This window comes from Chiloscyllium punctatum, chromosome 1, assembly GCF_047496795.1.
Source record: "Chiloscyllium punctatum isolate Juve2018m chromosome 1, sChiPun1.3, whole genome shotgun sequence".
Lineage (NCBI taxonomy): Eukaryota > Metazoa > Chordata > Chondrichthyes > Orectolobiformes > Hemiscylliidae > Chiloscyllium > Chiloscyllium punctatum.
This window is the reverse complement of record NC_092739.1, coordinates 3,217,110-3,505,467: the sequence shown is the minus strand read 5'-3', so window position 1 is coordinate 3,505,467 and position 288,358 is coordinate 3,217,110. Positions and strand designations below refer to the sequence as shown.

At 41.9% G+C, this 288,358-nt stretch overlaps 2 protein-coding genes and 1 pseudogene across 6 annotated transcripts in view; 1 reads left to right on the top strand and 2 right to left on the bottom strand.

The window, feature by feature from the left end:
• Positions 1-83,259: 83,259 nt before the first annotated feature.
• On the bottom strand, positions 83,260-223,328 carry dchs2 (dachsous cadherin-related 2). Of its 3 annotated transcripts, none has more exons than XM_072562676.1 (20): positions 221,151-223,325; positions 207,958-208,149; positions 204,898-205,129; positions 202,544-202,780; positions 189,953-190,954; positions 167,492-167,679; positions 144,914-145,010; positions 144,257-144,414; positions 143,122-143,962; positions 142,788-143,027; positions 137,873-138,007; positions 137,293-137,502; positions 135,463-136,323; positions 122,983-123,090; positions 111,493-111,704; positions 107,907-108,058; positions 99,407-99,537; positions 94,889-95,175; positions 93,104-93,245; positions 83,260-86,230 (listed from the first exon to the last, which is right to left on the bottom strand). In XM_072562676.1, exons 1-20 carry the CDS (start codon positions 222,972-222,974, stop codon positions 83,598-83,600), a joined length of 9,882 nt encoding a protein of 3,293 aa, XP_072418777.1. In that variant the 5' UTR covers positions 222,975-223,325; the 3' UTR covers positions 83,260-83,597. The 3 variants fall into 3 exon arrangements, with proteins under 3 accessions (XP_072418777.1, XP_072423690.1, XP_072424365.1); XM_072567589.1 differs by having other exon boundaries at positions 142,788-142,961; XM_072568264.1 differs by lacking the exons at positions 83,260-86,230; positions 93,104-93,245; positions 94,889-95,175; positions 107,907-108,058; positions 111,493-111,704 and having other exon boundaries at positions 99,486-99,537; positions 221,151-223,328.
• Positions 112,551-113,883, top strand: LOC140482100 (general transcription factor II-I repeat domain-containing protein 2A-like; annotated as a pseudogene).
• Positions 223,329-247,715: 24,387 nt separating the features above from the next.
• Positions 247,716-288,358, bottom strand: part of plrg1 (pleiotropic regulator 1) — a 109,232-nt gene continuing 68,589 nt past the window's right edge. For 2 of the 3 annotated variants that reach the window (XM_072547316.1, XM_072553355.1), the window contains exons 3-16: positions 277,552-277,658; positions 274,574-274,707; positions 272,957-273,010; positions 272,400-272,493; positions 267,931-268,021; positions 267,720-267,821; positions 264,532-264,624; positions 263,414-263,563; positions 260,184-260,285; positions 259,921-260,023; positions 253,980-254,088; positions 251,422-251,561; positions 250,700-250,893; positions 247,716-248,520 (exon numbers count right to left, since the gene is read on the bottom strand). In XM_072547316.1, coding sequence (XP_072403417.1) covers positions 248,461-248,520; positions 250,700-250,893; positions 251,422-251,561; positions 253,980-254,088; positions 259,921-260,023; positions 260,184-260,285; positions 263,414-263,563; positions 264,532-264,624; positions 267,720-267,821; positions 267,931-268,021; positions 272,400-272,493; positions 272,957-273,010; positions 274,574-274,707; positions 277,552-277,598 — 1,473 coding nt within the window. In that variant the 5' untranslated portion in view covers positions 277,599-277,658 and the 3' untranslated portion in view covers positions 247,716-248,460. Of the gene's footprint in view, positions 248,521-250,699; positions 250,894-251,421; positions 251,562-253,979; positions 254,089-259,920; positions 260,024-260,183; positions 260,286-263,413; positions 263,564-264,531; positions 264,625-267,719; positions 267,822-267,930; positions 268,022-272,399; positions 272,494-272,956; positions 273,011-274,573; positions 274,708-277,551; positions 277,659-280,641; positions 280,809-288,358 lie in introns of those variants that run through there. The other variant, XM_072589365.1, reaches the window with a different exon arrangement.

Sequence of the window (288,358 nt, the reverse complement as noted above, 5' to 3'; positions counted from 1 at the left end):
AATGTAGTGTCTTCAGTCAGTCAGCTATATGCATTAACTATATAGTAACATTAGAAAGCATAGAACTATGTATGTAAGCTTGTGATATTGCAGCCCTGGAAATAGTGTTGCTAATAAACTTTAAGACATCTGTCTGAAGGAAAACAAATCTAAGATATAGTTTTCGGAGACTAACATATAGAAAACCAAAAAGCACATCAGACACACTGGTCAGGACACACGAGTGAGGATGGGCTTATGCCCGAAACGTCGATTCGCCTTCTCCTTTGATGCTGCCTGACCTGCTGCGCTTTTCCAGCAACACATTTTCAGCTCTGATCTCCAGCATCTTCAGTCCTCACTTTCTCCTAAAATGCTCACAGTGACTGGTTGCACTGTGCACAATGTTGTACAGAGGAACCTTGATTATCTGAAGGACACAGGTGGGCAGTATTTCATTTGGTTAATTGAATTCTGGACCATTGAATGCCGGCTAATACAGGACCTTGCGATCTTGCCAGATAATCTGATATTCGGATAATCGAATGCCGGATAATTGAGATTTCTCTGTACACACACAAAGTATGGACCTTCAGGAGGAACAGGGTCTCTTCAGACAATTCCAGGAAGGAGTCACTACCGAAGAGTCACACCCATCATTGCCTTGAATGTCCTCATTGTTGCAAGATTTTCTTCGGTTAACCACTCCTTCCATAAGACCTTCATACAGCTCAAACGTGAAGCAAGAAACGGAACAAATGAACGCCGCATACTCCATACACTTAATGCAACAAGATATCTTTATTTTCCTTAATCTTCCAAGCATCCTTACATGGTACTGCCCCTGTGGTTTGGCAGAGGTTGAGGTGGGAGGCTCAGTTCCACTTTCTAACAGCTGAGGTCTTTGTAGCAACTGTCCTCTGGAGTTTGCAGCCCATGAGGGCTGTACTGCACAGGAGTCACCTCAGCCACGAAATGGCAGTGTCTGAAAAGCTGACTGGGGTGACATGGAGCCCTCTCCTCCCCACCTCCCTTCTATGTTCTCTTTCACCAATGCTGCTCTCCTTTTCACAACCCATTGGTTGTCCCCTACTCGAAATTGGCGATAGATCAGATGGGGGATAGAAGGCAGAGGCTAACATATGTATCTTGTTTAATCAGACATTTATTGTGTTGGGTTTTGTCAGCCTTCTAAGGCAGTTTGGAATGCAGGGGGCCATGGCAGGGTGTGGGGGTGGGGGTGGGGGAGAATTGTGAGGGAAGACATGAAGTACAATGCTGATTGCCTTCCTGCTGTCATTGACTTTTTTTATATCAGTGGGGAAAGGTGGAGGCCAGCTTCCAACCCAAAGCCAGCTGAGCATCTGAAAAGGCAACTGCTGAGATTTTACCAATGACAGGTTGGTCCTCTGATGAGTGGAGGCAGCTGGTACATTCAATGGGAGCTCATGGTTAGGCCCTAACTGTTCACTCAGTGGTACCTGGATGGAAATGACCAATCCCCCCAAACTCAATCCCCTTCTAGGGGTCCGTCATGACCCATTTTATAATGGATGGATGGCCACATTAATTGAAGTTCCATTGGTGGCCACCATTCCCAACGAAACTGTTGAACAATGACACTCCAACTAGTTGGCTGCGTTTGGCTGCTCTTGTTCATTTAAAGAGATGAGACCTGAAATGGTAATTAATTAGTTTCTGACACTTTGCCCTTGGCTTTCAGGCTCCCGCCAAACAGAATAATTATCACCATAGTGTACAAATTGTTAGTGAAGGACTCGGGTGATTGGCCCGTTTCATGTTTTATGTCGGTAGTCCCTCTTTCCAATGATGAAGTCACCAGCAGAAAGGCCTAACCATCATAACGGCACTGAACTTCACTCAGATCCAATCAATATTTTGACAAACATGTACAGCGCAGACAGGCTGTCTATCTGTATACCCAACACTCTTCAGAAGTCTCCCCATTGTCAGTAGCCAAGTTTAGTATCTGAGTTGAGCTGAGCAGAGCTTACGGCAAGCTCTAATGGGCAGTCTTTACTGATGGCCCCATCTTGTCTGTCTGCTGTTACTCTGTGGTTCAAGTCAGCAACGGCAAACCTAACTTCCTTCCTGAATGGTTCCACTGCAGCGTAAGTATCTATGTGGGTGCATGGTCTGCATGAAATCTGAGATGGTAGACCCTTGGAGAGACTGACCTTCTTGGAGGAGTTGTTGTCACTTTTTTGATCACCAGCTGAGGAATGCTGGAAGATCCTGTGGCAGACTAAAGACATAAATTAGAAATATCATGGTTACAAGTTATATTGCACATGATCATGGAACAAAGACACATTCACAGCCCAGAATAAGGCCATTCAGCCTATTAGTCCTGTTCCAGTTGACAAAGGGATAGTCAGCTTAATCCCACATTTCAGTGCCTGGTCTGTAGCCTTGAATGTTATGCAGCTTCAAGTGCGCAATCATGAATTTTTAAAAGTGATGAGGGTTCCTGTCACCACCATCAGATCCAGTCTTATCACACTTCCAGTGTAAACACTCCCTTCAAATTCTTCTGCTAGTTATTATAAATGTTTACCCTCTGGTTATCGATCACCCTGTTAAGGGAAATCAATCCTTCATTTTCACTCTATATAGGCCCCTCATAATTTTATATGACTCAATTTAGTCTCTCCTTAGTCTTCGTTGGTTCAAAGAAAACAACCTTGGTCTACATAAGCTTGCCTCGTAGTGTCTCCAGTCCTGGCAATCTCTTCAGAAATCTGTTCAGTACACTCTCTGATGCAATTATATCCTCTGCTAATGCAGTGAACAGAACTGCACACACTACACTATCTGTGGCCTAACATGTATTTTATGCAATTCTAGGACAGCAGCCCCTGCTCCCCCCTCTGCTCCCTATATTCGATTAGGCAAAAGTGAGGACTGCAGATGCTGGACATTAGAGTCTAGATTAGAGTGGTGCTGGAAATGCACAGCAGGTCAGGCAGCAGCCGAGAGCAGTAAAATCGGTATTTCAGGCAGGAGCCCTTCATCAGGAATGACTCCTGATGAATGACTCCTGATGAATGACTCCTGATGAATGACTCCTGATGAATGACTCCTGATGAAGGGCTCCTGCCCGAAATGTTGATTCTCCTGCTCCTCAGATGCTGCCTGACCTGCTGTGCATTCCCAGCACCACTGTAATCTCGACTCCTTATATTCGATGCCTTGGCTAATAAAGGAAAGTTTGCTGCATATTTTTTCTTAATCCCCCATATCTGTCTATCCTGAAACTTTCAAGAATCTGTTGATATGCATGCCAAGATCCTTCTGTTCTCGTACACTTACCATATCCTCCCATTTATTGTGCATTCCCCTATCTTGTTTGCCCCATCTACATATATTATTTCACATTTCTCCATATTGAATTCTCTTTACCATTTGGTTTTGCCCTGTTTAACAGTTTATTGATATACTTCCTGTGATCTACTACTTTCTTCCTCATTGCAAACCCTGTGGCAAATCTTCACATAATCCGCAAATATCCTCAATCAAGCCACCTACGTTTAAGGACAAAACATTAAAAAAGACCATGAAAACAAACCGTTCAGCATTAAGCCCTGTGGACCCTATGGGAAATATTCTTCTAGTTACAAAAACATCCATTGATCAATAATCTTTGTTTCCCATCACAGAGCTAGTTTTGGAACCAATTTGCCACTTTCCTTTACATTGCATAGTTTCTGCTATTGCGACAGATTGCCGTGTAGAATCTTGACAAAGGCCTTGTTAAAATACACGCAGACTTCAGCAAACATCAAAATTACATATGCAACCACTTTAAAAATACAATCAAGTGAGTCAGATACAATTTTCCCTTAAAAAAGAATCCAAGTTGACTGTTCTTGATTAACCTATGCTTTTGCAATAATGATTTGTACTGCGCCCTCAAAAATATTTCCCATACTTTTCTCACCACTGAGCTTAGGACGATCAGCCTTTTATTACACAGTTTAACACTTTCTTCCTTGTAAACCATGGTACATGATAATCACTCTCCATCCCCTGGCACCACACATGTGGCCAGAGAGGATTTCCTCCTTTGCTTCTCTTAACAAGCTCAGATACATTTCCTCAGGGCCTGTGGATTGATCTACTTTCAAAAAGAAATGCTGAACATCTGTGTATTTTCTCTCTTGCTTGGTTTAGCCCATCCAATCTCCTCTCCCATAACATGGTATCTGCATTGCCCCATCTTTTGTGAAGAGAGAGGCCTAAGGGCCCAGAATGCCAACCGTGATTTGGGTCACAGACCTGGAAGAGTACCCGCACCCTGAGACCAATGGTTAAAATGGCTGCCCAGACATCAAAGTTTCTGACAAGGTGGAGGGGAGGGATCTCCATTGGGATCATGGAGGATCCTGATTATAAGGATAGTTTGGGAAGAAGGCCAGCTTCTAGTCAGCTTCACAATGCTGTGATTTAAAAAAAGGAATGAGATATAAAACAGATGCCAACCCTTGCCAGATCACACATGTACATGGTCCTCATGCCTACCCTAGCCAGCCCAAGACCTGCACCTACATATATAACCCTTCATGCCTTCCAATCAAACTGTGCCTTGTACCCACCCCTCATGGCACCTCATATTCTCCATGCCAACCTCTGTCCCTCCATCCACTCACTGGTCCTTTATGTACAAAACTCTTCTATCCACTCCATGGAGCACCTCATATTGTCCATTTCAACCTAATCCCCTCTATCCACTGCCATGGCATAATCTCTATGCCAATTTATTGCCAATCCCTACCTCTCGTGTTCCCCAAATGCCAGCTTTGCTCTTCCATTCACTATGCCAATTCTCCTGGTATTCACCACGGACAAACTCTGGAGCCACGCAGAGGTAAGATGAGATACATTTCTCAGTGTTCTAGCAGCCCACTCTCATTCAGTAAAAACCTATTTACTATATTCATATTCCTTCAGCTCCTTCTCAGAATAAGTATCTCATTCAAGCGCACAATCCTTTGCAAAAATGCACTGGGATTGATTTCATTGGTAGTCCCACTTCAAAGAGGTTATAATGGCTTGGAATTGTTGATCAAACTGTGAAATGAGAGGCACCTTGTAACCCATGTAATAATAAATTGTTGTGAAATCAGTCATGCAGTAGTCATCCAGCAACATAAATCCTCAGGCTCATATTTACACAATGAAGTAAGAAAGGTTTTTTTGAACACCCAAGGCATTTTTTTCAAAAAGACTTTCAAATGGTTTTTAAAAATAATTGAAAGCTTTGTTTGATGGTTGCTTTTGACATTTTCTTTTGACACTTTTGACAGTTGGAGTTAACAGGTCTGCTGATATTTTCAATCACCTTGACAGTTAACAGCTTTATGAATGCCATATGCCTGCCTTTAACTATTTCAGAGGGTACCCAACCTTTCCCAAAGTTCAACTGATCTTGCCCAAAAGCTGTCCAAAGCTGTATCTAAATTGGTACCTTGCCTAGCCAAAGAAATAATCTCATCGGGTCGACCAGATAAATATTTTTAATCAACATGTTCAGAGATGTATAACATAACTCTGGAGCATTTGGGACTTAAACCCAGACCTCCTGGCATAGACGAAGGAATTCTACCACTGCCACCACAACAGCCTTCACTAAGAACTACCCTCTCTATTTTGGGATTCACCTTCTTGGGATAATAACCCTGACCTGAGTGGAGGGAGTTGATGACTTAAATGATCATGAACCAGGCATGTGAAAATCCCACTGCAATCCCAAACACATTTCCATCTCACAAAGCTATGAACTGCTGTGACTGGGGGAGGGAGTGGGATATGTAATTTCTGGGTTCATCCATCACATACGCCCCAGTGCGGGAAAATTCTACACAGCAGAGTGCGCATGCCTGCATTTTCAGCCTTCCCACCAAAGTTATTTTTGTTGCTTCTACTCCTCCCTTAGTTGCCCGTTTTCTCTCTATATTTTTATAAAACCTCTGTGGTTTTATGAGATGAGTATCTGTGCTGCATGGACAGATTGCAATATCAACAAACGCACAGCCTGAGAGAGACAGGTTCTGGATGTAAGTTTGTAAGTTTGCTGGCTGAGCTGGAAGGTCCAGCGAGCAAACTTTACCCAGAACCTCAACCTGAGCTACAAATCTTCTCAAAACCCGCTGGAGACAGGTTCCTCTGTGCGATAAGTTGATATGAGAAATGACGTGGTGAATAGATTTGACAAGGCAGAGTGAGGAATTCCAGTGACGTGCACATCACAGTGTAGCCAAATGTGTCACTGTACTCATCTTTCTGCTAGCTTGTGTTGCTCGGCCACTTTAGTATTGAATTCATGAGCGTAGCTCCACATTTTTGCCGCTGACTTCAGCGGTAACCTCCAGTCACATTTTTTTTGTTTCATTGACAGCTTCTTGTTCTCAATGATAAAGGAGCATACCCCTCCCTTGGGGCTTTGCAACATTCAGAATCATACCAAGCAGGTGTCACTAAAACAAGGTGTTGCCTTTGATCGTGTGGATTCCATTCTGCCAATTTCATCTATTTTCCTTCCAACTCCTAAATCCATTAAAGTTGCACATTTCGAGTGTTCTTTTCAACCGTGGAGGCGAAATCCACTCATGTGGTTTTCATCACACCCACTCACATTTACTTCAGAAATCCAGAAATGATTTGCTCATGCTGTGACTGGATTAGAAAAAAAACCACTGACAGACGCACAACAATTATTTCCGCATTTTATATGAGCTCCCAGACCGTCACCACTCCCAGACCATCAGGAATTTAAAAACCCGTCCATGGTATTTGCCACATCACAAAGTTGCCAGGACAGGAACAGCGCAGCTACATTTCTGGAACGCAATGTTCGAGATTCTTGCAGGGTCTGAGCGTATTTGAACATACCCTTTTAGACAATGCTCAAAATCAGCACCTAATTAGCACAATGTCTGGAATCGAAGAGAACACATGGCTTAAAGATACAGGTCGGCCAGAATTGTGTTCTCACAATTTTTTAAGTGAGAAACCAATGGTTGTTTTGCAAACCACAGGGGAAAATTTTAACAGTTAAATGTTTCAAAAAGATAGAGGAAACCTAATGTCCAAAGACTTCATAAAAGTCAGCATCAGATTTTTTTATACCTATTAAATGGCATCACTTTTTTGTGCAGCATACAGACAAACGTTCACGTGTTTATTGCAAAGGAATAAACCTCAAGACTATGTGTAGAAATCCTTTGAAGGGACAGAATGCTACTTCACTGCTCCCAGGTGATTGCCCACTCTGTCATACTAAAATTGTGAAGCTGGTTGCTGCACTGATTCCAGTTAATTAGAGTGGCACAGTGGCTCACTAGTTAGCACTGCTGTTTCCTATTGCCAGGATTTGATTCCACCCTCAGGTGATTGTGTGGAGTTTGCACAATCTCCCCATATCTGTGTGGGGTTTGCACAATCTCCCCATGTCTGTGTGGGGTTTGCACAATCTCCCCGTGTCTGTTTGGGGTTTGCACAATCTCCCCGTGTCTGTTTGGGGTTCCCAGTCATTCCTGTCCTCTATCACGGAGGTCCTAGATGACGGAACACGAGAGAGGCTGGACCAGCCGCTATCTCTGGATGAACTGACCAAGGCCCTCGAGTCCTTCGAAAAGAATAAAACTCCCGGAAGCGACGGCTTACCGGTCGAGGTTTATTCCGCTCTTTGGGACTTGATCGGCCAGGACCTGCTGGAGGTGTATGTCAGTATGCTTCGGGCAGGTACCATGAGTGAATCCATGAGGAAAGGCATCATCACCCTCATCTACAAGCAGAAGGGGGAGAGGGAGGAAATTAGAAATTGGAGACCGATCTCACTGTTAAATGCAGACTACAAAATCTTGTCAAAGGTCATCGCCAACCGGGTCAGGTCTGCTCTGGGATCGGTGATCCACCCGGACCAAACCTGTGCTGTACCGGGCAGGAAGATCTCTGAGAGTCTCGCACTCCTCAGGGATACGATCGCCTACGTGCAGGACAGGGGGGTGGACACCTGCCTCATCAGCCTGGACCAGGAGAAAGCCTTTGACAGGATATCGCATACATATATGAGGGATGTCCTCTCCAGAATGGGCTTTGGGGAGGGAATCGGAAATTGGATCAGACTGCTCTACACCAACATTGTCAGTGCAGTCTCAATCAATGGGTGGAAATCAGATAGCTTCCCTGTAAGATCTGGAGTCAGGCAGGGATGCCCCCTCTCACCCGCCTTGTTTGTGTGTTGCATAGAGCCATTTGCCGAATCCATCAGGAAGGATGCGAGCCTGAGAGGGGTGACTATTCCTGGCAGCGGGGGCCTGCAGGTTAAGGCCTCCCTGTACATGGATGACGTCGCTGTTTTCTGCTCGGATCCGCTGTCCGTGCACAGACTCGTGTGCATCTGTGACCAGTTCGAACGGGCCTCGGGGGCCAAGGTAAACCGAGGCAAGAGCGAGGCCATGCTCTTCGGGAACTGGGCCGACCAATCCTCGATCCCCTTCACCGTCAGGACTGACCACCTGAAGATGCTGGGTATTTGGTTCGGGGGGGCTGGGGCGTGCGCCAAGACCTGGGAGGAGCGGATCAGGAAGATGAGACAGAAACTAGGCAGATGGGGGCAACGGTCGCTCTCCATCGTGGGAAAAAACCTGGTCATCAGGTGTGAGGTACTCTCAGTATTGCTATATGTGGCACAGGTCTGGCCTATCCCCAGGACCTGTGCCGCCGCAGTCACCCGGGCCATCTTCCAATTCATTTGGCGATCAAAGATGGACCGGGTCCGAAGAGACTCTATGTACAAAGACAATGGGGGAAAAAACACGCCCAATGCCACCCTCACCCTGATGGCCACCTTTGTGTGTGGCTGCATCAAGCTGTGCGTGGATCCCCGGTACGCAAACACCAAGTGTCACTACGTACTGAGGTTCTACCTGTCCCCGGTGTTGCGAAGGATGGGCCTGGCCTCGCTGCCGCGGAACGCTCCGAGTAGTTGGACCGTTCCGTATTATGTGTCCTTCGTGGAGAAATTTATGAGGAAAAACACCTTTGACCACAAGTCCATCAGGAAGTGGTCAGCACGTAGCGTCCTTGAGACCCTTCGGGAAAAGGAGAGGGCGGATCCTGTCGAGCGGTTCCCTGAGCAGACTGTCAAAGCCATTTGGCAGAATGCCTCATCGCCAGAACTTTCCAACAAGCACCAAGACGTGGCTTGGCTGGTGGTGAGAAGGGCTCTGCCTGTGAGATCCTTTATGCACGCCCGGACTCTCTGCCGCACCGCACGCTGCCCTCGAAGTGGCTGCGGGGGGGACGAGACTGTCACACACCTCCTTCTGGAATGTGCCTATGCAGAGGAAGTATGGAGAGGAATGCAGTGGTGCTTGTCGAGGTTCGTCCCGAGCAGCGCCGTGACGCGGGACTCCGTGCTCTATGGCCTGTTCCCCGGGACTCACACCGAGACGAACATCAACTGTGCCTGGAGGATCATCAACTCGGTGAAGGACGCTCTCTGGATGGTCCGAAACCTGTTGATCTTCCAGCTGAAGGAGTTGACCCCGACCGAGTGTTGCAGACTGGCACATTCCAAGGTCCAAGACTACGTGTTGAGGGACGCGCTGAAGCTTGGGGCAGCTGCCGCCAAGGCGCGGTGGGGAAAGACCACCGTGTAAGATCGGCCTGCCTAAAGAAGAACAGGGGGCCCATGCGGACGTTTTTTTGGGCTCTGCTGATGCCTCAGCTAAATATATGTATATGTACAAGATTGAAAAATGCACAGGATTGTAAATGACAAGGATAAATTCGAATCTCTGTTTGTAAATATGGACATATGTATGGCATGATCAAATGTACAGACCATCAAATCATTTTATGAATAAAGTATATTTTTGAAATAAAAAAAAAGTTTGGGGTTTGCACAATCTCCCCGTGTCTGTGTGGGGTTTGTACAATCCCCCCATATCTGTGTGGGGTTTGCACAATCTCCCCGTGTCTGTGTGGAGTTTGCACAATCTCCCCGTGTCTGTGTGGGGTTTGCACAATCTCCCCGTGTCTGTGTGGGATTTGCACAATCTCCCCGTGTCTGTGTGGAGTTTGCACAATCTCCCCATATCTGTGTGGGGTTTGCACAATCCCCCCATATCTGTGTGGGGTTTGCACAATCCCCCCATATCTGTGTGGGGTTTGCACAATCCCCCCATATCTGTGTGGGGTTTGCAAAATCCCCCCGTGTCTGTGTGGAGTTTGCACAATCTCCCCATATCTGTGTGGAGTTTGCAAAATCTCCCCGTGTCTGTGTGGAGTTTGCACAATCTCCCCATATCTGTGTGGAGTTTGCACAATCTCCCCGTGTCTGTTTGGGGTTTGCACAATCCCCCCGTGTCTGTGTGGAGTTTGCACAATCCCCCCATATCTGTGTGGAGTTTGCACAATCCCCCCGTGTCTGTGTGGAGTTTGCACAATCTCCCTAAATCTGTGTGGAGTTTGCACAATCTCCCCGTGTCTGTTTGGGGTTTGCACAATCCCCCCGTGTCTGTGTGGAGTTTGCACAATCCCCACATATCTGTGTGGAGTTTGCACAATCTCCCCGTGTCTGTGTGGGGTTGCACAATCTCCCCGTGTCTGTTTGGGGTTTGCACAATCCCCCCGTGTCTGTGTGAAGTTTGCACAATCCCCCCATATCTGTGTGGGGTTTGCACAATCCCCCCGTGTCTGTGTGGAGTTTGCACAATCTCCCCGTGTCTGTGTGGGGTTTGCACAATCCCCCCATATCTGTGTGGAGTTTGCACAATCTCCCCGTGTCTGTGTGGGGTTGCACATTCTCCCCGTGTCTGTTTGGGGTTTGCACAATCTCCCCGTGTCTGTGTGGGGTTTGCACAATCTCCCCGTGTCTGTTTGGGGTTTGCACAATCTCCCCGTGTCTGTTTGGGGCTTGCACATTCTCCCCGTGTCTGTGTGGGGTTTGCACAATCCCCCCGTGTCTGTGTGGAGTTTGCACAATCTCCCCATATCTGTGTGGAGTTTGCAAAATTCCCCCGTGTCTGTGTGGAGTTTGCACAATCTCCCCATATCTGTGTGGAGTTTGCACAATCTCCCCGTGTCTGTTTGGGGTTTGCACAATCTCCCCGTGTCTGTGTGGGGTTTGCACAATCTCCCCGTGTCTGTTTGGGGTTTGCACAATCTCCCCGTGTCTGTTTGGGGTTTGCACATTCTCCCCGTGTCTGTGTGGGGTTTGCACAATCCCCCCGTGTCTGTGTGGAGTTTGCACAATCTCCCCATATCTGTGTGGAGTTTGCAAAATCCCCCCGTGTCTGTGTGGAGTTTGCACAATCTCCCCATATCTGTGTAGAGTTTGCACAATCTCCCCGTGTCTGTTTGGGGTTTGCACAATCTCCCCGTGTCTGTGTGGGGTTTGCACAATCTCCCCGTGTCTGTTTGGGGTTTGCACAATCTCCCCGTGTCTGTTTGGGGTTTGCACAATCTCCCCGTGTCTGTGTGGGGTTTGCACAATCTCCCCGTGTCTGTGTGGGGTTTGCACAATCTCCCCGTGTTTGTGTGGAGTTTGCACAATCTCCCCATATCTGTGTGGGGTTTGCACAATCCCCCCATATCTGTGTGGGGTTTGCACAATCCCCCCATATCTGTGTGGGGTTTGCACAATCCCCCCATATCTGTGTGGGGTTTGCAAAATCCCCCCGTGTCTGTGTGGAGTTTGCACAATCTCCCCATATCTGTGTAGAGTTTGCACAATCTCCCCGTGTCTGTTTGGGGTTTGCACAATCTCCCCGTGTCTGTGTGGGGTTTGCACAATCTCCCCGTGTCTGTTTGGGGTTTGCACAATCTCCCCGTGTCTGTGTGGGGTTTGCACAATCTCCCCGTGTCTGTGTGGGGTTTGCACAATCTCCCCGTGTTTGTGTGGAGTTTGCACAATCTCCCCATATCTGTGTGGGGTTTGCACAATCCCCCCATATCTGTGTGGGGTTTGCACAATCTCCCCGTGTTTGTGTGGAGTTTGCACAATCTCCCCATATCTGTGTGGGGTTTGCACAATCCCCCCATATCTGTGTGGGGTTTGCACAATCCCCCCATATCTGTGTGGGGTTTGCACAATCCCCCCATATCTGTGTGGGGTTTGCAAAATCCCCCCGTGTCTGTGTGGAGTTTGCACAATCTCCCCATATCTGTGTGGAGTTTGCAAAATCCCCCCGTGTCTGTGTGGAGTTTGCACAATCCCCCCATATCTGTGTGGAGTTTGCACAATCCCCCCGTGTCTGTGTGGAGTTTGCACAATCTCCCCATATCTGTGTGGAGTTTGCACAATCTCCCCGTGTCTGTTTGGGGTTTGCACAATCCCCCCGTGTCTGTGTGGAGTTTGCACAATCCCCCCATATCTGTGTGGAGTTTGCACAATCTCCCCGTGTCTGTGTGGGGTTGCACAATCTCCCCGTGTCTGTTTGGGGTTTGCACAATCCCCCCGTGTCTGTGTGAAGTTTGCACAATCCCCCCATATCTGTGTGGGGTTTGCACAATCCCCCGTGTCTGTGTGGAGTTTGCACAATCTCCCCGTGTCTGTGTGGGGTTTGCACAATCCCCCCATATCTGTGTGGAGTTTGCACAATCTCCCCGTGTCTGTGTGGGGTTGCACAATCTCCCCTTGTCTGTTTGGGGTTTGCACAATCTCCCCGTGTCTGTGTGGGGTTTGCACAATCTCCCCGTGTCTGTTTGGGGTTTGCACAATCTCCCCGTGTCTGTTTGGGGTTTGCACATTCTCCCCGTGTCTGTGTGGGGTTTGCACAGTCTCCCCATGTCTGTGTGGAGTTTGCACATTCTCCCTGGAGTGAATACGTGGGAAGGGAGATTGGCAGGTAGGACAGGTCATGAGGACAGTGCTGAGCTGGAAGGTTGGTGGTTGACAAGTGGTGGACTTCACCAGTTTCCTCACTTCCCCTCCCCCCCACCTTACCCCAGTTCCAACCTTCCAGCTTAGCACTGTCCCCATGACCTGTCCTACCGGCCTATCTCCCTTCCCACCTATCCGCTCCACCCTCCCCTCTGACCTATCACCTCCATTCCCACCCCCACTCACCTATTGTACTCTTTGCTACCTTCTCCCCAGCCCAACCCCCACCCTGGAGGCTTCCTGCCTCTATTCCTGATGAAGGGCTTTTGCCTGAAGTGTTGATTTTCCTGCTCCTTGGATGCTGTCTGACCTGCTGTGCTTTTCCAGCACCACTCTGATCTAAAATCCATGAGTATGTCCTGATCCACCAGAAGGTGCTTTTTTTTTATTCATTCAGGAGATGTGGGCATCCCTGGCTCAGCCAGCATTAATTGTCCATCCTAATTGCCCTTGGAAAGGCAGTAGCGAGCTGCCTAGACCAGTGCAGTTCGTGTGGTGTAAGCATACCCCCAGTGCTGCCAGAGAGGAAACTTCCAGCGACATCGAAGGAACAGTAATGTATTTCCAAGTCAGGAAGGTGAGTGACTTGGAGGACAGCATGCAAGGGATTGTGTTTCCATGTATTCACTGCACTTGTCCTTCTAGAGCTCACAGATCTGGCAGGTGCAGTCTAAGACGACTTGGTGAGTGATTAGATTAGGTTACTTAGATTACTTAGAGTGTGGAAACAGGCCCTTCGGCCCAACAAGTCCACACTGACCCGCCGAAGCGTAACCCACCCAGACCCATTACCCCTATATTTACCCCTTCACCTAACACTACGGGCAATTTAGCATGGCCAATTCACCGAACCGACACATTTTGGATTGTGGGAGGAAACCGCAGCACCCGGAGGAAACCCACGCAGACACGGGGAGAATGTGCAAACTCCACACAGTCAGTCGCCTGGGGCGGGAAATGAACCTGGGTCTCTGGCGCTGTGAGGCAGCAATGCTAACAACTGTGCCACCTTGCCGCCCACAGTGGTTGCACTGCATCTTGTAGATTGTACACATTGTCTGCTTGTGGTACAGGGAATGAATGTTGATGATGCTAGATGAAGTGTCAATCACTGCTTTGTCTTGGATGGTGTTTTTGAGTTTTGTTAGGGCTGTACCTATCCAGGCAAGTGGAGAGTATTCCATCACACTGTTTACAAGTGCCTTGCTGACAGGCTTTGAGGAGTCAGGAGGTTAGTTACTCATGTTGGGTTTTGAGCTTTACCCTAAATGTAATTATGAGACTATAGTCAATTACTATCATAGACTGAGAGAGTCAATCTAAAACTTTACCAGCCTTAATTAGTTACAAGACCCATTCCAGGTACAAATATGTCACAAGTTTCACAGATTTTATCATAAGAATTACAAAACAAATTGTAATTAATAAAAGCTGTGTTTTTTCAGCCGATCCATTTCAGGAAACCAGCCAGTGTTTTTGGTTGACTGGATACATTTCACTTCTCTCCTTCTGTTGAGTGAAGTTTACTTTCTGTCTACGATCTTTTTTTCTGTGGATCAAAACAATAAGGATCATCCACGTCTAGAGTCAGAGAGTCATACAGCATGGAAACAGACCCTTTGGTCCGACCAGTCCATGCCAAACACAATCCCAAACCAACCAGGTAATAACAATGACTGCAGATGCTGGAAACCATGTTCTGGATTAGTGGTGCTGGAAGAGCACAGCAGTTCAGGCAGCATCTAAGGAGCAGCGAAATCGACATTTCGGGCAAAAGCCCTTCATCAGGAATAAAGGCAGTGAGCCTGAAGCATGGAGAGATAAGCTAGAGGAGGGTGGGGGTGGGGAGAAAGTAGCATAGAGTACAATGGGTGAGTGGGGGAGGGGATGAAGGTGATAGGTCAGGGAGGAGAGGGTGGAGTCGATAGGTGGAAAAGGAGATAGGCCGGTAGGACAAGTCCGGACAAGTCACGGGGACAGTTACTGAGCTGGAAGTTTGGAACGAGGGTGAGGTGGGGGAAGGGGAAATGACGAAACTGTTGAAGTCCACATTGATGCCCTGGGGTTGAAGTGTTCCGAGGCGGAAGATGAGGCGTTCTTCCTCCAGGCGTCTGGTGGTGAGGGAGCGGCGGTGAAGGAGGCCCAGGACCTCCATGTCCTCGGCAGAGTGGGATGGGGAGTTGAAATGTTGGGCCACAGGGCGGTGTGGTTGATTGGTGCGGGTGTCTCGGAGATGTTCCCTAAAGTGCTCTGCTAGGAGGCGCCCAGTCTCCCCAATGTAGAGGAGACCGCATCGGGAGCAACGGATACAATAAATGATATTAGTGGATGTGCAAGTGAAACTTTGATGCATGTGGAAGGCTCCTTAAGGGCCTTGGATAGAGGTGAGGGAGGAGGTGTGGATGCTGCCTGAACTGCTGTGCTCTTCCAGCACTACTAATCCACAATCCCAAACCAAACCAATCCCACCTGCCTGCTCCAGGCCCATCTCCCTCCAAACTCTTCCTAATCATATACTTTTCTGAGTATCATTTAAATATTGTAATTGTATTCATCTTCCTCAGGAAGTTCAATCCACAGACTAACCACCCTCTGTGTAAAAAGGTTTCCCCTCATTTTTTTTTAAAATCTCTCTCCTCTCACCTTAAAAGTATGCCCCCTAGTCTTGAAAGGCCCCCACCCTAGTGAAAAGACAACTACCATTAACCTTATCTACACCCCTCATGATTTAAAAACATCTACAAGGTCACCTCTCAACTTCGTACTCTCCATTGAAAGAAGTCCCACCCTATTCAGCCTTTCTGTATAACTCAAACCTTCCATGCCTAGCAACGTCCTGGTAAATCTCTACTGAACCCTCGCTATTTAATAATATCCTTCCTATAACAGAGTGACCAGAACTGGACACAATACAGTGGAAGAAGCCTCACTACTTGTACACACTAGCTATTATCCCTTTTGCAGGACCAGAAACATTTCGACTCTAGTCGGCTAGCTAACACATGAACAGCACATGGTTGATCACAGTTTGGAAAAACAGTGTATGTTCAATTCCTGCCTGATTTCTTTGAAGTGAGTCTTGATTTGCCCTTTGAAATATCTATCAATTTTTAATTATGTTCCCTATTATGTTAGCATGTCCCTCTTGGATTACTAACTTTACTTACACCTACACATGCTTGCCCTCCTCACACTCCCACACTTGCCAGCACCTCACTTTTTTTGTTCCCGTGAACTCATGTCAGGATTTTGATCCAGCAACAGTGAAGGAGCAGCGATATGTTTCCAAGTCAGGATGGTGAGTTGCTTGGAGGGGAACATGGAGTTTCCATGTTTCTGCTGTCCTTGTCCTTCTGGGTGAAAGTGGTCATGCATTTGAACAGTCCTATCTGAGGAACTTTAGTGAATTTGTGCAGCACATCCTGTAGATAGTACACACTGCTGCTACTGAGCATTGGTGGTGGAGGGAGTGGATGCCTGTGGATTTAATATCAATTAAGCGGCTGCTTTGTTCTGAATGGTGTCAGGCGTCTTGAGTGTGGTTGGAGCTGCACCCATCCAGGCAAGTGGGGATCACTCCATTGCAGTCCTGATTTGTGCCTTGTAGATGGTGGAAAGACATTTGGGAGTCAGGAGATGAGTTACTTCCTAGCCTTTGACCTATTTTGTAGCCAGTGTTTTTATGTGGTGAGTCCAACTGAGTTTTGGGTTAATGATAACCCCCAGGATGTTGCTCGTGGGGGATTCAGTGATGGTGACATCGTTGAATGTCATGGGACGGTGGTTAGATTGTCTCTTAAAGGAGATGGTCATTGCCTGGCATTTGTGTGGCATGAATGTTACTTGCCACTTGTCAGCCCAAGCCTGGATATTGCTCAGATCTTGTTGCATTTTTTCATGGACCGCTTCAGTAACTAAAGAATAGCGAATGGTACTGAAGATTATGCGATCATCAGCGAACTTATCAGTGACAAAGAGAGGTTGACTAAGCTCAGGCTTTTCTCTCTGGAGAGAAGGAGGAAGAGAGGTGACCTGATTGAGGTATACAAAGTAATGAGGGGCATGGATAGAGTCAATAGTCAGAGACTTTTCGCCAGGGCAGGATTGACTGGCACGAGGGGTCATAGTTTTAAGATATTAGGAGGAAGGTATAGAGGAGACTTCAAAGGGAGATACTTTACGCAGAGAGTTGTGAATGCATGGACTGCATTGCCAGTGGTGGTGGTGCAAGCAGAGTCATTAGGGACATTGAAGTGACTGCTAGACATGTACATGGATAGAGTGAAATGAGGGGTGAGTAGGTTAGGTTATTTTATTTTCGATTACGAATAATCCTCGGCACAACATTGTGGGCTGTAGGGCCTGTTCTGTGCTGTACTTTTCTATGTTCTATGACCTTATGATGGAGGGAAGATCATTGGTGAAGCAGCTGAAGATGTATGGGCCTAGGACACAATCCTGAGAAACTCCTGCTGAGATGTCCTGGAGTTGAGCTAACTGACCTCCCACAACCATCTAAGTATGATTCCAAACAGCTGAGAGTTTGCCCTGATACTCATTGATTCCAGTTTTCTTTGGGGTCTTTGATACCACACTGGGTTGAATGCGGTGTTGATATCAAGGGCTGCTCCTCTCCCCTCCCCTCTGGAATTCAGCTCTTTTGTCCATGTTTGAACCAAGACTGTAATGAGGTCAGGAGCTGAATGGCCCTGGCAGAATCCAAACTGGGCGTCACTGAGCAGGTTATTGCTGAGCAGGTGGTGCCTGACAGCACTGTTGATGACACCTTCCATCACTTTATTGGTGATCGAGAGTAGACTGATTGGGCGGTAATTGGCTGGGTTGGATTTGTCCTGCTTTTTGGGTACTAGGACATACCTGAGCAATTTTCCACATTGTCAGATAGATGCCAGTGTTGTAATGTATGGGAAGAGCTTGGCAAGGGGAATGGCAAATTCTAGAGCACAAGTCTTTGGTACTTCTGTTGAAATGTTATCAGGGCCCATTGCCTTTGAGTATCCAGTGTCTCCAACCATTTCTTGATATCATATAAATTGAATCAAATTGGCCAAAGACTGGCCTCTATAATGTTGGGGACCAGTGGAGGGGACTGAGATGGATTATCCACTCAGGACTTCTGACTGAAGATTGCTGTGAATTCTTCAGCCTTACCTTTTGCATTGTGTGTTGTTCTCTTCCATCACTGAGGATAGGTATATTTTGGAGCCTCCTCCACCATTGAGCTGTTTAACTGACCACCACATTCACAACTGGGTGTGACAGTACTGCAGAGATAATCTGTTGGTTGTGGGATCACTTAGCTCTGTCTATCATGATACTGTTTGGCATGCAAGTCGTCCTGTTTGTGGTTTCACCAGGTTGATGCCTCATTTTCAGGTATGTCTGGTTATGGTCCTGCCATCCCCTCCTGCACTCTCCATTGAACCAGGTTTGAATCCCTGGCTTAATGGTGATTGTTGATTTGGGAATATGCTGGGCCTTGAGGTTACAGATTGTGCTGGAGTACAGTTCTGCTGCTGTTGATGGCCCACAGTGCCTTATGGATGTCTGGTATTGAGTTGTTGAATCTGTTTGAAATCTGTCTCATTGTGCACAGTGATACAAAGGAGGGCATTCTCAATGTGAAGGGTGAGATTTTGCCTCCATGAGGACTGTACAGTGGTCACTCTTACTAACACTATCATGGACAGATGCATTGAAAGCCAGCAGATGAGATCAAAATTAATCAAGAAACTCAGCTAACATTCTGAGGACCTGGGTGGCGAGGTTTCAATTAGATCTGTCTTGATCTTATTAAATGGCAGAGTAGGATGGAGGGGCCAAATGGCCTCCACCTGCTGCTGGCTCATGTGTGGGTTTGTATGCTTGACAAGTAGACTCTTGCCTAGAATGGAATTGTGGAGAGACACCAGAGATCCATTGCTTATTCCATTCATGAGATAAAATAGATCGTCAAGTTCATTTGTTTTCAAAATTATCAAATAAATACCTCTGTAATTTTTTGTAATGCTGTAACTATTTAAAATTTTTTTGCTTCTTGTTTGCCATAATTTTTTCTCCCATCCAACAGAGCCCACCCATGTGACTAAGTCCTAGACCTTTATCAGTCCCCTCACTGTGCTAACCATTAAGCTCTATTGAATGGTCTCTTCTGATTAGTTGCTCTCCCTTTTATTTTTCTCTTGTTGGCTGTGTGAAAGTGCCCTTGGGTCTGCCCAGTGACTTCAATCACACCTTGTTTATTATGTGACAGAACATATTTCTTCCCCCTGTCATTACTAATACCTTTACAGAGATCACAAAATCTGTAGACAGGTAGCTTGGTCTTCTCCCTTCGGAATCTTGGGCAATAATTTTCTCACCAATTGTTTGGATATTTTGAGGAAGTAGAAACTCATTAGGAGACCAGAACTCTATTGATGCAACAGCTGTCACTGTCAATCGGAACATCGAATAGGGTAAGTTAGAGATAATTTTAAAAATTCATATCACCAGTGTCAATATTACTATGTGTATTGTGTAATTCAACTCCATTCACTTTGTATACTTTATTCCAAATATGTGTGCACTAACCAAATCCAATTAACATTGGCTTTGTTAACTATTAGCATGCCAAGATGTTTCTTTTTACAGTGACCTGCTATTGTTTCCTTTAAGGTGTTCACTTGTCCCTTAGCCTGTAAGGTTTTGTCACACATTCCATTCACAACGCCAAATCATTTCTCAAAGTTCAAGTATCTGAAAGAAAGAGACTCTTCTCACCTTGAATGAGAGATCAGTCTGCTGAATCCTTTCAGCAAGAATTTGGACATTTCCCTGCAAGATATACTCAATATAATTGGTGTTCAGAAGTCCATCTTTACAATTTGACATTCAAGAACTTCGTCACACCTAACCTGCAGAACTGAAAAAAATAAGAGAATGTTGCTTTTGGTTGCTTATCATAATAAAATGGTATCATTTCAGCCAACAAATGAGCATCATGTAATTTTAATACTTAGTTAAATACTTTACTTACCTGTGATATGGACTCAATCTCCACATAACTTCGTTAGAGTTAAACATTATAAATTAATTAGACAATAACTGAGAAAGAAGTAAAATTAGTTTTACTTTTGCTGCCTTAAAGAAAGATAATCCATTATTTTTAAGAAAATGTTTTAAAAATCGAATAGAAATCATTGCATAAAGATTTCAAGAAACAAAGGCCTCCTCTAGCCCCTGATTATTTGGAAAGGTTGGTATAAACTCAGGAGTATGAGGCTGATTTCCCAAATGTTCAATTATTGAATTGCAAAAACTGATTACTTGACATTTAATAATTCAAAACGCCCTCACCCAATCACCCAAGACCAGCCATGATTTGTCATGTACAGGGACGAGGGCTCTGTAAACAGGTCAGTTCCTCCAGTAATTTATATCTCCAAGCTTAAAAAAGCAGCATTTCACCCCAATTACTTACGTTTAAATATGAATTTCAGTCAGTATGGAAAAAAGCTTATTTCAACATTTTTTAGAAACGTGAAAACCGATGGAAACTTTTAGTTTTATGACATTTACTCAGTATTTATAACAGGTTCTGTGTGTTACTTGATCCAAGAAAAGCACATTGTAGATCAAGCATTAATTACAAATGGTTATACTTCATATTAAGAATCTCTTATGACTTGAAATAATAGATGTCGCATAATTGCAAAGTAAAATCTTTAGAAGGTATAGGTTAAGTAAAGCATTTGGTTGTTGGCCCTAATAGGGTCTATGTCTGAGCCTGGGCCTAATTCTGTGCTTGCATGGGCCCCATACTTTTGGCTCAAGGGGAACTCCTTTTTGCACACCAGCCATGGTGCCTTTTAGTTCTTTCTCAGTTATTGTCCAAATAATTTATAATGTTTAACTCAAACGAAGTTATGTGGAGATTGAGTCCATATCACAAATTTGAATGTCAGTTTACAAAGTGGCTGAACAGATTCTTTCTTTGGATTTATACATTGCATGAAAAGCAAAATGTTTTGAAACTGAGTTATATGACAACTGACATTTTTAGCTGGTGACTGGATTGAAAACAAAACAATCAATGACTTGGCTCTGAAAATTAAATTCATTGTCGTATTCCCTGTATGTAGAAACAAGTCAGATTCACTTTTTTCTTTTTGAAAATAGAAGCTGGAAAGGCAGAACAAATTATTGGATACAGACAGAAATGTGTGTTGTGTTGGAAGCTTAAATGGAAATCGATGACACAGAGAGATGGATGAATTACTCACTACATCTTTATGAATCTCCAGGCTGAGCACATCGGTAGGTGAAATGGGGTGAAGATTAAATGGGGCATCAGTCACCACATTAACAGTTAACACATTATTTCACAATATAAAGAAATACAATCTGTCTGATTAAGTGTGAATAACTTACAGGCTGCATTTCTCCATTAACTCCAAAATCTGTCAAATATAGGCAACTCTAATAGGCTGTAACTAATCTTCATATACAGACCTAATGAAAACCTTCTGACTAGAGACAAGGCAAAAGTTCTTGATTGATAACCTTTTACCTGCACTGGTGTTCTTCCATCAGTAACCTATTGTTGTACTTTCTTCTATGGCCTTGTGTTTTTTGACCAAAGAGCCATGGACTATACCTGGGAAAGGGGCTAGAATAACATGATTGACATATCCAACTCAGGGCAAACTACAAGCTGTAACAAATAGGGCTTTTGAAATTGAGAAACAACTCTCTTTCTCCAGCAATTTCTGTTTTTATTTCCAATCTTTGGTGTCTGCAATTCTTTGTTTGACCTCTAATATCAAGCATTGTGCTGTTTGGTTCATGTTGCCAGTTTAGCTTTGAGGAAACATTTGACTCCCAAAGGCTGCCTTGGGCAACTGTGTGGAGTTTGCACATTCTCCCCGTGTTTGCGTGGGTTTCCTCCGGGTGCTCCGGTTTCCTCCACAATCCAAAAATGTGCAGATCAGGTGAATTGGCCATGCGAAATTACCCGTAGTGTTAGGTGCATTAGTCAGGAGTAAATATCGGGTAGGGGAATGGGGTCAGGGTTGGTTGGTCTTCGGAGGGTCAATGTGGACTTGTTGGGCTGAAGGGCCTGTTTCCATACTGTAGGGAATCTAATTAAATCTAATCTAATCGATAACCATTTTATATTCATTCATTCTACGGTCTTTGTTTGCACTCAAATGACATGTTTCCATACACACAGTACTGTTAGATTTTAAAGATCTGAATAATGTGTTTCTTAATCGTCTTTGCTCCCATTAAGTAAGATGAACTCAGTTTCTCCCACTGTACAATGCAGAGGCCTAGATCCTTGATTCATTTTTATGTTCTCATCCTTCATATGACAATGCATAAAGTTAGCAGGCTGGGTTTTGTTTGCTCTGTGCCTGAGCACATTTGCTCATTTAGATATTGCAAATATTGGGAAATGTACTCATCTACAAAGTAACAGATTTTACATCTATCATTTCACTGGAAGGAAAGGTAATTGCACTTCGGAACCCTCCAAATTTTACAATAGCAACTGAGCTAAGTGACCTAGTATGGTCAGGCATAGACTCAGGGCTATGGATTTGCCCAAAACATTACATGGAACTTTTGATGTGGCTTCACCAATCTACATAATATACAGGTAAGTAATTCAATTTGGAATCAAACATTGTGCTCACAAGATACATCTTCATATTTAATTAGCGTTGTTAGAAACATCTTTATATTATGCGGATATTTTCTGTAATTTATAAATAATTATGCCTGAAAATGTAATTCACTCTACCTATGCAAATGGATACCTCCAAGTAAATGGTCTTCACAGTTTATCCATCCTATTCCAATGTGCATAGCTTCTGTGCTATTGATATATACAATAATGGTAAGAGTTAATGTTAAGATTGTATTAGCTCTACCCAATGTAACGATGGCACACGGTCTTGAGCAGTGGAGGAGATGTCAGATGGGGTCAAAATGTAATATCTGCCTCCCATATGAGTTTTAATATTTAGGCCCAAGTAGCCATTGTAACTTATACACATTGCTGTCACATAACAAAATACATTTTGTTAAGACTAGTTCATCTTCTAGTTCAGGCTTAGTAGTGATTTATTCTCTACCGCTTCTAATGAAGTAGACCCTTCAACATGATACAGAGAAGAAGATTGGCAGTAAAACTCCCCCCAACCACAAGCTGCCAATGTTTAATATCATAACATACAGCATTGTGATCAGCAGTGGGATTGTTGGATACATAATAAGAGCAAAATAAATACCTTCAACATAGAAGGGAAAGGTTTCCAAAGGAGAATGAGTATACAATTTTAGGAGCCTTGTTGCTCTAAGAATATGTGGTCATTCTGAAGTGCAAACACATAGCAGTCTGAAGCACTTGCGGAAGAAATGGCAGCACAGGAACAATACACCGAGCAGAAACTGTCACCCTAGAGTTAGTAAATGTCACAGAAAAAGACAATGTGGACTAGGAAGAGTTAAAACAGATGAGACACACTGGGCAGATATGGATTGCTTGGCAAAGAAGGATCTAAGAGAGCAGTGTTGACGTATGATTTGGTCAGGAGCCGGGAAGCAAGCATTTTGGAGTTCAGGGATTAAAGTTCAAGATTCCTGGAGTTAAGGGGGAGAAACTTCAAAATCACAGCGCAAAAGACCAAGCTGAAAAGATAGAGGGAAAAAGCGTCACTTACTGTTTCCAACAAGCAACACCACCAGAGTAATCTTGCTGTCCGTAAGTTACAACCACAGTTACAAAGGCAAGAGACATTCAATAATACCACAGCAGAAGCATCCGAAACATTGCTGAGCAACTTAGAACATTTACCAGATAGAGTCTGACAGGTACAGAATTGTGAAAACTCTAGACTGCCTGAATTTGTCAAACCAGTGGCTTAGGGGTGGGGATGGATGGGGATTGGTGGAATGGTCAAGTAAAAGCTTGTAATTGTTAACAACGGGGGAAATGCAAATACAGTAATGGTTGTGAAGGGTTAATGTTGGAAACTGTATTAGCCTCCAACCCAATCCAAAGATGTCTTAGGTTTAACTCTGGAACTCGATGAGCTCAAACATGTCATCTCTGGCATCTGTTAGTCTTTAATAATTATATCCAACTAACCAATGTAACTTGTATTGATTACTACTAAACAGTAAACTGCATCTGGTTGTTAAGACAAGGCTCTTGTTAAGACGGAGTAGTGGTTTATCCTTTACCACTGCTAATTGAAATGTCCTTAGACAGATTATAGAAAGAAGGATTAGCAGCAGCCCTCTATCGCAACCACAAGCCACCAGTGGTTCATACCACGACATACAACATACATCTGCATTATGGTGCATCTGGTGCTTAGGCTGTCAGTTTAATTCAGTTCAGACCCTTCAGCTGCTTTCAGTCTTTTGTATTATGTTATCTTTTTGTGCCTGTATTACTTGGTTGTTATTTTTTTCTTATTATATTTGTCATCTAGCCATAGAATTTGAAGTTATTGGAAAAATCTGATTAAGTAGCAAGATGTGCTTAACAATCTATCTTATGTCCATGTTTCGGACATTTCTGTGCTTATAAATTCCAGCTAGATTTATCATGTGCTTAATATTTATTTCTATCTCCCTGTACTCTGCTGTCACATGTTCTTTCTTATTAAATACTTCATTTAGAGTCATAGAGTCATACAACACAGAAACAGACCTTTTGGTCCAACCAGTCCACACTGACCATGTTCCCAAACTAATCCAGTCCTGCACTTGGTCCATTGACCTCCAAACCTTTCCTATTCATCAAATTATCCATAAGTCTTTTAAATGTTGTAACTGTACCTATATCCACCACTTCCTCTGGCAGGTCATTCCCCACACAATCCAATCTTTGTGTGAAAAATCTGCCTCACATGTCCTTTTTAAATCTTTCTCCTTTCACTTTTACTATATGCAGCCTAGGTTTGAACACCCCTACCCTTAGGAAAAGACTTCGGTCATTCACCATATCTATGACCCTACAGAGTCAATGCATAGCAGTGGGTACCTCAGATGGTATCACTTCCACTGTGGCCATGTTGAGTTTTCTCATATGACTGACTGATTCTCAGTTCATTTCATACATAAGTGAGTTGGAGTGTGAATCACAAGTGACTGGTAAGTGATGTCCTCAAATCCTGCACCCCGGTTCTAAGGATTACTTGGGGTGGAAAGTTCCATTGCTATATTTAAAGGCCACCCAGGAATCTGTTCCTCCCTCGAATCCAGTAGCCTCCCTCAGTTTGTGTACCTCAAATCCCCCACCCCTGACTCCTCCACCCCACCACCCCACTTTCCCCATTAATGGAAATGGCTTCAATCTGGCATAAGATGGTTTTCATAGTTACCCACTTGAACCTCTACTCTATGCTGAGGAAGGAGATCTTCTTCCTCAAGTGATGGGTGAAACAAGTCCCTCTGGTGTGGGAGGCCTACAGCAAGGTCACACGCAAGGTCAGTCAGTGCCTTAGGCAGGAGGAAGAGAAGTGGAAGCCAGTGCAGGCTCAGTGGTTAGCACTGCTGCCTCACAGCACCAGGGACCCGGGTTCGATTCCAACCTCGGGCGACTTGTCTGTGTGGTTTGCACATTTCCCCCATGTCTGCATGTGTTTTCTCAGGGTGCTCCAGTTTTCTCCCACAGTCCAAAAACATGCAGATTAGATGAATAGGCCATGTTAAATTGCCCATTGTATTAAGGGGTAGGTAGGTTAGGTGCGTTAGTCAGAGATAAATATAGGATAATAAAGTAGGAGAATGGGATTGGGGTGGGTTACTCTTTTGGAGGGTCGGTGTGGACTTGTCGGGCCGAAGGGCCTGTTTCCACATTGTAGGGATTCCCTGATGCTAATCTAATCTCCTGCACTCCACAAAGGGCAGGAGCTGTCACCTTCTCATTGCAAACTTAACACACACACATATATACATGTGCAAACACAGACATACTGACACAAACCACCATCACTCAGTCTAACTGCACAGTCCATCAGAGGATGACCAATCTCAGAATCACACACATGAGGGGCACTGAAGGATGCTAGAACATGCTGTGTTTGTAATGGCTAACTTGCACTAATGGGCCAGTTGACAGATTACAGTTGAGGATTCTTCTGACGCAGTTGCAGTGCCTGAACAAATTGATTGGATATATTTATATCCCTTCTATCAGTGACCCAGCCTTGTTTGCACTGCTGTGGCACAGTTCTGATTCTCTAAATCAGAAGGCCCAAATTGAAGTCCCATCTGCTCCAGGTATATTTGTCTGAATGGGTTAATTACCTTTCTTCTACAGATTGCAGTTCCTTCACTTGCTGCATAGCTTCCTGTATTCCTGAGAAATCACGAGGCAGGAAGGAGAAAGTGAGGACTGCAGATGCTGGAGACCAGAGTCGAAAAGAGTGATGCTGGAAAAGCACAGCAGTTCAGGCAGCATCTGAGGAGCAGGAGAATCGATGTTTGGAGGAATGCCCTGATGAAGAGCTTATACTCGGGATGTTGACTCTCCTGCTCCTCGGATGCTGCCTGATCAGCTGTGTTCTTCCAACAAATCATGAGGCAGCAAACAGACAAAAATGAATTTTGGCTCCATGAGTACAAGAGATCTTGTTGAAATGAGAATACTGGAGTACTATCAATGAATTCTTTTTTGTTAATAAACCTGCTCACATATGTTTTGAAACAGCAGGTGGGCCTTGAATCCTGACCTTCTGGTCCAGAGCTGGGGACACAAGACCCCAAACAATAGTGTTGATCCAATATTACAACTGAGGGCAGCTGAGGAGGACTGTCCATTCACTGGACCACTGATTGGTAGAGGATCAGCCAAAATATTGACACAGCATGTTCTAGCGTTTTGTGTATTTGGGTGAAACATCCATCATCAACTTCTAGAATGACCGCGATTCTTATTAAGATCAGGCTGTTAAGATAAGGAGAATATAACTCAGCACAGGATAGTCAGAAAAGACAGAACAGAAACCTGTACTCTTGGAAAGCCAGCACCTGGTTGTAGGATACTGGAATCCGATATAGAAGGCCAAACCTACCAACACCACTGCTCCCACTTTGATAAACATTAGTGTATTTTTACTTAAATTATACCAGTTATGATTTTAGAAAAAATATTTTTAATCAAACTTGTTTGACTGTGTTATGATACAGGTCCTGTGCAGGTGCAGTTTGAACCCACATATTCCGGGCCAGAGGCAGTGACACTATCACAATGAAGCAAATTATTTTATTTATTTATTTATATTTTTCATAAATCAGCTCATTTAATTAATTATTACATAGAGCTCCCTGACGACAAAACTTGCAGGTCTGTGATCTGTGAGATCTAGAAACACTCAGGCAGCATTACACAAACCAGTTTGAGACACTATTCCCTTGCGTTGTCAGTTAGCAGGATCCAGCAGATCACCTCTCCAGGCCCAAGGAGCGTAGGACAGAAGAACAGAAGAAAAAGGATCAGGAGTAGACTACCTAGCCCCCTCAAGCCTGCTCCACCATTCAATAAAATCATGGCTGATCTTTTCGTGGACTCATTTCCACTTACCCGCCCATTCACCGTAACCCTTAATTCCTTTATGGTTGAAAATATATCTATCTTTGCTTTAAACATATTCACTGAGGAAGACTCAGCTGCTTCACTGGGCAGGGAATTCCACAGATTTACAACTCAGGACAATCCAGCAGAATTAACACTTGTGTTCTGACTGCTGGAGTGGGGCTAGGAATCCCCCCATTCCAATGAGCAATCCATTCCTTTCTGCATCTTAGGAAATTTTGGAGCTACAATGAAAGGGCTGATGTACCTGTCAGGCAGGGAGGAAAGGGTTGTGTGAGGGAGCCGTGGTTTAATAAGGAATTGGAATCCCTTGTTAAAGGGAAGAGGGCAGCCTATGTAAAGATGAGGCGTGAAGGTTCAGTTGGGGCGATTGAGAGTTATAAGGTAGCCAGGAAGGATCTGAAGAGAGAGCTAAGAGCAGCAAGGAGGGGACATGAAAAGTCCTTAGTTGGTAGGATTAGGGAAAACCCAAAGGCTTTCTATAGGTATGTCAGGAATAAAAGAATGACTAGGGTATAAATAGGTCCAATCAAGGATAGTAGTGGGAAGTTGCGTGTGGAGGCTGAAGAGATTGGAGAGACACTGAATGAATACTTTTCGTCAGTATTCACTCAGGAACAGGACATTGTTGCCGATGTGAATACTGAGTCACAATTAATTAGAATGGACGGCTTTGAGGTATGTAGGGAAGAGGTGTTGGAAATTCTGGAAAGGGTGAAAATAGATAAGTCCCCTGGGCCTGATGGCATTTATGCTAGGATTCTCTGGGAAGCAAGGGAGGAGATTGCAGAGCCATTGGCCTTGATTTTTATGTCCTCGTTGTCTACAGGAATAGTGTCAGAAGACTGGAGGATAGCAAATGTGGTTCCCTTGTTCAAGAAGGGGAGTAGGGATAACCCTAGTAACTATAGGCTGGTGAGTCTCACTTCTGTTGTGGGCAAAGTCTTAGAGAGAATTGTAAGGGATAGGATTTATGAATATCTGGATAGGAATAATGTGATCAAGGATAGTCAGCATAGTTTTGTGAAGGGCAGGTCGTGCATCACAAACCTTATTGAATTCTTTGAGAAGGTGACTAAGGAGGTGGACGAGGGTAAAGTGGTAGATGTGGTGTATATGGATTTTAGTAAGGTGTTTGATAAGGTTTCCCCATGGTAGGCTACTGCAAAAAATACGGAGGTATGGCATTGAGGGTGAGTTGGAGGTTTGGATTAGGAATTGGCTGGCTGGAAGAAGACAGAGGGTAGTAGTTGATGGTAAAGGTTCATCTTGGAGTGCAGTTACTAGTGGTGTTCCGCAAGGATCTGTTTTGGGACCATTGCTGTTTGTCATTTTTTATAAATGACCTGGAGGAGGGGCTGGAAGGTTGGGTGAGCAAGTTTGCGGATGATACGAAAGTCGGAGGAGTTGTTGACAGTGAGGAAGGATGTGGCAGGTTACAGCGGGATATAGAGAAGCTGCAGAGCTGGGCAGAAAGGTGGCAAATGGAGTTCAATGTGGGTAAGTGTGAAGTGATTCACTTTGGTATGAGTAACAAGAAGATGGGGTACTGGGCTAATGGTTGGATATTTGGTAGTGTGGATGAGCAGAGGGATCTTGGTGTCCATGTACACAGATCTCTGAAAGTTGCCACCCAGGTAAATAGCGCGGTGAAGAAGGCATATGGCATACTGGCTTTTATTGGTAGAGGAATTGAGTTCCGGAGTCCTGAGGTCATGTTGCAGTTGTATAAGACTCTGGTGCTGCCACATCTGGAGTATTGTGTGCAATTTTGGCCGCCATACTATAGGAAGGATGTGGAGGCATTGGAATGAGTGCAGAGGAGGTTTACCAGGATGTTGCCTGGTATGGTAGGAAGATCGTATGAGGAAAGGCTGAGGCACTTGGGGCTGTTTTCATTGGAGAAAATAAGGTTTAGGGGTGACTTGATAAAGGTGTACAAGATGATTAGGGGTTTAGATAGGGTTGACCATGAGAACCTTTTTCCGCGTATGGAGTCAGCTATTACGAGGGGGCATAGCTTTAAATTAAGGGGTGGTAGGTATAGGACAGATTTTAGGGGTAGATTCTTTACTCAGCGAGTCGTGAGTTCATGGAATGCCCTGCCAGTAGCAGTGGTGGACTCTCCCTCTTTATGGGCATTTAAACGGGCATTGGATAGGTATATGGAGGATAGTGGGCTAGTGTAGGTTAGGTGGGCTTGGATCGGCGCAACATCGAGGGCCAAAGGGCCTGTACTACGCTGTATTGTTCTATGTTCTATGTTCTATGTTTCAATGATGTCTGATTGATCAGAGTTTGAAAAAGTGCATTACAAAAAGTTGAGGTGCTGTTTCTTAAACAGAATGCTGAGGGCAGAGTGGAAGGGGCATTACAAATTGAAAGCTTGATCTTCACTACTGGGGGTGCACTGGGGGTGTCTGTACATCTCAAGGATGGCATCAGTTCAAGAAGGTGGTTCACCGTTGCCTTCTCCAGGGCAAATAGGATGAACAATAAATGTTGACCCAGCCTGTGACATCCATATCCCATGAACCAAAAAAACAAGCCTGAAACATCTTTAGAAAAGACTTTTGTGGCTTGAATAAAGCCTTGACCATTAAAATGCTTACATTTCAGGTTTGCCTATGATTGTTAGAGTAATGTTAAGTTATTTAGCTAAATTGGCTCATGCTTCCATGAAAATAGAGATCAAAATAATATCAATGCATCACATGGGGCAATGTCAACAGCTGAGAATATCCACAGGCAATTTCTTGGCTGGATTGAAGGGGCAGGCAATCCCAGCCCAGCCGGATCATGTCATGCCCTGATAATTCCAAATGCACCCTTTTCATCAGCTGCCAGTCAATAAGCACAGTGTTAAAGAGCTTCAATATTGGCTGTTTTTTCTCCCTCTCCTAGTCATATTTTCTAATTGACTGGGCTTTGATGAATGAACAAAAGAATTCCAATTTACAATCAGAATAAAGTTCAGAAACTGCTGTAGCCAAAATCTTTGATGGACCCCACACAGTACTCACCACTTTCTTTTTATTTCACTTCGTATCTTAGAACTTCTCTACATCAAAAAGAGCAATATGCTCTCCAACAGTAAACGCACGAGGAATGACCAAAATTCTAAGATATACTCGTTGATGAGATACTGAGATAATTGTTTGGGAGATGATTGATGCTTGGTTCCATTTTTAGATTTTATTGGAATGTTTCTTCAGGTAACTTGTGGCTTGTCTGGACTCCATGCAATCTAATCTCCCAGAACAGTTTACCATGTGGAAGCTTATCAAAGACCTTACTGAAATCCATATAAACAATGTCTACTGCCCTGCCCTTATCAATCTCCCTGGTCACTTAATTGAAGAACAAATTTGTGAGGCATGATCTCCCACGCACAAAGTCATGCTGCCTATTTCTAATCAAAGTTGATGGCAAGCAAAAGGTCTCCATTAATGATAACTGTCACTACTTCTTAGACCAATAACTGTCTTGTTCCCGTTCAGCTGCATCTGAATACCCTCAGCCTTTTCTCATCTGCAGTTCAAACTTCAGTCCTGTCCATGCAGTTGTTAACACAATAGTGTCACATTATTCACTTTTCAAAACTTGTAGCACCCTTACAAAACATTATTTCTTATTAAAACAGCCTCCTTTCATTTCAGTCCCCTGTTTTTAAAAACACAAAACTACAAATTCATAGTCATTTTGGTGGACAATCTATCGAGATCAGACGGCAACACATTCTGGTCAGCACATTCTGGTCAGCACATTTCCAGCAGGTCTCTGCTACTGTCAAAGGAAGAAAGTTTAGAGGTTTCTGGCTCACAGAGGGGTGCCAGAGACCAGGGATTTGCTGAACCACAGGATCCCATGGTGTTGACCACATGCTGTTGCTGGATCCAATGGTGATGATTCCAATGAATCAATGGTGGGGGGGGGGGGATTATCAGATAGAAAGCAGCCTTTTAGCAATGTGAGCAGTTAGCAGAAACAGTAGACACAAATAGCAGCTGTCCATAGTCCTCAATACAATGGGATGGGTCAGAGAAGTCTCTGACAAGAAGATGTCTCTAAATAGACTTGTTACATAGTGCACCTTATTCAGATGTATGCTGCACCAGCCAAGTCACATCAATACAATAGGAGATTGTTTGTGTGTTAAGATCAATGGAAGAGTATTGCCCATTCCACATGTGACCCACGAAAAACAGCATGGCATGTTGTCAAATACTTATAATTCAACATGAGGGGAAAGCAGCTCCAAATCCTGTACAGCCTATGAGTGTTTGTGAATTGTGAACCATAGGTCACACAATAAAGGTCACCTGTGGTCATGGTGATGACCAGGAGTAGGATGTGTTACAAGGATTTGTAATCGTCAATGTCGTGGTCAGGATTGCTTGTGGTCAGCATTTGTAATCTACATATTTGTCAATGCATGAGGCATATGTGCGGAACTTTGTAGTTGCAAATGGTCTTGCATCTGGGACCTGTGAGTGCCTGATTAATACAATTGCTCCCTGAAGGACCTCACATTGCTCACAAGTGGAACCCATCCCCACACACAAAAATAAATTATCCCACCGACCTTGGGCACGCTAGAAGTTATTTTTCATTTTCCTTGTGCACTTGCGAATCTTCATCTTGCTTTCTGCATTGTGGTTCTCGTCAGACTGAACAGGGTGGAGTCTTCCCATGTTCCCACTTAACCCTTTCTTTTAAGTTGTTGAACTTGCAAGTTGAGTGCCTGAAGCACGACCCACTTCCTAATAATGTCCAAAATAGTTCATGCACTGTTCCCCACCTCCTCTCCCCACACTCTCACAATTGGAAACAGGGTAATAGGGATTGTCAATGATCCACCCCCCTTTCCTCCCATGCAGTGTGATCTCCTGTCAATTACCCCTTCACAGTGACTGTCCCTCTGCATCCCAGCATGCTGCCTCCAATCCCCATATTTGACATCCCCTACTTCCCCCTCACAGAACTGGCTGCCAGATACCCCCCACTGAGTTTTAGTGCACACATTTACAGTACTGCCTGTGGCCCACCCTGCTTGGAGTATAGTCTTGACTGAAGGAGGAGCAGAACTTTGACTATCTCTGTGCAGCTCCCTGACTAAGTTACCAATAATTCCCAGACTGATTGGAACCAACTTCTTATGACTCACCATGGACCACTTCCTGGGCAGCAGTGATATGGGCCCTTGTGGCCTGGACACACCAAGTGGCCAATGGACCACAGCCAACTCTCTACGCTGAAACTCTGACTGACTTGGATGGAACCCTTGACTGACTACAGTCCCAGGTCACTTCCAGAGTCAGAGAGATGTCCAGCATGGAAATTTGGTCCAACATTTTTGTACCGACCAGATATCCTAAATAAATCTAGTCCCATTTGCCAGCATTTGGCCCATATCCCTCTAAACCCTTCCTATTCATATACCCATCCAAATGCCTTTTTAATGCTGCAATTGTACCAGCCTCCACTACTTCCTCTGGCAGCTCATTCCATACACGTACCACCCTCTGTGTTAAAAATGTTGTCCCTTAGGTGCCTTTTTAAAATCTTTCCCCTCTCACTTTAAAACTATGCCCTCTAGTTCTGGACTCCCCTATCCGAGGGAAAAGATGTTGTCTATTTACCCTATCTATGCCCCTCATGATTCTATAAGCCGATATAAGGTCACCCCTCAGTCTCTGATGCTCCAGGGAAAACAGCCCCAGTCTATTCAGCGTCTCCCTATAACTCAAACCCTGCAATCCTGGCAACATCTTTGTCAATCTTTTCTGAGTCCTTTCACTTTTCTCAACAATCTTCCTGTTGCAGGCAGATCAGAATTGCATGCAGTATTCTAAAAGTGGCCTAACCAATGTCCTGTACAGCTGTAACATGACCTTCCCAATCCTATAGTCAATGCATTGACCAATAAAGGAAAGTGTACCAAACGCCTTCTTCACTATCCTATTTACCGGCGACTCCACTTTCAAGGAACAATGAACCTGCACTCAGACATAAGGAGTACATTTTTAACACAGAGGGTGGTGTGTGTATGGAATGAGCTGCCAGAGGAAGTGGTAGAGACTGGTACAGTTACAACATTTAAAAGGCATCTAGATCGGTATATGAATAGGAAGGGTTTGGGGGATATAGGTCGGTTGCTAGCAGGTGGGACTAGATTGGGTTGAGATATCCGGTCGGCATGTTTCCTTGCTGTACATCTCTATGATTCTATGACTATGACTCCAAGAAACTAGAGAAAGCACTACTCTCTTTAGACATTCAGATATCACCATTGGAGCACATTCAGTGTGTTTGCTGTGGATGCTATAGGCACATGTTATAGGTATGATACTGACATAGTACTACAACATGTCCACACGTTTGACTGATGCCCACCAGCAAGCATAACAAGCTCCTGGGCTTAGTATCTGCACTAATAGGCAAGGCAAGTCAGAGATACTATGAGCCTATAAGTTCTGAATGAAGCAGCAATGTGCAAAAACGTCAAGGCAAGGTAGCAGAGATTCTGTGAGCATCTAAGTACAAAATGAGTGAACATTAAAAAGATCAGACAAATGACTCAACGATGCAGACAATTCCAGGCAATGAGATGGGTGACTGGTTGAAAGTCAAAGCTCGTCTCATAACCTTCCACATACCTAGAGATTTGCAGCATTTTGCAAGGCACATACCTGCTGTCTGATGAACACATCCTGACAAATTGAAAAGATGTCTTCGTAGGTTTTGGATGTCCTCCTGATATTGAGAATATATATTTGTTATTAAGGACTATATGAAAATTGGAAAAACAAAGAAGCGGGCCCTTTTATATTACTACATGTGTAGCACTGACAGAAGGAACATGAACATGTCCGCTGCATCTGTTTTAATTCCACAAAATATGGAACAGGCATTCTCTGCTTTATTTCTCAGGGCTATGCTGTGACCACTCAGAGTCAGTCCAGTTTATAATGTAAACAAAGCTTGGTTGTTAACTGGCACTTATCAGCTAAGAGCCACATTCTCTGTGATAATGCCTCGAGCAATCAGAGTCCACTTGCTAAAAAAAAGCAGTCTCTTCATAAGAAGTATAAAGTTAAAAATCACACAACACCAGGTTATAGTCCAACAGGTTTAATTGGAAGCACACTAGCTTTCGGAGCGACGCTCCTTCATCAGGTGATTGTGGAGGGCTCGATTGTAACACAGAATTTAGATCCTCTCCACATTAAGCTGGCGGTTAGTGGTGTCGATAGTAGTCATGATTCGGAGAGGCCGGTGTTGGACTGGGGTGTATGAAGTTAAAAATCACACAACACTAACCGCCGGCTTAAAGTGGAGAGGATCTAAACTCTGTGTTGCTATAGAGCCCTCCACAATCACCTGATGAAGGAGTGTCGCTCCGAAAGCTAGTGTGCTTCCAATTAACATCCAACGAGCAGCGAAATCGACGTTTCGGGCAAAAGCCATTTGATGAAGGACTTTTGCCTGAAATGTCGATTTCGCTGCTCGTTGGATGCTGCCTGAACTGCTGTGCTCTTCCAGCACCACTAATCCAGTATTTGGTTTTCAGCATCTGCAGTCATTGTTTTTACCTTGCTTCCAATTAAACCTGTTGGACTATAACCTGGTGTTGTGTGATTTTTAACTTTGTACACCCCTGTCCAACACCGGTATCTCTGAATCATAGAAGTATAAATGTTGTTTTCTCTTGACATTAGTATTCTTGTGAAGTGTCCTGACAAGTGCAAGATGATAGGTTTCAACAAAATGTGTCTTTTTCTCAGCCAAACCAAAATTCGGTACTACAACATGAACAACAGTTGATTTACATGTTGGCTTACAAGACAACTGAAATGAAGACAACTTTATTGCAATTATTTGTTTTATTTCTGGTTGGAATCATTTAGGCCTAGTTTAAGGAAATTCAAACCTACTTTAAAGATGTAATTTTGAGAATAAGCAGAATATATAGCTGTACTATTCTTAGTACAAACGATATAGTTGTATATTGCTTTTGAAATCAATAAAGTTTGATTTATTTATTAACATTTATTAATGATTTTGAAAATGCTTTCATTGACAGAAGTACAGAAGTGACATTGTGTTTTTACATTGAAAGTTTACAAGAAACATCATTGCTTATCGATCTTTCAGTGCAGAGACTTGTATTAAACCTAAATGGTCACCCCATGTTAATCTGTAAAAGTTACAACGAGAGCAGTTTTGTAGATGTAATAACAAAAGTTAGGTGACATGTGAACATATATCTGACCCTGAAAGTAGTGCAATATCCTATTCACTAATGAAAGACATTACTGTAATCTGGGAAAACCCAAAATCCCTCCATAATGGGGCATAGTACCTTATTCTTACACTGACATTTTACAGCTATTTATCCATATATCATGTGGCACAGGGGTATAATTATTTCACATATGTTACTATGATTAATAGCTCAGGTTAATAAGAATATTTTCCCTGACCAGAAGATGAATCATATTGCTATTGAAGAATTTGTTCTAATATTTCACATTTTTGACATGCAAAACCATCTAATTTAAAATCTGCCCTTTGACCATTGTATATTAGTTAAATTCCTTAGCTGATTATATTCTGCAAAAAGACAGAAATTAGACCAAGCGTAAGTATTGGACATTTCTCAATAATATAAGAGCAAACCTCAAAAATTGTGAAGAGAGTTATGTTTCAATTTCTGTGAAATATGAAACAGTGAAATATAATTGAGTAGCGGAGGCCCTGAATTTCTATGGTAATTACATAGAAGCAGAGATATTGTAAGCCTCAGACTTTTTTCTTTATCTTTTCATGACAGGACGGTTCAGAGAGAATGTAAGAAAATTGGAGAACGGACATAATGCTGCCCGTTTCTGAGCTTAATTCAATATTGAGATCATGAGGCTGTAAAGTATCTGAGCAAAAAATGAGGCGTTATTCCTCAAGTTTACATTATCCTTCTTTGGAACATTGCTGCAGACCCAGAACAGAAATGTTAGCTTTAGAGCAAGATGATTAAATGACAGTCCAAGCAACTGGAAGGTCAGTGCTATTTCTATGGACAGAGGAGAAGTGTTCCACAAAGTGATCATCCAGTCTGTGTTTGCTGTCACTAGTGTAAAGGAGACTGCATTGTGACCAATGATTACAGTAGACTCGATTGAAATGCTGCTTCATCTGGAAAGTGTGTTTGGGCGTTGGATGTTGAGGAGGGAGGAAATTCTCTGCATGCAAAGATTCAGTCTGTATCTGCAGAGAATAGACAGCTTCAGTCTGGGTGAAGATCTGCACACTTGTCTCTCTCTCTCTCTCTCTTGTGTCCCTGTAACCTGTTTCTAGCTCCAAGCTGCTCAGCAACTTGAGAACAAATCACACAGTTGTTGGGCAAGTAAAATGCTTTTGTCACTGATAACTGTCACCAGTCCACAAACCAGTCAACTTCTTGCACCAACGAAGAGTTATATCTGTACACATTCTCAGTACTAGATCAGATGCAACCTGAACTTCAATTATTGTCTGTCCAAACAGTTCCTTACAAGTTGTTTACCATGGGGCCCATGTTACTTGTTTTCAAAACTACAGCTCTCTTTGAAACATTGGTCTTTAAAGCAGCTCTTTCTCAGTACAAAAACTAAAAACAAATATACACAAACATCATTACAACTGTCACATGCTGAAAGCAGTCAACAGATACGGCAGCATTAATAGAACTGAAAACAGAGTTTTAGGTTAAAGACCTTTTCCTTAAGAATTGCTTTTATTGTGATGTCATTGTTGTCGTGTAGAAAATGCACAGTTATGAGATAATGACCACAGAGAATGATCAGACAATCTGTTTCCATAAGGAATAAACATTGGCCTCAGCACTGTGAAGAATTGCCTTCCTCTTCTTCACTTACACTCATCTGAGAGCACTGTCTTTTTATTGAAAGACAGCTCCTCCAACAGTGTAGCAGACCCTCTGTACTGCACTGTAGTGTCAGCTTAATGTTCTGCGTCAAAGTCTCTGGAATGGGTTTGAACTCATTACCTTCCGATTTAAAGACTAGACTATCACTGAACACAGCAATGCAGAAATGGTGACGAAGTAGAATATTGCTGGCCAGTAGCAGCCTGTGGTATTTCTCTGTAGAGGTAAGTTCAAACCCATTCACAGCAGCTGATTGGAATTTAATTTTTAAAATTCGATCAGAGATGTGGGGGTCACTGGCTGGGCCAGTACTTATTACCCATCTCCAATTGTGCTCCCCCCCGCCCCCGAGGACAGTTGAGAGTCAACTACATTGCTGTGAGTCTGCAGTCACATGTAAACCAGACCAGTTAATGGTGAATGATTTCCTTTCCTGAAAAATGCTAAGAACCAGCTGAGATTTCATACTAATTAGCAGTGGTTATATGGTCACCGTCCAACCAGTTTTGTTTGATTGGAATCCTAATTCCACCATTTGCCGTGGTAGGATTTGAACTGATGGTTTGATAGAACCATCTCTGAGTTGTTTCCAATCTGGAATTTAAAAGATAGCCTCAGCAATGGTGACTATGGAGCCATCTTTGTTGCTGTGAAAATTAACCTGCTTCACTAGTGTCCACTAGAGAAGATATCTACTGTCCTTGTCCAGAGCCACAGCGAAGTAGCTCACTCTTAACTGTTCTCTGAGATGGTCCAACAAGCCATTTCAATTAGCATTGTCCATGCCAGCAATACCCACATGCTGTGAATTTTTTTTAAGACGAGTTTTTACATTTTCCATTTTGCCACATGTAAATACTTTAATTTTATTCATTGTCTCCTCCTTGCTGCCATCACTGTTGCTGCACACTACGATATTGCCTTGTCTCAGTCTCAGGTTTAAACTGCCATTAATAAGGTGGAAATTTCAGATGCAGAGACTGGTGGACAGCTTTGTTCTGGAAGTGGAAAGTGTTTTTTTTGCATTGTAATGGCCTGCAAAAGCTATTGAGTTTTCCCAATGGAAACCACTTTCCTTTTATTTATAGTGAGGCTTCTATTAATCACTGATAGATTTCTTTTAAAGAAAAAGGTGAAGAAAGATTATTTAAATTATAGATGTAAGCAGGACATGATATTTTTTCCCAGTGCAAGTAATCTGAGTGTAAATTTGACTGATCTTACACTGTGTGTACATTGGACTGAATGCAGGTCATAATTGCTGTCACCATTAATCTGGAAATTGATTTTACTCCTGTAGAAATAGAACGTTAGATTGTCAACAATCCTGGCAGTGTTTTATTTGGGTGTTGACCTATAACAATCAGCTAATCCAGGCTAAATTGAGTCACATTTTCCAGCCAAGTACAGGTGAGGAATGAGAATAAATTGCCCAGTAAACATGTGATTATTAATTATAGTAGAAATTCATATCCAATGATTGATGGCCAAAACCAACTTACTAAAGACTCAACAATTTGGGTTTTGTTTGAGTAAATCCCATTGGAGTTTGTTAGTTCTCTTTGGCTGTCTTCCATTCAGTGATTTATCTTCATTCACTGGAAGTGAAGACAGCAATAACAGACTGTGGTGAGAAAGTACATTTGAAAACGTTAGCTGACACCTCATAGCTGACCACACATTCGTCATGAGACTGAGGTCTGGGTCAGAGCCCAGCAATGTCTGTTTGTCTCCCTCATTTAATGCCAGCTTGCTTTTCCATTTCCAAGTGAACTGTTTTGGCCTGACTGGCTGTTCCCATTAGGAAGGTGTTAGTGATGGGTGGCAGAGCTCCAATTAAGAGCAGCTAAATTTAGTATTGATTGCTTCTATAGGAATAACATCCTTGAAGTATACATTCATCTCAGTTACCCATGCAAAATGGGCATCATGGAATCAGCTGCCCACTATGGGCAGTGAGAGGTACTCAGGATAACCTTATGGCAGATTCCCAAGTTAAAGTTCTATTCCCTTTGCATTTCCAAAGCATCTCTCACAAATGCAGAACAACCATGCAATGTACAGTATTCACTAACAAATAAACTGAAAATTCTGGAAATACTCAGCAAATGAGTCAGCACCTTCATTTTGAAGAGTGAAACAGAGTTATGTTTTAATCTGATGGCCTATCATTGGATGATTCCAGTATATTAATTGTGATATGGAAATGAATACCTTGACTGTCTTGATTTGAATATTCTCAATTTTGTTTTCAAATCCTTCCATTGCCACACACCTGTCTATGTCAGTAATCTCCTGCAGCCCCACAAACCTCCAAGAAACCTCTGTGAGACACACAGAGCTGGTGCTACATATGTAAGAAAGGTTTTATGTTCTTAGGTTACAGGGACAATTTCTAGGGCTGGGAAAGTTCTACAAATGGAGTAAACATCACCCAAATGGGGTTAGTACCAAAGCCTTTGTGCTTGATTTATATTTCTATGTCTCAGGGAAGCTGTTACATATCCTCAAAGCTGAGAATAATAATTTACTCAATAGCTTCAGCTACTGCAGTGTGAAAGATTGTGATACCATTTCTCAGGGCGAAAGGTCAGTATTGTGGACAGCAGTGTGATTTGAATAGCCACAGTCACAATTCAAATTGTTTCTATGTTCACAGTAGGACTTTGTGCTCACATCTTCCCAGCCTGCCCTCAAGTTGTTGGGTGCATCCCAATTTTCCATGGGACAGTTGAAACTTGGGACCTCATCGCCCAAGTCAGTTTGAAGTTAATTAAGAGGCGTGCCATCGAAAGATAGGGCTGTTTGAGGGATGCGAAGTATGTTTTTCTTATTCACTCTCAGGATGAGGGCATCTGTGAATAGGCCAGCATTTGCCCATCCATATTGCTGTGGGTCTGGAGACACATGTAAGCCAGACCATTGAATGATGTTCTTTTCTGACAATCAGCAATGGTTTCATGGTCTTCAATAGAACCTTAATTCCAGATTTTTTTATTAAATTCAAATTCCAACATCTGCCATGGTGGGATTTGAACCTTGGTCCCCAGAACACTAGCTGAGTTTCTGGATTAATAGTCTCGCGATAATACCACTAGGCCATTGTCATCCCTTATGTTCCAGCAGGGGACTATGGGGTTTCATACTACTGTGCAAGACTTTTCAGAGCCCTGTCAGGTCACTCTGTTTACTGTTGCTTCCCTTTAACACCAGCAGGTCAATGGGGCCTGTCATCTAGAGAACATAGAACAATACAGCACAGTACAGGCCCTTCGGCCCTTGATGTTGCACCGATCTGTGAAACCAATCTGAAGCTCATCTAATGTCCACTATTCCATTATCATCCATTTGTCTATCCAATAACCATTTAAATGCCCTTAAAGTTGGTAAATGTGCTACTGTTGCAGGCAGGCATTCCACACCCTTACCACTCTCTGAGTAAAGAACTTACCTCTGATATCTGTCCTATATCTATCACCCCTCAATTTAAAGCTATGTCCCCTCATGATAGCCATCACCATCTGAGGAAAAAAGCTCTCATTGCCCAGCCTATCTAATCCTCTGATCATCTTGTATATCTCTATTAAGTCACCTCTCAACCTTCTCTCTAATGAAAACAGCCTCAAGTTCCCCAGCCTTTCCTCATAAGACCTCCCCTCCATACCAGGCAACATCCTGGTAAATCTCCTCTGAACCCTTTCCAAAGCTTCCACATCCTTCCTATAATGAGGCAACTAGAAGTGTACGCAATACTCCAAGTGCAGCCGCACAAAAGTTTTGTACAGCTGCAGCATCATCTCATGGCTCTGAAACTCAATCTCTCTACCAATGAAAGCCAACACACTGTCTCTCTTCTTAACAACCCTATCAACCTGGGTGGCAACTTTCAGGAATCTATGCACATGGACACCATCTTACCATTAGCCCCATACTCTTTATTCCTGTTCCTCCTTCCAAAGTGAATCAGCTCACACTTTTCTGCATTAAACTCCATTTGCCACCTCTCAGCCCAGCTCTGCAGCTTATCTATGTCCCTCTGTATCCAACAACATCCTTCCATACTGTCCACAACACTACTGACCTTCGTATCATCCGCAAATTTATGAACCCATCCTCCTACGCCCTTATCCAGGTCGTTTATAAAAATAGCAAACGTCAGTGGCTCCATTGAGTTTCTCTTCCCATAAGCCCTTAGTTACAGCAAGAGATCAAAAGCAGGAAACAGCAAGTGGAAGCAGTGAGGGATTGAAGCTGCAACTTGGAGGTTGTGGAAGAGAGCTGAAGAATGGGAAGGGTGGGCAATGACCTGGAGTATCATGAAGCAGGAAGTTCAGGAAACAAGGCTGGCAGTGAGAAGAAGGCACTGTCCATCACAAGTTCGAATTTTCTTTCGTAATTTTAAACTCATTTTTATTTTCAACGTGATTCCATTTACCATTGCAGGAATCGAGCAGTAAAATACTTCACCTTTGAGATTTGTTTCATTTCTGATGAGGAAATGAAACCTACAGAATCTAAACTACAATTTGACCATTAGTTTCTATGGGAATGCCATTATTTTCTGGGTCATAACCATAACTTATTATAGAGTGGAGTAATTTAGTTCACTTATCATCAATCCTATATGGAACAGCTTGTGTTCACAAACTCAGGGCCACCAATATAGTATTGGCAAGGGCAGAAAATGTGGGGAACAATAGGTAGAGCAAGATGTGTGAAGTGAGAAACAGGATTCACAATTTAAAGTCAATGACCTTTCATCAGAACTATGTATATGTAAGAATCACAGAATTGTTAGGTTACCAAAGGTAGCCATTAGTCCACCATGTCCACACCAGTTCCATGAATGAGCTTTGTAACTTAGTGCCAAGTTCCTGACATTTCCCCATATCCCTGCACATTGTTTTTATTGAAATAATTAGCTCATGACCTCAATTGAACCTGCCTCCACCACATTTCCACTGTATTCCAATCAGAAACCAATTAGCCGCGTGAAAAGGTTTCTTTTCTCCCATATCACATTTGCTTCTTTTGCAAATCACTTCAAATCTGTGTCCTCTCGTTCTCAAAACTTTGACAAGCGGGAGTGGTTTCTCCTCGGTGAAAGTGTCAAGAGTAGTTGACTATTTTCATAGGAGCAGGTTACTGAGTGTCGAGAAAAGAACATTAACAAACTTCATGCAGGGCTGGAAGGTATAGGGAAGAGAAAGTTACAAAGAGGGAGAGGAGCCAACATCAATAAAGAGATGTATCAGAGAAGTTTTCTTTTAACTGGAATTTGAATAGTTTGCTTAACATCTGCTCTATTGATCCCACATGGCCTGTGGAAGGAAAGGACTTTAAAAAGCATGCACTCCCCCCCCCCCCGCCCCTCCCATATAATCCAATGACTTTAGAAAGAAATTTATTTTAACCCACAAGAAAAGATCCAAGCGTGTGGAGCTACTGAATGGTGTGTATTAACATTTTTAAGTGAAATCACCCTCTCGCTAAATGGCCATCCTAATATTTTTAAACTGATAATCGACAATTGTGAATATAATCATAGATAAATGTAATTCAGTGAATCAATGACTACTGTCCATTCCCAGCTAAGCTGAGGCCATAGTGAACACTCAGTCAGGATTTCAGTAGCTACACCAAAATATTTGGTTAATGGAGTAACCTCAAGAGTATTATAATGCAATCAACCAAGAAATTCTCTCGTCCCTGAAAAACTCTGAGCACATCATTTAACAGCATCTAGTAGTTGGATAGTATTGCTTCATGCAGCCATTCACTTTAGTTAGCTGACCTCAGGATTAAAACAAAACCTGGAATAAAACCATATGTGGGTAGATACTAAACTGATATCGGTTCAAAACCATTTCTGCCAATAACATTGTTTCACCCACCACAGTTATCACTTGGTCCCATGTGTCTTAAAAAAAAATCCATGGGCTAAAATCAAAAATATTGCCTCTCTGCAAAGATACAGTCAAATAGACAAAAGAAACATTCAAGTTTTCTGTGAACCATTTGAACCCCTGGACAGTCAAAGCTAGCTTCAGCATCAGCAGAAATTACACAAGACAATGGAATGTTTAAGGGCTAAAATTCTCATGTCGATTTTGGCGTTTGCTATTTTGAAGGGAGAGAAAAGTCATAAAATTGGCTTGTATTTTGGAGTGTTCCCAATTTGTTGAAGCATACGAGATAAAATGCGCTCCCAAATGTTTTTCTCAATGTTGACTCTGAAATGATTTCATTATGACCATACGATATTTAACCAAAATGTTTACTAATGCACAGAGTATCTTTCAATGGCAGTCAGATTGCAAGTGTACCCAACTTAGATGGCAACGTCATCTGTGGGCAGGGCTGGGTTTACTGATTTGGATGAAATGAATCTGTTAACTTTAATAGGCTCTGTACAAACCAAACCAGCAACCTGACCAACGATAGGATCAATGTTCACGGGGAATTATTAAAGTGCATTGAGAAATCATTTCAGTGGTAAATGCTCTATAGAAATTAGAAATATCAAGAAAGTGCCCACTTTGACCCAGTGCCTTGAAGGTTCTTCCTCTGGAAATGCAGGAAGAGAGGTTTGAGATGAGCAAGCTCAGCACCCTGCCAAAGGAGATGCAATTATCTGGATGAAGTTTTACAGATAAGGAAACAATACAGCGTCCCACATCCCGATGACGTGAGGAGAAAACAGAAGGTAGTTTTTGGTATTAAAAATAGGCTGATGCAAGTGGCCCCAGTTCTGTACGTTCTGTTACAATCGGATGATATTGCCAGTATTGTGAGATGCAGCATACTCAGCAAGTTAACTGGCGAGGTACAGAGACAACCTATTGTCTTTCCTGACTGCTTGTTCATTACAGCAATGTTGTCAGACACAGGCTTGGTGGGCAATTTGAACAAGTAAATTTATTCTCTGAACCAGCACTGCCAACAAAATCAGCATGCTTGTATCAAGATGTCCTCATACAAGTTGTGAGATGAGCCCTCCACATAATTCTCTACCAGTTTCTAATGTCTGGATATCTTGTGGATCCTTTGAGCAGGAAGCCACACCCACCCACTGTGGGTCCACATTGGGCTGTACCAAGGGGCTTGAATTTGTCCTCGAATTATTTTTGATCTGTAGCCTTTGGCTGTCACTGCCCAGTGTGTAACTTTCATTTATTCTCATCGTTCGGACTTAACTCTTCCGTTATGCAGAGCCATACGTTATATAAAACAGCACAAGACATATTCTTACCACTGATCAAAATAAATTCACTCAGCAACTCACTTGTTCAGTTCCCTCTGATCTTTCTTTTTCATCTCTTACTCATTTCCCCCTCCCACTTTGTTAGAACAGCTATGAACTTCTTTTGCCCTTGTCTCCCCTTAAACTGCTCCACACCTCACGACAGGTAGAACTTAATCAATGGCTTATGTTAGGCTAAGATTGAATGCCACTGCAAATAGCTCCAAGTTGGCAACATCAGCATGGTAGGCAGCGTTTGGGCACCAGGCAATAACTTCCTTCCTATTTTCCTGACATTTTCTGTCTTCTTTCTCTTTTGCTTCATCTCCTTCCTGTCGATGGTGACAGACAAGGTGGCATCACAGTGGAGAGCAGTCAAAGTGCGACTCTTGGCAAGACTGTGCCATGTTCTGGATTAGTGGTGCTGGAAGAGCACAGCAGTTCAGGCAGCATCTAAGGAGCTTTGAAATTGATGTTTCGGGCAAAAGCCGTGGTGGAGCCAGGGCTCCATGTTGTGGTAGGCCCAGAGTGGGGACTCCCAGTCATCAGCATGGCAGTGTTGGTGGTTCCTGGTTGTGATAGGCCCAGAGTGGGGACTCCCGGTTATCAGTGTGGCAGTGTTGGTGGTTCCTGGTTGTGGTAGGCCCAGAGCCATCATGTCCTGGTTGTTGGTGAGGTAGCAGCTGGAATGGAGCAGTGTGCTCCTTGCTGCAGCAATGAAGAGATGGCACCTGAAGAGTGGCGACTCTGACATTGGTGGGTCCAGTGCAGGCAGCAGAGTGGTGCCAGCACGGTGTTGGCAGTGAGCTGGCTCTGGGCTCTGGACTCATGACGGAGGCAGCAGAACAAAGATGGATTCTTTTCCAGCTCTGTTTTTATTCTTTTCATTCTTAAAACGTTCAAATGACGCTGGATTGTGACTTTTCACTGTATTTTACGTGTTGTTCATTGTAGAGTACAATTGACATTAAATCATCATTCAACAATTCCTGTGAATATTTAAAGTGCCAGTGATGGGTGAAATCACCATGTCGAGTTCCATTGGAAGATGCTGCCATCAGTTCAGTTGACCCAGGGTCTGCAACGCTTTGCATGGGGTCAGGTTGTGAAGGAGGTGATGCTCCTGGTTCTTTGAGCTCTGCCCAATCTGATGGTACCACACAGTCTGAGATCTGTCCCCATTCCTGAGAGGGACAACTGTTTTCTCCACTCCCCACTTCACTGTGAATATAATTTGAGATTTGATAACTAAGACAGCGAGCGTTCCCACCATCCAGTGATGCCTCCCTCAAGATTCCTCCAAGATATTATGGAAGGGCAGGAGATGCTCTTCCCAAGTCATGGCAAGAGTAGATCCTCCTGCTAGATCAGAGTGGCCTTGCTGGGTTAGGTTCACAATGATATGAGGTGCAGTGAAGCACGTGCCATTCACCCTATCTGTACCCCTCATGATTTTATAAACCCATTCTAGGTTGATGGAGTCCCATGCAAGGAACTTGGGTTAACAGATGGTACATGATAATCCAGGGCCAAATGTGCCAATTTGTTCAATGACAAATAGAAACATGCAGAAATATCTTTGCTGGTTAAAGAAAATATTGCAGGAGAATAAACGTTGGGATCAATGTCAGGTAAATACAATGAAGTCTGCTATTAAAGCAGTCAAGGTGTTACTGGATAGGATGTTATAATTCAATGGGTTCCCACCCAATCCTCAGCCAAAATGTAGCAAACCGTCTCTGCTCCATGGAGGCTTCCTACAGCTATTTAACACTTCGGGAGACATTAAAAGCAAAATATTGAGTTAAAATCCACTGATGAAGATGAAATCATTGTTGATCATCAGGAAAACCCCATCTGGTTCACTAATGTCCTTCAGGGAAGAAAATCTGCCATCTTTACCTTGTCTGGCCTATATGTGACTCCAGACCCAGAGCAATGTGGTTGACTCTCAACTGCTCTCTGAGCAATGAATAGCTTGCCTGCCCAGTGAAGTCTATTTCGCGTAAATGAATAAAAACAAAATTAGCTCCAGGTGACAGGAGTCAGTAGGTCAATGAAATGATCAGCTGTTTTTTGGCTCCAGGGGGCAGGGGCCCATGGGACTCGATCCAGTCCCCAGTTGGATGGAGATCTGTGTTGGATTATTGACACTGAGGCCAGGCTAGGAGGGATCCGGAGTCCGATTTGGAGCTGGAGGGGTGGACCCCCATGGGGAAGCCTCCATTGGACCCTGTGGAGTTGTAAGGTATGTATATACTCTTCCTGCCAATAGCACAAGGAGTACCACCTAACAGGCTTCAAACTTGGCCCTGGCTTCTGCCCACTGCAGCGAAAATTGTGATAGGACAAGGAAGAGGCCTTTAAGGGATGGGGGAATTAAGGGCCTCAGTTATCCCAAAGTTTGCTTGTCCCTCCCTTGCCATATGCAAAATTGAGGGTGGGTGGGGTTGGACAGATAGGTGTCAGGAATGGTACCTGCAGCATTACACATAAATTTTGCACGAACCATTCCTCTGTCAACCCGCCCCTAGAGCAGTGGAAATTCTTGTCGCTGGTACCATGATGGTGAATAGCAGCATCGAGAATATGGTGCTGGAAAAGCACAGCAGGTCAGGCAGCATCCGAGGAGCAGGTAAATCAACATTTCGGGCATAAGCCCTTCATCAGGCCTGTGCCTGAAACGTCGATTCTCCTGCTCCTCAGATGCTGCCTGACCTGCTGTGCTTTTCCAGCACCACACTCTTGATTCTGATCTCCAGCATCTGCAGTCCTTTCTCTGGTAGATCGCAGCCACAAATCACCAATTCATATGGCACACAGGTGACACCACTGACACTTGCCTACATGTAAAACTATACGGGGTGACTCCAATCATCTGTTTAAGCACCAGGTCTCACAACTCAACTTGTCTTAGCCACCTCCTCTCTTATATCTCCCTCAGTTACTGCTGCTCATTCCCCAGAGTCCACTGGAACCCAACATCCTCTCTTTGTTCAATGTGGATCGGTCACATCCAGGAAAACCTTCAATCACTTCAAAACATTAACTTTTATTCACCAAAGCAACTAGAAATCAAATAAATGGAAGCTGCAGTTGCCTTTTTCAAAACAAACTGCATAGTGCAATCTGAACAATGTTACAGTCAATGTTACAGTGATCCTCTTACCCAGCTCTGATCGACTGGAACTGGGTGCCAATGAGCTCCTACCTGGCTGGCAGTGCCCAATATTGCCACACTCTTTCAGGCAGAAGGTGGTCTCCCTCCTGTTCAATGTCCTCATCCTCCTCTCCAGAAGACAGATCCCCCTCTCCCAGCTCATCCACCTCCATCACATTCCCCCTCTTTGCCTGCTGCATCGTACAGAGTGCAACATGCTGGGACTATACAGCACACTCTGTCCACAGGGTAGTGTGAGGGTCTCCTCCCTACCATCCCCACACCTGGCAGGGTACCCTCTTTATCAGGAGGGTGATTAGCTGCTCCATCACACCCTGGGCTGAAGAATGGCCTGCACTGTATCAGTCACAGGGTGGGGGAATGGAGTTACCAGCCATGGTCACAGAGGGTAATCCCTGTCACCCAGGAACCATCTTTGTAAGGCATCGTAGACCCTCAAACCAGGGTTCTTGATTAGTAAGAGGATCAATGGTTATAGGGAGAAAGCAGGACACTGGGGTTGAGAAACATATCGGCCATGATGGAATGGTGGAGCAAACTCAACGGACCGAATGGCCTAATCTGCTCCTATATCTTATGGTCCAGCCACCTCATTCCTGAAGAAGGGTTACACCTGAAATGTCGACTTCTCCTGATGTTGCCTGGCTCGCTGTGTTCACCCAGCCTCTGCCTGTCTACGTTATGGTCTATGGCAGCAGGAATGAGGGAGTTCTCGTGAATATAAACATCATGGCAGCTTCCAGGAGAATGGGCACTAATGACTAAGAATTGTTACCGATGATCATAGATCTCAGGCACATTGATGGAATGGCAGCTTTCCTGTTGATGACCTCAGCAGTGATACAATACGGCCCTCTCAGTGTGATGTGTTTACACTCTATAACACCCTGCACCCACGGAAATCGGCAATGGTGGCAAAGCCGACTGCTGTGGCACTGACCTCACCGTGGGGAAACCAGATGAAATTATGTGGGCTGGAACAAATGGCATCCACAACAGCGTTGATACATCTGTGTGTGAATGACTGAGAGATCCCACACAGGACCCAGTCGCTCTTTGGAAGGAGCCAGTTTTATAAAAGTTTAGTGGAACTGTCACCTTACCGTCACTGGGGTAGGATGTCCACTCGTTCCTTCAAGTCCTACCTCAGCAATTGACACAGTTCAGTGATGGCGTTCCAAGGATATCTGCAGCCTGTGCCTCACTCATTCAGAGCAATTCCCATCAAAGGCAATCCCCTCAACCGCTCCTGTTGTTCCTTCATATCCCGAGGGGCTGTTCAGCTGTGAGTGAGCCTTCATGTTGATTCTGTCGAGCAGTGGCTGGAGGGAACTGCTGCTCCTGGGTTTGCTGGAGCATCTGTTCCTCTTCCATTTCTTGGAGACTTTGTTGCATCACAGCAAACCCGCTGCTGTGACTGGGCTCATCAGTCACACTGGCACTGCCCCCTGAGTGGGCAACAGAACAGGCCCCTTATTAATGTGGACAATCAGCATTCACATCACTCTCCAATGACAACTGAACATACTCCTCCCCACAATGAGACATGGAACACTCCAACACAGAGGGACGTGGACTGACTCCACACAGAAATTTGCCTTTCGTCCTCATTCTGATGAATGTAACCAGTCACACCACAAAGAGATAGTAGGGGAGTGTACGTGCTGCATGAGCACTGAACCCTACACCTTCCAGTCCCACATTACCCACGAAAGGCAGCATTGTATTGAAGAGTGTGTTACATTATCCTCCAAGTTCAGGTGAGAGGGAGTCTTTCTGTGTCCCTCTGCAGACAATGCAGCCTATTGTCTCTGGGCTTTGTGTCTGTAGCTGTCCCTTTCATGGCCGGCTGGTCACAGAGATATCTATCTTCACTCTGCAAGGACCAATGATGTGGTTGACGGTGCTAGTGACCAGCATTCTCCCCCCCTCACCTCCCTCGTCTGGTACCTCCCAACACCCTTCCCAACTTTTATTGCCACCCTTCACATCCCACCTTGATCACCTTGGACTGAGAGTGCTGGCTGATCCTGACCATTTTCTTGCAGCTCCCATACTGACCATTTACAAATCCCTTGTTTGCACTGACCTATCGGACTGACAGTGGCTCACCATGCAGACTGCAGAGAGACTGATCCCCTGCCCCTGACCGTGCCAATGTCAGATAGTGCCCAATGGACTGATCACAGAAACAGTCATTGATTGACTGTACCAGGAGCCCCTGATTGACAGCAATTCCCCTTTTCCTTGATTATGAACTCCTCCCACTAAGCACTCCAACATGGCCTTCCAGTTGATGCACATGAAGTGCGTTTACCGCATAAACTGCCGGCACTTGCTGTGCGTGTGAGATTGGCAGGAGGCTGGAAGAACACAGCAAGCCAGGCAGCATCAGGAGGTGGAGAAGTTGACGTTTTGGGTGTGCTGCCTGGTTTGCTGTGTTCTTCCAGCCTCCTGCCTGTTTACTTTGGATTTCAGCAGCTGCAGTTTTTTTTGTCTCTAACTAAGTGGCTATGAGATTGCCAGAACACAGTGGTGTATAGGAACCTGACTATCTCTTCACTGATGACTGTAGACAAGCTGTGTGGCTTTGTGTCCATGCTAAATTGCAAGGTGAGGCAAAAGCACTGGGAACCTTTAAAGTATGACTAAGGGGCAAATTGCTGAGCAGCAAGGCAGGAATACTAATGAGCATCCAAATAGGCACAGAGTGAGTGAGCCCTGAGCTGCAACCTCGCGCTCCTGACCTTGCAGCAGAAACAAAGTTCAGTTTTGTTTAAAATTGTGAAATCTTGTGACATAACTCTATCAGTTAATCATTGGGTGTTAGAATTTCTCTTTAAATGTTTACAGTTCCTAACAGGATTGTAACCGCGAACATTTGCATTAGTTGGTTGTCGGGATAGGAGTGAGATGTGGGGCGTATTGGCTTGAGGTCAGGATGCGAAGGAATTGTAGTTCAGGTCAGGCTGGATAAATTAACGTTTCTTTCTCTGTCCTTCCTTTTTTGTACATCGTCCTAGGTTGTTCACAGGCCAAGATTTAAATGTGTCGCAGGAGATGACAGTTTGTAAAGTCACAGGTTTGAATGTTGCTAACGTTGTCAACAGCAGCTTCTGAGCCAGTGTGGAGAAGTGGTGGGGGTGAAATTCAGAGAATCATACAATTCTTTCAACATACAAAGGGCCATTTGATCCTTCAAGTCTGCACAGACCTACGGAGGTGTATCCCACCCAGACCCATTCGCCTACCCTATCCCTGTAACCTTGCATTTCCCATGGCTAATCCACCTAACCTGCATATCCCTGGACACTCTGGGCAGTTTAACATGGCCAATCCACCCTAACCTGCATATCCCTAGACACTATGGGCTATTTAGCATAGCCAATCAACTCTAACCTGCATATCCCTGGACACTATAGGCAATTCAGCATGGCGGGTCCACCTAACCTGCATCTACCTGGTCATTATGGGCAATTTAGCATGGCCAATCCACCTAACCTACATATCTTTGGACATTATGGACAGTTTAGCATGGCCAATCCACCCTAATCTGCATATTCCTGGACACAATGGGTAATTTAGCATGGCCAATCCATCCTACCCTGCATATCCCTGGACACAATGGACAATTTATTATGGCCAATCCATCCCTGGACACTATGGGCAATTTATCATGGCCAATCCACCCCTGAACACTATGGGAAATTTAACATGGCCAATTCACCTAACCTATCACATCCCTGGACATTATGGACAATTTGGCATGGCTAATCACCCTACCCTGCATATCCCTAGACACTATGGGCAATTTATCATGGCCAATCCACCCTGGACACTATGGGCAATTTAGTATTGCCAATCCACCCTACCCTACATATCTCTGGACGCAATGGGCAATTTAGCATGGCCACTCACCCTAACCTGCACATCTCTGCACTGTAAGAGGAAACGAGATCACCCAAAGGAAACCCACACAGACACGGGCAGAGCTTGCAAACGCCAATATTATCGGCTGTGGCAAACAAAAAGATTGCTGCCAATACCACTACCCAAGTGATGGTGGTAGCCTGTATCTGTGAGCTGTAGGTGGCTCCTCAGGGACACTGAGACGACAAGTGGCAGGAGGGGATATTTGCATGATCAGGTGTCCTCCAATGTGTCTGGAAATTGTTGTTGCATGTTGCAGCTAAGCAGGCAGTTCCCAGTATTCCCCTCCAGTGACAGTGTTTAGGGTGATGCCATTGCCATTGTGAGTCACATGTTGGAAAGTGGAGGAAAGGAATGGCAGCAACCAAATAAGGCAAACAAACACAGAAAATGCTGGAGAAACTCTACAGGTGTGGCAGAAGTAGAGTTAATGTTTCGATCAGAATATGACTCTACTGCAGGAGTGGAAGATGCTGGGAAACAAGTTCTTTCTTCTACTTTTGACAGTGTTAGAGGAGAAGCAAGAAAAGACAGAGAGTATAGACTGTAAAACTGTAACAAAACTAAAGGTATTGTTCATAATGGAGCAAAAGAAAGGTGTAAAATAGATGTACCTTAAGGTGAGGAAGGGCAGGATTGATCTACCAAGTGCACAGTAAACAAGACACAGACATCCCAGGGCAGAAATGGCTATCACAAGGGGGCATCATTTGGAGGAAGGTTTAGGGGAGATGTCAGAGGTAGGTTCTTTACGCAGAGAGTGGTGGGTGTGTGGAATGCACTGCCAGAGGTGGTAATAAAGTCAGATACATTAGGGACATTTAAGCAACTCTTGGATAGGCACATCCAAGTACATGAAGGGTATGTAGGTTAGTTTGATCTTAGAGTAGGATAAAAAGTCAGCACAACATTGAGGACCGAAGGGCCTATACTGTGCTGCGTTTGTCTATTTTCTATGGTCTATGATACAGCTGTGGGAGAGGGGGGAGAGAATGTAAGTAAAAGAGAGAACAGATTTAATGCTGTACAGAGGTGCCAGTATTGGACTGAGGTGTATAAAGTTAAAAATCCCACAACACCAGGTTATAATCCAACAGGTTTATTTGGAAGCAATAGTTTTCAGAACACTGCTCCAACTACCCGATGAAGGAGCAGGTCTCTGAAAGCTAGTGCGGGGCTATACCCTGGTGTTGTGTGATTTTTAGACTTAATGCTGTCAGTTTCTGAAATTGTTAAATTCAATATCGAGATCTTAAGGCTGTAAAGTACCAAAGTGGAAAACAAGGTGTTGTTCCCTGAGCTTGCTTTGTGCTTCATTAAAACATAGAACTGTCAGCCTGAGAGCAAGGTGCTTTATTGAAATAGCTAACAATTGAGAGGTCAGGATCATTCCTACGGACAGAATGGCCATATTGTGAGCAGCAAAGGCAGTAGGCTAAATTGAAAGAAGTACCAGTAAAATGCTGCTTCAGCTGGAGGGCATGGGGCCTCGGACACTGAGGAGGGAGGAGGTGTATGGACAAATATTCCACCTTCTGTAGTGTATGGGGAAGTGGGGAAGTGGGGAAGTGAGGTGGTGATTACTTGGCTTTAAGGCATTATGCTGGAACTATATAAAAGATTGGCTAGGCCACAGCTAAAGTAACATGTGCAATTGTGGCATCTGCATCATAAGATGGATATGATAGCACTGGAGATGGCGCAGAGGAGAGTTACCAGGATGTTGCTACAGCTGGAGAGTTTCAGTTATGAAGAGAGATTAGATACATCGGGTTTGTTTTCCTTAGAACAGAGTAGATTGAGGGAGGACATAATTGAGACGTATAAAATTATGTAGAACAAGGGAGACAGGAAGGAACTTATACCCCGAAGTCAGACAGTCAATGGCACAGCTTTAAGGTAAAGAGCAAAAGGTTTAGAGAAGATGTAAGAAAACATATTTTCATCCAGAGGGTGATGGGAATCTTGGAACTCACTGCCTGTAGGGGTGGGAGAGGCAGAAACCCATTGAATAAGCATTTCGATATGTACTTGTGATGCGAAAGCACACAAGGCAATGGACCAAGTACTGGAAAATGGGATCAGAATAATTAGGTGTTGTTTTGACTCACACGGATGCAACCAGGCAAAAGGCCCTTTCTGTGCTGTAGGTCTCTATGAGTCTATGACTAAGCATTCGGAGTGATGGAGGAGTGGACCAAGGTGTCACAGAGGAAACAACTCCTGCAGAAAGCTGACAGTGGAGAACAGGAGATGAAGTGATGGGTTGTGGTGGCCTGCAGGAGGTGATGGAAATGGAAGAGAATAATCCTTTTAATGCAGGGACTAAAGTGAAAGTAAGGGCAAGGGCAACACTGCTGTTGTTCTGGGAAGGAGAGGAAAGGGTTAGGGCTAAAGTGCAAGACACGGGACAACATATCTGAGGGCCCTGTCAACCACTGAGAGGGGCATTCCTCAGCTGATGAAAAAAAGAAGTCATGTCGGAGGCCGCTGCAATGCAAATTAACGTCATCAGAACAGATGTGATGGAGACAGAAGAACTGGGGAAATGGCATTATAATCTTTACAAGAAACAGGGTGTGAGGATGTATAGTCCAGGTAACTATGGGAGTTGGTGGGTTTGTCGTGGATATTGGTAATTAGCCTAACCCAGAAATAGAAACAGAAGTATCGGGGGCAGGAAGGAATGAGTCAAAAATAGTGATGAAAGAGAGATAAGAATAGACATTGGCAGTAAAACTGATGGATATTTCCAATTCCGGATTAGAGCAGGAAACAGCACTAAGAAACCACCAAAGTATTGGCGAGAGAATTGTGGGTGGCATCCTGAGTAAAATGTTGCACACACCTCACAATGTGACAGGTATGAGGTGCCCATTGGCACCATGTAGCTGCCCATTGACTCACTTCTGACTTGGAGAAAAGGAGACCGGTTAAAGTTATTCAAAGTGAGGAGAGGCTCAGCCAGGTGAAGGGGGGGTGGTGGCTAATGGGAACTGTTCAGGTCTCCTTTGAAGGAAGAAATGGAGAGCCTTCAGACCATCGTGATGAGGGATGGATGAATGGAGGGAATGTCTATCTATCCATGGAAGGTGAAGAGGAGCCAACTCGATACATTTAAGAATCAGAAATTTACGGTGCAAGGCTACCCTAGCAGTCTGGCAATCCCTTCACTGTACACAAGACCAATGTTTTGGCTGTGACCCCTGAACAAGTAGTTCTTCCTGGGCTGCCGCTTACATTGTGTTTAGGAACATCCATTAACAAATAACAAATTACAACATAAAGTGTATAGAGGAAAGTATAGACGGGATGTCAGAGACGGGTTCTTTACACAGAGAGTTGTGAGAGCATGGAATGCGTTGGCAGCAGCAGTTGTAGAAGCAAGGTCATTAGGGACATTTAAGAGACTCCTGGACATGCGTATGGGCACAGAAATTTGAGGGTGCATACATGAGGATCAGTGGTCGGCACAACATCATGGGCTGAAGGGCCTGTTCTGTGCTGTACTGTTCTATGTTCTATGTTCTATGTTCTTACAAGTCAAGAAAGCTGTTACCTGGCACAGAAATCCATGTCTAACAATCGGAAATATAGAGCTTATATTAATGCAGGAAATAATGGGAAAAAAAATCAACCCCCGCAGAATCAATAATTCAAATAAATGTTTCTCAGTTTGAAATTTGGGACTAAACAAAATTGGCATTTGAAAAGGAAAACACTGGAGGTAACCCAATACTGAAGGATATTGCTGCCAACTTCTGTTTTTTAACTTAGTTTATTTCATTAACTGTTCCCCCAGTAGATTTAGTTTAAATGTATATTGAACTTCAGCACTTATTCCAGATTGCTAGGTGAACGCAATTAATATAAAATGCCAAATGTCAAGCTTTTATCAGTGTAAAGTCTGCCCAAATGAAGCAAACTTCCCTTGTGCTACTTAATTAAAAAGAGAGAGTGAGATGCATTTTGTGAAAAAAGACCTCTCTAACGTGACGGTCCTGCTCCTAATAAGCATCTGAATATGAGTGGGTGGTTTATCTTTGGAAAATCTCCAATTTAAACTGTTCTTTCCTCTCCCTTGGTTTTTCATTACGTCTAATAAATAACCCGCAGAATAGCACATTTTAGCAGCCAACTTCTCTCTGTCAGTGCGGTGTGAGGGCCAGTTCCTGGGGCACTATGTGGATGGAGTAGGACCAGAAATGTATACTGTGCTAATGCCCTTGACTGGATTTCCCAGGACATTCCCAATGTAGACTGAATACTTCCACCTGAAATAATCTTTTAAACCGCGTTTAAATTTGGAAGTGGTGTCAAAATAATATCTTGCTCAACTTTTGTAGGAGGCTCCAATGGAGTGAAATCTTGTCCATAGATAAAGCTTTAAAACAGGCATTATGTAGGACTACAGCTGCCCTCAGCTGGCTTCCTTGCTCTCAGCTAACTCGGTCTAGCTTCCACCAAGGTTTCCCTAGCCCTGAATTCTTATTTTTTCCTTATTTCTTTCCTGGGATTATCTTGTCCATGAAACTACTTCTTGCTCTGTCATCCTTATTCCCAATAAACTGATAAATATTGTAGAAGAACACATTTTATTTGGACTATAAACAGGAAAATGGAAGTTGGATTATTTTATAAATAAATTACTAAGAGAGGTTTTGCAACTTGAAGATCAAGTGGGATTGTGTGGTCTACACTTTAGCTACACGAGTGTATATTACTTTTTGATGCAGTGTAGTGGATACCTTATGAGACAAAATGAGATGAAGGGTCTTTGAGTTAAGGAAAAGCTTCCTAAGGACAGCTTTGGGATTGGTTCAGCTGCAGTTTGTCACAGATCTTCAGTGCACTAGGAGACATCCAGAGAGCCAGCAAATCACAATGCATCTCACTTCATCTCTGTGAGTGAAAAAGATAATATTTGAAGACTTTGTAAAGGAATAGTCGTAATACAAAAAAACACCAAGTCCTCTCGATCAGCTATTAAATTGAAGATTAACAGTCTCACTGCAATAACATTGTGTTACCATCACTAAAACATACGTAAAGAACTGTAAGAAACAACTCACCTCCAGACTTGTGGTCTGGATTCTTAAACTGCACAAATTGCTTTTCCCCATCTATGTTTTTCCACCCAGAATATTTGTGTCAGACCATGTATTTTGCATCAGTATTTACTGTGGAAAAGGACATGGAAGATATAGAATGTAGGAAAGTAGTTGGTGACATCTTAAAATGTCCATATTACAGAGGAGGAAGTGCTAGATATCTTGAAACACATAAAAGTGGATAAATCCCCAGGACCTGATCAGGTGTACCCTAGAAATCTGTGGGAAACTAGGGAAGTGATTGCTGGGCCTCTTGCTGAGATATTTGTATCATCGATAGTCACAGGTGAGGTGCTGGAAGACTTGAGGTTGGCAAACGTGGTGCCACTGTTTAAGAAGGGTGGTAAAGACAAGCCAGGGAACTATAGACCAGTGAGCCTGACATCGGTGGTGGGCAAGTTGTTGGAGATAACCCATGGGAGACTGGTTAGCAAGGGTAGATCTCATGGAATACAGAGAGAACTAGCCATTTGGATACAGAACTGGCTCAAAGGTAGAAGACAGAGGGTGGTGGCGGAGGGTTGCGCTTCAGACTGGAGGGTTGTGACCAGTGGAGTGCCACAAGGATCGGTCCTGGGTCCACTACTTTTTGTCATTTACATAAATGATTTGCATGTGAGCATAAGAGACATTGTTAGTAAGTTTGCAGATGACACCAAAATTGGAGGTGTAGTGGACAGCGAAGAAGGTTACCTTGGATTACAAAGGGATCTTGATCAGAAGGGCCAAGAAGTAGCAGATGGAGTCTAAATTAGATAAATGTGAGGTGCTGCATTTTGGGAAAGCAAATCTTGCAGGACTCATACGCTTAATGATAAGGTCCTAGGGAGTGTAGCTAAACAAAGAGACTCGGAGTGCAGGTCCATAGCTCCTTGAAAGTAGAGTCATAGGTAGATACGAGGATGCTGCCTGAACTGCTGTGCTCTTCCAGCACCACTAATCCAGTATTTGATTTTCAGCATCTGCAGTCATTGTTTTTACCTCATAGGTAGATAGGACAGTGAAGACGGCATATGGTATGCTTTCCTTTATTGGTCAGAGTATTGAGTACAGAGGTTAGGAGGTCATGTTGTGGCTGTACAGGACATTGGTTAGGCCACTGTTGGAATATTGCATGCAATTCTGGTCTCCTTCCTATCGGAAAGATGTTGTGAAACTTGAAAGGGTTCAGAAAAGATTTACAAGGATGTTGCCAGGTTGGAGGATTTGAGCTACAGGGAGAGGCTGAACAGGCTGGGGCTGTTTTCCCTGGAGCATCAGAGGCTGAGGGGTGATCTTATAGAGGTTTACAAAATTATGAGGGGCATGGATAGGGTAAATAGACAAAGTCTTTTCCCTGGGGTCAGGGAGTCCAGAACTAGAGGACATAGGTTTAGGGTGAGAGGGGAAAGATGTAAAAGAGACCTAAGGGGCAGCTTTTTCACACAGAGGGTGGTACGTGTATGGAATGAGCTGCCAGAGGATATGGTGGAGGCTGGTACAATTGCAACATTTAAAAGGCATCTGGATGGGTATATGAATAGGAAGGGTTTGGGCCGTGTGCTGGCAGGTGGGACTAGATTGGGTTGGGATGTCTGGTCGGCATGGACGGGTTGGACCGAAGGGTCTGTTTCCTTGCCTAACATCTCTGTGATTCTATGACTCTATTTGTTGAAGAATATGTTTGTTTATAATAAATGAAGTTATTTTTCTGGTAATGATGAAACATGGTGTGAATTAGATCTGTCCTGATCAAATTGGTTATATTGGTTGCTTAATTGAGTAATTAGTGTTGACACTTGGAGTACTGAGGCTCAGTTATGGGTACACCTTTCCTAACTGAGGACTGATAGTGCCTAAATTCCCTTCTTTTACTCCATACATTAGCTGACAGTGTTAGAGAGTTGAAGCAGGATTCTTACTGGACTTCCACAGGTTAGTTTCAGGAAGAATGGTTCCTTGGCTATGGACCCTGGTCTAGTTTCAGAATGAGAGGCTGGTCATCTTGGTTTGAGATGAAGGAATTTCTTTCCTCTGACAGTGTTGAAGCTTTGACATTCTTGATCTGGAGGGCTGTCCCAGGTGACTGTTACTGAGTATATTCAAGGCAGAAATCAATAGATTCCTCGCTGTTAATCAGCCCAAAGAATATGGACAGTGCAGGAAAGTGGCATTGAGTTGTTCAGTCAATATGATCTACTTGCATGGTGGCAAGTAGTCCACTCTGCTCCTAGGTTATACGCACATGACCTTTCATTAGGTCACTTGAGGGGTAGTGTGTAAGTGGGATATTGGTGGGAGCAAACCTTAAAACACCAGATGAATCTCTGACTGTGTTTAGACAGGTTAGAATAAAAACAGTCTGAGTTAACTTGCCAACCACACTGCGGCTTTTTCTTGTGTGATATAAGTTGTTGCTCCCTCTTTTGAAATTTGGCATTCTTGTGTGTGTCCTGATGAGTGCAAGTCGAAAAGCCACATAGCTCATCTTCTGTGCTGTTTGTGTGTCTGATGTACTCTAGATCCCAGCACAACATCCCCTGGAAAGACAATGGGTGGGTGTGCACAAGTAATGCATTGACAGTTATCATTGAGAAAACCAGCCGAGTTTATTTGTACTCACTTTTAATGCAAACGAATCATGCAATCTTAACTAATTGTGGCCTAGACATTTCTTCAAGCTCAAAAATGGGCGTACAGCATGTATATCACAAAAATCCATTCAAGTAGAAACAAAGATCAGATGAAATCCATTGTAATGAATTGAGGATTTAGCCCACCCTCTTGTTGGCTGGATACCTGTTGCAGATGGTGGGAAATTGATCTTTACCAAAACCATGCCAAGGCTGTCCACGCCTCTTAACAGGAAGATATACGATTGAAGGGAAGCATCAGAAGAGTTAAAGGGACTGTAAAAAATCCAGAGGGAAACAGGGATTGTTGGATAGTGTTGGATAGTGTTTGGTTCAAGTAGTGGACAGGTAGTGGACAGGTAGTGGAAAATGTTATTCACCCTGGAGAACATTGTTCGGGCAATATTGCTGCCATGAGTGGGAAGAGCTACTGAGAATGAACCTACCTGTAATGACATGCCTTCACCACCAATAAATGCTCAATTGTGTCATACGCTTGGACAAAATAGGAGCAATAATAGACCATTCAGCCCCCAAAGTGGAACCATGGCTGATCTATATGTGTTTCAATTTCCACATCCCCACCTACCCCTGCAATGCTCGATTCCCTTCCTAACAAGACTCAATCCACCATGATCTTAAATTTATTTATTGACGCTGCCTCCATTGATTTCCAAGGGAAAAGAACTTTAAAGTGATGCACTCCTCAGATAGAAAAGGTATTTCCTCTTATTTTTGCCCTGGAAGGGTGACCTAAGATTGCTCCCCAGTTTCAGGCTGGCCCATAGTGGAAACAGCTTTTAGTAAGTGGTTTCCGTTTCTGTTCCTCCTGTCACAATGATTCTTGAACTTCACAATCTTATGGAGAACAAATTGCACTGATGCAAGGTTTGCATCACAAACTTGAGGTTTATTAGAATAAACCAATCCTAACACCCTGATATACATAAAAACACATTCTCGATGCAGGTTTAAATGTCACGACATCTCAATTGGTTTGTCTGCTTAAATTCCTCCACAGTTTAACCTTAGTCCCCTCAAGGTAACACACACAGTCACTTGCAGGTTAAAACAAAGTTCACTGAAAAACCATAGGCAAAAAAAAACCTCATGCTCCTTCACCAAGCTTTAGTAAATTCATAACCAAACTCCTTGGATTTGGTAATTACCTCTCGGTTACTTTAAACTCACAGCCCCTCAGATTTAGCTGAAAATTTACAGTCTGTTACATGGGGGGGGGGGGTCTTCCAGTCAGAATTGTCGACCCACAAACCATGTCGATTGTTCCAGAATCGCTTTCATTGCTCCAGTGCCAAGCCTTTACTCTTGTCCTTTTCATGACGATCCTTATCGAAATATCAGAAAGACATTTTCTGAGGCTGTGTACTGGATGATCAGTGCTTGGAATCCTCTTTTGATCTTTCAAGTTAAGTTCTGAAGAGACCTTCTCAGTGCTGATGTTGGTTCCAGAACTGAAAACAATCTGCAGTATTACACTATGGTAATGTAGTGCTGGCTCCAAAGCTGATCTTTATGTCCAAAGTTTCTCTCGCTGTATGACAGGGATGGGTGGATGCTTTCTGTGTGGCAATGGTCTCCTCCATGTCACGTCCTTTTAATACTGGTCACTGCACTATAGGAAGGATGTGGAAGCTTTGGAAAGTATTCAGAGATTTACTTGGATGTTGCCTGGTATGGAGGGAAGGTCTTACGAGGAAAGGTTGAGGTACTTGAGGCTGTTTTCATTAGAGAGATGACAGTTGAGAGGTGACTTAATTGAGACATATAAGATAATCAGAGGGTTAGATAGGGTGGGCAAGGAGAGTCTTTTTTCTCGGATGGTGATGGTCAGCACGAGAGGACATAGCTTCAAATTGAGGGGCGATAGATATAGGACAGATGCCAGATGCAGTTTCTTTACTCACAGAGTACTAGGGGCGTGGAACACATTGCCTGCAACAGTAGTAGACTCACCAACTTTATGAGCATTTAAATGGTCATTGCATAGGCATATGGATGAGAATGGAATAATGTAGGTTAGATGGGGCTTCAGATTGGTTTCACAGGTCAGCACAACATCGAGGGCTGAAGGGCCTGTACTGCACTGAAATGTGCTCTGTTCTATGTTTTACGTTCTCCTGTTGGTGTGATTGTGATGTTGGGATGTCTGAGATTAACTCTCCTATGCCTCTGTGTGTCTGTGTTGAGACCTGGCTTTCATTTACAACACTTGTGCCTGTGAGGATTGGTGGTTTTCCTATTGTATTTCATCAAGTCTGGATAAATTCCAGTTTGAGGGAATTCGGATCCCACATTCCCCACCACCTTCTACCTCTCATGTATATCTTCCACAGTATGGTGCTACTGGCAAGTCTCAACCATATCACTGCCCAAACATTAGAGTGTGTTACTGGATCCCTTCTATGTTTGCCAGGTGGCTTTCCATTTCAGTTTAAATGATCCATCTTAAGGAATATAATGTCATAAACATTTGTGCCATCCCTAGCATGTGTGAAGCAACTCAACTACGTAAGGGGATTGCAACATTGAAACCAATATCTCACCAATATGGGGAGTTAATTCCCTGACCTCCCATGTCTCCCTTCCTGAATATAATAGTGTTTTTGTGACAACTCCACTTCCTTGAGCAGCTTTGCAAACTGCCAAAGTAAAGGTAAAGTATCATATCAAAGATAGCATCTTCTTGGAGATTGGGGCAGACATTGCCAACTGTGTAGTTTATTGGGTGAACTAGGCTGAATCCTGGATGGGGCATCACACTGCTGCTAACACAATACATCCCATTGCCCTCATATACCACCTGAGAAAGGACATGGCTCTGGGCCATTGTGCCCTGAGGGCAAATGTGGATCATGGACCACCCAATGCAAACCCATTAATTGATTGAACAGTCTCAACCAAATGATCCAACCCCACCTGCATCCACTTTCCTGATACCCTTTTAAAGCCATTGGAGACATGGACCCCTCGACCAAAAGCCAAAATTGCTTGAAAAACTCAGCAGGTTCGGAAGTGTCTGTGCATCAAAATCAAAGTTAACATTTTGTGTCTGGTGACCTTTCCTCAGGACTGTTCTGAGGAAGGGTCACTGGACCTGAAACAATAATTCTGATTTCTCTGCACAGATGCTGCCAGACCTGCTGAGATTTTCCAGCATCTTCTGCTTTTGTTTCTGATTTACAGCATCCTCAGTTCTTTCGGGTTTTTATGGATCTCCCCAACTTGACTACATATGAGGGACATTCTGGTGTCACACAGGTACCCATTTCAAATGCCTCCGACATGGTCCAGCTGGTGATGAGGTACCAGCCAAGGTCACTGGCTCATCACTGGCATCCTGAGACCCACACACATGACAGCCTGATTATTTTGGGTACAAGCATTTGGTACTGGGCATGGAAGCCAACAACAGCCTGCACAACTTCATGGGATACTTATGGGTGCTCATAGCCCTCACATGCTACCTCTTCATGCATACATGAGGTTGGAATCAGCACTAACGCAATCAGAGATCTGGCTGCCATTATGAGACACTTAACATCTTCAGTTCAGGACCTTGGGATTGTTGGAAAGGGTCCCCTCCCTCTGTACAGGACTAGTTCAGTAGAATTTATGGAGTTTGGAGAATCTGGCTCACAGCTGGTCTGTTTCAGGTATAAAGTCTGCCATTGCTATTTGAAAGTCCCCTTTTATATTTACACCCTGAGACACCAACACACACACACATAAACTCCTCACTTCTCTCCTCAATGCTTGCTCCAACACAATTTCAATCCCTGCTTCGTTCCTACAATGTGTTACAACACAGAGATCAAACCCCTCTATTATTTAAAACCAAAAGCCCAGAGAAGCTCGTCACTGCCACCAGCCTCTCGAGATGTACTCTTGACATTCCAGACAAATTTGACTTCCCTCTTCCATTTATACCTTGTGGGCTGTGACATTTAAATTTGGACAGAGCACCAATACTGGACCAAGATTGTACAAGTGCGGTAGGAATATTATGTGCAGTTTGAAACCAACCAACCAACCAACCTGTGCAGATATGTGACTGCCGTATGGCTGCCCCCTTGTTGTGCCACACATATTATGTATCGTCCAGCTCTCTCCCTACAACTGTAAACTCATGATGACCGGCAGTGGTGCCTGAATTGTCAGTGCTAAGAACTGCACCTTGCCCTGTCTCATCTGGGCTGCCTTAGGGTTCACCTTAAACCGTGTCTCCTTCAACATCTTCAGCAGCTAATCCAACAGTGAGCCTGAGACCAGGAGCGGGTTGTCCATGTCCTGCACCATGTAGCAGGGTTGACTAAACCTCTTTAGAACCTCAGCCAAGCATAACACGGGAAGCTCAGATTGAAGTTACAGAATTCCAGGTTGTCACAAGCTGATGGTTACAAGCCTTAGTACTAATTAGAACTTCCAGCAAACTGCTCTCCTCAGTATAACTACTGCGGTGCCAGCAGGGGATTGGTCGTGATTATGTGGTAAACTAGCCCATTGCCCTTTCTCAAGACAACAGCATACTGTCTCCAACACTGTCAGCCTGGCATTGCCTTTGCTAGCACATGTCAGCCAAACAGGCCAGGCAGCAGTTGTCCATGTTGAGATGGTAAAGACCAGAGCTACTTGAGATCTCCTGCAAGGCCATCGGTTTCCCTTTGAATCAGATTTGATTCTGTCACCCGATGAGTGTTGTAGGTCTGACTCCAGTAAGTTTCTTCACTACTCCTTTTAGATTAGATTAGATTACTTACAGTGTGGAAACAGGCCCTTTGGCCCAACAAGTCCACACTGACCCGCCGAAGCACAACCCACCCATACTCATACATTTACCCCTTACCTAACACTATATGCAATTTAGCATAGCCAATTTACCTGACCTGCACATCTTTGGACTGTGGGAGGAAGCCGGAGCACCCGGAGGAAACCCACGCAGACACGGGGAGATCGTGCAAACTCCCTATGGTACATTCTCTGGTTCTTGGTAATCACATTTCTCTCTTACGCAGATATACCCTCCCTCTTCTCAGATTCTTGCAAGTGGCTGCCAACATCACTGTTACAATAGTAAGCACATCCCGATCTTATAACTCTCACAGTTAAAGTCATTGGTTCTCCATCAGCCATACGCTAGCCATTGGGATCGGAGCACTGGGACAGGCAAAGACACAGTGGAAAAAGATACAAAAGAGTATGGTTCAAATTGATTCTTTGACTTTTGAAAGGAATGTTGGATGGTTTGATGCATAAAGTTGCTTTTGAATGTTTGTTTTGTGGCAGCTTTATTTCAGCATGAGACCAACAGGCTGTGGTAGTGGTCAGTAAAATATAAGCATTAAAACAAAGAAAATAAGACCAAACATAGATCATACAGCCCTTCGCAGCTGCTCCACTGTTCAATATGATCATGGCTGACTATCCGCCTCAGTGCCTTGCTTTCTTCTCATACCCTTTGATTCCTTTAGCACTGAGAGCTATATCAGGGTCTTTCTTGGAAACATTCAACATTTTGGCCTCAAATGCTTTCTGTGGCAGAGAATTCCACCAGCTCACCCACTCTCTGGGTGAAGAAATGTCTCCTCATTGCAGTAGAGGGACCACCTGGGAATCAAGAACCAGGTTTGTGTTCACCTATGAAACTGTCAGATGGGCCAATCATGGTCAGCCCGACCAGAAAGGGGATGTGTTGGTGTTTCCTTTCTTCCTCCTTCTCCTGTCCTTTCACTGCCATTCCTTCCTCCCCTTGTCCTCAGCTGTTTGTCATGAGCCGAGTGGCTTGGCTTGTGCCATGTGTTCTGCTGAGTATTGGGTCACCTTGGGATCCATCTGAAAGTGGAAGGGGGGGTGATTGAAAAACCTCAATGGTTTGCTCAATGACACATGGTCACATGGTCAAATGGCTTTCACTAGAGGGAAGCTTGGGGGTTGGCTAATAGCTACACCCTCAATTTATCCTGGTGTCTCCAATTTTGACGATACAGCAAAAGGTCACAGAATAAAGCAATCATAACTGTGACAGGGTTAGTGACAGCAGACCTGCACAAGGCATTGTGTATGGTCATATACTGGATTAGTGGTGCTGGAAGAGCACAGCAGTTCAGGCAGCATCCAACGAGCAGCGAAATCAGAGTTTCGGGCAAAAGCCCTTAACAATTTCTCCTTTGAATCCTCCCACTTCCTCCAGACCAAAGGCGTAGCCATGGGCACACGTATGGGCCCCAGCTATGCCTGTCTCTTTGTTGGCTATGTAGAACAGTTGATCTTCCGTAATTACACCGGCACCACTCCCCACCTCTTCCTCCGCTACATTGATGACTGCATTGGCGCCACCTCGTGCTCCCGCGAGGAGGTTGAGCAATTCATCAACTTCACCAACACATTCCACCCTGACCTTAAATTTACCTGGACTATCTCTGACACCTCGCTCCCCTTCCTGGACCTCTCCATCTCCATTAGTGACGACCGACTTGACACTGACATTTTTTACAAACCCACTGACTCCCATAGCTACCTGGATTACACCTCTTCCCACCCTATCTCTTGCAAAAATGCCATCCCGTATTCCCAATTTCTCCGCCTCCGCCGTATCTGCTCCCAGGAGGACCAGTTCCACCATAGGACACACCAGATGGCCTCCTTCTTTAGAGACTGCAATTTCCCTTCCCACGTGGTTAAAGATGCCCTCCAACGCATCTCGTCCACATCCCGCACCTCCACCCTCAGACCCCACCCCTCCAACTGTAACAAGGACAGAACGCCCCTGGTGCTCACCTTCCACCCTACAAACCTTCGCATCAACCAAATCATCCACCGACATTTCCGCCACCTCCAAAAAGACCCCACCACCAGGGATATATTTCCCTCCCCACCCCTTTCCGCCTTCCGCAAAGACCGTTCCCTCCGTGACTACCTGGTCAGGTCCACACCCCCCTACGACCCACCCTCCCATTCTGGCACTTTCCCCTGCCACCGCAGGAACTGTAAAACCTGTGCCCACACCTCCTCCCTCACCTCTACCCAAGGCCCTAAAGGAGCCTTCCATATCCTTCAAAGTTTCACCTGCACATCCACCAATATCATTTATTGTATCCGTTGCACCCGATGTGGTCTCCTCTACATTGGGGAGACTGGGCGCCTCCTAGCAGAGCGCTTTAGGGAACATCTCCGAGACACCCGCACCAATCAACCAAACCGCCCCGTGGCCCAACATTTCAACTCCCCCTCCCACTCTGCCGAGGACATGGAGGTCCTGGGCCTCCTTCACCGCCGCTCCCTCACCACCAGACGCCTGGAGGAAGAACGCCTCATCTTCCGCCTCGGAACACTTCAACCCCAGGGCATCAATGTGGACTTCAACAGCTTCCTCATTTCCCCTTCCCCCACCTCATCCTAGTTTCAAGCTTCCATCTCAGTTACTGTCTCCTTGACTTGTCCGACCTGCCTATCTTCTTTTCCACCTATCCACTCCACCCTCTCCTCCCTTGACCTATCACCTTCATCTCCTCCCCCACTCACCCATTGTACTCTGTGCTACTCTCTCCCCACCCCCACCCTCCTCTAGTTTATCTCTCCACGCTTCAGGCTCACTGCCTTTATTCCTGATGAAGGGCTTTTGCCCGAAACGTTGATTTCGCTGCTCGTTGGATGCTGCCTGAACTGCTGTGCTCTTCCAGCACCACTAATCCAGTATTTGGTTTTCAGCATCTGCAGTCATTGTTTTTACCATTGTGTATGGTCATACATGTGTTGGATCAAGGGGTAAATCCCTTCCAATTGCAATGCATCTCTTAATGTGTATGTCGTGTCCATGTGGCCCAGTGATAATGTCACTAATAATCTACAGACCTACCTGAATGCTCTGTGAAACATAGATTTTCAAATTCAATTAATAAACCTGAACATAAAGCTCGTCTTAGTAATGGTGACCATTAATCACTGACTGATGCAAAACCTAACTGATTTACTAAAATCTCAGGAAGGAAATCTGCCATCAGCTGGTCTGACCTAATTGTGATCCAGACCCATGGCAACATGGTTGACTCTTAACTGCCTTCAGAAATAGCCCAGCAAGCTGCTCAATTCCTGGACATTAAATACTGGCCTTGTCAGTGTCGCCCCCATCCCAGGAAAAAGATAAAGCAAAGTCTTGGGGAAGCCACTTTGTCTGTTTCCGTCCAAGAGAGATTCTGGAAAGTATACACTCGGCAAACCCTCACGTGAACCAACAGACAGTGAACTAGGAAATGTCAGAGGTACCACCTTCCTCTAGCCCTGAGGGAGCCAGGAGCAAAACAAGCTCACAGTCACGGTCACCTCTATTGCAATTGGCAATGCCATCATTGCCTATCATCAGGTTGCAGCTATGACTGCAGTCAGTAGCAACATTCAGTCAGAATCCCCTTAATTAAACAGGGGAATCACACACAGAGATTCAGACAGCAGAAATTCTCTCGAAAGAGGCAGTGTATATATCCACAGAGAGCCCTTTTCCTTCTCGTCCCTCTTCGACAAGCTTATCCTCCTGAGTCACCTCGGTTCATACTCCCTTGTCATGTGCAGGCAAAAGGATCGAAGTTATAGATTGCAAGGGTCATTTGGTTTGCATTTGCAGTGCTGATTTGAATGCTGCCAAGTAATAAAATCAGAGACAGATGGTGGCCTGAACAACCTGAAAAGTGTCTTAACATTTAATTGTTCCGTGCCCCAGGTTTCATGAGAGCTATCTGGCAAATCTGCAATATTCCCAAGTGCAAGAAAATAAAATAAAGAGCTAAAAATGGAAATAATTCAAGAATCTGTCAAACGTCTAAAGAAAACAAATATGTAGGTAAAGTGAACACTAGAAATAAATAGACTCGCAACAAGTTTGCGAAATTGGGCAGGGAAGGCGATCACAGCTGCAGCTGCAACAACAACCTTTTATAATGTCCCATTGTCAGAGATGAAAGTGAGAATTACACTTCGGGTGAGCTTTACAATTCACCCTGGAGGGCACATAAAGGTTAAATAGTTATTCATTAGCATCTCTAAGTGAAACGAATTGCTTGATTACCATTATTATTTGTGCAAACACTGTCATAGAAAAGTTTGCGAGATTTTACATTTCAATTAAATGTTATGTAACCAAATCCATTAATTTTGTTGTTGCAAGTGGTCATTAAGTGATTCATAAATAGTTAGAAAGTCAAAAGTAGTTTTTGTGAAGGATCGATAAAATCGCACATTTAGGTTAGATTCCCTACAGTGTGGAAACAGACCATTTGGTCCAATAAGTCCACACCGACCCTCTGAACAGTAACCCACCCAGACCCATTTCCCTCTGACTAATGCACCTATGGGCAATTTAGCATGGTCAATTCATCTAACCTGCATATCTTTGGACTGTGGGAGGAAACCGGAGCACTCGGAGGAAACCCAAGCAGACACGGGGAGAATGTGCAAACTCCACACAGAGAGTCACTCGGTTCCCTGGCGCTTTGAGGCAGCAGTGCTAACTACTGAGCCAGATGTGATGGGTACCTGACATAAATAAGGGACTTGCCTATGTACAGTACTTTCACAACCTCAGAATAATCTGTCAGTTTGCATTTAGCATAGTATCAATTTACCAACAGTAAGGTCCCCCAAATAGCAATGAGATAAATTGGTACAGAATGTGTTTTAGTTAACTTTGGTTACAAGATAAATGTTGACCAGGATGCCTGACTCTACTTCAAATAATGCAAGTTTCAAAGTCTCATTCCAAAGCAGGACCTGTGGAAATGTACTGCACTAAACTGTCAGTTAGGATTAAATACTCAAGTTTTTGGAGTGGCATTTGATGTTACAACATTCTGACTCAGAAAAGGACTCCATTTTGGATGATACTCATATCAAAATCCTGCCTGCCCTCTTAGGTGGATGTCAAAGGTACCGAGGCGCTGCTGTGAAGAAGGACAGGGCAGTCATCTCAGTTATGTTCTGCCGATACTTATCCCTCAGGCAATACCACAAAAACAAATAATCTAATCGATAACAGCATGGAAACAGACTCTTCAGTCCAATCTGTCCATGCCATAATCTCGTCCCTTTTCCGACTATCCCTTCAAACCTTTCCTATTCATATACCCATCCAAATGCCTTTTAAATGTTGCAATTGTACCAGCCTCCACCACTTCCTCTGGCAGCTCATTCCATACACGTACCACCCTCTGCGTGAAAAAGTTGCCCCTTAGGTCTCTTTTATATCTTTCCCCTCTCACCCTAAACCTATGCCCTCTAGTTCTGGACTCCCCGACCCTAGGGAAGAGACTTTGTCTATTTATCCTATCCATGCCCCTCATTATTTTATAAACCTTTATAAAACTCTATAAATGTCTCTTTGTCAGAACTTGCAGTGTGTAAACTGATGACCATGTTTCCATGTAATACAACAGTGACAATTTTTAAAAACTGCTTGATTGGCTGTAACATGTTTTGGGACATTCTGTGGCTTTGAAAGGTGCTACACAAATGCAAGTCCTTTTCTTTCTCGAATCTTTCTTCATGACCATAGGACTTTGACTTTGATAAATGTAAAAGTGCAATTGCACCTTCTTTGTAGATATTGCATGTGCATGTGATCAAGAAGCATATATGGAGAGTAATGCATCTCTGAAAATTGATACAGTAACTGTACAGGATATAGAGATGTTATAAAATTTGATGGTCTCCTTCATGCATGGCTCCTTCCCTCAGTGGATTAGTAGGGTTATTTGTTTTTATTACTGTGGTCATGTACGATAGTACAAATTGATCTTTATTACAACAACTCAAGCTAAATTAAGGCTTAGTATGAGTGTGATGAACTTTTGCAGTTAATCGCATTGGGCCATGATGTTGTAATTGCTGACCTGCTAAAATTGCTTAATTGTTGATATTTAGCTGCAGGTGTTAAAGAAAATTACCACCCTGTTAAAGTTGTGTGGAAAAATATGAACCGCTCAGCAAAGTTTATACACGAACTCACACATCATCTGCATGGTGTTGGCTGGGCATTTAAATCATCAGCAGGATAGTTATCAAGCCCAGTGTTCTTTTAGTGTAACATTTGTATTTAATTGCCTACAAAAAGCTTTTTAGTTATTGCCTTGCAATTTAAGTTTTATATCCAATTTGATTAACTTTAAACACAGTAGTTAGACGTATTTTCCATGGTTATTGTGGAGTACTGTTCTCATTATGTGTTTTAGTTCTGTGCCAAAGAACATTTAACTAACCTCTGTGTCCAATCCTTTGAGCCCATGCTCAAAAAAAATCGTATATCTGCCAACATTTCAATCTTAGCAGGAGACTCTTGATATTAACATTGTTCTTTGGTTGAAATTCCACTCAGCTACCATAAAGAATAATAATGTAAAAGTCTTGAAACCTAGAATTTGCAGATTTCATACTTTCAAGTCTTGAATAAATAATTCAAAGATGTAGAATGGTGCCATCATGTGTTTGATACTGGTAATAGCATCACAACAACATCTGGTGAATGAGCTTTGGAAACTGAATTTTCAATTACCTGTGGGAATTGTTCCCCCAAATTTACTGTTTCTTTATTCATTAATCTAGCCATCCTCATTGGTTTTTACTTAGCAGCAGATGCAGAAAGAAAAGCAGCCTTGTTACACAATAAAATTATGTTCATCTTCGACTCCAAATCTCAAACAACAATTCAGTCACTAAAATAAATACAATTACCAAATGTCAGGGACCAGTAAAAATAAACACTTTAAACAGAGGGAGGGAACAAAATGGTCACAACAACTGCAACAACAAACTATAAATACTGAAAAATATATGTAAAATTCAGATAAATAGTTTCACAGGGATATAAACAATATCAGCATAATAAACACAAAGGCATAAAACAGACAGGAGGGGTTGGAGACAGGGTGAGGGGGTTACCAATTTTAGCAAAATGAAGATTTGTTTTGTTTAATTCATTCTATCTCAAAAGCAGATGTCACTGCAGTAAAAGATGTAATGACGGTTATCTTCAGAGGATAAAGGCATTTGACAATAGAAGTTGTCTCCACAAGCATCCACTCCTTCCACTACCAACACTCAGTAGCAGCAGTGTGTAATATCTACAAGATGCACTGCAGAAATTCACCAAAGATTCTCAGACAGCACCTTCCAAACCCACAACCACTTCCATCTAAAAAGACAAGGACAACAGAATACATGGGAACACCACCACCTTCAAGTTTCCTTCCAAGCCACTCAATGTCCTGATTTGGAAATATATCACCATTCTTTCACTGTCACTGAGTCAAAAATCCTGGAATTCCTCCCCTAATGCCATTGTGGGTCAACCCACAGCAGGTAAACTGCAGCGGTTCAAGAAGGCAGCTCACCACCACCTTCTTATGGGCAACAAAGATGAGCAATTAAAAAATGAGTTGGCCAGCATATAACACCCATATCCCACAAATGAATAAATAACAAGAAAAGAAAATTATAAAATGAACATACTGCCTACCATAGACTAAGGGACCGTGACCAAATTTGGGTTGGAGTCAAAGTTCAGCCAGGGTAAAGACAGGCCCCAACTTCTGTTCCCACTTTGGAGGGCTGCACAGCGTTGCGTGCAATCCCAGCTCCATAATTGCGACCTTTTAAAGGAATGTCCCATATTCGTTCCAGGGGTGGAGGGCTGGGTTGAGAGTTGTCCCTGGAAGAGCCTAAGAGACTGTTCAGTTCATGAGATGGGCTGGGTGGAAAGTTTGTCTCGTGGCTCCAACATTACCAACAAGAAAATACCCCTCCTGCCCTCAGCAGCCCATTTCCCTTATCTGTGTCAACCTATGCCCCTGAGTTTAAGCATAAAATAAATAGATCACAGTTTAGGATTCCAGACTATGAGGAGCATCTAATAATGAAAATAAGTGACTCAATTTCAAGTTTTACACAATTGTTTATGCTATATGTTTTGTTGCTCTAGATTTAAACTTTTCATGAATGTAAATTAATAAACCATTAAATATTTTAATTTAAAAGCTTTTCATAATGAAAATCGGCTTATTGTAAGATTTATGTTTTAGTTTGATCATGATATTCTCATTGTACCATTGTCTGGCATATATAAATTTAAAACTGTGATGGTTGTATTTTTACATTCTTTCTGTTAGAATAATCCATGTTTTTTGTAATGTGATGTGCCTCTTCAGATTGATGATGTTTTGGGATTCAACATCTAGCCCTGTCCTGTTTTCATCACCCCTCATACTCCTTACACCACCCTATGGCTAATTGTCCAATGTTACTACTCTCTACGAGACCCGATGAAGGGCTTATGCCCGAAACGTCCACTCTCCTGATCCTCGGATACTGCCTGACCTGCTGCACTTGACCAGCACCACATTTTTCGACTCCAGCAACTACAGTCCTCACTTTATCCTACCCTCTATAAGACCATCAGGCTATAAGCTGTAGGAGCTGAAATAGGCCATTTGGCCCATGAAGTCTATTCTGCCTGAGTTTGAGTCTGATCTGATCGTCCTCAACTCCACTTTCTTGCCTTTTCCTTTTAAAACCTTGATTCTCTAATAGTTGTATATCTTTTCTTAGACAAGGGGACCAAAAACTGCTCACAGTATTCTAGATATATACTAACAGCTCATTGCACATGCCTCTCCTACCCCTAATGCCACCCAATGCCTATTTACACAACCCCATAACATCTATGTCACCTGGGTGGCACTCTGCCTTGTCAGCTTGACACCTCAAATAGCACGCATCCTACGGTAGTTTTATGTGAACAGGAACTCTGAAATAGTTAACAATGTTTCATGTTAAAAATTTAGACAATTTCTTCATGTATCAATGAGTTTTTCCTCTTCACATCCACAAACGTGCCTTGTCATAATCCATTAGGTGCTTAATCTCCATCTAAGTTCTCACGGGCAGATCAAAAGATCTCTCCAAAAGATCATAGTCCAAAGGGTGTTGGTGCAGAAATAAATTATTCGGCTCATCGGGTCTGTTCATCCATTCAATGTGGATTCATTGAACATTCCACCTTCCTGCCTTTTCCTTATAATCCTTGATTCGCTCTTTAATTAAAAATCTTACTATCTCAGCCTCAAGCATACTCAATGAGACTCTATGGTAAAGAATTCCACTGATTAATTACACACTGAGAGAAGAACCCTCCTTATCATTGTCCAAACTGGGCAACGCATTACTCTGATATTATAAAGGTAAAGTTGCCGTCATCTTACCAGACCGTAAGGCTACTCTCTCATTACTGAGAGACGATTGGTGGTGGTATAATCTGAGGGTTAGTACGCCCCAGGTGAGGGGAGAGAGGCGGTGAAGGAGAATCCTTCATAGTAATTTCAGTCAGTGCGGAAAATGACCCACGCTGTTGACATCACACTACAGTGCAAACCAGCCATCTATCCAACTTAGCTAACCACAGCTGATTACTGTTTATTTTCTCCTTCTTCATTATTTTTAAGGTTATCATTTGTTAGCTTTTAAAGCTTTCCTTATCCTCTGGTTCACCTGTGACCTTTGCTACATTGTATGTTTTTTTTTGCTTTCAATTTGACACTGTCTTTAACTTACTTTGTTAATCATTGTTGATTTATTCCTTCCTAAAATTCTTCCTCCTCACTGGGATAGAAGCTTGCTGTGAATCATGAACTTAAATATTAAATTCTAAATGTCTGCCATTGCTACTTCTGCTAAACATCTTTTCCAATCCACTCCAGAAAACTATGAGCTCATTCATTGGCAATCGTCCTTATTTAAGTTAAGCACAGTTGTTTTCCACCTACGTTTCTCACTCTCAAACTGAATGCTAAATTCTACTGTGTTATAGTCACTGTTTCTTAGGAGACCTTTCACTCCATGATCAATTACTAACCAGCCTTATTGCATATTTCCAGATCCAAGTAAACCTGATCCCTCAATCAATCCACAACAAGTTGCCCTTGACACCATTCCAATTACATTCTGTAATTTCTTTCTTAAGCCTCCCCCTGTTAATTTTACTTTCCTAATCTACATAATACTTTAAGTCATCCATGAATAATATGCTGCCTTCTTTAACATGCCCTCATTATCTCCTGATTTATTCTCTGCCTTACAATATAATTGCAATTAGTGGCCTAAAGATTATATCACTAATGTCTATTTGATATGTCATAGAATTATAGAGTCATAGAGATGTACAGCATGGAAACAGACCCTTTGGTCCAACCTGTCCATGCTGACCAGATATCCCAACCCAATCTAGTCCCACCTGGCAGCACCCAGCCCATATCCCTCTAAACCCTCCCTATTCATATACCCATCCAAATACCTCTTAACTGTTGCAATTGTACCAGCCTCCACCACATCCTCTGGCAGCTCATTCCATACACGTACCACCATCTATGTGAAAAAGTTGCCCCTTAGGTCTCTTTTATATCTTTCCCCTCTCACCCTAAACCTATGCCCTCTAGTTCTGGACTCCCTGACCCCAGGGAAAAGACTTTGCCTATTTATCCTATCCATGCCCCTCATAATTTTGTAAACCTCTATAAGGTCAACCCTCAGCCTCCGACGCTCCAGGGAAAACAGCCCCAGCCTGTTCAGCCTCTCCCTGTAGCTCAGATCCTCCAACCTTGGCAACATCCTTGTAAATCTTCTCTGAACCCTTTCAAGTTTCACAACATCTTTCCAATAGGAAGGAGAGCAGAATTGCACACAATGTTCCAACAGTGGCCTAACCAATGTCCTGTACAGCTGCAACATGACCTCCTAACTCCTGTACTCAATACTCTGACCAATAAAGGAAAGCATACCAAACGCCTTCTTCACTATCCTATCTACCTGCGACTCCACCTTCAAGGAGCTATGAACCTGCACTCTTTGTTCAGCAGCACTCCCTTCAGACATATGGCTTCTACATTTTAGAGTCCAAGATTATTTCTTGCTATCATACTTATTCCATCTCATACTAGGTTAATTACCCCTAGTCTCACTTTCACTCATCTCCCTCTCTCACCCATTTTTTGCTCTATCAGTTGTCCTTCTCCTGTTTCCCCCATCATTCCCACTCTTCCCCATCCCTCTCTGTATCCCAGCACTTGACAGTGGTCAGTATCCCATCACCAAGTTACCTTTTATTTACAAGTTGAGAGTCCTCAACACTGATCCAGCTCCCTCAGAATCAGCTCTCACAGCGAACAGAATCTCTCTCACTCCTGTTTTAATCTGCTAGTCAGGGCTCATAGATTGGACAGATTAACAGCCCCAATCAGGGAACTCATATTCTATGAGGTCCACTTGGCTGACCTCATTACAATCAATACATTTCTGTGTCTCTCATTCTGCCCCACCTCTTTTTAGACCTTCAATTTCTCTTCCACTCACCCCATCTTCTCACTCTTCTACAAGTGTCTCCCTCTTTAGCCCTCCATTTTCTCCCAATCTCTCTTATGCACCTCTCTCTACCCCCCACCTCTTTCTGCATCCCATACTTTCTGCGTCTATCTCACCAATCCCTCCCTCCAGTCTCTCTCCCCAATATTTCTACTACCTGTTCCTTTCTCTCTCACTCCATTTTTTTTCACTCAATCTTCTAGCCTCTCCCTGTCCCATGGTCTCTCATTGTCTCTTCTCCATCTCTATTTCTCTCCCCATACTTCTGCTAGTCTTTGTACCTGTTCTCACCCATCATTTTTCTTCCAATATGTCTCTCCCTCCAATCTCTCCCCAGAGACAAGGTGCTGCAGACTAATAATGGTCAATTTGTTTCCCTTTGTTACTCTTACCTAAAACAAAAGAGGTTTCGACCAAGTTTTCCAATACTTAAAAAAATGCTTATGGTAGGCAAACATATTCTTCAATAAGTCAAAATGGTTGGGGCATCACATTGGACATGGCAGAATCCAGTACAGGCAAAACTCTATGTTGCTTCTGGGAATGGTCACAGAAGAAGGCCGAAAGATTCTGCAATACATACAAAAATTCTAAGATTACATCTGGAGTACTGTGTACCATTTTGGTCTCCTTATTTAAGAAAGGATACCAATTCATATATAGAACATTGACTTGCCAACAGGAAGCAGATAATAGGTGTAAATAGGTCTTTCTTCAGGTAGGCATGATGTAAGAGGAGTGTGCCACAGGGATTTGTGCTGGGAACTCAACTGATCATAATTAATATAAATAACTTAGATGAAGGGATGGAAGGTGTGGTTACTAAACTTGATGACAAGTCAAAGATTGGTAGGAGAAATTAAGTTGTGTAGAAAACGCAAAGAGTTTATGAAAAGTTATTAACAGGTTAAGTGAATAGGCAAATAAGCAAATGGAGTCATTGGCTTTTAAGATTGTCAATATATTCAATTCAAACTGGATTGGAGTTTGCCTCTTTTTGTGGTATAATTTAAACTGATTGGCCAAATTCAAATCTGTTTCTGTCTCCAGGCAACCAGCTACCCTAACTGATGGACCAAAAGGTTACATTATATCGTTTTTTGAACACTTGATGTTGTCAGATAGTTCTGTTGCTTTTAACTCTCTTAAAAGGTACTGTGTGCCCACATCTTCAAAACACAACCCCACTCTCATCAATCTCGTAGCTACAATTATTTAGGTCAGTAATATTCTAGTAATCTTTCCTGTATTTTTTCCAGAGCCATTACGTTCTTCCTGTGATGTGGTGACCAGAACTGCACACAATACTTTTGTTTTAAACAGTTTCATCATTATATCTCCACTTCTGTACCTCTGCCATTGGGAGAGCATTTCAGATGCCTCCTTTACATACTTATCTACCAGTACTGCCACCTCAATGGACCTGCGCACTTGCAGACGAGTCTCTCACTTTTTCTACCCCTCTCATTATTACACATTCCCTTTTACTAAATTCATTCTTGCATACTTATCAAAATTAATCTCAACCTGCTCACTCCACCAACCCATCTAAATCATTTTGGAGCTTACAGCTATCCTCAACCTGGCCAATTTTTGCATCATCTGCAAATTTCCCAACTGCACTCCCACATTCAAGTCCAAATCACAAATGTATAAAACAAATAGCAGGGGTCCCAACACTAAGTCCTGCAGAACACCCATTGAAATGACTTTTAATTTCTAAGGGAAGCTATCAATTGTTACGCTTTTCCTATTTATCATTTTATCTAAATGGTGAGAGATCACAGAGCTCTGAGATGCAGAGTTTATTTTATTCATTCGTGGAATGTGGGTGTGCCTGCCTGGTCAGCATTCATTGCCTGTCCATGGTTGCCCTTGAGCAGGTGGTGGTGAGCTGCCTTCTTGATCCGCTGCTGTAGGATTACCTACATTGCCATTAGGCAGGGAATTCCAAGATCTTGACCTAGCGACAGTGAATGAATGGCGATGTATTTCCAAGTAAGGATGGTGAGCAGCTTGGAGGGAAACTTGCATGTGTTGGTTTTCCCATGTAGCATTGCCTTTGTCCTTCTAGGTAGAAGTGGCTGTGAGTTTCAAAACTGCCATCTTTGGTGAATTTTTGCAGATAATCTGCTGCTGATGAGGGATGGTGATGGAGTGAAAGGATGTTTGTGGATATGATACTTCACGGGATCCAGAATCAATGTTGAGGACTCGCGGGGCAACTCCTCCCAACTGTACATCCTTGTGCCACCACTTCTGCTGGGTCCGTCCTGTCAGTGGGACAGAATATATCCAGGGATGGTGATGGTGGTGTCTGAGACATTGTAAGGTATGATTCTGTGAATATGACTGTCAGGCTGTCACTTGACTAGTCTGAGAGACAGCTCCCCCAGATGTTAGTAAGGAGGGCTTTGCAGTGTCCACAAGGCTGTTTCCGCTGTTGTCTTTTCTAGTGCCAAGGCTGATTTGGGTGTTCTTGTGCAAGATCACAAAACATTAGTATGCAGGCTCAAAAAGTAATTAGGTAACATTTTATTCACTTATTTATTACAAAGGGCATTGAATACAAAAATATGGAGGATTTGCTTCAATTTGAGCGGCATTGTGAGACCACATCTTGAGTACTGTACAGCTTTGCTTACCTCATTTAAGGAAGAATGTAAATGTGTTAAAGGCATTTCAGAAAAGATGTAATAAATTATACTTGGGTTGGATATGTGGTCTTATGAGGAAAGGCTTGATAGCCGAGGCTTGTATTCATTGGAGTTCCGAAGAGAGAGCAACAACCTGATTGAAACATAAAATCCTGAAGGGTGTTTCCAGGCTGGATGTGGGGAGGTTCCTTTCTCTAATGGGAGAATCTAGAACTGTGGGTCACTGTTCAAAAATCAAGACATGCTCATTTAAAACTGCGAGGGTCACACATCTCTGGAAAACCCTCCCTGAAAAGGTGGTAGAAGCAGAGTCCTTGAATTTCTTTTAAGGCAACGATACATGTGCATTCAGCAAATAGTTCAAAGGTTATCAGGGGTGGGTGGGAATGTGGATTTGAGGCAACAATCATATTGGCCATGATCTTATTGATTGGCAGAGCAATCTGAGCTGCCTGTTCCTTATTTGTATGTCTGTATGTGTTAGAAGCAATTTGGAGAATTCAACTGATAACTGGGAAGGAGAGGCTATCTTATCAGGAACGTTTGGACAGCCTGGTCCTGGATCCCTTGGAGAGAAGAACAAGAGATTCTGACAGGACTTTGCAGGACTTTGCAGAATGAATGCTGAAAGATGTTTCCCATTTCGGTGAGTCTAGAACTAAGTGGCACCATTTAAAAATAAGAATCTCCCTTGAAGATGGAAATTTCTTTTTCTCATAGCTACATGAGCCTTTGGAACCCTCTTACCCAGATAGCAATGAAGACAGGATCACTGAATATTCTTATGGTAAAAGTAGAGATTTTCGAATAACTCAGGAATAAAAGGCTTTAATTTGGAGATAGAGATTATTTGGGGAGTTTGGTGGTTGGGTAAGAGTGGACTGGCAGAGGAAGATGTGCAGGTTAGTTGAATTGGCCATGCTAAGCTGCCCATAGTGTTAAGTGCATTAGTTACTGGTAAATGTATGGTATGGGAATCAGTCTGGGTGGGTTACCCTTCGGAGGGTCGGTGTAGACTTGCTGGGCCGAAGGTTCTGTTTCCATTCTGTAGAGAGTCTAACAAAAAAAGAGTTATGGAGCTGTTAGACAGTGAACGCACACATGGCAGAAGCTGTTGTGATTGCAAAGCAAATGAACATTGAAGGAATGGAACCACTCCTGTTGATGATTCTGAAAGGGTGACTTGATTGCCATGAGGATCCAATTGATGATCCCTTGCAACTGGGGAAAGTGGAGCAAGTTCAGTCGCTGGTGCTGAAAACCATGGTGCTTGTTCCTGCAAGGCTACAAAAAGAACACACTACCCAGCTCTGGATGTTGCCATTTGGATATACCATTGAGGTCTGCAAAAGATTAATGGAAGAAGCCAAAAGCATACACGTTCAAGGCCACAATAAGGTTGTGATTAGTGCAGTTGTGTGTGTCCAATTGCTTGGAAAGGCATAGGCTGCATCTTCAATGATGGATCAGTCTGAGAACATGACCGTGAAAGGGTCATGAAAGGGCCTTGCCGCCCCTTTCCTCAAATCATACTCCTTTAATACTTTGGGACCCACTTTCCTGTTGAGGGTTTTGTCTCTCGTTGCAGTAAAGCTGAAATCTAACAGCCTCCTATTGTCAACTCCAGCTTTCCTTTTGTACATTGTGAGTGGTAGCTTTATTCTCTGATTTCTTCCCCTATAATAGTAGGCACTGATGACCTGTTTCAATACCCAAATGCTAAAGGCCAACTCTCTCCCCCACCTGCACAGTTCCATATACTTCATTTCCAAGACATAAATCTTTTCTGCCACACTGACCCTCTTAAGAAACTCCTCAGCTGGTCAGCATTAGAATTCATCTAATCTGTTTGCTCCTAACATTTCAACTTCTATTTAACAATCGGAAGTGACAATATTTCTGTTGACTAAAGGGAACTATGGAGCTATGAGGGAGGAGCTGGCCAAAGTTCAATGGTACAATACCTTAGCAGGGATGACAGTGGAGGAACAATGACAGATATTTCTGTGTATAATGCAGAAGATGCAGGATCAGTTCATTCCAAAAAGGAAGAAAGATCCTAGGAGGAGGCATGGGTGGCCGTGGCTGACGAGGGAAGTTAAGAAACATATAAAGTTAAAAGAGAAAAAGTATAACATAGCAAAGATAAGTGGGAAAATGGAGGACTGGGAAGCTTTTAAAGGACAACAGAGGATTACTAAGAAGGAAAATGCAGAGAAAATATGAGGTACGAAGGTAAACTGGCCAAAAATATAAAGGAGGATAGTAAAAGCTTTTTTAGGTATGTGAAAGGTAAAAAAATGGTTAAGACTAAAATTGGGTCCTTGAAGACAGAAACAGGGGAATATATTACGGGGAACAAAGAAATGGCAGAAGAATTGAATTGATACTTCAGATCTGTGTTCACTGGGGAAGACACAAGCAATCTCCCTGAGATAACAGTGGCTGAAGGACCTGAACTTAAGGGAATTTATATTTGCTAGGAATTAGTGTTGGAGAGACGGTTAGGTCTGAAGGTTAATAAGTCCCTGGGCCTGATGGTCTACATCCCAGGGTACTGAGGGAGGTGGCTCGAGAAATCATGGATGCGTTGATTATTTTCCAGAGTTCGATAGATTCAGGATCAGTTCCTGCGGATTGGAAGGTGGCTAATGTTGTACCACTTTTTCAGAAAGGTGGGAGTGAAAGCAGGAAATTATAGACCAGTTAGTCTGACCTCAGTGGTGGGAAAGATGCTGGAGTCTATTATAAAGGATGAAATTACGACACATCTGGATAGTAGTAACAGGATAGTTCAGAGTCAGCATGGATTTATGAAGGGGAAATCATGCTTGACTAATCTTCTGGAATTTTTTGAGGATGTAACTCTGAAGATGGATGAGGGAGATCCAGTAGTTGTAGTGTACTTGGACTTTCAGAAAGCTTTTGATAAAGTCCCACATAGGAGGTTAGTGAGCAAAATTAGGGTGCATGGTATTGGGGGCAAAGTACTAACTTGGATTGAAGATTGGTTGGCTGATAGGAAACAAAGAGTAGTGATAAACGGCTCCATTTCAGAATGGCAGGCAGTGACCAGTGGGGTACCGCAGGGATCAGTACTGGGACTGCAGCTTTTTACAATATATGTTAATGACATAGAAGATGGTATTAGTAATAACATTAGCAAATTTGCTGATGATACTAAGCTGGGTGGCAGGGTGAAATGTGATGAGGATGTAAGGAGATTACAGGGTGACCTGGACAGGTTAGGTGAGTGGTCAGATGCAGGTTAATGTGGATAAATGTATGGTTATCCACTTTGGTGGCAAGAACAGATTGCTACCTAAATGGAATCAATTTAGGTAAAGGGGCAGTACAAAGAGATCTGGGTGTTCTTGTACACCAGTCAGTGAAGGTAAGCATTCACGTACAGCAGGTAGTGAAGAAGGCATGCTGGCCTTCATAACAAGAGAAGAAAGTGAGGACTGCAGATGCTGGAGATCAGAGCTGAAAATGTGTTGCTGGAAAAGCGCAGCAGGTCAGGCAGCATCCAAGGAACAGGAGAATCGACGTTTCGGGCATCAGCCTGAAACGTCGATTCTCCTGTTCCTTGAATGCTCCTGACCTGCTGCACTTTTCCAGCTTCATAACAAGAGGGATTGAGTATAGAAGCAAAGAGGTTCTTCTGCAGCTGTACAGGGCCCTGGGGAGACCACACCTGGAGTATTGTGTGCAGTTCTGGTCTCCAAATTTGAGGAAAGACATTCTGACTATTGAGGGAGTGCAGCGTAGGTTCATAAGGTCAATTTCTGGAATGGCGGGACTACCTTACACTGAAAGACTGGAGCGACTGGGCTTGTATACCCTTGAGTTTAGAAGACTGAGAGGGGATCTGATTGAGACATATAAGATTATTAAAGGACTGGACACTCTGGAGGCAGGAAACATGCTTCCGCTGATGGGTGAGTGCCGAACCAGAGGACACAGCTTAAAAATACAGGGTAGACCATTTAGGACAGAGATGAGGAGAAACTTCTTCACCCAGAGAGTGGTGGCTGTGTGGAATGCTCTGCCCCAGAGGGCAGTGGAGGCCCAGTCTCTGGATTCATTTAAGAAAGAGTTGGATAGAGCTCTCAAGGATAGTGGAATCAAGGGTTATGGAGATAAGGCAGGAACAGGATACTGATTAAGGATGATCAGCCAAGATCATATTGAATGGTGGTGCAGGCTCAAAGGGCAGAATGGCCTACTCGTGCACCCATTGTCTAACTGTAATTTGCACCAATTGGGAAGCAAATGGGATTGGTTAACAGTCCACAGTGCATTGTCTCAAAACCATACACTGGCTGGCATTAGTAAATTCAAGAATCAGTGATTCCTGAAGAAGGGCTTATGCCCGAAATGTCGATTCTCCTGTTCCTTGGATGCTGCCTGACCCGCTGCGCTTTTCCAGCAACACATTTTCAGCTCTGATCTCCAGCATCTGCAGTCCTCACTTTCTCCATCAGTATATTCAAGACCCACCTGCCTCCTTCCAGTCAATGGCAGAGCCTAACAATGTAAACCTCAGTTTCCATGAATAATGAAAATATCACCTCCAAAGAAGATTCTCTCTCTTGTTGGTTAGGTGAAAATAATGGCAACATGAATAAGATGCAAGATTCCTGGCATGAAAGTACTACCAATTTGGTATCACAGACTTGGTTGAAAGTTTTATTGCTCTGCACGGTAATGTATTGTATGCATACATTGTAAAAAAGCAAATTATATAAATACACTTTCAGTTAATTGCAACAACTGTGTGACCATTTTATAGTAATGAAATTGCAATACAATTTGCATTATTTTGTTCGCTTCTTGGCAAACTTTGATACAACAGTTAAAACAGATACAATGCTCAGTGAATGAAATTACTTTATAAAATAATTATTTACCAATTTACCTCTGCAATTCCTACCAATTTAAATCTTCTCTTTCTGACGTAGGTATGATAATACTTCATGTACAGAAATTAAATGTTATTTCACATATGTATACTCAATTTGACAGTGTAATCACATCAGTATTCTCTTCTAGTTTTTGCTTGTATGAGGATTGCCTTAGGATAAGTTCAGGTATCCCTGCACTTAAACCAGTAGAAGCTAAAGGAGTTTGCACAGAAACAGATGGAGAGAAATTTGATGTAATTGCTGAAGTAGAACTGTATGTATTAGTAACAACAGGTAAGCTTGAATATTTCAGAGTTGATGGATTGAATTTTACTATTGGCATTTGCGGAGGGACAACCCTAATGCCTTGCTGTGCAATTGATGTTATCAGTGGGGGTGGGAGAGTAGATTTGGATTCATTTTTAACAACAGGCTTTAGTACATTTTCATCTTTCATTTTTGCAATCTCAGTAAAGGCTGAGGCCAAAGGTTGGAACCCAGGTTTCCAGGTAAGTATGTAATCATAATTGTAGCTGTTTTGTATTTGGTCTTGTATGGGAACAAGTGAATTAAGGGATTCTATCAATGAAGTCCGCCCATCCATGATAAAAATGTGATTCTTAGCATTGTCCATCATGGCACTATTTTTCTTAATACTTGGATTCTGAATATTCCTTGAAACATCATCATCAATAAAATCCACATTGAACCCTTCCTCTCCCTTTATGTCCTTAAAATTATAAATGCTACCTACACTCTCTCTATTGATGACTGCATCAGTGGTATTGTTTTGACACAACTGACAAGATAAGCAGTATGATTCCTTGGAGTGCTCTGAATCTGGAACACTGTATGTCCAGCCAGGTTTACTTGATTCTGAAACTTGATTTCTACCATGCTGATTTGCACTGATCATCATAATTTCTCTGTCTTCAGCAGTTTGCCCATCTGCAACACATTGCCTGGAAGAACTAAATGACTTTGTCTTTACAGGAATGTCCACTAAGCTCAACTGTTCTGGTGAATTAACAGGTGTCTTTCCTCGCTGCTTATCATTCGCTTTCTGATGACCTGATGATACTACTGGATGATTCAGATGATTGATAATTGTGGATATTATTGGAAGCTTTATATTCTGTTTTCCAAAACTTGAATTATTTTTATCTTTTGCTTTATATCTATACACTAGACCACCAAAGCACACAGAAAGGAGCAAGAAAATGACAAAAGAGACAGAGAGACTTAAAGTGAGGTTGTCAGTTGACTTACCTATCAAGGCATCCAATGATTGAGAGATGTTAATAGCAACAGTACTAATGGCTGATTTGGAGCCCATTAAAGGACTACTAGCTTTAATCACCAAATCAATTACCTCTTCTCCCTTGTAACTGCCTCTAATATTGTGAACAGAACCAGAAACATAAATAACTCCACTGGTTTGGTTCAGCGAAAAGTAAGGAGAGGGCTTTAGAAATGAGAACTGCACAATTCCATCAAGTCCAGCATCTTTATCGACAGCAGTAACTTGGCCAGCTTTTTGTCCTACCTCCACAAGGTCAGGGAGAGTGAAATAGTACCGATCTTGGGTAAAAGTGGGTTCATATTCATCAATACTTTGAATATGCACTTGAATTGTTGCAGTTGCTGATGCATTACCTTTATCGTTAGCCTGGACTACAAATATACATTTTTTTTGTTGCTCATAATCAATCAGCTGTTTGGTGTATATATCACCAGTAACTGGATCAATAATAAAATTATTCCAACTAGTATACATTGAATAGTCAGTTAAAGGCAATGTCAGGATAGAATATGTCAAATAACCGAAGGCACCATCATCATTGTCAAAAGCATGAACTGCACACACTGACGTGTAGATAGGCTCATTTTCATTGACTGCGCAGTTCAGTGTAGGAAATACAAAATAAGGAACATTATCATTGTCATCCAATACATTAATATAAAGGATTGAAATGGCCATTTTTTGATTAGTAATACTACCATCAATTGCTTGGATAGTTAACATGAATTTTGACACTTGTTCATAGTCAAGAGGTAATTTTAATTCTACAAAACCTGTTTTATGATCCAATCTAAAATATTCTTTTTCATTTCCAGATATTATATTGTATTTAATTTCTGCATTTGCTCCCTGGTCTTGATCATAGGCTGAGACTTGAATAAGTTGATTTTTCACAGGGGTGCTTTCTAGAACTTCAATATGGTAGTCCAAGCTGTTGAAAACTGGAGGATTATCATTGAAATCAAGCACAGTTATTGATACAATTGTAGTTGAACTAAGTGATGGGTTTCCTCGATCAGATGCACACACAACCAAATGATAGCTGTCAGTAAGCTCTCTGTCTAATACATTCTTTAATAACAGCTTGCCTACCACACTATACTGATTCTCTCTTTTAATTACAGTGTTCTCAATGTGGAATTTGTTTTGTTCATTGCCTCCAATAATAATATAGTCAACATAAGCATTCTTACGTGTCCAATCTTGATCTAGTGCTGAAAACAATAACAGAATAATTCCTGTTGCTGCCTCTTCATTAACACTAATATTATAAACTGCTTGGGTAAAGTGGGGAATATGGTTATTGATATCCTGAATTCGTATTTCCACTGATGTAATGCTTTTCAATGCAGGGTTTCCATCATCTTTAGCCTCGACAAGAAGTTGCATGACAGAGTTATAACTTGTGTAGTGTACAGTCCTCCTGGTAAATAGTGCACCTAAAAACAAGAAAAACAAAATTTTTACTCAGTAGAAAATAGTGATTTTTATGGCATGATCAGACTCAATATTGTCATGAGAACCTGGTCTGCAATTTTAGTTTAGAGACATGAGCAAAACAACAGTGTTAGATTCTGTCCAGCAAAGGCTCAGATAGGTGTTTTCTTCACACAATATCTTTTCAAGAGAGCCAGGAAGAGCAAGAGGTTTCCATCTTTAGATTTCACAGAGTTACACTGACTGTTGCTTGTTGCTGGTACGGCTTCAGAGTCCCCTATAAACTCAATTGTGGCAGCCTCCTGGCTTTTGAAGCTGGGAATGGGGTTGGGAAGGAATGTCTCGAATCTTTCTCTTCCTCATAACAACATTTGGACAATGGCTTGAAACCGTAGCTGTCACTTAACTGACTTCAATCCTTCCGTTAGCCCTACACTAGGTTGGGCCGGAGTGCTTCTGCCAATGACCTGTTCCCCTCCTTTCACTGACTGCCCCACCACTAATGAACATCTATTGTACACCTTTGCCATCAGACTCCCAAAAACTACCAGAGAAAAATGCCAGTCATTACTGTTTCTGCTTTGTTGTTCCTGTACTGGATGATGTTTGCACATGTACAGTACTGCCAAGTGTTTATACAAAGATCAAAAGAAAAAAATTACCGGAAAAATGATGTCCATGGGGTAGTCAGACTCCAGGCATAAGATGGAAAGTCAAATTCTCAGTCAGTTCTGGAAAACGTGTGATAGTTATTCACTCAGGATAGTTGGCCTACCCTCCAGCCAGGTACTGGACTTCTGAAGGACTCCAGGAAATTAAAGGATTGTACTTGGCTGCTAACATCATCCAAGTGTTTTTGAAAATCAAATGTTTGATGTCATCTCATACCCTACAAAATCAGGCTACATGACTCAAGCATACATCAGAAAACTGAGGAACTACTGCTACAAAACAAAGTCCTTCTCTGCATCCTATACATTAACATTAGAATTAAACATAAAATATAAAAGATATTAAGACCATAAGACATAGGAGCAGGAGAAGGCCATTCAGCCCATCGAGTCTGCTGCATGGTTTAATGAGATCATGGCTCATCTGATAATCCTCAACTCCACTTCTCTGCTTTTCCCCCATAACCATTGATTCCTTTACAGATTAGAACCTTCCTTCATCTACCCTGTCAGGTCTTCACAGAATCTTGTATGTTTCAATACTCTTCTATATTCCGACAAGTACAGGCTCAGTCTACTCAACCTCTCCTCATAAGACAGTCCTTCCACATCTGGTGTAAGCCCAGTGAACCTTCGCTGAACTGCATCCAATGCCAGTATATAATTTCTTAAATAAGAGGCCAAAACTGTTCACAGAATTACAGCTATGATCTGAATAGAGTCTTGCATGATTTGAGCGAAACCTCCCAAATTTTAAATACTATTCCCTTTGAAAAATAAGTCATCATTCCATTTGTCATATTGATTACCCAATGAACTTGGACTGTAGCTTTTTGTGATTCATGAACAAGGACTTCCAAATCAACCTGTTCTGTAGTTCTCTGCAGTCTTTCTCCAGTAAGTAATATTCAGCACCTCTATTCTTCCTGCCAAAATGCATATCCTCACATTTTTTCATATTATATATCATCTGCTGAGTTTTGCAGACTCATTTGTGCCATTCTCACAACTTGCCACCCCACTTGTTTTTGTATCATATTCAGTTTTCTTCTCCAAACTGCAGGAGAAATGCAAGGGCAAGTGTTAAACAAGGAATTATACACAGATGTGATAATCCAACTGTAACCATGGGTGACTTTAATCAACATTTAGACTGGACAGACCAAACTAACAATAATACTGTGGAGGAAGATTTCCTGAAATGTATGTCTCTTGGGCATTAAGACCAAGAGAGTGGGTTTTTGTGCCCTGGATATTGCGCAATGAGAAAGGATTAACAGTCTTGTTGTGTAGGGTCCCTTGGGGAAGAGCTGCCACAAACTGATAGAATTGCTCATTAAGATGGAGAGTGAAAAAGTTGAATCTGAAACTAGGATCCTGAATCTAACTAAAGGAAATTTTAAGAGTATGAGATGGGAGTTGGCAAAAATGGATTGGGAAACCTTACTACGTGGATTGACAATAGATAAACAATGGCTAATATTTAAAAACATACATCCCATTTTATATATATGGATAGTCCAGCTCAGTTTCTGGCCAATGGTAACCTGCAGGATGTTGATAGTGGGGAATGGGACTATAAAGCTAATTTGATTCAGTGATGGTAATGTCAAGAATGATAGTTAAATCTTCTCTTATTGGAAATGGTCATTGCCTTAGCCCATAAGACATAGGAGCGGAAGTAAGGCCATTCGGCCCATCGAGTCCACTCCGCCATTCAATCATGGCTGATGGGCATTTCAACTCCACTTACCCGTATTCTCCCCATAGCCCTTAATTCCTTGCATGTATTATTACAGAATGTTCAGAATATGTATAATCCTTCTACAAAAAAAAGTTCTGAAGGGAGGACCCACCACCTATGGTTAATTAAATTAATCATGGAAAGCATCAAACTTAAGGAAAAGCTTTATAACTGCGCAAAGATGAGTATCATATGATTAGATGGAATATACAGAAATGGCAGAAAGTAACTAAAGGTTAATTGGGAAAGATTTTGAATATGAGTGGACATTAGTTTGGAATATAAATACAGATAGAACAGTTTAATAAGGACAAGAGTGAGTAAAGTGAGTTTTCTTTCTTTACAGAGTGAGAATGCATGTTAATTATAAGGAAATGGCAAATGAAATTGATAAATATTTTGCTTCTTCCTTTATTACGGTTGACGCAAAAACATTCCAGTCATAGTTGTAAATCAGGTGGAAGTGAATGAAGAACTTAGTGAAATTACAATCATGAGGGAAGAAGGGTTCACTCTAAGTTACTCAACCGCACAGCCACTGGGGAACTCTGTGCATGTTGATTGGTGGGCCAACGAGTGTCTTCTGCTTCCAGAAGCTGCTGCAATGCATGGACCTCAAAGGTCTGCACAGCTGCAATAAAAAATGGTGGAAAATTTGGCTGGAAGTGGTACAAAATAATGTGATGAAACTGACAACTCTCCCAGATGGACTTCATCCTATGGTCTTAAAGGACATGGCTAATGAGGTAATAGATGCTTCGGAGTTAATTTTCCAAAATTGCCTAGATTCAGGAAAGGTTCCAGCAGACTGTAAAATAACAAATATAACTTCTCTATTCATCAAAGGAGGAAGACAGAAAACAGGAAATTATGTCCATTAACAATATATATAAATGCAGCTATCAAATGATCCACTCTGGACAACCTGCCATCTTGTCCTTACACATGGCTTGCCACAATAGTAGCCTCGTCATCTCCAGGATGCATCCTACATGAGGCTGTATGTGTGGAGCTATGGCACATGATCAACAATATAATGTATTTCTCTTGGATTATGTGCTCTCTTCCCTTAGAGGCTGAAGAAAGTTTCAGCAGAGGACAGGATTTCCTTTCACATAGGCCATTCCCAGCTTAGTTTTCATTTGAGATGTTGCACCCACTAGTAATATTCCTGCTTAGTTGTGGCTCTGTCTTGTCTGCCTGCTTGATTTGACACTTTTTAGGAGACATTCCTGGTCATATGCATGCTGGTCTGTATTGAGGTAGAGGACTGTCATCCTAATGTTATTTGCCACTCACCTTTCCAGGCCATGGTAGATCATTAAATTGTTTTCTGTACTGCACCCCAAGTTCCTCTGAATGATTTCACTGCTGCTGACCTCCATGCCTTTTTGGTGCGACAGATTTCTTCTGCCATTTGGAAGGAAGAGCACATCGTTGTGGTTCTGTTCACCGAGCTGGGAATTTGTCTTGCAAACGTTTCGTCCCCTGTCTAGGTGACATCCTCAGTGCTTGGGAGCCTCCTGTGAAGCGCTTCTGTGCTGTTTCTTCCGGCATTTATAGTGGCCTGTCTCTGCCGCTTCCGGTTGTCAGTTCGAGCTGTCCGCTGTAGTGGCCGGTATATTGGGTCCAGGTCGATGTGTTTGTTGATAGAGTTTGTGGAAGAGTGCCATGCCTCTAGGAATTCCCTGGCTGTTCTCTGTTTGGCTTGCCCTATAATGGTAGTGTTGTCCCAGTTGAATTCATGTTGCTTGTCGTCTGTGTGTGTGGCTACTAAGGATAGCTGGTCGTGTCGTTTCGTGGCTAATTGGTGTTCGTGTATACGGATCGTTAGCTGCCTTCCTGTTTGTCCGATGTAGTGTTTTCTGCAGTCCTTGCATGGGATTTTGTACACTACATTAGTTTTGCTCATGTTGGGTATCGGGTCCTTTGTTCTGGTGAGTTGTTGTCTGAGCGTGGCTGTTGGTTTGTGTGCTGTTATGAGTCCTAGTGGTCGCAGTAGTCTGGCTGTCAGTTCAGAAATGCTCCTGATGTATGGTAGTGTGGCTAGTCCTTTGGGTTGCGGCATGTCCTCGTTCCGTTGTCTCTCCCTTAGGCATCTGTTGATGAAATTGCGAGGGAATCCGTTTTTGGCGAATACTTTGTATAGGTGTTCCTCTTCCTCTTTTTGTAGTTCTGGTGTGCTGCAGTGTGTTGTGGCCCTTTTGAATAATGTCCTGATGCAACTTCGTTTGTGTGTGTTGGGGTGGTTGCTTTCATAGTTTAGGACTTGGTCTGTGTGTGTGGCTTTCCTGTAAACCTTTGTGGTGAATTCTCCGTTCGGTGTTCTCTGCACCATCACGTCTAGGAATGGGAGTTGGTTGTCCTTTTCTTCCTCTCTAGTGAATCGGATTTCTGTGAGTGTGGCGTTGATGATCTGGTGTGTGTTCTCTATTTCTGTGTTTTTAATTATTACAAAGGTGTCATCCACGTATCTGACCCAGAGTTTGGGTTGAATTTGTGGTAAGACTGTTTGTTCTAACCTTTGCATTACTGCTTCTGCTATGAGTCCAGAGATCGGTGAGCCCATGGATGTTCCGTTGATTTGTTCGTATATTTGGTTGTTGAATGTGAAATGTGTTGTGAGGCACAAGTCCAGTAGTTTAAGTATGCCGTCTTTGTTGATAGGTTCAACGTCCTGTTGTCTGTTATGTCTGTACGAGCACCCGAGCTACAAATCTTCTCCCAAACTTTGAAGAGCACATCCTTCTGTGCAGAACCAACATCCGTAAAGCCTCAAGGTGGCATGATAAAAATGCAGGACCGCATGGGGTCTTCTGCCTACTGGCCTTCTGATCCCTGCTGCTCCATTCCTCCCAGTAACAGCAAGCCCAGTCATGTCACTGCCTCTTTTAGCCTGCTCCATAAGTAGACCCTACCTCCAAGCCATTTGCAATGCTGTTAACTGGATGCTGAACTTGTCTCCAGGGAAAGTAGGATGTCTGGATTTAAAAATCATGTTGCATGAGAACATATCTGAGAAGTGATCTGTTGGATTCACAACCTTGGATTAAAAATCCCTGTCCAAATAGTTGTTAAGTGAATGAGTGAATGAGAAAGAAACTGTCAGATGGTGTAAAATGTGGTGTTGTTCTCTTTTGAAGGAACAAAATAAAAATAGACCATTCTTAAATGATGAAAATTATTAACATTGCTGTTCAGGAAGGTTTAAATGCCTTTGCATTTGAAACACAACAAGTTAAGGTGCATGTACAAGTAATTAGGAAGGCCAATGATGTGCTGACACTTATTGCAAGAGGATTGGATTCAGAAGTGAGGAAATTTTGCTGCAATTATACTGTGCTTTGATGAGACCACACCTGGAATACTGTCAACAGTTTTGGTTTCTATACGTTAAGGAAGGATATCTTAGGATGACAGTTCAGTGGATTGATTTCTGTGTTAGGGAATCCTTACGCGGAGAGATTGAATAAATGAGTTTGTATTCTCTGGAGCTTAGATGAATGAGAGGTGATCTGTTCTGAAACATAAGTCCATGAGAAGGCTTGACAAGATGCTAAGTGGTTATTTTAACTAGCTTGAAAGTCTAGAATTATGAGACATAGTTTTGTCTAAAGGGTTGGACATTAACAAGTATGGTAAGCAGAAATTTCCTCACAGCTGTAAGTTCTTCAATTTTATTTACTCCAATTTTCTTGGATTCTGTAGTGTGTGAACATTCAAGATTGACATTGCTGGATTTTTGGATTTTCAAGGCATCACGGGATGTAGGGAACATGCAGGAATGTGCAGTTGCGGTTGAAAAGTAGCCATGGCCGTAATGAATGGTGGGAGCATGTCAGAAGGGCTGTATGGTCTACTCTTTTTCCTTTTATGTTCTTATAATGCCATCCAAAATTTACTGACAATGAAACAGATAAGGCCTAACACCTGGTAACGTTAGGGATTTATGTCATACTAAGAAGCCAACTTCATTCCCTTCTGTGTTTTTTGACAAGATGCTGGTAAAGCAATGATCCTGTGATAACAGAACAACTTGAACAGCAACTTCTTGATTTCAGCACCTAACTGCATCTTTGTGGCCAGTGGAAGTTACTGTCTGATTAACACTCTAACAACAGTGAATGTTATTACCATCATCCACTACTTCTACAGTATGTGCAGTCAATTACATTTCTGAAAAAAAACATACAACTAAAATCTCATCCTTAATTGACAACAAAGCACTGTACTACACAAATTACAAATAGCAGGCCAGGGTAGATTTTGTGTGCTGACTTTAGGTGCATATAGGCAAATTCTGAAGTGAGATTTATTAAATGGAACATATAAACGTCCCATTTAACGTTCCATATAAATGTTAATCGTTTTAGTGACATCAAAATTATTGTTATAATTTCTAGCCATAACATGATTTAAAATAACAAAATGTCCAATCCAATCTTAGTTTGTTATCTTACCACTTTCAGCATTAATATAAAACTCTGTAGAAGTTCCTGGAAGGATTCTATAGGAAACTTTTCCATTCACTCCTGTGTCTTTATCTGTGGCCGATACAGTCAGAACGTAGGTATTGACTGGCGAGAGTTCAGGAAATACAATCTGAAACAACAGGTCAGTCTGTAAAATCTGATTCTTGTACCACAGGTCAACAGATATAAATCTGGGTGAAAGTATATTTAAAAATGAGCATCATTGCTTATACAAGTACAGATTCTTTGAGTTTCAATTTATGGACTATGGTTTCATTACAAGCCATACCATTGTATTATTCAACATCCATCCCTGTTTTACTCAAACGGAAATTATCGCTTTTTTATTTTAATTTGTTTATGAATTTATATTTTCTATTAAATTTTCATTTAGGTTTTATATTAAATAAAATCAGATTTTTATTTCAATAATTTTTATACTAAGTTTTCTTAGTTACAGTGAACAGAAACCATTTAAAATAAATGTATTATCATTTGCTAGGTATGAAGTACTTTCTCCAGCTATCACCTATCACCAAGACATTTTTGCATGATTATTTGTTCAATTAGATTCTGTTTACTTCGCGTATTCATTAGAATAGTGCCTTCATTTATTTTAAAATCAAAATACTTTTTCTGTCAAAACTGATTAGTGGAGGGGATACCTATTAAATTTAATCAGGTGAACTACATGTACATTAATACTTTTTTGGGAGCTTTGTTTCATGAGCTTATGAATTTCAATTAAAACTCTAAGTACCCACATCTCTTGACATCCATTTTCAGCTTGCTATCAGCCTCCTTCAAAAAGGAGAGACCCAAGCTCAGCCAACTCTGTAACCGGTGGAAATTATCCAAGCTTATGTAAGCTAATTGTTCTAGTTTACTTCTGCCTCGGGATGAAATATTCCAACATAGTGAGTCACTTTATAAAGTGGCTATGCTGTGTGCTACAAAAGTCATGCTCCATGAGTGCAAGGCCACTAAAACAACAAGATCAGCAGTTTATCTGACATGCACAGAAATTCATCACTATTCAATTTCCAAACTAATAAATCCATATAGATTCTATCTGATTATATACAGCCTACATTACCTCCCACAAAGTGACATAGAAGGCAAACTAGATGGATTGCAATTCTTTGATTTCAATTTATGAATTCATAAGTTCCAGTGACATAAGCCTTAGATGGTGCAAAACCTTAGATGGTGCAAAAGAAATTTTACAGAATCAAAATCGAGGTGACCCCAGAAGTGTGAATGCACTTATAAACTTTTAATGGTTTGATCAGATAGTACCAATGTCAAGTGACAGGTTCTATGAGTGAGCCAATCATCAACAGAACATTAGTGTAGTGCGTAGCTGTATGGCACTGATATTTGATGAATAAATCTTCCACAGAACATTATATCATTTGATGGAAGAATAACAAAGGGAGACGTGAGCAACTTGTGTCCTTTCATGAGGGTTGCTGAAGTAACATGAAAGATTGAGAAGCTTTCGTGGTGTCTCTATCCTATAATATCTATCATTTAATAAGATTTAAACAAGCACCACTATTCTTTCAACATTGTTGGGTCAAAGTTCTGAAACTTCCTACTGACAGTAATGTGGAAATAACCACAAAGATAAAGTCTAGTAGTGTTTCAAGGAAATGGGCCCGTATTCACTTCTCAAGGCAACTATGGATGGGCAGTAAACTGTGAGCATACTGAACTTGTACCTGGGGTGACATAAATGTGATTTGTAAGATAGGAATGAATCATTTCTACCTGATATGATTCTTGAGCGAAGACAGGTGAATTGTCATTTAAATCCATTACATAAACTCCAAGGGCTGCTTCAGTTTCATGCACTGAATCAGAAATCTTGATTTTCACTAAGTATTCAGACTGTTTCTCATAGTCCAAAGGCTCAGTCAAAATAATGGCTCCAGTGTTGCAGTCAATAGCAAATTTACCTTCTGGATTACCATTCTTAGTAAAATTATAGGAAAGAACGGGATTTAGATCCAGATCACTTGCCAAAATGTGTGTGACAACATAACCAGCTTGGAGATCTGAAAATACAAATTCATTATTTTCCAAAATCATGAGTTAACCATGACACCATTTTTTTGTGATAAATAGTTGTTATCATAATATCAGTTGATAAAAGCATGCATTTTCATTATTTTGTTGATTTCAATGATAAAATGCAAACTTGCACAATAAATGTAGATATTATAGAAGTTTTATTTGCAATTCTATTAACAGAATCAAACCTAAGCAAAATCATCCCATTGGAAAGACAGAATAGGCACTACTTCATTTTGCTGTTGGAACCTTCTTTCAATCATGCCCGGAAGTAGACCTTAGGACTTGAATATTCTTATTGGAATTGTAGGATTTTAATAGAATTGTTATTCTAGAAGTTACAATATACAATATTATTTTATTAATGGCTTATGGTACATGTAAGAGTTATTTATCTATTACTGCAATCAAGCCATTAACACATTTAAAATAAAGAAATCATTGTCTCCACTAATACGGAAGAATCAAGTGTAATGGCCTAACATGCTTACAGTTAATAAAGCAACCAGGTATTTTTAGGAAGACCTGGCCTGGCCGATAATAAACAACGGTCATTCTGAACGCATGTTCCCTTGTACCTATTTGGGTAGGCTATGAGGCAAAAAACCCCCCACATTTATGCCCATGATAACTACAAAGTTTTATATAAATTTCTGCTCACAAGTGGATAAAAAAAAAATCCATTACCATATTGCATTTATTTCACAGAAAATGCTGTGCCTGTATTTCTGCTATTTTGTAGTGTCACCTTTATTATCACTGCATTGGGCCATAAATCATTGCTGGGTAACGATTAGTTTTACAGTCAACTAAATATAATTCCTTTATACCAAAATAATTTTAATATTTTTGTATTTGTCCTGGAAATTTTTGTTTTAGAAATGGTAATAGCAACAAGGACACAGAGGAGCAGATTGGGAGGTAGATTTTGGAAAGGTGCAGAAATAACAGGGTTGTTGTCATGGGGTGACTTCAACTTCCCTAATATTGATTGAAATCTTCATCGTGCAAATAGTTTGGACAGAGCAGATTTTGTCCAGTGTGTCCAGGAAGGACTCCTGACTCAATATGTAGATAGGCTGACTAGAGGGAAGGCCATATTGGATTTGGTACTTGGCAATGAACCAGGTCAAGTTTCAGATCTCTTGGTGGGAGAGCATTTTGGTGACAGTGACCACAACTCCCTGACCTTTACTATTAGTCATAGAGAAGGATAGGAACAGACAGTATGGGCAAGTGTTTAATTGGGGGAGGTGGAGTTACAAGGCTATTTGGCAGGAATTGCAGAGCATAAATCGGGAACAGATATTCTTAGGGAAATGCACAACAGAAATGTGGAGGTTGTTTAGGGAGCATGTGCTGGATAAGTTTGTCCCATGAGGCAAGGAAGGGATCTCTTGGATGACAAGAGATGTGGAACATCTAGTCAAAAGAAAGAAGGAAGCTTACTTAAGGTTGAGGAAGCCTGGATCAGACATGGCCTTAGAGAGTTACAAAGTAGCCAGATATGAACTGAAGAATGGACTAAGGAGAACTAGAAAGGGGCATGAGAAAGCCTTGGCAGGTAGGATTAAGGAAAACGCCAAAGTGTTTTACATTTATGTGAGGAACAAGAAGATGGCCAGAGTGAGGGTAAGGCTGATCAGGGATAATGGAGGGAACTTGTGCCTGGAGGAGGTAGGGGAGGTCCTTAATGATTACTTGGTTTCAGTATTCACTAGTGAGAGGGAACTTGTCATTTGTGAGGACAGCATGTAACAGGCTGATATGTTCAAACAGGTTGATGTTAAGAAGGAGGATGTACTGGAAAGTCTGAAAAACATGAGGTTGGATCAGTCTCCTGAGCCAAATGGGATATATCCAAGGTTATTATGGGAAGCGAGGGAAGAAATTGCTGTGCCTTTGGCAATAATCTTTGCCTCCTCACTGGAGTAGTACCGGTTGATTGCAGGGTGGTAAATGTTATTCCCTTGTTCAAGAAAGGGAATAGGGATAATCCTGGGAATTAGAGACTAGTCAGTCTTACGTTGGTGGTGGGCACACTATTGGAGAAGATTCTGACAGACAGGATTTATGGCTATTTGGAAAAACATAATTTGATTAGAGATAGTCAGCATGGCTTTGTGAAGGGCAGGTCATGCCTCACAAGCCTTGCTGAATTCTTTGAGGATGTGACAGAACACAATGATGAAGGTAGAACAGTGGATATGGTGTATACGGATTTTAGCAACGCATTTGATAAGGTTCCCCATCGTAGGCTCACTCAGAAAGTAAGGAGGCATGGGATACAGGGAAATCTGGCTATCTGTATACAGAATTGGCTGGCCTACAGAAGACAGAGGGTGGTGGTAGATGGAATGTATTCAGCCTGGAATTCGGTGACAGTGGTGTTCAGCAGGGTCCTCCATTCTGGGATGTCTGCTCTTTGTGATATTTATAATTGATTTGGATTAGGAAGTAGAAGGGTGGGTTTGTAAGTTTGCTGATGACACGAAGATTGGTGGAGTTGTGGATAGTATGGAAGGCTGTTGTAGGCTACATTGGGACATTAGGCAAAAGTGAGGACTGCAGATGCTGGAAATCAGAGTTTAGATTCCAGATGAAGGGCTTTTGCCCAAAACATTGATTTTCCTGCTCCTCGGATGCTGCCTGACTGCCTGACCTGCTGTGCTTTTCCAGCACCACTCTAATCTACATTGGGGCATTGACAGAATGCAGAGCTGGGTTGAGAAGTGGCAGATAGCATTCAACCTGGAAATGTGTGAAGTGGTTCATTTTGGAAGGTTGAATTTGAATGCAGATTACAGGGTTATACGCAGGATTCTTGGCAGTGTGGAGGAACAGACGGATCTTGGGATCTACATCCATAGATCCCTCAAAGTTGCCACTCAAGTTGATGAGGTTGTTAAGAAGGCATATGATGTCTGGCTTTCATTAGCAGGGGCATTGAGTTTAAGAGCCATGAGGTTATGCTGCAGGTCTATAGAGCCCTGGTTAGACCACACTTGGGATATTGTGCTCAGTTCTGATTGCCTCATTTGAAGGATGTCAAAGCTTTAGAGAGGAGATTTACCAGGATGCCACCTGGACTGGAGGGCATGTCATATGAAGAAATGTTGAGGGAGCTGGGGAAGAAGGATGAGAGGTGACTTGATAGTTGTACAAGTTGATGACAGGCATAGATTGAGTGGATAGGCAGAGACTTTTGCCCAGGGCAGAAATGTCTATCTCAAGGGGACATAATTTTAATGTGATTGGAGGAATATTTAAGGGAGATGTCAGAGGTAGGTTCTTTACACAGAGTGGTGCGTGCATGGAATGCACTGTCAGCGGTGGTAGTAGAGTCATATACATTAGGGACAGTTAAGTGACTGTTGGATTGGCACATGGGTGATAGTAAAATGAAGGGTATGTAGATTAGTTTGATCTTAGAGCAGGATTAAAGGTCAGCACAACATTGAGGGCCGATGAGCCTGCACTGTGTTGTACTGTTCTGTGCTCTATGTAGGTGGTGTCACACTGCAATTCTTGTGCTAAAATGCAATAGCAATACATTTATGACTAACCCTATGAAGTAGTTTTGAGTTAGCACTTTAAAATGACTCAAACAGATACTTACTTATATGGGCTTATTTCTATTCCTTCTATGGCAGCAGTTTTTATATGTTATGTATATTGTGTGTGTGTTTATATTTATATATCTCACAATCTTAATAGCAACCTTCCCGCAATTATAAAAGTTCATTATAGTTCATGAACATCAAAAATTATGAGTGTACTGTGTTTGTTATTTGATTCATTGCCCAATGATGAACTGGGAAAGAGATTCTTACTTCAAACAACAAAAACAACATTATTTAATATCACTTTGAAATAAACTGAAAGCACACAGCTTACAAAATGGTCATTTTCAGACAGGATATCTACATAATAAGACTGTAGAATACTTAATGAAATAAATCAGTTTAGCAATTGTTGTTCACAAACTTGTGTATTAGTACATGGAGTACATATCTGCTATAAATGCTACTTACCTAACTATAATAAACTATACTTCCATAAGAATAGTGTAATATTGCTAGAAACTGAAGTATTTCTATTATTAACTCAAATCATAATTGTTAGACTATGGTTTCACATTGAAACATACCTTATCAAAAACTAAAGGCAACTAATTGTACCATAAAGAGCCATTATGATTAAAGCCCAACTTACTTTCAAAAATCTGCACAGCTTTCAGTGGAGGAATAGTTGGAGCATTATCATTAACATCCAGAACCTGAATTCCAACAATGGCAGTTATTGAAAGCCTGGGGCTTCCTCGATCAGCTGCTTGGAGAACTAATCTAGTTTAAACAAATGTAGGAAAGTTAAAAATGTCGATTTGATAACTGTATAGACACTTATCAAAAATGGTAATACAAATATACCACAGAACTACTAAACTGTATTTTGTAAATGGTGCACAGTGTGACCAAAATCAGTTTTCAGGCCTTATCGCCATGAACTCGGTGACCTGCATGCCTCAAGTAGGGTGGCAATGACAGCGGAAAAAAGTCAGCATTTATTGTCCTATTACCATTAAATGGACTTAATCTCATGAGTCTATAATACATAAATAACATGGAAATCAAAATTGCTTTTGATGGTTTTACACTTGGACAGAATTCGGCTGTTGAAATATATATATATCCCTGGAATGTAATTAATAGAATTCTATGAAATATCTAAACTTTACCCTTACTGTAAGGAGACATCTTGTTGAATGAGATGCAACTGGGAGTTGCATTTGACCAAAGTTGGTGTATAGATAGAGTTAATAGTAGTTTTCCCTTGGATGGGAGATTTCAACTCAAGGGGCCACATTGTTAAGGTGAGAGGAGAGAGATTTAAAAAAGACATAATGGGCAAATATTTTACTCAGAGGTGTGTGGAATGAACTTCCTGAGGAAATGGTCAATTCCTGGAATGGCTGGACTACCTTACGCTGAAAGACTGGAGCGACTGGGCTTGTGTAGAAGACTGAGAGGGGATCTGATTGAGACATATAAGATTATTAAAGGATTGGACACTCTGGAGGCAGGAAACATGTTTCCGCTGATGGGTGAGTGCCGAACCAGAGGACACAGCTTAAAAATACAGGGTAGACCATTTAGGACAGAGATGAGGAGAAACTTCTTCACCCAGAGAGTGGTGGCTGTGTGGAATGCTCTGCCCCAGAGGGCAGTGGAGGCCCAGTCTCTGGATTCATTTAAGAAAGAGTTGGAAAGAGCTCTTAAGGATAGTGGAATCAAGGGTTATGGAGATAAGGCAGGAACAGGATACTGATTAAGGATGATCAGCCATGATCATATTGAATGGTGGTGCAGGCTCGAAGGGCAGAATGGTCTACTCCTGCACCTATTGTCTATTGTGGTGGATGAGGTTACAATTACAATGTTTAAAAGACATTTGGAGAGATACATGAATAGGAAAGGTTTGGAGGAATATGAGCCAGAAGTAAGCAGGTGGGACTAGTTTAGTGTGGGATTATGTTTAGCAAGGGCTGGTAGGACCAAAGGGTCTGTTTCCAAGGCTGCATGACTCCATGACTAACTCTCAGTGTTAGTTGTGAGTTTTCATACTATCTTCCCAAACCTGGCTCATTATCTTTGCACCATACTCATATGGCATCCCCTTTGTTGTATTCTCCTACTTGTTATAGGCAGAATATATGTCAATACTGCACCATCCTGGATTTCTGGCATTGGCACATATTTGAAGTACAGAGTGTACTTCATCCAGCATTGGCAGTCCTGAATGCCCTGCACTGCTTATGTCATTTGGCTTAGACAATTAAGACAAAAGAAAACTGGGGCCCCTGTTTGTAGACAGGCACCTAGAGATTCTGGTGGATGGGAAGGTGCTGAGGAAGACAATTCTCTTCCAGTAGGACTGACATAGGAGATCACAACCAGAGACGGTCAGCCCAGTTGGAGGTTACCATCCAGGTCACTGGAGGAATGCCCAGCAATGCTACAAAAAGGGTCAATGACCTTCTCCACAATGCCAGGGTAAGTATCACCATCTTCTCTCTGTTACATCACATTCACTCTATCTCTGTTACTGCACACATCTCCCACTAAGGCTCATGGTCTACCACTCTTGTCATTGTAACCAACATCTCCCCTTATTCTCTCTCACCCATCCCCCACCTCCCACACTTTGAAGCCTCAGGCGTTTTATGTTGCTTACTCACTCATTTGGGCACCTTATCACCCTCCACCCCCTGCCCCCACCTCCCCCACTTCCACCAGTAATAATAGTTGTGCCAGGCAGTTTCATCTCATTTAATCCCTCCCCTTGTATCAATGAAGGAGAAAATAGCCCACAGTAGAGTCAGGTCAAGTAGCGGAGTTCCCAAAATTTATCATTTTGCTCTCTAAAAGGAGAGACTCCTGGTCCGGGCCAGTGAGGACCACAAACATTTATCTGCAAATACCCAGCAACCAAGTAAGAATCATTGTCCATTGCCATGCCACTTGCCCATTACTAACGCCATGAATGTACTCTTAACATTCCCTGTCTTTTACCCTTTATTCACAATGCAATCTCTCTTTCGTCTCCTGCAGGTTCCAGTGGCAGTTGCCTGGCGGTTGCAGCCAAGAGGCTGGCCTTGTAACACAACTCCTTCTTGATCTCTGAGGAATTAGCCATAGATACCCCAAGAGGAGGAAAGCAGCCTCTGAAACCCATCATCAGCTCAGATACAGTCTCCTCATTTTTTTTTTGGTTAAAGTCAAGAGCACATGCTTGTGAGCACATCACTGCCATGACCCCCCTACAGTTGGCTGAGGAAGAAATGCCCCAAGTCACTAGGCTAGAATTTATTAGTCCTCATCACCCAGAGGGCAGTTAACAGTAAACCAAGCTGCTGTGGGTCGTGAGTTGTATGAAGGCCAGACCACGTAAGAGCAGTAAGGACATTAGTGAACCAGATAGTTTTTTTTCCGACAATCAACAAGGGTTTCATGATTATCATTAAACTCCATTTCACATTTTTACCAAATGTACTCTCTACCGTCTTCCACAGCAGGATCTGATAGTCTGGTCATAATACCACAAAGCTATCATCTCCCCAGGTGCAAGAACAGATAATGAATTCCGAGGATCCAATTCCTTCTGAGAGTGCCCTGTCATAGGCGAAATAGAAAAAGCACTGGAAAAGCACAGGAGTCAGGCAGCATCTGAGGAGCAGGAGACATTTCAGGCATAAGCCGGTCATCAGGAATGCGTGAAGGGGTTATACCCAAAATGTCTCCTGCTCCTTGGATGCTGCCTGACCTGCTGTGCTTTTCCAGCGCCACATTTTTCGAATCCAATTCTCCAGCATCTGCAGTCCTCACTTTCTCCATGCCCCGTTATTGGCCCTCCTAACCATGCAACAACTTAGATATTCACACTTCAGGATTCTGTAGCAGGATTGTAATTTCACCTACTGAACCACAATTCACATGAGTAGATCATAATGGCATGGAATGTAATGAATAACTATTAAATGAGCAGAAACTCTGTTCTGCACTAACTTCTGGTCACTTTGCACAATTACAGTACAAATTGAACAGTCTGACTTCAGCACAAATGAGTTGTTTTCATTGGGAATTATAAGAATGTATTCATTCTTCCAATTTCTTGAAACATCAATTGTGAAAATCAGGGTGGCATGATGGCTCAGTGGTTAGCACTGCTGCCTCACAACGCTAGGAACTTGGGTTAGATTCCATCCTTTGGTGACTGTCTGTGTGGAGTTTGCATATTCTCCCTGTGTCTGCATGGGTATCCTCCCACAGTCTAAATATGTGCAGTTTAGGTGAATTGACCATGCTAAATTGCCCATAGTGTCCAGGGATATGCAGGACAGGTGGATTAGCCATGGGAGATGCAGGGTTACAGGAATAGGGTAGGCAGGTGGCTCTCCAGGGTTAGTGTGAACTCAATAGTCTGAAAAACCTATGGACACACAGGCTTTCAACTTGGTTGTGGGGAAACACAGCAGTTCCTCCGGTCTGTGTTTTCTGGTGAGAAGAGGCAACTTCACCATCTCCGAAGTTAAGAAGGTGGTGGGTAGGTGGGCGAATCTTTGTAGCACACGTTACATACAGAAACACTCCCTTGAGACTTAGTAATGTGTATGTCTTGGTGGTATTGTTCTGGCCAGAGACTCCAACTGCAGCATTGATGTGGATGGACAATCTGTAAGGCCTGACAGCAAACCGGACTCCACATCCAGAATCCTGATGGAAACAGTGAAAGTCACCAAACTGCACATCTTCAACACCTGTGCAGATGCAGTGCAGTGTAGATACACCAGGTTGCAGCCAGACAGGTCTAACCACTCAAGGGTAGATTTCCTGTTTGTGTCTCCCAAGTTCTCAGTCAATCTCTCAGAACTCCAAGGTACTTGAGGCCAACGACATGTTATTGCAATAGGCCAATTTTCATTTCCCACCTCATCCTGTTTTCTGCCATGATATACAAATTGCAGATGGTGTGACCATGGACCTCTTGCTTTATACACTAATGGGCGGCACGGTGGCACAGTGGTTAGCACTGCTGCCTCACAGCGCCAGAGACCCGGGTTCAATTCCTGCCTCAGGCGACTCTCTGTGTGGAGTTTGCACATTCTCCCCGTGTCTGTGTGGGTTTCCTCCGGATGCTCCAGTTTCCTCCCACACTCCAAAGATGTGCAGGGTCAGGTGAATTGGCCATGCTAAATTGCCCATAGTGTTAGGTAAGGGGTAGATGTAGGGGTATGGGTGGGTTGCGCTTCGGCGGGGCGGTGTGGACTTGTTGGGCCGAAGGGCCTGTTTCCACACTGTAAGCAATCTAATCTAATATCCTTTCAATCCAGTCTTCCCCTTCTGGTTTTGTGCTTTAGATTCTTGAGTACTGCCACAGCAATCCAAAGGAAGAAAGTGAGCAATACTTTAGCAATAACAAAGAAGCACTCTCACTCGGACACTGGCCATTATCAACGAACATATGGAAACTTTCTGAATTTGAGGCTAATAAAATGAGGTGAGTCACCAGGCATGCATGATCTATGATGAAGGGCTTTTGCCCGAAACGTCGATTTCGCTGCTTGTTGGATGCTGCCTGAACTGCTGTGCTCTTCCAGCACCACTAATCCATGCATGATCTATAGCCAGGGCAGACAAAGCAAAGCTTGGACGCCGGCTCTCCAAAGGCTGAGCTTACAGATAAGGGTTTGGGTGAAGATTTAGACTTGTTTAATTTCAAAAATATATTTTATTCATAAAAAGTATTTCTATATATATATATATATATATATATATAGAAGGCAACAAAAAAAGATTGTAGTTTGACTCGGTCCAAACAAACCAAAGACATCTCTTGCATATAAAAGACTACACTTACATGCATGTGAAGCACTAGGAGGGTCTGAACTGACCCGCAATTAACTTCAATAGGACGACCTCAGACAGTGGTCTTTTCCCTCCGTGCCTTGGTGGCAGCTAGAGTCACAGAGTCCTACAGCACAGTGACAGGCCCTTTTGCCCAAACTGGTCCACGCTAACCAAAGTGTCCATCTATACTAACTCCATTTCCCTGCACTTGACCCATATCCTTCTCAACCTTTCCTATCCATGTATTTGTCCAAATACCTTTTAAATGTTATTAGTGTACATGCCTCAATCACTTCTGCTGGTAACTCATTCCATATGTGTACCACCCTCGTGTAAATAAAGTTGCCCCTCAGGTTCTCTTTTATTCTTTTCCCGCTAACCTTAAACTGATGTCCTCTAATCCTCGATTTCCTAACCTGGGAAATAGACTAAGTGCATTCACCCTACCCATGCCTCTCATGATCATATGCACTTCTATAAGATTGCCCCTCAGTCTCCTAGACTCTGAAGAAAAAAGTCCGAGCCTATCCAAACTCCCACTATGACTTAGACCCTTCAGTCCTGGCAACATCCTTGTAAATTTCTTCTGCAGACTTTCCAGTTTAATAACATCCTTCCTATAATAAGGTGAGTATCACATTCCTGATGAAGGCCTTATACCCGAAACGTCAATTCTCCTGTTCCTCGGATGCTGCCTGACCTGCTGTGCTTTTCCAGCACTACACCCTCGACTATAATATAGTGACCAAACTGAACACAACACTCCAAGTGTGACCTCACCAATGTCCTGTATAACTGCAATTTAACTTTCTAACTTCTATACTCAATGCACAGACTGATGAAGACCAGTGTGCCAAAAGCCTTCTTCTCTGTCCTGTCTATCTGTGACTCCACTCTTCAGAGGAGCCATGCACCTGAACCCCAAGCTCCCTCTGTTCCACTACACTTCTTAAAGCCCTACCATTCATCGTGAAACTCCTACCTTGATTTGACTTTCTAAAATGCAAGACCTCACACTTATCTATATTAAACTACATGTGCCATTTCTCAGCACTTTTCCTCAGCTGATCAAGGTCCTGCTGTAAATTCTCACTGTCCATGATACTGCTTATTTGAGTCTTATCTGCAAACTTACTAATCATTGTACGTTCTCATCCAAATTAATGTAGAAAACAAACAGCTATGGGCCCAGCACTGACCCCTGAGGCACTCCACTTAGGCACAGGCCTCCAGTCCAACTAGCTGCCCCAAGCTTTAGATTGTCCTCAGCACATTGTCCTAGACCTTGTCCTGACAATCTGCAATGCTGGTTTGAGGTCAACTCTTCGTTCTGGAAGTTTTGGGCAAATCAATGAATGTCTTTCACAAGTCGATGGTTCTCCAGGTGCAGTCGATGTTTGTCTCGGTGGGTGCCCTGGAGAACAGTGTCCTGCGTCGTGGACTTGCTCAGAACGAACCTTGACAAAAACCACTGCATCTTTCTTCAGACTTCTTTTGCAAAGGTATATTCTAGCAGGATATGTGTGACAGTCTCAATGCTCCCACAGCTGCTTCGAGAGCACCTGCAGTGGCGGAGACTAACCGTGGGTATATGAAGGATCTCACCACCAGCCAAGTGATGTCTTGGTGCTTATTGGAAAGTTCTGCTGATGAGGTATTCAGTCTGCTCAGGGAACCATGTGATGTTGGCAAGATCTTTCAAAGTTACCTGCTGAAGAGTTCCTGACACAACGAAAGGGATCTAAAATGCCCAAACACCGTAATAAGGGAAGCACAGGACCGCTGCATGTAGGATCTCTCTATGCACTAATCCTGGAGAGAAAAGAAAATAACACACAGGCTCCAGTCCAGGCACTTGAGACAGGGTTGGGAATGAGGCAGAAATTAATCACTAGAACAGGAGACAATAATAAGCCACATAACAGGAATGGGAATCCTGCAATTGGATCCCATCTACTAATTTCAAATGCCCTCACCTCCATTCTGACAGATAGAAGCTTGAAAATCCTATGGGTCTATGTTTTGTAGAAAGTTTGCTGAATGGTTTGCATTTGTTGCCCATGCCTAATTCTACAGAGGACAGTTAAGGAAGAGTCAACCACATTGCTAAGGATATAGAATAACATGTACACCAAACCAAATTAGACTTCCTTCCCTGAATGGCAGTAGTAAATCAGATGAATTTTTCTGACAATCAACAACAATTTTGCCGTCATCGTTATGTTCTTAATTCTAGCTTTTTATTGAGTTTAAATTCCATTATCTGCCATAGTGAGATCCAAACCCTGATCCCCTGTCTCTGGATTAATAGTCTAATGATAATACCACTAGGCCATCTCTTCCCACAAGGAGGTTGGGTACATTAAGATAGATTTCTAAAAATTACAATTTAATAAGGCCATAGCGAAAGGGGAAAAATGCATTTCCAAAGTAAATGGAAAGGCAGAGAAGCTACATTAAAATTGTTTGGAACCTTGGTTAGACCACATTTGGCAATAGTTTTCAACAGAAAGGTTGCTACATATTACAAAAAGGATGGAGAAGCAGGAAAATAAATGATACCAGAACTGAGCAGTTATACTCATCTGGAAAGATTGAGCAAATTGGGACTTAATTCTTTTAAGAAGAAAAAATTGGGGTAAGACCTGATAGGAGTCTTTAAGATTCTGAGAAAGATATAACAGGGTAGACCAAAGCAAAGGGTCATAAATAAAAGATAAGCAATAATAAATTCAGCAGAGAATTAAGCAGAAACATATGCAATTAAAGGGTGATTAAAACATGGAAGAGTTGAAGCAATTAGCACAGGTGCATGCAAGGGGAAATTAGATACGCAAATGAGGGAGAAAAGAATACAAGGATATGTTGATAGAGTAGATGAAATAGGGTGGCAGGTGACTTGTGAGGAGTATGAACATTGCCATTGACTTGAGGGCTGAATGTCCTGTTTTTTTGAACTGGAATTTATATGTAATTGATAATTATGGTTCTTCTTACCTGTGTGGACATTTGTGAAAATCAACATAGTTGAACTAGGACAAGCTTCAACTAAAAATTAAAGTGACAATGGATGATTATTGGCATCATGTGTACCTGGGTGATATTTACATTCAAGGACTAATTTTGAAGTTCACTGCTCGTGTGGTAAGCTAGTGAAGTCGATCACCAATTCAGTGTAGAACCATTTAATTTTCATTTCTATTTACCATTCAGGCAAGGAAGATTATTGTTATTACGCTGGGTGCACAAATTTATGGTTTCAAGCATGCTAGATAAAACAAATTTAACTACAAGGAACCAACACAAACCTGTAGGAGGAAATTACTTCTCGATCTAAAACAGCATTCGTTGTAATAATTCCTCGAGCTGAATCAATAACAAAAGCCTTGTTTTCATTTCCAGATATTATGGAATATTCAATTTGGCCATTAAGCCCATGGTCAGAATCAGATGCAAAAACCTGTCAACGATACACAGCCATTCAGGATTTATTCAAATATTTTATTAGTTTATTGGACTCAACCTCTTATGACTTTATTGGTAAATCGGTTAAACATTGCAGACAAAGTATTTCCTATTCTGCATTTGTTAATGAAAATATATTCATTACAAGTTTTGCATTTCCTGTTCCATATATATTTTACAAGTTCATGATAACAAGAACTACTTGTATTTAAGTAGTAATGAAAGCATCCCAACATTTCATAGAGAAATTATAAACCAAAATATTACCCCACACTTTAGGAGATATTAAGATAGATAAATTTAGCCAAAGGAGTGTTTTGAAGGAATGTCTCAGGAAGAAAGTGAGGCAGAAGGCAAGATCTACGGATGGAATTCCACAGTTTAGAACCCAGGCAGCTGAAGATGTGGTCACCAATGATGGAGTGATTAAAATCAGGGATGCTCAAAAGGCTGGATTTAAAAGATTTAAATATTTCAGAGGTTGTAGGGCTGAAAGACATTACAGAGATAGGGAATGGCAAAGCCATAGAGGATTTGAAAACAAGGTTGAGAAATTTTAAGACTGAAATGTTGCTTAATCAGAAGCTAATATAGATCAGTGAGCACAGTGCCAATAGATGAATGGGATATGTCATAGTTAGGATATGGGCAACAATATCTGTTCTAGTCCTTCATGCGGTGTGCAGAACTCTGTGATGCGTGCATGGCAGCGGCTTCCAGAACAGGAAGTCAATGCACTGTCATGCTGATCATGTCACCTGACATGCAGAACCTCAGATTTGCAGCTTAGAAGGAACTTAGCCTGCAGAGTTTGGATGATCTCAAGTCTGGAAGGGATATAATGTGAGATTGGTTAGGAGCTCATTAGCGTAGTCAAATCTGGAGGTTACAAATGCATGGACAAGTGTTTCAGCAGTAGGAACGCTGAGGCAATGATCAAGTCCAGTGATAGTGCAGAGGTTAATATAGGTAATCCTAATCACATGGCTGTTGTTGAAAATTGATTCCGGAATAAAGTAATGACACCAAGGCTGCGAACAGTATGATTCAACCTCAAACAGTGGCAAAGGAAAAAGATGGTGTTGATGGCAGGGATCAAAGGCAATATTTAATCAAAGGAAAATGTTGGTTGCCCTGTCTTGATGTTCGACAAGCACTTGGATAACTTAGGGTCAGTGAAGGATCGAAAGAGGTGGCAGTGAGGGAAAGCTGGGTGTTGTCAACATGCAGATAAGAAACTGAGATGTTTTCAGATTGTATTGCCAAGGAGCAGCATGTAGGTGGGAAGTAGGAGAGTGCCAAGGATTGATCTTTGGGGAACACACAGAATAGGAAGAGATGTTCACTGATGACAATTCTGTGGATACAATTAAATAGATAAAGAATGGAATCAGGCAGTTGCAGTCCTACTCAGTTAGATAATGGAGATGATGCAGTACAGGAGCATGGTGTAATCAACTGTTTCAAGGGCAAGAGACAGGTAAAGAAGAGCAAGGGAAAATAATTGGCCTTTGACACGGTCAAATAGGCTGTAACATGGTTTTGATAAGAATATTGCAGCTGGGATACTGGAAAATCTCTTAGTTGGAATCAAGCGTTGAAATTTATAAGGTCTTGCTGAGACTTGAAATGGTAGATGTGGAGAGAATGTTTTCTCCCTTGGAAACATCTGGAGCTTGGGGCCACAGATAGTCCATTAAAACCAAGATTAGGCCTTTTTCTTTCTCTGAGACTCATCAGTCTATCAAACGTCTTCCTGAAAGTTGTGGAAATATTTTTAAGGAAGAGCTAGTTCTGTGTTAAGGTAGGGATTGAAGGATATCAAGATATGTCAGAATTTGAATATGAGGTTCCAATTAGATCAGCCATGATTTTTACTTAACGGCGGAGAAAGTTCAAAGGCTGAATGACGTCCTACTGCTCTTACTTCATATATTTGTATCAAAGTTGGGCAAGATGTTGAGAGACAATAAAGGTGAATTGGCCATGCTAAATTGCCCAGAGTGTTAGGTGCATTAGTCAAGGGTAAATATAGAGTGGGGGAATGGGACTGGGTGGGTTGGTCTTCGGAGGGTCGGTATGGACTTGTTGGTCTGAAGGGCCTGTTTCCATACTGTAGGGAATCTAATCTAATTTAATCTAATACATTTAAAAAATCTGGAGAGGGAGGCTTGAGAATCCCCAAATTGCAGGGTTTTTTAAAAGTGATTTTAGTGTTTTACCTTCCCTCATTTTTCTAAAAGTCTACTCCCTGTACTGATCACCTTTTGCATGAACCACTTGATATCTGTCCTAAAATTATCCTTCACTAACTGCAATGTATAATTTTTAAAGTTAGAAGAATAGTTTGGATTGATATACGTTATGCGCCTGACTGATTTTCAGTGAAATTAATGAAAATTGGGAGATGTGTAGAATGGCCAGGTAATGCACGTTGGCCAAATTTTACAAAACACACCCAAATCCCACCATCAATAAAGCTCCCTGTTGGCAGCATGAATTGGAATATACTCCTTGGATGTGATCAATAATATAATTTATATCTGATGTCTCTGAATTGTAATAGCTTAAGGTCTCTGAATTCTAGTTTCCTGTTTCATCGCTAACAATGTGGGCGGCACGGTGGCACAGTGGTTAGCACTGCTGCCTCATAGCGCCAGAGACCCGGGTTCAATTCCTGCCTCAGGCGACTCTCTGTGTGGAATTTGCACATTCTCCCCATGTCTACAGGGGTTTCTTCTGGGTGCTCTGGTTTCCTCCCACAATCCAAAAATGTGCAGGTTAGGTGGATTGGCCATGTTAAATTGCCTGTAGTGTTAGGTGTAGGGGTGGGTTGTGGGTCGGTGTGAACTTGTAGGGCCGAAGGGCCTGTTTCCACACTGTAGTAATCTAAAAAAAAAATCAGGGTTCTGATTTTCCCTTGAGCTGCTTTCAAGTTCCTGCAGGAACTACAACAAGAGGTTAGCAAAACCTTCAGAGAATTGGTGTAAATAGCAATGCACTGATTCACTGTACTTTTTTTCCAGGATAGGGTGGTGACAATGGAGACTGGTTTCTGGATCACACTGATTTTCTTACAGTAGGCTATTGTGAAAATCATCATGAGAATGCAGGACCCAGACCTCTGGGGTAGCATCAATTGAGTATATATAAACCCTGTTTTGTCCTCAAAGCATTTCTCCATCTCATGCAAATTTTCCACTCTTTTTCACTGCTGCTTGTAATTTAATTGTACATTTGGTTAACTTCTACGGTATCTAATTCAGTCATCTTTGGAAGATTTGAAAATAACTTGGAGGATTGTTCAAATTGACCTGCTGTGCAGTATTTCAATGGTCAACTTAATTAAAAATTTGCTATAAGTAACATACTCGTTCTTCTGTTTCATAATGTATGTCTGATCATATACAATTTTGAGGCAACCCTTACCTGCATGACATATGTGTTACGTGTTTGGCCCTCCCATATTGATGTCTTATAATAATTTTGTTGAAAATGTGGTTGGTTATCATTTACATCTTCGATTAAAATAGTTAAATGGCTATATGCTGTCTGATGATTATTCTTTGCCAACAATACCAAATGCATCTTGGTTCTGACTTCATAATCCAGAAATTTGGAATCATTTACCACAATCTCACCTGAAAACAGAAATAAAGCTTTATAACATATTGAAGTATATGAAATATTTTTTATTCCTTTAGGTCTCAAGAATATTACTTTATCTTAATTGTTAGCTCCTATGAAGTCCTGTGATGTGAACACTGTTTTACTGTGAACATTGGATATTAACAACATCTCCCAATTTTTTGTTTACAACTAATAGGGATTGTGATTTTGGATAGATATGGCAGTGAAATTGAAGTCAAGTTAACAACTGGTGTGGAAAATCTGGGTTAGCAATTTATCCATTTTACACAACCAACAGCAGCCCACAGTGTGCAATCTAAAAAAGCATTGCTGCATTCAAAATGGAGCTTTAGCACTCACTTCCATTACCTGTGAGAAAGAGCTTGCCCATCTCAAAAGAATCCATTTTAGACCACTTCCATTGCTTAATACCATCCTTATGTTAGTCTCAGATTGGGAGGGGAGAAAGAATATTGGGAAAGACTCAATAGCAGATGGTTAGCAGTCCCAGAAAATGCTAAAAAGCTGAAGAATACCCACTCCAAAGAAAATTTTGAAATAAACTGCACTTTTTTGTTGTTGTTGTTGTGTAAGGGTTTCAAGACCTTAGAGCAGACCTGGGCATTTTATGACCCACGGGCCATATCCGGCCCTTTGGTTGTTCCTGTCCGGCCTGCATGAGGTCAATCTTAAATTAGAACATAAATGAAAAAGTATTTACGCCATGCACGCAATACAACTGTGTTGCTTTTGTTTTGGAAAGGATGCTTTTTTTATTTACGTATGGACGTACATGTGCATGTACGTACGTGTGTGCGTGAACAGCTAAAAATGATGCTTGCTGGCTAGTCCTCAAAATGTCAGCTCACGCCAAGACAAGTCATGTCATATTCCACAAAATCGCCAGAAACAGTAAACCGTTTTTTGATGCAGAGTTTATTAAGGACTGCTTGTTGGACTCTGCAGAACTAATATGCCTGGAGAAAAAGGAGGCATTTGAGAATGTGCCCCTCTCCCGACGCACTGTAACGAGAAGGATTGGGAACATTGCGAGAAATCTGGAGCTTCAGCTGCAGCACAGAGCGGTCAACTTTGACTTTTTTTCCTTGGCTTTGGATGAGAGCTGCGATGTACGTGACACAGCCCAGCTACTCATCTTCGTACGTGGGATAATTACGGACTTTAAAATCATGGAGGAGCTGGCAGCCATGCAGTCAATGAAAGGGACAACTGATAATGATTTGTTCACGGAGATAAATGCATGTTTGGACATGTTGGGAATAAAATGGGACAAGCTGGCGGGTGTGACAACGGATGGTTGTCCAAATCTAATGGGAAAAAATGTTGGACTCTTAAAGAGAATGCAGGATAAAGTGACAGAAATTGACTCTGAACTAAAATTGGTATTTTTGCATTGCATTATACATCAGGAAGTGTTGTGTAAGTCAGTGTTAAAAATTAACCATGTGGTTGATGTTGTAGATAAAATAGTTAACTTCATCAGGCCAAGGGCTTTGAATCACAGGCAGTTTGTTTCACTTTTGGAGGAAAATGAGACTGAACATCGTGACAAAGACTACCACACAGCTGTCAGGTGGCTCAGCCTGGGCAAAATGCTGAAAAGTGTATGGGACCTGAAAGAAGAGATTCAAGATTTCTGTGTATTCCACAGCTTTCAGATACAGACTGGATTGCAGACCTTGGTTTTGCTGTTGATGTGACTGCACTTATGAATGAACTAAATGTGAAACTGCAGTGCAAGGGCCTTTTTGTGCATGAAATGTACAACTTGGTGAAGGCTTTCATGAGAAAGTTGCAGCTTCTCTCAACCCAAATGGAGGACAACATTCTCACCCACTTGCCAACTCTGAAGGAAGCTGCACCTTCAGCTGATCACCTCCACAGGGACTCATCTATGTTAGAAGCACTGCATGGTGAATTTTCAAGACTTTAAAACAGTTAAGAATGAAATGCACATGATTTTTTCCCCATTTACATGCAATGTGGAGAATGCACCTGGTGATGTTCAGCTTAAACTCACTGACCTGCCGTCTGACACATTTCTGACAGAGTACTTTAGGTCAGTCTCACTGCTTGATTTTTACTCTTCCCTCAAAAAGGAGAACTTTCCACACATGAGCAGGCTCAGAAGATTCTAGTCCTCTTTGGATCTACCTATATATGCGAACAGACATCCTCAGTGATGAAGTTCAACAAATCCAAATACAGATCCTCTATCACTGATGATCACCTCTCGGCTGTCCTTCACATATCCACCTCAGGCATTCACCCAGATTTCAGTCACTTGTTCAAGCCCAAAACAGACTGGAGTTTTCTCAGTTAACAAGTAAAATGAACTGAAAAACATCAAAAGCACTTATGGCTTTTTGTATAAACAACTTTTCATTATTGGTTTGTGAGATTAACATGTTAAAAATAAAATGAAATACTGAAATTATTGTTTTATTTCTTCTATATTTGACCTACTCCACAATTTCATATCTTTATTGTAACAGAATATCCTTATTCTTTTGATTATAAGTTTCAGTGCAAAACTATATAATTTAGTACTTTTTACAATGGGAGAGAATTAATATTGAGCAGAATTATGTCCAACTTATTGTTAGTTCAGCCCTCCAACACAACTTAGGTTTCTCATGTGGCCCCTTGGAAGAATTAATTGCCCACCCCTGCCTTAGAGGAACTCTGTAGCAATGTCACAGAGCGACATATTACTCAGTATAAAACTGCAGAATGGGTGGAGATAGAACACTATGGAAAAAGTCTACCAAACGAGACTCCAACCTGGACATGAACACACACATACAAGATAATTAAGTTTGATAAATTCTAAACTAGGAGTCAGAGCCTGGAACATAAGTAAGAAATACTGTTACTTTGAAGTTTAAGCTTGCAGGCAATTCTTGACTTTGTCTTCTACACAAGAAGTCTGCAAAGAATCCGAACTCTTGCTGTGGCATCAAACCACAAAAAAAAAGATGGTACAGCACAATCATCTTTAGAACAACACAGATTTAACAACAACTGTAAACAACTAAGAATACCACAACACAACAAAACGAGTATAGAACATGGAGATCAAAACTTCAGTAATATGCTCCCAAATCAAGGAAATAATTAATATCTTCAAGTTCCTATCAACAACTAAACAACATTACTAAAGTGACCAATACCAATCTTTCCATCAGAAAAACTTTAAGCTTTCAGATCCATTTGATAAATTGACAAATTGGCAGCCTTAGAATACTAAAAATTCAAACAGTCTCAGGAATGACACCAAATCAAATGCAGAACAGGTTAGCACGTTTCTGTACTACAATGGGAAGCTCAGATCACACATTTCTTAGGCAACATCAATAAAAAACAATTACATGTGACAACCTTTAACAGGTTTTGATCAATATTTCACTTCAAGAATAAATGGGACACTTATGAAATCAGGCTTCAAGAATGGATATCAACATCCCAGTGAGGCTGCAGATAGTTTTCTTTATAACCAACATATGCCATCTGAACAACGCAACTATGGAACCTGACAAGAAGAGCTCATTCATAATAGAACTGTCATCAGCTTCTTAGATAAATCAGTTACTAGATTTTTTCAGCAGAAAGAGAACGTAATTCTAGAATGAATAGTCCAAATAATGGATACAGAATCTAGAAAACTGTTCAAGAAGAAACTGAGGGTTTGGATAAGAAAAAGAAGGAAGCATAAGTCAGGTAAGGACAGGAGATAGTGAACGAATCTTTAGAAGAGTATAAAGGCAGTAGAAGTATACTTAAGAGGGAAATCAGGAGTGCAAAAAGGGGACATGAGATAGCTTTGGCAAATAGAGTCAAGGAGAATCCAAAGGGTTTTTTTTACAAATACATTAAGGAGAAAAGGACAAGAAAGGAGAGAATAGGGCCCCACAAAGATCAGCAAGGTGGCCTTTGTGTGGGGGAGATACTAAATGAGATTTTGCATCAGTGTTTACTGTGAAGGACATGAAAGATATAGAATGTGGGGAAATAGATGGTGACATCTTGAAAAATGTCCATATTACAGAGGAGGAAGTGCTGGATATCTTGAGATGCATAAATGTGGATAAGCCCCCAGGACCTGATCAGGTGTATCCTAGAACTTTGTGGGACGTGAGGGAAGTGATTGCTGGGCCTCTTACAGAGATATTTGTATCATCGATAGTCACAGGTGAGGTGCCAGAAGACTGGAGGCTGGCGAACGTGGTACCATTACTTAAGAAAGGTGGTAAGGACAAGCCAGGGAATAAGAGACCAGTGAGCCTGGCATTGGTGGTGGGCAAGTTGTTGGAGGGAATCCTGAGGGTCAGGTTTTACATATCTTTGGAAAAACAAGGACTGATTAGGGATCGTCAACATGGCATTGTGCATGGAAAATCGTGCCTCACGAACTTGATTGAGTTTTTTGAAGAAGTAACAAAGAGGACTGATGAGGGCAGAGCGGTGGATGTCATCTATGTGGACTTCAATAAGGCATTTGATAAGGTTCTCCATGGGAGACTGGTTAGCAAGGTTAGATCTCATGAAATACAGGGAGAGCCAGCTAATTGGATACAGAAGTGGCTCAAAAGTAGAAGACAGAGGGTGATGGTGGAGGATTGTTTTTCAGATTGGAGGCCTGTGACCAGCAGAGTGCCACAAGGATCGGTGCTGGGGCCACGACTTTTCGTCATTTATATAAATTATTTGGATGCGAACGTAGGACACATAGTTAGTAAGTTTGCAGATGACACCAAAATTGGAGATGTAGTGGACAGCGAAGAAGATTACCTCTGATTACAATGGGATTTGGATCAGATGGGCCAATGGGCTGAGGAGTGGTAGATGGTGTTTAATTCAGATAAATGCGAGGTGCTGCATTTTGAGAAAGCAAATCTTAGCAGGACTTATACAATTAATGGTAAGGTTCCCGGGAGTGTTGCGGAACAAAGATACCTTGGAATGCAGGTTCGTAACTCCTTTAAAGTAGACTTGCAGATAGATAGGATAGTGAAGAATGTGTTTGGTATGCTGTCCTTTATTGGTCAGAGTATTGCATATAGGAGTTGGGAGGTTATGTTGCAGCTGTACAGGATGTTGTTTAGGCTACTTTTGGAATATTGCGTGCAATTCTGGTCTCCTTCCTATTGGAAGGATGTTGTGAAACTTGAAACGGTTCAGGAAAGATTTACAAGGATGTTGCCAGTGTTGGAGGATTTGAGCTTGAGGGAGAGGCTAAATAGGCTGGGGCTGTTTTCTCTGGACCGTCGAGGGCTGAGGGGTAACCTCATAGAGGTTTATAAAATCATGAGGGACATGGATAGGATAAATAGACACAGTCTTTTCCCAGGATTGGGGAGTCCAGAACTAAACGGCATAGGTTTAGGGTGAGAGGGGAAAGATATAAAAAGGACCTCAGGGGCAACTTTTTCACACAGAGGGTGGCACGTGCATGGAATGAGCTGCCAGAGGAAGTGGTAGAGGCTGGTACAATTGCAACATTTAAAAGGCATCTGGATGGGTATTTGAATAGGAAGGGTTTAGAGGGATATGGGCCAGTTGCTGGCAAATGGAACTAGATTAGATTAGGATATCTGGTCGGCATGGATGAATTGGACCTAAGGGTCTGTTTCTGTACAGCTCTTTGACTTCACGGCTCTAAATGTGCGGCAAAAGATCAAATTAAAGCAGCTTTTTCCGAAGTGTGTTGACTATTTAAAACACAATAAACCAGCTGACCAAAGAAGCAAATCTCTTGACTTAGCAGTAAACCACAAATGACAACACTACCCAAAGCAAATGCTTAAATCCTGAGCAATTTAATACTACATTATCTTGACAACAGTTGTGGTTCCAAACCCTCTCAGCAGTGAAGACAAATAACATATTGTGGCAAAAGAATGACTGCTCGACAATGTGCAACAGTCTGAAGAACAGACCAAGTAACACATATTCTCAAATATATGCATATTCATACAATGGAACTGAAACTTGAAGAAAACATCAAAGCTGCAAGAGAACAAGATTCACATGAAGAAAACAACACTTCCCACTAGAACTGACAATGATATTCAACATTAATAATGGAGCTGATAGTGTATAACCACCTTGAAAACAGATGAATCAAATTAAAGATTTTTGGTAGGGCGGGAGAGAACAGGACAAAAAGTATAGCAAATGTTCGAAAAAGTAGTAATCTAGGTAACTCATTTGGTATGTACAACAATGTCATTCATAGAATTGTATAATTTGATTTGATTTATTACAGTCATGTGTACAGAGGTACAAAGGAAAATGTCTTATGTGTTTTGCAAGACAGATTATACGATACAAGTGCATCAGGGTAACAGAACAGAGTGCAGGATGCAATGTTACAACATGATAACATAACAGTGCAGAATGCAATGTTACAACAGGGTAACAGAACAGAGTGCAGGATGTAATGTTACATCAGGGTAACAGAACAGAGTGCAGGATGCAATGTTACATCAGGGTAACAGAACAGAGTGCAGGATGTAATGTTACAGCTGCCGAGGGGGTGCAAAGAGAATTCAACATTAACATTAAAGAGGTCCATTCAAAGGTCTGATAACAGAAAGAAGTCATTCAGCCCCCTGTGTCTGCACTGAGTCTGAGTATTTTGACTTGATGCCAAACTCCCCTTTCACATAACCTGAACATTGTTTCTGTTTTGATACTAATCCAATGCCTTCTTGATTGCCTCAACTGAACCTGTACCTACCACACTGGCAGTACATTCCAGACGTTAACAGCTTTTTTTCTATTCACTATAGGATGTGGGCTTTACTAGCCAGCCAGCATTTATACTGCTCATCCCAGTTGTTCTCAAAGAGTTGGTGGGGTGCTGCCCTCTTCCAGGGCTGCAGTCCATGTTCTGTAGGTTGAGCCACAATGGCCTTAGGGAGGAAATGCCAGGATTTTGGCCCAGTGACAGTGATGGAACAGTGATATATTTCCAATTTGGGATTGTCAGTGGCTCAGAGGGGATCTTGTAGTACCTGCTGTCCTTATCTTTCTAGATGTGGGCGGCACGGTGGCACAGTGGTTAGCACTGCTGCCTCACAGCGCCAGAGACCCGGGTTCAACTCCCGCCTCAGGCGACTGACTGTGTGGAGTTTGAACATTCTCCCCATGTCTGCGTGGGTTTCCTCCGGATGCTCCAGTTTCCTCCCACAGTCCAAAAAATGTGCAGGTTAGGTGAATTGGCCATGCTAAACTGCCCGTAGTGTTAGGGGCAGGGGTAAATGTAGGGGAATGGGTCTGGGTGGGTTGCACTTCGGTTGGTCGTTGTGGATTTGTTGGGCCGAAGGGCCTGTTTCCACACGGTAAGTAATCTAAAATGCATATTAATGAAACGTGTGCTATTGCAGAATTACCTATACTGTAAAGGATGGGGAATACATAGGTTAGTAAGACAGAGGAACTGAAACAAATCTGTATTAGTAGAGAAATGGTGTTGGAAAGTGGAATTGAAGCTGATAAACCCCCAGCATTTAATCATTTACATGCCAGAATACTTAAGAAAGTGGCCCTAGAAATAGTGGATGCATTGGTGGTCATCTGCAACAATTTATAAAGATTAGAATGTAGCTAATGCTTTATTAACTTTTTAAAATTGGAACTATAGACCAGTGAGCCTAACCTGGTAGTGGAGAGGACGCTAGAATCCATAACCAAGGATTATATAGCAGGGCACTGAGAAAACAGACACAGAATTAGACAATGCCAGCATTGGTTTACAAAAGGGAAATCATGCTTGATAAATCAACTGGAATTCTTCAAAATCGAACTAATAGGGCAAGCCAGTGACGTGGCTTATTTGGACTTTCTGAAGGCTTTGCCAAAGTTCCATATCAGAGAATAATGTGTCAAGTTAAAGTTCATAGGATTGGGGATAGTGTACTGAGATGGACAGATCGACAAAAAATGAGTAGCAATAAAAAAGTTTTTTTTCTGAGTGACAAGCAATGACTAGTAAGGTGGCATGGAGATCAGTACTAAGATTCCAGCTATTGACAACATATGTTAATGATTTGAACTAGACGTAACATTTCAAAATTTGCAAATGACACAAGGATGGGTGGAAGGGTAAGCTGAGATGAAGATGGAATTTGGGCAGGCTGACTGAGGGAGTAAATGCATAGAAGGCAAAATATAATGTGGATAAATGTGAGGTTATCTACTTTTGTGGAAAAAATAGGAAGACAAATTATTATTTGAGTGACTGTAAATTGAGAGAAGAACATTCACTGAAACCTGCTTGTCGTGCACCAGTCACAGAAAGCAAGCATGCAGGTGCGGTAAAGAAGGCAAACTATTTGCTGGTCTCCACAGCGAAAGGATTCAAGTGCAGGAACAAGGTATCTTGTTGCAATAATTGAAATTAGTGAGACGACACCTGGAATATTGTGTGCAGTTTTGATCTCCTTATCTGAGGATGTTCTTGCTTTAGAGGAGGTGGCGTGAAGTTTTATCAAATTGTTTCCTGGATGGCAGGACTGACATATGAGACGAAACTGAATTGATTAGGATATATTCACTGCAGTTTAGAAAATTGAGGGAAATCTCATAGAAACCTATAAGATTCTAACAGGGTGAGGCAGGTTAGATGCAGGAAAGATGTAACAGATGGTGGACAAGTCCAGAACCAGGAGTCGTAGCTTAGGGATAATAGGTAAACTTACTAGGACTGAGACAAGGAAAAGTTTCTTCACCCAGAGAGTGGTGAGCTGTAGAATTCACTATCACAGAAAAGTGGTTGAAGCCTAAACATTATGTGTTTTCAAGGTGGCAAATATTGGTTTTATAGCAAAAGGGGGTCAAGGGATACAGGTGAAGATGGGGTTAGTTTATGGAGTTTGATAATCAGCCGTGATGGGAGGCATGGTGGCTCAGTATTTAGCACTGCTACCTCACAGCACCCGGCACAGGGATCCGGCTTCGATTCCAGCCTGGTTTGCATATTCTCCCCATGTCTGTATGGGTTTCCTCTGAGTGCTCTGGTTTCCTCCTACAGTCCAAAGGTTTGCAGGTTGGGTGGACTGGCCATGCTAAATTGCTCCAGGGATGTGCAGGCTATGTGGATTAGCCATGAGGAATGCAATGTCACAGGGGCTGTGGCTGATCTTTGGAGGGTCGGTGTGGATTTTCACACTGTAGGGATTCTAAGATCATAATGAATGATGGAGGAGGCTCGAGGGATCGAATGCTTCTATGTTTAGGCATTCCACCTGATTGTGATGCCACACCAACCTCAAGTACTGACAGTTTATCCAATATCCTCCATATCAGTTTTAAATCCTAGTGGCTAATTTTCTTCATCATTCACCATGATCTAGGTAGTCTTATAGGTTAAAACAGATTCAAAGTACTCATTTAACCTCTTAGCAATGCTGCATTCCCTATATGTAAATCTCCTATTTTGGTCCCTAATCATCCTAATGTTTGAAATAGGGGAATATGTTTGGTGACGGCTATTGCACAAAGCTTTCAGGAGCCTGAAGCAACCTTGTGGTGATGTCACGGAGCTACATATTATTAATCATAAATACTAGTGCGGTGGAGTTAGAACATTCTGGAAAACGTCTACATCAGATCAGCCTGACATGTGGACATGAATACACAAAGAAAATAGCTTAGTCCTTACCTAACGTAATCATGAGTTACATACTGTATATCTATAATTACTCTATAATTAGTATAGAGTAGTATCTAGTATTAATGCATATTAAATAGTGCTGCTTTGAAATCAAAGTCTGAAAACAGTCGGTAAAGAATCCAAACTCATAACATAGGATCAAGCCTCATGATAAAAGAAAGGCTGCACAACTTAATGATTCATCAGTGAAACAGTTTCTGCTTCATCCAATGCCAGTCACAACAGGCGCAAACATAGACATTAGATCATTCAATTATTTATTTGAAAGGCTAATGCCACCGGGGACAACTCTGTAGTATCCAAAGTAATAAGGTTTTTGATGTGTATCCAATGCTGTTCAGGCACACAAATTTAGCTACTCAACTTTGACTTGTCTGCACTAAGTTTCTTCCTAGAAAACAGAAATTAAACAGTACTTTGTTGAAAGGTCATAAAACACAGAGTATTAATTTGTTTCCTTGGTCCACAGCTACTGGATGATCAGCCGTATATTTCCAGCATTTTCAGGTTTTATTAAATGCTAATAAGCTTCTGAATCCACGTGTGATCTGCTTGTTTCCTCATCTGATAACTGTCAGGCTAGCTGTACTTTGCTAATTTCTTTTATGTTAACATGGATACAAAATTGGCTGAATGATAGGAAACAGATTAAGGGAGGTTTCTTGGATAGGAGAAAGGGTTGATGAGGAGTTCCCCATGTGATAATGTTGTCACTTTAAGAGGTTATTTTATTCTTTTTTTTGGAGAGGGCTTGTAAGGCAGATGTGCCAAGTTGTCTCTAAGAAAGTAAACAATTTGTGAAGCCTTGGGTTTTTTTAAAAGTCGGAACAATGGAAGCAGCCTGATTGTGGTCAGTTCTCAGGCAGCAGGATTTTAGTTCTTTTTCAGTTTTCTTGTTTAGTTTTAAGCTGAAGCCTTTGGGGTCTCAGAAAAGTTGGAAGCTTCAGGGCATGCCACCTAGCAGCTACTTTCACTGAATTTCCTCTTGACGTTTTGTTCCTCGTGGATTGGAGAACTGCATGTGGGAATCTGTGTCTGAATTTGCCTTATTGCCAAGGGGTGTGTTTGTGGGATGTTACTATACTGGAACAATTAATTAGCAATCGTCACTGCATCTATTATTCAGTTAAGTTTTCCAATAGTAAGTTATTCTAAATTCATCTTACTTTTGTTTTAAAAATTGTGTTTTGCTTAATTTGAGTAGATTGACCAGTCACATTTCATCTGGAACATGGCACTTCACATGTACCTTTAAAATAAGATAAAGTTATGGTCTAGGCTTCTTAAAATATTTTGAGGGGATCTAGTCTGGCCCATAATACCCAGGATCCCTAATCTTAACCCTATTGCAGGTGGAAAGCCCACAAAATCAGTTGAAATACTGGTTTTACACCCTACCCAGTGTTAATCTGCATTTACTTTGATGAAGAGCAAAATAAGACAGTCTATAAAATCAGCCCGTGCACCTGACTCACAATTTCCTGATGGTCTGGTCAAGTTAAAATTCTCACATTTCTGTCACGTTAAGTCCAGAGTATTCATACATATTACATATAAAATTGTAGGCTAGAACAAGTAATTTCTCTTACCAGTTTTTGAATCTATGTGGAATGCTTCATTTTCATTCCCACTAAAAATGCTGTAAGTGACTCCATTTGTGTGGTCGTCTTGATTTGTGACAGTCAATACCAGTGTGCCTATACAAAAGGAAGAATATTTACTGCTGCAATAAAATGATGGATCATTGAAAGCAATCCTTAGCAATTTGTAATTATATCAATGAGTGTTAAAACAGTGCCATGCAAATATACCAATGTTAACAAATCCCCTACCTGCCAAAAGGTTCAAAGCAGCCTTTTTTGAGTGGACCAAGAAGTATAGCACTAAGGTTTTCACATAATATAACACTGAATCCAGAATTATGTATGAAACCAGCAAACCTGAAATGTTATGAACATACGCACAAGGAGCAAGAGTCGGCTACTTGACACCTCAAATCTAATCCATCATTCAATAAGTTCATATTGATCTGATTACATGCCTCCCTACTCCTGAAACCTTTTACCCTTTTACTTACCAAGAATCTACCCACCTATGCCTTAAAAATATTCAAGTACTCAGCTTTCATCACCTTTTCAGGAAACCCACAAAACTTTGACAAAAAAAACTCCTCAGTGTGGCCTTAATCGATTATTTATTTATTGTCACACGTGCTGAAGTACAGCGAAAAACTTTGTTTATAAACAATACAAGCAGATCATAGTAAGCAAAGACGTACAGAACAAAAGATTTAGACAGAGGTATACAGGTTACATTGCACAGGGCGTCAAAGGGAGATCAACACTGGCAACACCAGCAGTATCTGAGGCTAGAGAGTCCATTCAATAGTCTAATAACAGCTGAGAAGAAGCTGTCCCTGAACCAAGTGGTGCAAGTGTATCTTTTGCCTGAGGGAAGAGGTTGTAGGAGATCATTTCCAGAGTGCAAAGTGTCTTTGATGATGTTGGAAGTCTTTCCGCAGCTTTTTTCAAACAGTGACGTCTAGTTCTAGATTCTCCGACAACTGGAAGCATCCTTCCACTAGATCCCTCAGGATCAACTTCTAAACTCCGACAAATACAAGCCAGTCCATCTAACATTTCTTCAAATTACAGCATTTTCATCCTAGGTATTAAGCTAATATACCTTCTCTGCTTCCTTCCTTAAATAAAGAGACCAATGCTGTACAGAATAGCCCAGAGGTGGCCTCACCAACACTAAGTATAAGAGAAACATAACCTTCTTACTTTTGTATTCAATTTCCCTCGCAAAAAATAACATTCTATCCAACCTTTTGTAACTCATGCCTAGGTCACCAGATCTCTCTGCATTTCATAACTTTGCAATGCCTTACATGCTTCTTTTTATTGTTCCTGTCAAAGTGGACAATTTCATAGTTTCCCTTATCATGCTCTATTTGCTGATTTGCTTAGCCTATCCTATAACATCTTAGCAACCTCCTTATATCTTTTGTTGCAGTCTATCTTGCAGTGAGTTGCTTTCTTTGCGAAAAGTTGCATGAGAATTATTTTATCATGAAATAAATTGTGCTTGTGCAAAATTGAACAAGTGTTTGTTAGAAATAGTTCCATTTTGATATTGTGCTAAAGCTCCCCCTTGTGACCAAACATTACTAGGCATTAATACCACGTTCTAGATTAGAGTGGTGCTGGAAAAGCATAGCAGTTCAGGCAGCATTTTTACCTATTCATACTGCGTTCTAATATGAGCTAAAATTAAGGAACAAAAGCCTCAAAAGTAGTACAATTGTTTACCATAACTATATTTTTATATGTATACAGGAATAATAGCCTGAACCTTAACTCACAAAAATAGGTGGAGATAAAAATCTCAAATCCAACTGAATTCACCACTTCTGGCTTTAAATAAGATGGGAAAGGGGCTGGAAGCCAACCTCTTCCAGAAGACAAGGTGGTCAACTGTAAATGGATGAGACCAATGATTTCTGCTTTAACTTATCTTTTCAGGTTTTTACCCCTGGTTGGCTAGGTTTTCAAGAGCGAGTGAAATCAACAGCTGAGGAGACACAAGGAGCTACCTTAAATTCATATAAATTCCTGCTTAAAATGACCCATAGCTGGGTTTAGGGGTTGGAACCCCAACTTGCAATGCTTCCACCAGTAGCAACAAGGCACACTCCCCCGAAGACTGTCTCCTGCAAAACTAGAATCCGGGTTTGTCAATCAGGTTGACTACCCAGTTGTGACCCTAATCAAGATCATTCCAAGATGGTGGCAGTGGGGGAACAGCTCCTGAGCTCAGGGTTCTAACACTTCCATTTGCCTTTGTTTTCCCCCTTTCTTTTACTTTTGCTCTTTCTTTCCCATCCCCAGTGGGAGTGGTCTCCTTCCTGAAGCGTTAGCAGTGGTGGGAGTAGTCCTATTCTTGGAAGCGTCAGCAGCATTGGGGGCAGTCCCATTCCTGTGAGTGTCGGCAGTGACTGTTGCAGTCCCTCAGAGTGTTGGCAGTGTGGGAGTGCTTCCTTCCTGTGGGGGGGGGGTCGGCACAAGTGAGCTTCTTTGCTGAAATAGTGGTCCCAGGAGGCAGAAATGATAGAAGCCAGAAGAGGCCCTGGCTGCTCTGGCATGGTGGACCCAATGCCAAGTTTGAGCCCAGTTTGGGACCCAGCAGATTCAGCGATAGCTTTAATTGCCAAGATTTGCTCAGTGCGGAATCATGGCAGCGATGACATCACTGGAGACAAGATGGCGCCTAGAAATGGTGACACAGTTCCAGTACCAGCAGCACTGCTCCAAGCCATGGCTGGGGCCGGAGGTGATGGCATTCTGCTGTGGCGCCGTGCAGGGTCTCAGAGTACCTGAGTGTTTGCAGACTGAGGGATGGACTTTGTGGCCTTGGTTTTCTGGTGGCTAGGGTGATGGTGGAGGTGGGGAGTAATCTAGACATTTCCTTTTGGTTTGGCTGTTTCTTTTATTTCTGCTTCTGCTTTTAATCCTGTCTTTTATCTACTAAGATGGCACCAGAGGATGGCAACTTTGTATACTTTCACCGTACACCTGTACTTGAATACACTTGGCAATAAAATCTAAAGCTATCAAAGAAACACAAGTCAAAACTCCGGAGCACGCAGGGAAAGCCAGACTTTTGTCCTAACTTGTGACAAATTTTTTGGAGCAATTGATCGTTTCTCAGTTTATTTTGTATATACAGGAATTTTACGGTGACTTAAATGGTAAATCACACAAAGCTGGTGAATAGAGCTTCTTGCCCCGATGGGCTTGAAGATTCTGGTGCTATATTTAAAATTAATCCAAACATCACTTCCCTTGCTGCAGGCCTACTAGCCAATGAAGAGGGCCCAGACTGGCAGAGAGATTGATGATTTTCACACCCTCACTTCCTTTGAAGAAAATGCAATCCAGATGGCAAGTGAGAACCAAGACCAACTCTGCGTTATTGGAGAGATGCACATGACAGAACCCAGTGAAGATCATTGTTGCGTGCTCTTCTCAGAAGTGCAGCCCCTCCCTCATATGCCACCACATTCACAAACTAATAATCTCTCTTGTTTTTCACAAGTCTTTCAGAGGTGGTGAGCTGGCTCCTTGTAGTCCATTTGGTGTAGGTAGACCGACAATGCTGTCATGAAGAGGATTCCAGGATTTTGATCAAATTACATTTAAGGAATAGCAATGTATTTCTAAGGATGGTATGTGGCTTGGACACCAAGTGGTGGTATTCTCATGTATCTGCTGTCACTGCCCTTCTACATAACAGTAGCCATGGATCTGAAGAGTGCTGCCTAATGATGTTTGGCAAATTTCTATATTCTATATAGATGGTGCAGACTGCTGCTACTGAATATCAATGGTGGAGGGAGTGAATATTTGTGAGTGTGGTGCCAATCATGTGATCTGCTTTGTCCTGGATGATATCGAGTTGCTTGAGTGTTGTTGGAGCAGTACTCATCCAAATAACTGGGCTATTCTCTCTCACACATTGAACTTGAGCATGGTAGAGGGCAGAGTCAGGAAATGAGTTACTCGCTACAGAATTCCTAGCTTCTAATCTGTTGCTAAGGAGTAATGAATAGATTCCCTTCTATTAGATACATTCATGGACAGATATTTGTATGGCATAAATGTTATTTGCTGTTTGTCAGCTCAAAGCTGGATATTGTCTTGTCCTTGAAGCACTTTGCATGAGCTGCTTCAGTATCCGAGGAGTCGTGAATGGTGCTGAAAATTATGCAATCATTCCCACATCTGACCTTACGAGCTAGAGAAGGTCATTGATGAAGCAGCTGAAGATGGTTGGGCTGAGGGCATCACTTTCATGACTTCATGCCATTGACACTGCCACTGTTAGAGCCATAGTAGACAACAGGAGGCTGGAAGCACACAGCAAGTCAGGCAGCATCAGGAGGTGGAGAAGTCAATGTTTCACGTATAACCCTTCTTCAGGAATGGAGATGGAGGTAGGGGGAGCTGCAGATAAACAGAACAGGGTGCAAGGGTTATGGGTGGGGAGAGAGACAGAGTGGTGAGGGAGTGATATGTGAATACAGGTGGTAGGTCGACTGGAGGAATGAATATGGTTGGTAGCTGGAAGGAGGGGTCAGTTGGAGAGATGGAAGAGAGGAGGCAGGGTTGGAAAGAGAGTGGGAGGATGGACGGGAAGGTTATTTGAAATTGGAAAACTCATTGTTGAGTTTTCCGGGCTATAGGCTGCCAAGGCAGAGGATGAGGTGTTGTTCTTCCAATTTACTGTCTGATTCACTGTGGCAATGGAAGAGACTAAGAATAGAGATGCTGGAGGTGGAGTGGGGAGGGAAATTTGCTCTCACCAATATAGAGAAGACCACATTGGGCGCACCGGATACAGTAAACTAGGTTGGAGGAGAGGCAGGTGAACCTCTGTCTCACCTGGAAGGACTGTTTGGGGCCCTGGATGCAGGTGAAGAGGGAGATGCAGGTTTTGCATCTTTTATGGTTGCAGGGGAAGATACCAGGAAGGGCTGGGGTGGGGGGGTGAGTTGGTGGGGAGAGTAGCATGAACCAAGGAGTGGCAAAGATAATGGTCATCGCAGAAGGCAGACAGGGTTAGGGAGGGGACAATGTTCTTGGTGGTGGGGTCTAGTTGGAGTTGGTGGAAGTGTTTGAGGATGAAATGTTGGAGGCGTAGACTGGTGGGGTGGAAAGTGAGGACAAGGGGGACTGTGTCTTTATTATGTTTGGTCGAGGTGGGGTTTAGAGCAGTGGAGTGGGGAATGGAGAAGGTGCGGTGGAGGGCTGTCTGGATGATGATGGTGGGGAAAAAATGTTGCTTAAAATATGTGGATATCTGGGATGCTTGGGAGTGGAATGACTCCTTGTCAGAGCATATGTGATGGAGTCGGAGGAATTAGGAAAACGGCATGGAATTTTTGCAGGATACAGGGTGGGAGGAGTTGTAGTCCAGGAAGTTATGGGAGTCTGTGGGTTTGTAGTAAATGTCAGTCCATAAACTGTCGCTGGCGATGAAAACGGAGAGGTCAAGGAAGGGGAGGGAGGTGTCCGAGATAGTCAGAATGAATTTAAAATCAGGGTGAAAATTGCTGGCCAAGTCAGTGAACTGCTCCAGTTCAGCCTGGGTGCACTGATGCAGTCATCGACATATCGGCTGAAGAGTTAGGGAAAAATACCTGCACGTGTACTGAAGAGGCACTGCTCGACATGGCCAACAAAGAGATAGGCATAGCTAGGACCCATGCGAGTGCTCAAGGTCACCCTCAGGATTTGGAGGAAATGGGAAGACTTGAAGGAAAAGTTATTGAGAGTGAGGACTAATTTGATGATGTGGAGGAGGGTACTGGTGGAGGAGGACTGGATGGGCCTGTTAGAGAGGGAGAAACTGAGGGCTTGCAGGTCATCCTTGTGGGGAATGGACATGTATAAGGACTGCACGTCCATAGTGATGAAGCGCTGGGGGCCAGGGAACTGGCAGTTTCTGAAGAGTAGAGGCTTAGTTGGTGTACCGGTAGTTGGTGGGAAGTGCCTGGACCAAGGGGAAGAGAATAGAGTCAAGGAAAAAAATTAGTTTGGTGGGGCCACTAGTTTACATTTGGTCACACGATAAAAGAAGACCACATCAGGAGCACCAGATACAGTAAACGAGTTTGGAGGAGAGGCAGGTGAACCTCTGTCTCACCTGGAAAGATTATTTGGAGTCTTCCCACATTGCCGTAGTCATTTCAACTCTTCCTCCCACTCCCTCTCTGACATGTCCATCTTCGGTCTCCTCCATTGTCACAGTGAATCAGACTGCAAATTGGAGAAACAACACCTCACCTGGGCAGCCTATAGCTTGGAAGACTCAACATTGAGTTCTCCAATTTCAAATAACCTTCCCACCCTTTCTCCCAACTCCCTTTCTAGCCACGCCTCCTCTCTTCCATCTCTCTTATTGACCCGTCCTTCAAGCTACTGACCGGATTCATTCCTCCTATCAACCTACCAGGTCATACCTACCACCTGTATTCACCAATCAGTACCTCACCACTCCGCCCCTCTCCCTATCCATAACCCTTTCCCCCTTTCTCTTTATCTGAAGCTCCCTCTACCCCCATCTCCATTCCTAAAGAAGGGTTACACCTGAAACATTGACTTCTTCACCTCCTGATGCGGCCTGGTTTGCTGTGCTCTTCCAACCTCCTGCTTGTCTACTTTGGATTACAGCACCTACAGTTTTTCTGTGCTTCACTGTTAGAACCTTTATTGATTTTTCATTATTTTTATTTGATTGCTTTGTCAGTTTTGGTTTGGAGCTGTAAACTGGGATTGGTGAACTAAAGATAACTTTTGGAATGTGGGTAACAACTTGTGCGAAAAAGAGAACAGATCAAACAAGCTTTTGCTTTTTTTTGTGAGGCCAGGCCTGGAAGTTAACTACAGGTTGATTCTTGATCAAAGGGTTCTGCAGTCACTTCATCACTGCGGAAGAGTATTATGTATAAACAGATAGCTAAAGTTGGCTATTAATGAGGCCAGTACCTGGGAACTGGTTCCAGCAAGTCTGGAAGAGAACTTATGCTCAGGAGATAGATGTTGAATAGTAACTGGGACCTCATATAGGGGCCGGTTCATCTGTCAGGAAGTGGTCAGTGTTTGTGGGTTTTGGACTGTGGATTCTGTGAAAAGGAATGCCTTTTGATGCTACAGCATTAAGATTTGAAAGCTCCTTGCCTAACCTCCATTATCACGTTCTTGGAAACTCACCAATAGACGACTAAGTTATGAGTACTACTGTTTTTATCTGAGTGAACTATAAATGTTAAAAAAAAACAAGAAACCATGATCTATATCTGTGGAACATTTCATTGTGAAACTACTTAAGTAATTCTGGCCAGTTTGTTATTTTGTTTATGCCTTAGCTGATTTGTTTTGTCTGTCTGCCCTCTGTGTGAATGGGGCTTACAACAAAGGTGCTTGGGATTAAAACATGGACCAAATTAGATCACTTTACTGTTTAATTTTACTCTGCTGAAGTTACTACATTGTTAATAAATCGCTAAGTCTTTTGACGAAGAGACAAATGGTGTTTGGGATTGATCATTTGCCAAGTCAGGGATTAGTTATTCAAATGTCTAGTGAGGAACCATTGGGGTCAATTTTAAGGGTGTTTGAAAGCCTTAATTTTACTGTCTTGAGAATACAGAGAGAGGAAGGATGGTTTGGTTTGGTTCTTTGTCTGTGTGAAAACACTACTCTCTGTTTACTAAGTTCGTGGTTGCATACATGCAAACAATGCCATTCGTCATTTACCAACTTCCCAGTTCCATGTTATTCAGATACTGCCACTCATTTATTTCCCCCTCTTGTGTTTCTATACTGCTCACCTATAAGCTGACCTGTTTGCTGTGTGCCAGTTCGGTTTGAAGATGGCCTGTGGGACAGGTTCTGAACTTGGAGAAATGACAGTAACTGACTGTAATCATCACTTAAAGTTGTATTACTAGAAGGATTACCCCAGTGGATGAAAAAATGTAACCTGCAAACTATACCCCATATTGCTTTTTGCTGCTGTATTTCTGAAGCATCAGAATTCTCAACTGGGTACAAATTATTTGGGAAGGACAAGTCAATTGAAGCAAATTGTGATATTAATTAGATGCAAATACATGCAATTAGTCCTCTTGCCACCTGCTATCAAGATGTCACTCTGTCACCTAAAGGGGGAGACCTTAATCGCTAAAGTATCTTGATGTCAACAATTTTATTTTTCACCTCCTGCCTGATTAAGTTGGTCTGCTTGTCATTCTTGTCATTACGTTAAGAACTTGAAAATCCCACCCTTCCTTCCTGATCTAGCCTGTCAAAAAATGATTACACTTCAATGCGATGACCTTTCACTCTTCTAAACCCTTGAGAATATAGGCTCAGTCTCCACTACCTTTCCTCATACGATAATCCCACTATGTTCGGGATCAGACAGGTAAACTTTCTTTGCATAATTTCTATTGCAAGTATACCCTTCCAAAGGGAAGGATATCAAATCTATACTCCTGATGTGGTTTCACCAAGGTTCTATAGAATTACAGTATGCTTGTATTCAAATCTGGTTGCACTAAAGATAAACTTAGCATTTGCTTTTTTAATTGGTTGTTGCATCTGAATATTAACTAATGAACAATACCAGCTTCCATTGGACGTCAACACTTCCCAATCTCTCACCATTTAAGAAATATTCTGCATTTGTGCTTTTCTTTCCAAGGTGGATAGCTTCACATTTTCCACATTATATTACATTTGCCACAGTCTAGCCCACTCATTTAGCCTATCAAAATCATCTTGAAGCATCCTTGCATCCTCCTCACAACTCTCATTCCCAAATTATTTTGTGTCAGCAGCAAACTGGAAATATTATATTTGATCACTCATTCCAATCATTGATATAGACTATGGACACATGGGACCTAAGCACTGATCCTCGCAAACCCACTGGACAGAGTGTGGCAAGCGAAGAATAACCTATTTATTGCAATTCATTATTTTCTGTCCATTAACCAATTCTCAATCCATATAAATTTATTAACCATATCTCATGTGTTCAAATTCTGCTTAGCATTCTTCTACGTATCACCTTACCAAAATCCTTCTGAACTCCAAACTTATTATCTTTTTTCCTTTATCTATTTCATTAATCACATCCTCAAAAACTTTAGCAGGTTTGTCAAAAGTGAATTCCTTTTCATGAATCCATATTGACTGCCATAATTTTCCAAGTGTTAAATTATAAAATTATTTACAGAAGATTCTAGCGTTTTCTTGTTTAGAGAACAGGCTAACACGTCTATAGCTCTTCACTTCCTTAAACCATATTTTTCTTAAATAGTTGGTTTACATTTACAACCTTCCAGAGTTCAGGAACAATACCAGAATCTATAGAATTTATGAAGGTGATCACCAACATATCAACGGTCACAAGAGATACTTTTTTCAACAATCTAAATAGATGATTTAACAGACAATATAAACATTTTCTTCATTATCACTGTATTTCAGCTAAGGCCACATGCAAACTTGATGAGTCTTTGGCTAATGATACCAAACAACATTTGGACAGAAGGCAAACATCTTTTTTGTACATGTCTGGCAATTATCATTATTTCTGGCACAAATTGGAAGTGACACTTTGTGAGCTATCTTATGCAGCCAGGTATCACAACCTCAGCTTTTCTGAAAAGAATCATGTAAAAAACATTGAGGTTGTCATGACAACAGGACATTTAGAGTTATAGAGATGTATAGCACGGAAACAGACCCTTCGGTCCAATCCGTCCATGCCGACCAGATATCCCAACCCAACCTAGTCCCACCTGCCAGCACCCGGCCCATATCCCTCCAAACCCTTCCTATTCATATACCCATCCAAATGCCCTTTAAATGTTGCAATTGTACCACCCTTCACCACTTCCTCTGGCAGCTCATTCCACACATGTACCACCCTCTGTGTGAAAAAGTTGCCCCTTAGGTTCCTTTTATATCTTTCCCCTCTCACTCTTAACCTATTCCCTCTGGTTCTGGACTCACCCACCCCAGAGAAAAGACTGTGTCTATTTATCCTATCCATGTTCTTCATGATTTTATAAACCTCTATGAGGTCACCCCTTAGCTCCAGAGAAAACAGCCCCAGCCTATTCAGCCTCTCTCTATAGCTCAAATCCTCCAACACTGGCAACATCCTTGTAAATCTTTCCTGAACCCTTTGAAGTTTCACAACATCCTTCCAATAGGAAAGAGATCAGAACTGCACGCAATATTCCAAAAATAGCCTAAACAACATCCTGTACAGCTGCAACATGACCTCCTAACTCCTGTACTCAATACTCTGACCAATAAAGGAAAGCATACCAAACGCATTCTTCACGATCCTATCTACGTGCGAGACTACTTTCAAGGAGATATGAACCTGCATTCCAAGGTATCTTTGTTCAGCAACACTCCCAGAGACCTTACCATTAAGCTAAGATTTGCTTTCTCAAAACGCAGCACCTCACATTTATCTAAATTAAACTCCATCTGCCACTTCTCAGCCCATTGGCCCATCTGGTCAAGATCCCATTGTAGTCCGAGGTAATCTTCTTCACTGTCCACTACATCTCCAATTTTGGTGTCATCTGCAAACTAACTGTACTTCTTGCGAAATGTTCAGATTACAGAGGAGGAAGTGCTGGATGCCTTGAAACGGTTAAAGGTGGATAATTCCCCAGAACCTGATCAGGTGTACTCGAGAACTCTGTGGGAAGCTAGAGAAGTGATTGCTGGGCCTCTTTGCTTCATCGATAGTCACAGGTGAGGTGCCAGAAGACTGGAGGTTGGCAAACGTGGTGCCAATGTTTAAGGTGGTAAGGACAAACCAGGGAACTATAGACTAGTGAGCCTGACCTCGGTGGTGGGCAAGTTGTTGGAGGGAATCCTGAGGGACAGGATGTACATGTATTTGGAAAGGCAAGGACTGATTCGGGATAGTCAACATGGCTTTGTGCGTGGGAAATCATGTCTCACAAACTTGATTGAGTTTTTTGATGAAGTAACAAAGAAGTTTGATGAGGGCAGAGCAGTAGATGTGATCTATATGGATTTCAGTAAGGCGTTCGAAAAGGTTCCCTATGGGAGACTGATTAGCAAGGTTAGATCTCATGGAATACAGGGAAAACTAGCCGTTTGGATACAGAACTGGCTCAAAGGTAGAAGACAGAGGTGGTGGTGGAGGGTTGTTTTTCAGACTGGAGGCCTGTGACCAGTAGAGTGCCACAAGGATCAGTGCTGGGCCCTCTACTTTTTGTAATTTACATAAATGATTTGGATGCGAGCATAAGAGGTACAGTTAGTAAGTTTACAGATGACACCAAAATTGGAGGTGTCGTGGACAGCGAAGAGGGTTACCTCAGATTACAACAGGATCTTGACCAGATGGGCCAATGGGCTGAGAAGTGGCAGATGGCGTTTAATTCAGAAAAATGCGAGGTGCTGCATTTTGGGAAAGCAAATCTTAGCAGGACTTATACACTTAATGTTGAGGTCCTAGGGTGTGTTGCTGAACAAAGAGACCTTGGAGTGCAGGTTCATAGCTCCTTGAAAGTGGAGTCGCAGGTAATAGGATAGTGAAGAAGGCGTTTGGTATGCTTTCCTTTATTTGTCAGAGTATTGAGTACAGGGGTTGGGAGGTCATGTTGCGGCTGTACAGGGCATTGGTTAGGCCACCATTGGAATATTGTGGTCTCTTTCCTATCGGAAAGATGTTGTGAAACTTGAAAGGATTCAGAAAAGATTTACAAGAATGTTGCCAGGGTTGGAGGATCTGAGCTACAGGGAGAGGCTGAACAGGCTGGGGCTGTTTTCCCTGGAGTGTCGGAGGCTGAGGGGTGACCTTATAGATGTTTACAAAATTATGAGGGGCATGGATAGGATAAATAGGCAAAGTCTTTTCCCTGGGGTTGGGGAGTCCAGAACTAGAGGGCATAGGTTTAGGGTGAGAGGGGAAAGATATAAAAGAGACCTAAAGGGCAACTTTTTCACGCAGAGGGTGGTACGTGTATGGAATGAGCTGCCAGAGGATGTGGTGGAGGCTGGTACAATTGCAACATTTAAGAGGCATTTGGATGGGTATATGAATAGGAAATGTTTTGAGGGATATGGGCTAGGTGCTGGCAGGTGGGACTAGATTGGGTTGGGATATCTGGTTGGCATGCACGGGTTGGACCGAAGGGTCTGTTTCCATGCTGTACATCTCTATGACTCTATGATTTCTGAAGGCTTCCCATTTTCCAGTCGTCCCTTTACCTGCGAACATCTGCCCCCAATCAGCTTTTGAAAGTTCTTGCCTAATACCATCAAAATTGGCCTTTCTCCAAATTAGAACTTCAACTTTTAGATCTGATCTATCCATTACCATCACTATTTTAAATCTAATAGAATTATAAACATGGGAATGGGAATTATACAACTATAAGATAGACTACCCTTACTGATGCAATTGAGTCACAAAATGATAAGGTAGCTACTCACCGGGTTTGATGTTTTCAGCAACTGTAATCTCATATATATTACGACTAAACCAAGTTCTTCCTTTTTCTACTTGCCAATGTATAAGCACAAGCCCAGTTGACAATCTAACTGGGTTACCCTGGTCTACTGCAACCACGGACAAATTATTTCTGCCAAAGTGATGCTCGGATGGTGATGTTTTAGGGTAAATGTCACCCGTTGTATTATTCACTGCAAATAATGAATCATGTTCCAAAATCTCGAAAGTGACAGTGCCGTTTTGTCCCAAATCCTTATCATCAGCTTTCACAGTGGCAATAACTTGGCTGATCTTAGTGTTCACAGTAATGTATGCAATGATTGGATTTTGTTTAAAAATAGGGAAATTGTCATTTGCATCTTCAATATGTATCATTACGTTAACTGTAGTACTTCTTGGATTTTGAATGCTGTTATCATTTGCCACTGCTCGGAAGGCATATTGTGACTTAGTCTCTCTATCCAATTGATTTGTTGTCACGATGATGCCAGTATTACTGTTAATAGTAAATGCTCCAAATGTATCATCAATTAGAGAGTATGCAATTTCTCCATTGAAGCCATCATCCTTGTCACTAGCAATCAGCTGATAAACACTTGACCCAACAGGAACATCTTCGTTCACAAAAATATGGTAATACATTTTTTCAAACACTGGACTATTATCATTTTCATCCAAGATAATAATCCAAATTTCTGCCTGAGAGGTTCTTTGTGGATTACCAAGGTCATGAGCTTCTATGGTAAGGGAACAATTATTAAATTCTTCTCTGTCCAAACCTTTAATTGTCGTAAGAGTTCCAGAAACAGAATCAATTTTGAATGTATTGGTAAAATTACCACCTGCAAAAAAGGGCACAGTTTCATAAATCAGATGACCATATATCAGTCTGTCTATTGCAAGCCTTTAAAATCTAAGGTGTCCTTTTAACTACAAATTGTCAGTGCTAACTGGGTAAAAGAAATTGTGGCCCCAGAAGTGGGCGGCATTGATATACCACTGTATCCTCAAAAGTCCATTTGTTTCTGACATAAAGGACCTTTCAATATGCAAATTAGACTGCTATTTTAGATTGAAACTGGTCAGAAAATGTCGAGCGCACTTTCAGTTACATGGAAAGCAGATCTGAGAAGGGAAGTTTGAAAGCAATTTTAAGAACTTCAGAGTTGCACTCCAGGATTAACCCTCAGACTTGGCATCCCTCTCTACATAAATTCCAGTCCACACACCTAAAGTTATGGGACACCAATTTAGCATCCACATTTCACTGTCTTATTCAAAGTGAAACCTTAGTGTCAATGGTGTGAGGGCCTATTTGCACAGGCATGGACAAGTGGCAAGTGTACACTGTCAGTCTACCACCAAAATTGATCTCTAAAATCCATTCATAGAATACATAAATAAATGAACGTGTTAATGAAGGCCAAGAACCATGAAGTTATTGGACCTGTTGTATTTGGAAAATTTTGTTGAAATTATTGTAGTTGGTTGATAACAGGAATTCAGAAAAACACGAGTGTAGGCATTTTCAAAAGATCTAAGTTGCCTCGCTGAAAACTAGTTACAAACAACTCAGATGAACAGCAAAGAGGACCTTAAAATATTTAAGGAACTTGGTGGAAGAACCACAGCAATATTGTAAGGATAGTGTGAACATCATTTTCAATATTATCTGAGGATTCTGAGGTTCCTCTGTCAAAAGTATGGTCAATAATCAGGAGAATGCATGCTGTGTTTTCTTTCCATTCTTTAATAACCTAATCATTGTAGAATTCACTTGTACATTTATAAAAATAACCATCTCAGCTTACCAATGATTTCATATCTAATAAGTCCATTTTTCCCAGCATCCTTGTCCAAAGCTGTGAGTGCATAAATTATTCCTGGATCCATATTCTCTGATATATGCAACTCATGTAAATGAGGCATGAATTCAGGCTGGTGGTCATTTTCATCCAGCACAGTCACCATGACTGTACTTGTGTCAGATAGAGATGAGGTCCCACTGTCTCGGACCAAAACTACATGTAAAATAGATAGCAAAGGTTTTCAAGAAACTGCACCAGCTACCTAAATATCCATGTTTCTTTGGTTGATTAAAAATATTCAGAGTAACATAGTAAGATTTAATACAATATTACAAAAAGATTAAATATGTGAAATAAGACATATGACTTATTTCATATGTGAAATAAGACATATGACGTGTGACTTTCAAACAAGTTAATTTCTGTTTTGAAAAGTTCTGAGCAACTTCCTGTGCTTCTCTTAAATTTACTTTCACAACTAATTTAAGCAGAGAATATTTTATACGTATTTGTTAATTCCATTTTATATTAGTTATAAGAGGAAATGGTCTAATTGGCAAACACTAATTGCAGAGCTTCCTACCTTTAATCACAAAATATTCTTGTATTTCTCTATCCAGTACTTGTGTTGTGGTGATGATGCCAGTCTGAGGGTTTATTTTGAATGCATCATATCCAGATCCTGGTAAAATCTCATAAATGAGTGCAGAATTTAGATCTGGGAATTTAAAAAAAAATAGTATTTTTAGAATGTATGTTAACACTTTATGAATTGATAAGTTTAAATAGATAAGATCAACTAAATAAAAGAAATTTAAGCTCCCCTTACAACAGCAGGACACCTATCTTAGGTTTATATATTTCCAACTCATTGTTGATTTACTACATTTCCAAAATACCACTCTTAACATGCAGCATTGGCATCATGAGAGGAATTTTAACTTGCTAAGCCAAGTGAATTTGGGTGGGTGTGTTTAAAAAAATGTAAAAGCTCAAACTTGAATCCAATTTCCCTATTTCTGGTTTAAACTGAGGTGGGAAGCTTACCTCTTCTCTGGAGATGAGTTCATCATTTAAATATTTTAATGAGACCTATTGCTTCAGAATTTGTCTTCATTTTGAACTTGATCCAGCTGATGGTGTTTCCAAATGTTAAAACATAGCTCAGAGAGAGAACGACTGTAACATGCAGGAGCTAAATGCCTTGACAAAATTGCTTGTGAGTCAGCAGAAGCAGGAACCTTTCACTCCTGTATCCCAAACTAACCTTTCTCCTTCCCAATATCAGACCACTTCCATGATCACCAAGCACAGAAATAGCTAGTGAAGTCTTGATCTTTGGCCCCGATTCTTACTAATTCCTGGCAATAAACCCCATTCCTACAAGCTGCTCTATACCCAATAATCACCTCACTCCAACTCTCCCATCATCTCTAAGCATCACAATGTTACCTGCCCCTGGGTTGTCACCTCTTCTATACATTTCTATGTCTGAGAACAGAACATTTTCAAGTTAGCTAGGAGTCAGGAATAGGGTCATCAGGATCAGTGGCGGCCTATGCTTTTTCCAACCATTTTTAATGATTTTGATGTGGGTGGCACGGTGGCACAGTGGTTAGCACTGCTACCTCACAGCGCCGGAGACTTGGGTTCAATTCCCGCCTCAGGGGACTGACTGTGTGGAGTTTGCACGTTCTCCCCTCCGGGTGCTCCGGTTTCCTCCCACAGTCCAAAGATGTGCAGGTCAGGTGGATTGGCCATGCTAAATTACCTGTAGTTTTAGGTAAGGGGTATGGGTGGATTGCGCTTCGGCGGGTCAGTGTGGACTCATTGGGGCGAAGGGCCTGTTTCCACACTGTAATGTAATGTAATCTAAACCAAGTATAATATATTCATGTTTTCAGATGATACAAAGCTAGGGGAATGTAATCTGTGGGGAGGATATAAAGAGTCTGCAAAGAGATATAGACAGAATATGCGGAAGTACAAGGTCACTCATGTTGATCATAAGAATAGAAAGTCTAGATTAGAGTGGTGCTGGAAAAGCACAGCAGGTCAGGCAGCATCCAAGGAGCAGGAAAATCTACATTTCTGATGAATCATTCCTGATGAAGGGCTTCTGCCTGAAATGTCAATCTTCCTGCTCCTCGGATGCTGCCTGACCTGCTGTGCTTTTCCAGCACCACTCTAATCTAGACCCTGGTTTCCAGCGTCTGCAGTCCTTGTTTTTACCTATAAGAATAGAAAGACAATATTTGTAAAAGTCACAAAGTATTTAAATATTAATATTCAGAGGCATTTGGGCCTACTCGCATAAGGAACACAAGGAGTTGGCATGCGTGTAGCAGAGGCAATTAAGAAGGCAAACTGCATATAGCCATTTATCGCAAAGGTGCGGAAATACAAGAATAAGGAACTCCTATTACAATTGTACAGGATATCAGTGAGACATCACCTACAGTACTAAATACAGTTCGATATTTATATCTAAGAATGGCTACACAGGGAGACAGTACAGCTAAGATTCATCATATTGGTTCCTGGCTTGAAATGGTTGTACAGTGATGTTATGCTAAGTAAACACTGGCCACTCATAGAGTCATAGAGATGTACAGCATGGAAACAGATCCTTCGGTCCAACCCGTCCATGCCGACCAGATATCCCAACCCAATCTAGTCCCACCTGCCAGCACCCGGCCCATATCCCTCCAAACCCTTCCTATTCATATACCCATCCAAATGCCTCTTAAATGTTGCGATTGTACAAGCCTCCACCACATCCTCTGGCAGCTCATTCCATACACGTACCACCCTCTGCGTGAAAACGTTGCCCCTTAGGTCTCTTTTATATCACTCCTTCTTCAGTTACGAGAGATGATTCCATAAAAAAGGGGCCTGACATGACAAACACTGACTGATTGCTTCCCCTGCCTGATGAATGGAGAAACATGGGGCAGGACCTGAGGATAAGGGGTCCATCATTCAAAATTGAACAGGAAAAAATTTCTTTTCCCGGAATTTTAATTTTTATATTACCTACCCCAGCGAATTATGGTTGCCCCATTTTTAAACATATTTAAGACTGGAATAGATAGATTTTGATTTTTCAGGGAATCAAAGGATTTAGGCAACAGGCAGGAAATTGGAAGTCAGCCATGATCACAATGAACAGCAGAGCTGGGCCATAGGGACAAATGATTGACTTCTATTCTCATTTCTCATGTTCTTACAACAAGTCAAGCCTTTTAATCAGGCGGGCATCAGGCATTGGGAATCCTGCTTTCCTTCACCAAAAGCATCCCATATGCCCATACATTCCACTTCAATTATTTGGCTGTAAAGAGAGCAAACTTAATGGTGTCCAGATGGTAACCCCAGCTAAAAGCAGAGATATCACTGCGGAGCAGAGAACTCAAAGATCAAAAATCTGATCATTGAGCCTGTGAAGATAAATTTGGGAGCAAGGGTAAAATTTCTGTTCCTTCTGGTTCATAATTTGGTTACCTCATGGATGCACCTTGTGTTGCCTTCTGATTCCTAAGTCACTGGAAATATGTGCAAATACAAGTAAAATTCTTTAAAATCAAGTCATTATACCTGCTTAAAGCGTTTGTGACCAGTATGCGTCCCGAGAAAAACTGATTGGGGTTGGGTTTGAGACTGTCAGAATTTTTTATCTCCAGCTTGTATAAGAACCCAATTTGCAAAGCAAACGTGTCTCTCATGTTTGTTTTGGTTGAAAATGCTTTGCATTCAAAGGTTAAAACTCATACAACACCATGTTATAGTCGAACAGGTTTATGTGAAAGTACAAGCTTTCCGAGTGCTGCTCCTTCATCATGTAGTTAGTTGGCCAGGATCATAAGACACAGGACTTGTAGTAAAAGATCAAAGTATCATACAACTGATGCGATGAATTGAACAAACCTAGATTGCTGTTAAGTCTTTAATCACTTAGAATGGGAAGGCAGGATTTGATTGATTAATTTGTAAATCCCAGAATTTCTTTCAAGTCACAGTCCCAAGACAACTTAAAGTTTTATCAGTATAAAAAATAAGAAAGGTGACATCTCAGCTCAGACAATGCATTAAAGATTAGGTTAGAGTCTGTCTGTATCCTAACCTTGAGTCAGACTGGTTCTATTTCCAAAGTAGCAATTTATAAAATGTCACATGGACTGTATACAGATTGTGTGCTTTTTGAACAAAATAGAATGTATGTGCAAATACAAATCTGCAAATGTGAATTCGCCCCACAGATTATAGGTATGTGTGTGTGTGTGTGTATGAGGGAGAGAGTGTGTGTGTGTGACAGAGAGAGGGAGAGAGTGTGTGTGTGCGTGCATGCTTGATGGAGTGTGCGCGAGTGTGACGGAGCTTATACCTGTGAGAGGGTGTGCGTGTGTGTATAAGAAAGGGTCTGTGTATGTGTGCTTGTGTGAGAGTGTGTATATGAGTGTATTTGTATTGGGGTCACCTGTAGTGTGACATGAACCCAAGATCCCAGTTGAGGTCCTCCTCTTGGTACCAAACTTGGCTATCAGCATCTGCTTGGTGGCTCTGCATTGTTGCATATCCCGAAATTTGGAGGACAGTCATGGGTTCAATTCCTGCAACGGCTGAGGTTACCATGAAGGACCCTCTGTCTCAACTTTTCCTCTCACCTAAGATGATATGACCCTCAGGGTAAATGACCACCAGTCATCCCTCTCTAACAAGAGAGCAGCTCTGTAGTCCAGTACGACTGTGGTGACTTTACTTTGGGAATTAGTTAGCTCAGTTGGCCGGAAAGCTGGATTGCAATGCAGAGTGACACTACTAGCATGCGTCCAATTCCTACACTGGCTGAGGTTACTATGGAAGACTCTCCTTCTTGACCTCTTCCACTGTCCAAGGCATGGTGACCCTCAGGTTAAATCACTACCAGTTGTCTCTCTCTTCTGAGTGAGCGGCCCTAGGATCCAGCAGGAATATGATAACTTTTCTTTTATTGATCAACCCTTATTGTGCATAGTACATTTATCAAATCGACCAGTGTTGTGGGTCTGGAATCACTGGAAGACCAGTAAGAATGACAGATTTCCTTCCCTAAACAACATAATTTATCCAGATAGGTTTTTACAACAATTGACAGTGATTGATGGCCTTTGCTAATTTCAGATTTTTATTGAATTCAAAAACGCCATTTTCCTTCTGGTGGGCTTCAAACCCATGTTCCTAGAACATCAGCCAGAGGTTCCAGATCACTGGTCCAAGGACATTATCATTACATCACTATCTCCCCAATTAGAATAACAAGTAATTTAATCAAAGTAATCAAACAAAAATGATAGTTCATGAAATTGAAAAAAGACCATAATGCCTATATAGTGACTGTTTAATACTTATTACTGTTTACTTTCCCATATTGCCCTAAAACGATTTGTTATTTTCATTTTGATTTATTTGCCCTCCAGCTAAACAAGAAAAGGATTAAAACTAGAATGCCAGATATCTACCTGAATCTCCATCGAAAGCTTCAACCTTGACAACATATGCATCCACATTAAGATTTTCAGGGACTCCAACTTCATAGACAGAATCTTGGAACTTTGGTGCTTCATCATTGACGTCAACAACAACCACCATCAGAATCTGTGTTGAGGACTGAATAGGAAATCCATTGTCCCATCCTGAAATTGTGAGGGTATAGGATTTTTGTATTTCATGGTCTAAATGGGAGACCAATGTCAGCAAACCTATTAAAATACACAGGATAAAGTAGAAGTTTTCTTCATCACTGTTGACACATACCCAGTTCAGCAAAATTCAATGACAAACTAGTTTTAGTACCTGATGATTCATCAAGTTTGAAAGTGTTGTCTTCATTCCCTGAGATGATAGCATATAAAATTCTTCCACTTTCACCTGCATCTGCGTCATATGCAATAATATGATGGACCAGATACCCCACTTCCTCATCTTCCATTACATAGGAAACATTTTCTGATAAAAATAGAGGTTTGTTATCATTTACATCCAAGACAATAATCTGAGCTGTCACAGAGCCTACCTTGCGTTCATTTACATTTAATGCTTGATCCATTGCTGTTATTGTTAGAAGAAATGTTTTGGTCATTTCATGGTCAACTGGCAATGTTGTATTTAAGCAACCTTGATAGGGATCTATGTAAAAAGGATTTTCCGTGGAACTCCAGGACATAACAGAATATCGGAGCTCACTATTTGGTCTACTTCCATCATCATCTTTTGCATTAAATATGTGAACAATAGAACCGACTGGAAGATTTTCTTCAATTCCAATCACAACAACATCATCTTTAAACCATGGTGAGTGATCATTTTGGTCTTCTATTTTAATACTGACAAAAATAGAAATGTTCCTTGAAAGGATGTGACTATTATCTTCTTCGATAACCTTTAGCAAATAATGAGGAATTTCTTCATAGTCTAGTTCATTGCTTTGATACAATTCTCCTGTCATTCTGTCAACTTCAAATGGAAAGTGGTCATCATCTTCATCAATGTAGTAATGTATTCTCTGGCTGGTCAGCAAATGATGATCATAGGAACTGATGGAACCCACAACTTTTCCAGGCCTTAAACCTTCAGGTATGGTAAAATATCTTTGGTTATTGTGAATGGTCAGTTTTTCTATGACTCTAGGGATAACCTGAAAGAAGGTCCAACAATATGGATTAACTTATTCTGTTTCTCATAAAATAATTTGAATTTTAAACGCTTAAGTCAGTCTAGAGATTTTACATTTTTAGTCATCAAATTTCATCATAAAACCATTTATACATATCATGTAATTCTCAAAACGTTTTTGCAGAGCATTTAGTTTGCCATAAATGCAACAGAAATGAGGCACACTTTCCAAAATTCCAAAGTAGAAAATTATTTGTCTATCAAACAATAAATTAAAATTTATTTCATATAATACCTAGCCTTTGAATTTCTGTACCTGTATGTTAATTTCTGCAATCTGTTGAAGAGGAGGGCTTCCTGCATCACTTGCCATCACTACAATTTTATGATGTGCTATATAATTGTCCATGAAAATCTTTGCCGTTCTCAGTTCTCCAGTTTTGGCATCAATTTTGAAGCTATTTGAATAATTTTCTATAATTAGAAAGCATTAAAGTGAGAACTTTAAAAAAAAACTGTGTGGACTATTCAATTACATACTTCATTATTGATGTTAACAAACAAAATTGAGTGAGGTTCTCAAATATCAGAGTATCTCTTAGGAATTTTCATCAACACAAATCAATTCATTGTTATGTGATCTTGATGTCTTGATGATGGACAGATTGACGTGCCTCTATTCTCATTTATACAATTAAATTGTTAGAAGTTGATCATACAGTACTTATAAATGCGTAGTGTTCATGGTTGACATTTCAAAAATGCTAAAATTTGCTGACCAAGGTGTGAAATTTTAAAAATCATACAGCAACTTCAATGCTAAATGTACAAATAAAATGATAACCAATAATATTTAAATGCCAATGCAATGCAACATCTGCTATTAACTTGTTAAAATTAGTTCAATGCAATAAAAACAAGCAAAATACAATTCACATTAACTACACAAAATCTTTTTCTCAAGCTTTCTTACCTAATATAGAAAACGAAACAGTACCATTTTTTCCAACATCTGGATCCTTAGCAATTAAGGTAGTCAAAAATGTGCTTTCAGGTTGAGCGACCAAAACCTGTCATTTCAATAAATACATGATTCATAACTGATATTACATACAAGTAATTACTTGTGTAATAGAAAATATTTAGCAATGCTAAATATAAATAGCCTGAAAAAGCTGAGAAATTGCAGCATAACAATGATATATTATCAGGAATATTATTAAGCCATACAAAATTCCAGCAATTTGAGAAGTAACTGAAGTATACTATGTGTTATCACCCTCTAGAAAATGCTGAACGACTTCTGTTCCCCAACCCCCAACGTCACTACCAACCTAGGCAAGCTGTTAGCTTATTTTTGATTAACATGTCTCTATTGTAGTTGGTGGCAAATGACAATTTGCTGTATTTAGGTTATTATTTGTGCTGCAGCCAGATAAATTAAAAATAATTTATGAACTAGTAGAAGATGAATTAGTAATCACACATTTACTGCCAGTAAACATTCGCAGACTTGGGAGTCCAACAAAGTCTCCAGTGAAGCTATGGAGACCCATCACTGGCTTGTGGAAATTACTCAAGGTATTTATGCCTAAATCTCTCATACTTCGGAATTTATTCCTGTTAGTTTTGCAATTCCACACACTTGCCATATCTAAGGGCAATTATTTTCAGGGAACAATAGTTTCCTAAAAGAAAGCAAAAACATTTCAATGTTCTATCTACTAAGCACTCACTGTTCATGATCATATTGACTAACTGGGGAAGCTGTGGACTCATTGTTTGAGAAACCTTTTTCTCGAAACTGATTCTTTTAAGTCAGGTGCTACAAACCTCTTATATCAGCCAAGAACCTGTCAGTACTCTCATTCAACAGGTAACAGATTCTGCATTTTCTAAAGTACCGGACTTCAGAATGCACGTCTCTCATGCATAGCAAAGGAACATATTTATCAACCTTCCCAGGACAGCTATTTTCCCTGGGAATAGGAAGCTACCAATGAGATGCAATCACTTAGAAATTATTTCTGACTGAAACATAAAACATAAGATTAAGGGGTACATCTTTCAGCCCTTCGAGCCAGATGTGACTTTCAATATGATTACAACTAATTTTTTTGCCTCAATGACACTTTCCTGCATCCCTTTCATAACCCTTGATTCTCGAAGACATCAAGAACTTATCTGTCTTGGTCCTGAATATACTCAATGATGGTGCATTCACAATTCATTAGGGCAGGAAAATCCAAAGATTTACAACTATCCGAATGAAGAAATTTCTTCTTATTTCAGTCGAAAATTATTGATCCTTATCCTAAGTCTACGTCAATGTTCTATATTTCTAGTCTTGGGAAGCAATCTTCAGTATCTATACCACAAAGCTCTTTTGGAATCTTGTATTTTCCTTTGTTATACTGTAGTCAAGACAAATATGTTTCCCTTTGATTTGAAGTTTAAATGCTCCACATGTGATCTCATCAAAACTCTATACAATTGTAAGACTTTATTATTTTTGTACTTTAATAAATTGCATCATAGGTAGACATGCAATATGTCTTCCAGCCGCTTCCTGCATCTAGTATGCTTCCTACAAGTTTGTATGCCAACTTGACACACCTGGAATATAGGACGATAGCTCTGGTTGTTTGAGGTCAGTCACCTAACTCTAAAACAGTTCTGCAAGAGTTCCTCAGGATCCTATCCTAGACCCAACTATCTTCAGCTGCTTCATCAATGACTTTCCCTCCACCATAAGATCAGAAGTGGGAATGCATGCCAATGATTGCACTTGTTTAGCACCATTGATTCTCAACACTGAAGCAGTCCACAATCAAATACACTAACACCTGGACAATATCCATGTTGGGCTGTGAAGTGGCAAGTAACATTCATGCTGCTAAAACGCCAGGCAATGACCATCTCTAATAATAGACAATCGACCCACCTCCCCATGACATTCAATGGCATTGCCATCATTGATACCCTCACCATCAATATCCTGGCAGCTATCATTCACCAGAAACTCAACTGGATGAACCACAGAAATACAGTGGCCACAAGAACAGGTCAGAGACTAGGAATACTGCAGCAATTAACTCACCTCCTGACTCCTCAAAGCCTGTCCACAAGGCACAAGTTAAGAGTGTGATTGAATACTCTCCACTTCCCTGAATAAGTGCAGCTCCAAGAACACTCAAAGCTTAACATCACCCAGAACAAAGCAGCCCGCTTAATTAGCAACAGATCTACAAATGTTCACCATCTTCATCACCAATGTTCATATCCCTCCCAGATCATCTCAACGCCTTCTACACTCATTTCAAGCAGAATTTCGGTGGAGAGGTAATACCTATTCTGACAAATCCTGTTGAACCTATCCCAACAGTCACTGCATCAGAGGTCAGATCAGTTTATCTTCGTGTGAATCCAAGGAAAGCAATGGGACCAGACAGAGCACTGGGCTGTGCATTCAGAGCATGCACAGATCAACTGGCAGAGGTCTCCTCGGACACCTTCAACCTCTCCCTGTAGCAGGCCACTGTCCCTGCCTGTTTCAAGAGGGCCAACATCATCCCTGTGCCTAAGAAGACTCATGCAGCATGTCTCAATTACTACCGCCCAGTGGCCATAACTTTGGTGGTCATGAAGTACTTTGAAAGGCTGGTCATGGCATTAATCAACTCCAGCCTCCCCACTACTCTTGACCCACTCCAATTTGCCTATCGGACCAACATATCCACATTAGATGCCATATCATTTGCCCTTCACTCCTCCCTAGAACATTTTGACTCCAAGAACAGCTACGTAAGAATCCTACTCATTGACTACATTTCAGCCTTCAACACTATTATCCCCTCGAGACTGATTACTAAACTTCGTGATCAAGGACTAAGCCCCACTCTCTGCAACTGGATCTTCAGTTTCCTGACCCACAGGCCACAATCAGTGAAGATTGGGGACAATATTTCATTGTCACTATCATTCAACATTGGAGCCCCCCAGGGGTGTGTATTCAGCCCCCTACTGTACTCACTGTATACCCATGACTACGTCACCAAATACCAGACTAATGCCATTTACAAGTTCGCTGATGACACCACCATAGTCGTTCGAATCTCAGATAGCAATGAAACAGACTACAGATGGGGAAGTGAAAGACTGGAAAAATGGTGCACTGAGAACAACCTAGCTCTCAATGCCAGCAAGACCAAGGAAATCACTATTGACTTTCGGCGGGATGTTACTCATGCTCCCCTACACATTAACAGCACCGAGGTGGAACAAGTGGAGAGTGTCAAGCTTCTAGGAGTCATCATTCACAACAAACTTTCTTGGACTCTTCATGTGAACGCACTGGTTACAAAAGCCTAACAACGTCTCTTCTTCCTCAGGCAGCTGAGGAAATTTGGCATGATGGCGAATATCCTTGCCAACTTTTATAGGTGCGCCATCAAGAACATTCTGTCTGGATGTGTCACCACCTGGTATGGCAACTGTACTATTCAAGATCGGAGACAGTTACAGAGAGTGGTGAACTCGGCCCGGACAATCACAAAGGCCAAACTCCCATCTAAGAATCCATCTACCAGGCTCGCTGTCAAGGAAAGCATTCGTAAACATCCATCCCAACCTGGTGATGTTTTTCTACAAGCTCTACCATCGGGGAGAAGGTACACACGCACCAGTCAGTTTCGAAACAGTTTCTACCCTACTGTTGTTAGAATACTGAATGGACTCACAAAGCCTTAGCATTCGCCTGTATCTTTGTTTTTGTTTCTGCTGCTGTTTACCTATTATTTACTATCTATGCTACTTAACTGTGTGATCTGCCTGTATTGCTCGCAAAACAAAACTTTTCACTGCACCTCAGTACATGTGACAATAAATTCAATTCAATTCAACAGCATGCACTATCTACAAGATGCACTGCAGAAATTCACCAAGGCTCTTCAGACAGTACCTTGTAAACCCACAATCACTACCATCTAGGAGGACATGGGCAGCAGATATATGGGAACACCACCAACTGCCAAGTTCTCCCCTAAATGACTCAACATCCTGACTTGGAAATATATCATCATTACTTCATTGCCACCAATGCAGCCAAATGTGGTGTTGATATCAAGGACTGCCCCTCTCCCCTCCCCTCTGGAATTCAGCTCTTTTGTCCATGTTTGAACCAAGACTGTAATGAAATGGCCCTGGCAGAATCCAAACTGGGCGTCACTGAGCAGGTTATTGCTGAGCAGGTGGTGCCTGACAGCACTGTTGATGACACCTTCCATCACTTTATTGGTGATCAAGAGTAGACTGAGGGGGCAGGAATTGGCTGGGTTGGATTTGTCCTGTTTTTTGTGTACAGGACATACCCGGGTAATTTTCCAGGTTGTTGGGTAGATGCCAATGCTGTAGCCATACTTGAAAAGCTACCCTACTTGTGACATTGTCAAAGAACTTGAAGAAATTTGCCAAACATGTTAGCTTTCTAGATCATACTGTAATTTTCTAATTACAATAATAAGACTCCCTCATTAATAGATTCCAGCATTTTCCCAACAACAGATGTCAGGCTAACTGGCACAGAGTTGCATGTCTTCTTTCTTCCTCCTTATTGGGCTATTACATTTGCCAACTTACAAATCTTGAGCTTAATTTTAGAGAATTTAGGAAAATCACAAGGGCTCAACATTATTGGTTTCTGGCTAAGTACAAGGTGCTTTGGATTTTTTGAATTGTTTATCACCATGAGGCTTCTTGAGTTTTCTTGCCCTATCTTGCCAAAATCACACCTTGCCACTATGGTGTCCCTTATGTCTGGCTGCAACTCCACCTTTTCCCAGAACAACTTGCCATGTCTGGAAACTAACAGGAATTAACTGACAGCTCTTGCACCTGTACTATGTTTCAAAGCCTATACAAGCATTATCAGTCTTTTGCTGTGCTGCATGGTCTTTGATATTTGGGGAAACCGGTGCACCTACTGGACACTGTAGTGCAAACATAGAACCTCCTCTTCCCCCAGCAGAGGAAGCCATGACACCAGACCACACAGCCTGGTCTGAGGTTGCTGTCCAGTTTAAAGCAGCCATCTGAGTGAATGTTGAGCAGTATAGAAAGGTCACTGATTTTCTCCACCCTCCCAGCATAGGTGCCATCATCTTATCTCCAATACACGCATGATTCTGATACTCTACCCACCTTCTAACAAGGCTCATGGTCTGTCACTCTCAACACTGAGTTACTGCATAAATCCCCAACACCTCTAACCATGCATGCTGTCACTTGGGGTACCTCCCCAACTGCATCAATAGTAACAGCTTTCATCTCCATTAATACCAGCTTCACTTTCATTCCAGGAGGAAAGAACACCCCAACAATGCAGAAAGAGTCACATTCAGTTCCTCAACCCTTACGCAGAGAGTATCCTGGCTCTGAAGGTCCTGAGCACTGAGATGACCATGTCCAAACCTCAGAACCATTATCAGATGCTGCTCTTGACTTACTATGCCTAGAACCACTGACTGAAAGCTATCTCCTTTGACTTAATTGAAATTTACGAACACCATGACAAGTTTCATATCTCTGTGTCTGCACTAAACAGCAAGGTAAGCCAGAAGTAATATTAGTGTGCTTTTTCAGACTGAGGGATCAAGCACAAAAAGGCAAAGCAGGGATCCAGGTTGGCTCAGACTCAGCGAATACCTCAACAGCAAAGCTTACACACTAGAGATGCAGCCTGGTCCAGTCCATGAGCTGGAATGAGCTGTGCATCTCCTTCGCACAGTGCCCTGGCTGCCGCTGCAGTCTAAGACAAAGCTTTTCACTGTGCCTTTGTACACATGACAATAGATCTAATTCAATTCAATTCAGATGTAGCACTGAAGCGTAGAATGACCTGTAAGTGGGTCAGAGATGTACCATATGACATTTTAAAGGATGGCACATCTTGGATACCAGTGTCCCTGGACATGGTTGATATTAACGGAATATACTCTGAGATGCTGGTGTCTGGTACCCAACTTGAAAGAAAGTTGTAAGCTGAATTCACAAGGTACATATTCTGATTTACACGTTGCACTTTCTTGATGTCTAGCTTCATTGGTTAAGATAGGAAGCTGAATATTACTGAGTTGGGTCATAAATAAGGTTTTTAACAAGTTATAATTCCCCTTAACTGGCAACCTGGTGAGAAACATTGCCCAGTGAGAAACTCACTGCCTTGCTGGTCCAAATACAAAAAGATGGAGCGAAATGCTCCTGACATCAAGATAGGTCTCACCAGGCTTCTCATCTGATTCTTCCATAAATCCTGTCACAGCTCATGTCGCTTAGACCCCTATAAGATTCTACTCAAGTATACGATTCTCACTTTTAACCTCGCATTCAGTTGTGTTATAATAACATTTTCCCAGAGTACCTTTCACTATGAGAGTTAATTAAAATGCCTCATTTCACAATACTGAATCTACGAAAACTTTATCCTTTGTTGGTTCCACATTATATTATTCTAAGAAACTGTCAAGAAAGCATTTGTCCATTTGTTTCATCAAATCTATATGAAGACTGAAGTCCTCAATAATTATTCCATTGCCTTTGTTACAAGCTTCTACTTTTCTGTATAACAGTTACTGTCCATTAATGATTCCTGTCAGTGTTTTCTGAACCTTGTTATCTCTAATTTTCACACATAGCGATTCTATTTCCTGTACTTCTGAGCCAAGATTCTTACTTTCATTGTCCAAATGTCATCCTGAACTATCAATTACTCCTCTTCCAACCTGTCATTTAAAAATGTCTATCCTGGATTTATGTAGCAATTTCAATTTAAACAGTTATCTCATATGTCAAACCACAGTTAAGGTTAGAGCATATTTTGTTGACGTCTGATAATAAATGAAGGAAATTGAATTGGAGACTTCATCAGTGCATTAAACACTAAACTGGAGATACTAAAGAGAAAGGAGAATCAACGTTTCGGGCATAAGCCCTTCTTCAGGAATGAGGAAGGTGTGCCAAGTAGGCAAAGATAAAAGGTAGGGAGGAGCGTTGGGAATGCGATAGGTGGAAGGAGGTTAAGGTGAGGGTGATAGGCAGGAGAGGGGGTGGGGGCGGAGAAGTCGGGAAGAAGATTGCAGGTCAAGAAGGCAGTGCTGAGTCCGAGGGTTGGGACTGAGATAAGGTGGGGGGAGGGGAATTGAGGAAGCTGGAGAAATCTGCATTCATCCCTTGTGATTGGAGGGTTCCTAGGCAGAAGATGAAGCGCTCTTCCTCCAGGCGTCGTGTTGCCATGGTCTGGCAATGGAGGAGGCCAAGGACCTGCATGTCCTTGGCGGAGTGGGAGAGTGAGTTAAAGTGTTTCACCATGAAGCGGTTGGGTTGGTTGGTGCGGGTGTCCCAGAGGTGTTCTCTGACATGTTCCGCAAGTAGGCGGCCTGTCTCCCCAATGTAGAGGAGCCACATTGTGTGCAGCGGATGCAGTAAATGATGTGTGTGGAGTTGCAGGTGAATTTGTGATGGATATGGAAGAATCCCTTGGGGCCTTGGAGGGAAGTGAGGGGGGAGGTATGGGCGCAAGTTTTGCATTTCTTGTGGTTGCAGGGGAAGGTGCCGGGAGTGGAAGTTGGGATGGTGGGGGGTGTGGACCAGACAAGGGAGTCACAGAGGGAGTGGTCTTTCCGGAATGCTGATAGGGGAGGGGAGGGAAATATATCCTTGGTGATGAGGTCTGTTTGGAGATGGCGGAAATGACGAAGGATGATACGATGTATCTGGAAGTTGGTGGGGTGGTAGGTGAGGACCAGTGGGGTTCTGTCCTGGTGGCGATTGGAGGGGCGGGGTTCAAGGGCGGAGGAGCGGGAAGTGGAGGACATCTGGGTTGTCCGGTATTGGAATTGGTTCTCCAAACAATCCAGATGACCTCCTTCTTCAAAGACCGCAATTTCCCCTCAGACGTGGTTGACGATGCTCTCCACCGCATGTCCTCCACTTCCACCTGATGCGGCCTCCTCTACATTGCGGAACTTACTTGTGAAATGTTTCAGAGAACACTTCTGGGACACCCGCACCAACCAACCCAACCGCCCCGTGGCGAAACACTTTTGATATGCAGGTCCTTGGCCTCCTCCATTGCCAGACCATGGCAACACGACGCCTGGAGGAAGAGCACCTCATCTTCTGCCTAGGAACCCTCCAACCACAAGGGATGAATGCAGATTTCTCCAGCTTCCTCTTTTCCCCTCCCCCCACCTTATTTCAGTCCCAACCCTTGGACTCAGCACCGCCTTCTTAACCTGCAATCTTCTTCCCGACCTCTCCGCCCCCACCGCCTCTCCGGTCTATCACCCTCACCTTAACCTCCTTCCACCTGTCACATTCCCAAGGTCCCTCCCCCAAGTCCATACTCCCTACCTTTTGTCTTAGCCTGCTTGGCACACCTTCCTTATTCCTGAAGAAGGGCTTATGCCCCGAAACATCGATTCTCCTGCTCCTTGAATGCTGCCTGACCTGTTGCGCTTTTCCAGCAACACACTTTTCAGCTCTGATCTCCAGCATCTGCAGTCCTCACTTTCTCCATACTAAAGATAAAACAGACATTCAACGGACAGCTTGCATGAACAAAAAACTTAAATGAAATACAGTGTGTTGGTAAAAAGTTGGAATAACACTTACTTGTTGAAGGACCATCTTGACAGTACACTTTACATTTCCAAATACGTTTTCAGGTACTACACCAATTGCTTTAAATTTAGCTGTGTTTCTTTCAGGGATGTTCTAACTCAATTATATTGCCACCATTATTAAATTTCTGTGCTTATCTTACAATAAGTGTTAACAACAGTTTAGTAGAGTTCAGTCTCCCTTTGCTCTGGAGAGTGCTTTCACAAGTTTAGAGACCTGGATAACTCAAAGCATGTTCAGGTATGGAATTGAGAACATTCTAAATCATATATGGTGCACTGGTTTTATTATGCTTTTGGAACAGAAATGCAACCTGGACCAATGTGCCTCTTTGCTTGCTGTAGACATGTGCCTTCAACCAAGGAGGGACTGACAGGGTTATCTTGTGGCCAGTTTCAATAAAGGCACTGCCCAGGCCAGACTGGTGTCTTGAGAGATTGAAAGCAGGACACAATCTTATAGGGGTGAGAGAATGTGGCTTTGGCTAGGTGTATTGCTGAGTCTGGTGCCAAGTGAGGCAATACTATCTCAACGTTCAGATCATCTTACTCTATCTTTTATGCTTTTCACAGACTGTGTTTTCAGATTCTCACTAGGCTGCAGTGAGATGCCAATTGATGGGGATTAACGCTTGTTAAATGCCTTGTTAATATTACAGATCACCTCATTAATATTCATACTTCTATCCTATCAAAATCACCAAACAAGTTTGACAACAAGCTAACTTACATTAGTGGATTCAACATGCCACTTGCTCCACCCACTTCCAGCTTGGACAGTAGGCGCAACTGCAGTGGGAACAATCCATGGCAACAGTTGCACACATATATCATCTGTGTACAGCGGCATCCACCATCTGCCAAACCATCTCAACCATCATGGCATTTCTCAAATATACTAGCACTGGCGATTTTTGAGAAGATTTATAGCTCAGGTTGAAGATAAGTATGTAAGTTAGCACTCTCGAGCTACAGATATGCATTGGACGGTGCACTGGCAATGAGCACTGAGAAAGCCAAAATAGAGGCATTTTGGATACATAGATGGGTACCTAATTGACAGAATGGACCAGCCATCTCAGGGCTCCTTGCTTGTCCTCTTAGCTTTTGCTCATTTTGTGTGATTGCAACATCTGTGCCTTGTCTTCCAATGTCTGTTAGAGTATTGGAACTTCAGCTAGAGCCAAAGGTTGGTCATCACTGCCATTCAAAGGGATCTTCACCACAGACACACACATACTGTTTAAAATGCTTGTTAGCATTGTGTTGTAGTTGAGGGAGTATGGGAGAATATCATGATGAACAACACGCTGAGACATGTCAGAAACTGGTGGTAGATAGTCCTCAATCAATGGGTATGGGTCAAGGGCACAGTTCGCACACAGTCTAGGGCTCTGTCCTGGTCAGTTTTTGATTTGAAATGCTCACAATCCAAAAGTCTGTCTGTACAGTTTGAAGGGAGAAGTGGAGTGACCAGTGGTCGTTGCTGTACGGCCAGCACAAGTAGTCAGGAAAATTGTGTACCATTAGTTGGGGAGCTACAAACACAGCAGATGGGGGTCTGGCCAGTGATGTCTAGGAATTGATCATTGAAATCACTAACAGGGCAGGAGTAAATACAGTTCTGCGTGACTGTCCACTAATATTTGTGAAGATAATGGGGGAATTTAGTTATAATGTGTAATATTAGAGTTCAGGGCAGCGAGGACAGTTACAGACAAAGTTCAACATGAAGATCTCTTCATCGAGAGGATGGATAACAATTAGTTGTTGGGGATAATGTGAGATTTTAGGGGTGATAGAAGTTCTGCAGAGGTTTCTGGGGACCAGATTGTGCCTAGTGCTGCTGGTGTTCAGCACAATCTACATTATCAGACATAATTTTCTTTTTTCTAGATGCAAAGTCCTGATAATTAGTGGTTGTAACAGTGCCCAGGTTGCGCACAGTAATGCCAGTTTGATGGCTGACTGAACGGGATTCATGTTTGCTGTACAGTGTAGAGACCAAAACATGAAGCTGCCACTTGCAAAGTGAGGTTACAGTGGATTTGCAATCATCACATCATCCATTTCATATGCAAGAAGTCAGATGCTGGTCAGAGTTGATGAGGCACACGTCATTGGTATGTGCAAATTAATTCTGGGAATTTTAGTAACGATGTAGTCTTCAGTAATAATGGTATCGAAGGCTAGTGCTGAAATATGACCAACAACTAAAATTACTGCAACTTCAAAAGGTCCTGTGTGGAACAGACAAGGTATAAGACCTCCTTGGTATTGCAAGTGTGCTGGTTATATATGGTGAATGTAATGTCAGGTTCAATGACTTATGTGGATGTAGGGTTGGGGGGGGGGGGGGGGGGGGAAACGGTTGTTATTCATGCTGGAGGCAGTCCATTGGCACTGATGTATGGTGATCGTCAACCAGCGCAGCTCCTTCAACACACTATTTTTATACTGAGGTGGAACATGGATGTCCAAGGAAGACATTTCTATCGTGAGGTGTGCTCATCCCTAATCTGCAGGGTTGATCACCAATGGCTGTTCTGAGCTTTAAGAAACTCTTTCACTACTTTTGTATCCAATTTACGTTCTTCCCAGTGAGAGTAATAGGCCGTTCTGCTGGTCGCATACTGATCATTGTGACTTCGTACCTAAGATGAAGACAGATGCAGCATGAACAGGAAGTCGAGCAGCAGCAGCAGACCTCCATGAAGGATGAACAGCACCTATCTCAGGGAGAAGATGCAGCACAGGGCTACTAATGAAGCATGGGGTGCTCGGGAATCAGGTGGCTCAGACTCCATTTCCCAGTTAATGATGATGGTTTTGCATGACTTGAATATATTGCCAGATATATTCAGGTCCTAAGGGCTTCAAGAGTGGGAACCATCCCCTCCTGGTGGCTGTGAAGCACTCACTTCAATGTGACTGGCTTCTTACAGGGAGCCTACAGCTAACCTGCATGGGATCTTTCAGTTGTGCACCCACAAATGCATCAGGACAATGACTAACACCATTTAGACAAGATCACACTGGTTCATTATGTTCCCCAAGATGAGGTCAGTGCTGCAGTTTACCAGTTGGATTCCGAAACATAGCTGGACTCCCCCAGGTGCCATTCACATGGCCCTGAGAGGGTTTTATCACAACTCTGTGGAATTCAGCAATAGAAAGGGGTTCCATGCAATTAATATCAAGTGATCTGTGATCACCAGTACCATGTCCTGGAGGTTGTGCAGCTGCCATGATTGGTACATTTCTGATCAGTATCTGACACATTTAAGGGTACAAAGTATTTTCAAGGCTGGTTAGTGTGGAAACAAAGGCTACCTACTGCAACCATGACTGATGACATGTCTGCACGGCTCCACAGACTGATGCACAGCACAAAAACAATGCTGTACATGCCTCAGCCAGCGCCATGGTAGAGTAGAGAACAAAGCTACTAAAGATGTATTTCTACAGTTTGAGCTGGTCTCTGGGTCTTCCATTATAGTTCAGCCACAGCACACCACGTCTTCCTGGCACAGTATGCTGTGCACAACTGCAGCAAACAACAAGGTGACATTCTGGATGCCGAATGTCATCTTGGAAACCGGAATAATCTTCCAAGGAAGTTGATGAGGGCATTAAAGCTGACAATTTCAGAGCCTAGGTATGATGACCATTACATGCCAGTTTGAACCTCAGTGACATCTGCTTCCAATAGAAGAGATCTGAGTGCATTGTACAATTATTGTGTTCTGTTTGCTGGTCATGATTCCTAAAGTTGGTTGGGATTCTAAGAGCAATGTTCAGCATCTGTTGGCTTTGTTTTTGTTCCCTTTTTCAATCTGTAAATAAAAGGTGACATTTATATTTGAATTCATCCAATTGTTTGCCACAATTATTTAGGTTTCCTACTGTTATGAAGATGTGGGTGCACTATACCGTCAAGAGAGTTAAAAGCAACAGAACTACCTGACAGCACTAAGTGTGCTGGAAAAAGATATAATGTAACCTTTTGGACCAGTAGTTAGGGTAGCTGGTTGCCTATAATCAAAAACAGATTCAAATTAGGCCAATCAATTTAAATTATACCCCCAAAAAAGACAACTCCAATCCAGTTTGAATTGAGTATACTGACAATCTTAAAAGCCAATGACACAATTCGATGCTTTGAGAGGATAAGATCAGGGAAAATTGAACAGTTGAGAGGAGAACTGCCAAGGCACCAGCATGTACTGCCTAAAAAAAGCTCTCTTAAAGGTATCTTTATTGACCTGTGAAGCAGAATCCCCAAGACGAAAAGAAGACAGGGATACAGAGAAGAACTGAAAGTTGTCTGGTTTTGAGATAAGAAGTTTTGTTTTGTAAATCATAACTGGGATTTTTATCAGACCAGTACTGTAGCGGGAAAAGTAAAAGATAGGTTAAAGGAAGGAGTTGTAAATACTTGCTAGTTAATTATTCTTGGTGATACTTTAAGAAATAAAGTTGTTCCTTTTTACTTTAAATAGTTCATGGCCTCTCAAATTTTCACAGATTACTGCATGAGATAAATCTTTTCTGTGTTGCTGGTTTAAATTAAGCAGTGTTGTAACAGTACTGAACAATGACAAGATGCAGTGGACTCTGAGGGCAGTTCTAATTTGGAAGGTGTTTCGATGGATATAGCCCGAGAAGAGGTAGACTGTGTGCCTGGTTATTAAACAGAGACTAAGGTGAGTGAATGCATTCACATATGCGAAGGGGTGTCAGCCATGCTGGTGGACAGGGGGTGGTGTTGGACGGGAGCGCACGGGGAGTGGTGGGTGGAAGGGGCGACAGGGGGTTGCAGCGGGGGTGGATGCGGGGCGGTGTTGAACAGGGTTGAGGGGCAGACGGAGGTGGGGGCGGTGCTGGATGGGGTTGGGGGTGGGAGGGGGATTGATGTTGGATGGGTCACATGGGGAGGGGGTTGGGGTGGATGCGGGCAGTGTTGGACACAGGTGGGGGGCGCGGGCAGACTAGGGTTGGTGGGGGCTCGCGCGTGGTGTTCCGCTGCCTACTCTCCTGAATCGGGAGCGGACTTTATAGAAAACTCTGAGCCCCAGAGGAAAGACATTGAATCAATTAACCGAATAATCAATTATCCGAATGAAATAGTGCCCGTCCATCTCATTCAGATAATAGAGATTCCTCTGTACAGCATAAACATTTGTGGTTCCAGCACTGATCTCTGTGGAACCACACTGGTGATAGGCCACCAACCTGATAAAAAGGTGCCATATCCCCATGCTGTTTCCTGCCCACAAACCAATTTTCTATCCTTGCCAATGTACTACCTCCAACACCATGAGCCGACACCAATCTTATGATATAATCTTTTGTGAGGAACCTTGTCAAACGCCTTCTGGAAATCCAAACAATACATCTGCTGGATCTCCTCTATCCATTCTGATTGAGCCTTCCTTCGAAAGTTTTTAGAAGTCAATCAGATAGTTTCCCATCCATGAAGTCATGCCGGCTCTGCATGAATAGATTATATTTCCCAATTTTTCTGCTGTTACTTCCATGATAATTGATTCCAATATTTTTCCAATAACAGATGTTTGCCTAATTGGCCTGGAGTTACCTACTTATTGCCTCCTTCTCTTATTTAATGGGGTGTCATTTAGCAATTTTCCAGTCATAGAGTCACAGAGATGTACAGAATGGAAACAGATTCCTTGGTCCAACCCGTCCATGCCAACCAAATATCCCAACCCAATCTAATCCCACCTGCCAGCACCTGGCCCATCCTCTAGTACTACTCCAGAATCCAGGAAGTTTTGGAAAATTACAACCAATACATCCACTATCTCTATAGCTTCCTCTTTTACATTCCTAGGATACAAGCTGTCAAACCCTTGTTCCCCAAAATCATCTCCCTAGATTCATTTTCTAAGGGGCCTACATTGACTTTGACCTTTCCCTTCTTTTTTTTAATTTAAAGATGATCTTATTGTCAGTTTCTATATTCCTCGCTACTTTACCCTCGTAGTTTATTTTCTCTATCTTTATTATTGGTTAGTCCTCCTTTTCCTGGATTCTGAATTTATCCCAATCTTTAGAATTATCACTAACTTTGGCCTCCTTAAATGCTTTTTGTTTCAACTTAACATTCTTAACTTCCTTGGTTAGCCATGGTTCATTTATCTCTCTCTTAGAATTATTCCCAATTATATATTTTTGCTGAGTCATGAATGACCTCTTTAAATGTGTGTCTCTGCTTGCTTACTGTCATTAATGTTAATCTATCCCCCATACTTCAATTTAACTAACTCAATCCTCATTTCATTATAATTCCCAAGTTAAACACAGTTGTTTCTGATTGACAGTTGTTTCAAACTGAATATTAAATTCTATCATGTTATGATCACTGCTTCCTAGGACACCTTTTACTCAAAGGTCATTTATTAAGCTCATCTTATTATCCATAACAGATTTAAGTTAGCCTGCTCCCTGGTTGGCTCCATGACATATTACCCTTGGAAAAAAATACCTAATGCCACTCAATAAATTTGTTGTCATAGCTACCCTTTCCAATTTAATTAATCCAATCAACATGAAGATTGAAGTCATAATTATTGCTTTATTCTTTTTTACATGCTCCTATTATTTGTTGATTTATAGCTTTTTCCGCAGAGTGGCTACTGTTTGGGAGTTTTTACACTCCTCTTACTAATGTCTTCTCTCTAGCATGGGGATATGGCACTTTTTTTCATCAGGTTGGTGGCCTATAACCAGTGGGGTTCCACAGGGATCAGTGCTGGGACCACAAATATTTGCCACTTCCATCCAAATAGACCTTATATCACCCAAACCTAAATCATCTCTCACAACTGACCTCATTTCATTTCTTATTAACATTACAACCTCACTACATTTTCCATCCCTCCTGTCTCTCTGAAAGGTCAAATATTCCTGAATGTTAAGCTCCGAGTGATGATCTCTCTTTAACCATGTTTCTATAACGGCTATGAGATCATATTCATTTACATCAATTTGCGCTTCAGTTCATCTAGCTTATTCTGAATGCTTCATGCATTAAGATACAAAGCCTTCAATCCTTAACTAAAACAAACATAAGGAGCAGTAAGGAACTTAAAAAAGTCAGCATGGGTTTCTGAAGTGAAAATCATACCTAACTAATCTAGCGAAGATTTATTTGATGATGTAAATAGAATAAATAAGGAAGAATCAGCAAATGTCATGGATTTGGATTTCGAGAAGGCTTTGGATAAGGTCCCACAGAAAAGACTAGCGGGCAAAATTAAAACATAACAGAATTATAGTTACTGTACAAGCAGGCACTAAGAATTGGTTGACAGACCAGAAACAGAGTGGGAATAAACAAATCTTTTTCCAGATGGTAAGTGGTGACTAATGGTGTACTACAGGGATCAATACTTGGACCCCGGCTATTCATGACATATAAATTATTTCGATAAGGGAGCAAAATACAATATTTCCATGTTTGCTGATGACACAAAACTAAATGGGATTGTGAGTTGTTAGCAGGATGCAAAGAGGCTTCAGGGTGATCAAGACAAGCTGAGTATCTGGGCAAACACATGGCAGATGTGGTGTAATATAGACAAATAAGATGTTATACACTTCAATATGAAAACAGAAAGCTAAAGTATTACTTAAGTACTGGGAAATGTAGATATACAAAGAGATCTGGGTGCCCTTATACACATATTAATGAAAGATCCTTAACATCACGTGGAGTTGGAGTCATATATTCCCTTGCACAGAATTTTAGCTAAATATCAGAAAGCAAAGAGTTGGGATAAATGTATCTTTTCCTGATTGGCAAGGTGTAAACAGTGGGGTGCTACAAGGTTCGGTCCTTGGGCCCCAACCTTTTACAATCTATAGTTATGACTTGGATGCAGGGATAGAAGGTACAATAGCTAAATTTTCAGATGACACTAAAATAGGTGGCAAAATAAATTGTAACAAAAGAATAAAAAACCTATGAGTGGATATGGTTAATTTTCAAAACTTGGCAGATGGAATTTAATTGTGGATAAGTATAAGGTTATCCTTTTTGGTCAGAAGAATAGAAAGGTAATATATATCTAAGAGCAGAGAAACTTCAAAATTCTTCAGTGCAGAAGGATCTGGGTGTCATTGTGCATAAATCACAGAAAATCAACGTGCAAATACAGCAAGTAATAAAGAGAGCAAATGTTATTTTGGCATTTATTGATAAATGGATAGGGTATTAATATAGGGACGTGTTTCTGCAACTGTACAAGGCATCAGTAAGATGGTACCAGGAGTATAGTATATAGTTTTGGCCCCCTTACTTGAACAGGAGTGCAGTTGCATCGGAGGCAGTTCAGAGGAGGAAGGGTTTGTCATACAAAGACAGGTTAAGTGATTTAGTCTTATACTTTCTAAATTTTAGAAGAATGGGAGGAGAATTAATTGAGGTATTTGAGATATTACAGGGGATTGACAAAGGGGATGCATGTTCCTTTTGGTGGAGCAATCCAGAATGAGAGGTCGTAGTTTTAAGATAAGAAGTAACCGATTTAAAATAGAGATGAGGAAGAATCCACTTCTCTCAAAGGATTCAGAATCTGTGGTATTCATTATCCCAGAGCACAGTGGAGGTTGGAGCACTGAGTAAATTTAAGGAGGAGATAGACAGATTTTTAATTAGTAATCTGTTGCCAGGTTATGGAGAGCAGGCAGGAAAGTGGAGTTGAGGCCAAGATGAGATCATGATCGTACTGAATAGTGGACCAGACTTCAGAGGCTGAATTGCCAGCTATACCGATCCTCCGAAGAGCATCCTGCTCTGTCACTGTAACCCATACTTTACTATAATTACCCCATCTCATCTGAACACTATGGGGAAATTTAACATGGTTAACCTGCACATCTTTGGACTGTTGGAGGAAACCAGAGCACCAGGTGGAAACCCACACAGACACAACGAGAATGTGCAAACTCCACACAGACAATCACCCAATGGTGGAATTGAACCCAGCTCCCTGGCACAGTGAGGCAGCAGTGCTAACCACTGTGCCACCATGCTCTCCCTATTTCCGATTTCTTATATTCTTAAGAAAGTCAACAGGCAGCTGCAGCTAACAATTAGAAAAGCAAATGGTATGTCATCCATCATTACGAGAGGATTTGAGTTGAGAAATAGGGATATCCTACTGCAATTATACAGGACCATACAATACCTAGAGTATTGCTGTAGTTTTGGACTCCCTACTAAGAGAGGATACATTTGCCAAAGAGAAGGTGCAGCAAAGATTCAGTAGACTAATATCGAGGATGAAAAAACTGTCTTATAAGGAGAGATTAATTCAACTGAGCATGGATTTGCTAGAGATTAGAAGAATGGGAGGGAATCTGATTGAAACAAAATTGTAATAAGGTTGCACAGACCATATTTAGGGAGGATGTTTTCCTTGGTTGGGAATCTAGAAGGTCGTGTATAAGAAATTTGTTTGAATTCTTTGAGTAAGTGACAAGAGGATTGGTGACAGTGGTGTAGTGGATGTTGTCTATGTGGATTTTAATCAGGCAATTAACAAAATCCCACATGGCTAACTGGTCATAAAAGTAAAACCCCAGTGGGCACAGTGTAACGTGTCAATTTGGATCCAAAGTTTGTTTGGTAACAGGAGACAAAGGTTGCCTTTGTGAATAGAACGGTGTTTCAAGTGGCATTCTTCAGGGCTCAGTGTTGGGATCCCTGCTGTTTGTTTTACACATTGATGATTTAAACTTGAATGTGGGGGGACATTTGGAAATTTGCAGAAAACACAAACTTTAGCTGTAAGCTCCAAAATGATAGAGATGGGTTGATGAAGTGGGCTGGAAAGTGGCAGATGGAGTTCAACTCTGAAAAGTGTAAGGTAATGCACAGAGGGAACATATAATAAACAAGAAGATATTGACAGGGGTCAATGAAGTGAGACACCTTGGTCTGCAAGTGCACAGGTCTCTAAAGATAGCAGTACAGTCAAGATTTGTAAAGGAGGCATCTGAAATGTGCTCCTTGATTGGCAGAAGTACACAATACAAAAGTAGGGGCATAATGATGAAGATACTGGTGAGGCCACAACTGGAGTATTAAACGCAGTTCTGGGCACCACATTACAGAAAGGACATAACTGTTCTGAGGAGGATGCAGAGAAGATTTACTAGAATGTTGCCAGGGCTGGAGAATTGTAGCTAAGAGATTGGAGAGGTTAGGGTTGTTTTCCTTTGAACAGAAAAGGCTGAGGGGTGACATGATTGAGATATATAAAATTGTGAGGGATATAGATAGACAGCAAGAATCTGTTTCCCGAAGCAGAGTTCGAAAACCAGGGGTCACAGATTTAAGCTAAGATGCAGGAGGGTTAGAGGGGTCATGAAGAAAACCTTTTTTACGCAGAAAATAGTGGGTGTTTGGAATTTGCTGTCTGAGTTGGTGGTGGAAGCAGAGATCCTAAACTCCTTTAAAAGGTACCTTGGATGTGAACTTTAACTGCTGTAATCTGCAGGGCTACAGGCACCGTGCAGGAAGATGGGATTAGACAAGGTATCTTGTTGTTTTGGGTCAGTGTGGACAGTATGGTTCTAACCAAGGGTCATGGTTTCAAAATGGGGTAGGCCATTTAAGACTGAGAAGAGGAAACATTTCTTCACTCAGATAGTGATCAAACTGTGGAATCCACTACCACAGAAGGCTGTGGAGCTCAGGTCACTGAGTATATTTGAGAAAGAAATTGATATATTTTTTAGATATTAAAATATATCAAAGGGAATAGAAAGAAAGCAAGAATATGACATTACGATGGAGGATCAGCCAAAGTCATACTGAATGGTGGAGCAGGCTTGAAAGACCCAATTATCTACTGCTGCTCATAGTTTCTACATGTGCAAATATTTTTGCACCATTTTCTACAAGACAAGCAGACCACTAGTCGAAGGGGTAAGCTCTGCCTATTCGCTGTATCTGCAATGATAAATACTTACATGGTGTATGAGCAGCCTGTCAGGTGCATGCATGTGTCAGAATACCAGGCATAGCAAGATTTTCATATCCTCACTGCTCATCTGGGAATCCCCAAGGATATTTCTTGTTACCCACATCTTCATCTACTTCTTGGCATCCACAAGCATGGTATTTGCTTTAACATCTCCAATGATCTCTCTTAACTTCTTGACTACTTATGTACTGTCAGATTACTTCTGTGAGATTTATTTTGGATGAACTGCAATTATTTCCTGCTATACATTTCAATTGTAAGGTCCTGTCCTTAGTCCATGCTATATACTCCATACTGTGCAACTATCTCAGATGGGTTCAGATTGTTGGCAGCCGACATTTGTTAAAGATGAAAAACTTGCCGGCACACCATCCACTCACCTCCATCCAGAGGCCCAAACAGTCCTTCCAGGTCAGGCACAGGTTCACCTGCCTCTCCTCCAGCCTAGTTTACTGTATCCAATGCTCCCAATGTAGTCTTCTCTACATCGGTGAGACCAAACATAAACTCAGGACACATTTCGCTGAGTATCTCAACCAGGCCCGCAGGAGCTGCTCTGACCTTCCAGTCACCGCCCATTTTAATTTTCCCTCCCACTCCCTTTCCGACATGACCACCCTCGGGCTCCTCCATTGTCACAGCGAATCAGACTGCAAACTGATGGAACACCACCTCATCTTCTGCCCGGGCAGCCTATCACCTGGAGGACTCAACATTGAGTTCTCCAATTTCAAATAACCTCTCTTCCCATCCCTCAACACCCTTCCCAGCCCCTCTCCATCCCTTCCATTCCTCTGACCGACCCTTCCTTCCAGCTACCAACCCGAGTCATTCCTCCCATCGACCAACCAGGTCGTACCCTCGATCTATGTTCACCTAACCCTACTTCATTACTCCGCCCCTCTTCCCACCCAAAACCCTTCCCTACCCCCCTTTATCTGCAGCTCCCCCAACCTCCGATCCTGAAGAAGAGTTATACCCAAAATGTTGACTTCTACACCTCCTGATGCTGCCTGGCTTGCTGTGTTCTTCCAGCCTCCTGGTTGTCTGCCTTGGATTCCAGCATCTGCATTTTTTTTGTCTCTAATGATATTGGTTACCTGACTGCGTTAAACTTTAAACCCACTTCATCTCTATCACAAAGAATGCTTACTTCCATCTCCAGTAACTGCCTTTCTCTACCCTCTTCTCATTTGTTTGTGACTGAAAGCTCAGGCATGCCTTTAATAGCTCCCATCATGGCAGGAGGGTGGGACCACCAAAATGTAAATTCAGGGTGTTACTCTAACTGCAACATTATTGGAAATCTATTGATTAGCCTAGCCTTTTTAAATGTTGCACTTATGTTCATATTATGTCGACACAGTTAGGACAATCATATGACACAGTTATATAGGAAATCTAAGCCAGAAAAAAATAAGTAAACACAGGAACTTCATTAGGCCATTCAGATCATCAAGCTTGCTTCACCATTCTAGATCATGGTTGATCAGTTACTTCAATGTCATATTCCCGTGCTATTTCAAAAATTCATCACCACATAAGTGAAGAGATTCCTCCTCATTTCATTACTTAGTGGCTGGCCTTTTATTCTGAGACAGTGTTCTCTAGTTTGAGGCCCCAAAGTCAAGGGAAATATCCTTTCTGCATCTACTCTGTTTATCCCTTTAAGATTTTTGTATATTTCTAAGAGATCACAACTCATTCCTCTAAACTCCAGAGAATACAACCCCTGTATCCTCTATTTATAGGATTGTCCTACCATCCCAGGCTGGTGAACCTCCACTGCACCACTGTATGACAAATATAGTCTTCCTTAAAGGTGACCACAACTGCACTCAATACTCAAGGTACAGTCACAAAGGAAAGAAATATTTTTCTACAACTTACAAAGGACTACAAATTCAGAAAGGTCTAGTGTATAAATACTGGTCTCCAATGAAAGTTTCAGAAGTACACCCACAGCTGATCCTGCTTGGGGATCACTCCACAAGAGTCCTCACTGAGACAGTGATCTTGACCTCCTAATATAATCCATATTCCTGTTTGGGTAGGATCTGGCATGTTTATCTGTTGGTCAAATTTGTGTTCCTTTTACAAAATCATGGTGCAAGTGAATAAGAAATGAATAAGAATAAGTGAACAAGATAATTTTAGATTCCAGTATATTCTCATATATTTACAATAACAATCTCCTATATGGTGGCAATATATGTCTCCATGACACTGTAACATTAGGGAATATCATTTCAGTTGCCACAATTTCAAACTATAGCATTGTTTTTATCAGGTGTCCCGAAGTAAAAGCAGGCATTAGAAATCACTGGAGTTCACTTCGATCGGAGACTGCTAGAAACCATTCTACTAATGCCCTTCACCATCCCACGACCATGCCACACCCTCCAGCAACATCAATATGAAAACAGCAGAGATCAGAATTTGAGTTAAATATCTGTATATTAAGATCACTTTCTTAACACAATGTCAAAATCATGCCAAGGCTAACGTATTGTGAGTATTAGTTGCCACATAATTTTCGGGCAAATCCGGTATTCATAGAAGAATGATGTTAAAAAAACTACAATATTATTAGGAATATACAAAAATAGACTGCATGCAAGCACAAAGTAAATGCTTGATTCTTAGTTTCTGTTGCAGAATTCTGTGCAGCACAGTAGGCAAGTTTAGGCAAAACAAATAATGAAAATATAGCCCATATGTTTAATTGAATTCTTTGAATAAAACCAAAAACCAGTATATTTTGACAGATCTTTGTTATTTCCCAGTAATGGTATTGACACATTGCATTAATTTAGCTGCTAAAATCTAATGCAGTGTATAAATCTGTGTACATACCTTGATAAAGAATTCACGGCTAGGTGCAGGGTAAGAAAATAGTGGTCTATTATCATTAATGTCAGAGACTGTGATATAAATAGTAGTGGAGGCATTTTGTCGAGGCACACCATGATCAGTAACGAGTACAGATAACTGGTGATTAATATGCTGCTCCCGATCTAATGCAACCCAGTTAATAATTTCCCCTGGAAAATAAGTGTAGACAAGAAAAGTGACTAATATATATTTCTACATCAGTATCAAATTTATCAACATGCATAAATATCCATGAACAAACATGCAATTTTGCTTTAGCTTCTAGCTTTCGTCCTTTTTCTCTTGATCCAGTGACTATTACTAGTGTACAGACATGAACATCAACAGTCATCGGGTGTCTACTCCAAACCATATGTGAGCCTGTATGGTTTTGTCATTATATTTAATTGTCAGAGGCACTTCAATTAAGGAAGAGCAGCCTTAACCAGTGTTAGAGTCCAGTAGGACTCTAATTAGAGTCATAGAGATGTACAGCACAGAAACAGACCCTTTGATCCAACTTGTTCATGCCGACTAGATATCCCAACCTAATCTTGTCCCACCTGCCAGCATCCGGCCCATATTCCTCCAAACCCTTCCTATTCATATACCCATCCAGATGCTTTTTAAATGTTGCAATTGTACCAGCCTCCACACTTCCTCTGGCAGCTCATTCCATCCATGTACCATCCTCTGCGTGAAAACATTGCCCCTTAGGTCTCTTTTATATCTTTCCCTCTCATGCTAAATCTATGCCCTCTAGTTCTGGACTGCCCCACTCCAGGGAAAAGACTTTGTCTATTTATCTTATCCATGCCCCTCATGATTTTATAAACCTCTCTAAGGTCACCCCCTCAGCCTCTGATGCTCCACAGAAAACAGCCCCAGCCTATTCAACCTTCCCCGATAGCCCAATCCTCCAACTCTGGCAACATCCTTGTAAATCTTTTCTGAACCCTTTCAAATTTCATAACATCTTTCCGTTGGGAAGGAGACCAGAACTGCATGCAACAGTGGCCTAACCAATGTTCTATATAGCCACAACATGACCTCCCATCTCCTGTACTCAATACTCTGACCAATAAAGGAAAACATACCAAATGCCTTCTTCACTGTCCTATCTACCTGCGACTCCACTTTCAAGGAGCTATGAACCTGCACTCCAAGGTCTCTTTGTTCAGTAACACTCCTTCAAACCTTACCATTAGGTGCATAAGTCCTGCGAAGATTTGCTTTCCCAAAGTGCAGCACCTCACATTTATCTCCATCTGCCACTTCTCGGCCCAACTGGCCCATCTGATCAAGATCCCGTTGTAATCTGAGGTAACCTTCTTCGCTGTCCACTACACCTCCAATTTTGGTGTCATCTGCAAACTTATTAGCTGTACCGCTTATGCCTACATCCAAACCATTTAAATAAATGATCAAAAGTAATGGACCCAGCACCCAGTTGCAGTCCTCCAGTCTGAAAAACAACCCTCCACCACAACCCTGTCTTCTACCTTTGAGCCAGTTCTGTATCCAAATGGCTAGTTCTCCCTGTATTCCATGAGATCTAACCTTGCTAATCAGTCTCCCATGGGGATCCTTTTCAAATGCTTTACTGAAGTCCATACAGATCACATCTACCGCTCTGCCTTCGTCAGTCCTTTGTTACTTATTTAAAAAACTCAATCAAGTTTGTGAGACATGATTTTCCATGCACAAAGCCATGTTGACTATCCCTACCTTACCTATCCTTACCTTTCCAAATTCATCAGTCCTTACCTTTCCAAATTCATATACATCCTGTCCCTCAGGATTCCCTCCAACAACTTGCCCACATCAGGCTCACTGGTGTATAGTTCCCTGGCTTGTCCTTACCACCTTTCTTCAACAGTGGCACCATGTTAGCCAATCTCCAGTCTTCCAGCACCTCACCTGTGACTATCTATGATGCAAATATCTCAGTAAGAGGCCCAGCAATCAACTCCCTAGCTTCCCACAGTGCTCTAGGGTACACCTGATCAGTTCCTGGGGATTTATCCACTTTCATGTGTTTCAAGACATCCAGCACTTGCTTCTCAATAATATGGACATTTTTCAAGATGCCACCATCTATTTCCCTATAGTCTACATCTTCCATGTCCTTTTCCACAGTAAATACTGATGCAAAATACTCATTTGGCATCTGCCCTATCTCCTGCAGCTCCACACAAAGGCCTCCTTGCTGATCTTTGAGGGGCCCTATTCTCTCCCTTGTTACCGTTTTGTCCTTAATGTATTTGTAAAACCCCTTTGGATTCTCCTTAACTCTATTTGCCAAAGCTATCTCATGTCCCCGTTTTGCCCTCCTGATTTCTCTCTTAAGTATACTCCTAATGCCTTTATACTCAGGATTCACTCAATCTATCCTGTCTATACCTGACATATGCTTCCTTCTTTTTCTTAACCAAACCCTTAATTTCTTTAGTCATCCAGCATTCCCTATACCTACCAGCCTTTCCTTTCACTTTAACAGGAATATACTTTCTCTGGACTCTCGTTACCTCATTTCTGAAGGCTTCCCATTTTCCAGCGTCTCTTTGTCTGCAAACATCTGCCCCCAATCAGCTTTTGAAAGTTCTTTCCTAATACCATCAAAATTGGCCTTTCTCCAATTTAAAACTTCAACTTTTAGATCCAGTCTATCCTTTTCCATTAATGTTTTAAAACTAATAGATTATGGTTGCTGCCCCAAAGTGCTCCCCCACTGACACCTCAGTCACCTGCCGTGCCTTATTTCCCAAGAGTAGGTCACGTTTTGCACCTGCTCTAGTAGGTACATCCACAGACTGAATCAGAAACATTACTTGTACACACTTAACAAATTCGTATCCATCTAAACCCTTAACACTGTGGCAGTCCCAGTCTATGTTTGAAAAGTTAAAATCCCCTACTACAACCACCCTATTATTCTTACAGGGAACTGAGTTCTCTTTACAAACTTGTTTCTCAATTTCCCTGTGACTATCAGAGGGTCAATAATACAATCCCAATAAGTTGATCATCCCTTTCTTATGTCTCAGTTCCACCCAAATAACTTCCCCGGATGTATTTCCGGGAATATCCTCCCTCAGTATAGCTGTAATGCTATCCCTGATCAAAAATGCCACTCCCCCTTCTCTCTTGCTTCCCTTTCTGTCCTTCCTGTAGCATTTGTATCCTGGAACATTAAGCTGCCAGTCATAGAGATGTACAGCATGGAAACAGACTCTTCGGTCCAACCGGTCCATGCCATCCAGATATCCCAACCCAATCTAGTCCCACCTACCAGCACCCGGCCCATATCCCTCAAAACCCTTCCTATTCGTATACCTATCCAAATGCCTCCTAAATGTTGCAATTGTACCAGCCTCCACCACATCCTCTAGCAGCTCATTCCATATAGCCTCTGCGTGAAAACGTTGTCCCTTAGGTCTCTTTTATATCTTTCCCCTCTCACTCTAAACCTATGCCCTCTAGTTTTGGACTCACCGACACCAGGGAAAAGACTTTGCCTATTTATCCTATTCATGCCCCTCATAATTTTGTAAACCTCTATAAGCTCACCCCTCAGCCTCCGATGCTCCAGGGAAAACAGCCCCAGCCTGTTCAGCCTCTCCCTGTAGCTCAAATCCTCCAACCCTGGCAACATTCTTGTAAATCTTTTCTGAAGTCTTTCAAGTTTCACAACATCTTTCCGATAGGAAAGAGACCGGAATTGCACGCAATATTCCAACAGTGGCCTAATCAATGTCCTGGCTTGTCTTTACCGCCCTTCTTAAACAGTGGCACCACGTTTGCCAACCTCCAGTCTTCTGGCACCTCACCTGTGACTATCGATGGTACAAATATCTCAGCAAGAGGCCCAGCAATCACTTCTCTAGCTTCCCACAGAGTTCCTGGGGAAACCTGATCAGGTCCTGGGATTTATCTACTTTTAACCGTTTCAAAAAATCTAGCACTTCCTCCTCTGTAATCTGGACATTTTGCAAGATGTCACCATCTATTTCCCTACAGTCTATATCTTCCATATCCTTTTCCACAGTAAATACTGATGCAAAATATTCATTTAGTATCTCCCCCATTTTCTGTGGCTCCACACAAAGGCCGCCTTGCTGATCTTTGAGAGGCCATATTCTCTTCCTAGTTACTCTTTTGTCCTTAATGTATTTGTAAAAACCATTTGGATTCTCCTTAATTCTATTTGCCAAAGCTATCTCATGTCCCTGTTTTGCCCTCCTGATTTCCCTCTTAAGTATACTCCTACTGCCTTTATATTCTTCTAAGGATTCCCTCGATCTATCCTGTCTATACCTGACATATGCTTCCTTCTTTTTCTTAACCAAACCCTCAATTTCTTTAGTCATCCAGCATTCCCTATACCTACCAGCCTTCCCTTTCACCCTGACAGGAATATACTTTCTCTGGATTCTTGTTATCTCATTTCTGAAGGCTTCCCATTTTCCAGCCGTCCCTTTACCTGCGAACATCTGTCTCCAATCACCTTTTGAAAGTTCTTGCCTAATACCGTCAAAATTGGCCTTTCTCCAATTTAGAACTTCAACTTTTAGATCTGGTCTATCCTTTTCCATCACTATTTTAGAACGAATAGAATTATGGTTGCTGGCCCCAAAGTGCTCCCCCACTGACACCTCAGTCACCTGTCCTGCCTTATTTCCCAAGAGTAAGTCAAGTTTTGCACTTTCTCTAGTAGGTACATCCACATATTGAATCAGAAAATTGTCTTGTATACACTTAAGAAATTCCTCTCCATCTAAACCTTTAACACTATGGCAGTCCCAGTCGATGTTTGGAAAGTTAAAATCCCCTACCATAACTACCCTATTATTCGTACAGATATCTGAGATCTCCTTACAAGTTTGTTTCTCAATTTCCCTCTGACTATTGGGGATCTATAATACAATTCCAATAAGTTGATCATCCCTTTCTTATTTCTCAGTTCTACCCAAATAACTTCCCTGGATGGATTTCCGGGAATATCCTCCCTCAGCACAGCTATCCTTTATCAAAAATGCCACTCCCCCTCCTCTCTTGCCTCCCTTTCTATCCTTCTTGTAGCATTTGTATCCTGGAACATTAAGCTGCCAGTCCTGCTCATCACTGAGCCATGTTTCCGTAATTGCTATGATATCCCAGTCCCATGTTCCTAACTATGCCCTGAGTTCATCTGCCTTCTCTGTTAGGCCCCTTGCATTGAAATAAATGCAGGTTAATTTATTAGTCCTACCTTGTCCCTGCCTGCCCTGACTCTTTGACTTATTTCTGTTCTCATATGTACCTGTCTCAGATCAATCTCTTTCCTCACTATCTCCCTGGGTCCCACCCCTCCACCTTGCTAGTTGAAATAGTCCCAAGCAGTTCTAGCAAATTTCCCTGCGAGTATATTAGTCCCTTTCCAATTTAGGTGCAATCCATCCTTCTTCTACAGGTCACTTCTACCCCAAAAGAGATTTCAATGATCCAAAAGTGTGAATCCTTCTCCCATACACCAGCTCCTCAGCCATGCATTCATCTGCTCTATCCTCCTATTCTTGCCCTCACTAGCTCATAGCATCTGGAGTAATACAGATAGTACTACTAAAGGACCTCCTTTTTAATTTCTTGCCTAACTCTCTGTAATCTCTGTTCAGCATCTCTACCTTTTCCCTTCCTATGTCATTGGTTCCAATGTTGACAATGACCTCCTGTTGGCCCCTCTCACCCTTGAGAACATTCTGCACCCTCTCTGAGACATCCTTGATGGCACTAGGGAAGCAACACACCATTCTGATTTTTTGCTGCTGGCCACAGAAACATCTATCTGTACCTCAGACTGGAGAGATCCCTGACACAATTGATTTCTTGGAACCCAACGTACCTCTCATTGCATTAGTGCCAGTCTCAATAGCAGAAACCTGGCTGTTCCTGCTACATTCCCCTGAGAATCCATCACCCTCTACATTTTCCAAAACAGCATACTAGTTTGAAATGGGGATAGCCACAGAAGACTCCTGACTACCTGCCTACCTCTCTTACCTTTCCTGGAGTTAACCCATCCATGTAACTGTATCTGTGACTTTTCCCCCTTCCTATAACTGCCATCCATCACATCCTCTGGCTCTTGTAAATTCCTCATTGTCTCTAACTGTATCTCCGATCAATCCATTCAATCTGATAGGATTTGCAACCAATGGCATTTACTGCAGATATAATCCTCAGTAACCCGTAAACTCTCCCTAAATTCCCACATCTGACAAGAAGAGCATTTCACTCTACTAAAGGCCATTTTTGCTTCGTTCAGTCTACAGACCCAGAAAATAGCACTGTCTTATTCCTCTACAAAACACTGCTCCAGTTAAATTAATATTTATGGCTTATATTTTAAGTTTAATCAAGAGACATGTTTCAATAAAACATATAATCAAGAAAGAACCCACTCTACTCACTACTGCAGACTTACTCTAAGGCCATGCTTAAAATATCCACTTATCTGTTTCTGTGCTGTGACTTCTCCCAAACAGGTTACTCTAAGATCAGTTGTGAATTTCACTGCGTTAATTTTCCCAGACGCATTCTGATTTCCAGCGATACATGAATTCAAACAGCAAAGGCAGTAACTGTGCAGGTTCACTGCTCTGTCAGTTAGCAATGTGGGTTTCTTTCTCTCTCTCTCTCTCCTGCACTGACCTCACCATGTGCTTCCTTTGTCTGTTCCTTTCCCTTTTAAAAGTGCTGTTGTTTTAATTTTTTTTTCTCCAAAGTTCCAAAACAACGCAATAGCATATAAAACAGTAATTGCTACTCCTGGAATTCATGGAAATTCATGGAAATCACCTGCAATACCTAAAATACCTCAAAAAAGGAGCAGCTGTTACAGCCAGAAATTTTTCCTGTCCTCCATCTTGGATTACAATAGACAATAGGTGCAGGAGTAGGCCATTCTGCCCTTCGAGCCAGCACCACCATTCATTATGATCATGGCTGATCATCCTCAATCAGTATCCTGTTCCTGCCTTATCCCCATAACCCTTGATTCCACTATCCTCAAGAGCTCCATCCAACACTTTCTTGAAAGTATCAAGAGACTTGGCCTCCACAGCCTTCTGGGGCAGAACATTCCACACACCCACCACTCTATTGGTGAAGAAGTTTCTCCTCAACTCTGTTCTAAGTGGCCTATCCCTTATTTTTAAACTGAGTCCTCTGGTTTGGGACTCACCCATCAGCGGAAACATGCTTCCTGCCTCCAGGGTGTCCAATCCTTTAATAATCTTATACGTCTCAATCAGATCCCCTCTCAGCCTTTTAAACTAAAGCGTATACAATCCCAGTCGCTCCAATCTTTCAGCGTAAGATAGTCCCACCATTCCAGGAATTGACCTTGTGAACCTACGCTGCATTGCCTCAATAGCCAGAGTGTCTTTCCTCAAATTTGGAGACCAATACTGTGCACAACATTCCAGGTGCGGTCTCACCAGGGCACTGTACAGCTGCAGAAGGACCTCTTTGCTTCTACACTCTATTCCTCTTGTTATGAAGGCCAGCATGCTATTAGCTTTCTTCACTGCCTGCTGTACCTGCATGCTTGCTTTCATTGACTGATGTACAAGAACACCTAGAGCTCGTTGCACTGCCCCTTTACCTAACTTGACTCCATTTAAGTAGTAGTCTGCCTTCCTGTTCTTGCCACCAAAGTGGATAACCACACATTTATCCACATTAAACTGTATCTGCCATGCATCCGTCCACTCACCTAACCTGTCCAGGTCATCCTGTATTCTCCTAACATCCTCCTCACATTTCACACTGCCACCCAACTTTGTGTCATCAGCAAATTTGCTAATATTACTTTTAATACCTTCATCTATATCATTAATGTACATTGTAAAAAGCTGCGGTCCCAGCACTGATCCCTGCGGCACACCAATGGTCATCGCCTGCTATTCCGAAAGGGAGCCATTTATCACTACTCTTTGTCTCCTGTCAGCCAACCAATTTTCAATCCATGTTAGGATTTTGCCCCTAATATCATGTGCCCTAATTCTGCTCACTAACTTCCTATGTGGGACTTTACCAAAGGCTTTCTGAAAGTCCAGGTATACTACATCCACTGGATCTCCATCTTCAGAGTTACATCCTCAAAAAGTTCCAGAAGATTAATCAAGCATGATTTGCCCTTCATAAATCCATGCTGACACTGACCCATCCTGTTACTGCTATCCAGATGTGTTGTAATTTCGTCCTTTATAATTGACTCCAGCATTTTTCCCACCTCTGACGTCAGATTAACTGGTCTATAATTCTGTTTTCTCTCTCCCACATTTCTTAAAAAGTGGGACAATATTAGCCACTCTCCAATCCGCAGGAACTGATCCTGAATCTATTGGAAAATGATCACCAATGCATCCACAATTCCTGGAGCCACCTCCTTCAGTACCCTGGGATGCAGACCATCAGGTCCCAGAGACGTAGCCTTCAGACCTAACAGTCTCTCCAACACCATTTCCTGCCTAATATAAATTCCCTTCAGTTCAGGTCCTTCAGCCACTATTACATCTGGGAGATTGCTTGTGTCTTTCCCAGTGAAGACAGATCTAAAGTACCAATTCAACTCTTCTGCCATTTCTTTGTTCCCTGTAATAAATTTACCCATTTCTGTCTTCAAGGGCTCAATTTTAGTCTAAACCATTTTTTTTCTTTTCACATACCTAAAAAAGCCTTTACTACCCTCCTTTATATTTTTGGCCAGTTTACCTTCGTACCTTATTTTTAATTTGCGTCTTTCCTTTTTAGTTATCCTCTGTTGTTCTTTAAAAGCTTCCCAGTCCTCCGATTTCCCATTCATCTTTGCTATGTTATACTTTTTCCCTTTTGTCTTTATATGGTCCTTAACTTCCCTCATCAGCCATGGCCACCCCTGCCTCCCTTTTTGGAATGAACTGATCCTGCATCCTCTGCATTATACCCAGAAATACCTGCCATTGTTGTTCCATTGCATCCCTGCTAGGGTATTGCACCAATGAACTTTGGCCAGCTCCTCCCTCATAGCTCCACAGTTCCCCTTATTCAACTGAAATATTGTCACTTCCAATTCTACCCTCTCCCTTTCAAACTGCAGATTAAAGCTTATTGTATTGTGGTCACTACCTCCTAATGGCACCTTTACTTCAAGGTCCCTGATAAAATCCGGTTCGTTGCACAACACCAGATCCAGAGTTGCTTTCTCCCTGGTAGGCTCCAGCACAAGCTGTTCTAAGAATCCATCTCGGAGGCACTCCACAAACTCCCTTTCTTGGGGTCCAGTACCATCCTGTTTCTCCCAGTCTAACTGCATGTTGAAATCCCCCATAACAACTGTAGTTATATCTTTGCAACAGATCAATTTCAGCTCCTTATTCAACTTACACACTACATCCAGGCTACTGTTTGGGGGCCTGTAGATAACTCCCATTAGGGTCTTTCTACCCTTAGAATTTCTCAGCTCTATCCATACTGACTCTATATCCCCTGATTCTAGGTCCCTCCGCGCAAGGGACTGAATATCATACCTTACCATCAGGACCACCCCCCTCTGCCAGTCAGTCTGTCCTTACGATAGCACATATAGCCTTGAATATTCATTTCACAGGCCCTGTCCATTTGAAGCCACTCAGAATCCTTAGCAAAACTAACTGATTTTCATCTATTTCAGTCCGAGAAAGTTGAGACAAAATGTCATAACCTCGCTGGTGCATTCTCTGAAGTCAATTAATTTGCCACTAATCCACCATCTCCCATGTTAATTACTTGATATTACATAGAAATTGTGAATGATTTCCCATTTATGCACTCATTACTGACATATTTCCTAAGAGGTTTTGCCTGACTAAACCTGTGTAATGTAGGAAAGCAAGTGAACAAATATCATTCTCCCAGGACCCTGTCCCCAGTGACATTTCTTTCTGGCATTTTGCCCAAATATGGTTGGGTGTAATGAAAGTTATTCAGAAAGTGTTGTTCCTGATAAGATGCTACCTCCACATGGTAAATGAATGAATTAGACAAATTGGCATATTTGGAAACTGGCCCCATTCTAAAGTTTGTTTATATGTTTGACTGGGACCACAGGTTAAATTGAAACAATTAACTCCTGACCTCAAGCTTAAGTTGGTATACTCTTGATACCATAAATGGCTCTTACAACTTCCATCATGCTCATCAGGTGACATCAGAAACATTAGACAAGCAATTCAGGGATGTATTGTCTGCTACAGCAAGCAAGCTTTACAATTTTGTTTTGAGAAATTAACAGTAGCTTAAGTTACTGATTGTAGGATTTTTCCAAAGCACAAAGAATCAAAAGGTTCCACTTACATTGCAGTGCATGGTCCCTTGATTAATTGCATATATTCTACTAACAGGAAACGTTAAGGAGATTTATTTCCCCTAGTTAGTGAGCAGAAGCACTAAATCATAAAAATAAATGTTTTTCTGTTAGCTGTCATAATGCTTTCAATTTAAGCAGGCAGTTAAGGATGGATGGATTCCCAGGTAATCAAGGCTATCTTCCTGTGCAGTCTCCCAGTAAGTACTACTTTACTACTTTGGACTATTCTACCACCGAGGCATTATACAGTATACCATTCATATTCTGAAGGCAGGCATCTGGTGCTAAGATCAGTCTAGGGATAACATGGAATCAAAGAACAGAATAAAGCTACTTGACCTGTCATGCCTGTACGTCTTCTTTGAAAGTGCACGTGTGTTTTTTTTGCCGATAACCCCGTAAACTCTTCAACTCAAGTGCCTGCTGTATTCCCATAAAATTAATTCAAGAATAAGCCATCAACACCTTTTTAGCTAAGGTACTCTAAGCTCAGTTGAAAATGACCAAAGAGAAAAAGAATGAAAACTTGTGACAGGGAATTAAACATATATTAGAATGCAAAGTGACAACAATACTGAAGCATGAGGCATCAGAAAATCATAGTCCTCCTCATGATCTGTGGTTATATCAAAATATTCTGGGCCACTTCAAATGGGTGAAATTACAAAAGTACTGACGTGAAAGTAGTTAGGCTTATTTTTGAATTCTAAACCTAAAAGCCACTTTTACCTGGCCAGAATGCTGACTTATGTACACCTTATTATAAAGAAACAGAACACAAACCTTGCCTAAATATCAATGATACCAGACAGAGAAGTGGACAGGAAAGGGGTTAGAAATGGTGGTGATGAACAGAGGATGAGGAGAAAGAAGAGAGTGAACAGACTGGGGAAATAACTGAGTGTGGTGAGAAGGATATGGCCCATAGTGAGGGGGAAAGGGAGGGGGAAGGAGATAGGGTTGAAGGAAAGGAAGTGACGGGGAAATAATGGGGCAGTGAAACAGATGAGGAGGCATGGTTTACTAGCAATGTAATTGGATTAGTAATCCACAACCCCAAATTAATCTTCTGAGAATATCTTTGAATCCCATTGTGGCCGATGATGAAATTTGAATTCAGTAAAAAGGTAGTCTAAATGGTGAATAGGTAACCATCACCAATTGTCATAAAAACTTATCTTTAATGGAAGGAAAACTGCTGTGTTTACCTGTTCAGGCCTATATTAATTGCAGAACCACAGCAATGTGGTTGACACTTAATGGCCCTCTGAGTAATTAGAGATAGACAATAAATGTAGGCCTTGCCAGCAATAGTCCACATTGCATGAACAAATTGCAAAATGGACACATAGGAAATTGCCCAGCAACATTAAAAATCCAGTAAAGGAAAGCACAATTTTAAAGAATTTATTGAGGAGTCAATGCGTTGAAACTTTACCTTGGTCTTGAGGCTGAAGTGGCAAAAGACAGCCTACAGTTTTACGGATGGTCCTCCACAGATTGCAGCAACCTACCAAAGAAGATGACCAAGGACAAGGCCAGAAAGAGCCACTATATGTGCTAGTCCTCTCATCACAGATCGCTTGGGTGTCAACAGGGATGATTGTCAAGTGACAGGGAAATGAGGAGAGGCAGTACAGGCAGTGGAAATGTCCCATCAGGCCTGGACAGCACTGCAACTAGCAAGACTGAGACTGAGTAAAAAAGAATCTTCTCCACACACAGTCTCCTCATAATCTCCATAACTAACAGACAGGTAAATTAATCATTTCCAGAGAAATCCCACTCAGTCATGTTTATAAACCTGACAGGAGGCTGATGGATTGTCTTCCTTTCACTTTCTCTTCTTCAGCCTTGTGTACCAAAAATTATTGATAAAGAGTAGTTGTTTAATCTGCATCCTTTGCTTCTCTCTGAAATGTGTTAACAGTAGCTGGTTGCTTCTTCTCTCTCATTCCCCAAAGTCTCATTGTCCAGACCACTCCAGCCTCACTTTTTAAGGGCTTCTTTTCTCTGGTCTTTGAATGGTCTTCCAATCTCTAGAAATGGTAGATATTTCTCATCCCTTATCTTGCATCGATATCTTTTATAAATAGTTTTAATTCTATTTCTGACAATTTCTACACTTACCAGAAGGAATAGTTTTTTTTCTATCCATTCTATCAAAACCACTCATCATTTGAAAACATTTCATGTCACCCACCTTAGAGTACAATGGGATCTCGATCAGATAGGCTGGTGGGCTGAGGAGTGGCAGATTGAATTTCATTTAGATAAATTTGAGGTGCTGCATTTTGGAACGGTAAATCAGGGCAGGAATTACACATTTAATGTTAAGGGTCTGGAGAGTGTTGTTGAACAAAAAGGCCTTGGAGTGCAGGCTTATTGTTCCTTGAAAGTAGAGTCGCAGGTAGACAGGATAGTGAAGAAGGAATTTGGTATGCTTGCTTTTATTGATCAGTGCATTGAGAAAAGGAGTTGGGAGGTTAATATTGCAACTGCATGGGACATTAGTTAGGCCACTTCTACATACAATTCTGGTCGCCCTGCTATACAAAGGTTGTTGTGAAACTTGAAAGGGTTCAGAAAAGACTTACAAGGATTTTGCTAGGGTTGAAGCTATAGGGAGAGGCTGAATAGACTGGGGTTACTTCCCTGGAGCGTTGGAGGGCTGAGGAGTGACTTTATAGAATAAAATCATGAGGGGCATGTGTAGGGTGAAAAGCCAATGTCTTTTCCCCAAGGTAGCAGAGTCCAAAGCTAGTGGGCATAAATTTAAGGTGAAAGGGGAAAGATTTAAAAGGGATCTAAGAGGCAACTTTTTCATGCAGAGGGTGGTGCATGTATGGAATGAGCTGCCAGAGAAAGTGGTGGAGGCTGGTGTAATTACAACATTTAAAAGGCAGCTGGATGGGTATATGAATAGGAAAAGTTTAGAGGGACATGGGCCAAATGCTGGCAAATGAAACCAGATTAATTTTAAATATCTGGTCAGCATGGATGACTTGGACTGAAGGGTCTCTTTCCATGCTAAACAGCTCTATGACTCTTAACATTCCCTTATCTAAGAAAATGACTGTGTTTCTTGGAGGTCAATGATCTTCACCCCAGTACATCACTGCAGGAGCTCCTCAAGGTCATGTCCTAGACACAGCTTCAGCTGCTTCACCAATGGACTTCCTCCAACATAAGGTTAGAAGAGGGGATATTCCATCTGGTCAGGAGTGTGATGGGATATTTCCTACTTACTTGGATGAGTGCATCTCCAATATTACTCAAAAGGCTTGACACCATCCAGGACAAAGCATGTTGCTTGATTGGCAACCCACCCACTAGCTTTAACATTCACTCCCTTCACCACCAATGCACACTGACAGCAGTATGTACCATCTACAAGAAGGCTGTAATAACTCACCAAGGCTCCTTTAATAGTACCATTCAAATCCACAACATCTACCTCCTAGAAGGTTAAAGCGCAAAAGATGCATGGGAGCGTCAGCACCTATATGTTGCTTCCCAGCCACACTCCATCATTCACTGTGGCTGAAGTAAAATCTTGGAATTCATTTCCTTACAACACTGTGGGTGCACCTATACCGCAAAGAATTGCAACAATTTAAGATGGCAGTTCACCACATTTTTCAGGACAAATGGCCTAGCCAGCAACACTCATATCTCGTGAACAAATAAAAAGCAGCCTTAATGTGTCCAACTTCTGAACAACTGAATTCCCTGGTCCTCAGAAACAACCTGATAAATTTCCTCCTTCCGCTTTATAAAATATTAAATTTTTATCTAAAATGCAGTGAAGGTCTTTGAATGATCTCTTTGCTTTTAAATTTTATGCCTGTAGTTATAATCCTACATGGCCCATAGCTGGTTTTTTAAACTATTTTAACCATTTTCTCCACTACCTTTAAGGATTTGAGTACATGTTCACCAAGGTTACTCTGCTCACTGAACTTTTCAAAACTTTCCATCTATACCACAGGGTTGTCCAACAGGTGCCCTCTGGCCAGAACATGGCCTTGGAGAAGATCCTATCCAAACCATCAGCAAGCCTCCAGTTACAGGAAGCAAAATTGGGGCTGGGCAAGGGAAGGAATCTGAAAAGGCAGACCTCAGAACGAGAAGAGTGGGCAAGAAGAGGATCATGTGACAGTCAGTCAGTGACACCTAGAGGGGCAGGTGAGAAAATGATTCCCGGACAGTCAGCAGCACTAGAAGAATAGGCAAGATGAAACATAGAGACAAGCAGTCAGCAGCACAGAGCATATCAAAGAGAAAAACCAAGACAGATAGTCGGCAATATCTAGATACGCCTGGTCATGGTCACATCGGTCCATCTGCACAAGGATTTCCTGTTTATGTCTCAAGCATTCTCAGTCAGATCCACCAACGTCGAGCTTATGTTCTTTTCTGACCACTGCCTGCTGTTGAATTCACCCACTGAATGGCTGGCAGGCTGGAAAGGGAATGTGGAAGCTGGGTGTGAAACTGTTGATCCCATAATACATTGAGGAACTTGAAAGAGATTACACAGGTTGGACCCATGATACACCTCTTTGAGTCTCCAGTGGACTGTTGGGAAACAGTCAATGGGAACAACATGAGCTTATTTAACTTCATACGTGTAGAGATAGCAAGAGAGAGATGGGCAAAATTGTCCAAATGCCAGTAAAGTATGCAGAATCTACTCCCACTCAGATAATAGGGATTCTTTTCAAGGAGGATATCCAGGAAGTTAACAGCCAGCAAGTCTCACTGTTTGCCTCAAAGGCCTTCAAGATAATCTTCCAGCCCATGGTCTGCTCCGTGAGCAGGATCAGATGTGCTCTTGTTTTTCTTTCTTCCAGAAGGTGAAAAAGGAAAACTTAGCAGGACTGGAGTGTTGGAGTTAGGAGAGTCTGGATAGGATGGAACTTTGTTCCCTGGAACATTGGAGGATGAGGGATGATCTTACAGAGGTTTACAAAATCATGAGGTAAATAGTAAACACCTTTTTCCAAGGGTCGGGGTGTCCAAAACTAGAGGACATATTTTTAAGATGAGAGGAGAAAGATTTAAATAGGACCTGAGGGGCAACATTTTCACACAGAGGGTGGTGGCTGTATGGAATGAGCTTCCAGAGATAATGGCAGAATTGGGTACAATCACAACATTTAAAAGTTAAAAATCACACAACATCAGGCTATAGTCCAACAGGTTTATTTGGAAGCACTAGTTTTCAGAGCGCCACTACAACCACCTAATGAAGGAGCAGTGCTCTGAAAGCTTGTACTTCCAAATAAACTTGCTGGACTATATTCTGGTGTTGTGTGATTTTTAACTTTGTCCAACCCAGTTCAACACCAAGTCATGGCGAACATTTAAAAGACATTTGTACAGGCACATGAATAGAAAGGTTTAGAGGGATATGGGTCAAATGAGGCAAATGGATTAACTCAATTTAGGATACCTAGTTAACGTGGACGAATGGGACCAAAAGGTCTGTTTCCGTGCTGTCTAACTATGAGACTTTGGTGATCAGCAGCCAAAATGTATAAGATAGCTCTTGGTCCTACCCAAACAGGAATATGAATTGCATTAGGAGATCAAGATCATAGTCTTAGATAGGATTCCTGAATATAAACTTGTAGTGATATCCTAGTATACACAACTCTGGGTGTACTTTTGACATCTTCTTGGGAAACCTCCAACATCATCTCAGTTTGACATTTTGAGGATCAGCAAATCCTTTTAGAATAGACCGTATGACATGAAACTCACAGATAACATGCCCTTCATGTTGTGCCTGTCCTCTATCAAGGAGATCTTACACAACAGAACATAGGAGAGTTTGGAGCAACCATGTGCTGACCAAGGCCCTCTAGTCCTTTGAGAAGAATAAACTGCTAGAAGTGATGGCTTATCGCTCAGTTGTATTCAGCTTTGTGGGAATTACAGTCACAGAGTCATAGTTGATTAGCCAGGACCTGCTGGAGATGTATGACAGTATGCTTTTCGCAGAGGGCATATGCAAATCCATGAGGAAGGGTATCATCACCCTCAACTACAAGCAGGCAGAGTGAGGAGATTAGAAATTGGTGACCTTTCTCATCATCGAATGTTGATTACAAAATCTTGCAGAAGGTCATTGTCAACCGGATCAGGTCTGCTCTGGGATCAGTAATTAACCACAGCCAAACCTGCACTGTACCAAGCAAGAAGATCACTGAGAGGTTCTTACTCTCTGAGATATGATCGCCTATGTGCACGACAGGCAGGGGCAGACACCTGCTTCTTGGTCTGGACCAGGAGAAGGCTTTTGACAGGATAGTGCACACCTACATGAGGGACATACTCTCGAAAACAGTGTTTGGGGAGGGAATCTGCAATTGATTCTGACTTCTCTACACCAACATCAGTAATGCAGCCTCAATCAATATGTGGTAATCAGAAAATTTCTTGATCAGATCTGGAGTCAGGTAGGGTTGGCCACTCTCTCCAGCCTTGTTTGTATGTTAAATAGAATCTTTTGGTGAGTCCATGAGAAAGGATGTGAGCATCAGAAGGGTGATTCTTCCAGGCAGTAGAGGCCCACAGGTCAAAGACTTGCTGTTCATGGACAGCACAGCCCTTTTTCTGCTCAGATCCGCTGTCAGTATGCAGACTCATGAGCATCTGCAATCAAATTAACTGGCCTCATAAGCCAAGGTAAATCATGGCAAGATCATGCTATTTAAGAACGAGGCTGACTAATCATTTATGCCCTTCACCATCAGGTCAGATTTTCTGAAGGTGGAAGGAATATGGTTTCGGGAGGCATGCATCAAAACCTAGGAGTCTATTGCCAAAGTGAGGCAGAAACTGAGGGAGCACTGCTCCTACTCTGTTGTGGGTTAAACACCTGGTCATCAGATGGGAGGTACTATCGGCACTATCATATGTGGTACAGATCTAGTCTATTCCCCATGCCTATGCCAAGGTAGCACGCCATGTAGAAAGCTCTGGATACGATGTTCTTATTCTGACAGTATATTTGTGATTGGCTGTATCAAGCTATGCGTATGAGAAAGTGTATTAGGTATGAGCAGCTTTGGAAAGAGTTAAGTTTAGGGTTGCTTGACAAAGGCTCAGCTAGCATGACTTTGTCCAGACAAGAACTTGCAGTAAACAATGAGGTGCTGAAGGCAAGGGTTGTGGGTTGACGAGGTGAAAAGCATCCATTGTGTAATGCCAGATGGCTTAATCTTTACTGTTGATGCTTGCTGATTGTAATGGTCACCTAATCAACATAGATGTTGCCTTATTTGGATGCAGCTCCTTGTAACTGACTACATAATTCCTTAAGAATCTGCAGTTCGAGAGAAGACCAAGAACTCATGTTTCTGTGCACATGGGTGATTGTTGTCTCTCACTCCAGGGCCCGAAATAAAGGTGAAGGTAGAACCATACTGTGTCTCTGAGTGTTTGATTCGACTAATAAGGGGAGAGGGAAATGGAACGACACGTAGACCCTCATTATGCAAACACCAAGTGTCACGAAGTAATGAAGTCCTATCTGTCCTCGGTTTTACAAAGGATGTGTCTGGTCTCATTGCCATGGAACGCTCCAAGTAGTTGCAGTATTCCATATACCTGTCTCCCATGGAAAAATGTGCAAAGGAAAACACCTTTGGCTACAAGTCTGTCAGGCAGTGGGCAGCACATAATGTCCTCAAGACTTTGCAGGAAAAGGAGAGGGTTGATCCTGTCACATGGTTACCTGAGCAGATCGTCAAAGTCATTTGACAAAATGTCTCATCATTTAATTTTTCTACAAACAGCCAAGACTTGACTGGTGGTGAGAACGACACTACTCATCAGACTGCTGGTGCATGCTTGAACTTGCTTAGCTATTGCCATTACCCCCGAAGCAACTGTGGGGAGGAAGAATATTTACATCTCCTTTGAAGTGTGTCTTTATAAAGGTTTGGAGACAGATGAAGCAGTGTCAGGATCCGTCCCAAACAGCTCTGTGACACAAGACTCTGTACTCTATGGTCTATTTACTGGGACGCAAACCAATACAACTTTGACTATGTCTGGAAGATCATCAATTTGGTGAAAGATATTTTGTGGTCTGCCCTAAGTTTGTTAGTCTTCCAATGCAAAGAGTTAACTTCAACTGAGTGTTGCAGACTGTCACATTCTAAGGTCCAGGACTATGTGCTCAGGGACACAATAAAGCCTGGGGCAGCTGCTGTCAAGACTTAGTGGGGATATTTCTGAGGCATGTCAAATTCTAATATGTTTGTGTTTTTTTGGGGAGTCTCTTTCTAGTTTAGCTATGCAGCGTTTTATATAATCCCAGCATAACCTGTTTGCTCTTGTATACTCTGCCTCAGTTAATGAAGGCAATTATCTCACATGTCTGTGTTTATACTCCAACTGCTTTTAAATAAAAGCCAGCATGCCATTTGCCTTCCTTATTTTGTGTTAAACTTGTATGTTAGCTTTATGTGATTTTTGCACGAGCACTCAGAAATCCATCTGTGCTGTAGCTTTCTGCAATTGTTAATAAAACAAAGAACTGTGGATGCTGAAGATCTGAAACAAAGACAGAAATTGCCAGCAAAACTCAGCAGGTCTCGTAGCATTCATGGGGTGAAAGCAGAGTTAATGTTTTGGGTTTAGTGACTCTTCATCAGAACTGGAGAGAATTGTGGCCCCAGCACGGAACATGATTTCACTCCTTACAGGTTACCATCTTGAAAAAGTCCCCTTTATCCCATCACTTTATTTTCTATTAATTAGTTGATCCTCTATCTGTGCAAATTTACCACCCTAAACACCATAGGCTTTCATTCAGTAACATAACATGTGGTGCTTTATTAAGTCTGAAAATCCAAATATATTACATCCACTGCTTCTCCTTTATCTATCCTATTGGTTACCTCCTCAAATAATTCAAATATGTTTGTCAAGTATGATTTCTCTTTGAGAAACCATATTGATTCTGCTTGATCGTATTATGTAGTTCTAAATAACCTGCTATTACATTCTTTATAGCTGAATTACAGATACTAACATTTTTGCAATAACATGTTTAAGCTAACTAACAATAGTTACCTGATTTTTCATTTCCTTTCCTTGCTTAAATGAAGATGTTAAATTGGGAGTTTTCCAATCCTCTGGAACTTTTGCATAATCTAAGGACTCTTGGCAGATTACCACTAGTGCATCCACTATGTCTACAGGTACTGATTTGATATTCTAGAATGCAAACCATTAGGTTCAGGTGACCTTTTGGTCTTTAGCGCCATTAGTTTCTCTTGCATTACTTTTCTCTTGTGATAGGTATTGTATTTATTTCCTTCTCCTCCTTTGCCCTTTAATTATTTATCAATTTTATATTAGTATTTCACTGATACAAACAATTTATTCAACTCCTCTGCCAATTCTTCCCAAGATTACTGGGAGGCGAGAAAGGAAATAGCTGGGGCCCTGACAGATATCTTTGTGGCATCCTTAAATGCAAGTGAGGTGCCAGAGGACTGGTAGGTTGCTCATGTTGTCCCCCTGTACAAGAAGGGTAGTAGGGATAGCCTGGGTAATTACAGACCAGTGAGCCTGACGTCGGTAATGGGAAAGTTGCTGGAGAGGGTATTGAGGGATAGGATCTATTTATATTTAGAAAAGAATGGGCTTATCATTGATAGGCAACATGGTTTTGCGCAGGGGAGATCGTGCCTTACCAACTTAATAGAGTTCTTTGAGGAAGTGACCAAGTTGATAGATGAAGGAATGACTGCTGATGTCATACACATGGACTTTAGTAAGGCGTTTGATAAGGTTCCCCATAGTAATGGAGAAAGTGAAGTCACATGGTGTGCAGGGTGTTCTAGCTAGGTACATAAAGAACTTGTTGAGCAACAGGAGACAGAGAGTAGTAGTTCAAGGGAGTTTCTCGAAATGGAGAAAGGTGACCAGTGGTGTTCCATAGGGATCAGTGTTGGGGTCACTGTTGTTTGTAATATACATAAATGATCTGGAAGAGGGCACTGTTGGTATGATCAGCAGGTTTTCAGATGACATGAAGATTGGTGGATTAGCAGAAAGCATTAGGGACTGTCAAAGAATATAGGAGGATATAGATAGACTGGAGAGTTGGGTGGAAAAGTGGCAGATGGATTTCAACCCAGACAAATGTGAGGTGATGCATTTAGACAAGACTAATTCCAGAGTAAATTATACAGTGAACAGAAGAGCCTTGGGAAAAGTTGATGGGCAGAGAGATCTGGGAGTACAGGTCCATTGTACCCTGAAGGTTGCTGCACAGATGGATAGAGTGGTCAAAAAGGCATATAGTATGCTTGCCTTCATTGGATGGGGTATTGAGTATAAGAGCTGGCAAGTCATGTTAAAATTATACAAGACATTGGTTCGGCCGCACTTAGAATACTGTGTACAGTTCTGGCTGCCATATTACCAAAAGGATGTGGATACTTTGGAGAAGGCAAGGTTTGTAGCTCAGGTTGAGGTTTAGGGTGTAGCTTTGCTCGCTGAGCTGTAGTTTTGATATGCAGACGTTTCATTACCTGGCTAGGTAACATCATCAGTGGCGATCTCCAAGTGAAACGAAGCTGTTGTCTCCTACTTTCTATTTATATATTTGTCCTGGATGGGGTTCCTGTTCAGGAAATGACATCACCACAAATCCCAGGAACTCCATCCAGGACAAACATATAAATAGAAAGCAGGAGACAACAGCTTCGCTTCACTTGGAGGTCGCCACTGATGATGTTACCTAGCCAGGTAATGAAACGTCTGGATATCAAACCTACAGCTCAGCGAGCAAAGCTACACCCTAAACTTTGGACAGGGTGCAGAGAAGGTATACGAGGATGTTGCCTGGTATGGAAGGTGCTAGCTTTGAAGAGAGGTTGAGTAGGTTACGTTTACAAAATCATGAAGGGTATAGACAGGCTGGATAGAGACAAGCTCTTTCCCAGGGTGAAGGATTCAATCATGAGATGTCACACTTTCAAGGTTAAGAGGTGGAAGGTTTAAGGGGGATACATGCGGCAAGTACTTCAGACAGAGGGTGGTGGGAGTCTGGAGCACGTTGCCAGCAAAGGTGATGGAGGCAGGCACGGTAGATTCATTTAAGATGCATCTGGACAGATGCATGAGTAGGTGGGGAGCAGAGGGATATAGATGCTTAGGAATTGATCGACAGGTTTAGACAGTACATTTGGATCTGCTCAGGCTTGAAGGGCCAAAGGCCCTGTTCCTGGGCTGTAAACTTTCTTTGTTCTATTATTTGCCCAGCCTCATTCACAAAAAGGCATATGTTAACTTTGACCCCCCCTTCCTTTTTATATACTTGAAGAAGCTCTTGCTGTCCATCTCAAACTACCATCAAGGTTTAGCTCCTCCCTTCCAGAGTGTGGAAGCAAGCCATTTGGCCCATCACATCCCCATCAACCCTCCACAGAGTATCCCACTCAAACCCACCTCCCTATCCTATCCCCGTAGTTCCATATTTCCCATGGCTAATTCACCTAACCTGCACATCCCTGGGCACTATGGGCAATTTAACATGACCAATCTACCTGACCTGTACATCTTTGGATTGTGGGAGGAAACTGGAGCACTCGGACAAAACCCATACAGACAGGGGAAGAACGTGCAAACTCCACACAGTCACCCGAGGGTGAAGTTGAACCTCAGTCCTTGGTGCTGAGAGGCAGCAGTGCTAACCACTGAGCCACTGTACTTCCCTTATATTTTTAAATATTGACAATGGTTTTTGTTCCCACAGAATACATTGTTACCACACTAAACCAAGCCATTTGGCTCATCAAATACATGCAAGCAAGTCTAACCCCACCTTTCTGTTTAATTTTCAAATACTCTTTTTCTTCTTTCTAAGTAACTAAACAGTTCCATTTTAAAATAATTTAATCTGTAAAATACTTAGCTGTTCCCTTTTTTGTTGTTTTCTCAGGATTTTATTCAATATATTTTCTCCATTGGCATGCAGGCATTTCCCCTTGTTTTCATCACATTCCCTTTGTTACAATTCCATAATTGATCATTCTTTTTACCTGTTTTTGAATTCAGTCTGAAGAATTTTCCATCAGATAAGAGTATAAATGATAAATGAGAATTTTTTCCTGAATCCCGATCTGTTGCTTGCACTTTTCCAACCAGGCCCTGAGGAATGGGGCTTTCTTCAATTGTGAAAAAGTACAAATTTTGTGTGAAAAGAGGAGGATTATCATTTTCATCCATAACATTAACGATTACAGATGCAATAGCACTTTGTTTTAAGTGCTCCTTTGGATTTGTGGCAAACACTTTAAAGCTATAGCTATGCTTATTTTCATAGTCCAGAGCTTTATGAATGTAAATCCAGCCACTCGCAGCATGGATGCCAAATGTTAACGAATCCAAGTTTTGCTGAAGTGAGTAAACCAAGTCTGAGGCCACCTTAGAATCCTGCATGTGAGCATGAACTTGTAAAATTCTCATATTTAATGGTGCAGCCTCACTGACTTCAACTTCATAAATTAATGTTTCAAATGTCAAATTACCATCCAACTGGTCAACATTTACTAATAACATGAACACAGCGCTCAGAGGTTGGGCTCCATGGTCACTTGCTAGAATATGTATACTGTATTGTTTTTTCTTTGAGAAAACAGTCCTGTTCAGATAAAGTGTTCCATGTATGTAATCAATGCTAAAAGTTTGTTCATAGTCATTCTGTAGACTGTACATGATTATTCCATTTAATCCACTGTCTTTATCTTCAGCATGAGCAATGTAGAGGACTGTTCCTGGCAAGGTATTTTTTGAAATAGTAATAATTTCAGATTCTTGATGGAAAGCTGGTGCATTATCATTGACATCAATAATTGTTATGTTGACCTGTACATAGCTGTAGACAGGAGAGCTGCTAGTTTGAGACTCAATAGTAAGCATCACAAAAGGTTCGGCTTCATGATCTAACTGCTTATTACTTCTGATGAGACCAGATTTAGATTCAATAGAAAAATAGCCATTTGGATCACCAGAGGAAATTCTGTACTTCGGTTCTAGAGAATCTGAAAACAGTGGGAAAAAAAGTTTTAAAAAATTAAATATAATCCATACAAGCACATATGTTAACTTCTCCAATATCACTGTATTTTTCAGTAATTAGCAGTGGTTGTCAGGCACACATTAACTAATTGACTTCATTCTTTGATAAAAGCATACAGTAAACCCTCTTCAATCTAGAATGTGTTCAGACCATTTGATATCTTTCCACACAGTCTTTAAATATATATTCCAAATACTACCTTCGCAGATTTTTAGATGCTGAGTTATGCTAAGAAAATCTGTGACATAAAGAACGCTCTGCATTCCTCATCAATAATCACTATATTCAGCTTTGGCCTGAAACATGGATCTGAATTATTGCTTCTGGATTGGTTAACGGATTTCAGGAAGTTTCCCACTTGCTGCACCTACAATGGGAACAAGTACCTCAAATGATAGGGTCTTCATTCTAGTGGAGGGGGATGGAGGCACTTATGCCACTTCAGAATCAGACTGGAGGTAGACACAGGGCTGCCATGCACTAAGGCAGACTGGTATGAGGGTGCACTGTTCTGACCGTTTGCTTAAACATTAGTCACTTTAGAGAAGATTTGTAGCTCATGTTGTACATTTGCTCTGCTGAGCTGATAGATTTTTCTATCGTTTCGTCACCATGCTAGGTAACATCATCAGTGAGCCTCCAATGAAGCATTTTTTTTGTGTCCTGCTTACTGTTGAGTGTCTTGGTCTGTGGTGGTAGGTGATATCACTTCCAGTTCTTTTTCTGAGAGGTTGGTAAACGGGTTCCAAATCGATAATGATTGTTAATGGCTTTCCAGTTTGGATGCTAGGTCTCTAAGAATTCCTGTGCTCATGTACACGAGCACCAACTAGTCACCAAAAGAAACAACCAACTATCGCTACTATCCGTACACACAGACAAAGAGGGGCACAAGTTTGACTGGGACAATACATCCATCACGGGACAGGCTAAACAAAGACACACATGGGAATTCGTAGAGGCCTGGCATTCAAACCGCAACTCCATTAACAAATATATAGATTTGGACCCCATTTACCAACTTATCAGAAAAAGAACCAATATCACCCACCACAACAGACCAAAAGACATAAATAGCAAGGGGGACATAACACCAGTGCTCTCCGGAGGCTCACTGATGATGTTACCTAGCATGGTGACAAAACATCAGAGAACAAAGCTACCAGCTCAGCAAACAAATGTACAACTTGATTAGTGCTTTTAGTCCTCATACACTGACACCCCTCATCCTCTCCCCACAGGCCTCCAACTTCCTACTTTAACTCAGGACCTCAAAACATCAGGGCTCTTCAATCACTTTTCATTGATTTAAGGCTTTAAAAAGAACAGCAAGCATAGTTCTGTTTGATCTCTACTTCCTGAGTTACACCTGCACTCTTTCCAACATTGTAAACTGTGACACTGTTCAGTGACTCCTTGTGGTAATTTACAGCTGAGGCAGAAGTCCAGATTTCTGAGGAGGCCCAGAGAACTCCCATAATCCCTGATCCGAAGAAGTTATAAACATTGGGAATAGGAGTAGTAATAAGCCATTCAATACCTCATACGCTCTCTGCATTCAGTAAGAAAGTAGTGATCTTCCACTACAGCCACAACTTCCTACAGTAGCTTCATTATTCTTTATTAAAGTAAGTAAAGTGATTTAAAGGTTTAATGTTAAGGCAAAGGGGGATCTGAAAGAGACAGACAGCTTGGATAAGCATAATGCCCCTCTTACAAAGATGGGATTCTGGACTTTTCTCATGACCCAGCTGAGTCCATGTGCAGTACAGTCACCAGCCGCATGAACTGGAACTTTGGTGTCAGAGTTAGAGTAGCAGCTCTGAGATGCATATGTGAGAGACAGAACTATGTGGATAGCATATTCAGAGAAGTGATCACACCACAAGACAGAGACAAACAGACAGACAGGGAATGGGTGACTGTCAGGCAGTCCCAGCTAAACAGGAGGGAAATGCAGCAGTTCCCAGAGATTCCACTCACTAAACCGTTTTCCATTCTGGGGATCAGTGAAACAAATGGATGCTTGGAGTGCAGCACAGGTAATGTACAAGGGGATTCTTTAGTTACAGAAACAGAGAGGTGTTTCTTTGGCTGCAACTTGACTCCAGGATGGTTTGTTGTCTCCCTTGGTGTTGGGATCAGGAGTGTCAGAATAACTGCAGGAAATTTTGGGCGGCATGGTGGCACAGTGGTTAGCACTGCTGCCTCACAGGGCTGGAGACCTGGGTTCAATTCCCACCTCAGGCAACTGACTGTGTGAAGTTTGCACGTTCTCCCCGTGTCTGCGTGGGTTTGCTCCGGTTTCCTCCTACAGTCCAAAGATGTGCAGGTCAGGTGAATTGGCCATGCTAAATTGCCCGTAGTGTTAGGTAAGGGGTATGGGTGGGTTGCGCTTCAGCGGGTCGGTGTGGACTTGTTGGGCCGAAGGGCCTGTTTCCACACTGTAATGTAATCTAATCTAATTCTTCCTCGGGAAGGCGAACAGTCTACATTGACACTAACAGCATTGGTAGGAAGGGAGATGTGGTCCTGCAATCAAAATTTAGAAAGCTAATTAGAAATTTACCAAACAAGATCTCTAAAACAGTAATCTCTGGCTTACTCCCAGTAGCACGTGCAAGTGAGTACAGAAATTGGACATTAAGACAGCCAAATGTGTGGCTCAAAAGGTGGTACAGGATGGAGAACTTTAGATTCCTGGGACATTAAAACCGACCCTATGAAGACAACAGTATAAGCAAACAGGTTGTATCTGAATAGAGCGAGAGCAGTGTTCCTTGTGGGGTGTTCTGCCAGTGTTGTCAGGTAGGTTTAAGCGAACTCTTTAGGGGTAGGGGAACAGAGAGAATATTAGAAAGTAATAACAGGGTACACAAAATGCTGGGATTATAATAGACAATAATAAGTTAATAGATGGAGTTTTCTTTCATTCATTCATCATGTGGTCATTGTTGGCCAGGCCAGCATATATTGCCTGTCCCTTGAGGTGGTGGTGGTGAGCTGCCTTCTTGAATCTTTGCAACTGTTGTGTTATGGGTTAACTCACACTGCAATTAGGGAGAGGCTTCTGGGATTTTGACCCAGTAAAAAAAAATGGAACAGCAATATATCTCTGAGTCAGGATGGTAAATGGCTTGATCGGGGACTTGCAGATGGTGGTGTTCCCCTGTATCTGCTGCCCTTGTCTTTCTAGATGGAAGTGGTTGTGGGTTTGGAAGGTGCTGTCTAAGGATCTTTGGTGAATTTCTGTGTGCATCTTGTACATAGTACACACTGTTGCTGTTGAATTTGGCAAATGGAGGGAATGCATGTTTGTGGGTAGTGTGTCAATCAAGCAGCTACTTTGTCCTGGTTTTGGAAGTCCATAGACCCCTGAAGGTGTCAGCACAGGTAGACAGGGTGGTGAAGAAGGCATATGGGGCATTTGCCTTCATGTGCTGAGGCACAGAACATAGGAGCTCAGAAGTCTTGTAATAACTCTAAAAACATTGGTTGGGTCACATATGGAATATTGTGTGCAGTTCTGTTTGCCTCACTATCAAAAGAACATGATTGCATTGGAGGATGCAGAGTAAAGTCATCTGGAGGTCTCAGTTATGAGGACAAACTCAATAGGATTGGGTTTGTTTTCCTTGGAGCACAGGAAGCTGAGGGGGAGGGGATCTGATTAAGGTACTCAAAATTATGAGAGGTATAGTTGGAGTAGATTGTGAGAATCTTTTCTCCCATGGCAGATGTGTCCAAGACCATAAGCACATAAATTTAAAGTGAGAAGTAGTTTAGAGGGGATCTGAAGAAACATTTTTTCATCCACAGCATAATTGAAATGTGGAACATGCTGTTTGAGAGGGTAGTGGAGGTAGGTATTCTCACAATATTTAAGAAGCATTTGGAGGAGCATTTAAAATGTCAGGGCATAGTAGACTATGGACTAAGTGGAGATAAATGGGATGAGTATAGTTTGGTGCATGTTGGTCATCATAGATATGGTGGACCAAATGGTCTGTTTTTGTGCTGTATGACTCTATGAATTTCTTATTTCCGTTTCTTCTGTCTCTACTTCTAAGGGACCCATCCACTCTTGGTGATCGCTTTATTTTTACATACATGTCAAAGCTTATGTCCCTTGGCAGCTTATTCTGATGTCCTATTTTCTCTATCAGTTTTTCAGTCATTTAAATTACAACATAGAAACAGAGGGGAGTCCAGGGCCTGGTAAGAGTGAGTAAATTACGATGAATAAGCAGGAGTAAGCCAATTGGCCTTTTGAGCTTGATCACCATTCAATACGATCAAGGCTAATTATGTAACGCAGTACATTGTTCCCACTTTTTTTTTAATCCCTTTAGCCCTAAGAAATATATCTATCTCCTTCTTGGAAACATTAACGCCACTTTGAGGCTTACCTCTCTCTGGGTGAAGAAATGTCTTCTTATCTCTATCATAAATGCCTAATTCTGTTCTTAGATTGTGATCCCTGATTCTGGACTCCATGTCACTCAGAACATCCTTCCTATCTAATCCTGTTAGAGGTTTATACATTTCTCGGAGATCCCCACGCATTCTTTTAAACAGATATCTTAATAACAGGAAAAGTTTCTATTTACTGAATAATCAGAGCTCAAATAACCCTGTGAACAAAAGATGAGGAAAACATTCTACCACATTCAAAACACCAAAAGACCATAAGAAGCGGAAAAGGAGTATACAGTTAAGCCCCTCTTGCCTGCTCCACCATTCAAAAGGATCATGGCTGATTTTTGATTAATAAAGGTATCAAGAGTTATGGAGAGAAGGGGGTTGAGAAACATATCAGCCATGATTGAATGGCAGAGCTGACTCAATGGGCTGAATGGCCTAATTCTGCTCCTATATATCTTATGACCTGACACTCCTCAAGTCCTCTTAGTAACTACCTTTTTGTCCAAGATTTTGGTCACCTGCCCTAATAAGATCTCCTGTGATATTTTATTTAATGCTCCTGCGAAGTTTCCTTATCAGAAGGTGTTATAAGTTGTTGGTTTTGTTCGGGGCACGTATGCCATGCTCCTGAACTTTTCTCATCCAGAAGAGGAGAAAGATGGCTACTGTCCATATCATATTTCTCATCTTCATCAATTACCTTTATGAATGACAGTGTAAAGAATGGACTTGAAGTGTTCCAAATATTTCTGTGATTGTTGTATAAAGGATAGCATAACTCCAATGCAGATTACACTCATGTGATACTAGATTAATGTTAAAACCAGTACCCTGATGTTTCAGAATATCCTTCAGTTTTTGTGCAGGAATCATGCTTTTACTTATATTGATACAGAATTCAAAAAAATTTCAATGAAACAAAACTTGAGATAATTAGCATATGAAGTAATATTCTTAATATCAAAAAGAACTGTAATGTTTTGAGAATACATTGTCTTTCAAGCAAAACTACAATAAGCTATGAAATTCCATAAAATGTGACGTATGGAAAAGTAAATCAGCTTTCTTAGAAATGGATATTGTGACTCCAGGCCACCAGGGAATAAATCTTAAATAAACACAAAGAACTGTGGATGCTGGAAATCTGAAACAAAATCAGAGATTGCTGGAAAAATACAGCAGGTCTGACAGCATCTGTTAAAAGGCAAACAGCTAAAGTTTTGAGTTGAAATACGTTCAATCAGAATAAATCGTGTCCAATGGGGCAGCACGGGGCTCACAGCACCAAGGACCCCGGTTCGATTCCAGCTTTGGGTGATGGTCTGTGTGGAGTTTGCACATTCTTCCAGTGTCTACGTGGGTTTCCTTTGGGTGCTCTGGTTCCTCCCACAGTCCAAAGATGAGCCGGTCAGATGAATTGGCCATTCTAAATTGCCCATATTGTCAGAGGGAAATGAGTCTGGGTGGGTTACTCTTCGGAGGGTCGGTGTGGACTTGTTAGGCCGAAGGGCCTGTTTCCACACTGTAGGGAATCTAATCTAATCTAATCTAATATCACCAGAGAAAAAGTACTGGAGAAACTTAAAAGGGCCAAATCTAACAAATCCCCAGTTTCTGATAATCTACACCTGTGGTCTCTAAAAGATTAACTGCAGAGATATTTGGTACAGTGGTTATAAATTTCCAGACCTCCATAATAGCTACAACAAATTATAAGTCAATAAATGGGATATGCAGTCCAGGGGGAGAGGAAGAGACAGAAATCAGGGAATTACAAGACAGTTAACCTGACATCAGTCACTATTAAGGCATCATTAAGGAAGTCCTAACAATGCATTTGAAAAACATTGTATGATCAGGCATTGTTAACACTGTTTATTAAAAGAGAAACAGTGTTTGAAGAATTTATTAGGGATTTTTGAGGATGTAAGTAGGGAGGTAAATGAAACAGAACCAGGAGATGTGGTATACTTGGAATTCCAAAAGGCATTAAGGTGCTATGCATTAACATAATCAAGAAGTTCAGGGCTTTTGAAGTTAGGATAATACATAGCAAGAGGACTGGTTAATGGACAAAACTTGAAAAATAGGAACAAACAGGACCTTTTCAAGCTGGCAGCCTATAACTTATAGTGTGTCACAAGTACCAGCGTTGCGATCTGGCATTTAAAATCAGTACTAATGACATAGATATATTAATTTCTATTTCTTTGTCTATGTTTGCTAATGATACGAAGGCAGGCGGGAATGGAAGCTGTGAGGAGGACATAAAAAAGGCTGCAAAGAGATGTACACAGGTTAGGCGAGTGGCCAAAATGGTGGCTGCTGGAGTGCCACTTAGGAAAGTGCATAACTATTCATTTTAGCTCGAAGAATAGGAAAACATAACTTTTTTTGAAAGGCGTGAAATCTTTAAACACTAATGTCCAGAGAAATTTGTGGAACACAAGTTATCAAGCAGGCACAAGTTATCAAGTAGGGGGAATTCAGTAGAGTGCATATCTCCACCATACTACGTTAACTCAATGCTGTTACAATTTTCTTGCTCTTTCCTGCCTGTTGATGGTTTGCAACTACAAAACTGTAAAAAAAGAGATCCTTATTACTAAGAATTTCTATCTCACTGAGGAGGCTTCAGACTAGTTTGCATCCAACAATCTACTCTAAGAGCTCTGAGCACATTTTGACAGCTATGACAAAGTGTATCACAGTAGCGAGACAAACCACAATACTCTAAATCAAACAATACACGACTTTCTAAAAGATAGCCAATTTGTACCCCATTTCCTAATGTTAATGGATGGATCTTCTAAGAAATTCCAGGATCTGGAACCATATGCACAACTTCTTTAAAAACTAAATCAGTTCTTTCTTGGGTTGCGTACCAAGTTTCAGTGAAATCCTCCATCGGTTTTTAGAAATGTTGTTTAGAGACTAATATTGAAATTTACAATTCTTTCGAACCTTGGAGCTTATTATTTGTTTTGGAACCACAATGGAACACGCAAGTCTTAGTACAGAAACAGTTAATAGATGAATAAATAGGGACAAAAATATTACCTCCACCAAGTCTTAAGTCGGGACACTAATGAGGAAGGCAAATGGTATCTGCGTCTGTAATCGAAGGGGACTGAGGTAGAAAAGTAAGTAAGGCTTGCTACAACAGGACAGAGCTTTGGGAAGATCACATCTGGAATAATGTGTTCAGCTCTGGCTTCCAAATTTAAAGAACACTACACTTGCATTACAGGAAATATTGCAATGAGTCACAAGGCTAGATGAGAAAGCTGTCCTGTGATGACCGGCTGAATAAGTATGGTCTATATTCTCTGGAATTTAGAAGAATGAGAGACAATTTAATTAAAACAAACACAATTTCGAAGAGACTTTACAGGATACACACAGACATTGGCCACAATTAGTTCTTTTCACAAGAAGTGTGGGGTTGGGCATCTTTAAGGGCGGTAATCCCTGGCTCCCACAGCGAGAAAACCTACCAAGTTAAGCAGCAATCCAACACTCGACTGTTGACTAAAAGAGCTTCTCAAGCTATTAAGTACTGCAGCTGAGACGTCCTGTTCCACAAGAAATTGCCTGCCAGATGCCTGAAACCACTAGAAGCAGGCTCAATAGGATATTTATTCAACATTTTACTCTTAATTTTTATGTTCGTATGGAAAATGGCAAGCCTCTTCCTTTAATAGAGTACAAGCTAACCTCTACAGTTAGCCACAGTTTGAGACTATTTTCTGTAGAATTTTTATTCCTTACCAAATGTTTAATTATTGCAAATTATTACTGAATTATTTAAATGGTTTCTATTGCCTATCTACCATATTTTTAACCCAGTATCCCAATCAACATTACACTTATTCAACATAGGCTGCTCTCCAGACTTAATACCCTAGTTCTGGACTTAACTAAATTATTCCCTAACTCAATATAAAATTCATTATAATCAACCTTTTCCATTACCTTATTAAAGTTGATGGTTTAAAAACAAAATAACCTGCTTCCTCATTGGTTCATTGATATACTGAACTAGAAAACTATCTTGAACGAATTACATTAATTCCTCCTCCCCAACACTACTATTAACAGATTTGAACTGCCCATTTTATATAAAATTCCACACGATTACAGTATTATCCATGTTAAATGCACTTTTAATTTCTTGATTTAAACTCCGTTCAACAGCATGACTACTGTTAAGCAGCCAGTAAACTATAAACATCATTGCTTTTTGCCCCTCCTTGTTTTTTTTGCTCCATCCAAACAGATTCTCCATAACGAAATTCTTCCTCTCTACTTTCCTTTTCCCATTCTTTAATATTAAGGAAACTATCGCCCACTTGTCCATTTTGTGTCTCCTCCCTGATAATTAAGAATCTTGGAATATTGAATTCTGAGCCTTGGTTAATCTAAAATCACATCACCGTAACAAGTACTAAAACAAATTCCTTAATACAGTAGCGCCTCGTCATACGAACGACCCCGTTCACGTACAAATTGGTTTACGAACAGGATTGTATGTAAAATTTTGCTTCAACGTACGTACAAATTTCAAGATACAAACGCACAAAGCCTGTGTGCGACCACGTGGTTTCATTGTTCTGCTTTGCTACGCGCTTGTTGAACGCAAAAGCTCTCGGGCTCTGCGTGGTCTAATTCAGTTCGTCTTTGGCGTGTGCGCTGTGAAGAGCCGTCCAAGCATTCTTACGCTATCCGAAAAATGGGAAAAATTGATTCAATTCGCGAACTGGGTCCCGGAACGGATTAAGTTCGTAAGTCGAGGCACTACTGTATTTATCTATTCTTTAATTCATCTATTAACTTAGGAATTCTTCACACTAAAATATTGGGCCTTTAGGTACTTTTGTTATTATTCCCTGATGTCACCCTAATTGCTAATATTCTAATATCATTGTCAAACTCTCCAACCTCACCTTGGCCCATGCTACAAATCAGTGCTCTGTTTGACAGCAATTGCTTTTGAAATGACCTTTTCCCAAATCCCTCCATCCCTCCTTTCATTAGTTTTAAGTTAGATTAGATTACTTACAGTGTGGAAACAGGCCCTTCGGCCCAACAAGTCCACACCGCCCCGCCGAAGCGCAACCCACCCATACCCCTACATTTACCCCTTACCTAACACTACGGGCAATTTAGCATGGCCAATTCACCTGACCTGCACATCTTTGGACTGTGGGAGGAAACCGGAGCACCCGGAGGAAACCCACGCAGACACGGGGAGAATGTGCAAACTCCACACAGACAGTCGCCTGAGGTGGGAATTGAACCCAGGTCTCTGGCGCTGTGAGGCGGCAGTGCTAACCACTGTGCCACCGTGCCGCCCGAGTTATTCAATTAACAAGAATGCTAATATTAGCAATATTTAAAATTGAGCCCAACCCAATTAAGCAACTCTCTCTTTCTTCAGGACCAGTGTCAGTACCTCATGGGCCAAAACTCCCGCTTTGTCCACCATGTTTTGGTTACACATATTCAACTATGTCATTTGTTTTGCCTTACATCAATTTTATTAATCTCAGGTAAGAATTTAGAAGTTATTACATATGAATGTTTGATTGTTAATTTCAACTCTAACTTCTAAGACTTTTTCACAAAAAAAATTATTCTTAGTTCTACTTATGTTATTCCTATGAAGAACAGACAACTGCTGATCATTTCCAGTTACCAGGAGATATCCTTAATTCTGGCTCTGAGCAGACAACACAGAACTTCCAATTGCAGGTGAAAGGAACAAATCATACTGTCAGTGCCACATTCTTTTCACTTCCATCACTTAAATGGTGTCCTGTACCATTTCTCGGAGCCTCATTTACTCCTTTGCCTTCATCCACAGAGTCAGCAAGAACTTTGTACTGGCTGCTCTAGTTTTACCTGTGGTCTGCTTAATTGCATCACTCTTAATCAAATCCTCCCAACTCTGGCCCCCAATCTGACAAAGTCCACTACCTAATCTAAGGAATGCAACTGCCACCTTGTTAAAACTGTCTGCCACTCAAATGCTCTTCAATGTTTGCACTGTATTTGAACTTTAAAACCATCCTCTTCTTCCCCTCAAAGTGTTACTAGTGGACCACTTAAATAACAGTGCTAAACAATAGACGGGATGGTTATAATGCAGACAATGTTGCAAGTGCTCAATGGTTAGTCAGCCCTGCTTGAAATTCCCTGTCCAATTCCAGTAAGTAGAGAACTTCTATAAAATCATGTTAATGAGCTGACCCTTCATTTAGGGGCAGTGTTATGACACAGCGTTAAACCCTCCCTCCCCCGCTAATTTAAATCAGCAACTCAGGAATGATTAAACCCATGTTGTAACCTGTTAAAATTAAAGAGGCCAAGAACTATTCCAAAAGTCACTATTTAAAGTACAAAAATGTTAAGGACTTTATTTATTAAGTCTAACATATAACATTAACTAACAACTATTTACAACTCCTTTCTCTAACCTATCTTTCACTTTCCCTTCTATAATACAGTCCAAAAAAACTCCCAATTAAGATTTACCTAAAAATTCAAATTTCAAAACCAGCCAGCTGTTGAATCTTCTCTTTGCATCTTCCTCTGTCTTCTTTTCTTCTTCTTAGGGATTTCTGTTTCACAGGTCATTAATAGATAAAGGTACCTTTAAGAGAGCTATTCTACGGGCAGTCTGCATATGTTGGTGGCTTGGCAGTTCTCCCCCAACTGTTTAATTTTTTCTGGTCCTATACCCCAAAACATCAGATCATTTCATTGTTTTAATATTGTCAAAATACTAAATTCAAACTTTAGTGGAGCTTAGTATCTTGGGCATAATTTAAACTGATTGGCTGAATTTGAATTTGTTTTTCATCTCATAGCAACCCACGTACTGCTAGCTGCTGGACCAAATGTTACACTATAAATTCTCCAGCACCCTATCTGCTTGCTAAGTCCTTCAATTCTTGTAAAGGTACAGTACCCCTTACACCTTCATAACAGCAGGAACGATCTAATCAGCCCAAGCTAGCTGATAATCAGTGAAGATCTAAATGTTTATCTACAAGATGTAAAACAATTAATCATATGGGTGAAAGGCAGCTTAATTTATTTTTGCAGAACATCTGAAACACACCTTGGATACTTGCAACCTGTACTCTTCCAACACCACTTCCTATAGGGACACTTTCTAGTATGGTAAAAGAATAAGAAGATTGCTCAAACACTGTTGGAGCTACAGAACTTTGAAGAATGTGGACAATTACAGTTGCATTCAGAGACGAAGTCAAATTGCCACCATCACGTGCAGAAATTTTCAACTGCACATCAGAAACCTGTAGGTGACTGAAGGTAGAAGTTAAATACACTGCACCTAGAAAACAAAAAGGAAGTAATATTAGTCTCTATGACATCAAATTTAAACTGACATATTTAAAGGATTTAATATTACAATGTCTCCCTGTTATCCTGGCTTTTGCCCATTTCAATTAATGGAAAGAAACCAGAGAGTGTGCTGTTTCCCAATATAATTTGGAGATGCTGGTACTGGACTGGGGTGTACAAAAATTTAAAATCACACAACACCAGGTTATAGTCCAACAGATTTAATTGGAAGCACTAGCTTTCGGAGCGCTGCTCCTTCATCAGGTGGTTGTGGAGTATAAGATCCTAAGACACAGAATTTATAGCAAAAATTTACAGTGTGATGCAACTGAAATTATATATTGAAAAAGACTTGGATTGTTTGTTAAGTCTCTCATCTCTTAGAATGAACATGCTGGTTTCAGTTCTTTCATATGTAAATCACAGAACTTTTTTTAAAGTTACATTTTCAAGTGAACTTTAACAATTGGTGTCATGTCAGCTCAGATAATACATTTAGGGTGTGAAAATTACATTTTATTTTGCTCAAAAACTGCATGAATCCATGTAAAATCCTGTAAATCCGTTTTTTTCAAGTTAGAATCAGTCTGAACATTGTAACACAGACAGTCTCACATAAGGCACCTCACACCTTAAATGCATTATCCTGCCGACATGACACCAATTGTTAAAGTTCACTTGAGAATGGAACTTCAAAAAAGTTCTGTGATTTACATTTGAAAGAACTGAAACCAACATGCCCATTCTAAAAGATGAGAGACTTAACAAACAATCCAAGTCTTTTTCAATATATAATTCCAGTTACATCACACTGTAAATTTTTGCTATAAATTCTGTGTCTTACGATCTTATACTCCACAACCACCTGATGAAGGAGCAGCGCTCCGAAAACTAGTGCTTCCAAATAAACCTGTTGGACTACAACCTGGTGTTTCATGGTTTCCCAACATCTGCTCCTGAAACCATGAAAACAATATGCTCCTGGAATGTTTTTTCTTAGCTGACATTTTCTGTTTTTGACTCACAAATGATCATAAATTCAAACAGTTAGCTTGGTAGATCTTTGCTTTAGAATAAGAACAGGTGTTATTAAAGTTACATTGCAATTTACCTTCTAATAGAATTAAAGTAAACAGTGTTAGACAATGTAAATACAAAACTACAATATTAAACAGCATCAGATTAACTCAATTTGATTCACACACCTTGATATGGACAGTATCTACTGTGTGCACATAAATGACGTTTGTTCATTTTTTGGTAGGATGACAGCATTGACAGCAAGGTTAGCATTTATTAGTCATACTTAATTGCCCTTGTAAAGGAATCAAATTGAGATATTCACAAGATAACACCAAATTTTTAGCATTTGAGATTAAACCACTTTTTTGGCAGGCAACTTTTTTTTTAGGATGGAGGTTGGTGGAAGAAAGAAAGGCTAACAATAAGAAAGTTCATACCACTTAAGCAAAAGACTTTATTTTTCAATAAAGAAGAACTTCTGATCTTACTTATCTTGCTTGATAATGAGGATTTTATATTTCATTGAATAAAATAATCATTATGGATTTAAGATAAAGCTATCTTCAAAGAAAGGTATTTTAATCATGACTAATTTCAGATGCAGTTGAAAATCGTATTGTTTGAGTCAGTGATGAAGTGGTGAATGCTGGAATTATTTGTGGTAAAATACCGCTATTGATTGCACACTAAAATGGCAATGATATCAAAGTTGTCTCTCTGATCTAACCAAAAATCAGAAATCTTAATGATAAACATCTTGAGGTACACATTAACTTCTCGATTAAGGTTAAGCTGAGAAAGTAGCAATGAGCAGAGGTGAGGTAGTTTCCACAGGAAAAGAAATTTGACAAGATTCAATTTTCTAGCCTTTGGTTGTATTATAGCATTGGCAAAGACTGATTTTTTTCAGTCAGGATCTGGGACATGTCATGAACTGGAAGGACTTAAAATTCAGGGGCAGATCTGGTGCAGTCATTATCAGTCTTACTAAAAGATAAATTTGGCAGAATGAATGTGATTACTATAGCAAAGTTCAATATGAACAATGTAATGTTGAAATCAGAAGAAATAATTTTATTATACCTGTCGAGGAGTCTACAGAGAACAAAGAAGAGAAGTTTCCAGTTAGAAGTTCATATGACACCTTTCCATTGACTCCAGAATCCCTGTCAGAGGCCATCACATTTGTAATCTCTGTTCCTGGCTGTGTATAGCTGCTGATACTGGTTACATAAGTCAAGGGGTTGAATAATGGTTGGTTATCGTTAATGTCTTGTAGATCTAAGTGGATAAATGATTGAGCACTCAAACCACCCTATAGAAAAAAAAATCACATTAATCTAATATATAATTGAGTGGGATTGTGTATATAATCTCCAGATTACTAGCCACAAGTTAACTGGTACAGGGTCAACAATATTGAAGAGTTAAATGCGTGCCTCAAAGATTGGTGTGGGAGAATTCAGGGACATTGCTACCAAGACAGGGGAAAGAGGGAATCGTTCTAATTGGACAGGCTTCACCTGAATCATACTGGGACAACAGTCCTGGTGAATCGCATAACTAGTGTTGTAGATGGGGCTTTAAATAGTTTGACGTGGTAGGGGTTAGTGGTGTGGCTGAACACCAAGAGAAATAAATGGAAGGGACAGATGTGTGACTGTCATATTGTAACCATGGAACCATGTAAGTGTAGGAAAGCTTGATAAGAGAATGAGTTTGAAGGCTTAGTATCTTAATGTACAAAGCATTCCAAACAAGGTAGACGAACTAATGGTGCAAATAAAGGTAAATGAATATAATCTAATCACCATTACAGAATCATGGTTACAAGGAGTTCAAAATTAGGAATGTAAAATTCAGGGATTTTTGACCTTTTGGACTGATAGGAGGGTTGGAAAATTTGTCAGGGGAGCATTGTTAACAAGAAATGAAGTGAGGAGAGTTGTAAAGATCATAGAATCCTTACAGTGTGGAAATAGGCCATTTGGCCTAACAAGTCCACACCAACCCTACAAATAGTATCCCACACAGGCCCATTCCCCTACCCTATGATTCTGTATTTACCCCTAGCTAATGCACATAATCTACATATCCCTGAGCACTATGGGCAGTTTAGCATGTCCAGTTCACCTAATCTGCACATCTTTTGGGTTGTGGGAGGAAACTGGAGCACCCGGAGGAAACCCGCGCAGACATGGGGAGAATGTGCAAACTCCACACTGACAATTGCTCAAGGCTGGAATCGTGTGTGATGATCTAGGCTTGGATCTGCAACTGTTTATACATTAATGACATGGAAGAAGGAAGTCAATGTACTGTAGCTAAATTTGCAAAACACTAAAATAGGTGGAAAGGGTAATTGTGAGAGGGATTCAAACAGAGAGGCATCGATAGATTAAGTAAGTGGGCAAAAGGCGGCAAATGGAGTACAACATAGGAAAATGCAAAGCTGTTGATTTTGGAAGAACAAAATATTATTTTAAAGACAGAAACAGCAAAAGGATGCAACAAAAGATCTTTGGGGTATGTGCACATGAAACGCAGAAAGCTAGCACACAGTGCAGCAAAAAAATCAGGAAGGCAAATGGAATGTTGGCCCTTATTTCAAGTGGGTAAGTACAAGAGTAGGGAAGGCTTACTGCAACTGACAAGATGTTGCTGAGACCACATTTGGAGTTACTGTGGGCATTTTTGGTACTGGATGTAGGTTTGCTCGCTGAGCTGGAAGGTTCATTTCCAGACGTTTCGTCAACCTACTAGGTAACATCTTCAGTGGGCCTGCGGGCGAAGCAGAAACCAGAAACCCGAGCCACTCTCCCCTACATTAAAGACATCTCAGAAATGACTGCCAGACACTCAAACCCCTTGGCATCATGGTAGCCCACAAACCCACCAACACACTAAAACAGCAGCTAAATTTGAAAGACTACATACAGACAACAAGCAAAACTGATGTCATTTACAAAATACCGTGCAATAATAACTGTAACAAACACTACATTGGACAAACAGGCAGAAAATTAGCCACCAGGATACGTGAACATCAACTAGCCACAAAATGACATGACCCTCTCTCACTAGTATCCTTACATACAAATAAGGAAGGATACCACTTCGACTGGGACAATACATCCATCCTCGGACAAGCCAAACAAAGACACGTACGAGGATTCCTAGAAGCATGGCATTCCAAATGGAACTCTATCAACAAACACATCGAGTTAGACTCCATCTACCACCCCCTGAGAAAAAAGAACAGGAAATGACATCAACCACCCAAAGAAACCCAAACACACAAATAGAAAGCAGGAATCATCAGCAGAGCTTCGCCCGGAGGCCCACTGAAGATATTACCTAGTAGGGTGACGAAACGTCTGGAAATTATCCTTCCAGCTCAGCGATCAAACCTACATCCAGAACCTCAACCTGAGCTCATTAATTTTGGTACACTTATTTAAAAGAAATAAGTAACTTCATTGGAGGCAGTTCAGAGAAGGTTCACTGGGATGATCACTATTATGCAGCGATTGTCTTATGAGCAAAGATTAAACCAATTGTGACTCTCTCACTGGAGTTGAGAAGAATGAGAAGTGATCTCATTGAAAACATCAGGATTCTTAAGGGGCTTAACGGGGTAAATGCTGAGAGGATGTTCCCCCTCAGCAGAATTGAGGGCCAGAGGGCATAGTCTCAGAGCAAAGGGTTGCCAAATCAAGACTGAGATGAGGAGGAATTTCTCTTCTCAGAGGGTTGAAACCCGATTCCACAGAGTTGTGAGGATAGAATCCTTGTGTATGTTTAAGATAGATTCTCATCAGTAGGGGAAACCAAAGGTTATGGGGAAAGGATACAAAGACACAAGGATAAGACTTTCTCACTTTGCAGCTTTTGGCCAAATTATGCATTCTGCTCCCTGACCAATCATGTCAATAGGAGTTACAAGCAATCAGTTAGTACACTTGCAAAATTAGCTCAATAAAGTTGAAGACTTCATATCTTGTATGTTTCTTGTGATTTTATACAAATAATACAAATTCTAGTTTCTACTTTCATCTCTAAATACCCCTAAACTTTTAAATGATATACATAATTTCCTCAACGAAGAGTAACCAAGGTTTACAAATATAAGACTTAACTTACCCCATCCTCAGCAATCACTAACAGATCATAACTTGGAGGTCCATTATCTCTATCCATATTCTGGGTTGTACAGATTTGACCAGAAGAGGCGTCAATGGTAAAGAGATGTGACTTCTCATAGTTGTTAACATCATCATAAAGAAAATAATGGATAGTACCAAAAAGACCATCATCTGCATCTCTTGCATTAACCTACCAGTTGGAGGGGAAAATTAATTATTTCAAGAGAAAACTACGATTGGAAAACAATTCACATCTCTGAATGCCTTCATTATAATTCAACTGATATGTTATAACAAAGAATCAAAGCTGTAATAAATCTTCCCAAAAACATCCAGGATTAGCTAATTATACTTTTGCACAGGTAAAGACTTAATTACAGTCAGATACTCATATGTCATATATAATTATTAAATCTTAATTTAAAATTTAAATATGTATTCTTAAAGTTTACTGACACAAAGTTGACAAATTTCGAGCCTTCCCATCTAGGAGAAACCAGGTAGATGCTCCCAGATGAATTAGCTGCAATTTCCTAAGTGTTTGTGTTGATTTTGATTTTCTCTGTTCTTTAACAACAGCACACATCTTAAACTGGTAGAACCCCTTACTATATAAACTGAAATCCAATGACATAATTTGGCTCTGAATTGGAATTTCAGATTTGGCTTGAGTGGGTGTTGTTTTAGGTAAAGACAGGATGAAACCAGAAGGGGCCTTTTAAGGCAAGCTTCTTACATTGCTTGTGGAGCCAGAAGAAACAGCAAATTGAGAAACTTTCCATTCATCCACCAAACCAATTCAGAGCTCTTAATACATCTGGACAACTCTCCCATAGAGGGTTGTCACTTTGTGATTCCTACTGGAAAGGACTTGTACCAATGAACAAAGCTGTAAAGCTGAACTTATTCTTCACTTTTCTCTGCCCTCAAGGAGTTTGTTCAAATCAGGGCAGAACTTACAGTTAATGGTAGGGCTCTGGGTGAACAGAGACCTACAGGTGCAGGTTCATAGTTCCTTAAAATTGACGTCGCAGGGTGGTGAAGGAGGCATTTGGCATGACTGCCTTCATTGATCAGAGCATTGAGTATCAGAGTTGAGACGTCATGTTGCAGATATATAAGACATCGGTGAGGCCACTTTTCGAGTACTACAAACAATTCTGGTTTAGATTAGATTGCCTATAGTGTGGAAAAGGCCATTTGACTCAACAAGTCCACACCGACCCTCCGGAGAGTAACCCATCCAGACCCATTTCCCTCAGACTAATGCACCTAACATGACGGGCAATTTAGCATGGCCAATTCACCTGACCTGCACTTCTTTGGACTGTAGGAGGAAACCCACACAGATGCGGGGAGGACGTGCAAATTCCACACAGACTAGAATCGAACCAGAGTCCCTGGCGCTGTGAGGCTGCAGTGCTAACCACTGAACCATCATGCTTGCCCTACGATAGAAAGGATGTTGTTAAACTAGAAAAAGTACAGAAAAAATTTACAAGGACATTGCTGGGACTGGAGGGTTGGAGCTGTAAGGAGAGGTTAGATGGGCTGGAACATTTTTCCCTGGAGTGTAGGAGGTTGAGGGGGTGACCTTACAGAGATTTGTAAAATCAGGAGAGGCACAGATGGGGTGAATGGCCAAGGTCTTTTTCCAAAGGGATGGGAGTTCAAAACTAGAAGGCATAGGTTTAAGGTGAGCAAGGCAAGATTTAAAAATGGTCTGAGGGTTATCTTTTTAACAGAGGGTGGTGCATCTGTAGAATGAGTTATCTGAGGAAGTATAGAGGTGGGTACAATTACAATTGTTAAAAAACATTTGGACAGGTACATGAACAGTTCAGGTAGCATCCAAGGAGCAGCAAAATCGACGTTTCGGGCAAAAGCCCTTCATCAGGAATAAAGGCAGTGAACCTGAAGTGTGGAGAGATAAGCTAGAGGAGGGTGGGGGTGCTCCCCACCCCAACCCTCCTCTAGTTTATCTCTCCACGCTTCAGGCTCACTGCCTTTATTCCTGATGAAGGGCTTTTGCCCGAAATGTCGATTTTGCTGCTCCTCGGATGCTGCCTGAACTGCTGTGCTCTTCCAGCACCACTAATCCAGAATCTGGTTTCCAGCATCTGCAGTTATTGTTTTTACCAGGTACATGAACAAGAAGAGTCTAGAGGGATATGGGCCAAATGCAGAAAAATGGGATTTGTCCAGTTTAGGATTGGTATGGATAGATTAGATTGAAGGGTCTGTTTCCATGCTGTATGACTATAACTGACACCTGACAGAAAAATAATCTCAAAATAACTCTTCAGAGGTGTAAAAGCAGCATCACCTGTACCAATCTAAGCAATGTAAACAAAGTTTGAAAATTCTGTGTAGGTTAATTAGCTGCATTGAAAAGCTTATGGCTCATCTGATTTCATTCATTGTCAGTTTAAGATTCTTCACTATGGTCAGGAGTCTAAGAGGTAGCCCTGCTCTCCTAATAACAAGGTCAAAAATCACATGCCACCAGGTTATAGTTCAACAGATTTATTTGAAAATACTAGCTTTCGGAGCACTGCTCCTTCATCAGGTGTTAGTGAGAGAGGAAGACTTTATGCGCAGATAAGAAAAAGATTGAAAGGTCATGCAACTCAGGTGAATGAATTGAACACACCTAAGATGGCTCTTAAATTTTTAATCAGTTAGAAAGAAGGTGCAAGTTTCAGTTGATTAATACACAAATCCCAGAATTTCTTTCAAGTCATTGCCCTGAGATAACTTAAGATGTTATCAATATGAAGGAGATGACACCTCTGGTCAGACAATGTATTTTAGGTGTGAGGTCTTGTTTGGAATCTGTCTGTCTTTTCTTTCCAAAGTAGGAGTTTATAAACTGCCACATTGACTGACTGTCTACAAATTGTGTTCTTTTGAACAAAATAGAATGAATCTGCAAATGCAAACTCACCCCACAGATGCAGTGCTCCAAATGCTAGTGCTTTCAAATAAACCCACTGGACTATAACTTGGTGTCATGTGATTTTTGACCTTGTCCAACTCAGTCCAACACCAGCGCCTCTACATCACTCCTAATAACAGTTCATTAATTGGGACCACACCAAATCAGGTAAGCAGGATAGCCTCCAATCTTGCAAGTGCAGTTTCAGCTTAACAGAATATTATCTCCTTCTGCTCATATTCACAGAGTCATAGAGATGTACAACACAGAAACAGACCCTTCGGTCCAATTCATCCATGTCAACTAGATATCCCAACCCAATCTAGACCCGCCTGCCAGCACCTGGCCCATATCCCTCCAAATCCTTCCTATTCATATACCCATCCAAATGCCTCTTAAATGTTGCAATTGTACTAGCCTCCACCACTTCCTCTGACAGCTCATTCCATACACGTACCACCCTGTGTGAAAATGTTGACCCTTACGTCTCTTTTATATCTTTCCCCCTCTCACCCTAACCTATGCCCTCTCGTTCTGGACTCCCCCACTCCAGGGAAAAGACTTTGTCTAGTTTTCTTATCCATGCCTCTCATGATTTTATAAACCTCTATAAAGGTCACCCCTCAGCCTCCGACGCTCCAGGGAAAACAGCCCCAGCCTATTCAACCTCCCCCTATAGCTCAAATCCTCCAATATTGGCAATATTCCAAAAGTGGCCTAACCAATGCCCTGTACAGCCGCAACATGAACTTCCAACCCCTGTACTAAATACTCTGACCAATAAAGGAAAGCATACCAAATGCTTTCTTCCCTATCCTATTTACCTGCGACTCCACTTTCAAGAACTATGAACCTGTACTCCAAAATCTCTTTGTTCAGCAACACTCCTTTGAACCTGACCATTAAGTGTATAAGTCCTGCTAAGATTTGCTTTCCCAAAATGCAGCACCTCACATGTATCTAAATTAAACTCCATCTGCCACTTCTCAGTCCATTGGCCCATCTGATCAAGATCCTGTTGTAATCTGAGGTAACCTTCTTCGCTGTCCACTACATCTCTAATTTTAGTGTCATCTGTAAACTTACTAATTATACCTCTTATGCTCACATCCAAATCATTTATATAATGACGAAACGTAGTGGACCCAGCACTGATCCTTGTGGCACTTCACTGGTAACAGGCCTCCAGTCTGAAAAGCAATCCTCCACCACCATTCTGTCTTCTACCTTTGAGCCAGTTCTGTATCCAAAATGGCTAGTTCTCCCTGTATTCCATGAAATCTAACCTTGCCAACCAGTTTCCCATGGGGAACCTTGTTGAACACCTTACTGACGTCCATATAGATCACATCCACCGTTCTGCCCTCATCAATCCTCTTTGTTACCTCTTCAAAAAAATTCAATAAAGTTTGAGAGATATGATTTCCCATGCACAAAGCCATGTTGACTATTGGATGGAGTTCATAAAGATTCACTTTATACGGCTTTATACTTTGAGAAATCCAGAAACTCCAGAAATATTAAGGTTCAGCTCCTTTGCTAATGTTCTTAATTCTTTAGAAACGTGGTCTTCTTGTAGGCCCAAGAAAATAATGATCTATTTCATATTGGAAATAACAAACAGACTAACATAGTATGTTTAACCTTCATCGATGAAATAAAACAAAAAAAGACTGCAGACATTGTAGATCTGAAACAAAACAGAAATTCTTGGAGGTATTCAACAGGTCTGGTAGCATCTGTTGAGAGAAAGCAGAGTTTTGACGAAGGTCCATTGGACTCGAAACGCTAAGACTGCTTTCTCTTCACAAATGCTGCCAGACCTGCTGCGTTTCTCCAGCAATTTCTATTTTTGGTTCAGATCTTCAGCATCTGCAGTTCTTTGTTTTATTTTAGTGTTTAACTCACTGCCACATCCTGCTAGGTATGCCCCCACATTAAAGAAGTTCTGTTCCTCTCTCCAACAGAATTTCTATTCCAATCTTTCTTCTTGTTTATCATCATTATTTTTGTTGTCGTTCCTCATGTTTGACAAGATATTTGCCAAAACCCACTTCCACAGACCTATATCATTCCTGTGACTGCCTCCAGCTCAGACTCACGGATTGTGAATTCCAATTGAAATTTTATCTTTCACATTTTAAATCCACTCAGCATCACAGATATCTCTATAATGTACAAATGATCTCTATGCGTTGACAATGGTTCAGAATTTTAAGTGTATTTTGGCGTTTTCCTTTTTAATTTGGACCTTATCGCCTCAAACTCTCTCAAGCCAACACAATTTTCAGTTCTACCAACATTATTTGTTCCTATGTGTACCTCAGAAACTGGTCCTCCCCAATTCAATCCAAATTCTTTCCCAGCTGCAAGATATCTTTAATCCTGGTACTGATCAGGCAATATTCCCTCGGATCTCAGCTGTGGGATAATAATTCCATAGAGATGAGCTTAGTGGCAACATTTTCCTGTTGGATATGACCATACTAATAATTTGTTTAGTTTGCAGATGACACCAAAATTGGAGGTGCAGGGAACAGCGAAGAGGGTTACTTCAGATTGCAACGGGATCTGGACCAGATGGGCTGAGAAGTGGCTGATGGAGTTTAATTCAGAAAAATGCGAGGTGCTGCATTTTGGGAAAGTAAAACTTAGCAGGACTTATACACTTAATGGTAAGGTCCTAGGGAGTGTTGCTGAACAAAGAGACCGTGGAGTACAGGTTCATAGCTCCTTGAAAGTGGAGTCACAGGTAGATAGGATAGTGAAGAAGGCATTTGGTATGCTTTCCTTTATTGGTCAGAGTACTGAGTACAGGAGTTGGGAGGCCATGTTGCGGCTGTACAGGACATTGGTTAGGCCACTGTTGGAAGGTTGCGCGCAATTCTGATCTCCTTCCTATCGGAAAGATGTTGTGAAACTTGAAAGGCTTCAGAAAAGATTTACAAGAATGTTGCCAGGGTTGGAGGATTTGTGCTATAGGGAGAGGCTGAACAAGCTGGGGCTGTTTTCCCTGGAGCATCAGAGGCTGAGGGGTGAGCTTATAGAGGTTTCCAAAATTATGAGGGGCATGGATAGGATAAATAGGCAAAGTCTTTTCCCTGGGGTCGGAGAGTCCAGAACTAGAGGGCATAGGTTTAGGGTGAGAGGGGAAAGATATTAAAGAGATCAAAAGGGGCAACTTTTTCACGCAGAGGGTGGCACGTGTATGGAATGAGCTACCAGAGGATGTGGTGGAGGCTGGTACAATTGCAACATTTAAGAGGCATTTGGATGGGTATATGAATAGGAGATGTTTTGAGGGATATGGGCCAGGTGCTGGCAGGTGGGACTAGATTGGGTTGGGATATCTGGTCGGCATGGACAGGTTGGACCGAAGGGTCTGTTTCCATGCTGTACACCTCTATGACTCTATTGCAAAACATTCACATTTTAGATAGAATGCAATAAGTTTGTTTCAAACAGAACTTTGCAAACTTGTTTAGGATAACTGTAATAAACAATCTTATAAAGTTGAAATTATAGGAATATCTGAGATTCACAGAAGAATGCTAACAGGGCAACTGTTCTCACTCTAAAATCACAGTTCAGTACAAGCTAAAAAATAATATAATTCAACAACTATTTAATATATGATGTAGCTTAGCATTTCCACTGGGCCAACATCAACATCTTCTCCCTCTCAAATAGTTTCAGCAAATTTCAGTCAATAATCCACTGGACATATTCTCCAAATACTTCTGAAAAACTATGCATGTTTATAGAAATTTCAATAACACAAACTAGTACAGTGATTTTAAGGTCTAAAACTTCAATAATAAGACAAATTGACAATTATATTTCGGACGTTTTTTCCCCTATACTTGGAACAATTGTTTTTCCAAATTACTGTAATTTTATTTTTAAATTCAATATACTGTTCTCATTCTTAAATCTGAAACAACTATATCAAAATGAAAGAAAACAACTCCAAACTCTCTGTGCAATAAATATCCACTCAAGAACTTTAGCCAATTATTGGATAACCTGAATTCTATCAGTATTTTATCTCATGCTAACCATTTATCCATTGTGTTACTTAACAGTACATTGTGAACTTCTAATGGTACTTCCAGGCAGAGAACTGAATGCTCAGAGCTTGAATGGCAAGAGAAAAGGAACTATACTGAAGTAGATATTATATAAAGCACATACTCAACTGAAAACAGGTCAGTAATACTGGCTGAAACACAGCTACCACTGACTGTTTTTGTTCAGAGACAATAATTGTTTTTCAGTCTAACTACAGCTGTTATGCTACAGTTGCCAAGATATTCATTAGCACTCTCTATCACACAACTCTGACAAGAATAATACCGTTCAAATTCCTTTTTATCAAGATTTCCTAATTACATGAAGCGTAAGAGAGAGCCGAGAAAGTGTTTGCTCTATGGAGGTGAGGTGCACAATGTGTCATAAAGGGTACAGTTGAATCCTCTGCATTCTGGATGACAGGGAGTAATATGACCCCTGATGATGCCATAAACCCTTGCAAAGTTCTTGTATGATCTTGCTCTCAAAAGTTGCAGTCTTGATCACTGTGTATTCTGCATGGAACACCAAAAGAAATAAATCAATCACTCAGTGGAACCTGAGCTACGGTTGAGACCTTCTGACTGCAGGTGAGAATTGCTTGTGTAAATGGAGTGAAAACATCTATTAACACTAGATTGTGTTCGGTTCCATTGCTGCTGAGGTCAGGTACCACAGAATTCATCACAAGTACTTCCATATCCGAATAATGGTCAGTAATTCCAGACTGGGATGAAGCCAATTCCCTGCTCTAGCTAAAGTACACCTCTTAGAAATTGAGCAATAACTGGCATAATCAGGAGCCATGATTGGATAATAACACAACTTTCTTGTCAGCACAATTGTCTTTTCTGATACTTGGTACCTTACTGATTGCAAACAATTTTAAATTTAAGATTGCCAGGAAGAATGAACTATTTCACCTTTCTCCTTTTGTCATGAACTAATTAATTGAGAATGCCACCTCAATCTCTTCCCACTCATGAACAGTTTACATGCCTGTCTAGATTCCTTTATAAGGAAGGCATAACGGAGATCGGCGTGGGGGCGGAGACGCATGTGGCGTGGTCGTTGTGCAGGTGAGTGATAGATTCCTGAAGAAGGGGTCATGCCCGAAGTGTCGATTCTCCTGCTCCTTGGATGCTGCCTGACCTGCTGCCTTTTTCCAGCAACATATTTTCAACTCTAGATTCCTTTATAAGACAGCTTCAGATAGGTAAGACATTTAGTCTGCTTTGGAACTGATCTCAACTGAAGTCTTCCCCAACAAATTAAAGCTACCCTTGTGCTATTTTCATTTGGCTCATTAAAAAGCACTCTCATGACTCTGCAACGAATCCATTCCCAGATTTCAGTCTATTCTAGACATAGAAAATAGGTGCAGGAGTAGGCCATTCAGCCCTTTGAGCCTGCACCACCATTTAATACAATCATGGCTGATCATGCAACCACAGTATCCCAAACCCATCCTCTCTCCATATGCCTTGATGCCTTTAACCATAAAGGCCATGTCCAGCTCCCTCCTGAATATATTTAATGAACTGGCCCCAACAGCTTCCTGTGAGAGGGAATTCCACAGGTTCACAACTCTCCGAGTGAAGAAATTCTTCCTCAAGTCAGTCCTGAAATGGCTTACCCCTTATTCTTAGACTATGGCCCCCTAGTTCTGTACTTCCCAACAGCGGGAACATTCTTCCCATATCAAGCCTGTTCAGTCCAATCAGGATTTTATATGTTTCTATGAGATCCCTCCTCATTCTTCTAAATGTCAGTGAGTACAAGCCCAGTTGATCCTGTCTTTCTTCATGTTTCATAGTAATAGAAGCATTTGGCCCATCGAGGCTGCTCTACCGTTAATTAAGATCATGGCTGATCTATCCATCGTCTCAGCTCCTCCTACCTGCATTATGCCCACAACCCTTAGCTCCCCTACCATGCAAAAACTCATCCAACTGTCTTGAATATATTTAATGAAGCTGCCTCTACTGCTTGCTTGGGCAGAGAATTCCATAGATTCACTACTCTCTAGGAAAAGCAGTTCCTCTTCATCTCTGTCCAAAATCCACTCCCCCTAATCTTGAGGCCATGTCCCCTAGTCCTTGTCTCAGCCATCACCGGAAACAACTTGCCTGCCTCTATCTTATCTATCCATTTCATAATTTTATGTTTCTATAAGATTCCCTCTCATTCTTCTAAATTCTAGTGAGTACAATCCCAGGCAGCTCAACCTTTCCTCACAAGATAACCCCCTCATCTTCAGAATCAACATGGTGAACCTCCTCTGCACCGCCTCCAAAACAAGTACAGAAGCACCTCGATTATCCGGCATTCGATAATCTGAATTTCGGATTATCCGGCAAGATTGCACGGTCCTGATGCTTAGATAAACTAAGTTATCCGGCATTTGGTTATTCAGCATTCAATTAACCGAAGGAACTGCTCCTCACCCAGGTCCTTCATATAATCGTAGTTCCTCTGTATATCCTTCCTCAGTATATCCAGAGCTGCGCACAATACTCCAGGTACTGCTTCACCAACACCTTGTATAATTGCAATGGAACATTTCTGCTCTCAAATTCAATCCTTTCAGCAATGAATGCCAATATTCTGTTTGTCTTCCTGGCTATCTGTTGCACCTGCAAATCAACTGTTAGCAATTCATGTACGAGCACTCTGAAGTCCCTCCGCACAACAGCATGCTGCAATCTTCCACCATTTAAATAATACTGACCTACTATTTTTACTTTCAAAGTGGATAACTCATTTTTACCAACATTGTACTCCAACTGTCAGACCCTTGTTTAAATCATTTAACCTATCCATATACTCTGCAGAATCTGCCTTTCCACTCAATTTAATGTCATCAGCAAACATGGATTTGTTATACTCAGTCTCCCCTTCCAAATCATTTATAGAACATAGAACATAGAACAATACAGCACAGAACAGGCCCTTCGGCCCAGGATGTTGTGCCGAACTTCTAACCTAGATTAAGCACCCATCCATGTACCTATCCAAATGCCGCTTAAAGGTCGCCAATGATTCTGACTCTACAACTCCCACGGGCAGCGCATTCCATGCCCCCACCACTCTCTGGGTAAAGAACCCACCCCTGACATCTCCCCTATACCTTCCACCCTTCACCTTAAATTTATGTCCCCTTGTAACACTCTGTTGTACCCGGGGAAAAAGTTTCTGACTGTCTACTCTATCTATTCCTCTGATCATCTTATAAACCTCTATCAAGTCAATAGACAATAGACAATAGATGCAGGAGTAGGCCATTCTGCCCTTCGAGCCTGCACCGCCATTCAATATGATCATGGCTGATCATTCCTAATCAGTATCCTGTTCCAGCCTTATCTCCATACCCCTTGACTCCACTATCTTTAAGAGGTCTATCCAATTCTTTCTTAAATGAATCCAGAGACTGGGCCTCCACTGCCCTCTGGGGCAGAGCATTCCACACAGCCACCACTCTCTGGGTGAAGTAGTTTCTCCTCATCTCTGTCCTAAATGGTCTACCCTGTATTTTTAAGTTGTGTCCTCTGGTTCGGCATTCCCCCATCAACGGAAATATGTTCCCTCCTGCCAGAGTGTCCAGTCCTTTCATAATCCTATACGTTTCAATCAGATCCCCTCTCAGTCTTCTAAACTCAAGGGTATACAAGCCCAGTCGCTTCAGTCTTTCCGTGTAAGGCAATCCTGCCATTCCAGGAATTGACCTCGTGAACCTACGCTGCACTCCCTCAATAGCCAGAATGTCTTTCCTCAAATTTGGAGACCAGAACTGTACACAGTACTCCAGGTGTGGTCTCACCAGGGCCCTGTACAGCTGCAGAAGCACCTCTTTGCTTCTATACTCAATCCCTCTTGTTATGAAGGCCAGCATGCTATTAGCCTTCTTCACGACCTGCTGTACCTGCATGCTTGCCTTCATTGACTGGTGGACAAGAACACCCAGATCTCTCTGAACAGCCCCTTTACCTAATTTGATACCATTGAGGTAGTAATCTGCCTTCCTGTTCTTGCCACCAAAGTGGATAACCAGACATTTATCCACATTAAACTGCATCTGCCATGCATCTGCCCACTCACCTAATTTGTCCAGGTCACCCTGTAATCCCCTAACATCCTCATCACATTTCACCCTACCACCTAGCTTTGTGTCATCAGCAAATTTGCTAATGTTATTGCTGATACCATCTTCTATATCATTTACATATATTGTAAAAAGCTGCGGTCCCAGCACGGATCCCTCATCCTTTGCCGTTCCAACGAGAAAAGGCCGAGAACTCTCAACCTATCCTCATACGACCTACTCTCCATTCCAGGCAACATCCTGGTAAATCTTCTCTGCACCCTCTCCAAAGCTTCCACATCTTTCCTAAAGTGAGGCGACCAGAACTGCACACAGTACTCCAACTGTGGCCTAAAGTCCACAGTACTCCAAAAGTCCTGTACAGCTGCAACATCACTTCACGACTCTTGAATTCAATCCCTCCGCTAATGAACGATAATACTCCATAGGCCTTCTTACAAACTCTATCCACCTGAGTGGCAACCTTCAAAGATCTATGTACATAGACTCCAAGATCCCTCTGTTCCTCCACCTGACTAAGAACCCTACCATTAACCCTGTATTCCACATTCTTATTTGTTCTTCCAAAATGGACAACCTCACACTTGGCAGGGTTGAACTCCATCTGCCACTCCTCAGCCCAGCTCTGCATCATATCTAAGTCCCTCTGCAGCCGACAACAGCCCTCCTCACTGTCCACAACTCCACCTATCTTCGTATCATCTGCAAATTTACTGACCCACCCTTCGACTCCCTCATCTAAGTCATTAATAAAAATTACAAACAGCACAGGACCCAGAACTGATCCCTGCGGAACTCCACTTGTAACTGGGCTCCAGGCTGAATATTTACCATCTACCACCACTCTCTGACTTCGACCGGTTAGCCAGTTTTCTATCCAATTGGCCAAATTTCCCTCTATCCCATGCCTCCTGACTTTCCGCATAAGCCTACCATGGGGAACCTTATCAAATGCCTTACTAAAATCCATGTACACTACATCCACTGCTCTACCCTCATCCACATGCTTGGTCACCTCCTCGAAGAATTCAATAAGACTTGTAAGGCAAGACCTACCCTTCACAAATCCGTGCTGGCTGTCCCTAATCAAGCAGTGTCTTTCCAGATACTCGTAAATCCTATCCCTCAGTACCCTTTCCCATGATATTTATATATATCATGAACAGTTACAGGCCCAAAACAGACTCCTGGGGCACTCCGTGCACCACTGATCCCTAACCAGAGTAACACCTATTTATCCCAACGCTCTACTTTCTATTGATTAACCAGTCCTTTACCCATGCTAGTACACTCACTGCAACTCCATGCATTCTTATCTTACCGATGAGTCTTTTATCCAGCACCTTATTGAATGCATTCTGGAAATCCAAGTATACAACATCCACCTAATCCCCTTCAACTAACATGCTTGTTACATCCTCAAAAAACTCTGGTAAGTTTGTCAAACACTACCTTCCCATTCTGAATCCACCATGATGGGTCTGCCTAATAGAACCTTTTCCATCCAATGTCTCACTATTACTTATTTAAGGATAGTCTGCGGCATTTTCCCGACTCCAGGTGTTAAGCTAACTGGCCTATAGTTACCTGAGGAACCATGAGGGAGGATGTGGTTGTGCTTGGTGGGGTTTATGCTTCGCATGTCTGCTGATACTAAGGACAGTCTTGTTTAAATCACCCAAGCATGTTGCAATTCTAGCACCTCATTGACGTACGTTTCAGGCATGCCTGGCCTTGAGGATGGCTTCACAATACAGGCCCCATATAGTGGGAATTGCGAGCCAGATTGCCTCAGATGCTGGCCCACCCTATCAGAGATAACAGACTCACTGCTCTGCATGCAATTTAAACACCAACTTAGTCAGTCCAGCACTTGGCCTGTCCTGGATTTGTACTAATATCGCCCTCAGGGCCTAGAATCTTGGAGGGTTCTTTCTTTGCTAAGCCTATAGACTGTAAACTTGTGTTCCCTGACTCTGCCCCTGCAAGCCCATCATAGAAACTTTACTAACATTCTGTCATTTTTTTGCATCCATTCCTCCCGATGCGGTCTCCTTTACATTGGGGAGATCGGTCTCACCTGAAGGAAGCAGGTGCCGGGCTCCGTGTGCTCCCGCACGGTCGCGGTGTAGAGCTGCCGCTCGAAGGCCGGTTCGTTGTCGTTCACATCGTCGACGTGCAGCAGGACGCTGGCGGTGGAGGAGAGGGGCGGCTCACCGAGATCCCGGGCGACCACCGAGAGGCGGATCACCTCGTGGCTCTCGCGATCCAGGCACGCGGCGGCGCTGATCCAGCCCGTCAGCGGGTCGACCCTAACAGGCGGCGCTCCCTCCGCCAAGATGGCGTACCTAACCGTGCCGTTGGCGCCGGCATCCGGGTCCCGCGCGCTCACCTGCAGCAGCGAGGCCCGGATGCTGGCGGGAAGTGGGCCCTCGGCCACGTGCGCCTCATACACCTCGCGCTCGAAGGCGGGGGCGTTGTCGTTGACGTCGGCCACGTGCAGCTGCAGCGAGCGCCGCGAGGTTAGCGGCGGGCGCGCGGAGTCGGAGGCGAGCACGGTGAGGTGGTGCGCGCGGCGGCGCTCGCGGTCCAGGCGGCGGTTGACGCTCAGCAGGAAGATGGAGGCGAGCGGGGTGTGTCGCAGCTCGAAGCTGCCACCGACGCTCGGCCCCTCGATGTCGCCGTCGTCGTCGTGGAGCCAGACTCGCAGCTCGCCGCCTTCTCCCAGGTCCGGGTCACCCACCGAAACCCTGGCCACCGGCTGCCCCGGGGCCGCTCCCTCCGACACCTCGGCCCGGCCACTCGGACTCAGGTACACGATGCTGATGGACGGCCGGTTGTCGTTGACGTCGAGCAGCCTCACCGACAGAAAGGCTCTCCCGAGGCCGGCTGGGGAGCCGTGGTCGCAGGCCCGGATCACCAGCTGGTAGCGGGGCCGCCGCTCCCGGTCGAGTGGCCCGCGGAGCCGCACCTCGCCGCTCCGGCTCTCGATGGCGAACCGGCCGCTCGGCCCGCTGCGTCTGCGGTCGATCTCGTACGTGACGAAGCCGTTGGTGCCCTGGTCCGGGTCGCTGGCCTGCAGCCGGATAATCCGGGTCCCCGGTACCGCATCCTCCCGGACCCACGCTTCATACTCGGTCCGCTCGAAGCGGGGCGGGTTGTCGTTCTCGTCCAGCACTCGGACAACCAGCTGCATGGTGCCCGTCCTCGGCGGAGTGCCCCCGTCTGAAGCCTGCACAGTGAGTGAGTAATACTCCCTGTTCTCCCGGTCCAGGAGGCCGCCCAGCACCAGCTCGACCCGGGTGAGTCCGTTACCGGGCCGCAGCTGAAAGAGCCCCGGGTTCCCCGCCGTGATCGTGTAGCTCTGCACGCTGAAGGTGCCCGTGTCCGGGTCCCAGGCTGGCTCCAGCCGAAACCGTGTCCCGTTCGGGGTCAGCTCCGAGATGTTGAGCTGCACCGTGTCCCTCGGGAAGACCGGGCTATGGTCATTGATGTCCGTGACCGTGATCTCCACCGTCACCATGTGCCCGCTCACGGTCACCGCCACGAACTGGTAGCGGTCCCTGGTCTCTCGGTCCAGTACTCTGGCTGTCTTTATAACCCCGCTGGCCCCGTCCACTTTCAGGTCGCGGAGAACAACCGACTCTTCGCCTTCCGAGATGAAGTAGCCACCAGTTGATGCCTCACTGGGGAAGGCGATGCTGATATCCCCCACAACAGTCTCCGGGGGTTGTCCCTCCTCTACAGACAAACGCAATCTGTTTGACAGGGTAACCTGACAAACCCCCAAAAGTAACACAGTTTGAATGAGGCATGCAGTTAAGCGGTTTTCCCGAGGATGATCCCATTTTGGCATTTTCCCCCTTGTCTGCCGTTGTTGTGTAATATAATTATAAACCAACATTCACAGGGAAGAATCGACGCTTCGCATAATAACCATCTACCTGGTAGTCATGTATTTCCGATGACACTTTGCGTCAAAGATGACCTTTTTCTGTACAGCCGTGGTGCTGAATTCTCGTTTAAGAATAAATGTTATCGTATATTTTTCTGGGTTTTTTTCCCTTCTCTGTGCTCTCGCTGAGTCCAATATGTCACGATCACAATTGTTATTCACTAAAATCCAGGTTTGCTCAGTTGCTACACTTCAAGACTGGTGGATATTGAGTATTGAACTAGCTCCATGTCATCTTGCGATCGCTTTGGCTGCTTTCTTTCGCTGGTTGTCTTGCCACTAATTGCAACAACTGGCGTATGTAACGTGATGAACTCCAGCTGGTCAAATAAAAACAATATACAATGTCGGTTTTGTATTATTCCGATGAATTCAACATTTCATTCCGATCCAATACATAAAATTAATCAGAGAAAAATGACCGTTCCCCTCATCATGTCCCTGTGTAGTCAGTCCTACGTCTGCCTCTTTCCCCACAGCCTTGCAAATATTTCCTTTTATGAATATATTTCCCATTCCTTTTTGAAAAGTTCATAAGACCATAAGACCATAAGACATAGGAGTGGAAGTAAGGCCATTCGGCCCATCGAGTCCACTCCGCCATTCAATCATGGCTGATGCGCATTTCAGCTCCACTTGCCAGCGTTCTCCCCGTAGCCCTTAATTCCTCTAGACAACAAGAACCTATCAATCTCGGCCTTGAAGACATTTAGCGTCCCGGCTTCCACTGCACTCCGTGGCAATGAATTCCACAGACCCACCACTCTCTGGCTGAAGAAATGTCTCCGCATTTCCGTTCTGAAATGACCCCCTCTAATTCTAAGGCTGTGTCCACGGGTCCTAGTCTCCTCGCCTAACAGAAACAATTTTCTAGCATCCACCTTTTCAAAGCCATGTATTATTTTGTACGTCTCTATTAGATCTCCCCTTAATCTTCTAAACTCCAACGAATAAAATCCCAGTATCCTCAGCCGTTCCTCATATGCTAGACCTGTCATTCCAGGGATCATCCGTGTGAATCTCCGCTGGACACGTTCCAGTGCCAGTATGTCCTTCCTGAGGTGTGGGGACCAAAACTGGACACAGTACTCCAAATGGGGCCTAACCAGAGCTTTATAAAGTCTTAGTAGTACATCTCTGCTTTTATATTCCAACCCTCTTGAGATAAGAGACAACATTGCATTCGCTTTCTTAATCACAGACTCAACCTGCATGTTTACCTTTAGAGAAATAAAAGTATTTCCACAATCCTTCCACGGACTGCACCTGAACTGGAGGGGTTCCAAAATCCTGGGCAGGAGGTTTCCTAGAACTCTTTGGGAGGGTTTAGACTAGTTTGGCAGGAGGGTGGGAGCTAAAATCAGAAGAAGGGGTAGCTGGTGAATAGACAGACAGTGTGTGAAGAAGGATAGACAGTTGATAGGGCAAAGTTGCAGTTAGTGTGATGGAATTGAAGTGTGTCTATTTTAACAGAAATAAGGGTGATGATGTGAGAGCATAAATCACTACTTGGAGCTACAATGTTGTGGTCATTGCAGAGGCTTGGATATCACAGGGGCACGAATGGTTATTGGATGTTCCAGGGTTTAGATGTTTCAAAAGGAATAGGGAGGGAGTTAAAAGAGGTGGGGTGCTGGTATTGCTAATCATGGATAGTATCATAGCTGCAGAAAGAGAAGTCCTCGAGGTGTGTTTGTCCACTGAGTCAGTATGGGTGGAAGTCAGAAACAGGAAAGGAGCAGTAACTTTATTAGGAGTTTTCTACAGACCCCCTAGTAGCAACAAAGTGGATTGGGAGGCAGATTTTGTAAAGGTGCAGAAGTAACAAGGTTATTGTTATGGGTGACTTAAACTTCCCTAATATTGATTGAAACCTCCTTAGTGCAAACAGTTTGGTGGAGCAGATTTTTGTCAGGTGTATCCAGGAAGGATTCCTGACTCAATATGTAGATAGGTTGACTAAAGGGTAGGCCATATTGGATTTGGTGCAATGAACCAAGTCAGATATCAGATGCCTGGGTGGGAGAGAGCATTTTGGTGTTAGTGATCTCAACTTCCTGACCTTTACTATAGTCATGGAGAGGGATAGGTGCAGACGGTATGGGAAGTATTTACTTGGGGGAGGGGGAATTACAATACCATTAGGTAGGAACTGTAGAGCATAAATTGGGAACAGATATTCTCAGGGCAATCACAACAGAAATATGGAGTTTGCTGCGAGCGCTGGATAGGTTTGTCCCACTGAGGCAAGGAAGGGATGGTAGGGTGAAGGAACCTTGGATGACAGGAGATGTGGAACATCTAGTCAAGAGGATGAAGGAAGCTTACTTAAGGTTGAGGAAGTAAGGATCACAGACAGGGCTGTATAAGGTTATAAGGTAGCAAAGAAGGAACTGAAGAATGGACTTAGGAGCGCTAGAAGGAGGCATGAGGGATCTTAGCAGGTAGGATTAAGGAAAACCCCAAGGCATTCTGCGCTTATGAGGGGAGCAAGAGGATGGCCAGAGTGAGGGTAGAGCTGATCAGGGATAGTGTGTCTGGAATCGGAGGATTTAGGGGAAGTCCTTAATGAATAATTAGCTTCAGTATTCACTAGTGAGAGGGACCTTGTCAATTCTGAGGACAGCATGAAACAGGCTGATACGCTCAAACAGGTTGATGTTATGAAGGAGGATATGCTGGAAATTTGGAAAAAAACATGAGGATAGATAAGTCCCTGGCCCACATGGGATATACCTAAAGTTATAATGGAAGCGAGGGAAGAGATTGCTGTGCCTTTGGTAATGGTCTTTGCGTGCTCACTGTCTAGTGGAGTAGTACCAGCTGATTGAAGAGTGGCAAAAGTTATTCCTTTGTTCAAGAAAGGGAGTAGGGATAATCCTAGGAATTGCAGATATAGAACAATACCGCGCAGAATAGGTCCTTCAGCCCTCAATGTTATGCTGACCTGTGAACTAATTAAGCCCATATCCCTATATTATCACATCATCATCCATATGCTTATCCAAGGACTGTTTAAATGCCCCTAATGTGGCTGAGTTAACTATGCTGGTAGGCAGATCATTCTACACCCTTACCACTCTCTGAATAAAGAACCTGTCTCTGACAGCAGTTTTAAATTGTACAAGCTGACATCATCACCTTAGGAAAAAGACTCTCACTGTCCACCCTGTCTAATCCTCTGATCATCTTGAATGTCTCTATTAAATCCCCTCTTAGTCGCCTTCTCTTCAATGAGAATAGACCCAAGTCCGTCAGCCTTTCCTCATATGATCTTTGCTCCAGACCAGGCAACATCCTGGTAAATCTCCTCTGCACCTTTTCCAATGCTTCCTTTTCCTCCTGTAATGGGGCATCCAGAACTGTACACAATATTCCAAGTGAGGCTGCACTAGTGTTTTGTATAGTTTATGACATCACAGCTCCGGAACGCAATCCCTTTGCCAATAAAACCTAACACCGTATGCCTTCTTAACAGCACTATCAACCTGGGTGGCAACTTCAGGGATCTATGCATGGACACCAAGATCTCTCTGCACATCCAGACTACCCAGAATCTTTCCATTGACCCAGTATTCTGCCTTCCTGTTATTCTTCCCAAAGTGAATCACCTCACATTTATCTGCATTGAACTCCCATTTGCCACCTTTCAGCCCAATTCTGCAATTTATACAATGCACCTGCAACATTCTTCCACACTGTCCACCACTCCACCGACTTTAGTGTCATCTGCAAACTTACCCACCAACCTATGCCTGTGTCCAAGTCATTTATAAAAATGACAAACGGCAGTAGTCCAAAACAGATCTTTGTGGCCCACCACTAGTAACTGGACTCTAGGCTGAATATTTTCCATCAATCACCACTTGCTGCCTTCTTACAGAAAGCCATTTTCTAATCCAAACAGCTAAATCGCCCTTAATTGCATGTCTCCACGTTTTCTCCAAAAGCCTACCATGTGAAACTGAAGTCCATGTACACCACGTCAATTGCCCTACCATCATCTACATACTTGGTCACCTTCTCAAAAAACTCTGAGTTTTGTGAGACATGACCTGCCCTTGACAAAATCATGCTGACTATCTGCAATCAAATTGTTGCTTGCTAGATGATTATAAATCTTATCTTTTATAATCCTTCCCAAAACTCTCCCTACAACAGACATAAGGCTCACTGGTCTATAATTACTTGGGTCATCTCTACTGCCCTTCTTGAACAAGGGCACAACATTTACAATCCTCCAGTCCGCTGGTATTAAACCTGTAGACAATGAGGACTCAAAGATCATAGCCAAAGTCTCCGCCATCTCCACCCTTGCTTCCCAGAGAATCCTCGGATAAATCTCACCTGGCCCAGGGGACTTACCTACTCTCACACCTTCTAGAATTGATAACACCTCCTTCTTACTAGCCTCAATCGTTTCAAGTCTAATAGTCTGTATCTCAGTCTTCTCGTCTACAATATTTTCCTTTCAGTCAGTCTTACATCAGAGGAGAGGATTCTGACTGATAGGGTTTATGATTATTTGGAAAAGCATAGCTTGATTAGAGATAGTCAGCACAGCTTTGAGAGGGGCAGGTCATTCCTCAAAGTTGCCACTCAAGTTGACAGGGTTGTGTAATAACGCGTATGGTGTTTGACTTTCATTAGCAGGGGATTGAGTTTAAGAATCGCAAGGTTATGCTGCAGCTCTACAAAGCCCCAGTTAGACCACACTTGGAATATTGTAATATTGTGTTCTCTTCTGGTCGCCTCCTTATAGAAAGGATATGGAAGCTTTAGAGAGGGTACAGAGGAAATTTACCAGGATGCTGCCTGGACTGGAGCGCATGTCATGAAGAAAGGTTGAGGGAGCTAGGGCTTTTCTCATTGAAAGGAAGAAGGGTGAGAGGAACTTGATAGAGGTGTAAAGAATATTGAGAGGCATAGATAGAGTGGATAGCAGAGACGTTTTCCCAGGGTGGAAATATCTATCATGAGGGGGCATAATTTTGAGGTGATTGGAGGAAGGTTTAGGGGAGATGTCAGAGGTAGGTTCTTTACACAGAGAGTGGTGCGTGTGTGGAATGGACTGCCAGCAGTGGCAGTAGAGTCAGATACAATTAGGGACATTTAAGCAACTCTTGGACAGGCACACAGTTTATAGTAAAATGTAGGGCATGTTGGTTATTTTGATCTTTGAATAGGGTAAAAGGTTGGCACAGCATCGAGGGCCAAAGGGCCTGTACTGTGCTATACAGTTCTATATTCTAAAAATCCCAATTTACCCTATTGACAATGATCTTTAATCATTGAATTAAGAACCCCCACCAGTAGAAGTCTTTTCATCTTACAAAACCACTTGCAAATAGCACAAGACTGCAGTTCGTTACTCAATCTGGAAAATAATGCCTATCTGTAAGAAAGAACTGTTTCATCCAAGGTATCATCTAAAGCTTGATAGAACTGTGCTTGATTAGAGTTATCACTTCCTTGTTCAGAAATCCCATTATTTGTTAATAAATCCTTTTTCGTTGTGGTGTATCCAGTCTAGCTTGTTCTGAGTTGAGCCTGCCATACAGTGTGTTTAAATTCTTTTATTCAGCAAAAGAACTGAGAGTCGACTCATAATATTGATGCACAATAATACTTGTTTATTTAACACAATTAATATTAGAACAATAAAGAATACTATAAACAAACCATCTTATACTTTACCTTAATTTTGCATAATTGTATACTACCACACTAGAACTTGGCTGGGCTCCATGTGATGATGTCATGTGGTCTGCTCCCAAAGGTGTTAGGGATGTCTTCTCTTTCAGTGGTTATTCTTGAATTACCACTCTCCAGTTACTGCTCGAGTTACCACTCCTGTGGCAATGACTCTTATATTTCAAAGTCTTTGTGCCCTTTTGGGAGCGTCTTGAGTATTCTCCAATGGATCAATTAGATGTAATCGTCATGATCAATTGGACCCAACTGGGTGTTGGCATGCTGATAACATTACTGGAGGTGCTGAGTACACGTAGCCTCCTCCAAATAAGGGTGCGGAGGCACCTCTGTGTCTGGTACACACCTCAACGTTTCTGATTGTGTTGAGGGCAACATCCCATTGACACATTCAAACCCATTTTCGGGTATTTATTGTAAGGTCTGCAGCTACCAGGTTTGTTTGCAAACTGTCTGGAGGTAGCTGCAGCCTGTCTGGATTCTGCAGCGTGTGGATTGACACAGTCACTTTAACCAAGGCTGGCTTCATTTCCCAGCATATTTTAGTCCTTGTCCACTTTATCAAATTCGTCATAAATTTATCATTTTGAGTGATCTGTTGAGCCAGAGTCCCTCCTCTTGATCCTGAACGCGAAGCATGATGGATCATATAATAAAAGACCAAACTCTTGTGTGGCAAGTACACAATCATCCAAGTTCAAGCAAAGCATAATATATACTCAAACCACGACACTTACAGATGACATATGAGAATCAAGCAAACTAAAAAAAGGAGAAATGGGCAAATACAGATCAAATTCATAATAAAACTACACAAAAATAAAAAAACTAACAAATACAAAAAATTTATATCGAAAGAAACGTTATTAAACCATGAGAAAAACTTGGAAAAAGATTTTCATAACGAAAACTCAAACATTGTAAACCCGGTGAATACCCCCTGTATATATTGGTGAAGTGGCTGAATACAAAAAAAATGAATAAAATGGAAAGGTCAATCAATGTTATAAAATTGCAAAAAGAGAAACGATATTACTGAACATTTTATGCACAATGGCAACTAAGATTCACGAAGTCTAGTCAAACATTTACAAGTGTCAGTAAGTTCGGGGAGACTGTAAGTTGAGTGAAGCCTCCAGATTTAGTTTGTTTGACAGTTCACGCATGTATTTCCCAATAATGATTATGATCCCGATGAGGTATATCTTGATTGTGTCTTGTTCAGTCATGGTTGTCCTGAACAGAGATCAACATCGTTTCCGTTGTTATCTTGGTCCAATATCTGAATAGTTTTGAACTAATGTAATGTCTATGATGTATATGTCCTAACCCTCGCCCCATTTTTTTTTCAAAAACAAATGACAAAGAAAAGCATAGGAATGTGAATCCCATGTGGAATGTTGAGTCGAATTTAGAGGTCTGGTAGGTTGCAACCTCAGTTTCTAGTGGTAGGGGTTAGGGTGGTTGAAATGACCCAACCATGAAGTGGTCAGGGAAGACTGAAATGAGGTGGTCATGACAACCAATGATTTAAGACAAGTGACGATGAAGAAGGGCTATGACAAGGTGTTCAGCAGGACATATCAAGGGTGTCCTTGGTCTTGTAATTTATTCTAGAACAGTGTCAACCACCATACATATTAAAGTGATAAGAGTGGCTGTGTTGGTCATTAAATCTCAAGGTATTCAGGATTGTGTAGGAACCTCTAGTATCGTGAAGAAATTCTGTAGAGTAGCCTCTTAGCTCACTGTTGACTAGTGGTCTACCTACACTATCGCACATCATGTTGCATACCCACACTGGGGAAGCAGAAGAGTGACAATGTCATGCGGATGCCTCATAGGCTGGGAGTGGGGAGTACATGGGTTGATTAGTGTCCACAAGCCTGCCAAATTGGACCTTCAACGTGAGTTGGTGAATCCATCTATCACCTCTTAGTCCTGTTGCGGTCAGTGGTCCCTGTGGCTGTGGGTGCAGTCACGCATGGGCTCGACATTCTCATGCATAGTCCCTTGTGTGTCAGCTGTGGCAGTACTGTGCTGGTTGCCAAGTGTTCCACCTATCTCTCCCTGGGGCTGTTTATGGTGGAATTGGGTTCCTTGGGTAAGAGTCCCCCTCACCTCTCTTCCCCCCCCGCACCCTTTCTTCATTTCTCCACCCCAGACCCTGGTTGGAGGTTTGGAAAGGAAGCATTTTTCCTCCTTTCTCTACCTTGTTCTTTATTCAATTCATGAGCTTCTTCCTCCCAAACCGGGGACATTCTCCTCAGCAACTATGCCTCATTGTGGCCTGGCTCTGTGGGGTCAAAATTCACACAGGCCTTACTGCTCTCCTTGGTGGCATGGAAAATTAGAGTCCCATTTAGCTGAGTCAGCCTCGGATAACTGACTGCTGTCTAAGTCACCGCAGACTCCTGTAAAGTGCACCCATAGGCAACTGGCAAAGGCAGTTGGGAGTTCCCTCTATTTAGCCCACACTTGTTTAACTAGTCTACGGGGTCTCCCTTTTAATAGCCCATTGCAGTTAGGGTCACTGTTTTCATACTAGTGAGGGTTCCATCTCCTACATTTAGTGGTGCTGGGATTGTAGAGTGCACTGACTGTTTTGAACACATTATAGTGAGTTATACCTCCTCTCTTGTCCAGCCCACATAAAACATTCTGCTACCTGACCGTCTCAAAGAACACAAACAGATGAGCTGATGGTCAAATTCAGGAATTGCTTTAGCGATCTCTGCTAACTGTACCACTATAAATGGGGTGGTGTATGTGATTGCCAGAGCTTTGTGTTCCCGAACCATCTTTCACTTATAATCAGGTTCATTGTGACTGGGGGTGGGGGGCTGTGTTCGCAGGAGCGGACTCCTTTGGGAAATGTACGGGTGGGTCCCCCAATCCTCCTTGCTGCTGGCGTATTGCTGCGCGTCTTCCCTGAGCTCATCCCAGTCTATCCCTTGTTCATCTTTTCCCTAACCTCTCCGCATGCGCATATTATTCCATTTCCACAGTATTCCACATGCTTTTAATTTATTGATCTTCTGCAGGCACTTGGTATGATCTATGGCTGCCTGTCTTTTTTTTCTGTCTGCCTGGTCTGCTTGCAAATCTGCACATTTATTTCTCAATTATTTTATTTCTTTCTCAGCGGCCTCTCTCTACCACTGCGCGCTGAGTATCCTGATATGTTCATTCACATTGGGAGTGGAATTGCCCCATGTGGAACAGCTTTGGCTGATTCCTCTGGTCCTGAGTGGCATTTTTCAGCTTTAATTCCAATAGTTCGTTATCGACAGTTTTTAACTCCTGCTCTTCCCCTAATAACTTCCCTAAATAGTACATTATCGCTGTAACCTTCTTAAGTTTGGAACCCCGCTTCCCTTCAGTTTTCCTAAGATCATCCCAATACTTCTGCTGTCGGAATCCTGATCCAGTTTTATCATTGCAACAAAATTCTGCCCATATGGACCACTTTTTCTTATTGATATATTTTCTGAATTTATTTTCCAAACGGTCCAATTCTCTACCCTAGTACTTTTCTCTGCCATTATCAAAAAGATCCTACAGGATATAGGGGGGTGGATTGGTCTGAGGGTGTGGTTTTCAGTATTGTCCAGTGCTAATCCCACTTGGCCTCTACTGATTTTCAGTGTTTACCTGACCTATCCCAAATACACAAGGGAAACAATCGTTTGCTGGATTAGGAGTAAACACCTGTTAGCTTTATTATTTAAAGAACAATTCAGTTTTAACCTTTTCTATTCCAAATCGATGTAATTGAACTTCTGGCCTTTGCATGGGACAGCTGTCCTCTTAACTACTGCCTCAGGCAAAATCTCACGGAATATCAGATTCAGAGGGATTCTATCTCAGAACAACTAACTCACTTCTAATCGAGGTCCCATCTGGGGTGCCATTATATTCAGCAAAAGAACTGAGAATTGATTTTTAATGATGATACACAATAATATTGTTTATTTGACACATTTAATGTTAGAACAATACACCTCCAATTTTGGTGTCATCTGCAAACTTACTAACTGTATCTCTTATGCATGCATCCAAATCATTTATGTAAATGACAAAAAGTAGAGGGCCCAGCAATGATTCTTGTGGCACTCCACTGGTCACAGGCCTCCAGTCTGAAAAACAACCCTCCACCACCACCCTCTGTCTTCTACCTTTGAGCCAGTTCTGTATCCAAATGGCTAGTTCTCCCTGTATTCCATGAGATCTAAGCTTGCTAATTAGTCTCCCATGGGGAACCTTGTCGAACGCCTTACTGAAGTCCATATAGATCACATCTACTGCTCTGCCCTCATCAATCTTCTTTGTTACTTCTTCAAAAAATTCAATCAAGTTTGTGAGACATGATTTCCCATGCACAAAGCCACGTTGACTATCCTGAATCAGTCCTTTCCTTTCCAAATACATGTACATCCTGCCCCTCAGGATTCCCTCCAACAACTTGCCCACCACTGAGGTCAGGCTCACCAGTCTATAGTTTCCTGGTTTGTCTTTACCACCCTTCTTAAACAGTGGCACCACATTTGCCAACCTCCAGTCTTCCAGCAATCACTTCTCTAGCTTCCCACAGAGTTCTCGGGTACACCTGATCAGGTCCTGGGATTTATCCACTTTTAACCATTTCGAAACATCCAGCACTTCCTCCTCTGTAATCTGGACATTTTGCAAGATGTCACCATCTATTTCTCTACAGTCTATATCTTCCATATCCTTTTCCACAGTAAACACTGATGCAAAATATTCATTTAGTATCTCCCCCATTTTCTGTGGCTCCACACAAAGGCCGTCTTGCTGATCTTTGAGGGGCCCTATTCTCTCCCTAGTTCCCCATTTGTCCTTTATATATTTGTAAAGATCCTTTGGATTCTCCTTAATTCTATTTGCCAAAGCTATCTCATGTCCCCGTTTTGCCCTCCTGACTTCCCTCTTAAGTTTACTCCTACTTCCTTTATACTCTAAGGATTCACTCGATCTATCCTGTTTATACCTGACATATGCTTTCTTCTTCTTCTTAACCAAACCCTCAATTTCTTTAGCCATCCAGCATTCCTTATACCTACCAGCCTTCCCTTTCACCCTGACAGGAATATACTTTCTCTGGATTCTTGTTATCTCATTTCTGAAGGCTTCCCATTTTCCAGCCGTCCCTTTACCTGCGAACATCTGCCTCCAATCAGCTTTAAGTTCTTGCCTAATACCATCAAAATTGGCCTTTCTCCAATTTAGGACTTCAACTTTTTGATCTGGTCTATCCTTTTCCATCACTATTTTAGAACAAATAGAATTATGGTCGCTGGCTCCAAAGTGCTCCCCCACTGACACCTCAATCACCTGCCCTGCCTTATTTCCCAAGAGTAAGTCAAGTTTTGCACATACTGAATCAGAAACATTTGTTGTACACACTTAACAAATGCCTCTCCATCTAAACCTTTAACACTATGGCAGTCCCAGTCGATGTTTGGAAAGTTAAAATCCCCTACCATAGCTACCCTATTATTCTTACAGGTAGCTGAGATCTCCTTACAAGTTTCCTTCTCAATTTCCCTCTGACTATTTGGGGGTCTATAATACAATCCCAATAAGGTGATCATCCCTTTCTTATTTCTCAGTTCCACCCAAATAACTTCCCTGGATGTATTTCCGGGAATATCCTCCCTCAGCACAGCTGTAATGCCATCCCTTATCAAAAATGCCACTCCCTCTCCTCTCTTGCCTCCCTTTCTATCCTTCCTGTAGCATTTATATCCTGGAACATTAAGCTGCCATTCCTGCGCATCCCTGAGCCATGTTTCCGTAATTGCTATGATATCCCAGTCCCATGTTCCTAACCATGCCCTGAGTTCATCTGCCTTCCCTGTTCGGCCCCTTGCATTGAAATAAATGCAGTTTAATTTATCAGTCCTACCTTGTCCCTGCCTGCCCTGACTCTTTGACTCACTTCTGTTCTCAGCTGTACCCGTCTCAGATCAATCTCTTTCCTCACTATCTCCCTGGGTCACACCCCTCCCCTCCTACTAGTTTAAATCCTCCCAAGCAGTTTCTAGCAAATTTGCCTCCCAGTATATTAGTCCCCTTCCAATTTAGGTGCAATCCGTCCTTCTCGTACAGGTCACTTCTACCCCAAAAGAGATTTCCAATGATCCAAAAATGTGAATCCTTCTCCCATACACCAGCTCCTCAGCCATGCATTAATCTGCTCCATCCTTCTATTCCTGCCCTCACTAGCTCGTAGCACTGGGAGTAATCCAGATATTACTACCCTTGAGGACCTCCTTTTAAAATTTCTGCCTAACTCTCTGTAATCTCCCTTCAGAATCTCAACCTTTTCCCTTCCTATATTGTTGGTTCCAATGTGGACAATGACCTCCTGCTGGCCCCGCACCCTCGTGAGAACATTCTGCACCCTCTCTGAGACATCGTTGATCCTGGCACCAGGGAAACAACACACCATTCTGCTTTTTCTCTGCTGGCCACAGCAACGTCTGTCTATACCTCGGACTACAGAATCCCCTAACACAACTGATCTCTTCGATGCTGACATACCCCTCGTTGCATTAGAGCCAGTCTCAATACCAGAAACTTGGCTGTTCGTGCTATGTTCCCCTGTGAATCCATCACCCCCTACATTTTCCAAAACAGCATACCTGTTTGAATTGGGTATATCCACAAAAGACTCCTGCCCTAGGTGCCCACCTCTCTCATCCTTCCTGGAGTTAACCCATCTATGTGAGTGTATCTGAGACTTCCCCCCCTTCCTATAACTGCCATCCATCACATACTGTTGCTGTTGCAAATTCCTCATCGCTTCTATCTGTCTCTCCAACTGATCCACTCGATCTGATAAAATTCGCATCCAACAGCATTTATGGCAGATATAATCCGCAGTAACCCTTAAACTCTCTTTAAACTCCCACATCTGACAAGAAGTACTATCACTGCAAAGGCCATTTTTGCTCCTTCACAATCTACAGACCCAGAAAATAACACCGTCTTATTCCTCTACAAACACTGCCCCAAGTTAAATTAATAGCTATGGCTTATATTTTAACCTTAATCAAGAGACATATCTCAAAAATTCCTTGAAGTATTCGTTGTAAAACCATCGTATTTTCTTCTGCAATATCATTGCTAGTTTGGCTTGTCCAATCTACGTACATTAAAATCACCAATGATTACAGTTGTACCCTTATTGCATGCATTAATACCTTCCCTTAAATCTCCTCAACTTTTGGGGTTCTATCGACATCCCAACACTTTCTGCCTTTTTGTGTTCTCATTCTCCACCCATACAGATTTCACATCATAATTTTCCAAGCCAATAGCTTTCTTCACTATTGCATTGATTACTACCTTTTACTAGCAACCATATACCACTTCCTTTCCCTTTATGTGGAGAGAAAGCAGTTAACATTTCGAATCTAGTGATGCCTCCTCAGCCAGTTCTGAGAAAAGGGTCATTAGACTCAACACCAACTCCGTATCTTCCTACAGGTGTTGCTAGTCACAAAGATGTGCAGGTCAGGTGAATTGGCCATGCTAAATTGCCTGTAGTGTTAGGTAAGGGGTAAATGTAAGGGTATGGGTGGGTTGCGCTTCGGCGGGGCGGTGTGGACTTGTTGGGCCGAAGGGCCTGTTTCCACACTGTAAGTAATCTAATCTAATCTAATCTAATCTAATCTAGACCCGCTAAGATTTTCCAGCAATTTCTGTTTTGGTTTCAGGTTTCAGCATCAACTGTTTTTATTGCTTTCCCTTTCTGTCTGTCCTTCCTAAATAATGAATAGCCTTGGATAGTAAGTTCCCATCCTTGGTCACCCTGCAGCCATGATTCTGCAATTGCAACTATATAACTGTGTGTCTGTACTGCTAATTCATCCACTGTATTGCCGAATACACTCAGCTGTTACAATTGTCTTAGCTTTATGTTGCACCAGGGCCCCATTTGTTGTTCTCTTTTTTTTCTGCCTTCCACTTTTGCATCTGTTCTGTCTCTTTGCTTCTATCCTTGTTTCAACCTCCTCCATCTCCCAACTCAGGTAGTACATACACCCCTAACCCAGACATTGGTCCTAGCCCTGCCTGGATGCAGCCCATCTGTCCTGCCCGTACTCCCTTTTTCCTAGACCATTTCTTCAAGCATGAATATAACTATATCCTGTTATTTCTTCTATGTACATAAAATAGAACTTGTACTTATCCTGTGATTACTATCTTTGAGGTCCTACTTTTTACTTTTATGTTTGAACTTTCTTTATTCTGCTTGCAGGACACTTTTTAAAAAAAACTATGTCACTGATACATATACACAACACTGACTTTGTATGCTGCTCTGAAACATTCTTGTCCCTGGTACCAAAGATGCATCATACCATTCTGGAGTCTCATTTGTGGCACCCCATGTCTCACATCCAATATTCACACCTTTCACTGAAGCAAACACACAGCAGTGTCTACCATCTATAACATGAACTACAGTCACTCACAGAGGCTCCTCCCACAGTACCTCAAAAATTATTATTGCTACCATCTAGAAGAACAGGACAGCAAATGCATGAGGAATACCATTGCACACAAGGTCTCCTCCAAGCCTCACACCATTTTGATGTGGAAGTATATTGCTATTCCTTCATTGATGCTGGAATCCCCTTCCAAACAGCGTCGTGGGTGTTTTATACCCCAAACACTACAGGATTCAAGGAGGCAGTTCACCACCATCTGGCCACGTTGCAGACATGTGGTGAAAGCACAAGTAGCACACGTGCAGTGTTCTCACTGAGAAACAATATTCAGGGTGTGACCACCATCTGTTGACTACCTCCTGAGCAGTGAAATATATATATGTGTGTACAGGCACTCATGAAATACTCATACCACAAACTGATCATTACTCCAGTGGCTGGCTCTATTGGCTGAGTGGCCCTTTTTGTTTCAAAGCAGTACCCTAAAGATCAAGATACTAATGGAACCTCTGCTGTCTAACCTCAGCTATTCATGTGAGTCCCAGTACTGCACATTCTGGGTTACTGAATTAGAGTGAGTTTCTGTGAAGGAATTCATCAAGGTCGAGATGTTTATCAGGACAAGGCATACAAAATGAAAGATGGTTTGTCGAATCTGTGATACACGCCAAAGCATCTAGATGACTGTAAAATTACTTATTCCCACTCTGAGCCCAGCAGAAAGAACTGGCTGTTGTAACTTGTGAGGTTGATGACTGGTAGGAATTTTCTACCCCTTTGACTCAAGGTTTGCTCGGAATGCTGTGACTGAATGTTAGACATTTTGGAACTGTGGGCTTGATTGGCTCTAGCCAGTGCACCTTTGCAAAAAACTATTCTCCAAATGGTTGGGAAAGGGGTGGTGAGGATAATTACATCCACAACTTTAAGGCTTATTCAAAATCCAATTCTGTGAGAGGGGAATATGCAGGCAGACACATTGTAGTTTGCTCGTCTGGCATCCAGCTGTAAAGCCTGTTCAGTGTGTGTAGCCTACAGTCCTGACTTTCACCATTGTTGTGTTCACGAATTAGGTCACACTAGGGACAGAAAGGAACCCTTGCAGCAATTTCAGATTGATTTCATTCCCCACTCCTGCACCTACCACAAATTAAGGGCAATTTCACAAAGTGGAAGCTATTCCCTATACGGGAGCTCACTGTATTGTCGATTTCCAGGACCTTGGTTCAGGAAGCATTCTCTGAATGGGAGCAAATGTAGATGGTGGAGTGACTTCATGATAACAGTCACTTCATAGCACGGGCAATGCAAGCTGCTTTAAACTATTGGGGTGAGAAGACCAAAGGCACATTACACATAACCTCTAGTTTTTAGGTTTCAAGGAAAACATTAACCATAGCCTCTCAAAATGCTCTGGATTATTGACATCTTGAACTGGGCAGAAGGTGCCAGGTGAGATCACCAGTGCATGCAGTAGATTGGTGGCCAACCTTCCAGAGGCATAGGGTCACAGAACTTACTGCTGGATTGTGACAAATGTTGCATTTTCTGTATCTCACAATCAGCAATATGAACTTGAGTCCTGATGAAGGGCTTTTGCCCAAAATGTTGATTTTCCTGTTCCTCGGATGCTGCCTGACTGGCTGTGCTTTTCCAGCACCACTCTAATCTAGAGTCTGATGTCCAGCATCTGCAGTCCTCACTTTTGCCAATGTGAACCTGAGAGCCAATGAAACCTTGGGGACTGGAAGATCAGGTACAGTCTAAAAGTATGCTAGAATCACCCTGCCAGGGGATATTACTTCACAGTGGACAAACCTAGACTTATCAAAAGTGAGGACTGCAGTTGCTGGAGATCAGAGTCAAGATTAGAGTGGTGCAGGAAAAGCATAGCAGGTCAGGCAGCATCCAAGGAACAGGAATATTGAAGTTTTGGGCTGAAGCCCTTCATCAGGAAACTAGACTCGTGTATAAGTATGCAGTTAAGCTGCTCGCAAATACAGGTCTGAATGGCTATCATTGGTGATACCATAGGGGATACTTCAGATGATGACTCCTACCTTCATCTCATCAAGAACAAGCTTCCCAGTTGTTTACACACATAAAGGTGGAATAATATGTCACAACAATATATCGGGAGTACTGATGTACAGATCTGCTCTGATCTATTTCCAATGGGATGTCTTAGAATGGATGTGCAGCTATTACTATTATGTTATTGTTAGTAATATGGTTGCTCATGGAAAAACAACTTTAAAGGATAGTATGAAAAGACAGGTAATAGAGTATGTTGTCCAATTAAATGTGACATACTCCTGCTACCTGAACATCTTGTCGAGCCATCACAGAGCTAATATCTTTAATTTTTTAAGTACTTTGTAACCTTTCTCATTTCCCTTCTTTGATGTATATGTGTTCTGATCTATTCCCCGAGGTTTTGAATGTATTGATAAACTTTAATACCTTTTAATCCTGAAGAATTTGTTGTGGATCATTTACAATTGGACTTCACAAACAACTATTTGTTTAAAAGGGATTTGTTAATAGTTATGGAGGGAAGTGGGGAACAGTGAATAAAGATTAGATTAGATTACTTACAGTGTGGAAACAGGCCCTTCGGCCCAACAAGTCCACACCTCCCCGCCGAAGCACAACCCACCCATACCCCTTACCTAACACTACGCGCAATTTAGCATGGCCAATTCACCTGACCTGCACATCTTTGGAGTGTGGGAGGAAACCGGAGCACCCGGAGGAAACCCACGCAGACACGGGGAGAATGTGCAAACTCCACACAGAGAGTCGCCTGTGGCGGGAATTGAACCCAGGTCTCTGGCGCTGTGAGGCAGCAGTGCTAACCACTGTGCCGCCACAATAAACAACAAATGTAATCTTTTGCTCTATTAAAACCTAGTGAAGTTGCAATGTAGGACTTAAGCTTAGCAGTGAAAAGAAGCAAGGGATATATAGAGCAAAGCAATCCCACAACTAATGGATCAGATCAAAGTTCTATTTTGCCAATCCAGTTGTAAATGGTGATTGCCGTTTAAACAGAGGAAGAAGCTACATAAACATGCCCACTTTCAAGAATATGCCAGTCCAAAAGACTAATCTGAAACATTTGAAATCTTCTTCAGTGAGAGATGGCAAATCACACAGTCCAGTTTTCAGCCAGTTTACATTGTATTACCATGTACAGAAAATTACATCATCACACTTCCTTTCCAGGAATGTGCAAGAAAATTAAACAATACATTTTACTAGTGTTGCTATTTTGTATGTTTATAATGAAACTGAAATTCTTGCGATTTGATTCAATTGGGTGGATTTCACACCCCACCCAATCCAAAAAACAAATCGTGGCAGGGACAGTGGCTAGGAGGTCAAGTTCTTGAGTGAGCTGTGGTGATGGAGAGCCTGAGGCAGAGCAGATACAGTCATCGATGTGAAGGAGGAACAGGTGGGTGGGGGGGGTGCAATGTAACTGCGGAAGTTGGACTGTTTCACTTAATTAACAAACAGGCAGACATAGCTGGGTCCCATGGGGGTGCCCATGGCTACCCCTTTGGTTTGGAGAAGGGGGAGGATTGGAAGGAGAGGTTGTTGAGGATGAGGACAAGTTTAGCCAGGCAGATGAGTGTCAATGGAAGGGTACTGGTTGGGACGGCGCGAGAGGAAGAAACAGAGGATGTGGAGACCTTCGTCATGGTGGATCAACGCGTACAGGGCTGGATGTCCATGGTGAATCTGAGGCGTTGGGGGCCAGGGAAATGAAAATCTTGAAGGAGGTGAAGGGTTTGGTGGTGTTATGAATATAGGTGGGCAGTTCCTGGACTAAGGGGGATAGGACAGTGGTGAGGTAGGAAGAAATGAGTTCAGTGGGACAGGCACAGGTTGAGACAATGGGTCGACCAAGGAAGTCAGGTTTGTGTATCTTCGATAGGAGATAGAATTGGGTGGTGCGGGGTTCACAGACAATGAGGTTGGAGGCTGTAGGTGGGAAATCCCCAGAGGTGATGAGGTTGTGAATGGTCTGGTAATGGGAGGTGAGGTCGTGATCAAGGAGGCAGTAGGAGGAGGTATCTGCAAGTTGGTGCCTGGCTTCAGTGGTGTAGAGTGTGCCATATTACTGCTGTATCCCCCCTTGTCTGGAGGTTTGATGGTGAGGTTGGGGTTAGATCGGAGGGCTACGCATTTTAAGGGCAAGAGTTTGGAGTGGGTGAGGCAGTCAATGTCATGGCAGAGGTTAGAAATACAGAGGTCAACGGTGGGTAACAGGTCAACACAAGGTATCCAGGTGAATGGGTGTGTTAGAGGCAGGAGAAGGGGTCCTCGGTGGGTTGGGTAGGTATTGTAGTTAAAAAAGTGGGCATGGAGGCAGAGGCAGCGGTAGAAATGTTCAAGGTCATATGTGTCAAACTCATTAATCTGGGACCATAAAGGGATAAAGGTGAGGCCTTGACTGAGGACTAAACATTCGCCCTCTGAGGGGGAGGTCTGGGGTAATGATGAACACACAGCAGGGCTGGGAGCTAGGACCTGGAGTGGGGCTGAGGTAGTTGCTTGAGTGGGTGTCATTATAGGGTCAGTAGTGACATCACCAACGGAAGTGACGCTCACAAAAGGGGCTGAAGTGGTGCTTAAGGCTGTGTTAATGGGAGCGGATGTGGCGTCACGAGCGGTGAGGGCAATGTTTTGGTTAGGTACTCGGCTGGTAACGTCACTGGCAGCGCAAGTGACATCGATGATAGAGCCTTCCAGCGGGGCAGAAGTGATTGCCGCGGCCGCAACTGCTGGGACGGACGTGACATTTAAGGTAGGTATCACGTCTGTGCTGGTGAATCTAGTGGCGCCTGTGGATCCTGCGGCTGTAGCCTCGGCAGTCAGAGGTGGTTGGGTGGACGGCGATCTCGGAGGGGGTATGTTTGGCAGTGGCTGTGGGCGTCGGGGACACCAATGACATCATCGATCACCCCGCCTGTTGTTAGTTCTTTTATGTCCGATGCAGTAGTTTGTTGAGCGCATGGATCATTCAGAGGATGTAGAAATGCAGGGGTCTGCTGCAGGTCTGGGGAAAGTGAGGCTCCGAGCTGGGGCAGGACTGACTGCAGATAGAGTAGATGGCGGTGCATGGCTGCTAGCGTGGAGTGGAGGATCCGGAAAGAGAATCGTTATTAAAGGTTTTGGATTTGTAGTGTGTACTGGGTATCCTGTTCAGATCCAAACTGGGTTGGTCTAAGTGTGGCCCAGAGTCCATGTGGTATCAGATGGTTCTGTAGGCAGGTACTGAGGAAGGAGATGTGGCTGTAATCACAACTTCCCTTCCTATGTGGTTGACAATGCCCTCCAGTGCATCTCCTCCACTTCACGCACAACCACCCTTGAACCCCACCCCTTCCAGTGCAACAAGGACAGAACGCTCCCCCTACCCCCAGCGTCCTCTCCTTCCACCCCACCAACCTCCGCATACAATGCATCCCCCTCCCCCACCTCCAAATGGACCCACCACCAGAGATATATTTCCCTCCCTATCAGCATTCCAGAGAGACTATTCCCTCCATGACTCCCTTGTCAGATCCACGCCCCCTACCAGCCCACACCCCACTCCTATCACCTTTCCCTGCCACTGCAGGATGTGCAAAACCTGCACCCAAACCACTTCCCTCCCCTCTGCCCAAGGTCCCAAGAGATCCTTCCACATCAGTCAGAAATTTACCTGTACCTTTACCAATGTCATCTAATGCATCCGTTGCACCCGCTGTGGTCTGCTCTACAACAGGGAGACAGGACGCCTTCTTGCACATCGTTTCAGAGAACATCACTGGGAACCCAAGCCCACCAACCCCACCTCCAAACCGTTGCCACCCGACACCTGGAGGAGGAACGCCTCATATTCCGCATTGGTACCCTGCAACCACAGGGGACGTATATGGATTTCAACAGCTTCGTTATTTCCCCTCCCCACACATCCCAGTCCCAAGCCTCCAACTCGGCACTGCCCTCCGGACCCATCCATCACGACTCCTTCAGACCTATCACCTTCTCCCATCTATCACTGTCTCAGCTAGCTCCTCCCAACCCCACTCCCCCATCTATCTCTCAGCTCCGACCCACAAGCCTCATTCCTGATGAAGGGCTTATGCCTGAAACCTCTATTCTTCTGGTCCGCGGCTGCTGCCATACCTGCTGTGCTTTTCCAGCACTAACTCTTGACTCTATAGTTTAAGCAGCCTGCTGTTGAGCACATAATCTGATAGACTCTCCCCTGGTGAGGGCAGAAGCTCTCTCTTTTAAAAAAAGCCCAATAGAAAAGAAAATCCATCCCAATGAGAAATATGGCTGTCTACATCTTATAAAAAGAACCTTCAAAATTTCCATCGTCGCAGAAGATTGCTCTCTTATTAGGCGAGACAACTGGTGGAGAGTTTAACCCGAGGGTCACAACCCTTCATGTGAGGGGAGAAGTTGAGAAGAGTCCTTTGTGGTGACTTCAGCCAGAATGGGAATTGAACTCACCCTGTTGGCAGCACTCTGTTACAAACTAGCCGTCCAGCAAACTGAGCTAACTTAAAAAGAAATCTAAATGAGGAGTTTAATGCCTTTTGGGATACCATTTCTTAGATCAGCATGTTATAGCACCGACCAGAGAAAAAGCAAGATTAGACCTGGTTTTGACCAATTAGACAGGTTAGTAATTAAACCTAAATGTGAAAGCACCCCTGGGTAGGAGCAAAATAATTGAATTTTACATATAGTTTGTGGGGAAAGAAATGTTGGTCCAAGTCTGCTATTTTCAAATTAATTAAGACCAATCATGAGTGTATGAAAGCAGTGCCAATAAAAGTGAGCCAGCAATTTAGATTAAGGTCGAGCTTATTGTTGCATATCTGTTGTATGACTGTTGTTCACAGAACTGTGGAAGAGCAGAATAGTGGTGAAAATGTTACTGACAGATGGAATAAGGTGAGCGAATGCTGCAAGCCATTATGATATTTCTCACATAACTGTTTATAAATCAGATGTAACCACTTATGGTCTGGACCAGCATGTACAGCTCAACTCCGGGTGATAGGAAAGTGCGGTGTGGAGAACATATGGCTGAAGGGAGAAGAATTCTAATCACAGACATTAAGGCTGAGGCTCATATTTGAAAGATAAAGACATTTCTAATTGAACAGGAACACATATCTGGACAGTGGTGCACCCAAAGTATGCTGTTCAAAATACTCGTCTGGACAATAGTCTATGTGAGAATGGGCTTTCTTCCTGTTTTAACGAGATACAGCTAGGACACACTGAAATGGGTCCCCATGTTATGACCAGAATGAGGAGTGCACTGTTATTTTAGTACCATTATTCCATAGGTCAGAACATACAATATTTTACCAACTCCCAATACGTTCAATCACATGCTTTCTCTAAATTAGACTTTGACGAGATCCAGTAACCAGGTATCTTAAATAAATGGTTTTATCAATTAATTATAAACAAAACCAGCCAATGAAGATTCAGAGTCAGTTAATAGTTTGTAATATTAAAATATAAACATTTATTACTCTATATAATCCAAAACACACACACACACACACACACACACACACAGAGTAGATAGAAGGAAATTTTTTTTTACCCCCAACAGAATTTCACTTATAAATAAAATCACTCTGGCCAAAGATGGCTATTCCAGAAGGAAAATGCAATTGGTGTAGAATGTTCCAAAGACCATCATTCTGGAGTTCTTTCACATGCAGTCAATTCACTAATCATGTATGGTTATCTCTGGGGGTCTTGACAGACTCAGCTTGGAAACAAAATATTGAGAGGTTCTTTCAGTTACTCTTCCAGAAGAGCAATTAAGTTTCACCTGGCTCACTCTGCCAAGCCATTTCAGATAGCTGGCTTTTTTCAAACTAATTTCAAATAATCAGACCCTCTAAGTTCAAAGCATTATTCAACCTGCCCCAACAAAGGACTCTAATGCAAAAAGCAATCACAAGGGTCATGATTTCCAAGAAACTTTCTCTAAAAATGTTTTAATGAGTTTCAGTCACCTATTTCCCAATCACTGGCCCCCAAATCAGTCCAGATTCTCAAAAAACTCAAAACATATCTTATCTTCCATACAATACATCAAACTGAAGCCTTCAATGACAAACTAAATATCAGCCTGACTTCATAACATCCTGGACACAGTCACCAAGAGCAGGAAATGAACACATCAAGTTGAACTTGCACAGAGCTAGTACAATTAAAAAAGATACCACAACCACACATTGGATGACTGAATTTGAAATATTACTGTCTATATCAAGGGACAAGGAAAGGAGTATAAAGCTATAGCATATAAGGACAGTACCAGTGCAGCAAGAAAAGATGAGGCACAAAATTATGCGCGTGAACTTTCTCAGCAGAGTGACCACCTAGAAACAAGGCCCCGTACGTGCGTCTCAGTAACCAACCAATGTTAAGAGAGATCGGGGAAAGGGACAACAGAGGGAATATGATAAGACAGGGGTGGTGAGAGGAAAATGTTAAGAGAAGGAAGAAGAAAAGGTGATACAGATGTCAGAGATATGAGAAAGGGGTTAGAAAGACAGAGAACTAAGTAAGCAAGAGAGAAATTGAGAGAGTTAGAGGCTGGAAAAAGTGGAGAGAGAATGTTTACGTGAGAGGATCAGAATGGGGCAAGATTGAGGATTAAGCAGTGAGAGTTGGGGAAGGGAGGAACAACAGAACGGGAAAGAATTGAGAGAATGAGATACAGTAGTAGAGAAGTAGTATGAGAGAAAGAGTAGGAAAGGAGGTAGTGACAAGTAAAGTGGGAATGTGGGGTAGAGTACAAATATTCAACATTCTGTACCGAAATATTTTAAGAGAATTAAAGAAATTGATTCTTTTCACCTTTTCAAGGCAATCGGAATATGTTAAGACAAAGGGAATATGTTAATGACCGTTCTGAAACTCAATTAAATGTAATTAAATAAATTGATATTGTCTTTCTGACTGTGATTCTTAAACTTTTATTATTACTGAAAGGGATTTTAATTTAGTGTAAGTTACACTGCACCAACACAGGATTCAAAATAAAGTCAACCAGATCTGAAAAATGATCACACCAGCTAAAATTGAATAATTAAAAATTATAATTTCTTCAAGTGCGTGTGTAAATGGCACCCATCACACTAACTGCATCCGGGACTGCAGAAAATAGTCAGCAAATTCCCTACTATAAAATATTCAATTAACAATGATAGAACAACTCATTTCAGTTCATATACTTGCTATCCAGAAAAATGCAACCATTACCCAAAAGATGTGTGCTAGGTTCAAAGCTAAGGCCTACGAGTAAAAGTGTGCCAGTCAATTTACAACTGATTTCTATGAGCAATTCTATATATATTCAATTGCAATGAACCAAGGAAAATGACCTCCGAGCGGAAAACTCTTACTTTGTAAAGAATCTCGCAGAAACAGTTATTGAAAACTATTCTTTGCTAGGGTCTTCATTACATAACCCCATAAACTTAACTAGGTAGCCAGAAGGGAAAAATTTATCCTCACGCAAATATTGCCTATAAATCTTTTGGAATTGATTAACAACAGGTTAATCTTCGAGCGGCTCTAAATGTGATAATTTAACTATAGTGTCCCTCAATAATCCCTGCTTGCCATCTCCCTCATAAATAGTTTCTACCTGTCTGGACCACAATTACCCCTCTTATCAAATTCTGTGTTGTGTATAGTGTCATAACCAATCTAACAAATCCTAAATGAGTGGCCTTCTGAGTGCTGGTATTAAAGTATGTTTCAATAGTATGCTTGGAATAATCAGAGTCAGAGAGATGTACAGCAAGGAAACAGACCCTTCGGTCCAACTCGTGCATGCCAATCAGATATCCTAACCTAATCTAGTCCCATTTGCCAGCATTTGGCCCATATCACTCTAAACCTTTCTTATTCATATAACCATCCAGATGCCTTTTAAATGCTGTACTTGTACCAGCCTCCTCCAATTCCTCTGGCAGCTGATTCCACACACTCGCCACCCTCTGTGAAAAAATTGCCCCTTAGGTCCCTTTTATATCTTTGCGCTCTCACCCTAACCCTATGTTCTCCAGTTCTGGGCTCCCTCACCCTAGGGAAAATACCTTGTCTATTTATCCTATCCATAGCCCTCAAGATTCTATAAACCTCTATAAGGTCAATCCTCAGCCTCCAATGCTCCAGGGAAAACAGCTCCAGCTTATTCAGCCTCTCCCTATAGCTCAAACCCTCCAACCCTGGCAACACCCTTGTAAATCTTTTCTGAATCCTTTCAAATTTCACAACATCTTTCCGATAGGAAGGAGACCAGAACTGCATGCAATATTCCAAAACTGGCCTAACCAATGTCCCGTTCAGCGCAACACGAACACCTTTTTAATTTTTACTGGAATGACCCAGTCTTCATGAAACCTCTTTCAAGTTCAGAAAGTGATAAAACACAACATCAAAATTCTTTTAAGCTTTAAGAATGTAAAAGCAAATTTAATGGTAAGGTTGAAAAAAGTCATATTTCTACATATTTCTTGACAGCCCATGTCTCCTCAAAAGAAAAGTTTAAAGGTTATTTTGTAAATATCTTTTGCAGAATTTGTTTCCATTGTAGAAACTGTGCCTGCTTTAACAGTATTTTTTAAAACTTTCTGACACTGCAGATTCAAGCAGTTCTTGGAATATCAACCAGTCCTGGAACAGGATAGTTTAACCTTTCATCACTGACAAAGATTTGTACAGTTTATCATAATGAAACACTGTACAACTGAATTACAACAGGTTTGAAACATTCTCCAGAACGTTAGCCATCTTTCAGTTAGAAGCAAAATTCCATAAATTACATCTTCTAATATAAGTTGGCAGAAGGACACTGCAATAATATACTTATTGTATTATGGACTGACAACATACTAGTTTGTACCTGTGCCCTCCATGACACTGTCACAATCTTTGCTTCATATTGGTGAAATGCTGCAAAAAGGCAAACACCTGTGTAATTTTTTTCTCACCAAAAAAATCCACCAATTATTCTCCTGGCAAAGTTGATAAAGCAATGTTGATCAGTGGTCCCAAGTCTGCTTTTCAGCCAGTGAATGATTTCGAATTTGGGACAGAGTGCAAAGATGGGGGGAAAATGGGGGAAGATTACTTCAGAATTTTAAAATTCAGCACAAAGTCCATTAAGAATTTTAAATGAAAGTCACTTAGAATCTCTTCCGCTTGATGATCTCTGGTTTCCAGTTGACTGGATGAGTTTCTTCCGTCTAGGTTAAAAAAAAAAGAGAAAACATTTTTTCTTTGCTAACTTTACTGCAGATAAATAATCTTTAGTTAAAATTTTGTACAATATCTTTGCAGTCCACCAAGAATCAATTCTTGGTCTCTCGTTTTTCTCATCTGGCTGCCATTACTTGTCAGTGTTGTGAAAATACAATGCTAAACATTGCTCAAAACACCTATCTCAACCACACTGCCTGTCTCTCGAGCCCTCCATTGTCTCGAAATTATCTGACTACTTGCCTAACATGAGTATATCAGCAGAAATTTCCATCATCTAAGTATTAGAAAGGACAAAGCCAATTTCTTCACCTGCCAATGTAAGTGCCCTTTCATAATTACTGAATCCTGATCCTTGGCAACTATCTGAGACTGAATTAGGTTATTCACAACCTATGAAGTATTTTGAGATGATCTTCTAGATGCTAAGACTAAAATACAGCATGTCAAGGTTTGTCCAACCCATTACTGACAGAATAAGCAGTACAAAACCTGCAAAGTCAATGTAAATAAATGATACTGCAAAGAAAATCAGAAAATAAATCAAGCAATTAAAGTGTTAAATGTATTTAAGCAGTATGAGAATTTAAAACATCTTCCATTGCTAGGTTCTCAGATAGTGCTGCTGATGGGGATGTGTAAGATGGCCCTAGTATCCTTCCTAATCTGGCACCTGTGAGATTGTTTACTTGAAATGAGATTTCCAGCAAGAAGAGGCTATTATGATCCTCAAGCACTCTTTGTGCCTACCAGATTTTAACAAAGCACAATAGCAGCCTGTTTTCTTCCAGCTGCAGAAACTCAAAATATTTAAAAAAAAAACATATGAATACACAAGTGATATTTCAGTCACTTCATGGGGAATAAAAAATGCTCAAGTTCAAAATCACATTTCCCCTTTAAAGGTTAAGATAAAGGCACTCCATATTATTTAGAAATTATACCAGATTAAGAATATAATTTTGTCCTATGTATTTGTTTGAATATTGAATTGTTTCTTAAGGTGTATTTAAAAATTGCATTTAATCTTAAACTAACCTCATCTTGCTATAACTACCTTCAGTTACTCTGATAAACATTACTTTGCGGGACCTAGTCAAAAGTTAGTGCAGCCTACATTCTTTTATTGACTTGACATCTCTCTCAGCTAAGGTTCTAGTTTTGCTATGAATTTGACTGGATTGGTTTACCATGCAATGGGATAAAGCTGGCAAAACTGTTAAAAATCCATCTCAATAATTATAATTTCTTTCAAGTGCACATTATTCCATATTACTGAATTAGTTAGGAAATTATTTTTTCAGAACTGGGTTCCTCAAATTTATTAACATTTTAACTTAAGGCTCATCACATTTTTGATCACAATTTCCTCTTATCTTCAGTTATTTTCTGATTCATTAATGAGAAGGAGTCGTTACTTAGTGTTAAGACTGCAGAGCTATAGCCAGGGAATCTCTTGAAACGACTGCTCTTCCACACCAATAGAAGAGAATCCTACAATAATCTAACTACCCAATTCACCACTTACATGGAATCATTGTGTGTGCAATGTTAATTCAAGAGTATCAGGCACAGCTCAGAAACAAGTTCATTTGGAAAAGAGGAAATTTGCACAAGATAGCCTTACAAGAAGGAAGAAGTTAAAATTGTGTCAAAGAAAAGACTCCATCTCAGAATTCATCTTTTGATCTTCAAAGCAAATTGAAGAAGTTTGACATATTAAAATATAATCCAGATTGTAGCTTTCGAATTAAATGAAATGAATTTTGTAAACATCAACATTCGCAAAATTACTTCTATTTTACTCTCCTTTTAATAGAAAACACTCTTACACAAAAATGTACAAAGCCAAGCTTTTTATGTCTTTCCCAAAAGCAATTTATAGATGTAGTATTACAGATATAATACCAAGCTAGAGATAAATTAGTGCCATGACAATTTTCAAAGCAAATTGAATAAGACTCCATCACAAATGCAGTTACTAGATAAGGTTTTTTTTTGAGACTGGAATAAATTTGAACAGAGGTCCAAAGACAAAATTGTAACCTGTATTCCCAACCGTTCCCAGTTATAACAAACCAGAGAAACAAATACAGAACAATGGTTTATTATCTTTTTTTTAAAAATCCTCTTTATTAAATAAAAAAAATTAAGATCAATACATACCGCAGTGTCATCTTCTTTGTAGACTTTGATTGTTTTATCAGCCTCTGCTGTAAGTAATCTGCTTTCTGACTGGTCAAAGGTACATGCAAAAATTCCAGATTCACTGTCCAAGGAGCCTGGCTGCACAGCAGCATGTATTCGTTGGAAGTTGTACCCAGTTCTCCAGTCCCACAGGTGCATGGTACCATTATCAGCTGTTAATATAAATTTCACATAAAAATTGACCCGACATAAAACAGCTAAATGCAAAAAAATCTAAGTTTCTGATATTATGTCTTTTGCCTGAAGTGTGATATGTTTTTATACAGGTGTTTTATAATAAATTTTGGAAGGACAATATTCTTCTTTGACAAATCAAAAGCTCTTCCTTTAAATTGCTTGTCGAACAATTGAGCATAGTTTCAAATAAACAGCAAATTCTCATCACAGTACAATGGAACAGATCTACTTTTGTTCACTGCAATTAAAACTAATGAAGTTCAATAACTTCTCTACAATTCATCTAACTACACATTTCATAAGATACTGCAATTTATTAAGCTGCAATTTTAAGTAAAACTGAAATTTTAGTTGCATTTACGTTGCTAACAAGGTAGATTATATAAGAAAAAATATATAGCCAAATAACTTCTCACTTGTACCTAAAATAACAAAAATTACTTAGAAATGAAATATTTATCTTGCTCAGCTTAGTTTATCTCTATTATTTCCTGATTGTTTACCTCCTGATATGAGCACACCATCCGAGTTGACAGCAAGTGTATTGATGATTGCATTATGACCTGGAAGGTTCTGAATAAAAACACCATCTGGACATTTCCACTGCTTTATATTATCCGGAGAACCAGAAGCAAAAGTATATCTATGACATAAAGAAGTACTTTAATATTTGGCATGCAACAAATAATTAAAATAATAAGAATGAAGACAAAGAACTTCAATGTATGCATATCTCCAATTATGTTCTTAAAAATCATCCATGTTTTAAAGAGATCACTATTTTAAAACTAACAGCAACTAATTCTATTAGTTTTAAAATAGTGATGGAAAAGGAAAAACCAGTTCTAAAAGTTGAAGTTGCAAACTGGAGGAAGGCCAATTTTGATGGTATTAGGCAAGAATGTTCAAACGCTGTTCGGGGGTGGATGCTCGCAGGCAAAGGGATGGCTAGAAAATGGAAAACCTTCAGAAATGAGATAATGGGATTCCAGTGATAATATATTCCTGTTAGGGTGAAAGGCAAGGCTGGTAGGTGTAAGGAATGCTGGATGACGAGAGAAATTGAGGTTTTGGTAAAGAAAAAAGATGGAAGCACACAGCAGGTACAGACAGCAGAGATCAAGTGAATCCTTAGAAGAGTATAAAGGCAGTAGGAGTATACTTAAGAGGGTAAGAAGGGGACATGAGATAGCTTTAGCAAATAGAGTTAAGGAGAATCCAAAGGGATTCTATAAATACATTAAGGACAAAAGGGTAACCAGGGAGAGAATAGGGCCCCTCAAAGATCAGCATGGCAGCCTGTGTGTGGAAATGCAGGAAATGGGGGAGATGCTAAACTAATATTTGCATCAGTGTTTACTGTGGAGAAGGAAATGGAAGTCACAGAATGTGGGTAAATAGATGGCGACATCTTGAAAAATGACCAGATTACTGAGGCGGTGTGCTGGATGTCTTAAAATGCATAAAGGTGGATAAATCTCCAGGATCTGATAAGATGCACCCTAGAACTTTAGGAAACCCTGGAAAGCTAGAGAAGTGATTGCTGGGCCCCTTGCTGAGATCCTTGTATCATTAATAGTCACAGGTGAGGTGCCAGAAGACTGAAAGTTGGCTAACGTAGTGCCACTATTTAAAAAGGTGGTAACGAAAAGCCAGGGAACTATAGATTGGTGAGCCCTACATCTGTTGTTGGAGGAAGTCTTAAGGGACAGGAGTTGCATATATTTGGAAAGGCAAGGACTGATTAGGGAAAGTCAACATGATTTGTACGTGGGAAATCATGTCTCACAAACTTGATCAAGTTTTTTTAAGAAGTAACAAAAAGCATTGATGAGGGCAGAGTGGTGGACGTGATCTGCATGGACTTCAGTAAGGTGTTCGACAAGGTTCCTCATGGTAGACTGGGTAGCAAGGTTAGGTCACATGAAATACAGGGAGAACTAATTACTTAGATACAGAACTGACTCAAACATAGAAGACAGAGGGTGGTGGAAGAGGGTTCCTTTTCAGACTGGAGGTCTGTGACCAGTGGAGTGCCACAAGAATCAGTGCTGGGTCCACTGCTTTTCATCATTTATATAAATGATTTGGATGTGAACACAGGAGGTATAGTTAATAAATTTGCAAATGATACCAAAATTGGAGGTGTAGTGGACAGCAAAGGAGGTTTGCTCAGACAATAATGGGATCTTGATTAGATGGGCAAATGGGCTGAGAAGTGCCATGGGCAGATGGAGTTTAATATAGATAAATGTGACGTGCTGCGTTTTGGAAAGGCTTATCAGGGCAGGACTTATGCACATAATGGTAAGGTCCTGGGGAGTGTCACTAACCACACAGACCTTGGGAGTTCAGGTTTATAGTTCCTTGAAAGTGGAGTCTCAGGTTGGTAGGATAGTGAAGACAACATTTGGTGTGCTTTCCTTTATTCATCAGAGCATCGAGTTGGGAGGTCATGTTGTAGCTGTACATGACATTGGTTAGGCCACTTTTGGAATATTGTGTAATTCTAGCCTTCCTACTATCAGAAGAATGTTGTGAAACTTGAAAGGGTTCAGAAAAGATTTACAAGGATGTTGCCTGGATTGGAGGGTTTGAGCTATAGGGAGAGGCTGAATAGGCTGGGATCATTTTCCCTAGCACGTTGGAGACTGAGAGGTGACCTTATAGAGGTTTATAAAATCATGAGGGGCATAGTTAGGGTAAATAGGCAAGGTCTTTTTCCTGGGGTGGGAAAGTCCAGAACTAGAGGGCATAGGTTTAGGGTGAGGGGGAAAATTTTAAATGGGATCTAAGGGGCAACCTTTTCATGCAAAGTGTGGTACGTGTATGGAATAAGCTGCCAAGTGGTGGAGGCTGGTACAATTTCAGCATGGATAGGTACATGAATAGGAAGGGTTTAGAGGGATATGGGCCATGTGCTGGCAAATGGGACTAGATTAGGTTAGGATATCCAGTTGGCATGAATGAGTTGGAATGAAGGGTCTGTTTCCGTGCTGTACCTCTCTGACTCTATGACTTCTAACAGTATATTGAAGGAACGCATTATCATTAGACATACTGTCTTGGATGTAGAATGAGAGAACGAACAGACTTCTTGTGATTGGTTAATGTAACTCTAGTTTTCCCTGCCACCAAGTCCCAGAGTCGTATGGTTGTGTCATGACTTCCTAAAAGAAATAAAAAAAAACTTATTGTAGCATTCGAACAGTTACAAAAATACAAGGGTATTCAAGGAGCTTAAAATAGTCAAAATAAACTAAGATGTAATTTATCTTACCGCAGCATAAAGGTTTGCTCATTAGATATGCTCATTGAATATCTGACTTGTATAGTTTTTAATAAATATAGCTTTCCATAATTAAAAAGAACAAGATGATTGGTGGTATACGTCATAAGGGACACTTGTCAGTCTGGTTTATTATAAACCGTTTGTTAACTGAAACAAACTTTCATAAAATAGACCTTGGAGAATTCAATTTAGTTTCAAAATCCTTTGGAAAAAGCAAAGATACTCTCCAATCTTTAGAGGGCAAGGAGAACAATTTTCTAGAATGACTATAATACACTAAAGACAGATTAGGAAATTCAGCAAAGTGCACAATAAGTAGAATATTTCCAATGGTTAAGTACATGAATTTTTTAAAAGCCCAGTTAAATATAGATTTTTAAAAGTAAACTGATTTATTTATCGCAATCTGTAGATAAATTAAATCACATTATCAAAATTGTAACTTATGCCATGATTGGGAATTAAAAATTTAAGATTTGCCAAAAATGCACTAGCTTAAGTTTGTTTTAGAGGTCATTTTGAAATTTTATTGGTTTAATAATAAAAAAAATAGCAGCATGTTGGTATTTCCAGACACTGCCCATCACAGACATGCATGTAAAAGCAGTACTTTCAAATTGACAGTGAATTAGTTTGTGGACAGAAAGTACACAATCAATGCAAGACACATAAATTAACATATAGCTGTTATCCTATACTTTTGCTTAACAGGAGTCAATGATATTAATCAGGTCAGTCTCAGATACTCCATTAAGTTCCACAGTGGTACTTATTCTCTCAGCAGTCAAGAGGATGCTGTGCTCGTACGGTCCAATAGCATAATCTGGAATGCAACTGTAGCACCCTTCAACATCTATAATGGACATTCTGCCCAAAGTATATGACCCTACCTACACTTCTCCAATACACTTTGCTAATTGGTGTCAGTTGTCCAATCAGTAAACTCAAAATACTGCGGCTCAAAGTATCATACTGAACTTAACACGTTAACTATATTTCATTCTTTACAGATGCTGCCAGACCTGCTGAGTTTCTCTAACATTTTGTTTTAATGTAAGGGACTAATAAGTTGATTGTACACGCAAATTAATGTGCATAGCAGGTTATATCAAAATTTGTTCAGCTTTAACCCTCTCCTTAGGAGAACGGCATGGTGGCACAGTGGTTAGCACTGCTGCCTCTCAGCGCCAGAGATCCGGGTTCAATTCCTGCCTCAGGCGAATGTCTGTGTGGAGTTTGCACGTTCTCCCTGTGTCTGCGTGGGTTTCCTCCCAGAGCCCAAAAATGGGCAGGTTAGGTGAATTGGCCATGCGAAATTGCCCGTAGTGTTAGGTGTAGGGGAATGGGTCTGCGTGGGTTGAGCTTCGTCGGGTCGGTGTGGACTTGTTGGGCCAAAGGGCCTGTTTCCAGACTAAGTAATATAATCTAATCAAAATACACCATATTGCATTTTTTTAGTAGTAATCTGAATTTTCCTCAACTACTCCACTGGCCAGGTCAGAGCTTAGTAAAATAGGAACAGGAGTGGGCTGTTTAGCTTATCAAGCCTGTTCCACCATTTAATGAAATCATGGCTGATCTGTAGATTAACTCCTTTGGCCCATTTCCTTCTATATTTTTGCTTAACGAAAAACTTATCAATCTCAGATTTAAATCTAAAATTGAACTAGCATCAATTGCCGTTTCTGTTTCAAACCTTTATTACCCTTTGTGAGCTTTGCAACATTTCTCCCAAATGGTCTGGCCCTAAATCTCATACTGAGTCCCCTAGATCTAGAACCGCTAACATGTGGAAATAGTTAATTGTAATCTACTATGCCTTTTCCTGGTAATATCTTGAAGACTTTGATCAGATCAGCCTTAACCTTCTAAATTCTACAGAATTTGGTTGTATAATCTTTATTCATAACTTAACTCCTGAAGTCCAGGTGTCAATCTTGTAAACCTATGCTATGCTTCTTCCAAGGCAATATATCCTTCCCAAGATGTGCTCTCAGTACTTCAAGTGAGGTTCAACCATGGTTTTATATGACTGCAGCATAACTTCTGACCCTTATATTCAAATCTTCTAGATATCAAGGCCAGAAACCATTAGCCTTCTTGACTATTTCTGCACCTGTTTATGTCATTTTAAAAACTGATGCACCAGAACCCCCTAGTCTCTTTGGAAATCCATTGCATTTAACTTGGTACGTTCTAGAAAGTACCCTGATCGATCCTTTGTTGGTCCAAAATGATAACTTCACACTTGTTTACGCTGAACTCCACCTACCACAATTTTTCCCATTTATTGAAACTATCAATATCCTTTGATAACTTCATGCCATCATCTGAACCCTCAACAATGTCACCTAACTTTGTGTCATCAGAAATTTGGACATATATAGACGAGGTCATTATCAATGTCGTTGATAATAATGTGAATAATTGAGACCCTAACACAGATTCTGTAGGACACCACTAGTCACACCCTGTCAACGACCTCAAGTTAAGCAAAGTCATTCCAACTAAGCCAAGCTCTATTCCCAAATTAAACTGAATGAAAATCAATGTCCTTCAATCCTTTGAGCCGTTTCATTGTGAAGTGAGCAGAGTTATTTTCCCAGGTACTTCCTTCTTCAAAGATTCATCAGTAGGCTCAATAATCAGATTAGCTACTTCCCTCCCAAAACTTTACTAACATATAACTGACTACTGAACATGCAAAATTAAATCACAAGAGAATGAATTATTGGTAGTTGGGAGCAAGGCAAGATAATACATTCCAAAACAAAAATATTGTTGTTGCTAGAAATTATGAAATAAAAACAGAAATGCTGGCAAAACTAAGAAGATCAAATAGTATCTCAGCATTTCAGGAGTGGAGAAGTTTGAGCAACTCACAATAGGAGTAATCTCCACAGTTTTCCTATTCCCCACCAATGCCTGTCACTCCCTGTCTCTCTTTGTACAAATTCTATTTGTACAAGTTTGCTTACAGATTTATACTGGTATTAACCTCTAGGATGCATAAGGTTCGTGAACTGAAGGCTGCTCTTTCCTTTTACCATAAATCTCTATTTAACTCAGTCTAAATTTACTTCAACAGTAGCTACACCCCACCAAATCTCTTAATCTTCACTCTCTGTCCTTTTTCTTTGATTTTTCCCCTTGCCATATATTCACATTCTGCTGCAACTTTCCAGGTTCCAACGATGAAGGATGTATCCTTAGCAAACGCCTCAGATTCATCCACTTTTTTCCAACATAAATCAATGGTACATTGCATGATGCTGACTATTTCTTCCATTGTTTTCACTTCCATTTCTACTTCTGTCATCCTGGCAGACAGAAAATCCTTTTATCCCTGTCCAGTTTTCTCCATCTACCTGGATCCCTCACACACACAATCTTTTCATTGAGAGCGGTCAGTGTGACACTAGCCATCTCAATTTATCTGCTCTTCTCAGTCATACTATTGTCTCCCTGTGAGCTTGCTGAACTCTGTTCTCTCAAGTTCAACTCAAATGCAGTCATCAAGCCTGCTGGTGCTGTTGCCTAGCAAATCAACTTCCTCTCTACAGAAGCAGAATGCTAATTCTCCCATATTTCCTCCAACCTTGCGCTGAACCAAACCGCCACCAACAGACATCAAACTACCATTGCCAGGTCTGTCACTTGCCTCAGCTCTTCCAGTGATCTTCTCTTCATGGCCCTCAGCCTCAGTCATGCAGCAGCTGACTTCTACTTTTCCCAAAATGAACAACAAGATTGCCTTTTTGTGATGGTCCATTCCTGCCCCACTATACCGACTTTTATTTTGGCCATTTTCTTGGTGTCCTTGTCGCTGTAACAGCTTTAAATTTCCTGGTCCTGCCAGTTGCCTTTTTAGCATGGATGTTCAAGTCAATGAAAATTTCATGCCCCACTTGGATAGTCTCAGGATTTTCTATTTCTGCTTGAATGGAAGAGATCCAAACAGTCTACATCCACCAAATCCTCCTCCACTTTGAGCTTGTACTTTCCTTGAACAACTTCCTCAAGTGCACTCACTTCCACCAATACAAGGTGTTGCTATGAGCATCTGTAAGGGCCTTTGCTCTGCCTATCTTTTTGCGGAATATGTGGAAATTCCTTTCTCCAGTTCTACCCAGGCCTGCCTCCTCAACTCTTTTTTTAAAATGTTATTAATTGCTTTGGATTTATTTCCTGCTCTCATTCTGAAGAGGAAATTTGAAGAAACTTCTGTGTCTGATCTATAACCTCCTGTCACTTTCACATGGTCTACCTTAAACTCTTCTCTTCCTTGACTTTTTCCTGTCTCCATTTCCATTAATGAATAATCACTATTAATCCACTCATTCCCCCAACTATTTCAACTACTTTATGGGAAAGTGACAGCTTAGTGGTGTTATTGCTGGACTGTTAATTCTGAAAGCCAGGTAGTATTCTGGGGACTTGTATTCAAATCCCACCATGGCAGATGGGGGGAGTTTGAATCCAATAAAAAATATGGAATTAGGAGTCTAATGACGACTATGAAACCAATGTCAACTGTCAGAAAACCCCATCTGGTTCACTAATATCCTTAAAGCAAGGAAACTGCTATCCTTATCTAGTTTGGTCTACGTGTGGCTCCAGATCCACAGTAATGTGGGTGACCCTCTGGGCAGTTAGGGATGGGCAATAAATTCTGGCTTAGACAGCACCACCCTCATCCTGTAAATGAATTTAAAAACCTGGATTCCTTTATGTATACATTTGCTCCTCAGTTTCTCTATCGTTATTATGTTGCGACCTTTCACATCAGTGTTGCCTTCTTGCTCAACTGAGGGCCCCCTCACAAGGAGCGGCATAATGGCACAGTAGTTAGTACTGGTGCCTCACAATGTCAGGGACCTGGGTTCCAGTCCAACCTTAGACAACTATCTATATGGAGTTGCCAAGTTCTCTCATTGTCTGAGCGGGTTTCCTTCAGGTGTTCCTGTTTCCTCCCACAGTCCAAAGACGTGCATTGCCCCATGGTGTCCAGGGATGCCAAGATTATGTGGGTCAGTCATGGTAAAAACCCCATTTTACAGGGTTGGGGTGGCGGATTGGGTCTGGGTGGGATATGCTTCAGAGGGTAAGTGCAGACTCAATGGGCTAAATGGCCACTCTCTGTACTGTAGGGATTCTATGAACCACGTACAAAGGCTCCTAAAACTCAGGTACACCTTTTATCCCTCACAGACCAATAACAAAGTTCACTTTACCCTCCAACACCATTGTCCAAATTCAGTTGACTAGCCTTCACTATTTCCGTCACTTCCAGCACAATGCCACCACTAAACACATCTTTCCTTGTTCTCCCCTTCCAGCATTCAGAAGGGATCCCTACCCCCATAACATCCTGGCCTGCTCAATCACCTCCAATCATCATTAAATATTGGAGTGGCAACACTTTCCATTTTACCTCCACACTCATCATCATTCAAACCGGCAAACATTACTGCCAAGTGAAAGACTGATTTATATGTATTTCTGTCAATGCAGTATATTTCAGATAGCAACTCTTCATTATTTTATCATTCACATTCCCTTATCAGTATGTTATCAAGAAAACTACAATGTAGACGGAGGTGAAAATACCCTGATTCCTCAAACACACAATCTCTAAGTATCAAGGGATGCGAAAGATGATAATCTCGATATTTAATCAGCTGTTTAAAATAAACATATAATTATTTACCTGTAATAATCTGTGGTTCACCAGCTTGGCATTTTACAGTCGCTACTGTATTTGTATGCCCTATTAAAGTGTGTACATTTGCTTTTGTTCGTATGTCCCAAACCTATGTCAAAAACAAAGGACATTTTTTCAAGAGTTCCTTGAAAAATAGGTTTTATGCATCACTTTATCAAAACCCAAAAGATGTTAGGGTATGATTACATTAATGGCTGATTTACGATGTATTACACTTATAGAGACAATAATTTTAAAAAACTGTTTACCCTTGCAGTTGAATCTCTGCCACACGTTATCAAGACATCAATAGTTGGGTGTAAATCAAGTCCATATACTGCACTTAAATGACCATGGTAATGTCGGATAACCTAATTAAACAGGAAGCATAGAAATAAACTGTAGCTCATAAATTTACACATTATGCAAAATCAGTGCCACCATTGAAAAGCTGAGGTAAAGTACTGTAAAACATCAAAAGTAAGGCAGAAGTCACTGCAGAAAATAATAACTGAGAAAAGTGCAGATACTGTAAATACTGAAAAGCACAGCAGGTCTGGCAGCATCTGTGGAGAGACGAAATGTTAATACCGATTTCTCTCCACAGATGCTGGCAGACCTGCTGAGCTTTTCCAGTGAAGTCACCATAGTCCTGCTTTCTCGGGGTGGGGTGGCTGGGGAAGGGAGACAGAGAGACAGACAGACACAGACAGACACCTTCATCCCCTCCCCTACTCACCTATTTTACTCTATGCTACTTTCTCCCCACCCTCCTCTCATTTCTCTCTCCACCCTTCAGGCACTCTGCCTGTATTCCTGATGAAGGGCTTTTGCCCGAAATGTCGATTTGACTGCTCCTCGGCTGCTGTCTGAACTGCTGTGCTTTTCCAGCACCACTAATTCAGAATCTGGTTTCCAGCATCTGCAGTCATTGTTTTTACCTAGACAGAGAGAGAGAGAGAGTGGAGACAGAGAGAGAGAGAGTGGAGACAGAGAGAGAGAGAGAGAGAGAGAGAGAGAGAGAGTGGAGACAGAGAGAGAGGAGACAGAGAGAGAGAGAGAGGAGACAGAGAGAGAGAGAGAGGAGACAGAGAGAGAGAGAGAGGAGACAGAGAGAGAGAGAGTGGAGACAGAGAGAGAGAGAGTGGAGACAGAGAGAGAGAGAGTGGAGACAGAGAGAGAGAGAGTGGAGACAGAGAGAGAGAGAGTGGAGACAGAGAGAGAGAGAGAGTGGAGACAGAGAGAGAGAGAGTGGAGACAGAGAGAGAGAGAGTGGAGACAGAGAGAGAGAGAGTGGAGACAGAGAGAGAGAGAGTGGAGACAGAGAGAGAGAGAGTGGAGACAGAGAGAGAGAGAGTGGAGACAGAGAGAGAGAGAGTGGAGACAGAGAGAGAGAGAGTGGAGACAGAGAGAGAGAGAGTGGAGACAGAGAGAGAGAGAGTGGAGACAGAGAGAGAGAGAGTGGAGACAGAGAGAGAGAGAGTGGAGACAGAGAGAGAGAGAGTGGAGACAGAGAGAGAGAGAGTGGAGACAGAGAGAGAGAGAGTGGAGACAGAGAGAGAGAGAGTGGAGACAGAGAGAGAGAGAGTGGAGACAGAGAGAGAGAGAGTGGAGACAGAGAGAGAGAGAGTGGAGACAGAGAGAGAGAGAGTGGAGACAGAGAGAGAGAGAGTGGAGACAGAGAGAGAGAGAGTGGAGACAGAGAGAGAGAGAGTGGAGACAGAGAGAGAGAGAGTGGAGACAGAGAGAGAGAGAGTGGAGACAGAGAGAGAGAGAGTGGAGACAGAGAGAGAGAGAGTGGAGACAGAGAGAGAGAGAGTGGAGACAGAGAGAGAGAGAGTGGAGACAGAGAGAGAGAGAGTGGAGACAGAGAGAGAGAGAGTGGAGACAGAGAGAGAGAGAGTGGAGACAGAGAGAGAGAGAGTGGAGACAGAGAGAGAGAGAGTGGAGACAGAGAGAGAGAGAGTGGAGACAGAGAGAGAGAGAGTGGAGACAGAGAGAGAGAGAGTGGAGACAGAGAGAGAGAGAGTGGAGACAGAGAGAGAGAGAGAGTGGAGACAGAGAGAGAGAGAGTGGAGACAGAGAGAGAGAGAGTGGAGACAGAGAGAGAGAGAGTGGAGACAGAGAGAGAGAGAGTGGAGACAGAGAGAGAGAGAGTGGAGACAGAGAGAGAGAGAGTGGAGACAGAGAGAGAGAGAGTGGAGACAGAGAGAGAGAGAGTGGAGACAGAGAGAGAGAGAGTGGAGACAGAGAGAGAGAGAGTGGAGACAGAGAGAGAGAGAGTGGAGACAGAGAGAGAGAGAGTGGAGACAGAGAGAGAGAGAGTGGAGACAGAGAGAGAGAGAGAGTGGAGACAGACAGAGAGAGAGAGAGAGTGGAGACAGACAGAGAGAGAGAGAGAGTGGAGACAGACAGAGAGAGAGAGAGAGTGGAGACAGAGAGAGTGAGAGAGTGGAGACAGAGAGAGTGAGAGAGTGGAGACAGAGAGAGAGAGAGAGAGTGGAGACAGAGAGAGAGAGAGAGAGTGGAGACAGAGAGAGAGAGAGAGAGAGAGTGTAGACAGAGAGAGAGAGAGAGAGAGTGGAGACAGAGAGAGAGAGAGAGAGAGTGGAGACAGAGAGAGAGAGAGAGAGAGAGTGGAGAGAGAGAGAGGGAGAGAGAGAGAGTGGAGACAGAGAGAGAGAGAGAGAGAGAGAGAGAGAGAGTGGAGACAGAGAGAGAGAGAGAGAGTGGAGACAGAGAGAGAGAGTGGAGACAGAGAGAGAGAGAGAGTGGAGACAGAGAGAGAGAGAGAGAGAGAGAGAGAGAGTGGAGACAGAGAGAGAGAGAGAGTGGAGACAGAGAGAGAGAGAGAGAGTGGAGACAGAGAGAGAGAGAGTGGAGACAGAGAGAGAGAGAGAGAGAGAGAGAGAGTGGAGACAGAGAGAGAGAGAGATAGAGAGTGTGGAGACAGAGAGAGAGAGAGAGAGAGAGAGAGTGGAGACAGAGAGAGAGAGAGAGAGAGAGAGTGGAGACAGAGAGAGAGAGAGAGAGAGAGAGAGAGAGAGAGTGGAGACAGAGAGAGAGAGAGAGAGAGAGTGGAGACAGAGAGAGTGAGAGAGAGAGAGTGGAGACAGAGAGAGAGAGAGAGAGAGAGAGAGAGAGAGAGAGTGGAGACAGAGAGAGAGAGAGAGAGAGAGAAGACAGAGACAGAGAGAGAGAGAGAGAGTGGAGACAGAGAGAGAGAGAGAGAGAGAGTGGAGACAGAGAGAGAGAGAGTGGAGACAGAGAGAGGCACAGAGGGATATATGATGGTCATTTAACCTGAGAATCAACATGCCTCAGACAAGGGACAAGGTGGAGAAGATAGGATCTTCACAATGACCTCAGCCGTAGGCACTGAACCCACACTGTTGACATTATGCATTGAAAATCAGCTATCCAGACAATTGAGCTGACTGACCCCAATTGCAAAAGATTAACTTCATTTTAGTAATGCCCAAGTTGTGAAAATGTATACCTTATTGTATTCCAGATCCCAGCATTTCACTTGCTTATCCTCACCACAGGAGAAAAGGTATGGACTGCGCGAACTGACTGCCACTCCTCGTACAGTACTGATATGCCCAGTCAGAGAGAGCTTCAACTTACCACTGGCCAGATCCCAGATCTATGCAACAAAATTTATTTTAAAGAAACGGTGTCTCACTCCAAAACAAGCCAGCTTTAAAGTGATGAATCAATGGCATAAAATTAATCTACATGGGCTCTCACATTACAAATACTTGCCACATTTTAAAAGCAATAATTTCAAGTTTTTTTTAAATAGTAGCTCAGTTGTTCTATAATCACCAATTAACTTTCTATACAATAATAACTAAATTCTTAAAATACAACTATGGAAATACAGTCAACTGTGAAAATTGAATTTAAAAACAGCATTTAATTTCCCCTTCAAAATGCAAGCAACATACAAGCTGGTTGAAAAGGGCAGCAAAGTTGATTTTTCAGAGAAACATCCTTCAGATTCAGGTTTGAATGAAAAATATCAAACCTGTTAGATAATGACTGCACTGTAATATTTCTAGCATCTTCAATTTTTGCTCCAAATTTCCAAGATTAAGCATTTAGTTTTCACTTCAATCTTATGGAGTTGTTTAGTTTTAATTAGTAAACTACATTCTTAAAATGATACAATAAAAACAACAAATTATAAGAATAGTATTTACTAAATCATATTGAACAAATTTCAAGTGAAGTCTGAATTTCCAGTTGTAACATTCTGGTATTGAATTATTTCTATCTATAGTTTTATTTCCTGGACTTGGAACAATTCTGGTTCGCCTATTTCCCGATACTCTCTTCACAGTCTCCTTTCAAATGTTTCTCAAACAGAAAAATGACACTTATCAATTACAAATGCATTTGCTAGTACGATTAAATAGGCACCGTATTACTACTTTCGGTGTAATAGGAGAACTAATGCAAAGCTAAATGTCTGTAAATGTCTTGTAGAGAGTTGTGGTACTAGACTGACGGACACTGGGAACTGCTCAAATATAAGCCAAAAATAAAGTACCACCCAAATAATTCAAAAGAGCTGTTTTTAAAAATCAGACTTCCAACAACCATTCTTACCTTAATAGTTCTATCAGCTGAGCCAGTAACAAACCACTGATTTCCAGGTTCAACTGCAAGGCATCTAACCCAGCCCAAATGGCCACTGATTACCTAAAGGCAAATGTGTTAATCAATATTAGCAACATTGGAGCATATCTTTTTGACCATGTAACTGTACAAAGGATGAGCAAAAGATAAAATTACAAAAAACTTTTGCTAATCCTTTCCTACTACGGAAAACAAAGCTCTGAGTTTTAACTGAATGGTATTGATTTTATGAGTCACCTATCACTTTTTCAAAAATAATTTCTTGTTGAAAAAATGTTAGTCATATCAGACTTCCAAGAAATGAGAAATATTCAATATTTTGGTGTAGCAGGGCACCTAAAAGCAGTATTTTTAAAGGGCTACAGAGATGGGGTTGGAGAATGGGACTAGTTGAGAACTGATACAGACACGATAGGTCAAATGGCTTCCTTCTGTACTATAAAATTCTATGATTCTAAATGGCATTCATCATCAGACTGCTCCTTGGATGTTTTTTAGCCTGCTGTGCCTTTCCAGTAACACACACTCAACTCTGATCTCCCACATCTGCAGTCCTCATTGTCTCCCAGTGATCCCACGGTTAGCCACTGCTAGAGGTCATAGGTTTCGGGTGAGGAGGGAAAGACATAAAAGAGACCTATGGGGCAACTTTTTTACGTCGAGGGTGGTGTGTGTATGGAATGAGCTGCCAGAGGAAGTGGTGGAGGCTGGTATAATTGCAACATTTAAGAGGCATCTGGATGGATATATGAATAGGAAGGTTTAGAGGGATATGGGCCAGGTGCTGGCAGGTGGGACTAGATTGGATTGGGATATCTGGTCGGCATGGATAAATTGGACCGAAAGGTCTGTCTCCGTGCTGTACATCTCTACGACTCTATAACACTTTTTATATTACAAGTTTCTGAAAGTGCTAATAACAGCGTGGCAAGAGATTCAGGGTACTTGTAACCAGAACGAACAGGATAAGCAATTCCACAGATCCTTAACCAGACTGTTGCAATAAAGAGAAAAAATGTAAATTAATGTCATTGTATATATTGTTAAGTCAGGTAGAGAAAGAAAGGGAGTAGGAAAAATTAAGTGACAGAAAGACAAAGTCAAAAGTTAATTTAGTTACTTTTTCAATTCATTCACAGGATGTGGGTGGCACTGGTTAGGCCAGCATGTATTGCCCATCACTAACTGCCCAGAGGGTAGTTAAGAGTCAACTACATTGCTGTTTGTGTGGAGTTGTGTGTAGGTAAGGCTGACAGTTTCCTTCCCTAAACGACATTAGTGAACCAAATGGATATTTCCAGCAATCATCAATGGATTCAAGGGGTTAAATTAGATTCTTTATTCAGACCTATAATTCCATTTTTTAAAACTGAATTCATATTCCACTATCAGCCATGGCAGGATTTGAACCCAAGTCTCCAGAACATAATTTGGGTCTCTGGATTAACAGCCCAACGATAATACCACTGGGCCACTGCCTCCCAAGTTAAATTTTACATTTAAACTCCCCAGTTAATTTCACATTTTTAAATTCTCTAACTATGAGGACGTCATGAATGAATTTCCACACATTATTGCAGTGCCAGAGGGTGACTGGCAACAGTGAACAATTATCGCATTATAGAATGGTAGTTAAATTTTATTTGCTCTAGCAAATACGAGTGAGTTTAATTCAAAGGCATTACGTTTTTACACGCCAATCTTGAGAAATACAACAGAATTATCTTTTGCTAAATCTAATGGCAGAATGATGCAGCACGACTTAGATGGACAAGTTTGGATATTGGCATTTAAGCTCACAGCAGCTTTTTATCTAAAGTTACTTTACACACAATTAACGAGGAGTAACACTGCCTTCCCAATCAAGCACATTATTTTCATATGCCAAAAGGACAGAATTCCAGACACATTATATTGTGCATCATAATCCATATACAGAGGAACCTTGATTATCCAAATACCAACCATCTGAATATTGGATTATTTGAAGGAGATCTCGAGGTCCCGATGGAAACATTACATCAAAGACGTGTTTTCAACACTGATCGAGTCTTTTGTTTACAGTGATTAAACAGGCACCATCTCCAAACGGCTGACTGCTCGCCTTCTCTCTCTCCCCCCCCATACTTTCACTGGAGTGCTGCAGAGCAGTGTACCCTAAAGCCCCCTTTCTCAGATAATCTGGTCAACATTGTCCTGTACAGGGCAAAGGTGAAAACTGTCAAAAGGTTACAGTAAAAAGTTGTCTGTGCACGCGCGGCTGTGTGCTATTTGGAGACTCACCCTCCAAAAGGCAGCAGCAGTCTTGTTGTTGATGTCCAGATTAGCTCTCCCGGAGGGGGCACTGTTGGACAGGGACATGGGGCGGTGTTGGGTGGGTAGTGCTGGACGGGGGCGTAGGGCAGATTTGGGAGAGGTGGAGGGGTGGTGTTAGGCTGGCGGGCAGGGGGCGTTGGATGGGGGTGTGGGGCAGTGTTGTACGGGGTTTGGGGGGGGGGGCTCGCACGCTGTGTGCTGCTGCCTCGTCTCCTGGACAGGGAGTGGACTTAAAAAACTCTGAGCCCCAGAGGAAAGGTATTTAATCGATTAACTGAATAATCGATTATCCAAACGAAATAGTGCCCGCCCATCTCGTTTGGATAATCGAGGTTCCCCTGTAGTAAGACATTAGAAAGGAATCTCATTGGTTTCGAGCACATCTGAAGATGGTAAATATGATATTTCAATTCATAGCATTCGGGCATAATGTTGCACCTTCACACACAAACTTTGAAAGATAACAGCACAGAAAATGACTGTGTAGTTTGCTGTAACTACACTGATTTTGCTTCATTGATTTCAAACTAAAGATCAAGATCCAATTCTTTTCCACAGGGAGGAGTGTTGAAGGTTCATAGTATACTATTACTGTTTGGAAAGATATGTTCTGAAAGTGTGATCATGACACCTCAATCAGGGTCTGGTTATTCTCCTGTCCTGAGTCCAAATTATGCTTTTTGTATTAGTCATGTTTGACTTGAAAGCATTATTTTATGTAGTTAGGCAAAAAGAAAGCATTTTAACTTACACTTTCTTGCTGCAGAATGAAACGTTTTAGCTGTGATGAATATCTATGAATAGGATATTTATGCAAGAGGTTCACATAATAATTTGCTTACTCTGTACAGCTTCCAAGGTGGGTGCCATTGTGGTTTTGGCATTGTAGGAAGTTTTCTTGAAATTAGTGAAGAATTCTTTAAACCTCCAGCATCCATTATAGCCTGTAACATATTCAAACACAAATATAAAGATCACGATTTGTGTATTTTTAGTCTGTCCCATCACCAGAAGTAATGTGTGTTAGCATTTATAATTTCTGAAGGATCTTACCATGGAAGATCCTGGAGGCTGCGAACGTTCAGCAATGCCTGCATGTCTGTGGATATCAGCAACACTGGCTGCAGTACGATTTGCATCATGTCTGAAAGTGAAATAAAACACATTTCATTTATTAACGAAAATATTGAAAATAAGAATCCACACCACTATCCAATTTAAAACAGAAAATTGGAAAAGCTACACAGCTATTACTTAATGAATTATGCTTAATAGCAAATATAAAAATACATTATTCATCAGCCAAGGTGTTCTCAAACTTCAAATGCATGGGCCAGTTACCTTACATTGCTGCTTTTAATAAAAATACTTCAAATCAGCAGTAGGCAAATTATTCAAAATAGTGAACTAAAAGCTCTTACTACATTGTGTAGAAATTACTTATTTCCAGGTTAAACTCAATTTATGATGATCGAGTTTTTAAATCATCAGATTCAGGAGTTAATTTGAAGTTAAACAACATTTGAATTACATTTGCACTAGCTTTCACAACATTCTGTAGAAAGCAGTTTTCTCATTCAATTGCTCATTATCATGAAGCAGGGGTTCAGAGTTGGACAGTTCACTTTTACGAGAAGATCATAAACTCAAATAAGCTCACAACCTAAAACTTGTTCATTAAGGCCCTCCTGTGACACAGTAGGGCCTCTACTCCGGGACAGGGAGGCCTGGGTTCAAGTCCCACCTACTCCAGAGGTGTGTAAGAACATCGCTGAACAGGGTAACCAATTAAAATGTATGCTTGGAGCTGATTCCCTACTACTTTTAGAGTGTAATGGAGGAAAGATCACAAACTGATGGAGCATCAACATCAGAATTCAAAAAGGTACATATTGCACAAGCCTAGGCGTTACTGTGAAATTAGTAGGCTGAATATTGCTGATAAAATAACAAGATTAAATGATCATTTCTTTATTGCAAAAATATACTTTATTCAAAGAAGTGTGCCTATAAGTACGGTATATAAGAGTTCTCACATTTGTTCTGTACAATCTTTACAGAGAGGTTAAAAAAAAAGAGACAAATGTGGTACAGTTAGTTCTGCTATAACTCGTGTTGCTTCACCGCAAATTGCCTATAACGTGATTGAAGAATTTAGGCCATTATTGGTAGAACCCGAACTCTCCTTACCTGTATTGGATATAACGGGATTCCGGTCCCATTGGTTTAAATGGTGTTGCTATTATGCAATTTTCTTATAACGTGGGACTGCATAGGAACAGAACTATCACATTATATCAGAACAGATTATACTGGAATTTGACCACAGAGCTACTGTGCAGTTGCAAAAAAAAAAGGCATTTTTAACCGATGTACAATGCTCCTCAGACAGCTGTTCTCACAGCATTCGGAGATCCACACTCAGTGCCATGTGTCGCCATATGCACACACTCGGTCACTCTCTCTCTGAAATCAGCACTACTGCAGAGCTATCCTGCCTCCCCTACAATTCCAACTTATACTCTGGCTCATTTGACATGCTGACAAAAACTTTGCCTTTCAGGCATTAAGAAACGCAAGATGTAACAACTTAGAGACACCCATGCCCCTCCAGAATGTTTCTCCCCTCCCCTTCTCTCTGACTCCTTCTTCTAACCCTACCCCCTGTTGTGTACTTACTATCCCTTCTGCTCTTCCACACTCTGATGCTGAACATTCTGTACTCAGCAAAGGTTTTAATTTTGTCCCCCTGCACCCACCACCTCAGTGAATTTCAGGCACAACATGCCTCTCTTCTTTCTTTGCCATCGTGCCCATTTCTATGGACAAGAGTCCTCTCCCCATCACCTGCCTCCAGTACTCCCCCTCCACCTAAGCCCTCCCTCTGACTTTTTAACCTGTACTCGACTTGTTCATTGAGAATTGTCGCCATTGATATTAATTCCTCTGTCCCCACTTACTAATTCAAATGTATCTCCTTCTGAACTGACAAGGTGGGGGTGGTGGGGGGTTGCTGTTGTGGTCTAAACATGCTGACATCTACATTGCAGAGGCACAGCACCAGCTCTTGGACACCTCCACCTATCTCCCAGGACCATGACCCTACCATTGTCCACATTGGTCACTAATCTCATTTCATCTGGTGATCTCCCCATCGCTGCCTCCAAACTCATAGCCCCTCAACACTGACCACTTTTACCTCCTTCACAAAATCTACAAACAGGACTGCCCAGACGAACCCATTGTTCCTGTCTGCTCCTGTCTCACAGATCTCATCTATTTCTATCCTTGACTTGACTTGACTTTGTCCGCCCTTGTCCAGTACCTTCCCATTTACATCTGCAATTCCCCTGATGTTTGACATTAGTTTCAGAATTCCCAATTCATGGGCTCCAGCCATGAATGGGTGGTCAAGGCTCTCTGCTTCTTCCTGGAAAAAAAGGCCAAACTGTCCACATCCATCACCCTGCCCCCTCTGGCTGAGTGTACCTTCCACTTTGAACAACTTCTCCATTAACACCTCACACTCTTAAGGTCAAGAGGGTGGCCATAGGCCTCATTTATGCCAATCCCTTTTGGGGTGTGTAGTCTCATAACCCAAAACCTTTTATCCAGGACATCCATGCTGCTTACCTCTCTTGCCCACATTTGGAAATGTTTATCTATTTCACTTAGGACAAACAGGAAGACAGCTAACGATCCGCATCCATGAACACCAACTAGCCACGAAACGACACGAACATCTATCCTTAGTAGCCACACACACAGATGACAAGCAACATGAATTCGACTGGGACAACACTACTATTATAGGACAAGCCAAACAGAGAACAGCCAGGGAATTCCTAGAGGCATAGCACTCATCCACAGATTCAATCAATAAGCACATCGATCTGGACCCAATATACCGGCCACTGCAGCAGATAGCTGGAACTGACAACTGGAAGCAGCAGATTCAAACCACTACAAATGCCGGAGGAAAGATCACAGAAGCGCTTCACAGGAGGCTCCCAAACACTGAGGATGTCACCTAGACAGGGGACGAAACGTCTGCAACACAAATTCCCAGCTCGGCGAACAGAACCACCCGAGCTACAAATCTTCTCACAAACTTTGAAATATTGTCTTTATTTTTCACTCTGAAGGAGTACAAATTCATATTTATCTAAGTTACACTGAACCTGCCATGTGTTATATTACTTAGTCAACTTATCTAGGTCACTCTGACACCTCAGAACTCTCAATCCCATCTGGTTTTGTGGTGTCAGCAAACTTAGAAATACTGCATTCGGTTTCCTCATAAAAGTCATTTATACATGTCATGAATAACTAGGGCCCAAGCACCGATCCCAGTGGTACACCACTAGTCACTGCCTGCCACCTGGAATAAGACCCATTTATTCCCACATTATGTTTCCAGTCTGTCAAGCAATTCTCAATCCATGCCATTGTATTATCCACAACCTCGCGTCTTACATTTTACCACTAGCCTTTTCTGTGTGACCTTATCAAAAGCCTATCTTAATGAGCAATTGTATAATTTTATGGTCACTCTTCTGTAGTGGATCCACACAAGGTTGCTCGTCTTTTCTCATTAGACGATACCCAGTTGTACTATTATTGCATGCATCTCTAATTCTGTTTAATGCCTTCCTTTCCTTTGTTTCTTGTTTCAATATTTTATTTCTACCTGATGTTACATTGAATTTACCCCAATTTGGACTTGCTTTTCAGTTGTTCCTTTGTTTATTATAAAATTCCTCTAACAGATTGACTAAGAATAGATACAGTTAATTGCCTTGTTCCTTCACGCCTTTGACATTCATTTCCACCTCTGTAATATTGTTCAACATTGCCCTCGCTGACACTTGCAACTGTGTCCTTGCTATCTCTAGACTCGAGTACATGTACGTGTGAGCATATTCTTAGCTCAGCTTCCATCTTCTATTGGCTTCGGTCAATAATTCTTGGATAATCTTTAATAAACTTTATTAAAATTCTGGATATGTGAATCATTCCTCCAGTAATATAATCGCTGACTCAGTATGGAAGCTATATTTTTATACTGATTTAAACAATAACATTTTGCAATATTCTGCTATTTGTTAATATTCATTTGACTTTATGGAAATAATAAAGAAATTAAAAATTCTTTCCACAAGCTGATAATGAAGTCATTACTGCTCAGAAGGAGGCCATTCAATCCATCAGGAATTGTCACTCAAATTGAGTGATTGACATTTCGGAAACCATCACAATAGAAACAACAAAAGGTTATTCATTTCAAATGCCTGTTCAGCAAGATTTGAGGAGTTGACCAACAGTGAATAAGTGTCCACCATAACTTTACCAAATTTCTAATATGAATACAGTATAAAGCTGTCAAAACCATTTGTAACTACGTGTTCCTCTCAAATACCAAACTATGAATATTGTGTTATAATTAAATAAATTCCTTCCTGGCTTTCAAGAAAATATAGCCATTATTATGTTCCAATAACTTTTAAAAGCATAAAGCTTACCTGGCTTGTGAAGAAGGAAGCGACAAAGCCAAGGCTTGAGCACTTGCCTCACTGGGCATTTTCTGCACTTGTGTATCAGCTGTCAGAGCAACTCCTACAATTCACAGAGATTGAATAAATGCTGTATATTTAAGAATGGCAACTATAGACTTACTTTAAAAATTATGTGGTTTTGCAAATAAATTTCTTGATTTCAGAACCTAAGATACCAGAGTTGCATGTAACTTCAAATATGCTACAATGTTTCTGGTTAATATGCCCTTATTTTTGTTTAAACAAATTTCTGTTTGTAAAAATAATGCTTAGTCTCAAATTTAGTTAGGTGGAAATCTATAATGCTACCTTAACATCACTAAGGTTACCATTTATAAAGTTCAAGTAAGTCCTTATTAAAAGATTAAGCATAGAATACTTATTCATTCTTTGGAGCTGCTTTATTTTGTCCCATTGATCAACTCAATAAGTGAATTTGGCAGTCTGACAGTCAAACAATCAGTGTTAAAACTCATGACAGATTATAAACTTCAAAAAGAAATTTTAACAGAAATGCTACTGACCTGGACCTGACGGGTATGGATGTGTGCCAGTTATAATGTATTCGGATTCCTCACCTAAAACATTATAGACATAAGGGATACATATTCTTTCAGAACAGTTTAAAGCAAGATTGCAATCATCCAAATAAGGCTTTAAATCGGTGGCACTTGTAAAAGTCAGCACTGATGATGCAAAATTACACATGTACCAAGTACATTCTTCAAATCATAATTATGGACACCTACCACCATAACATGTGAATAAATCCATTGTTCTTTTATATATTTATTTGAGAATATTGAAACACTTAGGAAATAGTGTGTGCAACTGCTGGTCTCTACATTTGGTTCTGCCTTGTAATAGGGTCAGGTCTTGTGAACTTTGCAATAGGTTAGTTCAAGGATAACTGGAAGATCAGTTTTATAGCACAAGAGCTGAATCCATGGAGGGTTTCTAAAGATGATTTTAGAATCTACATCACAGTCTCCAAAAAAAGAAATATCAGCCAGCCACAACTGCTCCAGGAAGACACCCAAGTATCAACAGCTTGTGTTTCCAATGTGATTTTGGTTGCAGATCAACATTTGGGTCAATTTGTGAACACTCTTTTTCTCTGGAGCTTAGCTGCCATTTGGCCAAAGGACATTTAAGATAACGCTTTGTGGAATTTTGTATCTTTCTCAGAACAACAGGCTGCATGTGTGTTAGTTTTTGAGAAAAGTAATTGCACATCTTTTCAAAGTCTAATCCTTCTGTTAATAATCTTTGCTGGAGTAATTTTTGTTTGAAATACAAGTTATGCTTGTTAAGGAAAGAAACCTGTCTACTCATCTTCATCAAGCAAATTGTCTTTCTGGTCTATGATACTGACCGGAGTTTCTTCAAAATTAGTTCGCTAATTAAGTTAAAGATTCCTCAAGTTAAGATTTCTTTAAGCTAAAGTGATTTACATTAAAGTGGCAGAAAACAATAAATAGAAATGCACATTAGTTTTAATTGTTGTGACACATGATCTGTATTGCCGATAGTGAGAGATAATCATTTCAAGACAGATTATAACTAACAGTGAAAGCAGAGGAAATCTATATAACCTCCAAATCTCTGAATTTCGACACAGAAGAATTTAGAACATAGAACATAGAACAATACAGTACAGAACAGGCCCTTCGGCCCACGATGTTGTGCCAAACATTTGTCCTAGCTTAAGCTCCTATCCACGTACTTATCCAACTTTAATTTGTGTTACTAATTTCTGGGGCTGTTCACCACAGTTACCAGAGCAATAAACCCTTCATTTTTTAAACTTACAAAACCAAAATTGTTTTATTTTAGAAATTCATTTGATACTTTTAAATGTTTTTTTTTCCAAAAAGGTTACAGGCCCCAGTGAAAACTCAGTTCCGAAATGAAAAATATTTAAATTCAAGAGTTTTCTTTTATTTTCACAGCCACAGAGATCAGTTTCGAAACTGGCAACATGCTCACATACAAATAAGTGCTGTATACTCAAGATAACAAATAAATCTTCAAATGTGCAGTAGTGTACATAGGCCATAACTGACAGAATAAAATAAACATAACTAAATTCACTTCCATAAAACTGAAAATATTTCCTCTATTGTGAGTTGACTGCATACCACGATTTACGTCATAATGTCCATGATTGTAGGAATCAGACTGCGAACTCTTCTCTCTGATTTCCTTAAGTATAGGCATATGGAGCACAGGACTGTACTCTGTCTGTAACTTCACATTCATCTTGAGTTTGTAACTGATCAAACAAGAAAAACACAAAGATCAATGAATCAATAGAAAAGTAACTATCTGAAACAGTTATACAGCATAAAATTTTTTTCACATTTCAGTTCAAAGTAATTCCAAAATAAACAAAAGCAAGGAATAGTATCATAGGATAGTGATTGTTTCCTGTGTATTACTATTTCTTTCTCTTTACATCACAGGAGTGGCACTAGGATATTTAGCTTGAGTAGAGTAGGGCAGGGAATTTAGTTGCATCAAATAAATGTATGTCTTGCAGACACTTCTCACGTACTAAACAACTACCTGCACCAGGAGTGTTATCTGCTGGAACTCTATTTCCAGTGTGAGAATCTGAATAACATCTGGCATCACAGCAATGAAGCAGGGAGGAGGGAGAGCTACATGGACATTATGATCCAGGAGATAATCATTCCGTACCTTAAAACTGCGCAGATAGAAAAACAAAATGAGTTATTGTTAGGGATTGAAAGCAGAACAAACAGAGCTCCCATTAACTCCTAACCATTATTCATTTCTGAATATCGATGAAGGCAATGATGGACAGTACAGTCAAAGTGAAGTAGTACAAATTCCATTATGATTGGGTAATGCAAAACAGAGTGTTTCAGCTGGGGTATTTTCGAAGAGAATTCACAGTTAGGGAGTTGGTGTGTATCTGGTCTCTGGATGTAAGTTTGCTTGCTGAACTGGAAGGTTCATTTCCAGATGTTTTGTCATCCTACTCGGTAACATCTTCAGTGGGCCTCAGGCAAAGCATTGCACATGGATCTGGTCCTTCAAACAACAAGGAGTGATTAGAGAGATGAATCTGCAGTCAATGAGGCCAAAAGATAAGCCCAAAAACATTAAGCGGGTATGTATCTGATTCTTGACAGTCAGATATTTCTCTCTGCAAACTGGGGCAATAATTTAAACTTGTAATGGGAGCACACAAGTATTGAATTTGTTAAATTCTATTATAACCACAAATAATCATGGTAAACCATTTCTAAACTTGAAACCAAATAAAGTACAATAAGAATAACAGATCCAGAGTTTGTCCGACAGCTATGGCACAACGGAGTTGGTGTTTGGTTCGCAGCAAGACTTCTGAAGTAAGTGGCTGTGATTTGAAGAATTTTGGCAAAGGTTTATAAGCAGAAGTCTAAGTTTTGGGCAGTATAATGCATCTGTGAGGGGAAAGTTACTGGACGCTATCAGAAGGCAATCACAACTCTTAAAGTAGGTACTTCACATTTTATGCTTATTCAGAGACAGGAGGATGTGATTGCAAATGATGCAAGTAACCAGGAGGCAGTACTGAAAACAAACTCGACTCTTGCATTTGCTTTTTGAGCTTGCAACTCGTGTAGAGGAAAGCAGAGGCAGCAAGGAGAATGAACAAATTGACCACAATACCATGGCTGCTGAAGTGGGGAGAATAACAAACAACGCAGGAGTGCTGTAATAGGGTTCCAATTCATTGGCACTAACAATGGAGAAGGAAGATGTAGTTTTGGGATGGTCTTCACCTGAACCTCACTGGAATCACTGTCTTGACAAATCTTATAATGAGAGCTACAGGGGAAACTTAAAGCTACAATATTCACAAGAGAAGAGGCGTGTCAAATCAAAAGGAAAGAACAAAGTAATATGAAATGGGTAGTGATAAGAGTTTGAGAGGAAAGGACAGAACTTCGAAAGATAAGAGCAAACCAACACATAAGACGAATAGTGTAGAACTCATAGAAAAGTGTGAAAAGATTAAATTAAATGTTTATCTGAACATATGTACAACTTGCACAAGATGAACGAATTGATAGTACAAATAGAAATGAGAATTATATGACAGCTGACAGGAGACACAAAACCATGCTGACTATCCCTAATCAGTGCTTGCCTTTCCAAATACATGTAAATCCTGTCCCTCGGGATTCCCTCCAACAACTCTGTAGTTACCTGGCTTTTCCTTACCACCTTTCTTAAATAGTGGCACCACTTTACCCAACTCCTAGTCTTCCTGAATCTCACTGCAACGATTAATGATACAAATATTTCAGCAAGGGGCCCAGCAATCACTTCCCTAGCTTCTCACAGAATTTGAGGGTACACCCAATCAGGTCCTTGGGATTTATCCACCTTTAAGACATCCAGCAGCACCTCCTTTGTAATATGGACATTTCTCAACATGTCACCATTTATTTTCCCACATTCTCTGTTGTCCATGTCCTTCTCACAGTAAACACTGATGCAAAATATTCGTTTAGTATCCCTCCATCTCCTACCGCTCCATACAAGCAATGTTGAAATTCAATGACCTTGAAGCAATGTTGAAATTAAAGGCTGGCACCTGAAAAGGCATAGCACTTCTTCACTAAACAGCTAGCTATCTTCTTTGCACTCAGTTCTCAGGAGTTGGTCATAAACACACTAACTATTGAATCAGAGGTGGAAACACTGACAAACTAATCCATTGACTGAAATTGACAATAAAAAACTGGCTGTGGATTACAGAGAAGTGCCATAACATATGGATGCCACGCCTCCAGATGATATGGCTGACCAGGGACATTTTGTGGATTTGGACAGAGTGAAGACTTTGTGGGGTTATAATATGAACAGGCGTTTTATTACAAATAAGTGGTCTAAGCAGACAAAATGAAAGCATGGTAATGGGAAATAACACAGGTTGAAGTATTTGGTAAAATATAGATTGACCCAACTATGTGCTGGACATAAAACACGTTGAGATTTTAACATTGGTTGTAATGAAGTTGGGTGCCTCTCATTGTATCTAATCAGATACTCATTCTGTTACCAAATATCATTATTCAAGATCACCAGAAGCACTCACCTTTTCTCATCTGCTGCAATAGGTTTAGCATGATCACTAACAAACATGTCATGGGTTCTTTTCAAGGATCTGAACACCAGTGTATGCACAGAGTGTTTCTGCACCTCCTATCGAAAAGGAAAAAACAATTTTAAAATATGTATGAAATTCTCATTCTGAAACAACTAATCAAACAAATAATCAAATTGAACTAAACAATAAGAAAGCAGGTGGAACCATTGAACAAAATATTCTCTGTATACTTAACATTTCAACATGCCATGTAACCTTAAAAAATATCCTGCTGACACTTCAAGAAATATTATAACAGGTTCACATGAAATATTTATCAGCACAATGGTATTTACTTTTGGAACAGAATGAAACACCACCTGAGAAGTTATTTCACATCTCATGCGCTGGGCAGTTTCAAGCAACAGTAGGTCCAAATCACAAAACACTCCCAAGTCATTGAAAAATGTTTGGAAAAAGGAAATAGGTGAGAGCAGCAGTAATTCTGGATACCAAACGCCTCTGAACCATTACATTCTCACTTTCTCGGATTTAGTGTACAGTTAAAGCATTGCTGGGGTAGTCAGAAATAGCTTTATTCTTCCTCTGATCATCATTTTGCTAACCTGAAAATGCTCAATACTACCAGTGTAGAGCTCTGTGCAATTGGAATTCATTCCTCGACACTTACTTTCCCAATTTTAACAAGCACTATATATAATTAAAGCATGGAAACAAAACACCCTCCAGCTTGTAAGAATACAAGAACTAGGAAGAGTAGGCCATATGGCTCCTTGAGCCTGCTACACTATTCAATAAGATCATGGCTGCTCCCATCTTGGTCTCATCTCATTCCTACAACTCTTGACCCTGCAATTCCCACCATATTGTAATTCAAGACTCTATCTCCACCTTAAATACAGTCAACAACATTGAACCCAGAATGTTCGCGGGAAGATTATTCAAAAGATTCACAAATCCCTACATAAGTAACCTCATCTCAATTTTATATGTGTTCTTTTATTTTAAACATTCAGCACTTTCAAGTTCTCTCATGACAGTACACTGCAAATGAGTAATAGTGTACAGTGCTGGTCAACTGAGAACCTAATACTATATTCTAATACATATTTTGTCAAAAAAATTGTAACTTTGCTTAAAAAACTTCCAAACCATAACTTTTGTGAAGGAAACTAAAATTAAATGCTAATTTCATGTCACCACCTCATGCTTTGTGCTAATGTCTACTCATTTCTTATTAAGCATATAGTTTATGGTTACAAGTCTTCTGTGACCCCTTCATGCAAAGGTTAAGTTGTCTCTAATTATAGCATGGGATACACTAGAGTTGTTCAATAATAAAACACCAATTAACTAATTAACAGAAGTCACAAGCTAAAATTCAAAGCTCTGCAGCAAGATCAGACAAGTTATGGTACTTATGGAATGCCTCCCTCATATTGAGAAATTTGCCTAGTAGCATATGTTCTCCAGAAGTCTGACAGTATATTCTCAAGATCATATATTTGAAGATTCATAGAATTAGAAAATTATAAATAACACAGGAGCAGTAAATTTGTCTGATATACATGATCTTCCACAAAATGAGCAGTTCTGATCCTGCACCCCTGATACTATTCCGATGTATTTTCCTAAAAGAATGTGAAGACTGCAGATACTGGAGATCAGAGTCAAAAATTGTGGGGCTGAAAAAGCATAGCCAATCAGGCAGCATCCGAGGAGCAGGAGAGTCGACATTTCAAACGTAAGGTCTTCATCAGGAATGCTCGAAACACCGACTCTCCTGTTCCCTGGATGCTGCCTGACCACTTGCGCTTTTCCAGCACCACACAATGTATTTTCCTGCATTACTTTATCACTTTCTCACAAGTGCTCATTCTTAATTAACATTCATGGTGTCTACTTTATTGAATATTGCATTACATAATCATATAAGCCTCCCATAAGTCACTTCATCTACTCTCCATCATTCTATACACCTCAAATATGCAAAGTTTGGATCAGCTCTATTTCATCGTTTTAAGCTTTAAACACTTCATTAACAGCCTATGATTTCCTCTATTTTAACAAAAACAAGCACGAATGTTCAAGTTTCTTTCACATATACATGGACACTTTAAACAAGACTCATTTGGACAGAACTTAATTTACAATGAAAGACAGATGGGCAAGTGGGGAATGCAACAACATTCTGTGGGCAGCACGGTGGCAAAGTGGTTTGCACTACTGTCTCACAGCGGCAGAGGCCTGGGTTCAATTCCCGCCTGAGGCAACTGTCTGTGTGGAGTTTGCACATTCTCCCCGTGTCTGCGTGGGTTTCCTCCGGGTGCTCCGGTTTCCTCCCATAGTCCAAACATAGGTGAACTGATCATGCTAAATTGCCCGTAGTGTTAGGTGTAGGGGAATGGGTCTGGGTGTGTTGCGCTTCGGCAGGTCGGTGTGGACTTATTGGGCTAAAGGGCCTGCTTCCACACTGTAAATAATCTAAAACAAAATCTGTAATTACACAGCTGATCAAAACCAAAATATGAATTATTCAAGTAGCTATGCAGGGTAAGAGGTCATTTCATTGAAGTGCATTTTTAAAGGTATTTGAATGGATAAATGCCAGATATGGAGGGACGATATTATACTGCATTTAATCATCATACATTTCCCCTTTATAATATTGGGACTTTGTAGAGCATTTCTACCTCCCTCTTTTTCGAACAGCTTCCCTAAAATTATCCTTTTGCATTTTCCTCAGCAACTTGTGAGGGCCCTCCCGCCATCCCCCACTTCAGTGGGCAGGGTGCTCTCTCTCTCTGTGGATTGTGGGAGGAAACCCAGGCAGACCCGGGGAGAATGTACAAACTCCACACAGACTGGAATTGAACCAGGGACCCTCGTACTGTGAGGGAGCAGCGCTAACCACTGAGCCGCCCACTGTGTAGGGTCCTCCTCTCCTCTCCCCTCCACCCCCCCCCATCACTGGGCAGGTAACCCGAGGCGGGAACGCTCAGCCTCTGCCAGTGGCAGCTCCGAGACCGGTACCGAACTCCCTCTCCCTGATCCGGGACACAACCCGAGCAGCCGCACCTCCACCATGGCTGCAGCACCAGCCGCTTTTCAAAAGCGGGTCTCCGGATTCCAGCAGAAACCGCCGCCGCCGCCGCCTCCCCGCGTGAGCGGCCTTCCTCCCCGATCACACAAAGCGACGCTCGCTTCGCCACCCAGACCGGAGACGGACGAAATTGGAGAGAGAGAGGCCCGATTGCGGGGTTGTCTACCCGCCTGCGAGAGCGCCACTGTCTCTGTGCGGCCACATAGTGTATTGACCGACACGCGATCCGAGCATGCGCGGTGCGGGCTTGAAGCGAGAAGTGGCGGAGACACCAACTGCCGGCTGAGTGAGCTGGAGCAGGTGGCCTGTTTCAACGGGACGCTTTAGAAACACTCAAGTGTGGACTTCAGGCTCCAGATATGATTGTTCCGGTTCGGCTGTTTACCCCGAGCGGGAACAGTTACAGGTTTTATTCAGAAAACAGGCCCCGAGTTAATGGCTGTTCGGGCTCGGGCCCGCCATGTTGGTGAGGGCACAGCGCATGCGCGGCCACCCCCCAAAACCCAGAGGAGCAATGAATAATGGGCAGAGTGTGGGCAAACCCAGCAAGAGGCAGTCAGCAACAACTGCTATGGAAAACTAATCCCAATGCACTTCACAGGAAGGAGGGAAACCAAGGTCTTGTACAGAGCCCACATGAAATGGTTGAGGGACAGATATCCAAACAGTTTGGAAATGAAGGAGGAGAAAATAAGAACTGCAGATGCTGGAGTACCAGAATTGAAAAATGTGGTGCTGGAAAAACACAGCAGGCCAGGCAGCATCCGAGGAAATTGAGATACAGGAAGGGAATTCCAGATCTTGGGGCTGAGGCAGCTGAAGGTGCAGCCACCAATGATAGAACATTGGGAATGTGTAGTAAACTGGAATTGAAACAGCCTACATATCTAGGATAGGGAAATTACAGAGATAAAGATGGGGGTAACCATGGGAGTAATCTGATGACAAGGATGAGAATATTAAAGTCTGGATGCTGATGAATGGGCACCAGTGTAGGTCAGTGAGCATAGAATTAACAGAGGAATGAAACTTATTGCAAAGTACCAACAGCAAAGTATTAGATGGCTACAAAGGGTAGAATGGGAAAGATCACTGAGCACAGCATTGAAGTGTTTGAGCCTGGAAGGTAGGGATGATGTAGGTTTCAGTAGCAGCTACACTGAGATAGGGACAGAGAATGAGATGACAGATGTGGATACTGCCAGTCTTAGTTATGACACAGATATGACATCAGCAGCTCCCCTCAGAGTCAAAAGCAACACCAAAATTGTGAACAGCCTGACCAAATCTAGAAGAGTAACAAGGTAAAGGGATGGAGGCAGTAGGTCAGGAATGAAGATTGGAGCAAGGACTGGAAATAATGGCTTAATTCACCTCTGTATTTAATTGTAGTTAATTCATTAGCATGAAGACATTCAGCAGGGGGACGGGAAACTGAATTGTCGCTCCAGGTAACAGGGGGTTGGGAGTAGTGAGGACATAAATAAGGTTTCAAAGTTGCAAGAGTGTACTGGCAGGCAGGAAGGTGGTCGAAGTGTGTCTACTTCAATGCCAGGTGCACCCAGAATAAGGTGGGTAAACTTACAGTGTAGGTTGGTACCTGGGACTTCGATGTTGTGGTCATTTTGGAGACATGGAGAGAGAAGGGACAGAAATGGTTGTTGTAGGTTCTGGGATTTAGATGTTCCAATAAGAACAGAAAAGGTGGTAAAAGAGGGGGAGATGTGGCACTGTTAGTCAAAGACCAGTATTATGGTGGCAGAAAGGACACTTGATGAGGACTCATCTACTGAGATAGTATGGGCTGAGGTTAGAAACAGGAACGGAGAGGTCACCCTGTTGGGAGTTTTCTATAGGCCTTCAAAAAGTTCCAGAGATGTGGAGGAAAGAATTGCAAAGATATTTCTGGATAGGAGTGAAAGTGACAAGGTAGTTATTATGGGGGACTTTAACTTTCCAAATATTGACTGGAAACATTGTAGTTAGAGTACTTTAGATGGGTCAGTTTTTGTCCAACGTGTGCAGGAGGGTTTTCTGACACGGTATGTCGATAGGTCCAACAAGAGGTGAGGCCAAATTGGATTTGATACTGGGTAATGAACCTGTTAGTTTTGGACGTAGGTGAGCACTTTGATGATAGTGATCACAATGCGGTTACGTTTACTTTAGCAATAAAAAGAGATAGGTATATACCAAAAAGCAAGAGTTATAACTGAGGGAAACACAATTATGAAGCAATTAGGCATGATTTAGAATGTATAGGATAGTATAGGTCGAGTAAGGGAGCATGGTTGACTAAAAAAGTTGAATCTCTTGTCAAGAGAAAGAAGGAGGCTTATATAAAGTTAAGATTTGAAGGCTCAGTTAGGGTGCTTAAAAGTTACAAGTTAGCAAGGAAAGACCTAAAGAGAGAGTTAAGAAGAGCCAGAGGGGACATGAGAAGTCATTGACAGGTGGGATCAAGGAAAACTCAAAAGTTTTCTACAGGTATGTCAGGAACAAAAGAGAGAGTAAGATTAGGGGCAGTCAAGGATAGTAGTGGGAAATTGTGCGTGGAGTCAAAGGAAATAGGAGAGACACTAAATGAATATTTTTTGTCAGTATTCACACTGGAAAAAGACAATATTGTCGAGGAAAATGCTGAGATACAGGCTATTAATCTAGATAGGATTGAGGTTAATAAGTAGAAGGTGTTAGCAATTCTGGAAAGTGTGAAAATAGTTAAGTCCCTTGGGTGGATGGGATTTATTCTCAGATTCTCTGGGAAGCCAGGGAGGAGATTGCAGAACCTTTGGCTTTGATCTTTATATCGCCCTTGTCTACAGGAATAGTGCCAGAAATCTGAAGGATAGCAAATGTTGTTCCCTTGTTCAAGAAGGGGAGTAGAGACAACCCTTGTAATTATAGACTAGTGAACCTTACTTCGATTGTGGGTAACATGTTGGAAAAGATTATTAGAGATAGGATTTATAATTATCTAGAAGGCAATAATTTGATTAGGGATATTCAACACAGTTTTGTGAAGGGTAGGTTTTGCCTCACAAACCTTTTTGAGTTCTTTGAGAAGGTGACCAAACAGGTGGATGAGGGTAAAACAGTTCATATGGTGTATATGGATTTCAGTAAGGCATTTGATAAGGTTCCCCACGATAGGCTATTGCAGAAAATATGCAGGCATGGAATTGAGGGTGATTTAGCAGATTGGATCAGGAATTGGCTAGCTGAAAGAAAACAGAGGTGGTGATTGATAGGAAATGTTCATCCTGGAGTTAAGTTACTAGTGGTGTACTGCAAGCATCTGTTTTGGGGCCACTGCTGTTTGTCATTTTTATAAATGACCTGCATGAGGGCGTAGAAGGATGGATTCGTAAATTTGCAGATGACACTAAGGTCGATGGAGTTGTGGACAGTGTCAAAGGATGTTGCAGGTTACAGAGAGACATAAATAAGCTGCAGAGCTAGGCTGAGAGGTGCTAAATGGAGTTTAATGCAGAAAAATGGGAGGTGATTCACTTTGGAAGAAATAACAGGAATACAGAATACTGGGTTAATGGTAAGATTCTTGGTAGTGTCGATGTGCAGAGAGATCTTGGTGTCCATGTACACAGATTGCTGAAAGTTGCCACCCAGGTTGATAGGGTTGCTAAGAAGGCATATGGTGTGTTAGCTTTTATTGGTAGAGTTTCAGAACCATGATCACCCAGCCCTCCAGGGGAATGCAAACTCCACTGGTCACAGGCCTCCAGTCTGAAAAACAACCTTCCACCACCACCCTCTGTCTTTTACCTTTGAGCCAGTTCAGTATCCAATTAGCTAGTTCTCCCAGTATTCGATGTGACCTAACCTTGCTAATCAGTCTCCCATTGGGAACCTTGTCGAACGCCTTACTGAAGTCCATATAGATCACATCTACTGCTCTGCCCTCATCAATCCTCTTTGTTACTTCCTCAAAAAAATCAATCAAGTTTGTGAGACATGATTTCCCACGCACAAAGCCATGTTGACTATCCCTAATCAGTCCTTGCCTTTCCAAATACATGTATATCCTGTTCCTCAGACTTCCCTCCTACAACATGCCTACCACCGAGGTCAGGCTTACTGGTCTGTAGATTTCTGGCTTGACCTTACCACCCTTCTTAAACAATGGCACCACATTAGCCAACCTCCAGTCTTCTGGCACCTCACCTGTGACTATCAATGATACAAATATTTCAGCAAGAGGCCCAGCAATCACTTTTCTAGCTTCCCACAGAGTTCTCGGGTACACCTGATCAGGTCCTGGGGATTTATCCACCTTTATGCATTTCAAGACATCCAGCACTTCCTCCTCTGTAATCTGGACATTTTGCAAGATGTCACCATCTATTTCCCTACAGTCTATATCTTCCATATCCTTTTCCACAGTAAATACTGATGCAAAATTCTCATTTAGTATCTCCCCCATTTTCTGCAGCTCCACACAAAGGTTGATCTTTGAGGGGCCCTATGCTCTCCCTAGTTATCCTTTTGTCATTAATGTATTTGTAAAAACTCTTTGGGTTCTCCTTAATTCTATTTGCCAAAGCTATCTCATGTCCCCTTTTTGACCTCCTGATTTCCCTCTTAAGTATAGTCCTACTGCCCTTATACTCTTCTAAGGATTCCCTCGATCTATCCTGTCTGTACCTGACATATGCTTCCTTCTTTTTCTGAACCAAACCCTCAATTTCTTTAGTCATCCAGCATTCCCTATACCTACCAGCCCTTCCTTTCACCCTGACAGGAATATACTTTCTCTGGATTCTCATTATCTCATTTCTGAAGGCTTCCCATTTTCCAGCCGTCCCTTTACCTGTGAACATCTGCCCCCAATCAGCTTTCGAAAGTTCTTGCCTAATACCGTCAAAATTGGCCGTTCTCCAATTTAGAACTTCAACTTTTAATCTGGTCTATCATTTTTCATCATTTTAAAACGAATAGAATTATGGTCGCTGGCCCCAAAGTGCTTCCCCACTGACACCTCAGTCACCTGCTCTGCCTTATTTCCCAAGAGTCGGTCAAGTTTTGCACATTCTCTAGTAGGTACATCCACATACTGAATCAGAAACATTTGTTGTACACACTTAACAAATGAGTCTCCATCTAAACCCTTAACACTATGGCAGTTCCAGTCGATGTTTGGAAAGTTAAAATCCCCTACCAAAACCAGATAGCTGAGATCTCCTTACAAGTTTGTTTTTCAATTTCCCTCTGACTATTGGGGGGTCTATAATACAATCCCAATAAGGTTATCATCCCTTTCTTATTTCTCATTTCCACCAAATAACTTCCCTGGATGTATTTCTGGGAATATCCTCCCTCAGCACAGCTGTAATGCCATCCTTTATCAAGAATGCCAACCCCCCCCCCCCACCCCCACTTCTCTTGCCTCCCTTTCTATCCTTCCTGTAGCATTTGTATCCTGGAACATTAAGCTGCCAGTCCTGCCCATCACTGAGCCATGTTTCCGTAATTGCTATGATATTCCAGTCCCATGTTCCTAACCATGCCATGAGTTCATCTGCCTTCCCTGTTCGGCCCCTTGCATTGAAATAAATGCAGTTTAATTTATTAGTCCTACTTTATCCCTGCCTGCCCTGACTGTTTGACTCACTTCTGTTCTCAGCTGTACCCATCTCAGATTGATCTCTTTCCTCACTATCTTCCTGGGCCCTATCCCCCGACCTTACTAGTTTAAATCCTACCGAGCAGCTCTAACAAATTTCCCTGCCAGTATATTAGTCCGCCTTCCAATTTAGGTGCAATCCACCCTTCATGTACAAGCCACTTCTACCCCAAAAGAGATTCCAATGATCCAAAAATGTGAATCCTTCTCCCATACACCAATCCTCAGCCATGCATTCGTCTGCTCTATCCTCCTATTCCTGCCCTCACTAGCTCATAGCACCGAGAGTAATCCAGATATTACTACTCTCGAGGAACTCCTTTTTAAATTCCTGCCTAACTCTCTGTAATCTCCCTTCAGAATCTCAACCTTTTCCCTTCCTATGTCATTGGTTCCAATGTGGACAATGATCTCTTGCTGGCCCTCTCCACCGTGAGAACATTCTGCACCCTCTCTGAGATATCCTTGATTCTGGCACCAGGGAAGCAACACATCATTCTGCTTTTTCGCTGCTGGCCACAGCAACGTCTGTCTATACCTCGAACTAGAGAATCCCCTAACACAATTGATCTCTTGGAACCCGAGGTACTCCCTCATTGCTTTAGAGCCAGTCTCAATACCAGAAACTTGGCTGTTCGTGCTATGTTCCTCTGAGAATCCATCAACCCCTACTTTTTCCAAAACAGCATACCTGTTTGAATTGGGTATATCCACAAAAGACTCCTGCACCAGCTGCCTACCTTTCCTGGAGTTAACCCATCTATGTGACTGTATCTGACACTTTCCTCCCTTCCTATAAATGCCATCCATCACATACTGTTGCTGTTGCAAATTCCTCATTGCTTCTAACTGTCTCTCCAACCGATCCATTTGATCTGATAAAATTCGCAGCCAACAGCATTTATGGCAGATATAATCCGCAGTCACCCTTAAACTCTCTTTAAACTCCCACATCTGACAAGCTGTACATATCACTGTACTAAAGGCCATTTTTGCTCCTTCACAATCTACGGGCCCAGAAAGTAACACCGTCTTATTGCTCTACAAACATTGTCCCCGGTTAACTTAATAGTTATGGCTTATATTTTAAGTTTAATCAAGAGACATATCTCCAAAAACATATAATCAAGAAAGAACCCACTCTACTCACTACTGCAGATTCCCTGTAGGCCACATTTAAAACAATGATTAACTTATCTGATTCTGTGCTGTGAACTTTGCCCAACAGTTCCTCCAAGATCAGTTGTGAATTTCACTGTTGTTAATTTTCCCAGACGCACTTGATGTTCAACAATACATGAATTCAAATGGTAAAGGCAGTAACTGTGCAGGTTCTCTCTCTCTCTCTCTCCCCACTGCACTGACCTCACCATGTGCTTCCTTTGTGCGTGTTCTTCTCCCTTTTAAAACTGCTGTTGTTTTGACTTTTTTTTCCAAAGTTCCAAAACAATGCAGCAGCATATAAAACAGTAATTGCTGCTCCTGGAATTTAAGGAAATCACCTCCAGTACTTAAAAAAGGGAGCAGCTGTTACATCTTGGATTACCCAGAATCCTTTAAAGGGATCTGAGGGGCAACATTTTCACGCAGAGGATTGTACGTGTATGGAATGTGCTGACAGAGGAAGTGGTGGAGACTGGTATAATTGCAGCATTTAAAAGGCATCTAGATGGGTATATGAATGGGAAGGGTTTAAAGAGATATGGGCCAAGTGCTGGCAAATGGAATTAGATTAGGTTAGGATATCTGGTCGGCATGGATGAGTTGGACCGAAGGGTCTTTTTCTGTGCTGTATATCTCTATGACTATGACTCTACGACAGGGACCGCTGTTCTCTATAATAATGAAAGGGATTTCTGCTCTTTGTAAGAAAGACAAAAACTGCTGTTCACTATAATAAAGACACGGATAGCAGTTCTCTATCACAACAGCGAGGTCTTACATCTGGCCACACTAATAAACACAGGGACAGCTGGTCTCTTCAAGGAAGTCAGAAATTGCTGTTCTCTACAATGAAAACAAAGATATTGGATATGGGGGGGAAGAAG

Coding starts and splice junctions, on each gene's coding strand:
- dchs2 (XM_072562676.1), bottom strand. CDS start 222,974: ATGTTGGTTTATAATTATATTACACAACAACGGCAGACAAGGGGGAAA. Junction 137,503..137,872: donor AGAATATTTTGTGATTAAAG/GTAGGAAGCTCT, acceptor TTTTACATGTAG/TTTTGGTCCGAGACAGTGGG. Junction 108,059..111,492: donor GTAACACATATGTCATGCAG/GTAAGGGTTGCC, acceptor TATCGTTGACAG/GTTTTTGCATCTGATTCTGA.